Raw genomic sequence first — 288,078 nt, 5'->3', positions numbered from 1 at the left:
CTGAAGCCCAAAAAATATCATTAAAATTGCCAATCTCCCTCTTCACTTCCTGACTTTCACGTGGCAGACGCTTCCAGCATAAAATACCTTCCCTGTTCCCATCTGCAAAGGTGTGCCTTGTCTGAGCATCTGAGAACAGCTTTTCTGTCCTTCTAGCCCTTTTTGCCCACAGCCCCAGGCCCTGAATGCACATTGAGGAGGTTTTGTGAGATGACTCAGGCTCCCACCTCAAGGGTACCATGACAATACAGACACCTCTGCAGAAACAGCTAATATGAATGGCACCATGCAGCCTTTGGTGTCTGATAACTTAAAAAAAATTCTCTTCCTGATGTCTGTGGTTGAGAATGTTTGTGCCAAATGCCATTCATCTGGTAGTTATAGCTACATATACATATTGATGTTTGACTTTCACTTAATACCACATGAACTGGTGAGAGTAAGAAGACATTGATCTCCACAGCTTTGCTTCACGACCAAGGTTGCAATGACACAAGACCACAGCACATTCATGGATTGCAGTCTGGGCAGAAACAGTTTGTAAACATCAGAGGAAACAGCAAAAAAAAACATTTGTGTTGTGAAACAGCAATGGGTGCCACCAAGAGACAGTTTACTTTTCAGACATGTACAGTGCTCCATATTGTTCCCATGCTTTTCAAAGGAAATTATTATTAGTGTTATTAGCACAGCAGTCCTCCTTTACAAAAGCAACTCTAGCCACAGTTAATGTTTAAGAAGGAATTAAACATTAACTCAAAGGAAAGCACAGAAGTCATGGTTTCAGCCTGTACATCAGACACACAAAGAAATATTGCTGTGAAAGCAGGGGGCAATTAAAAAAGAAAAACTAAAAAATCAACAAAACACCCCAGGTTTAGTTCTCAAAGCTAAAAACAAATTTAAAATAAAATCAGAGTTCTCCTGCTTCATCACCTTCAGGTTCCCCAAGACTAAAGGACAGCATTGCTTTTCTGCTTTTCACCCCAGGACAGGTAATTTTCCTCCTGCATTTGGTTTAGCAATGACTCTTTAACAATAGAAGGTGGATCACAGTGACTTAACCTGCTGAGGAGGGCTGCAATTTGATTCTCAGCCTGAGATTTGCAGGTAAGATAAAGTGCAAAGGTGACTAAACATCACAACAAGCAAGGTCTAGCCCTGTGGCTTTGCCTGGAAGGGAAAACGGAGTATTATTATTATTATAGCAGCAAACCTACCAAGATCTGTTCCTTTTCTCCTCTTCCAGCTCCAGTACATGAAAATCCTTGCAGCTGTCTGAAGATGGTTTTATAGTGGCAAAATTACTTGTTAAATGAGTTCATAACATGCATTCTGCTGTGTTCTACAATAATCCCTTATTCTCTTTCCCATCTTTGCATTCATTGCATATCTATGAGCTGAAAAATACCCCATGAATATTAACTGCACCACTATAAATGCACTTTTTAAATATTGCATACTATGCTGAACTTCCAGAACAATATTCTCATTAATAATTGTGTTTGATCCTAGACTAAACCTAAAGCATACTTTTCATCTTCAAACTTAAAAAAATTAAAGATATATTAACTAATTAATCTGCTCAAACCCTTATGGGGGAAGCAAACCATCACCATCATGTTGCTGTTAAGTTTTTAGAGGGAAGTGTCAGGGAAGCAAAAAAAGGGAAAAAGATTAAAGAAGGTTAAAAAAAAAAAAAAAAAAAAAAAAACCAGAACAGGAAAGAAAAGGCCAAAACAGTTTCATAAGAAAAGTGAAGGGACAAATCAGGGACCAACTCAACCTCATGGGCTGCCTATTTCAGCCTGGAAAGACACTGGCAAGGACTGGCCATTACCTGAGTAGTATGTGCTCTTTAGTAAGTAAGTGGATAAAAACTCCCCTTACCTAAGGGAGCAAAGCAGTACAAAATGAAATCTCAACCCAGAGGATTTGTTCATAGGAATAGCTGAATTTGTGGGCTGTCTGAACTCAGAAGGGCTACTAACATGCATAAACAGAAATACTAGATATTCCAGTTTAAACCATGGAGGAAAAAACTTCCATGATGTTTGATTGCCCACTAAATGCATATCTCTGTGAGGCCCAGAACTCTTGGAATTCTGTTCTGAGAGGCCTGTTCCTCTTTCAGCAGTGTATCCACATCATGTTTGTCAAGTTTCTTTTATCACTTGTTTTGTAGGCAAAATTAGCAAAACTGCAGTTTCTCCCTACAGTTCACCCTCTGCAAACCAGTACATGCTGCATCTTGAGGCATGAAAAACTTGATTGGTCCTTAAAAGCTAATCTTTCAGGAGTCAAAGGCTAAACAAATAATTATTTTCACAGGGAAACACCCATACACAACCTAGTAATGTTTGTCTAAATGGACTCTACGTAGCACTAAGACACAATTATTTCTCAGACACAAGCACCAAAGTCCAAGCACAGCTTGACATCTATTTTTGCAGCAGGATCCTCTTCTATTTTCTCAAAATGCTTTCTTTGGGCAAGAAAAGCCTTCCATCTATTTTCTTCCCTTGCTGCAGTTTTGTCTGGGAGAACCTTAGCAGCCTAGAAATACAGGTTTAGTCCCACCACTTGAATGGTTATAGAATGACAATAACGTGCTATGACCAACTTTTCTTTGCCAAGCAAATTGCTGAAACTCAACACCAGCACAGTGGAGTCCACCAATGGAAAATCAAAGTCTGGAACATCCCATTACCTGAAAGCATCATTGATCAACAAGGTAAAGCTGAGTGAATTGAGTTTGTTTAGCCTGGAAAAGAGATAGGGTGACCTAATTGGTGTGGACCTAATTGTAGCCTTCCAGTACCCAAAGGGAGCCTACAAGAAAAACAGAGAGGAACGTTTTACAAGAGCATGTATTGACAGGACAAGGAGGAGTGAACACAAGCTGAAAGAGAGTAGGTTTAGATTAGATATTATGAAAAAATTCTCTGCTGTGAGTGTGGTGAGCCACTGGCACAAGTTGCCCAGAGAAGCTGCAGATGCCTCATCCCTGGAGATGTTCAAGGCCAGGTTGGATGGAGCCCTGAGAAACCTGGTCTAGTGAAAAGTGTCCCTACCCATGGCAGGAAAGGGGTGTGACTGTGTGGGAGTGTGTGTGAAATGACATGATCTTTAAGGTCTCTTTCAACTCAAGCCATTCTATGATTTTATGATCCACTACAGACACAATAACAACATCGAACAATTCAATGGATTTCTCAAAATCCAAACAGTAATTTACAACAATGAAGCAATTCACATGGCTTCAGGTGAAAAGGTCTCCAAGGCCTTTCAGAAACTCTGTGTACTTCCTTATCTTTTTTCCCTTGGCTTCATTGCATCATGCTTTACAACTGCTCATCAGGTATTGGCTAACTGTGGTTATTATGACAAGAATATGACATCGCCAGCATTTTAATACATTGCTTCACTGTATCTTTCTTAGATATTTTCTGCTCTCAACAGACTGATCCAGCTGCTTTCAGATGATATTATCTTGGACTTTTTGTTCATTGTGATAACTTTGGGAGACATGCTCAACTCCTCCCCTTCATCCATCCCCTTCTCACACGCCTGTCTGCACTGAGTGGCTTGTTCCATGATTCTTCCCAGTCACTGCCCACACACTGGCCCATATCTGGCTTGGCTTACACTCTATCAGGCCAGAGATCTCACAATCTCAGTTGCACAATTTCTTGCTACAAGCTCTTTTTACACCAGGTTGTTACTCATATACTCATCAGGCTCTTTTATAGTACTCCACATTTTGTTTGGGACACTGTTCTTCCCAAAAGACTTGTGGGAGCTTTAGTGACCTGTTTTCTTGTGGCTGATGGTCATTTTTTGCTCAAATGGCTTCACTCTTACTGGAGCTGGGCAGATGAGCAGATGTGCAGCTGGACTCAGCAGGGTAGGAGCCTGCAGCTCTTGGAGCAGCTCTGACAGTGGCAGCTGCCAGACCACACTGACCTCTGCAAAGGAGGCAGGAGATGGGCACACGGGGCTGCTTCTCAAGCATGTTCCCATCCACAGCACCAGTGCCAGGCTAAGGCAGGAGACAGGCACTTCCCAATGAAGACTTTTTCTAAGGCACTTTATAGAAAGCACAGAGTTGACCAGTTCAGAGACTTTTCCAGCATTAAAACTCACAGGGTCTAATGTCAAAGTTTCCTCATGTACTTACATTTCCTGTCATCATTATGTTTATATTACAACAGACTGCCTTCCTATCGATGAATGTAGCATTATGAAGGGCACAGACAGCTGTCAAAACAGAAACACGTGAAGGTTTAAAAACCACAGGATGCAAGTGGTTCAACATTCCTGTACCCAAAATGCCCTCCCAATTTACTACCAAAACTCCTTTTTAACATGCTTGATTCTTAGCTCTGGTAATCAGAATAGTGGGACAAGAGCAACTAACTAATTTTTTTAAAGAACATCTCAAGAAGAATCTCACTGGCACCATGTTTAGTATAATTTCCAGAGGAAATAGCAGGGTCACCAGCACATTTATATAAGTGATGGTCATGCCACTGTCTGTGGGTAATTGTATCCTAAACAGATTACTGCAGACAGCCATGGTTTTGTCTTACTTCCATTCTGACATGGAGTTTCCAACATGAGCTTGAGGTTTTGATGTGACACTCCTCAAGAACCAGTTCCTGTATCATTCTACACAAGTATCATTGGTAACAGATCTGGTATGCTAAAATACATTATTGGCAGTCCTCATAACCTTCATTTTACCTTTGCTCTGAAATGCCATCCTCAATCACCTCCATTTACTTGTCAGTGCCCAAAATGTGGTCAGGTCAGTGTTTTCAGCACCCACTTGCCAGCCCCCTCAACACTCAGTGTCACAGATGGCTGCTTTTCATTTCTGCCATTGGTTCCCAGTCACACACAATCTCTAGTGAGCTCCAAAGTGCTCAGCTTCTCAAAATTGCAACTCAGCTGTCTTCCCATGATGATCATATGTTGATTGCCTGTGCAGACTTTACAACTGGAAATGTTACCTTCCCTCCTCCCCACAATTTCTCTATATCTCACAGTTTTTCCTTCTCATACAGCAATTACTCTGTGGGGCAAGCGTTATAGTTGCTTAATTCTTTAATCTTTTTCCAGATGCAGAGTGCCTGGAAGAAAACTCAGACTTTCAAAAACATTTTGATAATCTTTCTGAAGTTTTTCTATAGGGATATATGTCTGCTCAGACTAGATTCTTAGAGATCTTTGTGTCTCTATTATATGAATTGTCTGTCCCACACTGCATGTCACTAGTGTTATGAATTTATTATGGATGTAGATTAGTAGTACCACCAGTACTATCTGCACATCCCCTTGGTGTCTGCCCAGAGTTTTTCATTGGCAACTGCTGACTAATATTTGCAGTGCTTGCTTATATTTTCACATTCTTCCCTTTGACAGTTCAATGATTTTACTGATAATGTCCCAGCACACAACAGTTTCCTGTCTGCATGCAGCTGCCCTGTGCTGCTCTTACATTCAGGTTTACAGCCATTCCACACTGTTATTGTAGAGCTGGAGCACTACCTTGTACAGACTTTTTTTGTGTCTATACATGCTTACAAAACTTTTCACTAGTGATAGCATCTGCTACAAACCATGCAGGTGGCACTGTACTTGGAGCCTTTTTCACTGCAGCAGAATTTCTTCTCCTCAGAACTTCCTTTTCATTTGTTTATCTTTTCCAGCTTTCTTCTATGTGTTAGTTCCTGCAAAAAACTTAGCTTATATTTATTCTTTTTCTCTCTCTGTTTACACTGTGTTTGATGTGAGCTACCTCACTGTCATGTTTGTCAGGTTTATTCATAGCTTTCTGCACAGTCCTGTTCACAATTACCTCATTTCTGTCCTCATAACTGTTTGACTTTTGAGATTTGATGTTCACGCAGATCATCTGGTTTGCACCAATTATATTAATGAAGCACTTCCCAGCAATGGCTGATGAAAGCCTTCAGCATGTGACACTTTCTGAATTTCCTTACTCTGAAGATGTTTCTGGAGTGCACCTGGAGTTTTACAAGGGCTCCTTCAAGCTTCCACTCCCTGGTCTTTCTGGAATCTATAACAGGTATTGTGCAACAATGGTTCTTCCTTTTTCCAGTGTACTTAGAGGAACATCACAGCCTTCTTGGCTTGGATTGTTGGCATTTGGGTTTGTGTTTGTGGGTATTATAAAGATCCCTAAGCTTCTGATTTCATGTAGTCCACTTATTTCTGACACCAAGTCTGACACTTCAGCATGAAGAGATGGGCCAGGGCCTCCAGCATTTATTACTTCCTGTGCAAGAACTGCCTATAATCACAACCTTTTCCTGAAAGCAATGTTCTCTGTTTCTGGACATTGCCCTACATGCAGTGGACCAAGCTACCCTAGCAATTCTCCAAACACCAAAGTACCTACGTTTGCACACTTCAGAGTGGTCTGTTAGAGAAATCACTTCAGTGCTGTGACTGAGAAATACTAATGTCAAATTCAAAACTTCTGCTTTGATAAGTCTCATAGTGCAGTCTCTTACCTAACAACACATATGGGAGTACCAAAGATGGCAGAGTGCAAAAGATATAACCCACAGCAGACAAATTTTAAATAGGTCCTTTTGTAGTAATACAGGATGTGTCTACTCTGCCTTGGGTAACCTGACAGCTTTATGTGTGAAGTCATGCTGTGAAATGCTGGTTTGTTTCCTGCTTGCATGGAGCTGGACCATGTGTGAGGGGCTGTGCATGTGTATCCTGAACTTGCTCTGGAAAGACCAAAAGCATCATCAAGGAGCTTTCCTCACAACCACAGCATGTATTCCTATATTCCTGCTTCAATTAACCTAATGGCACATCCTGTTCATCTGCCTTGAGCAGATAAAGTAAAAGCATTTCAGTAAAAAATGGCCATAAACCACAAGAGAATATGTTGCAAGACTTATTGATAGCACCCCCAAAATTTCTAGAGCGTATTGCAAGAGTTGCCAACATACCAGGTCACACATCAGCTCAATGTTACTTCTACCTGTGTTAGCAGAAGTAACAGACAAAAAGGAAGAGACATGCAAATTTCAAAGTCTTTGCTATCTGATAAGGCCTGTCAGAACGAAAACCAGGAGGTACTGCCAGAATTAAATTATTTCCTCAGGACAAATCCTGCATTTGGAATCAAGCAACACGGGCTGAACAGATAAAGCCCATTTGTATAACATAATAATGGACAGGCATATATTTCACCAAAATAGTAAATACATACACTCTCTACAAACACAGGGCAAAACCACAGACATGGCAGACAACACTACATCCTTTCTGCTGAGACTTGAACAGCAAGGCACAAAGGAAAAGCTGAAAAGCAACTGACTGATAGATATGCATAAACTTTCTGAAAACCCCATGCCTCTGAAAAAAAATTCAAAAAACAGTCAAAGCTGTCTCCCCTCTCGCAAAAAGGGATTACACTTGCCTCAACATGAAATTACCTTCAAAGACTACTCAAGAATTTCTAAAATACCAAGGCATGAAGTTAAAAAGAAAACAAAAAACAGAAGCAAGATCCAAATTATAAAAACTATTTTTTTTTCAGGTAAATGAGGGCTAGTCAAAACAAACAATTCAAGCATAGTGTGTCACATATGTGATGAGACAAATTTTAAGGGACAACCATAGGTAATCTGTAAACAGCCTTCACTAATTACATGGAATTTTCCTATCTTGATGGAGACAAAAGAGCTGCTGCAATAGACATCTCTACAGGAGGGCTTTATGAACAAATAGGGCTGCATGTAGGAACTTGGAGTGCTCCCATTTCAGCAAATGCCCGATAAGGATGGAGCTTTCCCAGGTGAACTGTCTCCATTCAGGAGGGTGGGGCAGTAACCAGTCCCCAGGGCCCCACCAAAGGCTCTCCCAGGCCATCTCCATCCCTAAACAAACCAGCTGGGAGGCCTTGCTGCCAACCAGCTCTCTGCTTTGGGACAATCACATGTGCTGCAAATTCCACTCCTGCTTTGCCAGTACAGAGAGGTCTTCCTTGGGGTAAGCAATGATGTGAAACAGGCAGGATTCACCCTGATATTTACCCTTCATCTCTCCAGAAGCTCAACACCTCAGAGTTCCCCTTGCTCTGCAGGGAAAGTTTAAAGAATATACCTTTTTCAGCTCATTAAAATATATCCTTCCCTGTGATAGGTGATGAAGATCTCATTTTTAAAAACTTAGAGGTGTTGCTTTTCCAGCTACATGTATCTTAAATGAAACAGTACAGCTTCATATTACGAATATTTATTCCAGAAACCCATATAAATTTGCAGTGTTCAAGGTTTCTTTTCATAAGCTTATTGCAAACATTCATAACAATTTAGTTCCATCTTCCAGAAGGTTCACAAACATGGATAACACTGAGGTTCTTGTGCAAACACATATCCATTCATGAAGATATGCTAAAAAATTGGCATAACAATTTGCATTGAAAGCATTTAGAGAGCTAATGTAAAAGTTTCTTGTGGCTTGGGAATTCCCAAGGCAAGTATCAAAAAATGAAGAGAAAAAAAAAGTAGTAAAAAAATTACAGCTCAGTGCAAGCAACCAACAGAGGTAGAACAAATAACAAATATTCAAATCACGTACAAGCACTCTCCAGACTCAGCTATGCCCCCTCTAACCATTCACTGAGCAAGATGAAAAGCTGGTTAAAATTTAAAAAAAAGTTTGCATAATACTGGTAAACAGAAAGGATATATCTGCCAAATACATGTTTGCTGCAGTTAGTTCATCTTTCTTGGCCAGATTCTTCATTGTTCTGCCTACAAGAATTTCTGCTTATTCTTTGATGCTCAGCCCCTTATTGGACTCAGTTTTGTTCCAGGTAAATAAAGACAAGAGTGGACTAACAGGGTGAGATCAGCCAGTATAGAATGGCAGCATCATCCAGCCTCCAGCCCTTCACCCCTGTTTCTGTGTATTCTGTTTTTGACTCTTCAGAAAATGTCACCATAACACTATGCTTTCAACAGCAAAAGGACAGCCAGGAGAGATCCTTGCTGCCTCCCCAGACCTTGGCAGATCAGGTACCTTTCTCCTCTGTGCCGGGGAGAAGGGGTACAGGCCATAGGGAGAGCAGCTGGCTTTGCAAACCATCACAGCCCTGCAGTGGTGGGCCAGTTCCCTTTCTGCTTTGCAGGTCCTCTCCTCCTCCTGCTCCTCCCACAGACCTGGGGGCTGGGCACGAGTTAATTCAGGTGTCTCTGAGCAGGTCATTCTGCACAGCACCAGCACAGGCTGCTGGCTGGCACAGACAAGGGAGAGCAAAGCCTGATGTGAGAGAGGGAGGAGGAGAGGAGGGCTGGGAAATGTCTTCACCCAGCTCTACCACACTGTACCTCATCCTGCACGGCTGCAGCAGCTCAAGGATCCTGAAGAAATCATCCTTTGTTGCCAAGACATGCTTCTTTCTAGTAGGGACATAGAATTTCTATTTTCTTGGGAACAAGGGAAACACACTAAAACCTGTTGCTTGTGTATGACTTGCTGTCCATTGTAGCTTCTCCAAGAAAAGCACCCACTTCTATCAACCATTCAAAACTCAGGGCCTGAAACATTTATAGTTTAACTTGAAATCAGGGATATTTTTCTTTAAAACATATCAAAAAGCCAACTAATAGCTCTGTGTTTCTCTTTACCTTTAGATTAAACCAGAAGCCAGCCACATCTGTTTAACCTCAGGCTTTGGTGGATGGACGTGCCTGAACAGACCTTAACACTGCCAGGGCTGCACATGCTGAGGTAACAGAAGAGCAGAAAGCTGTAGCCTGTTCCTACCATCAGGCAGCTTCCAAGCCCTAACCATGACCACAACAGACATCCCATTTAAAGTAGGAGCACAAGTGAAGGAGAGAACAGCTGAATTTATGGTGGATTCTTCACCAGCACTCCTAAGAGCAAGGAGGAAAAGGAAGGTGGGGAAAGGATGAAGGCAATGGGGTCACAGGGAAAATTCTGGAGAAATTTGATTTTGTGCTTTAGCTGGCAAAAACCTACAATATATACATCTACAATGACTTATGCTGTTAATTGCACATTCAAATAATATAGTTTACAAATGCTAAGAATCTAAAATGACCGTGCACAAAAACAATTTGCTCATAATCCTTACAGACAATTAACATCCTCTTCCTTAAGAATCTAATAGCAATAAAAACATGGGATTGGGGTGGAGTTGTGTGTTGCAGGAGTGGAAGCAGGACATGTATACAGAGGAAAACATCTGGTTTTCAAAACTTCTGGTTTCTGCCTAGACAGGCACCAGAGTCAGTCCAAAGGCAGACAAAACTGATAGCAAAATTAAAGACAGAGTTGTGTTGAAACAGCACTAAGAGGAACGATTTTAGCAGAAAATATAGGTGGGAGGGGCAAGGGGTTCAGTTGAAGGAGCCCCTTGCCCCATAGAATTGAAGAAACACCATTTGTGTTTGGGTCAACTGAAATCAAATATTCTCCTCCTACTCAACTAAAACTATGTAAATATTTAAGCCAGATGGGACATCATTTCTCTTTCTTCTTTTTTTTTAACTCTACAGCCAGCCAGCCCTGCAGCCATATGCATGCATGCAACCCTCCATCCTGTGTTACCAGTTATCCTGTGCAAGACTCTCCTAGATTCCTGCAAAAATAAAAACTGGTGCTGTTTGCCTCAGCTTGGCATTTCTCAGAGCTGAACAGATAACCAGCTTACCAGCTTTGCTTCTTCCCTTCATCTTTTAACTGTACTTAATTTCAGCAAGCATAAAAATATTTATACTTAGAGGGGGAGGACAAAAAACAAAGCTCATCAGACAAACTGAAGCAGCGGCCATCTGCTGCCTGTCCGGTTGGAAAGAGTAGGGAAATGAGGGAACCCGGGTGATGTGGAATGGCTCCGTGTAGGTTGTACCTGCATGTGCAGGTTGCACACAAGCTGTGAGCACCTCCAGGATGCCGGGTCCCCAGGGTCACAGCAGCTGTGGCCACAGCAGTCAGCACAGCATCCCTGGCACAGCATCCTCAGCACAGCATCCCATCCCCGGGCACCGAATCCCCGGCGCTCCCCACGCTCCACAGGCATCGACAGCACCCCTGGGTGCGTGCTGAGGATGATTCACCGCCGAAGCCAAAAGCATCGCACGGTTAAACAAGCAAGCTCGTTTAGCTCGTCATTAAAATGCGTGTTTGTGAAAGAGGCTGCGGCAGGAGGAGGCTGACCGAGCGCTCAGCCAGCGCTGCTGCCCTGGGTCCTGCTCCAGCCACCTTCTAGGCTCGCCTCTGGCTCTCGGGAAGGTGCCCGTGCTGCACCTCAAACTGGGTTATCAGCAACCTCACTGCACCCAGCACTAAACAAACCGGCTCTGGAAAGGGTTAAAGAGGCAGCTGAAGTCATCTATCTCTATCGAAATACCAAAAATCTCTGTGCAGCTTCAGGCCACAGCTACAGTGGGAACATGATTTTTACTAGCCTGCACTTTGTGAGAGGCAAAATTTTGCATATGTATTATACCTTTTATCAGAAGGGACTAATTGTATTCAGTAAGTTTTCAAAAATGCATCTGTGTACTCTCATTGTTTTAGACAGAATGGACATTTTTGACCAGCCTTAACTAAACATGCCAACTGACATATTTTAAAAATTATGTTTACATGGTCTAAACATGACCTGCAGGAGAACATGTTTTAATATGGTTTGTGATGATGCTTAAGCCCTGGCTGAGGTCAAATCTACAAAAGATTTTTCCAGGGGCTCAGGGAATATCTGTTCACCCACCTTGAACCCTTTTGTTACTGCAGAGGAGATTGGTCACTGCACTTGGGTTTTGCCTCTCCCTTGTAACAATGCTGTTGTTACAAAGGTGGCTCAGCAGGTTCTTCTAATATCATAACTCATTCCTACTACCTACTCAATTTTCAGCAAGCTTTTCATATGCTAAGTGACAGCAAACCAGATATAATCATCCTACTAGTGTATCCCCTCATCTTCCTATACAAGACGCATCATCATAGAACATTGTCCTTGTGAAGAGCAGGAATGCTGGGCTCAGCAGACTGTGCTATCAGATCTTCTTGCCTGCTTTTCTTTCTAAAAGGCATGTTTTGTTTCCCTCCAGGAGCGCTCGGGAACATGGGTCTCTGTGCATTTTTTCATCCTTATTTCTAAGGGTACTTGGAGGCCAGATCAGCAGCCCTGCTGGCACGTGGGTTGTGCCCACAGAGTCTCCACGCTGCTTCCCACTGCAGCAGCAAAGGGATGTGTTTGTCTCCAGGCTGCTGAACCCGTGTCTCTTAGCGAGCACTGAGTCATGCAGGCAAAGGCCTTACCCTGCAACTTCTGCAGTAGTTCCCCAGGTTTCCCTCCCACACTTACACCAGAGATTTTCACCCTGCCTGCCAGGACAGCTCTGCTGCTCCTGAAATAACAGCTGATCTGCCATAGCTCACAGCCCAAAACACGACAGCAAACCATTGCTGGCAAAGGTGCAGCGTCACAGTGCTCACCACAAGCTAAGCTGTCCCCGTTTCTCCATCTAACCCCTCCATGATGTACTGCTTCTTCCAGGGGAGTGGTTAGAGGGTTACTATGGCTAAAACCTCCTTCCTGACTTAGAAGATACAAATCACAGCTGCAAAACATTGTACCTGTGCTCTTTTAACTAAGGAGCTAAGATACAAATCTCTCTTGAGTCATGTCACCTAGAGCTCTCTTATGTGCCATGTAAGTAACACAGCATCATCTGAATTCTCAGTCTTTGCTAATCCCAGGCAGCTAGCCAAAATTGTTTCCATTAAGTGGGAAAATTTATGGCAGAGTCTGTTCTCTCACTGATGCAATAATGTCTCTGTAAAATAATAATTTCAAAGTCTTTCTGGTTTTGAACAAAGACTTGGGAGATAGTTACTTTGCCAAGCTTCAAGCCTCAAAGTGAGTATTTAGCACACAAACCTTTTTCTGTTTTTTATTTCCTTTAGCACCATTTAAACAGACTTCAACAGTTACGTCTACATGGCAATTATTGTTTCTCTCTGGTTCAGTCTCCCCAGGCAAAATCTCACAGAGTTTTAAGCTCTGCCACCCACTGAGGTGGTCCTTAGTTGCTCAGACCTAAGTAGGTATCTGAGATACTGCTCAGTATCTTAAAGGATAAGTGGCTGGTTTTCACCACAGTAGAAGCCAGCCTACAAAAACATGCTGCTTTTCATCCTGCTCCCCTACTCTGGCCTTCAAGACCAACTTTGTCCTAGCAGTAAAGAAGCACAGGGGTTTCTAGCAGAACTCCAGCATGGTCATCCCTGCATGGTCAGAAATAACAGGGTGAGCCCCACAGGACCACAAATTTACAATATAATGAATGCCAGCAACACAGACAGGTGGGCTCTGATAGCTTCTTTCAAACTTTGAAGAGTCCAGACACTAAGCAAGGAAGTGAGTTTGCCAATTCTACACCATGGAAAGGTGCTGTGGCAACTTGGGATCCTCCTCCACACCCTTGGCTTTCAAATGGCAAGCTGAGGTTCTTCCTGCTGAAACCCCGTGGCAGATTTTACTGGCCACCACACAGGATTGAGGTCTCACCAAAACACCTCTCTCCAGCCTGTTTATGGACATCCAGTGCTGTACATGACAGAGATCCTGCCACCCAAACCCCTGGTTCAGCATCAGGCACTGCTGGAGGTTCCACTGCACAAGACTTTCTCTACTCTCTTTCTAGACTTTTCCCTTCATCAACCACCCTCTCCTTATAACTGACTTGAAAAACCTATTTTCTTTTCTTTGTGGGAGAAAACAGCATTTCTATTAAAAAAAAAAAAAAAAGGAAAGGAGTCAAACACCGCTAATTAACAAATCCATTATTTAAAAGAGCAAAAGTGAAACAGAAATTGAAATTCCCAGCTAATCAAAATTTCAAAACAGCCTGAATAATATCAAAGACGAAATTGCAGCAATTTCAAACCTTCAAAGGTAGACCATAATGTTATGGAAGTGGTTTTCAATCGCTCCTTCTAAATAAGGTTTATTTGAAATTAACACCTTTCGCAAAGGACTGGATGAATCAGCATTTTCCATTGGAAAAAACCTTCCACCCAAAGATTTTCAGCTCGTTCTACAGCTTTCACTGAACTTGACTTTCCTGCCTTTCCTGCACCATGTTTATTTTAGTATTATTACATCATATTTTGTCTCATTCTTAAAGTTCTCTTTTCTGTTTCTTCCCAGCTTGACAGGGTCAATATTTAAATAAGGTTTAGCAAATATAACAGTGAAGGGCTACTAGAAGTAGCAGACAGCAAGGCACAGGGCTCAACACATTCCCCAGTTACATGGGTGTAAATCCCATAAGAAGAGAGGAATGACTACAACTGTCCTACTTAAATCATTCACCTTCTGCTGCTAACCAACACACAGTTTGGTTACTTTTCTTAAAACTCCTCCCTCTGAATTAATTTTATATATGGGTCACAGATATTCACTAGTTCTCTATATTACAATGAGCACCAGATGGAATTTCATTTGATATCATATAGCTGTTGAACAAATTTAAACATAAGCACTGTGTTATGCTAGAGGAAGGAGAAGAGAAAAGCAAAGCAGTAAGGGATAAAAGAGAAGTGATGGCAATCTAAAAAAAGAAGCAGGTCTTGTGTATGACAGGCCAGTACTTTCTTCACATAATTATGGATGTTCTTATTCATCTGCTCACATACAAATGAGCTTCTCTTTCTTTACAGTATCCTGTTAAAGCCTTGAGGTTTGTTGATTCCTTGTGGCAATAAGATCCCCAGCTTAGTTACATGTCATAACTTGGAATCAACTCTAGCCAGCTCTGCCAAGTTCTATTCAGCCAGAAATATCAGGCAAAGGGAATTTGTAGGGGAGAATGATGATCCTAGAGAAGCATTGTCTTCATACTCTGGCAGAAAAGGGAATTTCTATGGAAGACAGAATATAGGTTTTGCCCCATAATAATGACACTGCAGGATTTTGGACAAAATATGTAAAATATGCAAGAGGCAATGTGAATTCTGTCTTACAGAAGGCCATGATTTCACTCTGCCTACAGAGTCCCACTAAAACCAGCAGTTCCTCATAACCCACTGAAGGCTCACACCAGGCAGTGCAGTGCAGTGGCCTTCAGCCACAAAGGATTCTCCTGGTGAAATCCTGCAGCTGGCCACATTGTGGTTAACACACTCCAACACATATTAATGATCCAAAGAAATAAATATGTATAAAAAAATTGCAGGTAACACTAGAAAGTGACAAAACATGTTCAGCAGTAACAAAGACTGCTCAATCTAGGGTCTATAGGGTAAGTCCTATGAGGAGCAGCTGAGGGAGCTGAGGATGTTTAGCCTGGAGAAGAAGAGGCTCAGGAAAGACCTTATTGCCTTTTATAAGTGCCTGAATGCACTTTGTGGGGTTCAGCCTCTTCTCCCAGGCAACCAGCATAGGAAGAGAGGACAGTCTCAAGCGGCACCAGAGAAGGTTCAGGTTGGAAATCAGGAGGCATGGAGTTCTTACAGGTAGATCTGTAATAGGGAAAAAACAACAGTGTCTGGAAGCTGAAACAAAAATAATGTTGAGATCAAAAAGGGACAAGAAGCTTTGGACTGGGAAAAAGTATCAGTAGAACAGCTGCAATAGCACTCCACCACCTGAGCTCCCTTACCAATATCTTTATAACATTGAAGAGATAATTATTCTCTTACAGAAACAGCCAATTCCCTTTGACCTGCATAATACAGCAATTCATAGCAGGATGTGCTTGCAGCACATGATGTCCTCATTAATAATACTAGTGCTAGAAGTTCCAGGCAGGAATTAAACACGGGATCAGGACAAGCACCCCTAGTGGCATCCTACTACTACTGCTATATTTGATATTTCAGTCAAAAAGAAACCCAAAATCAAACAAGGGGGGAAAAAAACTAAACCAACAAACAAACAAAAAAAAAAACCCCAAACCCTGTGACCAGCATTTTCCAAAAGCACAAAAGGAAAAGAAACCCAGTAGATGAGTAATAGAACATAGTCAGAATAGCTTTCCAAAAGCCTGATTTGATAAAACCACAAATTCTTGTTAAAATTCAGCTAATGGTAGGGAAAGCCTCATTGGAATAGGTATGTAAAATTTAATTGAGGAAACTTGAGAATTGTCATTTAAAATCCCGCTGTATGACCTTTCTTCTTTCTTGTTCCTATATTATAACCTACAATATGAGCACAGAATACCTGAATTAGTTCATGCCTGTGTGTGTGTGTGGTAGGAGTCCTACCATGACTCCAGTTCATCTATTGATTGAAATACTATTCCTGTTCTAAGTCAGAATATGACATGTTTGACACTGAAACACCTTGACACTGTCTCAAACATAGAAAACAACTTGGAATGTAAAACCGAGGGAAAATGATGGCAAGGGAGCATCTCAAAAATGTTTCAACTGCAGAGCAGGAATCAATTTCAAAGTGTCATGATTCTTCACAAAACTGATAGGGCTGAGTGGCTCTACAGGACAGATTTGGTTGGTGTTTGGCGAGGGGGGCAGCGCTGGATGAGTTTTTTTGTGTATTTCGTTTGTTTGGGTTTTTGGTTTTTTAGGGAAAGCCACCCATTGCAGAGAAAAATAACATCACTGCCTACTTGATTGAGCTTGAGAAATATTTGATCCAGTAATGGCTAGTTTATCCCCACTTAGAAAGATAATTCAGATTCTTCCTCCCACAGAAAAGTCATCTGTGCCCATCCTTTTAGGTTCCCTATCTATGAATCAACAAGAGAAACAGTGCCTGGTCAAAGGAGTCCTTTCTTATCTTGCATTTTGTGACCTAATCAAAGACCTTTTGTTAAAATGATGTTGAGTGAACTGGCAGCCTCAGAAAATTCAGACACATATCTTGTGTATGCCCAGGAATGCGAAGCTGGTTACTGTCCGACCATAACCACAACCACATAAACACAACTTTCCATTTGAGGGTGTGCATGTGCTCAGCTCTCCCTGCTACCTCACTGTGCATGCTGGAGAGATTTCACTGCAGATAAAAGCACCAGTCTCACTATTACAAAGGGCCTTGCTGCAATGGAATATCACTGATTTCATGGAGGCAGGAACTGAGGGAAAACTATGCCTTGGAGGAGAGACAAAAAATCCAGATATGCATGAGCAAGGAAGGAATAAAGAGAGAAGTGGGTCATACTCAAAAGCATTAATTTCCATGGTGTACACCCCAGACTTACTGAAGAACATGAAATAAGTACATGTTGTTTCATCTATACTATCCCAGAAAATGGCCCTTGCAGTACATGGATTGCTACAGAGGGGGCAAGAACCTGAGACCTCTCTGCTACACACATGTCTAATTACACACTGAAATGGAGTGGGTGACAGCAAACACAGCTTCTTTTGAAACCTCCTAGAATATCAAAACATAGATATTTTGTTATTTATGGCTATGTAAGGGGACTTTTTCTCTGTATGTCTGCATGCACGCCTTCCCTTAAATCTCTTACAGACATGTTTATAGAAGGAAGGATAAATATTTTTCCATAGCTTCATGGAAAATTACTATGAGAAACCTTGGAGTAACACAGCTGTGGGGTCCCTCATTACCTCAGCACTAGCAGAGCCTTCTACACACTGAAATTTCATTGTGCTTTGCTGGGCATGGGCCTGCAGTTGTATGTCCAGCCTTTCCAAAACACCTCATCAAAAGGATCAATAATTTTCAGTCTCGTTAGTATTTTAGAGGGAACCACCAAGGGACAACATTGCTTTCTGACCCAGACTGCATACTGTTTCCCAAACCTACATCTGAATTTATAACTAGGAAAAAGGGATCAGGGAGATGCCATCTCTCAGGTAACACTCAGAGACTTTGTACACACTCTCTATTTTCAGAAACTTCACATGCTGGAAATTCACCTCCCAGTGCTCCATGCTCTGAGTTCAGGCAGATATTTTTGTCTTACACTTTGTCCCAGGCTGTAAAAATAACACCTTCTTCCTCAGAGGTGGCTGCATTTTTGCAACACATTAAAAACTTGTTTGGTGCTTCTGAGTAAATCCACTAAAAGTGTCAGATATTCTGTGCAAAGAAGGGCTCTTTATAGAAATAAATTTTTTAATCCTATAAACAAAGCCATGCAGTAGAAAAAAATCCACACAGAAACTGGACAGTTTTCACTGTCTCCTATCCCTCAGATGAGGCTGACCAAGGCTGGCATGAAGCTGATGGGCAAGCTGTAAAATAAGGAAATGAGAAAAAAATAAAACAAATTTGGATTAAAAAAATATTTATTATTAAGGGTTTGCTGCCTACTGAACAGTTCCTAACACAGATAAAAACACCCTTCACACTAAAACACACTTGAGCCACTGTTCCTTCATACTGTCCCTGTCAGTACACACATCCAAACAGCTGACTGAATAACTAGGAGGATACTGAGGTTTATATACTAAAATTTTTATAGTGTGAATATTTTCATTCTGTATAAATATTGGTTTAAACGGAAAACCGGAAGCTTGAATATACAAGACAGGCTAGTGATTTGAGGAGTGAATGAGACCTTGATATGTACCTGTAGCCTTCTTTAACATCTTTGTATGTGCTCACTGACACATCAGCCTCACTCCCTGAAGCACTGCAACTCTGACTGCAGGAACCCTCCAGTTCTGAGCTGCCCTATGGACAGTGACCTGCTGAATTGGGGATGGATGATAAAAAAAACTGAAAACATTTTTGCCCCACAGATTTCAAATTAATTGGAGATTTGAACAAACCAAACTCCCTTGCATGCTGTCAGCATTCCTGAGGGATGGGATGTCATCCAGAGGGACAAGAACAAGCCATGGAAATGTCATTGGGTTTAACGAGGCCAAGAGCAAGGTGCAGCTGCACCTTGATTGGGGAAACCCCCCTGTATGAATCCATGGGAATGAACTGGCTGAGAGCAGCCCGGGGGAGAAGGACTTGGGGGTGCTGGTGGATAAGAGGCTGGACATGAGCTGGAAATGTGCACTCCCAGCCCAGAGAGCCAAATGTGTCCTGGGCTGCATCCAGAGCAGTGTGGGCAGCAGGGCAGGGAGGGGATTCTGCCCCTCTGCTCTGCCTGGTGAGACCCACCTGGAACCCTGCACCCAGCTCTGGGGGCCCAGCACAGCAGGGACATGGACCTGTTAGAGACAGTCCAGGGAAGGACCACAGAGATGATCAGAGGGCTGGAGCACCTCTCCTATGAAGACAGAGAGAGTTGGGGTTGATCAGCATGGAGAAGAGAGGGCTCTGGGGTGTCCTTATTGCAGCCTTCCAGTACATAAAGGTGGCTAACAAAAATGATAGGAGCATTTTAGCAGCCTGTTGCAACAGAGCACAGGTTAATGTTCTTAAACTACAAATGGGTAGACTCAGACTAGAATTCTTTTACAGTGAGGGTTGTAAAATTGTGAAACAGGTTGCCCAGAGAGATGGCAGATGCCCCATTCCTGGAAACATTCACAATCAGGCCAGACAGGGCTTTGAGCAACCCAATCTAATTGAGGTCTCTGTTCACTTCAGGGAGGTTGGACTAGGTGACCTTTCCAATCCAAGCCATTCTATGATTTTTCCTCCTCCTGCATGACTACCTAGAATTCCCATGAATTCTGCTTAAGTCAGAGAGGAGAAGTTGGTGACATTATATAAACTGATGGTTTTTCTCCTTTGAGACTTTCAAGACATTCAATTTTAAAAACCTCTTACTGAAAAAAAAGTTTGTAATTGCTTCTTTTATTCCTTCCCTTTTGGCTTTTTAAGAGGGAGACAGGACAAAATAATAAAATAGAAATATAAACAAAAAAAATATCTGTTTTTTTCATTCAATGATCAAAAATTTTCTAAAAAAGTAATCATACTTTTGCAAAAACATGCATTCTGGTTTTTTAAAAAAGATAATTTCTAAAAAGAACTATTTTTTTACTGACCAAAATTAATTGCAAGGAAAGGATGCTGAACTGGCCACCTGCCCACCACCCAAATTGTAAAATATTTGTGAAAAAAAATATCCTGGCCCTAAATGCCATAATCCATTAAGTAAACATGGTTCTTCTGACTTTACTGGAGCTTGGACTAGCTCCTACATGAGAAAAGGAAACTAATTAAGCACACAGATGGTCAGACATATCTCTCCAAGCTCAGCCAAGAGGTGCAGCAGACAGGGCTGGAGTGAGAGCACCAGACCTGATCACTGAGTGCACACACTGACAGTCACCAGCCAAGGAGCCCTTGGCTGCAGCCATGAGCTACTGCTTCCTCTGCCTCCTCCTCCTCCTCCTGGCCTGCAGCTCTGGACCTGCTGCTGAGTTTCCTCACCTTTTGTTGCTCTAAGCCTGGGCCATAATGCTTCATGCTGTCATTATCTCTTTTCCCTTCCTTCATGCATAAATAGCAGGCAGCATTAAAATGATAAGGTTGTCAGAGAAAAAAAAAAGAAATAAAGAAAAAATGTTTCCCCTAGAGCCTCCCATTTCAGGCCTGTAATTGAGAAAAGCAAATACATATTATGTTACTTTGATTGCTATTGAGTGAAACAAGCTCTCATCTTCTCTTTCATCTAAGTCTTTTCATGGAAGACTGAAGATAAGCTGTTCTCTGCCTGCAGAATAGGTTGAGGCAGGTTTTCCTATATGCAACTACTCAGTACACACCTCAAGAGAAGGTCAAATAATACAGAAAAAAAAGAGTGAATAAAAGAAAGCAAAAATGCTGTCACTACTTATCTCAGCAGCAGAGCTGTGCTGAGTGTTGCTGAGTCCTTTTACTGACACTCCTGTAAGGCCAGGAGATGGAACTCCTTGCCCTTCCCCTGGCAGAGGCTGGGTTAGGGACACTCTCTTGTCACAGGCATTGGGTTGCCTCGAGCACTTTGATGATCTGGAGCTATAGCTACGGTAACCAAGCCAGTGTTTAAAGCCTGCACTCTGCTAACAAGCTCATTGCTGTAATTTATTACCAGCACAGTCCTATTATAGGCATCAATGGCAGAAGCTGTTGCTTGTTTGAGGCCCTGGTGCTCTCTGTGAAGTGACAGCATTGCAGAAAGGAAAAAAAAGAAACAAAAAAAGAAACAAACCAATTCCCTTTTCTGTGTGTGCTGATACACATTCACATACCAAACACCCATCAGCCAACGTTTGAAATGCTACCCATTTTCTGGTCCCCTTCCTTCCCCCTCTCAGCAGCTCTGGAAAAGCAAGTTTGCATTAGTGCCTGCCTTGCTTCCAAGTCTGGCAGCACAGCTCAAACCCATCTCCTCCAGACGTAGGAGGCCAGCTATGCAAACTGAGCACTAAACTTTGATATGTTTATGGGGACCTCTCTGACCACTTGGCTGCTGGTTTTATTGCCCTTTGCGTATGCAAAGGCGAGTCCAGCCCCCTCATGTCCTTCAGGGAAACCACCAGGAACGTCTGAGCAGATCCCCTAATTCTCATTGTAGGGCAAAAGGAATTATTTACACAAACAGCTGGAAATTCAAGGAATGGTTTTCCATTTTTCTGACCGGCAGGAACTGAAGTGGCTTCACATTACTGATGTGGGTTTATTTACTGGCAAAAATAGCCATCTGAACTCACAATCTTCACCAGCTCTTCTAATATGTGAAAGTCTTGTTTTACTAACCAGACAAAAATACTATATTAATTTAGTTGCATTAGTCAAAAAGCATAACATTTTTGCTTGACAGGGTATTTTTTCTCTTCCGCTCTGTGGCAACAAAAATATGGGGAAAAAGGAAAAATATACAGCAAAGAAATTATAAAAGGTGTTACATAAAAATAAGAGATAATTAGAAGGTTTTCATCTGTGCACAGAGGTAGATTTCTTCCTGGCATTGCAAATGTGCTGCTCAGTCTAAGCTCTGTGGTATTCAGAGAAGGGGAAAATGCTGAGCATGTCACAGCCCTTGCTGTTTAATTAGGCTGTGGTTGCCACCGCAGCTGAGCTTGGTCTAACAGCCACTGTTGACTAAAGGGACAGCCCTTCCTCCTCACCAATCCCACCACCTCTGCACAGGCTGCCCAGCTTGTCAGCCCCCAGAGCCAGCCCAGCTCACTAAACCTGGAGTGGGGGGAACACCAAAAAAACAAACAAACAAACAGAAACCCTACCAAAACACAAACAAACCCAACTGTGTAACTCAGCTGCCTAAAAACTAATATTATTTTTTTTGCTCATCGTGTTAACCTAACAGGTGCTAATCCCACTGCAAGGAGGAAAGACCACAACTGCAGGGTGGGAGGGAAGAGGAGGGACATCCCTTTCAGTGGTGAAAAGCCACTGGACTGACACAGCTGTGTCACCACTGAGGAACCCTCTGGCATAATCCCCTGACAAAATCTGCCTGAGCCACAATAGCTCACCCAAGCACTTGAGATGTATGCACTCATCTCATCCCATCTCCACCTTTACCAGGCTGAAATCTTCAGTGGAAAAGCAGCAAGAGGCAGCTGAGACAGCAACTTCTACCACTCCCCATGACCTTTCTTAATGTCCTCTTTTCCTCAAGCACACCAAGGGACCTGTGCCAGGCTTGCTAAATCCATCCCCTCAGAGGCATTCTAGACTGCAGACATACACTGTGGTGTACCATTTCTGTGCAACTTACAGGTATTTAAAGAAAGTCTTCAGAAGAAAGAGGGAAAAAATAAACCACAGTTGGCCCTTGCAATATTTTTACCACTGTTTGCCAGAGGAAGAGGTTATGGTTGTGTGGTGTACCCGTTGCACGGGGCCAAGCAGCAGCACAGGAACAGCAAGTGACATTCACAACTCAAGGCAGGCTTGCCAAGAGCAGCCCTGACATGGGAGATCCAGGGCAATCATTGGCAAGAAGCCCTGAATCTGAAAACACCTCCACCAGCACCTTCTTGAGGCAGAGAGTTTCTCTTGCTTTCCATGGGGTAAAACATCAGCTGCAGACTTGGGTGAAATTAAAAAGCTGCCATCAATTCACCCATCAGTGAGGAAAAAGGATGATTGATTTTTTTTTGTTTATATTAAAAAACTGGGTTTTGGTGTCAAAGTGAACTGTCAAGCCCTGTGCCCCTGGGACCATTGAACAAATGGCATCTGACACCCCAGTTTGTAGCTGCCACATGCCAGCAGCTCTGGCTGATGCTGGCACACCCCTTAACAAGCAAGGGCAGAGGGCAGGTGGGGATTTTCCATGTGCCATTGGACTTGGTGTCAATAAACCACACCCTGAAGGTACCAAACTACATCTTTTGCTCAAAAAAATCTTTTGCCCTGGACTTCATCTTTCCTGCTAATGCAGAGCCATCTATAGTTTCTGTGATAGATAACATAAAGAAGTGGTTGAAGACCACATAGAAACAGGAAATGCAAGGTCAGAGACTTCAGTCCTCTGTCTTCTACCCTGTGTGCCCAGCCTGGAGCCTGTTTGAAAGGAGAGAAGAGATTTATATGTCTTTCCTTCCAAATTAAACCATAGTGCCTTGCATAAGACAACATTCACTAGGCCAGGGAAAGAGCAGGCTGAGACACCCTGTCAGCCCCCATGGCTAAGGTATGCAGGGGAAGGGTTCCTGTCCCCTTCCCAAGCAATCCTGCAGCAGGATCCTTCCTGGATCAGAAGTGACACCCAGTATCTTTCCCCCTGAAATCAGATTAGATGAGAAATGGGGACAAATGCTGTAGGCACTGAGTGTTCTCCTAAAGGGGACATTGCCCCTCTCCCTCCATCATGTTCCAAAAGCAGCAGCAGCAGCCACCAAAGCACTGCACACATTGCAGGCAGGGCACCCACCACAGGGCCAGGGCAGCACACATGTGCCAAGCACCCAGCTGCCACACTGAGACCAAGGAACATCTGGGCAGACACATGTGAACAACAGAGCTCCACCTGCCTGGGGATCCCAAGAGCTTAGGCATCAGGCAAGCAGAAGTTTCCATAATTACAACTTTATCTCCCATCCAGAGTTTTTTCTGGCTTTGACTCAGTCTCCCTAGAGCTTTCTCACCAGTGATTTTTCCTCAGGTATTTTTTTGCAAATTCAGGAAAGAGATTGTGCTATCTCTCAACAAAACAGAACATATTCTAATATCCTAGCAGCTGGCCCTGGGACATAATCTATGGGACTCTGGTTGCTTATGGCCCAGTTTACAGTCAGCTTCCCAGAAACATTTGCATGGTTGGGTAGAGCTGAATACAGCAATTAATCTTCAGTTCCAAGTAATCAGAAACATTTAGTCAGAGGCAAACTTATTGAAAGACAAAAGAGGCTCCAGGACTGTCAGCAAAAGAGGATAAATTTCTGAAATATCATGTATTTAATATTCTCCATCATGATTTAATTAAATATGTAAAACAAGAAAAAGCATATTCATTATCAGGGAAAAAACCTTGTTTAATTGAGCTAAATGCTCCAGCACACAGGACTTTCTTGACTGTTGTTATCTAGTTAGAAAATATTTTCCCAGCTATAGCTTATTTCCCATTTCACTGCAGGTCTTTGCATTCTAAATAACATTTCTGGATTTCAGATGGGAAAATGAGGGATAACTGACCAAGATTAAAGATCTGAATCAATTAACATTTGCCTCTCAGTTTCCCAGGACTAAGTGAATTCAGAATTAAATTTACAAAGACTGGTCCTTTCTGACAGCTAAAAGCAGCAGTTTTCCAGGCTGTCTTTGGAACATCAGCAACACTACCACAATCAAACATCTGGGGAGGAAAATGGCTCTTCTGTAAAGGGTTTGGCCAGGACACAGCTCTCAGCTTTCCAAACAGCCACTCTCCTTTCTGTGATAGCAGCAAGGTGTAAAATAGAAACTAAGGAGCTCCCAGCTCCTCCAAGTGTGATGGTTTTAAAACCTCCCAGTGCTGATGCTAACACTAAATGCATCTATTACCAGATTTTCAACTGTGCAGTACTAACACAGAAGTCACAAGAGTGAGACACAGGGGAAACATCACATTTTCCAAAGCTGTTTGGGCAGCAAGCCCTGTCATGCTGTACACACCAAACTGAATAACTTCACCACAGCATGGTGAGAACTGCATTCTCTGGTGCAGCATAGAAGTCAAATGTCTCCTATCAGAGTAGCAATTAGGAATTTTTATACTGGTTTAAGGGTAGTATTAAGCCTGCTGCTTACACAATATAGAAAACATGACTTTTTGAATTACAGTTGTTGGAATTTTCCCCCAAAAGACAAAAAACTACAGATTTTTACCTGCCACTAAGTGTGTAGCTCCTACACAAAGCTACACCAATTTATACGAAACAACAATATATCCCAGTGTCTCAAAATCTGTTCAGATTAGCAAAGGTATACCACTTTTCAAAATCAATTAAATGACATTACCATAAAGTGAGAGAATTCTCTCACAGTACAACCAACAACTTTCCTAAAAGTTATAATATTGCATTCCTTCCCCTTTCTTTGCAAACTAAAAATATCACTTGACATTTTTGCTGTGACAAACATCTTCAGATGTTTTTTACTGAACTTCCATTCTGTCTCTTTACTGCCTTTTTCTTTGAAAGGATAATCTTTGTGCTTAGACAAGCCCATGGATAGATTGCCATTAACTGCAGTGGAATTTAGGCCAGCCTAGATAATCCACTAGCCTCTTGGCAGTCCTCAGACCTTGTGAGGACTTGTACCAAAGCCCCATAAATTGGAGGAGGCTGTAGATGTCTGAGGTAAGCATGAGGGTAGGTTACATGGACACTGTCTATACCCATGTGCAAATTTAAGCAGTGGTGATACTCAAGTCTAAAAAGCTGCATAAAAGCTTTAAAACAAGACTACAACCATGTCAGCTAATATCCTACACTCCATGGGTTATATTCCTTAATTTCACCACAGTCTGGCCTTGTCATTCTGCTGGACTCCCCTGAAGCCCCTCTGATGAGGTGGTCACTGGCAATGCTGTTAATCTGATGGGTGCAACAACCTTCTCCTGTTCAGGGGCAGTGTAAAAACAGCATTGAAACTACTTTATGAGACAGATAATCTAAACTAGAGCAGTCACCACCCAAAGCAGAGGCCATGTGCAGGGCTGGAATAGGAGCAGAGCTGTGCTGAGTGTCTCAGGGTGTTTCTGGGGGGTTTGAGAGCTATTGCTTGGAGCTGCATGTGTGTAAGAGATAAGCAGCAAAAAAATACCACAAGAGCAGAGAAAGAAGGCAGCAAGGACACATCAGATACAGCTGGAGAGGCACATGACTGGGAATACCAAGATGGGACTGATGTTTCCACCAAAAGGTGGGCAGGAACTACAAGAAAAGTCACTTTCCCTGAACACAGTGGAATTCATACAGCAGAAGAAAAAAAATAAATTAGGTAATGCCTCACAAAAATAATCAGGCCTAAAGATACTTCACTAAGTTATCAACAAACACAACCCAGAAAAAGCCCAAATACAAGTTTAAACAAAAAGTGTGACAACTTTTTTTACCATCTCTCCCTTCCACCACCACTGTAAATCAGCTTTGTTACTCCAGTAATCATGAGCCTTGTTTGATAAAGAGTGGAGTCCAAGCTGGCAAGCACAGTTGGGTTAGATTTTGGTTGGCAGCTTCACAGCTATCTTTATTCTCCAGATTCCTGAATAGCACATCCAAAAGTATGTGGTTACATTTGTCCATCACCACAGACCAGCCAGGCACTTACAGGTCTGGGTACCACTGTATAATTCCACTGCAGACCAAGCCAGAAGAAACCTTCCTCATGGAAAGATACTTTTAATGAGATTCCTTCCTGTAAGCCAGTGCCTGCAAAGAAACAGGAGCCAAGGCACCAGAAATAGAACCATCCTCCATTCCACTCACTCCCAGTCTGTGTGCAGGCACTGGGGTAATGATGACAGCCCAGAGAGAGTTGCCAGAATCAGGGCAAAGCAGCTCCTGCCAGAAACTGAGCTTCCCATGAGCAGTAGATCCTTTCAGCAGCACCCAGCACAACAACGTGCAAATTCAGGACTGCTCCATCCTCAGGAGGAGCCAGAGGCAGCGAGCAGCCACAGGCAGGATCAGGCTCACCCAGAGCTGTGTCCTTTGCCTGCCTGCACCCATGTGAGCTGCCTTAACTCCTTTCCCTTCTCCTCTCATCCTGTTGCTTCAGCTCCCATTTTATAAAATTAAAAGCTTAACTTTACAATTTGGGTCCTTCACCACAAGCATCATCTGTCTTCCTTCCAAGGTACATTCTCCCCTTTTCTGCCAAGGGGGACACCACCTGAAGCAGCAAGACAAGTTACTCCTGAGAAGGAAAAACAATTGTCCTACTGGACTGCAATACCAATAATGAACTTCAGTAACTCTGGGGTTAAAGTTGGTAGGAAAGCAAAGCTTAGGTCAGCAGACTCTTAAACATATTTATTAAGCATGTGTTTAAGCAATCAGCTGAAACAGGGACAGAGGTGCCATATTATCATCTAAGGAAGTTTCTGTTTTTCTCTCATTCTGGCCTTTGGAAAAAGCATAGTCATAGCCAGATCTCATATGTTGCACAATAATTGAAATTTTCATAGAGAATTCCAGAGTAAATTGGTAAATTGTTAGCAGACTTTACTGCCACAAGCTTGTCAGCATTTCTATTTTCTTTTTTTTTTTTTTTAATTTGGTTTAAATTTGTGTTCCATCATCATTTTGTTTCGTAATTTGTGTGTCATCAGCTCTGGTCATCTTGTGACCCCCTGATTAGAGCAAAGCATAAAAAGAAACTATTTCTAAAGCAAACAGGATTTTCCTCCTTCACTATTCCAGGAAACAAATTCTTCCCAAAAGCCATCATTAAGGAAAAGTCAGAAAGAGTTCAGATTTTTATGAGTGAAGCAAATAAGCTGCTACAGTATTAAACCAATCTGGAATTTAACTTATGAAGTTCTAGATCCTTTGGTAGAAAAGAAACCACTGGTTGATGGTGTCTCCTTCTTAGGAAAATTAATTGTGACCAAAGCATTTCAAACAGCTTTTGAGTAGATTTTCCATTAAAGTTATGAAAGTCTGTAGTGCTTGACTTTGCTCCTCCACTTGCCATCTGCAATCATCTTACCCTAAAGTAGATGTCTCTTTCTTGACAATTTTGGTCCCTTTCTATTCAAAGTGACAAGAGTCTTCACCCCTTGGGCTGTTCTGACTCTTCACACGAGCAAACAAGACATGGTGATTTTGCTCTCTGTGGATCAATGGCCAAGTGAGGTCTCCTAAGGAAAATTTGGAGGCGGAATGAGATCCAGCAGAGGGAGTATCATAATAGCTCCCCTGTGGGAACATTTCTTGCAGAAGAATCCAGAGACTTCATTTGGTCTCAGGACCCTATTGTGTTAAGAAATATACATGCCTACAAGTAAGCACGCTTACATTGTTTAACTGCATTTTCCATGCAGGCAAGGGATTTTTTGCAAAGGTCATTGGGTCCAAGCCAGTCACCACTGGGAATATAAATTGTGTGTTCTTCACATTGAATCATAGAGAGAGGATGGGTGGGAGGAGTGAGAGACAGATTTGTAGCTTTTTTCTTTTTCTTTTTAAAATTAATATGGCTATTTCTCTTCATAACACCAATATTCCTGGTTCTTCTACAATGCTTGACATCCAGTAGTCTCAAAATATATCAAAAAGAAAGTACTACTGTTCTAGAAAAAAATCTAAGCCCAGAAAAGCAATTTGACGTTTGTGCACCCCAGCTTATCAAATATGTACCAGGAGGAAGAAAAACTATTTCAAGAACAAACAGTTGATATGCCCTCAAACATCCGAGAGCAGCTTCTGCCCTCCAGTAAAACTAAGGATGCCCACAGGGTGAAATCCAGACCTTCATCAGTGGGAATCTGAGTTCAGTAGAGTGGCCATGTCATAATGGAGGGAGCTACAGTTTATGCTCAGCTGCCACCTCAGTAATAGCCTTTTTTTAAAGTGGGTCCATCTGTTTTTTGAGTTTCATCTGCCCTCAGAAGTTTACAGGCACTAACACCCATTTTATTTCCCTTCCATTGAAGAGGTTAATGGCTTCAACTCTGATACCACGTTTGTAACTGGGAGGAACTTGTCCCTGGGACGTGCTGCCATGAAGGAGCCTGGCTGGCAATGCAATGCAGAATGGCAATTCCACTGCCCATTCAACAAGCTGAAAGCCCAGCTCTTATACATCCATCAAAGTCCATTTTAATTGGGAGCCTAAAGCTATTTTACTCATCAGTAATAAAGGAGCAATTAAGTTCACAGCCAAAAATGAATTAATGAGATACTGCAAACAAGTTAATTAACTCCTTCATGGGTATTCAGATAGAAACCACACAAAAAAAAACCCACAGGGTGTGCTAATTACTTCAGGGGTCTGACTAAAATGAAACAAAAAAATAGATAACCACAACATTTGGAGCAAAGGCTACAAGTCTGTCATTAAGCCATCTCTCATATACAGTAAGCTGTGTATGACACAGCACACATGGAAATGCCCACATCCCTATGTACAACTCATCAAGAACAGCCTCAAATTCAGTAACACTAAAACTGAACCTATTTGCTCCATTTACCTTGGCAAATGTTCTGGGGGGCACTCTCCTTACCCTGAGGAGAAGAGTTTGGCAAGAGAGTTGGTCTGTTTAAATACCCTTTAAGGGAAAGTAGAGGTTTAGCAAGGATGCCCTGGAAAAGACAGCATATGATGTTGTGCAGTGCCTGGCTGAGGCTGAGTTACATGGCACAGCTTGAGGAAGAACAAGAGGGTCTCTGTGTATATGTTTAGGAGGTTAAACTGTCATCCTTGACAATTTGCATTAACTGTACAATATTGCAGTGCCACAAGCTCAGGAATCCATAAAACCTTTGGGCCAAATTTGCTCATCCCTGTGTTTTGGTCATTTATGGCCACACAAAGGACAGATAAAATTCTACCAGTACAGGCAGAGTTGTACTGAGGCTTTTGTGCCCTGGTCCAAAGACTATACTTGAAATTTAAAGCAGAAAAACAAGCCCTTTCCACTTGGTGGCAAAATACAGCTGCTTTTAAAATCTCAAAACTTGAACTATTTTTAAGGAAAAGGCTGAAGGTTCCCAGGGCTCACAGAGGAGTGTTAGCCTGCAGAATTCAATAACCAATCCAGGAAACCTATTTTGACATCTAGTTTCAAAGAGGGTATTGTAAACAAAGAGCAAGCCCACAGAACAATATCATTCTTGATCCCCATTTAAGTAGCAGGAACACAGAAAAGCCTCAGAAGTGGAGACATCTGTATTTATGTAGAGTGCTTTCCCTGTCTCTTTGTACTCCATTAAATTGCAAATGGCAAAATGGAATTTCTTTTCTGAGTAGATTAGCCCTTGCATCTTAAACCACCCCAAATACAACAATGCCACTAAAATATGAGAAGGACACTTTCTGAAATCTGCAGAAGCATTACAATGTTTGTTTACAGTTAATATCATGGTGTTTCTGCCTAGCCTCAGAGCAGCTTGCAGCAGCCACTATTGGCTTTATTGGAGTTTGTTTTAAGTTAAAGAGGAATGAGACCAGAATCAGACCATGAGGACAGCATTTATAGATGACAGCTTGTCCAAACCTCACCTCAAAAGTATTTTTCTTTATTTGGATTCAGTCTGCAGCAAGACTTCTCATCCATACACATGCACACAAACTTTTTATTTTTTCCTGTTGAGGCAAGCTAGGGCTAGAGGCTATCACACAAAGCCAGGTATAACAAACAACAGGACAATGAGTTGTTATTGACAAGATTGGAAGGGAAAAAAAAAGGTTTTCTTTTTTCTCTCTACATGTGCTTAACTAAACAAAGACTACTAAGCCTATAAAAGAATATTTTGCAAGAAATAGAGCTTGGGATTCATCTTGTCGAAATGATGGCTAAGTCTTCTCTCTGCCTGTCAGCACAAGTATTATCCATAGATTGACAGAAAGCATTTGTTAACTAACTCAGTTTTTTTGTATAGCCTAGTATATATTAGTATGTATTTATTGCACACAACGTTCTTTTCTACAGGAAATATGTTAATGCTTATTGTGGTCACTAAACCAATCTGCCCAACATTAAGTAGGCTTAGGGACAAAGACATGGTTTTTAATGCTGTAAATCACATTCATTCCCAGATCAAAATTATTCTGCTTGCATGCATTTATTTTCCTTTCTAGTGTATTTTGGCTGATTTCAAAGAGAGGTTCATGAAGTCCCCAGCACACCCAAAGCTTGTGTGTGTTTTGTGTGACCCCACTGTTGGCATGTGTGCATTACTGCTATAACTTTGCACTGTCTCAGTGAGTAGTTTGCTGCAGTTTGCGCTGGGGAAGATAAGCCAGAGCATAATCTATGCACTCTGTAAGTCTTGAGGCTGTTGAAATGCATGTTCTATCTCTTAGGGAACCAAAAAAAAACACCCCAAAAACACAGAGCTCCAAACTGATCTTCGGCTGTATCAAAACAAAGAAACAGAGGCAAAATAACAATCGACTCCTGCTTTCACTATTCTCAACATTTCTCATTCAGTATTACAAGAGAAAAAAGTGAGTTTTCTGGCCCATAAAAAGGATATGTGACTAATTTTTATTTATTTATAAAGTTGCAAGCCCAATTTATGGTAGCAGGACCTTTCTTCTTGGAATCAGGACAGAGGAGTAGGAATCTTCCCTCTGCTGAAATAGTCACATGGCTTCCATGTCTGCCTCTTGAGGAGGTGCAGTTATAAAAAAAATAACATCACAGCCACGCTAAATAAATACAGCTTAATGGAAAACCTAGTGGAAGTAGTAGATTCAGGAGCACCTGGACTTTACTCCAGTTTGGTTATTGACTTCAGCAGGATGAAGTGATTGCCTCTTCATCTGCTCCCCTTCCCCACCCTCTAGTAAATAAATTGCAGTCATAACTTTTTATAAACAGCATTTACACTGCAGAAATATTACACTGACCTGCAAGCCTGCTGTCAGGTCTGACTAACATTTGAAGCACACACTGAGCAGGGCAAAGTAGTGCTGCTAACAGTCATAAACTGCTGGGGTTTGAGCTGTACTGATAGGGCAGTGCTTTGGTCTCAGTTTCATGTTTTACAGGCACACTCTTCTGCTCTTATCAAAATGTGGTATATAACTGCCAAGCCTGAGGAGTTCCTGTGCACAAGCTCATGCCAAATTCCCCACACAGCATCACCTCCCGAGCTCCTGCCCTGCACGTAGTGGATGCTGTTGACTCTGACAAAGAAAGTACTAAGGATTATTTTAAAAGGCTGCAAAAACACTTGCTTTCCTGGCATTTCCTTTGGGCTGAACAGTACAACTTCTACTCCCTGAAAGCAGCAAAGATATCTTTTTGAAATTAGTTCCTCCTACTTCTCTGACTAATAAATGTACTTATTTTCACACAAATAGATGTGAAAATTCACAAAATTTCACATAAATATACTATAACTCTGGTTTTCTTATGGAAGACTCTAAAACCTACATGGGAAATATAAAGTGTGCTTACCAGTGGTCAGGGAAAACAGGTCTGCTCTTCTCTTGAAGGTGTAGTATTTAATATTAACACAACATAGACATCCAAAAAGATCTAATCTTAGTCTATTCCCTATAGCATAGCAGACTTTCCCACCATATGGGCAAAAAATAAAAAACAAACAAAAAACAAAGATGAATTTTAAAAATTAATAACAGATTAAAGCCCAAGTAGACTAGCTCTTTTTTTTTCTTTTCCAAACAAAGCTTTCTTTATTTTTCTTTTCCTCTCCAGACCACACAATTCTAGATTTTTCCCTGCCGTGGAAAAATAAAAAGAAAAAATTAAAAAAAAAATAAAATTAAACAAAGCAAGTGTTCCAATGGTTTAGCATTAAACATCATCTTAGTTTGCATTGCTGTTCATGTTGATCTTAAACCATAAGATTAAGGACCTGTACCTAGTATTTCAGTTCTTTCTAGGGACAAGCTTTTGGAGAGAGAGGAAAAAAAAAAAAAACATTGGCACCACAGTTACGTCAAAACTTTGCTAACCTGGCTTATTCAGCATTTTCTTTTCCTGCCTTGACTCACTCTATCTGCTGTCAAAACCAGCACATTTCAGCACCATCCAAGAGAGATCTGTTCCTTCTCACAGCACAGGACCTTTGGTTCTGACATCTCCTCGGAGCATTTTTCACGTTGCAGCAGAGACCTGTGAATCAGCGCTGCCTCTCTGCATTCCCTCAGCTGTCTCTTGCTCACAGCAGCTTAAGCAAGATGAATCTCTCCCTGCCTCCCCTGCAGTAATGGTTTATTTACCCTGCCTGTCTGACACAATTTAGACCAGATTAAACTGCTGTGCAGCCACATCTCAAATTGGCTTACACCCCTGTGGTGCTCCTGCTCCCTGGAAGGCACAAAGCTGTGCCAAGCACCCCTGCTATCAGAAAATTAATTAACAAAATTTGAAAAAAGTAAAAAAAGAGATAATTTTTTTAAAAAAAAGCAGTTGGCTTTCTGCTACATCAGCTCCACGCATGGTCCTGGGGCAAGGTGGGAAGGAGTGACTGGGGAACAGCCACACCAGCCCCCAGTTAGACCAGCTCCAACAGAGATGGCTCCCTGTCCTCAGGTCATTTTGAAAATGGGACTGTGGCTTTAAGTGCCATTGTCAGGAGTGGCCAGGGGCACAGACACAAACCAGGTGCTTCTAGCTTAATGAATTACAGGCCAGATCATCCATTCAGGCAGAGTCTGCCTGTGCTCTTTGCCCACAAGCAAGTACAAGGCAACTTGAGCTATCCTCACCTTCAGGGCTCAGGCTTAACCTTGACACCAGAATGGCACAAGTTTAACCCTTCAGCTCCTCCAGCTCAACTGAAAGCACCTCCCACTTGCTAAGGGAGAGCAGCTGAGCTGGTGTCCTGTCCACAAGTGCATAATAAACCTCAGAAATCCTATTTAGGGAGGAGCATTTATCCAGTGCTCTCAGAGGGGACTGGCACCCATTCCTTGGAGCCTCCTGAGCAGGGCTGGAGAGCAGAGATGCTGCACTGGTACAGCAGTAGCAGGTCTGCAAGTGAGGCATGTACCCACACAAAAATCATTTCTCAAAGATGAATTCAGCATTAAATTTACTTATTCTCTTACACTCACACACACCCAACTTTTGAGCCCCTCCAAGAGATTCTCTGTGAAAATTTATATAAGCACAATCTACGTATTTGTAAACAGACCAGGGATTGAACTAATTTAACCATCGAAAGCAGCAGAGGAATAACAGGTTTCACTTGTCATTCTAGAATAAGTCTCTCTGCAGTTTATTAAACTGAAATACCTGGTTTTTCCAAAGCTATTTTGTGATCTTACTGAAGAAACAGACAGTTGCAGTTCAGCATGCCAGTAGAAAATAAAAAAAGATATTTCTCACATACCCTATCAGATTATCACAATTAATTCACTTCTAGAGAAAAAAAGAGAAAAAAGTCTTTACATTATAGAAGTTGGTACAGTGCACCACCCTGTAATTTTAAAGACTTTAAAGCAATCCATCTGTACTTGAGCTCAAGGTGTCAGAGCTGCTTTCTTCAACAGTTCCCTCACTGTGGTTTGCAGCAAGAAAAAAAAATTAATCTTAAACAAAACAAAAATAACCTGTATAGCAGGCAGCAGATGGAGAAAAGAGAAAGAATGGGAGCAACATGGAAAGAAAAAAAAAAACAAACCATAACCCAGAGACCATTACATCAGTTCTCCTCCCCGTTTTATTTAAAACACACGTGCCATCACCCACAGCTCTGTGGTTACTGGAAAATATGACTGTAACTTCCATGGTGTGGGTGTGTGGGTTGTATTGAAAAAAAATTTTAAAAAAGGACCTTTCTTTGGCACAGCTGACTTTGGCTACTGATGGAAGGAAAAAAAAGGTGGCATATTTTTACAAACCCCTTGTGTTTTGGCAGGGAGGACAGTCCTTCATGAGGCACCTAGCTATGTTTTGTCCTTTAGCAGAAGCATACACACCATTTCACTGCAGCACAGAGAATACCACACAAAGACCACAGCACCAAGCACAACAGAGAATGTTTCCACCCCTATGCAAACAATAATTCTATTAGATTATCAGTGAAAAAAGCCTTTATGAAATTAATTATTTAGGCCAACATTTGTTTCAGCTTTGACTGCTTGTGGAGCAAGGATAGGCAGGGTAAAACATTCATCCTAAAACCAAAGTACCATTCAAGTTTGTGCTCTAAAGATGAGTCAGCAAACACCCTCACACTGCCACAGTACAGCCAAGTTGTACAAAATAAGAGCCAAAAAGTAATGAAGAACTTAAAGATCCAGCAAAGCCCAGGTGGTGCCCCTCTACATGAAGGACTTGATTTTGTGTGTGCACATACAAGAGGAGACAAGACACAGGATTAAAGACATCTGGATGATTTTCAGTGCTTATCAATAGCTCGTGGTGAAACTAATCACCATGTCAGTTGAAGTCTGACTTCAGAGACAAGTACTTTCAGAAGGGCTCAGCCTGACCATTCAGTCATCAGCCAGCTATTTTGAGAAAGGCTCCAAAACACTCTTGAGACTTAAGAAAACCCCCAAGAATAAAACAAAAAAAAAAAAAAACAAAAAAAAAACCTATTATTTTCTCCTGCTTGTCTTCCAGAGGTTTAGGGCTTACATTTTCAACTTCTCCAAGGTCAGTGTTTTTAATCACAAGGTGAATTTTTTCAGTCTTCCATCATTAGAAAAGCAGCAGAAAAGGCAGTAAACCAGGTATCTCTGGGACTCCCCTGACTCCAGCTGCAAGTACAGCACAAACTATCACTGCTCTTGAAGGTTCCCAGGGGCTTTCTGTGTCAGGAGTTCAAGCCCAGTTCTGACACACAGATGAAGTCATAGCCACTAGCAGCAGCATTTCTGGCCTCCACTTGCCACAGGCTGAGTCACAGTGGTCCATGGAGCATTCCACACTTGCATTTCCAACACCAAGACTGCACTACACACAGGAAGCAGCTGGCTGCTGCAGAGGGGTACTAGGGTCAGCATTTCCCAGGGGATGCTCTCCTGGGGAACCACATTGACCCTGCTGAGCTGTCTACATGCATCACTAGGGAGGATAGGGGACCAGGTCTTACCTGGCCTTCCTCCAGGAGTGGCCCTCCATCCCTGCACCTGTGTCTTGTTGGGTTGGTTTTTTTTTTCAGGCCACAAATTAGGTGATGTAAACACACAGCAAGAGCTGTGGCCTATGATTATCATTTTTCCTCAGTGAATGTGTAGCAATGATTTTTAATTAAAGGAACAGCTATGAGGAGCAAGTCACCCCGCAGCCTCCAAGCTTATTAATGCTTTGCACTCTCAAAAATTAATGGAGAATTCCCACTAAAGTGACCTTGGCAAAAGGTGCCTCAAGACAAGTCAGCATTTGTGATGGTGAAAGCTAGGTGCAGGTACTGTCTTCAGCTACAGCTGCTTGCAAACTGCCAAAAACATAGAAGTACATTAGAAAAAAGGCAGTAAAAACATTTAACTATGTTAGAAAAGTGGCAGTAAAAATATTTAATTATGTTAGAACCACGAGTGAAGTTGTCCTGGTGACAAATTTCATATCTGAAAAAATGGTGGTGCAGGAAAGTCTCATGTGGTTTTAATTTTGTATAGATCTAGGATGCCAATCTCATGCACATAACTCTACTGCTGCTTCTTTCATTATTATCCAAGGGCATCAGACAAAAAACAGACAAGAGACCTATGCATAGGGTTTTTTTAAAAAATGGTTGCAACAACCCCCCAAAACTTACTGAAAGCATAACACATGCAATGCCAGATCACACACAGCTCTTTAACTATGTATTTTCTGAAATGTGATCATATTTACAGATACAAGGCAAGAAGGCCCGTTAATTACAACTGAACAAAGTCTCAGTGGGTTTTAAAACAAATAATGAAAGATAAAATTCCAAGGCACAAGGAGGTTTTTCTATTTGTTTCTTTTTTTTTTAAGACTTGCCAAAAAAAAAAAAAAAAAAAAAAAGGCTCGTTCACTTGAGGCGTTCACCACTGGACACTAAACTATTGATGAGCGTCAAGAGGGCAATTATCTCTAAAATAAAGACTTTTGTATATCACGGGTCCCACATTCTAAATTCAGCCTGAGAAGCAGGAGGGAAAAACGATTCAGACGTCAAGAGTGAATTGGCCAAAGGTCCCAGCGTTACAGATATGCCACTGTTGCATTTTGCACGGCATTAGGAAGCGTGGCAGTCATTTGACCCACCAAACAGCCAGCACTTTTGATGCAAAGCCTAATTGTCACTTATGCTTTGTCACGCCATTTAGCTTCAATGATTTGCTGAACTCTTCAAGGAACTATGCTAATGCTCCAGTTTTACTTTTGTCAGTATCAATGAGATCCTCATTAAATCCAAACTCCCGAAATTGTTTTGATGCCACTTTCCTTGACAACATCTGCTCAGTTTCCCCTGTTGTTTCCTTGACTGTGGGAAATAAGAGGGAAAAAAAATCCTTGACAAAAATGCCATGACTATATTTCAACTGCAAGAGACATTAAGCAGTGGTGGGAATTGAGCTTTGGAGTGCTTTCTTCAAGAGCACAAGTCTTAAATGAGGATTAATAAAATGGTATTCCACAGAGTCCTACTCTCAACTAGATTTCCTCCATGCTGATTGCAAGAAAGGGTAACAGTTTACAAATCATGCCCTTATTCACTCTGTTTAAGGGACCCTGAATATTTTACTTTCAATTCTGTTCCCCATTTCCCCTAAGCAGATTTAGGAAATGGAAGACTGACCTCGTGAACTGCTGCCAAAAGGCAGTGGAGGTTAAGGTGCAGGGTATGAACTGTGGAGGCTGGGGGCACATCCCATCAGGCACTGTAGCACAACACCACAGCCTCAGGAACAGACACACAGCCCATTGGGATGGCAAACAGCTTGGGCATTTCCAGCTAAATCCACTAGCAAACACACATCGAGCTTCTAAGAAAGGCTGACTGGAAATAAGGCTTGAGGTACAGTTTGCTTTTCCTGTAATGATATTCACCACCATTCATAGGCTTCTACAATCTCTTAACACTGCCACAAGCTGTGTAAATTTAAGAATGGAACTTATTTTCTCTACACCTCCTAAGAGAAACCAAAATTTATTATTTTTACAATACCTGATTAATATAACTAAAAATAAGGTCTCTTCAACAGGAAGGCTTTCACAGAATCACTGCAAGTTTTCCTGATTGTAACACCTATGAACTCCAGCTTGAAGATGGAGAGAGTAAGAAATTTCACTTATTAGGTGTTCAGTCTCTGGTTTGTGTCTTATGTGACAGAGATGGAAGTCTTGACTAAATTAAAAAAGACGAGCTAAAAAATAGCCCAAAAAACCCACACAATTTTAAGCACAGTTCAGTCACTCATGGTTTCAATTTGAAGTCACTTTGCCTAAATGTGAAAAAATACCAGCTTTGAAGCAACACCTTATTCTTCATTTGACAGATGTTAAATATGCAACAAAAGGGAGTCTAAACAGTAGTGTTTAATAATTTCAGCAGAAAGTTTGGCTTAAATATTTAAATTACCTAAAAATAATTTTCTAGTCAGTAAATAAACTTTCATTTTCAAAGGACATTAATCCCAAATGCCTTTTGTTAAAATCTGCATGTGTAAGGGTTACCTGGCAAATGTTCTGGTTGTCAGTGGCCTTCTCCAAAGCACTATCCAGCCTGATATATCAGCCAACCTTTTTTTAAAAAGGGCCTAAAGCTGAAGGTAGGTCTCTATTCAAGTCCCAGCTTCTGCATTTTTGGTAATGCTATCAGTCTTCATTTAAAATGTAGGCAACATTAATATACTAATCTATTTAAGATTTCCAGATAAATCCCAGATAATTCCAAAGTTGCAAACAGGCCAATGACACCTTCATGTCAAACTACCAAGCTTTTTAACACAGCTTCATGATTTCCAAACGGAGGAAATTAGCAGTCCCAGTATGCTGTTCTGGTGGAATGTGGATTACACCAGAGGAAGGGTCCCTCCTACTCAATGTGAACAAACTATAAATGTTGTTAAAACATCAGCATTTTGTACATTACCTATGTGGAGTCCCAGCTGAAATCATTCTGGCCCCAGCTGGCCTTAGGGAAACCATTTTGGAAGAACAGACTGGTATTAAAATACAAAGGAAGGTGAATAAAAAGGGAATGAAGGGATCCTGCATGTCACCCAGTCACACACACAGTTCACACACTTTACAGACAGCATGGCCTATAATTAAGGTCATTCAAGGCTTGGCATCATAAAATTCCAGCAATTAACAACTCTGCTAAATTCTTATTGTTTAGGCAGAAGTGCTCCATACCAGGCATCTGCCTTTGGTTGATATTTCTGTTTTCAAGAGAAAACTTGAACCCTGACAGCTTAATGCTGAAAATGTGATTAAAAAAAATAAGAGTGTCTTACTCTATAGCCTTTTTCTTCAAGTAGTACTAAATATCTACTAATTCTGAAATCAAGGGAATAAACCTGCTTTTGACTCTTCTCCAGTAGTTCAACCAACTAAAGAAAACAGAACACACTAATTTCCCAGAAACCAAAATGAACCATCCTGCACAGTCATTAAAAGCATATCCTGGGCAAATAATTTGACATTACAATGCACTTAGCAAAACTCTCCCAGTAGCAGCTGACGTCTAGGTGAGGGGCTTTGACCATATCCTAGGCTTACTAAACACTGACACAGCAATGCAGTCCATTGGATCTGCTCAACTAACACAATCCATGTTTCTCTTGGCTTTCCTCTCATTAGTGTCTTTCCCAAGCAGGCCATCGTGGCCCCTTGTCACAGCCACATCTAACCATGGCAGGCACAAGGCTGAGATGCACAACAGCCTTACTGAGGTAGAGTTCTGTCCACCTATGCATTGGCATGGCCAGTTCTAGCAAATAGGTAGCACAGATGTAAAACAGCAAAAGCACTGCTGCAGGGCTTCTCTCAGGAGAGAGGAACAGGCAGGTCAGTCACTCAATTCAGAGGCAGAGAACACCCATCTACAGATTAGCATCTTTATTCCAGCTGCTGGGAGCAGCTAAAATTTGGCCCTGTGCCACCTTTGTGACACCTCTCCTAGAGGGCAGCAAGCCAAGGCAGAGGAGCAGCTCAGACTGCCAGCAGCAGCACTGCTGGTGCCCTTTCCAGCAATCCCTACCTGCCTGGGGCAGTGGAAAAACCTTGCTCTGGGCCTGCAGACATGCATTTTAACAAGGTGATATACCACAGTGGTGGCATGAATTATTTTAGCTGCTCTGAGCAAAAGCATAAACTTCTACTATGGTCTCTAGTGACAAGGGGATTATTTTGCTATGAAACCAATGGCAGCCAGAAGCAACTACTAAACGTGGCCATCCTACTCCCTAAGAAAGGAAATGTGCACTACATGTGCATATATATTCCATATATAGAAAGGTTATAGACACAGCCCCTTAGTATAGCTCCCTGGCATTTTTTAATTCTTTCTTCTCAGCACCATCACGCTGATTAGATAATATGTATCATAGGAAAATAAAGAACAGAAATAAGCCCTTTGAAAATGCTCTCAGGATTAATTTCTCTATTTTTTTTTTTTAATGCATAAACTGCAATTTTGCCTAATTTGGAAACATGTCAAGTAGAGGCCAGGCATTAAGTCAGCACTTGCTCCCTGTGCAATGCCTGGGCTGAGCCCAAAACTCACCTTTGGTACTAGGACTGCACACCAGAGAGGTGGTGGGCAAAACAAGGTAGGGAAGCTGAAGGTTCTAAGTTTCTAGCAGAGTTCCTGGAAAGTCAGGAAACCTCATTCATTTTGAGTTATCCACCTCTAGGAGCAGGGTAGGGTGAGGTTTTAAATCAAATTATATTTTGATATTATATATATATATGATCATATACCGTATATATATCATATATACATATATATATATATATGATATGACTAAGATAAATTTTATTTAAATTGCAGCGAGTAAGTTTTACATTATTAGCCTAAGATGCAGTTTCTTCTCTTTGGGGATCCTAGAAGTAAAAATATTTTACTTTTATTAAACCCACCTTCCCCCCAAAGCACTGTGGACACTGGCCAGGAGCTGGAACCTCTCCAGCCAACACATACCTAAAAAGTATTTGTATCTACTCCTTTACACCTGATGTAAAGTTATTATTAACTTTGCACAAACAGTCTGACATAAAGGGCAGTGAAGGTGCATATTTTAGACTCTGGAGATACCTCCGTCCCCCTTGCAATGCTGCCTGCAAAATCTCATTCTGCTAAAACATCATCTCCTCCAATCTTACTCAATTGCCTCTACTAAGAGCCATAGATTTTTGCTCCAGTACAAAGCTCCACCCTCCAACTTAATTAATATACAAAATAGGGGAGTACTAACCCTAACTCGCAGCACTTCTTGAGACACTGCCACACTCCCCCATCCCACTCTCCATGTTTGGTTTACTTTGACCATTTCTGACTCACAGAAGTAAACAACTCCTAAATCTATCCAGCAATACATTTATCACCAATTCCATATACACACATCATCCTTTCATCAAGCTTCCAAAATCCTCTTCCTTGACAGAAACCAGTAACCATTCCCAGACAGCACTACTCTACTCATCCATCAGCCAATAGTGTGAGTGTGGCATCCACCAGGAATGGATGAATATTCAGGGATAAATGTAGCAGGAACATGGCCCAGAGCATCTGTCTTCAGGCCACACTTAGGGCAGGACTTCCTAAATGCTGATGAACTTACAGATTTTAAACACTTAAATTTGCCACAGTTAATTCACAAACCTTATAGAATCATGTCCTTGAGTGGATATGTATTGGTACAGAGATAAATGCAACTTATGAAAACTGCTGCTGTACACTGGAGGGGAAAAACAAAGGAAGAAACCAAGGCCAGCCCCCTTGTTGAAGGTGGTGCTCCCACAGGAAGGAAAGCACCTTCTGCAGGGAGGGCTATGCACTTGTATGAGCAGCATCATTCCCAGCCAAGACAGGCATGGGGGCTGGTAATCCCCTGCCACCTGAATACTGCTACCCACAGCACTGCTGCAGACTGGCACAGCTGAAGTGCAAATGCACTGTTACGTACACAGTCCATGCCAAAACATCAAGGCTCAAGTAAGCTTTAAAAACACCCCCACTTCATTATTTGTCTGAAAACAGCAGCCTGAGCATGGAAAGGAAGCAGGCAAGGTCATATGCTCAGAGAATTCCATCACATCACACACATGGGAGCACCCCAGGATGGGAACATGAAAGCAGGATTTGGCACCACCAGCACCCCTCAATGTGCACCCCAGCAGGCAGCCCTGCAGCAGGGAGCTGGGGCAAGGGGAAGCTGCAGCATGCAGCTGGGTACAGACACATACTCAGAATATGTGGGGCAGAAACATTGTACAAATGTGGGTTTGCTTTGCAGCTTCCACTGGTGGTGAGACACTTGGGATAGGAAGGATGTACAAGATTCCCTTATAGCCTTCAGGAGGAAACAAAGAAATCCTTGGGGAAAAATGTAAAAAATAATCAGTACCCAGATAAAAATCTATTCTAACAACACATTCAAAGCCTTTAATACAAATTGCTTTCCAATTGATGAGACACATAGATAAGGAAACAAAGGAAGAAGTTTTAAGTACATAAATTGCAAATGTCTTGTCTATGAAATAGGCATAGGAAGCTCTATCTTCCACTTTTCTGCAAATTTTGGGACTTACAGTGGGGAATGTATAAATGTACTCTTTTGCATGCTTTGGCTGATTTAGTTACAATCTTACTACTACAAGTGAACAAACCACATTTGATTTTCAGGGAACTTAGAGCTTCCTACTGGTTCAATTTTCAGAGCCTTTCTTGTTGCTAAAGTTGAGTTGGAAAAGACCTCAGCAAGGTTCCTCATGCCCGGGGGAGCTGTTCCACACAGCCCTTGGCAGTGTCCTGCACCCCTTCCCTGCATCCCTCTGTGCCAGCCACCACATCAATCTCTGATCTTGGAAACTCCACACGGGCACTGGCCCCAGCACTGGTGACAGAGGTGACATGGGGACAGGGCCCTTCCTAGCCAGGAGTCAGCCTTCCCCAGCAGTACCTGCATCCAGAGATGCCAGAATACCTAAAGCAGAGCTGGGCATTGCAAGACCAAAGGGGAAAAGCAGCAGCCCAGCCCCACTCAGTCCCTGCCCCGTCCCCACCGGCACTGCAGTCTTAATGAGAACTCAGTACCAAAAGCTTACTCTGCTCCAAAACTGAGTCACCTGTTGGTGACATGGTGCTGCCACCTGCACTCTGACCCACTCCCCCTAGAGCAGAGGGCAGGGGCTTGCAATGAACAGCTCTGTGCTGCTCCACCAGCAAAGGGAACACACTGCTTCCAGTAGGGACAAGAGCCACCTGTCCCTAGACAGGCTGCTGCAAGGACAGCCAATCCCAAGTGGCTTTTTGACACTTTTCTGGGCTGTTTTGTGATCCTGGATACATCTCAGGTAGTGCTGTAGCCAACAGTCTTCCCAGTCCAAGGTTAAGTCTTCCCTTCCCCTCCAGTCCTGCACTGTGTCATGGGAGACCTGCTCCCACTATGATCTATTCCCAACATGACTACTGCCATTCCAAAACACTATTTTCCATTTCCAGAAAGCTTCAGGGTGACCAAGACCTCACTTAACCAAAGCCTGTCAGAGTGCTTTTTCCCCCTTTGTACAATGCCTCTTGGAGCACTGGCCCAGAATGGAAGTGCCAGCATCCCACAGGAAGGCAAGCAAACACCTGGGACTGAACAAGGAAAAGTCTATCAGACACAGACCCTTCCAGCAACCAGGCAGGAAGGCAGAAGGAAAGGGAGAAGGGAGAAATGCTCATCACCTGGCTGTGCCAAGCTCAATAAAAAACAATAAGAGGGAAAAAAAAAAAAAAAAAAAAAAAAAAGAAGTTTTAATTGCCCTGGGACTTAGTAAACAAGCAGTTGAGTCTGGGAGTTAATGCCAACACAACAGCTGGCCTTCAGAAGGCATTTACTAATATAGCAACTTGTAATTAACACAAGGTCATCTCTAAAAATTACTAGGCCAATTTGCTGTTAAATAGCTTCCTCCAGGGGACACGTCCCTGTTGGAGTACGAGCTGCTGCATTGTGTCTGTGAGGGCAGACACCTTGGACAAGAGCTGTGTTTCCCTGGGGACACAGATGGGGCTCTGTGTGCTCCCCACATCAATCCATGCCCAGACCCCCTCTCCCCTCACTGCCCCACAGATCAAAGCAGCCTTCTGCTCCCTTGCACACCCATGTGCTACAGCACCCAAGCCCACCAGAGCTCTCTGACAAGGTTTACAGCAATGAGCCAACACTTGTAGAACAAAATTGTGCAACAGCCTTTGGGCTGGTTCCACCTGCAGTCACTTGCTCAGGCATCCCAGCCATATAGAGAATCATGGAATCACAGAATTGTTTAGGTTGGAAAAGACCTTGAGGATCACAGAGTCCAACAGTTAATTCAGCACTGCCAAGTCCACCACTGAACCATATCCCTAAGCACCACATCCAAACATACTTTAAATGCCTCCAGGGATGGTGACTCAACCACTTCCCTGGGCAGCCTGCTTCAGTGTTCCACAACCTGAAGAATTTTTCCAGAATGTCACATCTAAACCTTTGCTGGTTCAACCTGAGGTCATTTCCTCTCATCCTATCACTAGTTACTTGGGAGAAGAGACCAACTCCCACCTCACCACACCCTCCTTTCAGGTAGCTGTAGAGTGATAAGGTCTCCCCTGAACCTCCTTATCTCCAGACTAAACAACCCCAGCTCCCTCAGCAGCTGTGCTTTAGACCCTGTGTGTCCCTGTGGCCATTAGCAGGATGTCACCACAGGCCATCAGGTATTCCTCAACAGCTCCTTCTGCAAGGTTCCCACTGTGGATCAAGGTCTTCCCAAACAGTTTCATCTATGAGTCACGCTGCTCTTCCTTTGCTCAGCAGAAAGTCTCATCTTCCCATCCTGGCTGTTTGCCCAAACCTTTGCAACCTCAACCCTGGGTTCAATATGCAGACTAGAACATTCAATTTGTCATTTCTTTTCCAGAATTCCAGAAGAGCCCCCTTGTGAAGTTAGGCAGCAAAACCAGTCATTTTTCTACCCCAAGGAGAGAGGCAGCTTGTGCTGCTAAGTGCCTTTTGCCTTCTACTATCCTTCCACAATTGCTTGAAGCAATGCCCAGCATTCACTGCCTTTAAGAGAAAGCAATTACAAAAGCCACTGCTAGTACCAGGAGGTGGATTGATGCTGGGCTCCTTGATTGCCATTCCCCATGCCTCATGGGGGCAGGATAAAAGTTTCCACAGTGATTTCTAGCTGATTTCTGTTCCGGCTGGAAGACATGGCAGGATCAGTGCCTGCTGCTCAAACTGGCCTGACAGCAGGATGGCAAAAGAGAGAAGGCAGGAGGAGAGACAGGGCACCTGGGGAGGTTCATCCCACCATTTGGGGGTAACTCCAACCTCCATACTCCTACCAGGACTTTTGCAATAGAAGGGAGCACACTAAAACAGCTATAAAGCAAAGCCAAGACTGGAAATATCAGAGGAGAGGAAATCCAGAGTCCATCCCTTAGTGCCATATGCCAGCAGTAATTGGCCTAGTAATCTTCTCAGCCTCATCATCTACCAGTAAACCACATATCAAGGTACAGCTTCATTACCTCTGTACACCCTTATGCACAGGAGAACAAATAACAGATGATTTCATAGCATTGAACACCAGCTTTAGTCTTACTGGATTCCTTCCCCCATGCTTCACTTGGAAACATTCAAAAAAAGAAACAGGATTAGTAGCTCAAAAGATGAAATTTTCAAAAGTCTTTTATGATAAAATAATTACCATATAAATCAGGGTAGGAATGAGGAACCAGACTACTCAAGACCAAAACCTGCCTTGTACCTTTTCTCAAGTAAATCAGCAGATTTGCAAAGTCCTTTGACTCCAGGGCAGCAGAGTTAAGTATTTTCCAGTTTTGCAACATACTGCACTTTAGGGGTAAATAAGCTCCTTTCCAGTTGTCAATTCAACATGTAAAACACCTCACAGAGATTCTGCTAAGCAGCTCTTTATAGGGCAAGAAAATAAATGATTCTTTTTATCCTGTCTGAAAACTTCATATTCTTGAAACTCTTACAAGTCTGGGAAGGTGGAACTCATTGGTAAATAAAGTCCTGGGAAACACACATGGCCACAGCTTGGCAAGACCCCAGCCCTGAATGAGGCCTTTCATTTCCAGCATGTTTGGCAGCTTGGGTTAAAGAGCAAATGGTGGGTTTCATAGATATTTCAAACATAGAGCAACTAGAGTGATACAGTCACCTTCACCTAAAAAAATAAAATTTAAAAAAAATCATACCATAATAAATAATAACTGATTTTTCAAGGCATTCCTCACCATATCCTCCTAAAGTAAGCAGAGGTGCTACAAAAACACTAGCAGCAGTAATATCATTTAGTTGGGCCAAGTGCAAGGTTGAAAACAAGTGCAGAAAAAAGAAGGAGCTTTGCAGCTCCTTTTAAGCACATTAAGCAGAACAGAATTCACACAAAGCTGCAAGTGGAAAGGTTTATTCATTTGCTGATTTCTCTCTGTAAATTAGCTTTTATCATTGCTCCTAAGACAAAATACACCTACTCATGAGCTGCACAAAACCACACAGGTTTGTAGATTTATAACCTTTATCATGAATCCGCCTGTACATTTAGAGATAAATCAGGCTAGTCCTGGATGCTTGGCTAGAAGAATTCAGCTATAGCATTGTTGTCTGTATTTGGAAAAAAATATAAGAAATAGAGAAGGTAATAAAATACTCCAGGCTGCAAATAAAGCTGCCTGATCTCATGTTGTAAATGTGCTGGTGATAAATCCACAGAAGGAACTGCCAGGTCCTGGAGGGTTTGGGATGTAACACACAGCAAAAACCACTCAAAACCACCCCAAGAGCCAAATGCCCAATAAAACATTTGCAGATGGGAACTGTGGTGATTCCATCCCTCATGCTCTATCTTGGAGCATCATTTGAAGTTCAGAATCTCACTAATTCAATTGTAGTTCAAAATGAAAATCTGAATTTGAAGAATCTGGAAGTGAAGCTCACACACACACTAAGAGCTGCAAATCAAGTGACCTGCCCTGCAACCTGTACAGAAAGAAATAATTCCTGAAAATTATATGCACAAGCTGCAGCATGAAGTTGATAAAAAAAATTTCAGCATCAAGTTAATGGATGGTCTGGAGATTCTGTTCTTCAGAGGATTATGTTATATGCTCCTCTTTAAAGGATATTTTTATCCTAGCTTCAACTGTATTTACATTATTTTAAAAAAAATATTATTATTTAAATGTATATCCCAGGTCAGCTGTTTGAACTGCCATATATCTAACTAAAGCCTAAACAGGAAATAAAGGGGAAAAAATTAACTTTTTCTGGCTAACTTCAAATTATCTCAGGTAATTTTTCCCAGAATGTCAAAGCTAGAGAAGACTATTAATAAATTTAGCACCAATATCCTGTCACAACTGTTTATTCTGGCCAGATAAAACCACATTTAGTGGAAAAAACATTGATTTTCTTTCAGCATCATAGCCTGGAACAGCAAAAGCTTTGTTTATAAAAGCCCAAATAGCTTTTTCTCTGCAACCTGCCCAGTTGGCTTTCATATAACAACTCTTGCTGTAGGGGACAGAATGACCATTTACAGTCTGAACTGCAGACCATCCAATTTCTGCAACTGAATTACACCCAAAAATGCTTGACATATACTGGATAAAGATTATCAAGGCTTCAGCATCCTTCCCCTTTCTCACATGAACTCACTAGATTACTGACTTTAAAAAATAATAATTCGTGTGTTTATGGGGAGATGCTTTCACGAGATACCTCAGATAAACATTTTGTTGTTGTTCAAAAGGCAATCTACATACAAGAGAGCCACTGGAGCTGGGGCAAGACCAGCTGCCAGGCATCTGGCAGGTTTGTCAGCATTGGCACACACGCTGGATATCTGGCAGTTAGCTTCTGCATCTGTTGGTTTCAGCCACAGCCATAGCTACATCAAAAGCCACAAAGGCATGTCCTGGTTATTTTTCATGGTGTCTGCATTGATCTAACACATTCTAGGTTCACTGCCCAGGTTTTTTGTTGTTGTTGCTGTCTTTTGGGTTTGGCTTCCTCCTGCCAAAAAATAAAGTGTGAAAGAAGAGGGGCAAGTGCTGGGTGATAACTGGAAGCAATCCACTGTTAGTATACCAGGGCTGTGCACATAGGTGCATGTGCATAAATATATATGTTTGTCAAGGTCTCCTAGGCAGTGGAACGACTCTCTCAGAGGCAGTGCTCCACACCACAGTGCCCACCAAAAATAAATGACCCACATTAAAAAAAGGAACAATTTATTCTAATATAATTCCACGTGGTTTGGCTTGTAACATTTTAATTGATTTTGGGCAACGTTACCCTCTATTGGTGTTTAATTAATCTGTAGGCTTAATGCTGTGATGAACACTGCTGGCTAGCCTAGGGCCACTAGTGCTGTTCCCTGAATACCAAAAAGGCAAACAGTTCACTAAAAACCAGGAAGCCCCATTTTAGCAAATCCAAAGTGGGGTTTCAGGAGTATCTGGAGGGCAGTGTAAGGCCATTCTGATCCTGAAGGCACAGCCTGACCTGTCCACCTGCTCACCCCACAATGGGACCAGCACAAACAGCCAGGAGGCCACACAGCAGGCCAGAACTGGGAACTAATCTCAGCAAAAGCAAAGTGTTTGTGTTGTATTTGCTAAGCTGGTTTAACCTGGAGCAGTTTCCCAAGCTGCCTTCCAGGTGTGTCAGTGCCAGGTGTCTGTGGATGTGTTTGGGGTGGGGGCTGCAGCTCCAGTGCAGAACAGGAGCACTGAGGTGGGGAGGGGCACAGTGAGCCCTGCAGGGCTGCAGAGGGGCTGGGGACCCTGGCCCTGCCAGCACCTCCCCAGCAGGGCCTCCTGAGAGCTCTGAACAATGCAGTGCCCCACTTGTGTCTCAGCCCAACAGGAGGGCAGTGCCAGGACCCAAAGCACGCCAGCTGCAGCCCCAGCAGCTGATGGCTGGGTGCTCTCACCAGTGCAAGCCCCAGGTTCTGCCCTTGGCTGGTGTCTGTGCCTGGGCACACTCAGACCAAATAGTCCCCACACTGCAAATGGGGCCAGTGTGAGCAGACCAGCCAAGGCAGGTAGGTGGTGAATTAGCTGAGGCCAAATTCACCTTTGTGCCAAGGCAATGTTTTGCACTTCTTGTCTCTCACACAGCTCCTGCCCACAGAAGAGAACATCAAGATATCTGGAGAGAAGTTACCTATATCAGGTGTTAAAATATATGCAATTTTTTACCTTTCTAGTTAAAGGCTGCTTTCAGAAATACAGATCTTGCTAAGGATACTGCCTCAGCACGTACCAATGAGTTCTGGGGATTTTGTTATCTCTACCAATATATCCTTGCCACTCATTAATTCTGCAATGCCCTACATTTCCCAGAGACAGTTACCTACAGTGGCTAAGGTGCTTTGATTACCATGATACTGCATTGCTTGTCATCACTACTGCAAATCTATATCTATGTACAGTCAAATCTAAGCAGAGAGAACTGAAGTTGATTTTCTTTGCTGTTAGATCAATAGGGAACTCATCAGAATTAATACTTGCAAAGAACTTGGAAAGCATATTGAAGAGAAAGACAAAAGTATACTAAGCCTGGTAATGTTACAGGATGAATATAGGTAGGAGAAAACAACATTTATGCAAGTTTTTGGGAGTGCTTTCTGTTTGGTTTTATTTTTTTATTTGTACTGCAAAGGCAAGAGATCCAGAAGTAGAGCAGATACTCTATACATTTCTCACCTGCCCCATCTTTTTTTAGCACACTTCATGCAGCTCCCTAGCCAGTGATCTCTGAGCCACTTCACTCCTGGCAGCCTTGGCAAGACATGAAAGAAACTATTTTTCTACCTTCACTCTTGGCAATCTGAGGCTCTTCAGCCTATGGATATCTCACCTATTTCTCCCTCTTTACAAGCACCTTCCCAAGAGTTTAGATAATGGTGATGTTCCCTCCAACAGCCTCAACCCACTAACATGCCTGAGCACAGAGGAATGGGGTTTGCCTCATCCTGGTGGTTCTGCCACGTACCTTGACAGTCCTCTGTAAGCCTGGGAATGGGGGGAAAAACCCTCAGGCCTTAAGTTATACAACAGATAGCATTCAGGGATAGCTGTTTATACTAGCTAGAGCTCTAGAGCTGCAGGGGAATGAGTCTCAGGCAAGAAAAACAAGGCTTTTAACACTAAGCCACAGTAAGATCACATTCAACAGCTCAGGTTTCAAAACCTGCTCCAGCAAAATTGTGTGCACAGGCACTCACTGCAGGTGTCCCAGCATTTAACACTTCAAGTGGTGCCACTGGTATCACCTCAAAAACAACAACCACATTCATCCTGTGCTGAGGCCTGTGGGGGATTTCTCAAGACACATCTCCAAAATCTTGGGCATGCCCTCAGAGTCCACTGAGGGAAGCTCACACACCACCAATTTTCAAGAGACTGAGCTTTCAGCCTCACAGGCAAGCATACACAAGCAATGGCAAACAATGAAGGTAGCTGGGACAAAGTTAATTTACATTTTGCCACTTTTCATCTGTCTCTTCAGTGGCCTATAGTTAATCAAACTAACACCCCTTCTCTCTGTGTCACAGGCACAAGAAAGAAGTAGGCACTGTACATCCTTCCTGCTATTCTCTTGCAAATGGAGCCACAGCAGAATTCAAAAGTAGTGCACAGAGGCCAAGTGAATTATGCATTTGGCTCCTCTCAAAAGCCAAGGAAAACTCAAATGCCAGATTTTCTTAAAAGCAAAGCATCCCGTCAGCAAAATGACACTGACTGTCTGTATCAGGGGCAGTGGGCTTTTTCTTTTCAGAAATAGCATCCATTCATCTGTTGTTGTTTTGTTGTGTTGTTGTTTTTTTTTTTTAATTAGAAAAACTGATAAATACAAAACCAATGGGGGAAAACAAATACAAAAATAACAAAGACACATTTATCTGCTAAAGGGAAGTGGCAAAGAGCAGCTGTCCTTTAATGATCACCAGGCACGTGAAATTAATCCACATCTTTATTACAAATTTAAACCAACAAAATAAATTAGAACTCAAATCAGAGCAGGAACCCAGGTGGGGAAGGAATAAGCAAAGCTCAGTTTACTCCCAGCCTGGCCAGTCATCTCTGCAAAAATAAGTACCTTTGTCTGCTGCCACCACAATTATTCTCTCATCACCCTGGCTGAAGATGAGATAGGAAAGCCACGGCCCCGTTGGAACAACGGCTGCTTTACGCCAGCCCAGGAGATGAATAGCTCCAATTATTCACAGGAGCTACGGATACATGTGGCCTAGAAGTTGAATTTTCAAATTTCCATGAAATGCATGCTTTTAAATATAGCATAAGGAACAATAGTGCATTGATCTAGTCTTTCCCCCAAGTCAGTCTTTTCCATTAGCGGGATCCAATCTGGCACTTGCGAAGTTCCCATTGAGTCCAGGGAGATTTGCATGAGGGAATATGGCATTGTTCAGCTACTCATCCCCCTCTGCTAGATCCTGCATGTTGAGGAGGCACCAAACAAGGTCCAGAGCAAAGGAGTGGCTGCTGGGATGAAGGGAAGGAAGAGAACAGTCTCCTTGCTCCCAGTAGCCCCATCCTGCAGACAGAGATCCCTTCCAAAATGCTTCAGGGAGCACGGGGTGCTCGAGGGCAAGAGCTGCTTCCACATCTCATCCTCTGCACCTGCAGTCCTTCCTGCAAGCACTCATCCATCCAGATCAGTGCCTTTTTTCCCTAGTGATTGGTGACACATTGAATTCACACTTAGCAAAAGTATATGGCATTTTGAACACCATCCTGCTGAGGCTACAGCATGATTTTACTATTTATGAGTGTCTTAGTTCCTAAACACTGGAAAAAGCAGCTTACCAAAGACTTTTTATATATATATATACAGAATCCACTTGTGCCTACAAGACAGCAGAACATTTAAAAGTATACTATATACATCTCAATTCAGAATCAGCTGTGGTGGGGAAACAAACAGGATTAGCTTTATTTTGTGAAAAAATTCCAATGGATTCACTCAAATAGATGTTTTTGGTCTTTGCCAAAAAAAAAATAATAAAGTCATTTGTTTTTACAAAAAGGCCTTTAGAATATACCAGACAAAAGTGTCAGTTTTATAAATCAGTGATTTTAATACACTTTAAAAAACCCAAACAAGAACAACCCAAAACAACCAAACAGTAGATAACTCCTAAAAGCTTTATTTTTCTTTTTTAATTCTCCTAGAGCTTTAGAATCAAGCTCAGAAATCTGTATTTCACTACAAAAGCCTTGACTTTTATTTATTATATTTGCAAATGGCAGTTGTAGCTTCCTTCTCATCTTTTTTTTTTGCATAAGGACACTTCAAGGCAGCAGGACATATTTGCAGATGTAGAGTGAATGAAGAAATGAGAGGTTGCATTTAGCATCACGGGGATCATAAACATTCTGATTATCTCATAATTTTCCTTGAGATGAAAATGGTCACTGCCCCAATAACACACTTTTTGTGAAGCAGTACCCCCAGCTCCTAACCTGAATCAGAATCTCATGCTCAGCACAGTAGAAGCACAAAAGAATAGAAAACAACAATTAGAAGCTAATCCATAGTGGTTCTGGAGGGGCTGCAATCTAAATCTAGTTAGAAGATAACACCATTACTCCATTTTACAAAAGTGGGGCTGAAAAACAGAGAGATTAAGGGTTTTTATACACTAAGGCATTTCAGAGTTTTGCTTTCTTCCCTGCTTTGTGTACCCCTGTTTATTTAGATTTCAGCTCATCAAAACAGGATTATCTCTCATTTGTGCTTCTACCCTGTCTAACCCAAAGCAGCCATTAATAACTGCTCAAGAATTGCTTTTCAGGCAGCAACAGCTACAGGTGATTAATAACGATGCGACTCCGGGCATGTCTCTGGCAATACCGTGTTTTCTTTTCTGGGTTACTGAGATTAGCACTTCGAGTCATGATCCACTGATACTTGTGTAAACAACCTGCACAGAGAGGGGAGGGAAAGGCCACAGCCCTGCTCCTGGAGCTGGGAGGGCTCACAACCTGGCAGGAGAGAAAATAAAGGAATGGCTCAGAGGAAGTCTCTTTCCAGGAGAAGAATGTGCACACCAGTCCTTGCTTCTAGACTGATTCATCAGGGATATTAGAAAAGGAAAGACAGGAAGGGCAGGAGGGAAGCTAATACACAGTTAATAACTGCAAATTAGCAAAGAAACAGAGGAGACTGCTGATACCCCATTTTTTTTTCACAGCACATACTTATATTGTCATCATCAGGGGCTTTTAGCTTCTGTCTTTTACCAGGCTGTTACACTTATTAACACATTACCTACACAAAACACCAAAATGTATGCATTTAGTGTCATTTGACCTGCCCTGGTGTGTTTGGGGACATTTGCACAGGGTTGACAGATAAGCCCTGAGAGCTGCAGCAGACCCAGCCTTTCTGGGGCAGCAGCTGTAAACCAGCTCTTCCAGGTCTGACTGTCCTTACTGCACAGCAGAAAGGTGACATTAAATGTCTGCACTCAGCTGCATCACATCCCCACAGTGTCTGGGGTTGGGCAGTGCAGCACATGCCAAGGTCTCAGGCAGTGAGCTCACAGAAAATAAAAAGCCACCTGTCAGGATGGTCCATCCAGCCTTGACCCTGCCACCCTGTAGGGTCCAAGGAGCCTGCAGCACATTAGGGAAACCCTTGTGCCAGCCTGGACCCTGCTCACACCACAGCCTCCACTGGCAGCCCTGCAACAACTCAAAAGCCTTTGCTTCACTCAAAGTGCACAAAAAGGACTCTCAGAATGAGGGGAATTCTTTCTGCAATGTTCTTGGGGTGCAAAGAAAGCTGTACAAAACAGATATTTTCAATCAGATTTAAATGAGTAACTATTTGGGGCACAGAAACATGTATTACACTCCCTTAAATATATGGATTGAAAACACTGTAGCACCATCCCTGCTCAAATTTCTAGTCTTTCTACATGGAAAGCTTCAAAAGGAGTAAGATCTCTCTCTCTCTCTCTCTATATATATATATATATGTAAGTATTGAAAATATAGACAAAAGGAATATATTAAAGAATGCCATTTCTTATTTACAACCCAGAGTTCATTTACTTTGAAATCAGGACTTGGGGCAGATACTTCAGCATGAGCACAGCCCTGAGGAATGCTGAGATCAGCCATCAATAACTCTTTTCACAAGACAAGCCTCCCGAGGGCACAGGGATAATACCAAGCTGGGTGGTAGTTTTTAAGCAGCTGGACACAAATTGGGACTTGTCAGTTGTTGTTCCCAGGCACTGCATGTCAAATTGGAATAACCTGTTGTGCTCTTGCTAATTTTTTTCCATGACTGCAGAATGCAGAAGAGGCACCTGTTGACTCCTGAGTAAGTTTCCGTGATGAACAGTTCTTATCAATCATCACTCGACAAGATATTTCAAAATAATAGTTTTTTCTCTTCTTCCCCACAGTGAGAGACATTCAGTGCACACAGCAACCAAGCTGAAAGCTGCTTTTCTGACATCTGAGCTCTGCTGAGAAAGCTGCTTCATTGACTGGTTTTGGGTTCTTGTTGCCATTGCAGGAACCAAGCTCAGGAATCTGCCTAGAAGCAGCACAGGAGCCACACTGCACAGGCACTGACAGTGGAAACACCCTTGGCACATCTCAGCTCCCAGCAGCACTGGGCCAGAGTGGGGGCCAGTATTTGAGCCAGGTCTATGGCAGCTCATGACCTGCAGCACAGGGAACAAGGATGGAATGGCAGTGGGAAGTCACAGGGCCCCAAAGCAGTCCATGGGGAATGCTGTGCTCCATGGACTGTGTGACTGGGCACTGTAGCCAGCAGCTCAACTCATCTCCCCTGACCCAGATATGCCTTTCACTTAAACCTTTCTGCAGCTCAAGGCTCCCAAGGACTCATGGGGACAAGAAGACATCTCAAGCTCCAACACTGCCAACATGCACCAGCCTCAAGCCACCCAGCACACTCAGCAGCATTCTCATTTTCAGTTACCTTTGCATTCACCAATAATGATACACTAAAATATAGTGGAAACCAAGCCCAGCACCTTCCCCAGTTCAGTTCTTGAGAGTCTTTTATCAAGCAGCCAAGAATGGGATTTTCCTTCCCTCTTTGCCACCAAGATCTGATTCCAACTTGTTCCCTCTTGCTCAGCATCTCCAAGCTCCTTCACTGGATATAGGTTCAATATCATCTGCTGAAATCTCCCAGCTTGCTCTGAGGAGACTCAAGATGGCTCAATAGGCAGCTACTAAACTGATTTTCCCATTTCCACTGTCAGCAGCTCCTCACTGGTGTGCCAGATATTTGGCATAAACACCTAAACAAATCCTACAGAATAAGAATTTCCACAATAACTTGTGAAAGCTGCTTTTAACAATTGTCTTTACAACAGACAGGGTTGTTGCAGCAGAAAACCCTTTCCAGGCCTTGAGCCCCAAGTAAATTGAGGATGCTTTGTCAGTGCAATTTGCTCCCTTGAGTGGTGGGTTCCCACTCCAGGCTTGGCTTGGTCCAGCTGCTATTTCCCTGCCTACTGCACCTCAGCTCTACTTCCAGGAGATGCAGGCACAGCAACCTACGCCAGTATTTAAAACTGAATTTACACTCCTTTGAAACCATAGCTGGAGACACTCTTGGAAAACTCAAAGGAAGAGTTTTGCTGCAGAAACAGCCCACAGATGGAAACTGCCCAGCAAGACAGAGAACGTGGACAGGCAGACACTGATGGCTATATGCTGGTCAATCTCTTAGCATGAGCAAATACTTCTATTATTTGTGTAGGTGCAATCTATGCCCCCTTGACCCTCTAAGTAAGCTCTGTCAGACAAACACCAAGCTGAAATGAGATTAGGCTGAACAGCCCCTTAAGGTTTAGCAAATAGGAGGAGAACAGCCACTCCCTTTCTTAATCCACCAAAACCCCCCATAAAAAATATAAGCTCCAATTAACAAAAAGTCAAGGAAGACAAAATATTATTTGAAAGTTTAAAAAGGCCAAATCACTGAATGCAGCTCACAGTTTGAATACAATTGTTCTGGGTGGTCTGCAGAGCACTGAGCTGGCTGTGTAGAAAAGAGTATTTTAAGAACAAACCAGTGGGGAACCAGAATGTAGAAAAGATGAATTCATGTTAGAAAAACACTTTGTGAAGTCATACACAGAATGCAAATGTTGAAAAAATAAATAATAGCTTCCCTTACCTATTTATTTTCATTTCTTATGCCAAGGTCATAATTCCTCTTTATGTATTTTGAGGATAAATATTAAGATTAATAGATCATCAACATTATGAAGGCTTAGTCTCTGGGACACAAGGTCATTGGGAAGCCGAGATCCACAGTCACTGAACACAGTGGTAATAAAAGCAGAGAACTCAGCAACTCACTTCCATTTCAGACACAAACAAAATGGTTTTGCATCCCAAATGCACAAAACAGCTTGATCCCCTGCCCCAGAGACCCCAGAAGTTTTAAAGACTTTAGCCAAGGCTTTGTAGACTGGGCTTGCTTTCTGCATTAGTGAATGCATATTTAGACCGAGTTCATAATGCCAAGTGAAAAACAACCAAAGAAAAAAAACCTGCCTGGAGGGATTTTTTCTACATCCTTGTCGTTGGAGCACAATAATCACTGCTCTAGACAAAGCTTTTTTCCCCAAAAACTACCCTACATGCCTTCTCCTCTCTCTTCAGAGCTCAGGCACAGTCCCCAGCAGCAGCAGTGGCTACTCCAGTGTGGAGATGCAGCTCACAATGTTCACATGGGGGCACACATTTAAGGGCTGTGCAAGTGGATATACAGAATACAGAAGGGTGATTTGCCATGGCAGAGATGCTCCTTTGGTCTGTAGCTTTCACAATGCTCTGCAAAGCAGGTATGCATTGGGCCACCTATACTGAGGGGAAATAAACACAAGGAAGGACAAGTCTGTGCAAAGTGACCAAAAAAAAAAAAAAAAAAAAAAAAAATTAGGAGCCTAGAGTCAGAGTATATGGTATTAAATATCACAATGCTCTTCAGCAGACACAGAGTATAAATTCTAAGAAAGTACAGATTTTTACCAGAACTGGCACTAGAAATACTGAGGCAGTAAATGAAAACATGAGCTATTGTTTATCCACTCTCACATCAAGCCACATCCACTGCTTTTTAACACGATGCCCACTTCCAACAGAACCAGCAGCAGCAGCTCAGGAAATGTCCCTCATGGCTACAGAGCAAAGGAAACTCCTGGGGCAATTCTCTCTCCTGAGAGATGCACCTTCTATGCCAAACTCCAATTTACATCTACAAGACTCCAAGCTCTAAATATGCCAATTGTCCCTGGAAGCTGTAAGTTTCACAGAAAGGTAAGGCTGGAAGGGAGTGCTGGAAGTCCTCAAGCCCCTTCCCAAGCAGGTCCTAAGAAAAAAAAGAAGATTTTTTCCAACAGGTCAGCAGAACAAAGCCCTGTACATGCCACAAGTCATCCAATTCAAAATGAGACACTGGCACAGAGGTTCCAGATGTGATGGAGTCAGAAAATTGGGCTCCCTCCGGAGCAGCAAGCTCCCAAGAGCTGCAAGGAAGAGGCAGGGGTGATGGTCTCCAGTTAGTTTCTGACATCTAAATATCCTAATTAAGGGCTACTTTCCCAAAACATATGCCAGCTGAAAAACCTCTTATTAGAACTGGCATCAATAATAACATCGCCAAGTCTCTCCATAACCAAGTAAATAATCATTGACAAACCACTCAGCAATTACAACCACCAAGTGTTATGTATACAGGAGACACTAAGGACTCAGGAGCCAGGGATGAGTCAATTGGGGTGGATGGAAGGGGAGGGAAAGAGACAAAACAGTGCAATATCTTCTTGAATTACCCTTGTTTTCAGTGCAGCACTTCTGACCAGTAGGTGAATATTTTAACATCACATCCATCTAGAAACTGCCACACAAGAGGCACTACAATGTCACCTCATCTCGATAATGACAAAGGGGTGATTGAATATTAACCATGCCAACCACCACAGCTTCTCCAAACACAAACACACCTAAATCTAAGCCTACAGCCAGTCACGCAGTTTCTTTCAATGGAGGTCAGTGAAAAGATAGGGATACAGTCTACCTGGTGTCTAACAGGAAAACAAACAAACATTCAAATCCTGCCGCTAAAACTCTGTCCCAAGATAAAGTGATACATGAAGCAGCCTTCTTCTCAAAAAGTATTTTAAAGTACAGAGTAGATTTCTGCTTCCCACACTGATGGAAGAAAGAAAAAAGTCAGGACTGAACCATTCGGACTGTGCCAACCTGAGTCAGAACAGCAAAACAGAAAATTGATTCCTCAAGGGCTGCATAATGCAGCACCCAGCTCCCCAGGTTAAGTAATTAGTAGATCAGGAAATTCATCATTTTGGGGCACAGCATACATAAATTGAACTAGACTAGAAATAAATTACTTCAAGAATGGCAAAGCTGCCACTCTAAACAACATTTGGATAAATGGATATAATGCTACAGAGCAGAGTCAGGTGCCTGGTGATTTCCAAATGATTAATATGCCTTCTCTTCTGTATGAAAACACAGGATATACAAGGCAAGTACACTCAGTTATGGAAAGTTTATTTTGGAACTACAGAACCTCTTTCCTATTTCTTCACAGATGATACAAGTTCATCTTCAGCAGTACCTCAGCATCTGCTGGAATTTCTGCCAGCAGAATAGTGACAAGTGTCCAGCACTTGTTTTTATCTCGATGGTGACTCTGAGGAGGGCACAGTCACAACTGTCACATCATAAACCTGTCATGCATCGTGCATACGACTCATCAGCCATGCACACAGGGTGATAAGAGTTCATCAGGCAGCAAAAGTAAAATACTCCATGAAAAAAACAAAAAAACCCATGACTTTACATCAAACTTTTCAAGAAGCAGAGCTGATGTCCCAGGTCACAAAACAGCCACAATTAACTGATTGGTGTGAGTACTATCAAACAGCAAAGAAGCAGTCAGGAGTTCCATCCTCACACAAGAAAATCTACCTCTAAGAGTATCTTGCACATCATGACCAGCCAAGGTGTTTGCCTATATTGAAGCCAAAAGGATAGCAGGATTCTCATGCTGATATTATTAAAGTATATACATTATTAATACTCACTAAATAACTATGCAGCTGTATTTAAATATAGAAACTATAAATAAATAAGACACATATGCACATGTCAATCTATACAGCCCCACAAGCCACACACCAGCCCAGCTAACACACAAGCACCTCTTTCATTTCTACAATCACAAGATCAATAAACAGCTTTGCACAGCTTGGTACAGGGTTCAGCTCATCCACCACCAAAATCTGCTGTCCCTGCACCTAACACCAGGCTGCATGTTTTCCACAAGGGAATGTGGAAAAAGACAAAAAGTAAGGGTAATGCTAAGAAGAACATGCTGAGGAAGCTGATAAGTTTTAAATGGGAGGCCAGACCAATAACCCCATGGACTGTAGCAACTGAACTCAGTTTTTTAGTAACCAGATCTAAGTCTGGCCTGGGAAAGTTCAGTTAGCACATGCAAAGACAGACAGCAAATAAGTGTCACTGCACTTATGCATATCTGTGGTCCAATAAAGTGGGGGGAAAAACCTTCTGCCTTGGTCCTTCAGACATCAGAAGATAATTTTTAACTGAAGCAGAACATACACAGAGATACAAGACATCCAACCACATGGCTGTCCTGTGGCAATAAGCCATGTAGAAATTGTTAAGGCAATTTTGCTGGATAGCAGAGGGATTTACAACACTCTTTGGAGACCACTTTTTTGGAAATATGAAGGTCACAGTTTGGTGTATTCAATGACATGAGATTGGAAGCAGCCAGTGAAGTTGCTGAACATCCAGTTGAAGACACAATTAAACTATTCCCATAGCTTGGTCCAGATCAGGTTGGCAAGACATCAATAATAGACATGAAGAGAGCACATGGGTACATGGGAATGAAGGAAACCAGATAGGAAACAGGACACCTTTAGGGTGTGGGGTTTTCCTCTGACTGAAGGACAACCATGCTGGACTGGCAGCAAGCCATGAACAGCAGCCAGAGGCTGTGGTACCTATTGCAGGATGCAGTGCAGATGAGAGAGGGGGTGATGCACACCTCTCCACATTGCTTTGGTGCCACCAGCTTGACCCAAGCCCTGCAGAATGGGGTAATTCTACCCAAGCCCACCAGAAGGAGTTACAGCCTCCTGAGTGGCCACCAGCACAGCCAGAAATGGGACAACAGCTGTGTGGGGCTGGTGCTTTCCCACAGCTGGCAATCTCTAAACACAGGCAGTGTCACTGGAATGCTGCTAAAAGCTGGGTGGGCAAGGAAGATAAATTCAGCAAAAGAGTTTGCCCACTCAAGGGAATTTATTACTTTCAATTAGGCATTACCCTTTTCCTCCACATCTTACTCAGAAAGGGGGATTCTCCAAACAGCCCAGTGACACTAGAGAGAAACAGGGGCTCTACCAACAGAGCAGGATCTCGTGTGACCCATCCCATACAGACAGCATGTGCATGCACCCAGCCAGGATGGACAGCACAGGCTGCAGTCACAGCCACAGGCACAGAGCTGAGTCACACAGGACCTTTGCCTTGGAAGTTTTCACTTGACTCAGCTTTTCCTATTTGTTTCAATTTCATTAAACAACAAAACAAACAAACAAGCCCACAACAAAACAAACAACACGACAAAACTCACAAGGATCAAATTATTCCAGGATTTCCAGAATCTTCCAGATCCCAAACCACCACAGCTCATTTAGGCCACATCCATCCAGGTACCTGACACACTAGAAATTAAATTTATTTAAAAGTCAACAAGTTTTGGGGAAAGGTGTGTGTGTGTTTGAAGACAACAGAGTCACCAAAGGCTAAACTTGAAAGGTTTGGGCTCTCTCAGGGCAGGGTCTGAATTCCCTGCTCCCAGGGAAGTGCCAGCAGGGAATTTCAACACAACTCCAAGCTCACCCTTGAAAAAAGCTCACTCTTTCAAAGCAGGTTTACTCTCATTTCACTGAAGCAATTATGTTTATCAGGTATCATGATATTTACCACCTAAATTAGGATTTCTGTTACTTTTCTTGGCCCTCTCCAAATACCAGCTGCATACCTCTCATCCCAAGTGAATGCAGAGTCCTTTACAAGAGAGCTTCAGGCTGAAGGGGAAAACTTTCTTGTAAACTCAAATCCACCACTACAGCACAGCTCTGGTCACTGTGAATTCTTCCACACCAGAATTCAAATACAAATTCAAGAAGCCAGATATACAGCTGACGTTACAAAACACTGATGGTGGGAAAAGAGAGCTCCATCAACAAGGGCACCAGCATTCTCCTAAATTGCCCTGCTCATCCCAATTAGTACAAATTCTTCAGAAAATCAAGACTTGCATTCCTCAAAATTCACAAATTCCTTTGAAAATAATTTCTAAATCACATACCTTATTGAGTCATAGCACAGCAGCTCCTGCAGCTCACAGACACAATTACACAACAGGTTTCAGAACAACCTGACCTTCCTCTCACCCAAACCTCCCCAGGACAGCTGAATCTCTGTAAGTCATTTTGAAGCACAAGTATTTCCACCTGGCCTTATTCAGGCTCATTAAGAGAACTGTGAACAAATTAATTCAATGAGATTGGGTTCTGTTGGAACATCTTAGTCCCTGAGAATTGTCCATTTCATAAAATGATGGACCATTTGCATAATAAAAGCTAACTATAGTAAGAAGTTGTGGGATGTTGAATGTTAAATTATTTTTATGTTGGCTGCAGTATGAGAGGAAGGGGAAGTTGCATACAACACTATTTACAATTTTTTTTACTTTTCTCCTTGCAGCCAAGGCAGTTTCTAACTCACAAGATGCTGTTCTTTGCTTCCCTATTGCTGGCACAATTATAACATATTTTCCTATGTTACAGTAATCCAAACCAGCTGATTTTCCCCCTCCCTCTTTTTCCTTTTCTACGACTAGTTCTGGAGTTACAGAAAGTGCATTTCCTGTAATTTCAAAAAAACTTTTCCAAAGCAGTTAGCATTTGCTTTTCCATCTGGATAGCACTATCTGCTTGATCTCCTTGAGTTCCACACAGCTTTAACAAATGCCCTTTCCAGTGAGCTTTCAGAGCTGAAAGGTGACAGCATTCCATGTTACAAAGTGCTTTTGGAAGTGTTCCAGGCCAGGTGGGATGGGGCTCTGAGCAACCTGGTCTTGTGGAAGGTGTCCCTGCTCCTGGCATGTAGCTAGAACTACATGATCTTTAATGACCCTTTCAAGTCAAACTTTTCTGTGACTCCACAATTCCTTGAAATGTTTCTGTGTTCTGAAAGGTTTTGGTAACATGCATTTTACGAAAGAAATCTAAACTGTCCATCTCTACAGCTATTAATAGTGAAACAATTTCTTAATTATCACATTTTATTAGTTCCTACCAACATAACAGCATCTATTCATTATTAAAGTATAAGGGACTGCTCTCCAGATCAGAACTTTAGTATCCCCTAATAAACCTATATACCACTGTACATTCATTATATATACACCACTACCTATGGTACTCCAGTTGACTCTTTGAGAGCTGGTATTTACCAGTGGTTTGAAAGAACTCCTTGCCAAATCTCTTGCCATTATTCTTGCAACAACAGGTTGTGCTCAGCAGTCAGGGTGCATTTCTGTAATTGCTTTAATGATAAGGATTTCTTCCTTAGTCCTACTAACTCCCCAGGTGCTGAACTTTTGAGACATACTTCTTTCAGTCATAAGAACCCAATTCACAGTTGTCCTTGACTGTGTCCTCATATCTACTGTGGGATGGGAAATCAGAGAGAAACTTTTTAATGAACTGCTGTCACTTTCTGTAGAGCTGAAGATTTCAGGTGAATCGTCCTTTTCACTTTTTGTGATTGTTCATTTATGAAAGTCAAAGAGTTGCATTATTGGAGATATTCACTGTGGTTTGTTCAGTCATCATAAAATATCTACTGCAAATGAGACAACCCTTGAATGACAGCCCAACATTTTGGCTTGCCTCCTATTGGCAGATGGAGACAGACCCCATAAAAAGAGATGTTTATAATTTGCTTTGCAATGCTCCTGGAGTGAACAGTTTACTCACAACTTTTGTGCTACGAATTCTAAATTCCATCTTGAATTTAATTTTAAGATGCAGGTTACCATAAGAAATATTTTGAGTAAACAGGAGCAGTCATGACTTGGTGTTTATGTTGACCAAAGCTGGGTACCATTTCCCAAGGAGTCAGCTTTTCCAAGCTTCTGGGCTTCTCATTCCTCAGCATTATTTCCCCAGTTCTCCCTATCCACACATGCTCAAATGCAGAACAGCAAAATTGAAATAAAATGTTGAGGTTCAACTCTAGAAAGCTCAACAGAGCTCGAGGCTCTGCCTCCCGCTGTGCTGTGGATATCATTTGATAAATCCTGGGATTTCAAGTGCATGTGAAGAAACAGCCCCACAGAACATAACTGAGGCTGTGGTTTCACAGGCATTTCAATATAAAGTTGCCCTGATGGGGAAAGCAGAGTTCCAAGCCTCACATAACTCACACACTCCTGCCCTCGATCCTGCTTTTGTTCCACAGCCATAAGGTGATGGGATGAGTCCAGATCAGAGCACTAATCTAGCAGAAAACATTTAGAGTTCATGCTCATTTGGACTGGCAAATCACTGCATTCCTCCTCTAATCTGACCTTTAGAAAAAGTATTTGTTAACTCTGAATTCATCTCCTAAGATTTATATTGTGCTGTTCAGCCCTCTTAACACAGCAGCAGAACCTGCACTCTGGCTGGAGCCCTCCCTGTCTCTGCTGCTGTGCCACTTCTGCAACAGAGCCAAGTGGCATCCAGCACAAGGAACGATTTGCCCTCAGCCAGGTACAAGCACAGGGCAGGCACATGCTGACCCAAGAAGGCTCTGCTGCCCAAGAAGGAGATATCTGGGCATTCCCTTTGGCAATGCCCACCCTTCCCACCGCACTGCTGGGCAGCAGCAAGGCATCAGCCCAGCTCTGAGACCACTGCAGGGGCCAGAGCCACCTGCCATCCACACCAGCAAAGCCAGAATTTTAAAGCATTTTAAAGAATTTTTAAATGAAAAATGAAGGTGAAAGATGTTCATCCACAGAAGACTCATAAGATTCACACATATATGTGAACACAAGAAAACCTTAATAATGGCAAAAGCCAGTTTGTGCTCCTCTGCAATGAGGCAATGATTTCCACAATGCTATTCAGCTCCCTCTGCCTACAGTACAGGGAATCCTTTCCCAACATTTAGGTGCAGTTGAAGGCTAATCAAGATCTCATAAGTTACCAGGCCTCTTACTGTTATTGAATTTCCTTCCATTTCTTATCTTGAGTAGCTATTACGATTCCAGGTATTCAAGTGAACGTCATTCAGAAAAGATAAGGTAATAATCCATTGATATAGGACCCTTGTATTTAGATTTCAGCATATCCAGCTCCCTGTTTATGTTATTAACCATGGTAGAAAAAAGGGGGTTTGAATTACCCTGTATTTCCTTCTCAGATGGTGTACAGAATAGAAATTACTCAGCAGATGTCATCTATCCCTCTTCAGCAACAGAGAGGAGGTTTGTCAGGGTAATTTCCCTGGTTTCCTCAGGAATGCAAATTTTGCAGGGTTCACCCCAAAATGCCTCCATTAACACATCCATTATAGCACTTTGAAAGCAGAGATGAAACAACTCATATCTGTTTGACTAAGCTTTGAAACAAAAAATACCTCTTTGGAGAAAAGGCCCTCTAGACCTTAAGGGAGGAATCTCATGCCTCTACCTTCCTCTCCAATATTAAATTAATTTAATAAAGGAATTAGACCTATAAACCAATGTTCTTTAGTACATATGCTGCAAAACTTACACAATCTGCTAAACCTATGCCAGCTGATAACAAGTGTTTCCTTTAATATTGAGAACTTCTCAGAAGATGCTGTGCTTTGCCTTACAGCCATTACTTGATTTCCAGTAAACCAAACTATTCAGGGATACAGTCACATTAATTAAACTGTGTTGAAATGTGCCTTCCCTTAAATGTTGGTGTGTTCAAATGGCACAAGAAGTACTCAAGGTTCATGTGAGTGATTTACAATCACCAATATAAAAAATAGTAAGAAGTTCTAACATGGCCACACCAATAATTTCCCAAAGAACTGTGAGGAAACAATGTTTTCTTCAAACAAGACAAATCTACACAGGAGGAATAAGCCAACCTGGAAGCTTGGTGGGGAGACACCTTGTCCTCCATCCCATCACTCCTGCCTCTCTCCAGGATGTGGGGCTCTTCTTCTTCCTCCTCCTCCCTTGCAGCAGCTCTGAAAATCATCAGACTCCTGACTGACCCACTTCAACTCTTCTCCAGGATGTAACACCATTTTTTTCCCTGCCTGTTTAATAAAATGCATCAACACCAGGTACGCACCAGAGCTGCCTGGGGCGAGGGGACCTTTTGGTGGCAGTGGGCAGAGCACCCACCCTGATCCATGAGGTGTGAGCAGGGTGGCAGGATGCTCTCCCAGAGCTGCTTCAGGGAATGGTCAGAAAGGGCCAGGGAGAAAGAGGGGAGAAACTGCTACATCACCTTGAGTAAGCAACTTTCACCCCAACCCCTCACTTACTTCTTCAGCAGATGAGCACTCAGGTCATCCAGGATATTCCTGCCCCTCTCTGGACTGCCACTAACACAGCTGGCAAAAGGGAAGAGGTAGCTGTATTTCAAATGCAATAAAGCAAGAAGCCCAGTATCTTCACCTTAAAACTGAGGATCTGGGTTTAAGCTGAAGGGTCAGAAAATAAAGTTTCAGTTTCCAGAGTGGTCTGTAGGTTCAGCATGCAAAACCTGAAAAATCCTATCTTATTAATGACAGAGAACTACTGCCTGAAGCTCCTTCAAATAATATTCACACTCAAGGTCAGCAAGAAGGGACAGACCACACAATTAAAAATATATAGTGGAAGCCCTTTAATGCTATAGTAGCAAAAGGGAAAAAATAAAGCACTTTTTGGTCATAAACATAACAAAACTCTCAGGCTTTCTTTGAAAACGAGGTTATCAAATGCATCCTTTCTTTGAAAAAATCAAAGCTGCACACCTAACGATGGGATGGGTGGGGGCAGTAAATGGAAGGAGGGCAATAACTTCTTTTTCAAAGTAATGTAGAGTTGCACTGGGCATTTCAATGATGCTCTGGAAAAAGGTTCTCCCCTCCTGTGTATTTACCCCCTGGTTTGCTGTGTTCTGCATTCAGCAGTGCAGCAAAGAGGAGCCAGCAGCATATCTGCTCCACCTGTGGCCACCACTCCTCCCGTGGCCACCTGCCCTTGCCCAGGAGTGACACAGACCAGGCTGCAGCTGCAGGCCCCACACCTGAAATGAAGACAACCCACTGCACACAGTGGAATCAGCTCATGCTTCAACCAGGATGCAGGTGGTGAGGAGCAGCATCCCTCTGCTCCATGGCACTCTGCTGGGAGTGCATTTGGTGGTGTGCAATCCCTGCACTGAACAGGAGCCACAGCACACCACTATACCTGACACAGGCCAAACAAATAAAAAGGCCCCGAGGAGCTGAGAGGACTAGGGAGTAAAAATCAAAACTACCAATTCAATAAATTTGAAAATCCCCTAATGATTATACCAAACCATTTAAAATCAATCCCTATATCAAGATCTATATCATTACATCAATTTCTACCAGTTTAACACTTTGACACAATTTCTTTCAGACTATAAACTAAAACAAGCATACAAGCCAATCCTAACCAATTAGTAAAGTCCCCATTTTCTGGATCTTTAAAGTAATTTTAAGTGCTGTAGGTATTAAGAGATATATCACAACTCTGATGGGCAATAGCAGAAACCTTAGAGTTCCTTCTTAACACCAAGCTCTTGAAAAAAAGAACAGTTTATTTTTTACACAGTATTTATCGATTTATTGCAATGTATCAGAAAGTTCTGAATGGCCTGACCAGCTTTACACGCTTTGCTGAATTTTGAAATGAAAGCAAGAGAACATTTGCTTAAGTCAACAACATAAGTCACCAGTTTAAAGGTTAACACTTGATTGTGCAGCAAAGAAACAGACACTTTATCTTCCCAGTTCAAGGACTCCTGGATTTCTGAACAGCAGAACATTAACACTGCAGCGGGCCAGGCTGCAGCACACTGTGGAGATACAGGCAGAGCAGGGTGCAGCACAGGGGCCTCAGAGTGTCACTTGGGAAGAGAGCAGCTCAGGCCCAGCTGTCCCCACACGCTGGCATGCCAGCAGCCAGCTGGGAGACACCGCTGGGCCATCACCCATCCTGTCCTGGCAGCCACTTTTCAGCACACAGAACACTGGCATTGACACCAGCACGGCTGTGATTCATGTGGGGCAGCTGCTGTAAAGCTTCCAGAGCTCCTCTTCCAGCCAGGAGACACCAAAGCCAAGCCCTCACCCTCACCAAGATCCCACTCAATCAACAGAAAACCACAGGGAAGATGGAAGTACTGCAGTGATGCGAGTACAGCTGTCCCAGATAAGGGAAATGTAGAAATAAATAAGGTCCTTATCTACTGCAGCAAGAAAAAGGCAGGCTCAGGGTAATGGGTGAGTGAGAGAAGCAAAAACTGTACCTAGAGAAGAAAGAAAATCTGAAATTAAATGAGGCATGCACTCCTAATTAATGCAGTTTTAGTGTGAAAATTAATCTCAAAATCCCAGAAGTGAGTTAAGACATCAGCTTAGGCACTGGTCAAACCAACAGCCACTCTCTGTTCCTCCAAAACACTGGCAAGGGCCTGCCCCTTGCAGCCAAAGCATCTGTACCAGGGCTGCCTGGGGAAGGACCCATCAGAGCTCAGCGCCACTGTGCAGACAGTGACAAAAAGAAGTTTCATCAGAAATTAGTCTGGGAATCAGAGGGAGCAGTTCTGAGCCAAAATGTCAGACTGGATCCATTAAAAAAAAGGTGATTGCTGTAGCTGGGCTGTGTTGTCATACATTGCTTACGTTTGTTTTAATTTTAAACTAAGTGTCAGTCCAAGGTTTGTTACACAAACATATGGCACTGGTATTACATTCTATCTTGTATTTATAGAAAGTGCTGTGGCAGCCCAGGCAGTGCAGAAATGCCATAATGTTAACAACATTTATTATTAGTATGACAAAAGAACAAAAATAAGCCGGTAGAAATCGTGACTTGAAAATTTAAGGGACTGATTGAGATAGGGTGCCAAACTGTGGAGATATTAGCTAAAATTCTTCCAGTATTAGTACTCACACAGTCCCAGGCTGCCAAGTATTTAGTTATATAAATACAGCCTCGAAAAGGTAATTTGTTTAAAACCCAAGCCCTGAAAACTGATTAGCACATTTAATGCTAGCCCGATTAACAGATATGCCCTCAGCTGGGTGATGGGAGCATTGAGGCAGAAGTCCGCATTCCTGTGAGTGAAGAGGAACAAAGCTTTTGGGACAAAGGGTAAACCTTAATTATGCCTTTTTATTACCCAAACTGCCATTTCCTCCTCACCCCAAACAAGGCAGGAAGGCTAATGGCACATTCACATAGCCCCATAAGCGATGTGATTGATAAATGCCACTATACTAGATTTTTCCACTCCAGCTGTTACACTAGAAGCAGCAAGAGGCTTGATTCTCCATCCTCTTAAAAAGTTAAAAAAAAAAAAAATTAAAAAAAAAAAAGCAAAAAGCAAAGCAGGATACAGTACACTGCTGACATTCCCGAATCTTCTGGAAGCGTTTATTAACTTTGGCCAGCGACCAGCCAGGGCTGCAGGAGCGGCCTGGAGTGGCAGTGCAAACTGGTTAATCTGTAGCTAGACATATCTGTGATTGGGGGTGGTGGTGTTCAGCATGAAATACTCCTGCTGGGCAGCCAGGGCTTCAGCACTTGGAAGGGTTACTGGGGTTCTTGTATTGTTTTGTTTTTTCCAAAAAAATTTTATTGGGAGAACTACAAAACATTTACAGTACAAAGTTTACAGTCTCACATAATCTGTAGTGAACTGACTCCCGAAAAATATATTACAACTCAAGTTGACTTATCCTTTAGTTACATTCAAAACATACTTCTGTTAAAGTAGTCCAAAAGAGTACATAGTGCTCAATCTGTACCTATGTACAAACAAAACTAAGCTACTGCTCATTCATCCACCGTCCAGGAAACTTTTGGAAAACTCCCAACTTTCTACATAAGGAAAAAAAAAATTTACAGGTTTTGGAATTCAATAAACAAGATATGTTCCTGTATTATAGAAAGTTTCAGATCCAAAAATGGCCTCTGTTCTTAATAAAATAGAGTGGCGAAATTTTGCTGTACTTAAAACCCATCCCTACATTCAAATTACCTCAAGCATTAGGAAAAATACTTATTTGGTTGAGAGATATTTAAGGCAAGCATGGACCCTCAAGAAGGCACTGTGAGACATAATACTGGGACCCCCAATTATTGCTACATACTTTGAGACTATATCACAGTGTGATTCGTGGAGTTAGGCAACAAAAATACTTTTTGGTTATTTTTAACAAGTCTGAATTAGATTTGCCACTTTGAAGTCTGATTGTTAAGTCAGTCTTTTTCTTTTTTTTTTTTTTTCTCTCATTTTTCAGCTCGGACGGGCTACAACCATTTACATTCTAAAAAAAAAAAACCCATAGAAATTCCGCAAACTACTTCCACAGCATCGAGACCGATTTCTATAAAGAAACCATGCAATCTTTCAGATTTACGTAAACAAAGGAAGAAATTAATGAAATAAATATTACATACCATCTCTTAAATTAAGAATTTTACTCATTTACAATAAAATAACCAAGTGAAGTTACAAAAAGGCATATATTACTGTGAAAAGAACACACTCCACATTTTGCCGATTAATAATGAAAATCATAATTTAAACATAATAAAAGAATATATATCTATTGCTTTTCATCATACCCGATAAATACAGTATGAACAAATTACCAATGTATACTTTTCACAAGATAATAAATAAGTTAAATAGTTTCATATTGAGTTGTGTGCAGTGACTCATACATGCAATCAACTCAAACAGCTAAAAAAAAAATTTTAAAAAATCAGCAGTTATTCTCCAACAATTACAAACTAAACTCAGTTGAGTGCTTCCAAATAAAGCAACAACAAAAAATTGTTCTAAAAGCCAAACATCCACTAAGTGGTGGCAATGGAACCAATATTAAACTTTGGAATGAAGATTTTAGCATTTGTTATAATAATAATATATAGATATATATAAAAAAGAAGGTTGTTATCAAGGCATATTCTTGGCAGGATGTTGGATTTTTCTTTTTTTTTTTTTTCCTAAAAAAAAAAGCTTATAGGTTTAGTATGTTCTGTGTTTTTATTTGAACTGGATTGAAAGACAAACTAGTTTGTAACTTTTTTTTCTGTGTATCTGCAGGATTGGAGGAGCTGGGCTGGCGAACCGGCGCTCCCCGGATTGTTTGTTGCTTTCTGGTGCTGTCTTTTCTAATGCTGTTTATTTTTTTTTTTTTTTCGAACACAGATGGAATGGCTGCTGCTGGTGCGTATCATAACTTGTCTCCAAAAAAACGACAACAACAAAAAAACCCCGAAACAAAAATCCCCTTCTTCCAAGGTCTCTCTATAAAAATAGGTTTGTTCAGTTCGTGTCATTTGCCCTTTTGCAAAATGCTTTTGATTCTCGTTTTGTTCAGCTCTCGGTGGATAGACAGATAGATACATATATAAAAAAATACCCAACCAAAAATAGAGAGGAAGGAGAGGTTTCGTTTTCTTCGCTCGGTAACTTACTTGCGGGGCCGCCCGGCCGCTGCCCCGCGCTGCCTCAGTCGTCGGAGATGGAGAGGCGGCTGAAGATGGGCAGGCGGCGGCCCGAGTCCAGGCTGGGCGACTCGGAGCCGCTGAGGGAGCCGGAGCTCAGCGAGCCGCTCAGGTAACTCTCCCGGTCGGAGAGCGAGTCCGGCGGGCTGGGCGGCGCGTCGAAGACGGGCGACTCGGAGAGGCGGCGGAGGGGCTGGAAGCTGAAGGGCGGCGAGGCGGGGGGCGGCGGGCAGGCCCCGCCGGGCGGCGGCGGCTGCTGCTGGCAGCGGTAATAGGCGGCGGCGGCCGCGGCCGCGGCGGCGGCGGCGGCGAAGTTCTGGGTGTGCAGGGCGAGGGGCGCGATGAGGCTGCCCAGCTCCTGGCCCGAGAAGGCGAACGCGTTGTTGGCGCAGGGCGGCGAGAGCAGCTCCTCGCAGTAGGCGGAGGCGGGCGGCGGCGGCGTGCGCGACCCGCCGGGGCTCTCCAGCAGGGCGGCGTCCAGGCGGCCACCGGGCGGCGGCGGCGGCGGGGCGGTGCCGTGCGGGTGCGGGGGGTGATGGTGGTGGTGGTGGGCGGAGAAGCCGGAGAAGCTCAGGCTGTGGTGCAGCTTGGGCCGCTCGCCGCCGCCGCCGCGCGGGTGCCCGAAGCCGCCGCCGCCCAGCGGGTGCTCGCGGGGGGCGAAGGCGCGCAGGTCGCCGGTGCTGCCGGCGGGGTGCGGCGCCGCGTGGTGCGGGTGGTGGTGCGGCCCGGCCGCGGCGGCGGGCGGGGGGGCGGCCGTGCCCCCGCCGGGCGCCGGGCGGCGCTCGTCGGCGTTGTGGATGAAGTGGCAGCGCGGGCCGTAGGGGCAGAAGCCGATGGTGTGGAAGGTGCGGCAGAGCTCGGTCTTGTACTTGGGGTGGCGGGTGAGGCTGCGCAGCTCGTGGAAGCCGTGGGCGAACTGGCACTTCTCGCCGTACTTGCAGGCGCCGCTCTCCTCGAAGGGGCGGCACAGCTCCGTCTTGTAGCGCGTCGAATTGATGGGGGCCCCGCCGCCGCCGCCGGAGCCGCTCCCCTTGCCGGCCGCCTGCTGCTGCTGCTGAAGCTGCTGCATGAGGTGCTGGCTGCGCTCGCCGTTCTCGCTGAAGGAGCGGTCCCGGAACTTGTTCTCCTTGTTGAGCAGGGCCGTGGGGCTGCTGCTACCGCCGCCTCCGCCGGAGCCCGTCTCCTTTAGGTTGCCGAACGAGGAGGAGGAGGACGACGACGACGAGGAGGAGGATGTGGAAGAAGAGCTGGAACCGGTGGGGCTGGGGAACTTGGAGCCGCCGGCCAGCGCCGTCAGGTTGCTGGTCGAGTGCCGCCGCAGGAAGCCTGGCGCGAAGCTGGAGCTGGGAGGGGTCACCGGGGTCCCCACGGCTTTCTTGTCCAGCATGCTGCTGAGGTTGGTCAGGGACTTCTCCGTCTGCCGGGGCGGGGAGAGGGGAGGGGGTGGGGGAGACAGCGGGAGAGAGAGAGGGTGTTGCGGGTGACCGCCAGCCCACGACCGCGGCTCCCCACGCAGCACCGCCGCGGGAGGCGAGGCGGGGGTCGCGCCACCCGATCGCCCCGCGAAGCGGGTCTGCCGGCAGCGCCGGCGGGGCGGGACAGCGCCGGGGAGAAGCCCCCGCGCCAGCTCTGCTGCATTTGCAACTTTTCCCAAAAGTTCCTCCTGGCAGAGCAACACGCGGCAGGGGCTGCAGAGCGGCCCGGCTCCCCCACGGCTGCAGGAGCAGTCCGCCCCGAACGCGGCCGCCGGGACAGCACGGGGCGGCATTCCGGGGCTCGCAGCCTTGCGTCAGCCGCCGTCTCCGGGCGGCTGTCAGACCGTGACCCGCCCGCAGAGCCCGGCCCGGCACGGGCCTCCCGCCCCGCCGCGCTGCCCCGGGAGCCCCGAGCGCCGCACATGGCGGCAGCGGCGGACCGCGTCCCGCCCGGTCAAACGCGCTCTTCCCTACCTTGCACAGGAAGTCAATGTCGTAGAAGGCAGATAAAAGTGTCGTCGACATTTCTAGATCCTGTAATGGTCGGATATACAGGAAGGACCGAAAGATCCCGCTCTCCTCGGAGGGTTTGGAAAAGCCACGACTAGATAGGAGAGGGCCGTCTGCTTGAGATCCGAAACGGTCCCGACTCCTTCCCGGCGGGACGGCGGGTGCCGGGCCGAGGCGGCGACGGCGGCTGCACAGCAGCGGGCGAACTGCGGGAACTCGGCGGCGCCCAGCGCCGCTCCACATATAAACGCGGCCGCCTCGGGTCCGGGGGCGGTGCCCCGCTCCGCCCGCCCCGCGCCGCCCGCCGGGCCCGCCCCGCTCTAGCCCGCCGGCCTGGCCGTGCTGGCTCTCACAGAGGGCGCTGGCAGCGGCGGTGGGGGCAGGTTCCTGTGCAGCGCTGTGGTGCAGCGAGTCCCTGGTTCCCCCGGGCGGGGTGCGCCCGCAGCGCGGGCGGGACGAGGCGGGAAGCGGCCGAGGCAGCGCTCGCGGCGCCCTGCGGAGCGCCTCTCCTCGCAGCAGAGATCCGCCGCCCCCGCGCTGCCGCCGAGCGGAGGATGCGCGGGAGAGGCGCGGGGACACTTCATCCCCCCCGCCCCGCCGAAAATAAACTTATGCCACGTAATTGCTTGAAACAAAGGTCGGGACCGCGCTGCCGGTGCGGCCGGCGGAACGGGGCCGGGCAGGGGTTGCGCTCACCGCCTCTTTTTCCCTGTTTTCGGGGACCTCGGGTTTGGCGCTTACTTTCTGAAGTTTGGGAGAGGCTGGCGGCCAGGCGCGGAGATGAGGTGGCATTATCCTCTAAGCGGCCTGGCTGATAAATGACCCCCGCCTAACCCCGTCTGCATCTCCGTCCCGCGCACCGCACCCCTCCCACGTCTCTGCCACGCTGGGCCCCTTCCCTCCTCATCCCGCCAAGGTCCTGTGACCCACCGAGTGCCCCGGCCGCCGCCCCAGGTGGCCCCAGAGGCCGGTCCGTGCGGCGGGGCTCCCTCCCAAGGCGGGCCGGGAGCCGCCGTGCCAAACACCCCCGCCCCCCGCGCCGATAAGGCCGCGCAAACACCGTGTGAGAACGGCGGCTCCTCTGCACCCCCGTCCCCTCCCGCCTTTGCTCGGCCCCGGGACAAATGGGAAGGAGAACAGAGACGGACGGACGTGTAAAGTTTTATGGCAGCAGAGGCGTTTGATCCTCTTTAGCTTCCGAGGCGGGATGGCAGTCCCGCGCACTCCGAGGGCGCAAACCCGACCACGTCAGCAGGAGCGCGGCGCTGTGCAAACACATTTGCCACGCACAGAAAGCTCGGGCTGGGGGCGGGGGTGTCACCAGAGCCCCTCTGCTTCCTCCCCTCGTCCTCCACATCCCAGCCGCTGCGGGAGGGAGGCTGCAGGCGGGACCGTGCCCGGACCCAGCCACCGCCCGGGAGCCATCACCCACGGCCGGCCGAGCCCGGGATAGAGACAGAAATCTCCCGGGAAAGACGAGGAGCTGGGCGGCGGCAAGCCCAAAGCTCGCTCCCTCCCGTGAGCCGGCAGTCCCCTGGGGCCCGTGCCCCGCTCGGCGAGCGCGGCTGGACTCGGCCGGGCCGGCTCCTGGCCCCGCTCCCGGCCCCTCCCGCTGCCCGCGGCTGGCGGGGCCGTGCCGCCCCCCAGCGGCCGCCGGGCCCGCCGTGCCGGGACTCATCCATCCCACGCTCCTGCTCCTTCCCCTCCTCCCGCCGCGCACACCGGGAGCCGCCGCAGCGCGGGGCTGCAGCCGCAACGCGCATCGCTTCCCATAACCTTCTCCGGGGCCGGTCGGAGTCGCCTCCGCACTGACCCGAGTTCAGACTCTTCCTCTTCCCACATAACTCTGCGATGGAAAGAAAAATCACCTCGGAGTTGATCCTACCCGCCAGCCAACCGAGGGAACAGTTTACTGTGACAATCATATACGGATCAATGTGTCAACGCCATTGGGAGGAATACTTTGATAAGCTGACTTTGATCAAACACACGGCCGATAAGTGCTCTGGCATCAGGTTTTGCTAGCTCTCTCCTGCAATCGCTGCTCAGGGTCTAAAGGTTCTTCATGGTGTAGTTACACAGTAACCCATCATCAGCACCGTGTGGTGAAATGTATGTGCACTGATATAATTCTTATTTGCTCTCTCATAAACTCAGGCGGGATGACAGAGGTTCCAGTTCCATCTTAAAAACACAATAAGGAAGACTGAGTTTTCAAGCTGTTTGGTAACTGATTAACCAAGTCCTCAAGGCTTCACCAAGTTTTACGGTCACCGTGGGTCTACTGTGGGTTACTGTGCTGTCTGCATTTATCGATTTGCCAGTATCAAATATATATGCATAGGCGTTTTAAATTCTACCCAATTAAAAAAGAAATCAATGTTACTAGATAGTCTTATGCTACCCACTGATATGAACAAAGTCTCGAACTTTACAGTGATTTTGATACATACAAAGTTTTTTTGCCTCCTACTACAGAAAGGTTTTGCCACACTAGTTCAGAAATGATAGAAATATGTGGCAAAATCAGCAGCTGTTAATTAATTGTACAGGTCTTGAGTATTTTTAAAGGGTAGCTTCCAGACACAGTCTGGACTATTCTATCCCCAGGAGCTCAAACCAGATGATACAAATTAATTTTTAGCCTAACTCACAGCATGGCTCGTTAAGTTGGAGAGCGGGCATTCTGTGAAACATCATTTCAGATTCCAACATTTCTCTTTTGCCTACTGAAGCCTCAAGTTTCACTATAAATTACTTCTTACACAAGTAACCCCTGAATCCTGGAAACTTAGAGCAAATACTAAACTTTTATTCCTAAGTTCTGCTTGTTTGGGGTTTTTAAAGTGGTGCCTTTGTGCAGTGTTGAGATGTCCACTGGACCCAACTCGGCAGCTGAGCTCTATTTAGAGCAGAGTCTATTTAAACTCGAGAGAGCCGACCGCCATCGGCTATGGGGCACCGCAGCACCCAGCCCTGCGAGCAGCGCCGCCCAAGCCTTGCCCAGCCCCGGCTGAGCCCGATGGCGGCACTCCGGGCGCGGGATCCCGGTCCCGGTCCCATCCCGTCCCGGCGGGATCCCGGTCCCATCCCGTCCCGGCGGGAGCGCGGTCCCGGCCCGTGCGCGGCGGGCGGTGCTGTGGCGCCACCTGGCGGCCGCGCGGCGCAGCTGCGGTGGCGGCCGGGCCGCGGGCCGAGCGCCGGGCGTTACCGGGGCTCACCGAGATTTGGGGCTAACCTGCGCTCGGACACCAGCAGCTGCAGAGGCTGAAAGCAACCAGGCGTGCACCGGACGTGTTCTTCTTCCAAGGACACCGAAACCACGGCGTACAGGGCCGCGCATCCGTGTCTCAGCCCTTGGCTATGGGACCGTAACACAAACTTTGCACATCAGCGTTTATTTTTGATGTCTCATTTTCATATCGAAACCCAATTCCAATTCGCAGAAAATAAACAACATTCAGTGAGCAACAAGCTTTCTTGTGTTTTAGACACGGCAAGACCCCGGAGCACTCAGGAGAGTCCCTGCAGCTGCCCCACCTGGGGAGAGCATCTCCCAAAGGCGAGGGCTGCAGCACAGGGAAACAAAAACACAGGAGCTCCTCACACTCCTCGGCAGGACCTCATTTCCAGCAAGGTGTTTGAAGTAAAGATGAAACTGTTTCGTTTGCAATGGAGCAGCTGCTTTGTTTTGAACACAGCAAGTCTGCATTTTAGAGCCATTTTATGAAAGTAGTTATTTGATTTGAAAAAGAGTGATGCACAAATCTTAACTAATCTTTGTCTTCCTCCAGAGGAAAACGCAGTAAAATTTACAATGTACTCTAAAAATTGCCATAAACAAAGAAGTCACAGTTTGTTTTTCTATTATAAATGCTTAAATATTTTTTTAAAAGAGCATATTAATTTAATAATTAACATGCTATATCTTGAAAGGAGACAAAAAACCCCAACTTTTTCTTGGCATTAAGATATAGGAGGTAAAAATGTGGGACAAAACATAACAGAACTACAGGTGGCCTGCACCTGGATGAATGGAAAATACTAGGTTTAGCTGCTTTACTTCCTACAGTAGCTGTAATAAACAATGCTCAGCTGAATGAAATTAGCAAATGCATTTAAAAGGAAAAGTCTCCCACTGCACATCTCATAAAAAAAAAAATCAATGGACAATTAATCAATACAAAAATTGTAGTTCTAGCCTGAATACTGAAAGCAGTGCAGGTTTCCTGAAGTCACCACAGCAATCCCAGATTCCTTGAACACTGATGGAATTCAGTCTCCCTGCCCATCCAGTAATGTGTGCAGCTCCCTGAGGATGAAGTTTTAGTAATTTACAGATTTTCCACATTTTCATTTTTGCAAGTGTCATCAGGCTTCAGCAGATTTAATATTTTAAGACAGACTGATATTCTCTCCTTTTGAATAGTCAATCTTGTGAATTCTGGAGTTCTGGAGAACTCTGGAACCAGAGGTAGAGTTCCAAGAAGGTGTTCAGTGCACTGGGCTTGGTCCAGTGCTATTCTTGACAGACGATTAAGTTCCCCATGGTCTGGTAAGGTGAGATGAGTCACTGATATAAGATGTAAAAGGTGCTTACTAAGTTGTCTCACATGAGTCAGCGTCTCTGCCCAAAAATTCACTTCCCCTTTATCAAACAGGGAATCATCTTCTTCCTTAACAAAAAAAAAAACCAACAGTGATTAGAAAATGACTTGTGGTTTGATAACAACAATAATGAAAGATAATAAAAGATATGAAAAAGGATATACATAGAAATGATGGCAACAGAGGCTGTCATACAACAGTTTTTTATATAAAAAAAAAAAAAAAACCAAGGTAAACACTCATATGCCTTTTTTAAAGGTTTAGGAAGACAGAGTAAAAAGGTTCCTACTTTGCCAAAGAAATTTTATCTTCAAAAATCAGGTAGTTATGGCACAAGTCTTGGGAAATACTGGAAGTAAATAGAAGCCCTAATCCTTAACATGTGCTTGCCTTCCCCTATGAAACAGTATTATATTTCACAAAGACCTCTGTAAGCAGTGTGGTGATTTGCTATATCATGGAGCTTTTTGACTGCATTAAATGAAAACTGTATCAGTCAGTGACACATCAGAAATGCACACCTAAACTACAGACTTAAGAGTCATGATATATTTCATGGTCATATTGACTGCCAACAAAAGATGTAGCTGCTCCTGCTCCTTCCAGTTTACCTTCCAGCATTATTTTGACTTTTGCTGTCTTTTCAAGACAAAAAGAACATGGTGTATTATACAGTAATAGCTTTTACATAACCAGTGTGGCAAAGCTTATCTTTGCAGAGACAATCCTGAAGTCAATGACTGGTGTAAGCAAGGCTGTTTCATGTGCTCTGCAGAACCAGGCACATGGATGACAGCATAAAGTCATCTCTGGGAAAGCCAGCATTGGCAGAACACTGGTCTTCAATGCCCAGATGGGCCTGGCACCCCCAACAGCAGTTTAAATTCAAGGGAAGCCATCATCTGCAATAATACTGAATGTAATTACATTACAGCCTCAAAATGTTTCAGTCGACAGTGCCGTGTGAAACAACTCTTGGTTTATTTCAATGTTTGCTTATTGATCTCTTGGATTTTATGCTGGTACTACCAGGAAACAGACATAAAACTCCTTTAATTTTAAATAATATCCATGTGAATTTCTTAGAAGACTGTACATCAGTTAGTACTGCAGTAGCATTTATCAGGTTTCATGAGATGAGACATTTCATCCTATTTCTACCACAAGGCTGCAGAACTGTAGTGCTTCTAACATGCAATAGCAACTGCTTGTTAAAATTACCAGGGCAGAAGTCTCCCCATCTCTTTGCAGGTCGCTGTCTCCCAAAAGCCACTCCAGCAGGATTGGGACACCAGCATGGATCTCCCCCCATTGCTGGAGCAGCTCACACACTATGCCAAAGGCTAAATCCAAGGCCATTGGAGCATTCACTACCCTAAGTGCAAACTCTGTTGAGAGAAAATAAGTGTAAGAATACAGAGCAAGACCGCAAACATTTTCAAATAAAATCACCACAAAAATGATTTCTTGAAAACAGATGCCCAACTTGCACAAACACATGCAGAATGATAAATTATACTGCAAATAAATTAGATGGATGTTTACTTCTGTGCCACTTGGGGCCTTCTCTCAATTCCAGAATAACACATGAAGCAACTGAAAATGCTGAGGCTTATTTTTTTTTTTATCCTGCCCATGTAGGGACATTTATTAATCTGAGTTTAAATATATGGATATGTCTGTTAGAAACATCTCCAGACAGTCCTGTCACTATTACATGGAGACTATTTTTTCTAAACAACAGCTATGCCTTAGATCTCATGTAACATTTTTCACTGGAAATCAAAACCTACAACACATGATACATTTTTAAAGGCTGGGATATAAAACGAGTAATTATTTGGTGTGTAGCCTCTTTATATATAAGATACACATACACACACATGTAAGAGAGATCAGGCATGAAGACAGGCTTAGAAAAGATGTTTGAGAAGGGAAAGGCAGACACTGTTTATGACCCCATCACAGAACTATATTTATACAGGTTTTGGCATCATGCCAGAGCCATACACAAAGCTATCATCCACACTGTATTTCTTCCCTGAACTTCCTCACTGCTCTCATTTGGGGAGATGCTGATTTAACTCACTGGGTCCTAGGCCTGCCTTTGAGAACAGAATATATAAAAATGCTACAAGTCCCTTGTGTCCACACGTAGGAGTTTCTCCACTTGTAACTTTAACACAATTAAAAAAACAAAAAAAATTTAAAAGGGGTGCAGGAAGAGGACCAGAAGAGCAGAGCTAGTGGATCTTTAAAATCCCTATTACTGTAAAAAGGATTTTGATACAAGTAATTAATGTCCATAGTCACCAGCAAACTGAAAAATGTTCACTGAATGGTCTAAGTAGTGGTACATAAGAACATGCCATTCTTGAAGGCTGTAATATGGGAGCAGACAACACAGCAGAGTCAGAATTACTTGGTAAGAATCCATTGAGATATGGAAGGCACACCTTACGTTTTGTGTGTGACTGTATTTAAGAATTTCTCCTGGAAGTGAAATATATTGGCAAATACACATGCCAAGGAATAAGGGAATATCTAAGGGCATAAGAGACCGACGGAAAGATGAGTACATGCACTTGACAGAGCAGGCAATGTACTCAGGATATGGGGGAGAATGAATTAGTATTTGAGATGATGAGGACAAAGGACCATAACAGGGAAGGGAGTGAAGGAGAAAGAACAGATGGTCCCTTCTTTATCTTGGAGTTAGATGAGGGTAAATGGAAATCTCCTTGAACAAGCAACAGGAAGGCAGGCAGTCAATCTCTTCATGACACTAATAATGTTACACACACAGTTTGTCTCTGCTAGACAGTAAAATCAAATGATCAAATCTGTTTTCTTCATGTCAGGAATTATCACAATATCAGGACACCTGTGAGCTTTTGCCGTGAGGGAGTGCTTGACAAGTGGTGTAGTGCAGCATTTCCATCCCATTTATTTGAAGTATTGGGGTTTTTAGGTATTCTTTTTGCTGACTTTCATTTCCAAAAATTTGATGGGGTTTTGTATTTGTTTTTTTTCTGCTGTGGGATGTGTGTTTTTTTGCTTGGTTTTTTTTTTTTTTTTTTTGAACCCTTGCTTTCCCTGTTGCTGTGCCCTATTTGGTACCAGTCTCATACTCTAAATAATGGACACAATGGTTGTCTATTTTGTTTTGCTTAGGCAGGAAACAGGTTCTTTCAAGTGCCATAGGGACCTCAGAAATACTGGCAATCTTCAGAGCTGAAAGAACAGAAATTAAAATGGAGTGTGACGTTCTGAGCCTGAAACAAACATCCTGGTTATGAATGCTTACAAAATGCAGGATTTTAAACTCTTTTGAGTTCTGATGATATTTTTGAGTTTTATGATGATTCCTACATGAATGCCTACAATTATAAGTATTTATATAAGGCCACCTCCTTACATCATTTTATTTGTATTTGAATATTTAGCAAATTAGGTGATGCTGGGAGTGAAAAACCAAACATGGTACTTCCCATTGCTAAGTTAGCTGTTGCTTTGGAGGACCAATTATAGATAGCACTGCCAGTTCTGAGGCTTTTTAAACATTTAGTCTCCTTAAGTATAAATACATACAGTGATGCTCTGTTTGTGAATGAGAACACTGAACTGCTAAGAAATGTATCAAGAAATAGATCAGGGCCTCTAACTGTGGTATTAGGTGACCATGCTGAAAACTACAAGGAGGTAACAAAACAATTAATGCTGAGGTTCTGCTTAGACTAAACTTGCTTGCTAGCAGTTTTTCAACAGCATGACACATAAGAAAAGGCAGTTTTGTGGTCAGAGTACAGCAGTCTTGTAGAGTATCCTACAAGTTGCAACAAAGGAAATGGCAAGTCTTTTTTTGCTGCTGTGGTGGTTTTTTTTCCTCAAACTAAAAAAGAGAAGAAAATACAGGGAAAACATGCAAAGGATGTGTAGCACCCAGGAAAAAACATGAAGATCCTGAAAACACTGACCACTTTTTTGTGAACTGCAAATGCAGTTCACAACAAAACTTGTGTCAGTTCTGGTGTTGAGACCAGACAAAAACAAGTCACATCACTTTGATAACACTAAAACTTTGGGTTTCAAAGTCTGGGTAAGAGCCTGCCTACCTTGGTTTGTGTTAGAGAAGCTAGCATAGCAGCATCTTGGTACTTTAGGTGTTCACAGAGACTCAACAACATACCAATGTCTGGCAGATGAAGAATTTTCACTTCCACATGCTCATTCCATCCCACTCCTGCAGAGTATCAGGAATGGCTCCATGATTTCTGAAATGCTCCCTCAGCTTCTCTTACTTACAGAACACCTTGATATTAACTGATACCAGTTTACACAAATTTGATGCTAGAATAGTTCAGGATCGGATTTGTGGACTATCAATGCCACAAGGATAATGAAGAGAGATAACATATATCCAAAAAAGGTAGATTAACTCTCCTAAGCTTGGAGTGCTGAAGTAATGCCAGTAGGTAACAGCAAGAAAAGTTACATAGGTACCCATGATTTAATAGGTAAAAAACACTTTCACAGGGGAAAATGTTCTATTGCTTTGATAAGCCCCCCCAGGTCTAAAAGTAACTGCCAGGGATACTGTAAGGATGCACAGAATCTTTGAAGAGGCCCACAGAAGATGTGTGTCTTCTCAAAAGAAATGTACAGTCCTCACTGTTGACAAGAAGCGCTCCTCACATCATCATCTGCCTGCTAAAGCAGGGCTGATTTTCCAGAAGCCACGTATTACATATGATGCTGTGTTTGCTCTGAGCAAGATACAAGTTCACCAGGGGCAAAGAGGGTGTGGCTCCCCTTTGACCACAGCCCTGCAGGCCCTGCTGCTTACCTGGGAGCCAGCTCGGGTGCTGTGCTGATCACCTGGTAAATTAAGGCTCAGAACAGCACAATAGGCGTTTGGCACACAGCTCTTCTGCTTGGCTGGCAAGCCGAGCTGGTTACCCTGCAGTCAGAATTGGTGTAGCTGGGGGCTGGGGAAGGGAAGATCACAGGACAGCAGGAGGAAGGAAAGAAGCCAAAGGGAGAGCGAGACCTCCCCGTTCAGCAAGCTGTTAGCCCAGGTCAGCTATGATCCCAAACATCCCCATCACAGCCTAGCAAACAAAATGCTGAGATCATTTAAATGACTGAGTGCTAATAGCCTTTCGTCATGTAACTATTTAAAGTAACTGAATTAAAAAAAATTCAAATAGCCAGGGCCCACAGCTGATTACTGCCAGAGGAACTAAACCTGCAAAAACCAAACCTGAAGATGTGGCTAGTGCTATAAACTGAAAATACAGCAGAACTCCTTCCATAGCAGCTCTACAGACTATCAAAACTGTGTTAAAAATACGAGTTTTTAAAATTTGAAAATGTACGTATGTTCCAACTTGCAAAAACACCATGAACAAGATAAGCATCTTACTAAATAAACCACTACAGGGGTTGAAATATTAAAAAAATTCTCTATGACTTAAAACAAGTAGTTACAAGCAGAATACTTAATACTACTCATCGAAATGAAAAATAAAGATAAGAATCAGGTACTACATACTTTTTTCATTTTGAGGAATTGAATTTTCATAAAGGGAAAGGGGTTAAGTACTGCAGTGTTTTGGTCTTTGTGAATCCACCCACAAAAAAATTAGACCTCCCACATACACATTCATATAGTCCAAAAGCTTTGATCATGCCAGATGTAAATATTTCTTCTAGTAGCCTATTACGTGTCCTGCAACTATACAGTTGCTCTCTGTTAAAGCCTTGGTGATATTATGGGGAACTGAAAGGATGCATTAAGAGCATATACACAGATTTTAAGGACAACCATGATAAAATATAGGAAAGGAGAAAAGCAGAACATATTCCTTGCCAAAAAAAGCATTTTGTAATTTTTGTACTACAGATTGTTAACTGAAGTTCATTCTAGATCAAAGAGCAATGCAATTTTTGTAAAGACAAACTGTGTTCAGGACAAACAGAAAGAGAAGTGAACCTGCAAGGAAGCTTCATGTAACAGCTCAGAGAGAAAATCTCACAAGGAACCAACAGTAATGATGTTTTCAAGGAAAATAAACAGGGTAAGTTCTCCAACTAAAATTACAGAAAGTATTTTAGATAGACCACTACCATCGGAACTGGTAAAATATTTTTTACTTTCTTGCATAAAGTGCTGCCCATCAAGTTATAAATATTAATATATCACTATCAATATTGTACCTTGTGACACCCTGGTAAAATGAGGTAGTATTCTTACTTCAGAGGCAAAGCATGGACATCTAAAGCAACAAAGATCACTGAATGATTGCTTGGCAAAACTGGGGATTTATCTCATGTTTTCTGATTCATCACTGTCAAAGATGATGAACATCAAGCTACATATCAGGTTCTCATCCAAATGATGGCAGATTCAGCATCACAGTCACTAATACCTGTAATATTAGATTTACAAGTGGAAAATTTCACCCAATCACTAATCACTTCTTTGTTGTATAAAGACTGTCTACCTTTTGGTGTTCAGTAATAATCAAGTTTGTTCTATTTTCAGCATATGAAATCTAAGAGCTGAGTGAGGCAGTGCTGCAGATAAATTTTTTACTTAAAATGCTGTGTTTATGTATGCCTAGACTTTATAAAGTTTAAAAAGCCTTCAAATTTAAAAAAGAAAAAAATCTCATTGGCCCAACCCAAGAGTTAAAAGAGCTGGTAAATAAAGTGAGGTGAGAAAATGCATTTCCTATGTTGAAATAGGTTCTGCTTTGAGGTAGGCAGGAATTGTGCAACTGCACAGCAAGACAATGCATAGGTGTCCTGCCACAGGAAAAACAGAAGGGCAGAATCAAAGTATGGTGTGGGTACGGTGTTCATACCCACCCAGTCTCCACAATAATGTTAGAGTGTCATCACTATTCTGGGCACTAGGATTAAAATAAGACAACTGAGAAGAAAAAAAAAATATACAAAAAACAAACCAACAGAGGAAAAAAAAAAAAAAAAAGGAAAAAAAAGCATAAATGGTAACTGTTGCATCTGGATGGTTGGCAGATGGCTCTTGCAATTGCACAGTGTCAATTTAAGTTACAAACATCAAACTTTCCACTTTTTAAAATGACCATTTATGTAAAATCTAATATATAAGCAGATTCCTTTTCATAGTATTTCATAAAATCAAAGGCAATTAGATCATTTCTATCCTCTCGAGAAATACCATTCCCTAGATGACGTACAACTGCTTCATGTGTTTTCCATTTCCCTGCCTGAGTCTGTTTTACAGCCTTGCTTTTTCAGGATGGCTTTAAAAAGAGGCCCTTCCTGACATCACGCAACACGATGTCAAAACACAACACCATTACAAAACAAACTAATCAAAACTAATTTCTTAATAGCTGCAGTCTCTGAGCAGAGCAGCGGTGATGCTGCTCTCAGCTTTGACTTTGATTATAAACAGATCTAAGTTAATAACATGTCAGATTAGCATGGAAACTTACAGCTCAGGACTGAGCACAAAATTAAAGTCCCTTCTTGAGCAAAAGAGCACATGCATATTCATCATCTTTTCAAGCCCTTTTTTGGAATGTGAAGTGAACAGTATTTTTCAACTCAGTAACTACGTTATTTTTCCTTTTTAAATATATATGTATGTATGTATATGTAAGATTTTCCCATGTGAGCCATGCTCCTTTACACGAAGGGTTTTATTACAAAACAACCACAGCTCACAGATCTGCCAGAGGAAATGAGCATTTGGACTTTACCTCTTACATTACCACTTCTGCAGAGCCTCCCCCCTCCAAGCTGTGTTCTAATTTAAACAGCAAAAAGACAGTATCCTCTGCCTAAACCCACAGAACACAGAGATTTTCTTTTTTATTAGGCAAAAATATTCTTCAGCTAAATTTTAAAACACTGCCAATGAGAACATATGGGGTTTTTAAACTCAAATTATGTATTTATTGGGAAAAAATGAAAGTAAATACCGTTTCAAAACTAATATCAATGACTAGATTTAAATGTATAACTGAAGACTTGTTACTGGCATGTACCAACTATACAGAAGTTTTTGCTTAGCACTGATAAAGGTTACTGAATGTGAATGAGCTGTGTGTTACAGCTCTGCTGTAGGAACACAGGAGACACATTTACTTCTGCATCATAGATGGAATTTTAGAGTGACATCTGGGGAATAATGGTAAGAGGCTCATTATTTAAAGGATAAAGGAATAAGGAAAAAATGGGTAACGAGTACAAAAAACTACAAAAAAATTATTTTCCCTGAAATACCTGTAAACCCATATAATTCAGACAGAATGATAGAAAGAAAAAGAACAACAAACAAATAAATGAACAAGCAAACAGAAAAAGCTATTTTAAAAACAGTAATAGAAAGGCAAACTTTCCTTTATTGCTATGGAGCCACAGCCATGACCATCACAGCCTGCATGAGGAGCCTATCAAGATCTGTAAGCTGCTGTCCTGTTTACTCACTCACAATTAAAACGCTGATAAGAGAAAACACATTTAATAGATTTTTCACATGAACACTCTGTTTAACATTTACCAATTCCAGACTCCAGCACTGAGTGCATAAAATAATTTTTCATGTATTCTTTCTTAATTTTTCAAGCATGACCTTTACATAACAGTGCCACTGAGTAATTAATAGAGCTAAATGAAGCACTGTCAGTAAATAATCAGTAGCCAGTCTCTGATGGATGAGCTGATTCTAATTCAGTCCATTCACTTTCAACTTTAATTAGTGGCATTGTATTCTAGAAAGCAAACAGTTCCTTCATCCATGTGATGACCTAATGATGTATATGTGGGCTGGCAACAACTTGTAAGGTGTTGACATAAATTTAGGAATACAAAGTAAAAAATCACAATGCTTACAAATTTTCTATATAGTCTAATTCTTCAAAAAGAAGTAATACAAAGTTCCCCCTGCAAAAGCCTCTGATTTTAATGAGTTCCAGACACACCAGTAAATCTTGCTAAGACAATTACAAGTCTCAATGCAAAAGTTCTTTCTCCTTCTTCTTTAATTAAGCCAATTCATATGAATTATTAAGTGTGTCTTGGTGAATTTTTTGCAAGACACAAAAACAAGCATAAAAATGCTATTTATTTATATATGAGTATTGATACAACATTAAACTTTTTTGGTGCTATAACCATCGTTCTAGATGCAGCTGATGACAACTTTTAAGGAAACTGCACTTTTGTATTACTGGAATTTAAGAGTAATTTTACATCACTGAAAAATGTTCTGATTTTCAAGACCTCTTAGGTTACAATATGTTTTGATCTTGTTCTACACTTTCTCCTAAATATTAGTTTACATTGGTATTTCTCATCCTTCTTCCAGCAGTTCTCTCTGAAGAGTAGAACAAGGCAGATTCCTGCTGCAAACTGTGGCTCTGAGAGAGAAGACACTTGCAGACTTACTACATACAACACATCTGATTCAAGTGTATGTGTGACTTCTTGAAGAAAGGTATTTTTGGACAGAATAGCAAAAAAAAACCAACTTGGAAAACTCCGAAACTCAGTCTTTGCATCACTTCTGATACCTTGTATAACATGCTATGGGAGGGACACTGTTTTTTGGATGGTTTATATTTAATCTTTGTTTCATATCACTTGTTACTAGAGGGTGACATTCAAAAAGAAGTGGCCATAAAATTGCTTTTACAGAAAGTGCCATAAATCTTTTGTATAATAATTTATGGAAAATATGTCCATAATACAGTCTCAGCTTCTTTACTGGCCAATTTTCTAAACCCATTTCCTCACCATGTAAGAGAATACACTCAAAGAGCAAAACCCCATTCACTATATGAATGCCTGATGAAAAAAGCCCAGCCACCCTTACATGAAAAGCTTCCAATATAGTCCAGATTGTTTGTTCTTATTCAGATGTCATCTAAGGGATGAAATGTGTGTTAAGAACAGCTCACATTATTTTTATCTTTTTCCTGATATATGGACACAGATATACAATGCTATGAAAATACAACTAAATTTGCAAACGGTCTGTAATGTGAGAAGCTACCAGGACCACAAAACATTCACACTGCAGGTGCTAAGTACAAACAACCAAGAGAATTTTCTTGCTTTTTTTCTGTCAAGATCAAAACACCTTCCAAAGCCTACTTGCAAATTGCTTTCAATGCAGTATAGTGGGATCCGTTGTAAGTTTTCTGACATTCCAACAAAAAAAGTCAGCCAGACTATTGAGCTGCAGTCATACAGACAGGCAGGTGCTGTTTATCCTATTCAACAACTCAGTGATTACAGGTCACTTAGGGGCAGTGATCTAAGGAGAACTTCCCCTGCAGGTGTGTAACAGGTAAACAGCCCCAAGACTCAATCCTGAGTGGAAAATATCTATCTCCAAAGATTTTTTTCAAGAGCATTTTCACTCTATGACAGAGCCACTGGCTCATTTCAATGGGAAAATGATGCACCAGTAATTTCACTTGAGAGCATATTGGGTTTTGCCCTTTCTTTCAGAAATACTCTGAAATGAGATTACACACACATGTTCCTCATACTACTGCCACAAGCTTTGATTCACAATAAAGACATGCTGATCCTAACCACCCTATTGTGGCTGAGGCACTTCTAGAATTGGGACTTTGTTTCTTCCCAGCATGATGTTCACATTAAAGAAATCCTAAGGAGTGTTTCACACCCTTTTTCCTTCACACAATTCTTGCCACCTAGGTGACTTCCACTTCAGTAACCCAGGACACTTCTATTAACATGGGCAGGTGTACACCTCTCTGGAAGTCGCATGACTTACTTGTATCTCTCTGACTGAAATACCTCAGGCTCTGGCATTTCCATACAGCTGTACTGTAAATGTGTTAACAGCTGGCTCAAGATTTGCTAGGAAACTTCTAGCTGTCATCAGGGCATCCTCTAGCAAGTTCCAAGGGATTTGGATAGTACATCTCCATCTCAGATATCAGTGGGGTGGCTCCCTGCAACTTCATCTGCATCTTCAGCAGACATGGCATTCCAGGGGCCTTGGCATGCTCAGGTGGATCAGGAAATTGTAACATGGTTTATGTGAATTACTTGAAGGACTTTGTCCAAGTAAATTTACGTAAGGAGCGGGAACTGCTTGGTTTTGCATAAAGTGTAAATATATACACAAACTCTGACTGATAAATAGTATTCAGTCAGTAACCAGAGTTCTTTGATAGAAAATCCAGCATAGATGCCAATATATTTGTCTAATACAGATTTTACATTTGTCTTTTCCATTTCCTTCAAAGTTCTTTGAGGAATTGGTTTGTGCCTCTTCAACTGAGAGGGAACTAAGTGTTGAGTGCTCACCCCAGTGTGCTGAATGGAAGTGCTTCCTGCACATGACAAACATTTAAAACATTTGTGTTTCACATAGTAATGCAGACATGAACTATGCAACACTAGGGACTTCCCCATCACAGGGAAGAAATCTCTCTTTCTATTCTCTACACATTTAGTACATGGCTTTGAACCTTTCTTATTCAAAATATTCCAAAATATTATAAATAGGCATGGAAGACAGAATGGCTAAGTAACCTGGGGCTCTCAGTCATTTATCGTGATATGGAGTGCTTCATAAATCACTTATGATGATTTGCACAGAAAGAAGGAATGGCACTATCTATTCAGACAGTCATGCAGATTAAAAAATCTTAACTGGTGTTAGATGTCTGATATGAGACATTATGACGTGTTTCACTGAGGAGTCAGCACCCCAGTGCTTTAATGTTCAAAAGGCACTCCCCTCTGGCTTCAGCTGTGTGTACTCTGAACTCCTGCAAATCATGCCTGCAAGATATCCAGCTAAGCATTCAGCATGGTGACCTCCTTTCTAAACTCTGCTTGGTATGACTTGCTTACCTGCACCAAATAGCTCTCTGGGAGAAGCAGTGACAGAATGCAAAATCACAAGGGCAAAACTAAATGACTTTGGCATGTCCCTTCTTGTGATCCTGGTCTTACTCTCTATCACATCCAACTTGCAGCTAAAGCAGTAGTGCTGTTTGAGATGACAGTTTCCTACACTGTATGTTCCTGATTTACCATCAGAGTAAACCTGCACTGTCTACTGAACTATAAAAGAACTTCTATTAAAAAACCCAGTCGGTGAAGTGATAGTGTAACTTAACCTTGCTTCTTCATACATGCAGCATTACAAGGCTGAATTAAAGTTGAATTTCCTAACATTTGTATACCTGACCTTGCAATCTTCCAAATACTCTTGGTGTGGGGGAAGGCTGAAGAAGGAAGATGGCAACCTATATGTATAATTTGCCAAGGCCCAAAAAGAAAAGGAAATCTATACTTTCATAATTTCAAGTATGTAAACAGTCTGGACCAGAGCTACCTACAGCCATGGCTGCAGAATCCTGGGGCAGTGTTCCAGGCACAGAACATCCTCAGTAGCCCTGCTTGGAATGCAGGTAAGTATTTCAGGAGCAGAGAATTTAAGCTGCTTTGTGAATACAAAAAATCTTCACAGGTTTTAGCTTTTAGGCTCCTTTCAATTTCTATTGAGTGTGTATATATATATATATATATATATATATATATATAAATATGATTTTATATTTATATTTCTCAGTCAAATTTTTACATATTTTACCATAAATATCCTGCATATCCAAAGCATATATGTGTAACAGCATTCTAAGAAAAGGCCTTCAATCTTTTTCACAGCCTGCATAAATATAATATTTCCTCCTAATTTCATGTGTAGAATCTTGTCTACAGTAACAAAACCCAAATAATAAAAGTTTACAAAAAATGCAGTATAGAAAAATCTCAGTACCAACTAGTAAAGATTAACATGAGTAGTTGAAACACCAGGAGTGTTAGGCAACTCTCAACCCATCAACCCTCCTTATAAAGATATTCAGTTCACACAATTAAATTTACAAAGCAAATTACAAAGAGACAAATGAAACAGAAAAGCAGAAGGCTGGAAGTTTACACAGATCAATTCAAGATCTGTTGAAAAGGTGAAAGAACCATGGAGGATGAAATGAGAGGCAGGCAGAGAGGAAAGGAGCACTCAGTTCACAGGAAAGAATAACAGCTCTAGCATATTTTATTCAATCAGACTGGTAATCTGAAAGAATAAACAACATCAAAGGGACTTTCCCCCCTTTTTTAAAGAAAATAAGGATATTGGGAGGCATACTTCTGTTTATGTGCTTCCCGCCACAACTTGTGAGCCAGTTTCAATCCAGTTTGACAAAAAAGGACATGGGAATCTGAAACTGAAATTAAGTCTTGTTTCTATGAAATAGCCAGCTGGGTAAAGAAAAGAGACCCTGCTGCTGTCATGCCTATTGAAAGGATGAAACTTGAGTCATCAGACATGAGAAAATCCACCTACCTGCAAAACAAATCCATGAAAAAAACCACCAAACTAAGCTTCCTTCACTTCACAGCTCAAAGGACCTTTTTACCTTTTTTACTTAGTAATGCCATTTTAAGTTATAGTCCACACTGTGACTGTAGCATGTGTCTTTAACATAAAGACTCCTTCTGTCTTTAACATCTTATTTTTCCATGTGTATATTTCAAATGAGTTTCCTTCAGGAAACACAAAATTCCACTTCACCTTGTCATGGATGACACTAGGTAAGCCTTAACCACAAATTGTGAGAATTAAGTAAAACCCCTAATTTGGAGAATTTGCCTCTATCCTGTGACAACCTTTCACAGTGGCACACAGATGACCACACTAAAAACAAACCAACCAACCAACCAAACAAACAAACAAATAAAAACAACCCCACAAAACAAAAACAAACAAATAAACAGCCCCAAACAAACAAAAAAACAACAACCAAAAACCCCACTAAAACCTCATTACAAAAAAAGAGGCAGCTAACAAGCAAAGGCTGCCTGTATTGCCTCTACTCCTGTGAATTTGAAATGGATCCACTGCTGAGTTCTACCGACCAGCCTAGAAAATAATTCAATTTGTGTATATGCAAGAACTACTTCACCTGGAGATAATTTTATCCCTAGACTCTCCCTATACTCACTGTATTTGAATTCCAAGGTCTGCCTGACCTTGCTTTAGGGGAGCATGAGGTCACTGACTCCAAAGTACCAAATAATCTGTATTTTGATATATAACCTTAAATACAATTGCCCACCTGAGTATGATCTTGCCTAATTAAACTGATCTATCCAACACATATTGCTTTCACAGAATCCTCATGGAAGAGACCTCTGGAGATCATCTAGTCCAACTTCCAAGGAGTTTATTTTAGGGGATGAAAACTAGTATTGTGAATATCTTTTCTAAAAGGCCCTTCATTAACACAGCTTCTGTGATCCTATTGTTATTAAGCTTCAGAGAACATGGTACATGCCTTTTTTCCTGATGTTTCTCAGAGGTGGTGGTGATGGAATATGGTATGTTAGTATTCTCTATTGCAAAATGGCAATTGACCAGAATATTTACATTTGGGGAATTTTAATTAAAGAAGAAAGATATTCTGGAAATTCAGTTTTTAGTTGTGCTACTTAATGCATGCACATAAAGACAGCAAGCTTTAAGTTAAATATGAGAAAATACAAAAAATTTAAAAGATCTTTCTTCAGCTGTTTACAGTAAAGATAAGTTAAACAGATCACCTAAGTATAACAATCTATAGTCTTGAAGGTCTACTACTACTATTATGGATTCTGGAATTAGGGAAGGTTAGTTTTGTTTGGGTAGGAACTTGTAAGTAGAGCAAGGAAAAGTCTAAAAGTGTAACTATAGTCTTCAACACAAACAAGAAATCAGCCTCTGTGTGTCTGCCCATGAGGGAAAGTAAAAGGGTAATTAACACAGTACATGAAAAAATGAATGGATTTTATTAGTTCTGGTAACAAGATATTGTAAGTCTAAGCTTCACTGTGATCAAGCCAAGTGTGTAAGTTAATCAAGACCTTCACTGAAGTATTTCTGTTAACACTTTCATCTTACCAGTGGGAATTATTTATAAAACTGTTTTCCACTGGCAGCATGACAAGGTGATCATTAACACAGCACAGACCATGTGAAGGAACAAAATTAAAAACATGCGAAAGTGGCATTACACTGGTACTGTAAGCAGCTGCCATAAATAATTCTGCTCCTCAAGGTGATTTCAACAGTCTTGCTCTAAATCTAATAAATCAAAAGCCCTTTATAAAAAGTCTAGTTCTCAAAATTTAAATTTCTAGGCTTCCCAAGGATGTTTAACTTTACTTTCTCAAGCATGAGAAATCAATTTGTTCAACCAAGCTAGTTCCGAGTTGTCCCTGTAAGCACTCATTTGGAACTGATTATAGAAAAAAAAAAGACATTGAGTTTTACACATCTCAGGTTTTGAAGTAAGAGCCCATTGTGTCCCACAACTGCTTCCCCCACCTCCCCTCCACCAACACACCAGGAATTAAAGTAACCAAATCAGTGGGAAGGCTGTGGCACAGGAAATCAGTAATATAATAAAACCAACTTCCATTCTAAGGTGCCGCTTTGACTCGGTCACAGGTAGGAATTATCTTGGTCATTAAAAATTTTGTGTGCTGACTTATGTGAAAATAAGGTGGTGGTTTAGGTTAGTTTGTAAATGTTATTTATGTCCTCTACCTCATTCCCTCCAACACCCAAATGAAATTCTGTGTGCAAAAATCTACTTGCAGGAATGGATCATCTCCTCATTCTTGGTGAAATACCTCTGGGATCTGACAGGCATTCCAGCTCAGCCTTTTTAAAGAACTCCATGTGTGTATGGGTTTGCTTGCCCAGGGCTCTCCCAAGTCCTTCCCTTCTAGCATGCAGTCCTCAACTGCACTGTGTGGGAATATCCTACTATGTAGGATACAAGAAATATCAGAGATGCTGGTCTATATCCACTTGGACTCCTGCATATTAAGCAATCTGAGGAGGAGTGGGATGGTCACAGCTATGGACAACCAAAGCCTTTTTGTGCACAGTCTCAGTTAGAACAGCACCCTATTTGTTCCAGCTTTCACTTGTGCCAGGTAAAAAAGGATCAAAAAGCAACCATCAGCTTCCATATCCCAGTTTCTAACTGTGTCTAACCCCTAGCTGGATATTCTGAGAAAGTGAGCTCCATTTAAAATGGAATTATTTTCTTTTAATTTTTATGCAACTCGCCTTAATTCCTCCAGTATTCTCCTTTCCCTTTTTCTCTTTTCTCAATTCCTAAACAATGAACAATTCTTCTTGAAGTAACAAGATTTCTTTTCTATTGTTGCTTTGCTACATTTCAATATAACCTAGCTTTAAAAATTACTCCCCTATATCAATTCACTCAAATAGCCATGGTTTTTACAAAAAGAAACTGCCTGGGACATCTTTACCCTTTCATAGTATCAGTGAAACAGAAGAAGCAGTATTAATACAAGAACTTCAGTAACTGGTGAGCCAAATAACACAATTTGTGCCCAGACTTCATTTTTACATAATAAAAAAAATACATAATAATAAAACATAATAATAAAAACAAAACATAATAATAAAAGACAAGCTACAACCCTGTAAGTGCAAGTTTCATTTCAGTATTTTTAGCTAATAAAATTGGAGTCAATTTATTCAAGCAAAACATTTGAACCTTGGTGTAACAAGAGCTGAATACAGTATCAAAATGCCATAGAGACTACAGGCCAGCCATTGCAAACTTCATGTATCACAGAACTACAATTACATCTCTAAATAAATCTGTTAAAATAATACTTCACTAGTCTAGATATGATTTAACAGCTTAACATTTTTCTTGATTATTAGCATACCCACAATTAGCAATGTAGAATGCCAGCTACAAAAAGCAAACAAGAAACCAAAACAGCCAACTCCCACAACTCTTCCTGGCCTAGCTGTAAAAACTAGCCAATGTAGGGTGAATAGTACAATTTCTTCTCCCCTGGCCTTCCCTGACAATCTGTCATGCTCTTGTGGAGCTGGGTACATTTACTCCAAAGCACTGAGTCTTCTGCACTTCCAGCTTGTTTAGAGAAAGCACAAAATAGCTCTATTCAGAAGAATATGATCAGTCCTTCTGTTTTTGTTTCCTTCTGCAGAGGTTGATTTCACACAGTTTACTGGCCTAGTTTGCAAAATTACTTTTTCAATGAAGATAATTAAGACTGCTGCTTACTTCTTCTATAATTAATCAGGGGTAAAAAGCAAAGCAATTTAAAAAAAAATGAAAATACCATAGACCTCTCTTAGAAAAAAAGGGAAATGCTTTCAAAGCAGAAGATGGTAGTTGACTATGCTATTTTGCTTATATCAAAAGGGCACACACTTGCTAAGCTAGCAGGAACAATACATATACTTTTATCAGAAAAGCTGGCTTCATAAGCTTAGGAAGTTTAAAAAGAACGGCAGGAGCATGTGTATTCACTTTGGCTTCAAGTCAATGCTTCTTCATTACTATTTTACTCACACACAAAGACTCCTAAGTTTAGGAGGTAAGCTGTGGGTAACAAACAGCTTTACTCTATACTGGCATCAGAAAGGGAGGAAAAAAAAGGCAGTCAGCAAATTCAGTGATGGGTCCCTGAGCAGAAAAGTAATCACCAAAGAATTTTCTGAACAAAAATATTTAAACCTTTTTTTCAGCCCACTCTTCCTCTGTATCTAAGGAACATAGTTAACCATTATTCAAGAGTCACCATTAAACAAGGAAACAATCTTACTACAAATGGACTTCTAAGACCTAATTGCTTTCCAATCAGACCTTCCAAAAGTTTTCATAACAACAGGAGATATTTTAAGGATTCAAAAGTAGAATGTCACACAACTAGAAATACTATACTACATAGAAATAATATTACAAAGATACAAAACATACGTATTAGCATAAAATATGCTGTAACCAGGCTACAGATCCAATCTGCTCCTGAAACAGCCCTGAATTTATTCTAGCACAAAGACCAGATGAATGCGTTTACACTCCTAGACCTCAATTCTTTCATCCTTGCAACTGACCTGTAATTGTTACCTTCTCAGAATTACTACAGAAGATGCAAAAAAAACCCGAAATTACAGCTTCTAGCCACAGTAAGTATTTCATAATCTCTACCACGTGTCATTTTGCTCTTTGGAAGAAACTTTTTAAATGTGAGGTCACCATAGTCATCAGGTAGTCACCAAATAGCAGGGGTATTTGACACTTATTTCATCTGCCAAGATTTAAATGGTCACCGTTACATATTTGTCTCTCCACATAAATCCTTCTCCATGCAGGTGCATGAGAAGTATTGACCATTAAAAGCTTGGAAAGCATAAAATGATGCAGCCAGAGCCAGCATCCCTTAAGCAGAAGGGAGAGCAACACTGAACATGTTAAGGAGATTTTTTTTTTGGTCTGAACCCTGTCTACTTATGATCTTACAGTTACAGACAGCTTAGGGGTGTCTATCAGTGATGTTCCCTTCCATGATTTACACTACTCTTCAGTAACATGTGGTGCACTTCACCCTGCAGTGTTCTGCCTCCTTTGCCAGGGCCCACGTCAGAGCATTCCCAGAATACACACACAGCTGTGTGACCTTCCCCCTGTCCTCAACAGGCCTTATCTAATGGAGCTGAAGAGATGTCATCACTTTACAGTGTCTCAATACAAAGTCCTACGCCGTGCTTGCATAGGACACTGCAAACTGCTGCCACTGCTTTACACCTCTCCAATGAGGCCTCAAGACATGCTGCTTGTAACAGGGTTATCACACAGATTCCATACAGAGTCTTTTGAAAAGAAACTTAAAATTGTAGAAAATCATTCTGCAACAGGAGCAGCTCTGCTTTGCTGCGATTTTTTTCTGCTTTTGACTGCATTGCATCTTTCTCATATTCTCTTCTGCCTGGATGAGCCTCGTCTATGTCTATTCTGCTTTCTACTGCTTAGAGGCCATTTGGATAAATGCCTCCCATTTAAACCCAAACATTCAGCTCAAAAGGCTCCTCTTTCATAGCAGGCTTAGAAATTCTGTTTAGTGAGCTGCACATCTAGTTACCAGAAAGCAGTTTTTAAGAATACACACAAAGCGGAAGAAATCCTTGAGCTGATTCCAGAAAAAAATTTCACTAACCTTCTTTCCAATTGTCCCCAGTACAGGGAACATAAACATATTTTGGCTAATATGATTAGCAGTTTTCCATTAGTAACCCAGACAACACTGTGAGAAGTTCTGGATTGTGCCCAAGCACCCGTGGCAAATCACAAGATCTGTCTGGGAAATTTTTCTGACCAATAGATTCCAAAATTATAAGCAATTCTCAAGGCAGCCTGAAAATCATGGAAGGCAGTAAGTGCATTTTAATTGGTCTTTCTAAACCACTGTTTTTACCTACCCATGGCATTAACAAGGCCATGAAATTCACCCATTTGAGGGAAGCTGTTAACTTTCCACACCATAGCAGCTGTATCACAGCAAGTCACGTGTCTAGAATGAAAGTGTTCAGCCTTCTGTATGCAGCTGTAGCCACCCACCCACACCAGCAACCACTGAAAGAGCTCCAGGCAGCAGTGTCAGCAAGCTCTTGCTACAGCCAGGTTCTGACTTTTTGTAACCCCTCCATCAAACCTCTAAACAGAGGAAAATCAAATGTCAGAATAGAGAAGAAAATGCACTTAAATCAAGCAAAGGAAATCTTATCACCTATGATCTTGCCAGTTAATGCATCCTTAAACCAGTTTGCATGCATACAATTCCCTAGTTTATGTTTGGGCAATTACCACTTATTCCTCAAAGCCAGGCAGCTGCCAGAACTGGTTTTAAGAGCCACAACTAAAGGAGCTGTCTGGGGCCTCAGAGGCCCATTAGCCTAACCTGAACATCAGGGCAAGGCACCTAGTGCATGAGAGAAGTAGAACCCTACACACTTTGTAATCTTTGTCCAGGATCAGAGTAACCTGAAATTTGTTTTATTCACCACAGTCCTCCCACTTGCCTCACTGGAAGGCTACTCCAGCAAGGAAGTAGAGCAAAAGGTGGTTAATCTATCCCCTAGTTTGGCAAGAGGATGAACACATCAATCAGATGAAAAGGAGAGTTCTGAACAGTCTGCTGGCATCTCTTCTTTATATTTCGTTGAGAGAGACACAGCAACTTAAAACATGACCATTGCACACAGCAGTGGGGCACAGGTTCTAACTCCCAGTTATTTTCCCATCTCCAATCCCACAGCACAGACTTAGCACTTGGCAAGTAAAGAGGTCTAGGGAGAGGGGTTCACTTGACATGCTCATGAACTAAAGCTTTAAGAAATCTATTTAATGCATTTACCCAATGATAAACTGAGGAAGAAAAGCTCCTTTTGTTCTGGATAAAGTTGGCACTTACTTTAATGAAGAGTCTGAAAACAGTTTCAAATGCCAACAAGCAAATGAGGCAATGAATAAAATAAAGTATCTTTCTTTACTATTTCCCATGTAATAGGTGGGATGCTTTTATCGTGCAGCTGAACACCACCAATGCCAATGGCATTTTTAGCATTTAAATACTACAAAGGTCCATTTAGCATTTTACTAGCAACTGGAGTAGATGAAATCTGAGCCACTTGTCCTGAAATGCTTCATGGACTAGTTGTAAAGGACATTTGGGGTACAAGTTTTGGGATCCTGCCAGTCACCCATGATTTGCTGATATCACCTATGGTGTTGATGATGACTGCCAGACCATTGTGCTGTATTAACATCACACAGACTGTGCTATCTCTTATCTCTTACCCAAGTGATTTACTAGATCTTCTTAGGGCACATATGTATGAAACCTTTTGCACAGCTTTAGTTTCACCAAGGAAGATTCTTACAGGACAGGAAAAAGAAACAAATCTGAGCAGGAATTTTTCTCCACTTGTTTCTTTCAAATGTTAACATAATAAGTGTGATTGTCCCCTAACTTCTACCTCTGCTAAGGCTTCTGTCACTGTGCCAGAAAAAACCCCACACATAAACCTTCTTCCATGCACAATCATGACAGCCACACCTACTCTAGGTTCATGAAGAAGTTTGGTTTGAATTTGCCTTGACTTTTACACTAATGATGTGTGAAAAAGTAAACTGAGATGCAAGCAACAAGCATCTTTGCTCTTCTCCATGCCAAGATGACAGCATGGTTCAACAAGAAAGGTTCTACCCAGTCAGATGGTTAGGTCTCAAGTCTTTTTAAGTCTAGAAGAGAATTCAGAAACACTGAAAATGCTTTAGTGCTTCAAACTAATTAAATGGTATTTTCCCTTCCTCCACCACCACCCCAAGCAGCACATTTTAACTTCTCCCTTTACACACATTTATACTCGCTGGCCAATAAACAAGATAAAAGTTGCTGAAATGCTCCTACATGCCTGAGACAGCAAGATAAACTTGAAATAGTGTGGGCCACTAAAACAGTCAACACTCAGCAGTGAAGACTTCCACAAGATTCTTAACTCAATCTGCTCTGTAGTGCCATCCCTTTCCTAATAGGATGGTGGAAAGTCAGTTCAGAAGGTGAAGTCAGCTGCTTTAAACCAGCCAGCTCATAAATTCTTTTTTTCCTTGCTGGTGAATAAAAAAACCCAAAAAACAGGGCACTTGTCATTTTCACTGATTATTTTCCCCGAAGACAAAAAGTATAATCTATCAAGAAGGGAGCAACCATCAAGAGAAGAAAACTTTGCATTGCCTTTTGCTCAGAAACTCCTGGCACAGGAGCATCAGCTATTGCTTATTTCTTAAGCATGTGAAATGGAACGAAAGGAACAGAGTTGATATATCTGAAATTTTAGTCAGTGGATTAAAACTGACTACATCATACTCAGAACTACTTAAAAACATAGGGATGTAACAACAACAACATGAGACTGATTTTCAAAGATGCTCCCACTGCAGCCAGTGATGGTGGGCCATTCACCTGCCCTGGGCTGCACAAGCTCTGCTGCAGCCACACAGCTGAGCCCAGGAGCTAACTTGTACAAAACTGCTATTTCACAACAAAAGTAGCAGAAAGATCCTGAAGTCCTCAATTATATTCCAGAAGAGTGTTTAGGCTTCTAAATCATTCAGGCACTTTCAAAAGATTTCCTCAAGTTTGCAAATCTAATTGCTCATCTAAGCTTAATTCAGCTCAATTTTAAAAATCAGCTAAATTGGTCCTAATGCTGATGACACTAAAAAATGCTCTTAAGCTCATTTAAGGTTAATTTGGTAATTTACCAATGTAAAGGTTAAGCTGACTAAAGGTGTTTTTTTCATATAGAATTTTACAGAATTTTATTGCCTTGGCTATAATGGTAGAAAAATAGTTTACTCAAACTTCTCTAATACTGACAAGCTCATAACCTTACTTCATGTAATTATTCTCTAGATTAAAAAAAAGACATAGAGGAAAATGACACAAAAAAATACAGTTTTTGTTCCAGCACAGTCACTTGAATTTTTCAGGATATTTAGCAAAGCGATCACCAGCAGGGAAAAAGCACTCTTGATTCCCCAACTTAAATCATCCTTCTTGTAAGGAGTAGCCCTCTTGTATAAAAAATGCTGCTGTGAATAGGTCTAGACTTTACACAGCCATGGGTCACTAATTTAATTAGATTTCAAAGCAACTATTCTACCTTTACACTGAATGCAATACTTCCTGTACCCTCCCTCATACTAAAAGGAATAAAACAATCTCCCAGAGGTTTACACCTCAATGCATGAGGAAACAACAACAAAGTGCACACACAATACCTTGAGTTACAGATGGGGGTTTATATTGTTCCAATTATTAGGAAAACCCTAACTACCTGCTAAGTTGGTATTTTTAGCAAGGAAACAGAAGTTTTTCTCCCTTCTGTTGAGACAGGATTCTGTTGGACCTTCTCTGCTCAGAAAATGACTGCCACCATCCCAACCTCAGTAACTTCCCCTACTAAATATGAGCGTTTGCACACACTAAAAACATAAAACAAGCTTCTCTGTATGAATAAAATAAATTTTAAAAGTGAACTTTACTGGTAACAGTAGAAGTCTTTGCCTTCTATAAGAAAACAGTAGGGCTTGTAGGGTTTTGTCTGGGGGTAAATAGTAGGGTAGAGTGAGGATAGGAGCCCTGCAGTGTATCAGCGTTTGGTCTTTCGAGTTTTTCTCCCTCCAAACGAAAATGTGGGCTGCAATTTCCACAGGGTTTTGTATCACATGTGTTACCACACATTTCTGACTCCACAAGCTTACTGCTTTTGTAATTTGAGTGATTAGCATGGATTAGTTACCTGAGGAGACTGGGGGTTTTGCCCTCACCAAAAGCCACGAGGGAACAATAAGAAACCAAGTTCATATTCTCCTCTAGGAACTCATGTAGTATTTCAAAGAATTATACAAGATAGGAGCTGTTACTGGAAGTGAAAGCACACTATAATAGACAGGATCATTTGCCTCCAGTTTCACCACCTATAAATGACATGAAAATACCTATTATTTGACACTATGATACTGCTACTCATTTGTGCTGTTTTCAGCAACATGTATGTAAAGGAAAACCAGCTACAACAACTCTATGAACAGTCTGTGCAAATAACTTTGTTACTGTTAACAGTCCAACTTCACCTTACTCTGCTGAACAGGATGCTAATTCAGCCTTGGCTTAACTGTAACACACAAGTACATAACTTTTCCTCCTCTACTCTTCCACATGAAAACAAGATGCCAGCTTGTATCACACAGGAAGGGCAGGGCAGTTGCCAGGCTATAATCACAGATTCTTCTGGATCTCAATAAAAATGAAGCACTTATGGCATTGATTCCCACAGCTGACAATAAACGCAATTATTCTGCAGGCAGCTATAGGCTACTCCTCCCTTACATGCTGTGTACACAGTGAGAAAAGAGGACTTTGTGAGGAGTGGATATGAAGATGGTAGCACCAAAATTTCTGGCAAGTCCAGTGCTTGTATTTTGTGAACAGCATTCTTGCTCTCTGTATGACAAATGAACAGCAGTAAAAGGTGAAACACACCATAACCTATTCCTACAGTGCAGTATTTCTGCAAATATAATGGTTACTAGGACACAGCACTTTTGATGCACAAATGAAGCTGTAATTATAATTGTGTCATTGCTCTCTTGTGTTAGCTAGAGGTAATGGTAATGATATGAAAGTGAAACAATTACAGATTGTATGGAAACAGGTTTCTAAACATCCATTCCTCTTTCTGAAGTCATCTTTCTGATCTCATGACTCAATTACTGGGCCACAATACTAATTTATCATCATATAATGGAAATGAAAAGTCAGTTAATTTACAATATCCAGTAATTTGTTATAAAGTAAAAATTCTAAAGAGAGCTGTTTCACAGCTTCTGTGAATTTCAGTCTATGGGTTCAGTTATTTTAAAGTCAGTGCTGTGATGAAAAATCAGACTTTCATAGTATGAAAACTTGGAAAAAAAGAAAAAGCAGATATTTGAATGCAATTTAAAAATTCCCACGACAGAGACGTCTGGTGATCCATGAAATGTCTAAACCACAGACCCAAACATATTGCATACTCTCACATGCACATGAAAAGAAAGGAGGAAAATGAAAGTAAACAAACAATGTACAAAGGTAAGCTTATTTTAATCTGGTCATAAATAAAAACCACAAGGGCAAAATTGCTCCCCCAAAAGCTAGAAAGCAAATCACAAAAAGTGAAAAGAGTTTAGTGGGAAAAAAAGATCACAGGAAGGAACAACAATGATAAAAATGGACATGAAAGGAAATTGACTTATCTCTTTTCAAATGCAGCACTCTTTTCTAGTCACAGAAGACAGACACTCATTTCATTGCAAGAAGTTTAAATGAAAAAACAGGAAAGCACAGCTAAGTGTAACTAAGGGGTTAACAGAAGTTTGGGGAGTGAGGTCCCTATTCTAATTAGGAACATAGCAAATAAAAACCAATTATTATGTTATCTTCTCAATATGGTCACTTCAGCTTTACAAAGTGGTAAACTCTAAGAGCAGGCGCCGAGGTGACCTTATTATTAATTAGGAGACAGAGGACAGAGCTCTCATCCAGTTACAGGAAAATATCCCTTGGCACCAGGACACAACAGGGAAGAAGGGAGAAGATACAATGAGTCAGAAACACAATCCAGCACTGTCCAAAGACATTATTCCCAAAGACAGTGCCATCTTGAGACACTTGAGGATGCCCCCAAAGGCCAGCACGGGGGACCTCAGGCACACACATGCAGAGCCCCTTGATACTCAAGAGAGCTGTAGCTGGGATTAGAGAAACTGTTAGAGCTGTGATGCCAGTGCTGGAATCAGAGCTGTGGGATTTCACAGGAAGATGAAAGCTGTCCACGCCATATCCCTCCTTTTACCTTCTTCTACCCCATAGCTCTGTGCTTGAACAGCACCAGCTCAAAACCACACTTGCCACATGAGCAGATTCCTGGCTACTTCTATCTACAATAGTGGCAAACATAATTTTACTGCCTTTTCTGATTTCTTTTTTTTAAACCAAAGAGCTGCTTTATCTCCAGCCTAGCAGAAGTTCACATGGAGAGGACTGACTAATTTGAACTGACTGCAGACAAGCTGGTATGGGCATTACTGAGCAGCATAGACCAGGGACCACCAGAGAGAGATGAGCTTGGTAGTAAATTCTAATTTATTCACAACACATAGAAGAATGTGTCAGCAAAGACTCTCAAAGTGAAGCACATTAATTAGTTAAGCCTACTCAAGTTTTGTGGCTATTTTAAAATTAACAGGGTTGAGTAAACTAGGGCAAGCAGACAAAAAGGCCCACATCCTCAAAAGCACATTGTGGGTATGCTGTATATTGTCTTTGTTGATCTGGATCTAAATGGATTTCAAGGTTAATAATGAATCAATGAGTTGAATACTGTTTCCTAGATTCCTATCTCTCTGTGATTAGGCTCTTATAACAACGTGGGATTCAAGGAGTGTCTTGCACTGCATTATATTAGAGCTGGTAATAAAAAACTTTCAAACTGAAATTATGTGAGTGTTGACTCATCACAGCATGAACCATAAAGCTGAGTCCTGCTGTTGGTTTTTTTTACATCTTCATGTAGCCATATGCAAATTAAACCACGAACAGTAAAAGCAAAATAATAAAGCATGGTGGGCGTCAAATTTGCTGTTATCTTTTATGGTATATATTTATAGGAGATGGATGAAGCACTTTACAGTTAGCAACAAATCTGTGATGAGAAGAGAAATACTTTTGCCTCCCAAACATTCAACAACATTTAAAACTAATGTTAACATACCTGTTCTTTCACTGCCCTTTTTTTCCGACTGTGCCACTTGTATCACTTCAGCAGCAGCATTCCTTACTACCAAGTCTTCATTCTGCAGCAGTAGAATCACACACTTCCATAGACCAAGGGTATCAGACAATCCTATATTTATTTGTGAAGAAAAATTAGAGTTCTATTTCTTATATGCATTCAAAGAAGTTAGAGAGCTCTGTTTCCAACACATGAAAAGCACTGGCAAATCACTGGGAAAAAGACTGGCAATACAAACAGAGCATTTTCAGCATGTGTGAACCTTATCTAGGTGGCAGACTCAGCTTGGTTTAAACAGTGGGCAACAGATAAGAGAATGGGCCTCTCTATCTGGGTTCAGCTTTAGTCATGAGTGCTCCCAATTTTCTAAAATTTCTAGGAGTGTAGAATTCCTGTTTGGCAACTTCAAAAATTCTGCAGCTGGAGATCGATCACTGACCAACACACTGATCATGGATTTGCTGTTGCAATCATCTGGAGCAGAGGCTGCCAAACCAAGCTTTCTTCAGCTACTGCTGGACACAATTCCCTATTCCTGGTGGAAATTCCTGCTATTCCCTGCTGGAAACAGCAACTGACCCCAGCTTTCACCTCCTTCTCCCACATCCACCTGTCCCCACCACTCACCAGCAGGCCCTGCCAGCCTTACACCCACTCTCAGCTGGAAACAAGTTTAATCCATGAGGTGATTACATTACACAGCTAAGACTAACACCAGAGAGAAGTGCCCAGATAGAGGTGCTCATCTGGTAATGCCCAAGGGAGGCAGACAGCACCACCCCAGTGGAAATCCACACCTCCCAAGCCATACTTCCCTTCCAAACCCTCGTGCCATTTTCTGCTGCCACACCATGCATGACTAACTCAAGTCACTCATCTGTATTCCTAAGTTTGCTGGGGTATTTTTCAGCTGACTTTTCAGGCATTGTTGAACATCCTGATTAAAGGAATCCAGTGGAAGGTCACTATTAGGTGCAACCAGCTGTTAGATTATTACTTTCTAGTAACCACAGACAACAGTAGTTGCATTTAATTTTCTTCTACCACGTTTTTAGCAGGTTTATCAGAGATTTATATCACAAGGCTAGCCAGGCAACTGTATTCACTGCTTGGCCAAAGTAAATTGTTCTAGGCTTTACTACACAGGCAGAAGAAGCATTCCTGTATTACCTGTAACTTCCCTATGTGGCAATGGCAGGAGGTATAATTATTTCAGAAAGAAGTTGCTTTGTTTCCTAGCATGACACACTCAATATATATCAGTACAGCTAGGACAAAATAATTATTCCCTTATAGATTCAATTGCCAGATTTCCCACCTAAACATGTTTCTACTGTATCTCCAGAAGCAGTAGAACTCTACAAAGGGAACTTGCATAAAGACTTTTTTTGAACCCTCAAGCAGCTTGATGTAGAAATGATGGGGTCACCCAGAACAAACAGACATTCACCTTCTTTCTCTCAGGAACAGTAATGGAAGCTCTTGGAAATGACTACAGCTTCATTTCATACAACCACAGTTTCCTTTAACTTCTACTTTTTACTACATGTGGTCAACCAAGCTGATGCAGAAGGCAGCATAGAAGTCAAGTTTACATGCACACAACTCTTTTAAGGGAATTATTCTGGGTTTATATCACTACAGCTAATCACCAGCCCATGCCCTTGATTTTCCAAACTCCTCACTGCAGTACTGACAGTTTCACAGTTGTGAAGATGCCTGGATTGACAATTCTAGGTACTATGAAGGGTCAGCTCTGCATCATTCTTCCCCTGGATCAATTTGCAGAGCAAAGAGCTAATTCAGATGGTTTGCTCACCAAGGCCTTGGGGCTCTATTCTCTGGGCTATTTGGAGAGCACTTATTTTTGTTTACTTGTCTATTTTCATTTGTTTTGTTAGGATTTTACACAGGATATAAACTGCTGCTATTTTTTATTTCAGACCTTCACATCTGCTTGACTGGAAAGCATGGAAATCAGCAGCTGTTTCGACAAGAGGAAACTGCTGTCCATCATTTATGGACCACATCCATAAATAACAACAGATGAGAAGCACAGGATTTGGGAGGTTTTCACTCCAATACTTCCACTGTCTTCATTTCACATAAAATGGTAATAATGTCTGTCCTATGAAGAGTTTTATCTAGATGATGAAGGTCAAGATTTTCAGAGCTGATACTATGAACAATGCAATGTCTACCTCATATAACAGATTTAGCTCTGGTATTTGTTACCAATTTCTCTTAAAAGGCACATCTCAAAATAATAGTTAATTTTTCACAAAATCACTATCTACAGATTAAGAAATATATTGTTCTTTTTGTATAAGAGATATATGTATCCAGTACACATGGATGGATTTAAGCTACTTAAACTAAAAACATATAACTGCACTGGAATGAAGTATCATGGAGTTAAAAATATCTAAAGCTGTCTGATCTGTTCAGGATGCAAGATAATTTCTTTATCATCTATTACCACCTATTCTTGAATATCTCCTGGCCCTTTAGTCACAAAATCCCCTATTCTCTATGCACAGAAGGCAGAGGTGGGGGGGGAAAAAAAGCTAAAAGAAAAACCCTTGTACTCTCCAGAACAAACCAGAGTTTCACTTAGCTTTGCCTCCCAGTCACTAATGTGCTGTTGAATAAGGCAGTGTAGGTTTTGTTTGCCCTCCTTCTTTCTTTGTTTTCTAAACAGTCTAATGTTAACTTAAGACAAAAATCCTTATACCTGGGAGATAATCCAATAATAGGGTCCAATCATTCTTTTAATAGAATATGTCTCTCATTTCTACACTGAAGCCCTTCATTTCAATATCCAGTCAGCACAGCTTTGTTATACTCCCAGTGTTAAACTAAACTATGTCCACCTCATCAAGAGAGTACTACAGAAAGATTAATGTCACAGACCAATTGCACAATTCTGTACAGCAGTGTAGAGTATAAAAATCTGTTTGATATAATTATGTTTTATGTATTATTGTGCATACACAAACAATACATTTAAAATCATGTATTAATGGATTTCATAAAAAAACATCCAGAAAATTACTTTCAAGCTACTTACCAAGAACGAGTTTCTCACTGATCAGAAGGAATGATGTTACACTTTTAAGAACTTCAGCAGCTGCTAACAGCATCTCTGTCTCTTGCTCATCTCCACAAAAATACACTATCAACTGAACCCATTTTTTCAAGACTTCTTCTGAAATCTGAAGGCACAGAACATGTGAGGAGTATACTGCACAAGCTGGTGTTACCTCTTACCACCACACTGAACTATGGCCTAAGGGATACTGCTCATTGGTAAATGCCTGCTTTTTCCTAAGTGGTGAATTCCACATGAACATGTAAAAGTCGGGAAATTTTATTTCAGTTAGAGCAGTATTCACAGGCAAGTGTCTCACTCTGTACCTTCACAGCAGACTCACCAATGACCATACAAGTCAAAGCATATTTTTGTGTCCTCAGTCCTTCAACACATGCAAGCCAAATATGCTGGTCCTTTGCTGAATTCCAGAGATCTCCTCGTGCCCATCTCTCCAGCCTGTCCTTCTGAAGGGCTGCACAGCCCTCTGGGGCATCATCCACCCCTCCCAGCTTTGTGTTGTCAGTGAACTTGCTGAGGAAGCACCTCCCCTTCATCCAAGTCATTGATGAAGAAGTTAAACAATACTGGGCCCAGCATTAACCCTTGGGGACACCACTAGGGACAGACCAACCAGACCCTGTGACACTGCTCATGACCCTCTGGAATGAGCCATTTAGCCAGTTCTCAACCACCTCATTAACTGAGGAATAAATGAAACCTCAGTTATACTCTGCCTCATTCTGTCTGCTACAGGGCCATGCACCTGCACTGCACTGCACAGAGGGACACTGCCAGAGCATGTCCTACACATTCTGTAACAGGTGAAAACAAAACATAAAAACCTCCCAAGATATTACAATGACTGAAATTTCAAGCAGACACATGGACGGACTATCTAGAAAGACAGAACTTAACTTTCATCTTATGGAAGAGAAAATCCCTTCCACAGATGTAAATGCTGAATGCAAGCCCAAAGAAAGAGTTCAGATTGAAAACTGATGTACCTGATATCTCCCAAAGCCAAAAGCTCTCTCTGTAGGTATATCTTAGATTTCCATGATTTATATGCTTAATAGAGAAAGCATTTCTAGTTAAGATTTTTACAGCATTTCTCATTAATTCCTCTTCGTTAACTTTAAGTACTCACACTATGTCTTTCCTTTAACAAAAAAGATTTAACATCATAATTCATGTTCCTCAATTCTTGCATGCAAATCTGATTTTATATTTTTTATAATGAGACATCTTTATTAGCATATAATACAAATCCATTCTGCTGCTCAAAAATAATAGCTTTGGAAGGAAAGCAATCTTCTTTTTAAACAGATCATGAGAGTTTTGTTTTAAAATATCCACTAAGTGGGTTTTGTGTCTTTGAAAGTATTTTTTAAAATGTCTAGCACTAAAGCTGCTTTTGCACTGATTTTCACATACATATGTGACATCACAGACTGACAATTTAAAATCAAAAGACATCTTAGCTGGCTGAGAACTTCACCCAACCAGTGCTTCAGCTTTGTGCCTTCCCACCTGATGTGCTCTCCTGTGGGCACTCCAAAAATCAAGAAACCACAACAAAGCTGCACTCCAGTAAATGGGCTGGACTCAGAATAAGCATTAAACACCACAGGCATTTCCCTTTCCACATTATAGTGACCATTTTGGATGAGCTCAGAAGCTGAAATTACTCCATCAGAAATATTTACATATGTATTTAACTTGAAATTACTTTGAGAGGGATGTACTGGGATGATATTCATGGCTCTGTCATTTCAGAACATGGCAGTGTATTAGGAGAGGAAGATATATTAAAAATTATGAATGAACACAAGAAAACATAAGCTTGGGGCTTGGATCTAAAAGAAGCCAAATTACTGCAATCACTGAAAACTCCAGGATTACAAAACTGTTAACCAGCTCCATTTCCCTTACCTGCTGATGGTTCTGCAAATGGTGGATAATCAATTTGGAGGCAAATTTGAGAGCTATGGTTTGACCTTCAGGGCTGAGAAAACAAGGCAAAGGACATATCAAAAAAACAGCTATTTCTGTCATCATTTCATCTCTAGAAGAAAACCAGACAGCTCTTAATTATTTCTAATTATCTCCAATGGGTATTTTTCAAGCTGAGCACTTGGAGCTTTTGCATTAGAGATCAGATGTTAGCTAAATTCTCAGCTGACATGCAAATGAAGCATGCCCTTACTTTCACTTCTCTCATGTTTGTTTTCTATTTACATACTTCTCATAGAAGTACACATTTGAAAATGGAATCTGAGTCAAATAAAGCAGACATTATTTTACATTGTGAACAAATGCATCTCTTGAATCTGGTGATTAGCTGCAGGAATATCTCTTCTATAGGTGCTAGAAATGCTCCTAGTGCAGAATATGCCAACTGCCAGCCTCCAAGGCTCCCTGCTGCCTAGCAGGATCTAAGGACATGGCTGTTGGCACCATGGCTTCTGAAGCCTATTCCCACCATGGGGAATGGCAACACCTGAGCAGCAAGGCCTGCTACTTCAGCCATTTCCCTCTAACAGCACCAGTCAGTGTTATTTTATCACCAGAATCTTACTTCTTCCCAGAAATTACCACTCCCCATCATCATCATTTGAACCTGAACAATTTAGTGCAAATCAGCAGCAAATATGCACAGCTCTAAAATGCTGTTCTAGACTCCATAGTCTCTATATTCAGTGTTTGTAACACTGGACTGCAATGCTTACTTGGCTTAAACAACTATCACAAACAGGATGCCATACTCTTAGAGCCTGGACACTGTAAGCTTGTTTGCCCATTCCACTATGAATGGATGGACACAGCTTCTAATACAGTAGGAACTACAAACTGGCTCCACATTTTTCAGTGCTTTCTGCTGATTTTACAGATAAGGACTGTATAAGGAGTGCCAACCCTAAGGATTCAGATTAACCATTTCTGCCAATCCAACAAGTTCAATGAGATCTGCCATTCTTTCCACAAACTATCTGCACACAAACCAGGATAGGAGGAATGGCAGATTCACAGCAAATGAGTGTATAGTTGGATCATTTATTGTTAATTCTACAGTAAAGTGTGTGTTTCCCAATTACCATTCAGGAAGAACGATGCTCACTGGCTATCACAGGGAAGCCAGAGTAACTTCTTGTTTAAGGAACTGGACATTTACAGGATGCTAGTATGACTTGTGGGCCTTTTTAATAACTCAGATAAAGGTCTTACTTCTCTGAAAAATTCTCAAGAACCCACTTTATTCAAATAAGCCACAGTCTCTTTTCTGAAACACAGATTTTTAACCAACATACTACTGTTCAACATTGGAAGTTTTTAAAATGTAAGTATTTCAACATGCATGACAGACCATACCTGCTGGAGATATCTGCAAGGTTTAAACTCCATGTTAAGAGCTCATTTGGATTCATTTTTATAGAACTTTCAGTCTTTGGAAGCACATTTCTGAGATCCATATTATAAAGGATTTCCAGCACCTGCAGACACAATTCACCAACAAAGAATTTACAGACATTCTCAACAGGAATGTGCACATTTGAGATCAATAAAACACTGACTTAAGCTCCACTCCAAGAACACAAATAGTCTCTCTGGACAGTTCTAAGAAAGGAAAGAGGAAGTTCTTGCTTTTTTACACAAGAACATCTGTTACAAAATTATTGCACAGCTCCTGTGCAGTGGAAAAAAAAAAAACACAACTATTCACCTGCTATTTAAAAAGCATAATGCATGTTTGAAATATATTTTTGAAACATACAAATATGACACAGACATTAAAAACTTATAATTTACTGAAAACATATGAAACGTCAATAAAAAATCACTCTCTTACATTGCAAAAACATTGGGGATTTGTTTCCTTTAGAGCCATTGTGAGAAGAGTGTCTTCCAAATCAGTGAGTAAAGATAATACACTTCCTCTTCCTTCTGCAATCTGCTTGGAATGTCTTTGTTTCAGCCACTGCAGTATTGCTTCCAGTGCCAGCAGACGCACTTCATGGAACTCACAGTGCAGCAGATGAGCTACTGACAGTGAGGGCTTGGCCATTCCCTTTGCAGCAGCTGAAGCACAGCTCTGGATGTCAGCACCTGCAGTCACTGACAGCACTGATAGTACAAGTTTGGTGATGCTCTGGAGATACTGTATCAGTCCTGGTACTGCAGATGAGTAGGGAATACCAGTCACCAATTCAGAATCTGAAATGACTCTTTTCATCTCTTCCCAAAAGTCAGGCCACTGCATCCCTGGAATGAGAGTAACACTTAGTGAAGTGAACAAATAGATGATGTTACCATCTGCTACAGACTATGAAGTTGATAAATATCAGGCATGCAAAAGGTATCGTAAGGTAAATTCAGGCATGAATGAAAATCAGAGTTCTCCTTCATTTTAACCTGATTCCAAATTATAAAAAATATTTGCTAGATATGACATGCATTCATATTTAAATCAAAAGAAGCAAGGGCACAAAGTTTCCTGAGAACTATGATTGTTCAACACATGAGCTGAAAGTTTCAAACAAACTCAAAAATGCTACAATACCTTGCAGATTGCCTGCAATCTTCACCAATTACATCTGTTTGGTAAGTATTTCTTTAAATCAAGCTAGCAATACAATATTGCAAATTGTACAAGCTTACCATATCTATCATTGCACAAAGTAACACAAACTATTAAACATATGTGGGGAAAATGCAGATAGTTAGCTCTAAAATCAGAGACCAGACTGAACCAAGTGCTGTTTGTCAGACTATTCAGCTGCAACTGAAATCAGGAGAAATGATGACAGGGGCCATTCTGATAATATTGAAAATCTCATGCCTTCATAGTTTTAGTCAGAAAAAACTGCTATTAAGATGCTCCTTTGAGGTAAGTAGTCCTGTCCTTCACCTGTCCTGTGTATCAATCTAAAGAATTTACTTATTTAAAAACCCAGGACACTTTTCCTATTCTTAATTCAATCTCAACAGTTAACATAGCTAAGAAAACAATGGAGCTGTACTGTAACCAATCTTATGTACAGCAAAATAACTGTGATATTTCAGCTATTTACATTGGTACAACCTTGTCCACATGGCCCAACACAGCCTAAGAACCTTCTTTAGTGCTTGGCCACCTCCTGGAGTGAGCAAAGAGGCCACTGCCATCTGTGACACCAGAGGGTTTCAGGATTTAGCAGAGCTGGCAGTGTAGACACAAAATGAAAGGAAAAAAGTCATCAATGGTGCTATCTCACACCCACAGAGACTGAAATACTTGTGCCTTGAGCTCAACCTTTTTCTCCATCATCAGCAGGAATGGACCACTTTATAATACTGAAGCCATTTTGCCCAGTTCAGAGTCTATATAGTATGTACTGCAAGTAAATGAACATGCTATACCCCACAAAATTCAAATGCAAGTAGGGGAAAATCACAAAAGAACAGAGAACAGTGTCACTAGTGCTAGGGGACGTTGGAAGTTTAGGTTTTTTAAATGCAAAAATTCACTAAAGGTAAATACAAAGATTGAACTAGCTTACATTTCTTCAGTATCTGCAAGAAGACAACTCATTGCCATGTATCTTTGCTATTTATAATTAAACACTGCTAAAAGCCTGTCCAAATAGTCGTACTAAATTCCTGAATTTGACACGAAGCCACAGCACAAATATAGATTCATTTTGTTGTTCATGAAGACATTTCCCTAAGCCTTCTATTTACAGTTAAATATCCTGCCCTTTCATATTCAGATTCTTCCAAAGCCATCTTAATTTGTTTGACATTTACACAGAAAGTTGACATGGAGTACACTGTCTACCACATAACATAGAACCATTTCTGAGTATTTCTGGACACGCTTCAAAAAGATCTAGTATTTGTAAAAACATTTCAGACATATTGCCCAGCCATTAGCTCTGTCATTCATATTTTTGCTACAGTTTCTTTTCTGAAGGGACTTGATGCGGTCAAAGGAGCTCCCGTATCAGTGCAAAGCTGTCTCACAGCATTATCCTCTAGGTGACACAGTCTCATAGCAATGCAAACTTGTATATTTTATTTGCTACATTTCTAAACCCCCTCCAAGCACACCGCTTTTACACAGTGGCATCATAGCACAAACTAGCATTAATGCCTGTGTCACACGACATGTATACACTGCCAGAATTCCTGAATTTCGGAACTGTCTGGTTGCCTTGGAGAGGGATTAGCCTTCGCCTCAGTTATTACACAGCCCGACTCCACAGACAGCAGTTTAACAACAGCAATAATCCCAGGCAGCCGAAAGAAAAAGGTTCAAGGTCAAACGGCTCAGTCCAAGAAGAGAAACAGCTCCAGTTTCGGAGCACTGCGCCTTTCCAGGCTCCTACCTGCTCCTGTCCACCCTGCCTTACACTGAGCTACAGGCAAGCAGGAATGGGAAATCAGACATCATGGGAGGGTCAAAGCCCCAGGGCAGGGACAGTAGAATTAGGTGCACACAGAGAGAGATAGAGAGTGAGCAAGAGAGGAAAAAAAAAAAATAGGGGAAGGGAGGAGGGTGTGTTCCATTTTGTTGGTGTCAATGCTCCCAACGTTGCCAGAGCCTGCAACCCAGGGTCAGAGAGAGTGGTGACTCCAGGAGCAGACCGTGCACTGACCTTCCAACTCAGCAAACTTTCATTTGTATCTTGCAAGGCCAGCACAACTTCTCTTTATGTCTTCATCTTTGAAGGGGAAACTACTTTAATATAAAAAACAAAGCAGAACTACTCACTCCCAGAACTACTGAATTGCAGAGTCTGCGATACAAGAGCCTTCGGCAACAGATTCTCTTTTTCTGTACATATCACATACTTTTGCTTGGAAGCCTTCTGGATGACTTCTTTTTTTTTCCCATGCAATTGTGAAAGACTGAACACTGTGGCTCATCTATTTTACAGAAAGTCTCTTTAAAACTGGATGTCTCAATGGCAAGGCTGTCAACAAAATAAGATTGTCTGCATATTTGCTTAGCCTCAGCAGTCCAGAAAGCAAATCCTTCTGCATTTATCTTGTGCTCCACATGCTCTCCAACACTCTTTTTTCACACAAATATGTACAAAAGGAAAGAATGCCCTGTCTTGTTACAATGCAGTGGAAATATTCCTGCTTTCAACTTCATCACTAAGAAATCTTTCCAGGCTTTCATGTAAATGTTTTCTCGTCTGCTTAGCTTAAAGTAAACTCTTTCCTTTGGCTTACATCAAAATCTCCAACTAAACCAGAAAACCACACTGCTTCCCAAAGTAAATGTCAGCCTCTGTTGTTAAGATACAGTAATGACATACTTTTATTTACAAACAAACATCACTGTACAGTTACAATGACCAAATGCTGTGAGAAGGAAGAACAAATTTTGGCTGACCAAAGAAGGGTCCTGGCAAACAGCAGGATGCTAACAGATGCAAAAGAATTAAGTGGATTTAATTTTATTTTTTCCCCCTTAAGGATTGCTTCATTTGTGGGACAGGAAGAATTTCAGCCTGCTTCTAGTACAGGAGATATCTTACACAACCACTTGGTCCTCTTCAACATCCAACACAAACATCCTCAACCCCTTTGTGTCCCCCACACTGATATATGCACACATCATCTATGTCATGGCATCTAGGTTTGAGGGGCTGTTTTCTTTAATCCTATTTGTGATCAAATGATGTTCTCTCATTTATATGAAGTAAAATGGCCTTTCACCATCTGCAAATAGAGAGGAAGGGAAGAGAAGCACAATGAAGTTAGGAGACTGGATGAACCTCCAGTTATAAACCTCCTCAAAATGTAGCAGCTCCCAAGCCTGCAGCCTGCCTGTCTCTCTGCTGTTCCCTGCAGTGGCAGGCTGGACCTATTCAGTCTGTTCCCACAGTACACAGTTACATACAGACAAGGACACAAAAATGTCCCTGCTCAGGGAGTAACAAACCATCAGCTGATGGATAGCTCAGATGATATTTCATCTCAGAGGCACTATAGTCTGTTCAAAAGTGAGAGAAGTAATCTGAATTCCTCCCATATTTAAAACTAAACTCACTTCACCTCCTTGCAGGGTTGATACATTTCTGTAGGATTTGGTAATTTCACAGTGATTATTTAGCTCCTGCCAAGTGGACAACTCTTCTGACCATCAGCTGTACTGTGTGAGGGGCTTCCTTTCTGTACATGTGATTAGTATAGCTCTAAGTATTTGCACACTTCTAGATAAATACTGAGATTAAATCCTGTATGCAGGCCCTCAAGTAACCAAACCATCTTCCATGTTCCTACCACAGGCTCCAGGAAAAAGGAACAAAGCAAGGGAAAAGAGGGGAGTTACTACCAGCATCAGAAACCTTACTGATACTCTGCAAGGGCAGACAAAAATGGCAATAAAATGCTGCTATGCCTGCAGTATACTGCTATGGGAATGGGCTCTGAGTATCAAAAATCTGGATATTCATCATTATTCAACAAGACCTGCAAGAAAGAGCAATTGTTTATGAACTGAGGTTAAAATCCACTCTCAAACTACCATCCATGGACATCTGAACAGATCATATGAATAGGGAGTAGGCTGAGAGGTAATCAGTGCCAAGAGATTTTCCTAGACAAATACTAAGAAGTATTTTCCTTCATATTTTTCCTTTTTATTAAAAGTGGATTAGGCAAAGTCACGGCTAAATGGAAATAACACCACAAAGAGAACAGAAAAGTCTGTTTCATTGCACAGCCATACTAAGGTAACTGCTGATGATCATAAAAAGGGCATATTTTAAGCAGGATGTTTTCTTTTAAAGACATCTGCAACTTCTTCAACATCAGAGACTAGGCATCAGAACTCACTATAGGATTCAAAACTACAAACATGACTGATTACCAGAATCCACAGATAATTTATTGTCGAGGACACAAGCCTCCCACTGCATTTTGTACAGCATAAGGGAAAATTTCCAAAGGAAAAAAGAAGGGGGGAAACCCCAACATTATATCTGGACACTGAAACAGCTGTTTTTTCTTACAGCTTCTCTCTGGCCCAGCACTGAGTTCTCCACTATTTTGCATTCATGTAAAACTCATAAAACCCTATAGAGACAGTGCAAGTCAATCAGTGGTACATGTCGGAATCTAAAGAGAACCTGATTTTGAAAGGACAAGCAGTCTCTGTCTTCACAGCTTTACTGCTAACATTAATAAACATGACCAATTCCACTTTCTCCTAGTGTCATTTATTTCATGGAACACTTTTCCCTATTCCCCACCCAACACAGCATTCCAGCAGTATCATGCCTACCCTCCACAACCCTCCACCGATCACTGTCTCTGCCATCATTCTAAAAACACTTTTACTTTCCTCCTCCTCCACCTGTGACACAAGTTCTGCCTCCAATGCTTCATTAACAGCTGTTGGTGTTACACATATCCATCTCCTTTCTCCAAAAATTTATTCTTCTCAGCCTTGGCCTTGTTATATTCTGTCTCACATTAATTTTTGGTCAGTCTTTGGACCACTTCAGCACCCCTCACTTGTTCTGCTTCTGGCATTTTACTGTCCAGGCAACTCCCAGTCACTCCCTGTGTCTTGGGACTTCCAACAATGCCACCCTCAACTTCTTCATTCTCCTGTTTGCATTGAATTAGAACACTGAGTACCTAAAAAAATTCCCTTTTGACTTGTCCAATTTAATGTTAGTAGGCACAGAGCATTTAGATGATCCTGTAAATATGTTTTAAATCTTTACCATCCTAAGTAAAAATAAAAATATTTACCCAGTGCCACAGTCAATACACCAGCAAACTTGCAATTTATGACAACATACACAAAAAATGTCTTCAATTTATTTAAGTTTAAGCTACTTAGACCAAATAACCCAAGCATGCATTAACAAGCTGCCAGTGTTTTTATTCAAATAGTTCTTTGACCACACTTCTTAAGGATCTAAGTAAAGAAAGTTCAAGTGTGGCTAAAATAATCAACCTAGTTATCCCTGTCAAATTTCTACCATTCAAGAATACAATTTTTTAAGTTAGCCTACAGGAAAAACTAGGCTACCATTTACCTTCTTTCCAACATAAGAAAAGATTAGAAGTATGATAGAGAAAAAAGTGGCCACAGCCTTCAAAGGCTATTTAAGAGTACTATAAATCTCTTAATTTGGGCAGACATTGAAGAGATTCCTATGTAAAGACCAGTTTGCCCTTTCCTTGCAAAGCATCCAGAAGTTTGATAATCCATATTATTTCTATCAATGTATTTTATAACTTCTTATTAAAAAGGACATACATAACCAAGAGAATGGTATTTGCAGTGTGTGTTATCTAAAACAGCATTTGGTATTTGACAAACCTGCAAACAGTTGAAATAACAGTCCATGTTTCTGATCACATACACCCACACATGTGCAGTGCACAGTATTTTTTGCAATCATTTCTTTAGATTGTGAGCAGCATTTAGAAATCTTAACCAAACTACATCTACAGAAGGTTTAGATATTTGGAAGACAGCAGGAAAATGGGAGTATATTTTTGCAAAAGTCAAGGAAAGAAAATAAGTAAGAGTAGAATACTAGCTGTTGCATTTTTGTATCAAAACAATCTCTTTATTAACAGGATTAATCGTGTAAATACCGAGTAACTGTTCCCATGTTTGACAACAAAACTGGAGTTTGGTTAATTTCTACCTCAAATGTAGAAAGAAAAAATGCTTGGTTAGACTACAAGTGGCATCTTTTCCTAAATCACAGATTCATCCTATTTGACATTCCTTTTAAATGTTTTCTTTTTCCCATCAAACTTGAATTTTGAAGACACTATACTTGACAACAGGCCAAACCAACCAGCAGATTGACAGCATACATACAGGATAAAGTAACAAGTTGGCAGGATTATCTTTAGCAGAATTTTGTTTCATCTTTTCCTTCTTCTGTTCTACATCCTACTTCACTTATGCTGAGAGGGCTCTAACAAGTGCCATTTTTTGGAACACAATCCTGCCCAAAATGCACTTCTATTAGCCAGCTATATTATAGAGAGTTGCATCCATTTCCCTTCATGAAGTGACAAAATACTACAAGAAAACTTTTTCAAGATGTGAGCAAGAAGGAAAATGTGACCACTCTGTCTTGTGGCATTCTTCATGTGTTACAGAGAGACAGAGCACCCCAGATCTGAATCACTGCAATTCAACACTCTGGCTCCTGTGTTACCAGCACTGCACATTACAGGAAAACTCTCTTCTTGTTGTTTTGCTTTAAACACCAATTTCCAGAAGATCTGAAAGCAGGAATATCTACCACAAATCCTCTCAGAAGAGAGGAATCTTATCTAGTGAAACAGTGTATCACACTTGTCCTGTGTCCCATCTCTCACAAAATCCACCTCTGAGTACACAGGAAAGCATGTACACATGCACACATGGATCTGAAGCTCTACAGACCTGTGCTTTTAACTCCTCCTCATCAAAACTTGTGAATTTGCAAATAATTACATACAAAGCTAAGGCTGAACATGTTCTCACCTGGATTCAGGGTCCTTTTTCCCACCCCAATATGCCTACAAATGTTACTTCATTCCTCTGCAATATTTGAAGCAGGCTAGAAGTGCCAGAATATCTTCTGCAAGAGGAATGCATTGTTCTTCCATAAGAATGAAAAAGATGAAAAAGCCCTAGACATCTGTGATTTCTGATCTGTAATAACAATTAATGTGGAGAAAATACATCAAAGAGGTCTGCAAGAACAAATTCCTTGGATGCTATTAATAATTACTAATAATGACAATAGACATTAGCTCATCAAATAATCTTGTACCTGGTAAGAACTTTCTTTACTCTCAATAAAGGTAAAAACTATCCCATATTTTTAAAAATATCCCATATTCCATATTTTTACTTTTTTCCTTTTTTTTAAGGCTTGCTTCTAATCACAATTGATAACAGAATAAAAATATTTTAAAGTTTATATAGCCTTGGCATTATGTATTGTCTCAGCATATCTGAAAGCCCTCAGGCACATCAAGTGCTGAGAAAAAAGTTCTAGATTTTGCCTATCACCTCAAGGAAAGAAAACTGTATTTTCTCAGTGACATGAATCAGGCAACACTTCCATTCAATCCAGCAAATAGGAGGTTTGGGTTGTTTTGTTTAGTTTAAGATAAATAATCATCATTTAACTAGCAGTAAATTTTGAGCTGGACAAGATGCTTTTGGTATCCATTACTCCCTGCCTTCCTCAGCTGACATTTTAAAGCTGATGTTTTTTGAATTTGTGAAGTAAATTCCCTAAGGGCTATCCTGCACTTAAGAGACAGATTTTATTAATTGAAAACAACAAATCACTTACAGAAAATAATCATAATGTAGGAAAGTCCTAGGCAGAGCTGTACTCTGAAAACTTCTTTGTAATTGTAGCCTCTTTAGACAGGCATAATCAATTAGAAGTGGTCTGATTTTAACCAGTTGCAGGCTCATTACATTGCATTCCCATTTCTGTTGATGAAAATCAGTTTCAGCCTGTGGCCTGGAACTCATATACAGCACTTCCTGGGGCCTCTTAGATAAACACATCAAGAAACAGTTTTATTTGGATTTGTCCCTCACCCTTTATTCATTGAAACAACTTTACAAATCAAGATTAGAACAGAGAAAAATTGGCTCATAACCAGAGATATGCATATATGAGTAAGATATTTAATCTCAGAAAAGTGTAATGCTTCAATTAATAATCATATCTTTAAAACATTTAAATATTAAACATTTAGTTTAAATATTAAATTTAGTTTAAATATTAAACATTTAGTTTTAACTGGTGAGTTTAGTCTTTCTCTTAGTGTGTCATGGGACACTCAGTTTCTATTTAAGACAAACACAATACTCCTTTCTTTCAGAAAGGCTTCTTGCCTGTGATACATAAAATTGTCCCCAATGTATCTTCAAGTTCTCAAAACAGTACTTCCAGCCTAAGTTTTTACTCTCTGTAGACACTGCCTGAAATATGTAATTTTAAACCTATGTAGGAATGAAACCTTTAAGCAAAACAATACCAATGAACTATACCCGAGCAGAGAAAATCTGCAAAAATAGTTGCTCTCCTTCTGCAGAAATTGTACCTTGCAGCACCCAGGTTTGGTACAGTCCAAAGAGCTTTGAAAAATAAATTAATTCACTACAGTCAGTAATCCAGCCACAGCATGGTGCAGTCCCTCAGGCTCAAAGGGCTATTCACAAGTCAGGGGTATTTAAAAAAAGGAAGGGAGTTTCCTGGTGTGGAGAGGTCCATAAAAGCCTTTGCAAATGTGCAGCAATTGTTTAAAAACCAGAACAGACAAAAAAAACCCCAAGGATAACTGAAATAGGAAAGAGACTGATAAAGGAAATGCAATGCCCACTAAGTAAGCAAAACAGGAGCCCTCCCCTGGAGTACTGGCTGTTCCTTCCTAGAAGAAAATACAAAAACAGAGCTGAAGGGTGACTGACACGAGTAATCAGAAGAAAAAAACTTCACATGAATAGAATTCATAAAACCCAGGGTGATTCATACCACAAAGGAGCTGAACATTGGTGGAGGATCATGATTTAAAAAGTATAAAAAATAATACTGCCAAAAGGATCTCTCTTTTAAAAAGTAATATTCAAAATAAAAGGGTAATGAGCCCAAATATAGCTGAAAGAGGCTTTGGGGGTTGTTTTTGCTTATTTTGTAGTAGTGATACACAGCTAGACCGTTTGAAGTATGGCAAAGGATTATCACTAAAGCAAATGGCATACGAGGATTTAAAGAGTTTTATTCTATTATGTAGCAATAACAAAAGAATGAAAAAATATTTTTCAATAGAAGAGTTATTGATGGTAGATATAGCTTAGCCCCAGAAAAACCAGTAAGGAACCAATAAAAAAATTATCCCTAGAGACATGTTATACTGAAAATGCTTCAGATAAGGTGGTGCATTCCACCCCATAAAGCATGTGGCCCTTGCCTAGTCACTCTGTATGTCTGTCCTTCTGTTGTAAGGGCTAGTTCTGCAGCAACCTGTCTGAAGAAGTTCATTTCAGACACATTCATCACCAATGTGCTTTCCTAACAACTATCACTATTTGAACTGTACATTCACAAGAAATCACACCAAGAGTGATTTTAGAATTAGAATTGAACTACATCAGCTAAAGGCCTAGGCAAAAAAAGGCAAAAGGAATTGGTTTTTAAATTAACAGTGCCCACAACATGACTATCTGAAATAAAGAACAGTTCCAATGACTTAAATGCAGTGTTAAGAATTTTAATTAAATGACAGAACTATTCATTAATTGCATCCCTGGACTGACAAGGTAATTTATTATTCACTTGCTCATAAGAAATGAACAAAACAGGCCCACAAGGAAGCTACTTACAGCTGACTGAAAGCTGCCTACAAACTGGCACATGTGAAAGGGTGCCCCTTCTCCATACCTTTGTTCTTCTTATTGTTCACAGCTTGCTTTGTACTGTTGCTAACTATAATCTACAACATTAAAAACACTGACAATTCTCCCTGGTTCTTCAAAAAATTCCCACTTGATAAAGAATCAAAATGAAAAAAGAAAGAAGCTCTCAGAGCTGTTTTTTATAAACTTCTAAACATCAGAAAACACTTTCCCTGAAACTATTTCAGGTGTCTCACAAAGGAGAATTTCTGTGGCTTTCTGAAAAGGTTAAAGTAGCAATAGTCCAGGATTTGGATTTTGGATTAAAAAAACATTTTGGAACATGGAGAGGATCTTTTTCATTGCTATCCATTCTAGGACTAGGAATATTGCAAGATTATCACTTCAAGCCTTGACATGAAGCCATACCTCAGTTTTCTCCCCAAGAAAACCTAGGATTAGCTCTTGAGAAGGCAGAACAAAGAGCCTTCTATGAAGCAGCTGAAGGATTCCAGAAGTCAGTAAATACCTTGAGGACAAGTAATACAATAGATACAGATATTAAATCCAATGTACAAAACAGTACATTTGACTTACCTTGCTTTTGAAACTTCTCCAGGTGAGTACTCAACATCACAAGGATATCAAGATAGGCAGCTCTGGTCACCAAACAAGGATTTAGCCTAAAAAAAAAATAAAGTTTTTAAAGTTTAAATCCTTATAACCTTATGCTCAGAAACAGCAATAAAACAAACTAGTTTGGCATGTCTATTTTTATAATGAAGATAAACTATTGGTCAAATTAGTCTCCATATATAAAATACTTAGGCCACATTACCCAAGCTTCACTTACTGGTCCATCCTGAGTCAGTGTCTCCCTTGCAGAATGGCAACACCTTCCTCCTCCAGCTAATTCCAATGAATGGGAGTTGACACATTTCATTATTACTGGATGAACCAGCCCATTGTAGCACCTACCACATCTTTGTTTTGTTTATAGATAATGTGTTTAACTAAATGTATCAACAAAAAGAAGCCCTCAGTTCTCACTGTTACTGCTCTTAAGAGAAACTTCCCTTGCACAGTACCTGCTATACCTCTTTAATGGCCATAGCTCTCTCACTGTTCTGATGAAGACCAATTTTTAAAATTAGGTATTTCTTCTTCCAAACAAGAATATTTAGGATTTTTTGTATATAATGGAAATTGGCAATAAGCTTTTTGTTCTACCTTTTCAATTTGCAAGTAAGAAACATCTATTTTCTCTCCAATTAAAAAACAAAATTAGATTAATAACTTCATTTTTCTTTGTATTACTATCACTAAAACATATTTAGCTATGAAAACTTTTTAAAAACATAACTTTAAATGTGAACAAACAGGAAATCTAGTTCAAAACACAGAAATTATTCTGAAGAGCCCAATGGGACTTGTACTAAAACAAAAAACTTTGAGAATCAAGCAGCACAAGCTTGAAGTATGACTAACTCTGTTCAGTATTTCATTTTTATTTTATCTGGCACTTTCTTTGTATGCTTATCTTGAAGTTTGAAACTCTTTCAAAAATTGTTAATTAAAAATGTTCCAACAAACATTCTGAACTCTAACATCTTGAAAATTCAAGAAAAAAAACTTTTTCAAGTAAGATATGTGATCATGACATAAAAATGAAAGGTTCTTACATAGTTTGGCCACTCTATTTGCCTATGGAGAGTTAGCTTATGAACCTATTAAAAAAGAAATTTAACCAGAAACATTGCTCTTACCTGCAAGAAGCCTAAAATTCTTATGCTTTCTTTTATGGCCTACAATATTAGGAATCCACATAACACAGAGCAGAATATGTGCTACCAGGATCTCTCTTTTAAATAGTTTTTTACTAGTGAAGTAGTCTAGATTTATATCTCCTCAAACTTCTTCATGCTTGCCTCCTATTACTTGCCTTAAAGCACAAGAGCTAAAAGCTGCCTGCTGAGAAGGAGCACATTAACAAGAATCAAAGCAATTTTAATATGGACTATTTTTGAAGGGTCGTGTTATGCACACTTTATTTCCATCCACCCTGGTTAAGCAAAGATCTTTCCTGTGTCTTGGGCATCCAGTTTCTGCCTAAGTTGTTCTTCACAAATGTGTGTGGAAACACCACCAAGGAATGCTCACAGAATTGGGAGCTCAACCCATGAGAAAACAGAGGAACTGATCAGTCAAAGCTCAGAAGAAAAACAAACCACAAGAGGTCTCTCACAAATGGATGAAAGCAGCCACAACAGTTTACAGCCAATATGAGGAGCCTAATGCATCTACTGCACTTCAGCTCCCTCAAAAAAAATGGAAGACTCACTTATCATTCCATGTTTTCAGTGGAAAGACAATCTCCAATGTACAAACTGTGCCCTGGGCAAAACATGGCAGATGTAACTTTTAGTGAAGAAGAGGAAACAGCCTCACTGGCATGTTTTTTATTCTGGTCCAGCTTTTAACCACTTACCACTTCATTTTAAGCATGTGCATATGCATGTTTTGATTTTGAAATGAGACTTTTCCAGCACAAAACACGCCAAACATTTGTCCTTGGCTGGTTCTGTTGCTCTAGTGATGCTGGTGAATTCTCATCCCTATGTGCCAGACGGACACAACAGGAAATTCAGCTTTCCAAAACCAAGAAACTCCAGAGTTGTTCAGACTGTAGCAGAAAGCTCAATCTTGAGGACAATCAAACTTTGATTTATGTAACAGATCTGACAGCCAAAAATCACAATGCTGAACATTTCAAATGATGCACTGCACAGTATTTAACATGACCTGTTCGTGCAGAACTTCAGCAACATTAGTGGGAATAGTACAGCATGTTTCCTTTTTAATACCAATACCAATGAAGTGGTGTTCTCACAAACGAGATTTCAGGAAATCTGTCTCCAAACAAGAAAGTCACAGCAGCAGCAAAAGGTGAGAGCTCCACACTTCTGGAACAGCATTCCTTTTTTCTGTCCAAAACCCAAAAATTATTTCATTTCCCTTCCAACCTGGTTATTAATGGAAACAAATACAACACACACTCACTCCAGACGATAAACTGTCTATGACTCTGAACAGGGTAGAGCTAGAGATGGTTAGGACTCATATCTAAGGGTATATGCACCCAGAAATATAAAATAGCTATCAAAACAATACTTATACTATTACACACCTATATTACTAGCAGGGTAGTGATGCCAGGGCTCATACCTGATTAAACCAATGTTTTGTCTATGCTAGCCAGTAGTTTAGTGTAACAATAGTACATCTGGAGGTCGAAGAGCTGGCACCAAAGACCCAATGGCCACCTGACACACTGCACCCAGATGCCTAAACCATAATTGTCAGAAGTTCAATTTATTGCTTTGTGTTTGGATATAGAGGTTATAGCCAGCCTGCTCCTGGCATCTTACTGCACTGAGGAGCTTTCCCCACACTTCCTAGTACTCCTTCACAATGCTCTCACTTGAAGCTTAACTGCCCAGGTGGAAATAAAAATCAGGTCACAGGCAACTGCTGCATTAAATTTCCCTAACAGGTAATACTGGAGAATGTTTCAACACAGCTAGCCAAAGAGAGGTCAAAGTCTGTCTGCCCTGAGTAAGATGTGGAAGTCAAGCACTGTCACAGACTGGACCTGCTAGGCAGGGAGAAGGAAGATTCCTGCAACAGGCAGAAACAGAAAGGATTACTACTTTGGATTACTACTTAGCAAGAACAAGATGCAGAAAAAAACATATTTCTAATTTAATCAAGGAGAACAAAACCATGATGAAAGGAGCTGCTGTCCCTACCAGCTCATCCTATGAGGAAAGGCTAAGAGAACTGGGGTTGTTCAGCCTCAAAAAGATTGCAGCCTTCCAGTGCCTGAAGGCAGCCTGCAAGAGGGACTTTACAAAAGCCTGTAGTGACAGGACAAGGGGAATTGATTCAAGATGAATGAGAGCAGACTTACATTATATATTTAAGGAAGAATGCTCTGCTGTGAGGGTGATGAGGCACTGGAATAGATTGCCCAAAGCAGGTATGTATGCCTCATCCCTGGAGCATGGTTGAATGGGACTCTGAAGAACCTGTTCCAGTTGAAGGTGTCCCAAGCTCACAGCAGAAGAATTGGAACTAGGTGATCCTTAAGGACCCTTTCAACCCAATTGATTGTATGGTTCTAGAACTCCATAAAATATACAAGGTCATTGTAAGAACACAAGTAAAAAAAGTTAAAGGGACTAAAGATTTTAAAGGGTTTATACTTTGTTTTGTTGGTTTTTGCGTTTTTTTTTTTTTAATTGACCAAAGCTCTAACAGTATCTTCAGTATGATAGAAATAAGTGGGGTTTTTTTCTTAATATTTTAGGTAGGCCTGGCTGAACAACAGAAAATCTGAAAGCACAGGTGACACTTTGCATACTACGGACACTTCATAGCAGATTTCTGGATTAGATCCTGAAAATAAGAGTCTTCCAAACCTACTCAGCCTCTTGTCATTAATGCTGAACAAGTAATTTGGGATAGAACAGACAGACTTCTTTGCAATTGCATTTTCAATTCTGGCATGTGAAAATAAAATTTAAAAACAGTTCGAGGTACTCGCAGGAGGAAACCTTTTGGTAGGCATTAAGAATCCAGGGATTTTTTTTCAAAGAGAAAGGTTAATGGAGCTGAAGAGTCCATTAAAATTCCCAGGCTCCCGTTCACAGGCCTTTGAAGAGGCCTAGGTTAAGCACTTATAGAATATTATATGACCAGAGTAACAAAGAGCTATTTGTTTTCAACAAGGAACTGCCTGGTAGGTGAATGAGGAAGCACACCCCCCTTGAGGAGATGTAAATCAGACTGGGCAGGTTCAGAAGCTCCATGTGCAACACTGGGGTTTGCTCCAGCTGGCTTTGGCTACCCACAGTAGCAGTGGGGCTGCTTTGATTTCTGCTCTGCCTTTACCTCCACTAAGTACCACTGATTGCAGCTTAGGTCTGTGCAACTGAAATCAATCCTAGACTCTCACAGCTTGGAGCTCTACAAATATTATCTTTAAAATGTTTGATTCACCTTTTAATACTTAAGTCATGCTGAATTTGAGATAGTCATTGGTTTGCTTATTTTGGATGGCAGATCTAATGCAAACCAAACTGGCATTTATTGAAGAAATCAGCAATAATGTGGTCACAGACCTCCTGTGTACTTGGCTCCCACAACTTCATTGCTTCAACTCTATCAGGAACACATGGCTTAACTTTTAAAATTAAGTTTCTCCTGTATTACTGTTTAATTTAAACAAGATCAACATTAATGAATTACTGAGCAAATTACCTTCTTTTCCAAGAGAAACAATAAAGAGCAAAGAACAGGGAAAGCTCACACATTTGGCCTCAATTCTGTCAGAACACTGGGAAAAAGACAATCTCTTGCTTCTATAACCAATAAGGTTTGCAGAGCTCCTTAAACAGTATTTCCCCTTATTAAAGGGCACCATTTATAACCACCCAGATTTCTCTATCAAAGTCAGGACGCCAACACCCCTTTATAGCAAGTACCAAAGAATTTTGATGCACAACTTCTGCAGATTCTCATCATCTTCCCAGAGCCCCAGTTTTCAATGACAGTCAGATGATTTAAGAAGTTGACAGCTATTTTATCCTGCTTCATTCCTCTTTTTCCACCTCACTTCAAGATGAGCAACAACAACTGTAACATTAATTTACTGGATTTGTTACATAAATAAGACAGATACAAGCTAGTGATTATGAAATCAAAGCAGTTCGTGTTAATGTTTATTACATTAGCTTTTGGTTATTCTAGAAATTCAATGTTTTTCAAAGAGGTAGTTTATTTTGCTCATATTTTTCCTCACTAGGAAACAGATGTTGGAAAACTCATAGCAGAACAAGCACTATTTAATATACAACAACTTCCAACATTTACTAAAAATTTAGCAACATAAAAATCAAAGCATATTTCCTCAAACTCTCAACAAGCACTAAAAATTTCAAATGCAACCTGACAATTAATGTCTCTTAAATAAAAATCCATAATATCTTTCTTGTGGATGAACTTAAATACAGGTATCTTAGTGTAGTTAGCTTTCTTAGGGATTTCTAAAATCTTTTGTAAGAGGTCTCAGAAAAGCTCTGCATTTTGCACTCTTTAAGCTTTTAGAAAAGTCTGAAAGACTGCAAAATTTTCACGCAGTGCTGCTTTATCAATCTTTTTAAACTCTTAATCTTATTTCTGAAATGGGAATACACATTTATTAAATAAGTAACAAAATAGAATTTCCTCCTAATAATGTAACAGGTCTGGTCATAGTAAAACAGCAAATAATTAACAGTATCATACAACATTTTTTTAAATACAGTGTTTTAGTGACTCTTAGCAACTCAGATTGGTTAATCTCAGCTCCAAATTTTAAAAAACTAATGACAAGATTTGGATAATGAATCAAAATGATGTAGAACTTTAGTCAAAATCACACAACTTACAAAGTCACCTACAAATCTTTGTATTTTGTCCAAAAATGTCACAACACACAATTAAGCATCAGGGTCAAGATACCAGAGCTGGCAAGATTACAGGGGGCAATCCCTTCAAAGGTCAATTCACAGTTACCTTGTGAAGAAGAAAAGATTCATCTTAATGACTTGCATGACTGTTTTAATTTCAATTTTCAAAGTGATCAATTAAATGAACAGCCTACTGCCTCTCTGGTCTTCAATGAAAACGTCACTGTTACTGTAATGCTGAAATGCTTCTGGAGCCTTTGGAAAGGCTGAAATGGACTAAAGTTCCTGAAAGGAAGACCTGTTCTTATGATTAAACTTATCAATATCATTTTAGGAAAGTCCCATATTAAAAGAAACACTGTAATTACTAAACTCTGCCCTATTCTTCTAAATAACATGTCATTGTCAAAGAAATTTGTATTTTAGCCAGCAGAAAATAGATCAGTTTGTTGGTGATGAATTTAAACCCCAAATTCTACTTTCTAGCCAGTAGTATTACATCCAGTTTTTGATTCCAGCAGATCAATAAAATTTGTTTTCCTGAACATCATATTCAAGTTAATTCAAAGGATGCAATTGCACAAATTCTTGTATTTCTGACCTTCATAAACATTTCTGATAAGTCAAAACTTTAAGAACATTTGAGGCTGGAATTTCATCTTTAGCTCTACATAAACACAGGAATGAATTTTGATTAAGTCAAAAATGTCATAGCTGGTACTTGGGGGTGGTATCTGTGCAACTCCCTGTTATGAGTTTCCCACTGTGCCTTTCTCTTCCATAATCTCACCTTTTGTGGCCTGCACACTGGCAATTAAATTTTGGATTGATCTTTCCCTCTGTCAGCTCCCAGTGTACTCCTTGCTGAAGAATGGCAAATCTCCACAAGTATTCCTACTTCTGGTGGCCAGATTCTTCTGATACTTGACTGCTACGGTGCCAGATAAAAAAAACTTCTGAACACAACAAAAAGTGTATCATCTGTGATGTCTTGAGTATTGGTACAGTCAACTCTACATAATCCCTGAGGGCTGTCCATGGGGAGCTCTGTCCTTGGAGGGCTGCTGATGAACCAGGCCAAGCTGGTTTTGTACTGACCACATTTTACCTGTGGTGTGATCTGGTAAAGGATCAGCTGTCGTTTATGGAAATCACTCCTACACATACAGCAGGGGGATGATTAAAAGATTAAATCTTCTGTTGTTTTGGTTATTAGCTTTCAAATTCTGCAGTATTCCAAAGACTGAGGTTTTTTGGGGGTTATTTGTTTAGAGGGAAGCATTCATATTTAAATCTATTTTCTCTCAGACCCCACATCTGTAGCACTGAATCAACATGCATGGCCTTCCTCTTGTCTTCTTAAGGAGACATTAATAATGGATTTAATTATTAAACTTTGTCCATAGCATTTTTAACCATGTAATACGAGACCAGCACATCAATGAACATCACGGCCAACAGACCTACATTTAATGGAAAGCATTTTAAAAAGTAATAATGAAGCCTGCACTACCAAGTAAACCTTGCTGAGTTCCTGGAAGCACAAGAACACCCGCACAGAAATAGAAATACAAACATTAGTAACAGTGCATCTGCTTGCCTACTTGGTGCTGTTGAGATTTTCTCCAAGTAATTACCATGTGCAGTCCCCTCACTTGCCCATTCTAGAGGGACAGCTCATCCAGCATTAGAGCAAGCATTATCTCCAGAGGTAGTTGCTAGTCTGGTAATTTAAGTTTTTCTACCACTCTCAAAGCCAGACTATTATGTTGCTATTAGTTTTCCTGGTAAACATAGAGAATTTATTGCTTAAAAAAAGAGGCTACACAAATTACTTTTTCATAGTGACACCACCATGAACATCCTCAGTTTCATCCATTAAGAAAAATTAATTTGTGCTCCAGCTGTCCCTGGTGAATGATACTGAAGGGCTGTGTTTTGTTGGTGTTGTTTTTAGCATACCTGATTGATAAAATAATCCTGGCTGTTCTCTTTTTTGTTCTCTTAATGAGAACCTCATGTGATTCCTGGGCAACATCCTAAAAAACTTAAGAGGTCAAACTAATCCCATGTGCAAATTTAATGAATTTTACACAATTAACATCAGGAGCTTTTAATTTAGGAAGAAAAGCTATGAAAATTCTTATGTTTTTGAAAAGCATTTTCAGGTATAAGTGAGGATTTATGTCCAAAATCTGTAATTGTACGTGATTTCTGCCTACTCCAAAAGTTACACTAGTGGAGGGAACACCTTTTAACAACTACAAACAATCTTATCCAAAACTTAATATTCCTGGAATGTTCCTATTTAAGTTGGGAATATACCTATGAACCAGAGTCAAACACTATTTTATCTTACACAAAGTACATCTTAAACTTCAGCCTGAAGTTCAAACATCTCTACTGATATCCAAAGTGGGTGATCCAAAACAAGCAATCACCAACTGCCTAAATAAACAGCTTGTAGCTGTGTTAAGGATACTGTTATCAAAACTGCTGAAAGAGTGGACTTGGAGCAGCACAGAAACGTAAATTAGCCTGCTAAAAGCACATAAGATTTAACAGAATGCCTCTAGGAATACACTTACGAACAATGACATGCTATGAGTGTTTTCAAAAACAAAGGAGGCAAAAACAAGGACCGTGGGTTAGAATGGGTAGATTAACAAATTACTGGTGAGCCAGCACCAAGCCTGACAGAGTTAATAGGTGTTTGGACAATGCTCTCTGGTACATGGTGTGACTCCTGGGGATGGCCTGTGCAGGACAGGAGTTGAACTCGATGATCCTTGCAGGTCCCTTCCAACCCAGCTTATTCTATAAGCTGTTCATACTGGTACACTCCATTTTCAGCAAGAATGGACAGCAAAACTTTCCCTTCACATTTTGTGTGTAAACACATGAATTATTGCTCTAGCTGACAGAAAGTTAAGTTTTCAGTTTGAAACCTGGTAAATAAACCAATGCATACAAACCACTAACGAACAAAGGTAATTAACTGCTCTTCTCAATGTATAGGTTTTATAGACAGAAATTAAAAATAGGAGAAGTTAGAAAGCAGGAAGATGGCAAAGTGCAGACATGGCCTTGGAAGGACAAGGAGGTTCATCTTGATGTGGTGGAAGAAGAGGCAGGAGTAATAAAAGCATTCTCTCTGCCCAGGTGGATAACCTTATGTTCTCCCCACTTTTTGTTTATTTGAAAGTACAAAAAAACCACTTCCAACTCCCAAATAAGAACCACTTCAAAAATCACACAGAGGCTGTTTGCAAAGCAAACACGTTGCGCCTCTGTCCAGGTAAGCCTGCACATGCTCCTGTTTTGTCTATTACAGTCTGTTTCACTAGAAGTTCCCACTGTTTCTCCTAAGAGGCAATGAGAAGAAAGGCATATTTAGGTTACAGTCTGAGCCATGAAGTCCTGAAACCCCAAAGAGCCACATTCTTGCTTTCTACACAGATGGTCTAAATGCATGCCACGTGAAGTTCCTCCTAGAAAGCACCTAAGACTGCTCATCTGCCTATTGTCACTCACACAGCACTGCCAAAAGTGGAGTGGGAAAAGGGATACAACAGGCTTGATGGAGTGCATGGCCATCAAAACTTGGCAAGTTACCACACTCTGTAGGGCTATAAAATACTGATGAGATTTTCCTCATTCAAAGCAGTCATAGCTGGATCATTGGAGAGTCAGCCGGGGGAAACCCAAGCAGCACATATATATCAGTGAACAGTGAACATTGTTTTGAGCCCATGCCTAAAATAACTTCGGCATGTATCTGTGTGAGCCTGAATCTTGTGCAGGACCCACTCGTATTTTGAACAGTGCCAACCAGAAAGCAGAGAGCTGTAAGCAGCAGCACTGCAGAGCACGGGTTATTTGGGTTATAAAAACACCACAGGTGGCCCATTCCAGACGAACCAGCGACTCCTTGCAAACCCAAAGCCAAGTGGTTTTATACAAGGTTGTTCCACACAAGCTAGTTTCAAGAAAGCCACCTTCTTAGAAGTAAACTCTCCCAGTGCAGACAAGCTCTCAGCTAAGAAATGGCACATGGCTAGAGGTTAGCAGAGTATGTTATTTGGTTGCTGGCAGGACCTCAAAGTCTGTTCCCCCTCCTGTGGTCTCCAGTAAGTAGGAAGGCGGAAAAAAAAAAATCCAACTCAAAGTGCTGAAAAGCAACATCCTACAGCAAAGCCATGTGATGACATGATTTCTCAAATTTTCCAATACCAATACTTTGTCATGCCAAAGGCTACAAATCAAACGAGAGTTATTTTTGGGACTTCTGTACAACACATCACCAAATCCAAAGGCTGCATTTCTAGCATTCTGTATTTATGAAGCAGAAGGCATCAAGAGTTAGTCTTGTAACTCCCCGGTATGCAGTTGAGCTAAAAAATACCTTTTAAAAAAATTATTCATATGACAGAGCTTTGAACTCTTTCAAAGATTTAACTTGATAAACTGATCATATTTTAAAGCTTTCATCAAACTAATTCACATCACATTGTTCCACCACCTAAGTTCTCCAACAAAGCAGATTTTATACCTTTTTTTAAATTTGTGTTCTTCTCAAACACCCTGCATCTCCCACATTTGCAAAAAATGCAGTAAACTAACACTGGTGTGAAAGTGAAGAAAAGCAGTAAAATTACTAAGCCACTTTAGACTAACAAATAGGTATATTCCAAAACAAAATAAATAACATCAAGCAAAGTATAAACATACAACTAAAGTGAAAAGACTCAAATGTCACCTTGAAAAGTGGATGGAAGGCAGGTCTCATTCAAAACATCAAAAATGAAAATACTGGTTCTGAATACACAAAAAAAAGTTAATGTTTTGAAGATATTAAAAAAGCCACAGAGAAAAAGCAACCATGCCCCACCAGTAGGAGAAGTCTGCCTTCACAACAGATAGAAAATACCAGTTGAAAAAGTGAATACTTTATGAAATTTGATTTGGGGAATGTGACCCATTATTTTATTCTCTAAAGGAAAATCAGGTCATAGCATGGAGAAGAAAAAAGAGATTAGTATACTACATGGAATGTGCAACAGAATCTTGAGCTATTCTACATCAATAAATTCTGATGAAAGGAAATTACATTCTGGCCCTGAAAAGCAAAGAAAACCCTAAAACCAAAACCCAAACACAAAAAAAAAAACCCACCCAGCTCAGGAAACCACTGAAGAATGATAATCTTTCCTCCAAATACACACACATGACAACTGAGCTTCATTTTTAAGAACTACATATGCAATCCAAAGTTTTGTAATTCAAGATTCTCAGAGAAGTTTGTTCCATAGTACAAAGGAAGAACATAGTTGAAAGCACACCAGCAAGAACTTTACAGAACTAGCACAGAAATGTGACTGAAAATTGATATTTGGAAATAATTCCCCAGATTCACAAACCACTTTCCTGTTATTTTAACTTTTTAAAACCCATTTAAGATTAATAGTGAGTGCCTTTCATACCCTCTTTGCAAACAGTCTCTGCACTGCAGTATCGATGACATGGTAAATTATCTCCCTATGAAAAAGGCAGAAAAACCAGATGGGGATCCATTAACTTCTCTCTGTGGTGCTCATTCTCTGTGCCTGAACAGAAATAAGGTAAGAATGTCTGCAATGACTGAGGGTCCAGCCAGCCATCACCCTCCCTGACAGCAGCAGATGCATACCAATATGTCTTACAATATAGCAAGAATAAAGTGCTGGTTTACTAAGGGGATCTCCCAACATTCAGAAACCCACACAGACACTAAGTTTCTCAACTCAGTTGCCAAGCTCATTTAAAATCAGAAAAGAGAAAAGCAAACACAAGACCCTCACACTCCAGAGTTGATCACAGAGCAGTTGCTCACCTTTACCCAGTCAACTAGCAAAAGTAAAGCTGCACACTGAATGTGAGACAATAAAACCACCAGAATATAGCTTTGTTTGCCTGGGTTGCTTCTTGGAGGTTTTTTCCTTTGATTTTTTTTTTTTTTTTTTTTTTTTTAATGACACCACACTGAATATATTTATCTCAAGCAAAAGTTAACGGAGTTACAGAGAGCAGGATGGATGCAAGGAAGGCAGGCAGACATTTCTTGAAGTGTGCAAAACTATAAAGTGCATTAGAAACTTGGTTTCCATCAAACCAAAATGGTTTCCATCAGTTAAAATCCTCATGCTCTGTGTTGCAACGCTTCATTGCTCATAATACAAAATTTTATTATCTGGGTAGAAAGACAGTCTAAAACCCTTTATGTATAGCACTAACTGCATTGTGGAGAACTATGACAAGGAGGCTACAACAAACTGACAAAATTAAAATGTGCTGCTGATAGGGAGTTAATTTTAGCATATACAGCTGTGACTTTTTACTGGTGTGTGAAAGAGAAAAGACATCTCTTCAGGAAAGCACCTTTATTGTGCATAAGAATTTCTTAGAGAGGGCCCGAAAAGTTTAGGTTTCCAGAAATGATAATAAAGTAATATAAAAAAACTAAAAACCCAACCAGTCATCAATCAGTGATTTTTGTATTAAGTTGTGAAAAAATATTTTGGAAATAGAATGTATTGAAAATCTGTAATGAACATAGCCCAGCCTTTATGCATTTGCTGCAAGAGAAAGAGGTTTGAATTACTTAGCATGAGTGTCTTTCTACTGAACCTGGTCTCTACTGTTTGGGTTTTTATTCTTTATAACACTATCAGTAAATTAAATTTAGCTATACAAATTAACATTCTCATTTAAACATTTAAAATGCATATGTTGATTCAAGTGACCAAATCCACCAAAATCCACCACTGATATCTCCAGTTGGGGCAGACAGCAGATGCACAGGAAATGGAAGCATAACTAATAGTGACACTTGCCAAAACCTCAAGGTTATCACTTGTCTCAACCCTCAAGGTTGCTGAAGAATTTCTTGAGCCAATTGTGATGTCTACATAACCAGTAACCTCACTGGACCTTCTTTCCATGACTCCATTAAATGGTTGTTTAAAAATTCAGACAGGTTTAAAACCAAGACTATCTTATATCACGGAGTTCCACAGCCAAATTAAAATTACATTAAAAACTTCATCAGTTGGTTTCTTTTACATCTGTCACCTTGGACAGAATGCTAATTTCCTGTCCCTTTCTATGTTACTCATATTTCACATCCCTCAGCTGTCCTTTTTCCGTGATAAGAAAAAAAATCTCAGCCTGTTTAATCAAGTAGAAACTATTCTACACTTGTCAGTCTTTATATTGCTTCTGATTCCTACTGTATCTTCTTTGGGATATATACAATATTTAAATAAACAACACAGATTAATACACAAACAGAGATGGGTTTTCTGTGGTTTTCTTCAGTCTTTTTACGGTATTTACCCCCTCCCATATTGGGCATTACCAAGGACAAGAGTAACTTTTTTCAAACAAAAAATCTGCTCAGTCAACCACTTCTTCTCCAGGTAAAGTCCAAACTTTGTTTCATGAGCACCATTTTCCAATTATTTGCACCAAGTTTTATCTATCATATCATCAGTCTCGCTCTTTGAGGAGACACTTCTGTGATTCCCAAAGATCAATTTTGTCTTTATTACCCCAACTCAGTTAACACTGATAGATTTCCCCCACTAGACGTCCCTCTAAGGATTTTGGTTTTGATGACCAAAAAAATGACTCAGGTTTTATCAGAGATCTACCCTAGCTGCATTGGTGGCCTCATGCCGCAGTGCAAAATGTGGGATATTCCCACTTATCCATCTATGCAAGGACCTGTGCCCTTGTTCACAGTTGATTCCTTTAGAGTTTTGGGTAGGAATTTTAATGTGTAGAAATTTTCAAAAGTAATTGCTGAGAGAAAGTAGAGAAGGAAAGAGGGAAAGAAGAAGAGAGAGAGAAAAAAGAGGGAGAGAGGGGGGAAGGGAAGGGGAAGGATTAGATGTAGGTCGCCTTATGATAAACTTACAGAAAGTGTTTCCAAATCTATCTTGGATTGTTTGTAGGCAGCTAAACACTTTCAGTTTAAACAATTGCTGTGACATTTTCCTACTAATTTTCTGTAAAGGTCAAAGTCAGAAAAATAGTAACATAAAAACCTCACATATGTGGTATATTTTTCTTAGCCAAGAAGCAATAGTTATCCTCAGAATGTCTATTTCTGTAGGAATGTTCATTCACAGTTATTTTTTTTCTTTAATGACTGGACTACGTTTTTCCATCCTTGCTTTTGGAAAAAAAAAAAATCACCTTGATTAAAAATCAGCAAGCCAATAAGGAATCGAACTTTTATATATTTCTAGACAAATAAATCTGTCCACCTTGTTAAAATAACTTTAAAAAACCAACCAAGTCTTCCATGCATTAGCAAACTGTGTTTATAAATGAGGTATTTTGTGTTTTATCTTACCTTTTAGCCAGCCACAGTTTGGTTCCCACACAGGTAATGATGTCTTCCAGTCCTTGCTGGAAGTCCAAACTAACAAACTGGTTTGATTCTAGGTATGACTGCAGCAAGTGAAAAACCTAAATAAAATAGAAAAAAATAAACTTAATCAGAGTTTATAGCCACTGCTTTTCCTCCAAGTAACTGAAAGATGAAACAGTTGCCTGCAAAATGAACAACCATTACTCAAGGAAAAACATATATTCACTTGACTTCGCAGCAGAGAGAATCCTTAAATCCTTAAGTTGTCTGGTCTTTCAAACTCATTTTTTACACAAAACAGAAAGTGCTGGAAGATGTTAACCTCCATGAAGTGAACAGAAGGCAGCTGGATGAACACCACTTCTCTGGCCTTTTCCAACTTAAGCATTCCCCAACTTTCAACTTTCTTGCTGTGCCATTTGCTCCCCAGGGCCAGCACAGCTGCCTGGGAAGCAGACTGGCAGCTTGGCACACTGGATGCAGCAGGGCTGCTTGCACTGTACAAGTACAACCAAGGAGACAGGGGAGAGAATTACCATCTATAACCACGCTGAAGTGCTGACAGAAAAACATCTTTATTCCTGCTCCTGAGAATCTGCATTCTGGGCCCCAAATGCTGTGGCCAGATGGGTTTCACAGAGCAGAGAGATGCTCACACTGTCCAAGCACTGAGCTCCTGCACTGGGGCTCTGCACCTTCTCCTCCTGAGTTTCACATAAAAGCCTAACAGACATGTTCCAGCTTTGATGAAGAATTCATGGTACCAGAATAAAAGCAAGACCCACAGCTTTCTGGTCAGACAGTTAAAACAAAAAAAAAATTTACATTCTCAGAGATCTTCCTTGCTATTTAAAAACAGATCTTTCCAAGTAGCAGTGAATATATAGTAAAGTGTTTTTTAAAAAAGCATAGTGATCTAAGCATGAAATGAAAATATTGGGTAGTACAAGAAAGCTGATACCCACTGCACAAAAGGGCTCTTCAAGCCCATCCTGTATGTGGCAGAGGGTGCATGACACACATTTGACATCGGTGACACCACCCGTATCATCCTACTTGGTTTTAACTTTTCCCATAAACACACAGGTGAACAGGAAACACCTGGGTAAGGTGATTTCTAAATGGAAACACATGGAAATGTGTGCTGCCGTAGTGAAGCCTAATGGAAAAGATGTTACTCAGCGTAAAGAATTTTGCTTTACAGACTCAAAATTGGAAATTCTCTTCACTTACACAGCTAAGTTACATTTACAGAAAGGGTTTCTATGCAGACTGAAAAAGTACATCCCCCATTATTTACTGAAACTGACCATGTGCAGAATTTAGGAAGCTTAAGTGGTATTATCAGACAATTTCTGAAAATACATACTGTGAGCATTTGATATGGAAACACTCTTGACATGTGAGAGTATTAGCACTTCATACTCGCAAAGTGACAATTTAATGACTAATAGATCAAGCTGGGGCCTTCACTTTGCTTTGGGAAAAGAAAAACCTTTGTATCCAGATTTTTAGATCTCCAATCTTGATTTTCCACATTCCAGCTGTCACTTGCTCCAGGGGCTATTATTTTTTGTTTGTTTGCTTGTTTTGGAAACACAAGCACTGCCACATAGCATTAACTTGACAGAATTTCATCTGGGTTATTTTTTGTGAAATCATTCAAGTGAAAAAACAGCTGCAGTCGTTTCAAATAAGCACAGAAACAGAAGAGATGTCAAGAGACTATCTAATCCATACAAACACTGAAGCAGGGTCTAAACATTCTTTGATGAAATAAATGCCTGACTGTCCTAATCCTGAAAGCAGCCAAGAGAGCAGATTCTGGAACACTCGTATGCAACTCCTGCTCTTTCACCCTCAAAATCCAAGCTCTTGAGGTAAGGTGGTCCTGTCTGCTCCCACTCCTGCCCTCATGGCAAACAACTGTTCTCTGGACACTATTCAGTCAGTCCAGATTTTTTCCTAGTGAGGCACTTATTAAACACAGAGATCCCACTGGGGCCCTTTGACAGGAACAATGAAATAAACTCCTGTCTCCCTTTGTTAGCAGGTGTACTGTAGGCAAGACACATCCTGGAGAATAGCTTGTCTTTTGTTTTTTCAAAATCTTATGAAGCCCTCTGAAGTGACCATCATTTTGTTGACAGCATCTTTCTAAGATGGCCTTTCTGAGATCTTTTTTGAATCTCTATCTTTGTCTACAAAACACTTTGCAGAACTGCAAGCTTGACAACATTTCAAAGTGTCACCAGAGGTGGCCACCTTGAATCCTCTCCTTTAGTCTATTTTTGACAGTACAAGTGTTTGCTCATTAAAATGGTTTACATAAGTACCTACTCAAACTAACCTTCTTCATGAAAACTACTGCACTAAGCTGCCACTACTAATAGTTTCTCTGTATTTTTGGTGGCTTGCCCTTAATTCCTCTTAAGTCATAGACATGACAGAAGAAGAAGAATGAAAATGGAAAATAATATTTATGCAGAAGCTCTTATTGCTTTTTATATCCTCTGCTAATTGAAAACCATTTGGTGTCTTAACCTTTCTAATTTTATTCCTCTGTATTGTGTTCATTTCCAGGAACGACAATGGATTTGCCTCTAAGCAATAACATAAAATCGTTCACTATTATGAAGGGGCTATCATATTTTTTTTCCTAGAAGCTTAAATTAATTTCATCTCTTCTGTTCTGAAAACAACTCTCAAAGTGCCTTCCATGTAGAGGCAGAGGAAACCTAAGTAGCTTGATGATTCATGCTAAAGGTCTTGAAAGAGAGAGAACTGTGTATACTAAGGAGGTGAAATCGGTGGATTTAAGTTTGCCCAGGTCGGAAATTTGGTTGTGTGAAAACACAACCAAAACTCCTCTGGAGTCAATTCTTTGTATTCTTTCAATACTATTCAGATGGTAAAAATTACAGGACAAATCCCTATTTAAACAGTACAATTGGTAGGTGCAATTCACGTGAGAGTTTGACAGACTCTTGAAAAGTGCTTGCATCCATCAAAGAAAATGTATAATAAGAAATAATAAGAAAACTATAATTTAACCTGTTCTGACCTTTTTGACATACACAAAATCCTGATTTTCTTGTTATTTCACTGCAAGCCCTCTATCTTTTCTTCAGGCACCCTTACCAAACCTCACATTTAGAAAGCTTTCCCCACGAAGAAATTCTTTTCTCAGCATGACATTTTAGAAAGTCTAAGCTAAAGTGGAAATTGTAATTAACATCAGCATGTTTTATGTAAAGCCTTGCTTTATGTAAGCTAAAACCAGAGGCAACCAAAGAAGCAATGTGTAACAGTTAACCTCAGTAGTTCTTCACTTCCATCACATGTGACGTGTCATTCTTTGGCTTCCATGACCTAAGACTACAAGGCTGGCAATGTTTGCATGAGGAGGTAGCAAGTTTTATGAGACTGTTTTATAGAGATAATAAAATAGACAGGTTTTCCAGAACATGGCTCTTTTCAAGTCCAAAATACTACACGATTTAAAATCCTCTGCTGAATTCCTCACACATAAATGCAGTGAGGTCATGGTGTTCCTTGTGTATGTGGCATTGTTTTTTTATTACACTAAGGTAATATATTAAGGATTTTTTTTTAAAGGTAGTTTTACCAAATATTTGCACTGTCTGTGGAGGAAGGTTCATGAAGACTTACTGGCTGACACTGGTTCTTTTTAACAGATACAACATTTCACTGAGACAAGGTATTGTCTGTAGTTCTGTAGAATCCTGTATTTAAGATGACGAGTTCATGGATGCCCAGAAACATTTTCCTCCTCCATTCAGGCTGTTCAGGAGCCAGAATAATACACCTGAGACTGCCCACCAACCTGGACAAGAGTTCTTAAAACAGTGAAAGCCATGGGAAGTCCAGATACTTGGATACATGATGACAACATGTCCAGTGATTGCTTATTCTGAGACCACTCAGTTCATGAGGTTCTAACTCTTAGTCAGCATGTCCTATGCTGCTGCAGGCAAAACCACCTGCGTGGGAGAACTACTTAGTGCAAAATAACACAGAAAAAACCCAAACAAACTCCACCAGGCCAGCAAGGACTCGTCATTCAAGTGAAGCCATGTTCTGCTCTCCAGCCATTTCCAACTTCCAGTACCTTCCCTGGAGCTGTCAATATTTCATCCTGTTTTTTCATCTGTAGAAGCCTCAAGAAAAGGGGGAAAAGCAGAGGAGGGTGGGGGAAGGAGGAGAAAAGAAGGAGCAGCCAGCTTGGCTCCCTGCTGGTCAGTCAGCACACATGTCCTGCCCTCTCAGCGCGCTTTCAGCAACACTATCACCCTGTCACATGGGAAAGATGAGTGTTTGCTCTGTACCCAAGGAGGCCTTAAGACATAACATCTGCTATTTCCTAAGTTCATTTTGGATGATTAAGTGAAAAAAAATGCACACTGCTTAAAAAAAAAAAAAACAAATACTCAAATGGTTAGACATCAGCTAAGTGAAAAATGTAAATCATGGGAAGCAGGAAGAGACTTTTTTCCCCCACACTAACTTTGATATGATATGCAGCAGATCATTATCTTCAGCAGCTTTCATATCAGCTTGAATTGCAGGGAAATACACAAAATAATGAAGCAATGTAGTGATGGAGGAAAACGTATATTAAACAGAAAAGTTACCTAGTGCAAATTTATTTTGGTGCCAAGAGTTCTCCTGCATACACACAGAGACACTGCTAACACCGCACAACCATTCAATAGCCACAAAGTCAATCTAGATGACACACCTTCTAACAAATTAGAATTAACATTTCATAGCACCAGCATTAATTTTATAGGAGGAACTAAGGTTTCTGAAATTCATCATGAACTTTTAATTTCTGACATAAAACAATGATGAGTGGATACCTGGTGTACATGAGCACATGTTTGCATTTGAAAGAAAGCACAGCCTTCAAGTGCCTTTTTCAAACAATGAGATTTTCCAAAAACAGGAGGTTATCCAGTAGCACACTTCTCAGTGAAGTAGCAACATTGAGCTTTCCTCCCCACTTAAGATGACCCAAAGCAATAAAAACTTTTTCATGCATGCTCTCAGCTATGTTTGGATGAAATTAAGTATACAGTACAAATATTCACATTCCTAAGTGCAAAACTGAAACAATGCTCAAAGTGTTCATTGCAGTGCCTACTGGGGGGGAAAAAATACAAACAAAAAAACCAAACTGACATCACCCGAAACTTTACATTCTCAATGTATATCCTTTAAATCCCTAAAAAAATACAAAGAATACAGATGTTTCAGCAGCTGAAAGAAAACACTGTGTAAATACTGAGCTTTCAAAAATATGCCACTCACCAAGCTATGAAGTTTGAAATAACATGGGAAGGCAAGGAAAAAAAAGGAATTTGTAAAATGGGAGCAAGTATGAAGATTTACTAAGCTAAATGTGTGTTTTAGAACAGTCCCATCAAAAGCTTTTGCTTGAGTACTAACATGCTAGTAAAAAGCCCTCAAACATAATTTTTCTTTTCTTCTCTCATTTAAAGGCAGATAAAACTTTATTCTTCTTCTATGATAAATACAACTGCCAAGTTATCTCTGTATTCTGAAACTTAGGTCCAATTTTTTTTTTTTACTACAACCATGTAGATAAAAGCTGGCAAGCTGCTGTGACAGGTGAAGGCATTTTTATAAGTATGATAAAAAGTTCAAAGTTACAATGATTAGCTCTAGGGAAAAACAAGTCTTAAAAATCCCCTTTTTTTTCTTAAAGATGAAAAGTGCCAGTGTGGTAATTACAATGGGACTAAAAACCTCATCTACCACCCCCAGCTTTCCAGTAAGATATCCATACAAAAATGACGGGAGAGTTTATAACTACCTGCATACCACCCTGCTGTGTTAAAAATTGGTATTTGTGGAAAAGCAATACAATGTTTTATCACCAGAGGGTATGGAATGAACAGGTGCCTGCAGTGCATGCTGATCTCCCACCAAAAGCAGCCATGCACATTGCAGGGTTTAAAAGGAGTCCAGAAGCACAGGGCACAAAGGGGCTGCACCAGGCACTGCTGGTGGCACCCTGGGCTCTGTGTCCTCATCACCCACACTCTGTCACAGTGAGGTTTAGAACTCTGTGGATAGATCAACTCTATTACAGCTATTAAGGATTTTCTTCACCTGAGCTATTTAATTATGAGAGAAGTTCTTATCTGATGCTTGTGGCGGAGTAAATATTCTGAATTTATTTCCCCATTTAAATAGCAATATACTAAAGAGGAATTTCCAACGTTTATCAATTCTCTTGTCACCCACAAACAAATGTGTTAGAAAAATCATAATTTTCACAGTTCTAGATAATTTAGATAAAGCAAATTATTACAGGCATCACTCCCTTTGTTCCTACCATTTCCTTTCTTAGAAGTCTTTCATTACATAATAGTGGTTTCACAACTAACAGATCAGATTATAATTTCTGCCAGAGATACATTATATGATTGCATATGAATAATGCTTCCTTAAATTTGTTTTTGTGTAGCCTAAAAACTCAATGTGAGGTTCAATTGTTTCCTTCTGCAAATAATCTTATGAAAACTGTATAAAATATTTTTCTTTCTTTAAAGCAACAGCTTGCTCACAATTCAATTTTTCCAGAATTTTAGCTTTGATTTGTCAGCACATTTCATTACTTAATTACCCAGTTTTGCTTTATTATTCATAAGAAATTATGGGACTTGAATCTTTCTTCCAAATATATCTATCAAAATTCATGAAGCTGGGTTTATACCTTAATTAAAAGTTGTTTTGATTAAAATGAAGGCAAGCATGTTTTGATTGAATCAAGAAGCAAAAAAATGAATAAAAATACAATACCAGTTAACTCTGTGCAACTCAGCAAGAATAACACAGCTATTTAATCATCTGAAAATTATGAATGTGCCATTACTCACTTTATCATTATTAGGACTCTTTTACCATAAGGATTTAAGATACTTTTTAAGCTGACACTCACCTGAAGGTACATGTGCTGGGCACAGAAACCCAGCCAGAAGGACTGGCTGAAGAGCCAAGTGAAAACCCCAATAACAGACAGGGCTAAGAAAAGGCAAATCTGAGTGGGTCTAACACACATCCTCCTCACCAGCCAGCCTGACCAGAAATGGAAGAGGCTACTGTGGAGCTGGCAGCATTTCCACTCTCTGCAAACATCCCTACTATCTTCCCACAGCACGCAACCAAAACCTGTAAGTCTAGAAAAATGAACAAACCAGACTGCTGGGAGCAGTTGAGAATTGTCCTCAGCCTGTATTTCTGATCAGAACAAGCAGCAGGAAGGACAAAATGAAGTCTCTTCTGCCAAATCTATACTCTGCAATCATAAAAATTCACCCATCATTGTCTTAATCCAGCTACCTCAAAGAATATAAAGCTACACACATACACACCTCAGCTTTCTTTTCCCTCTTTTTTTATTTTTTTTGGAGGGTGGCAGTAAAACAATTTGAAATTAATTTTCCCCAGGCTATGTCTCTTAACAGGTCTCCTGCACATGCCCACATGAAGGAAACAAATGGAAATAAATACCAATGCCCACATTCCTGTTTACTCAGGGATATTTACAACTAGGAGGAATATTGTCAGCTACCCCACTGACACAAAGAAGCTGACATGGTAAGAGACACAGTATGAACATGTTTATCAAGAGTGCTCAGAAGTACACTGCCACTTGACCCCACAGCCCTGCCTGGTTTCAGCAGAGGTGATCTTCTGCCTCAGGAATGTCTGTATTAACACACAAGCTGAGAAAATAATTAGAAGTAAGTTAAATCAATTTGATACTTTTAGTTCCCAAATTCACATTATAAAATAAAGTGTAGTAAAGCTTGCAGCTACAGAAAACGTTTTACTTCTCTCAACTAATGATTTCAAACTTATAGAGGAGAAAATATATATACAGGTCTCACTCCAAAAAACAAAAAAAAAATCAGTATTTTTAAAGTCTGAGGAATAATTTGACACATGAAAAATCCCAGTGCAACTAGCTATAACCATGGTAATAATAAATAAAAGGTGATGTCTTTCAAGGTTATATTACAACTTCTGAAGGCTTTCCTCCATTCATACATTGTCAGTCATAACCTGTGACTGTACATGTCTTTGTGCATGAGGATCAACTTCCATTGCTGCTTCTTCACTAGAATTTTGTGACCATTAATGGATCCATTTGCATCTGAGGAACTCAATATTACAAACTGCACTCTTTTGTTTGAGCTCTAAGCCAACACTTCAAAGCCTGCTAAACCTAGGTAAGATTCATTGCTCTCTCACAGCAGGGCTTGCTGCACCTGAGTGCAAACAATAGGCAAATGTCCCTCCCTAAAGAAAATTCTCACACAGCTAGATGCAGGTAGCAAGGGGAACATTGGGGGCTACAGCTATGCAGATCCACCAAACACCATCCATGCTGGTGCCCAGACCCCCAGCTCAAATGCCAACTCCTCTGACTCACAGCAACACAGCTGAATGCAAGCAGAACTCACAAGAATTTTCCTCTGTCAAAATTATCCCTATAAAAGGGAACATACAACTGAAACATGCAATAAAAGCAACTTTATGTCTAGACAGAATAGCTGATGGGTGGGCTTAACTTGCAGATAAATCCAATTCCAAGTGCAACCATTTATAACAAGCTCAGCTTTACAAGGGCAGTACATAAGGCAACTGGAAAAAGGAAGGTGCATTTAATGCAAACTCCTTTTCTTTTTTCTTCTTTTATTACAGTAACACCTTGAAATCAATTTGTGTGACAGGATCCCACTTTGTCTGTTTTCTCACATGTTACAGCTATCTTCAACCCAAGAACCCTCCTGTATTTTCAGCCTCCCTGGACAGCATGGCAGCACTGTTCAGCCCAGGTGTATGTGGATACAGCCACTTTCCAACAAGGAAGATAATCTGAGAGGAAAGAGGACTGGCTCCTCGAAATGCACAACATCTCTTTACTTACTTTCTGTGCATGATGTAGAAATAAAGCTTTTACTTATGTAATCACATATTGTTTCTCAATATGATCCCCCCCCCTCCCATTTTATAAAACATTACAGAATAAAGTCTTGCAGGCAAGGAAACAGAGATTAAGTGATTTATTCAAAATATACAGAGGATTCATCTCTGAGACAGAGACAGACAATTCAGATCCTACAAGTTCCAGTTCACAGATAGTAGGCATGTGCATGAGAATCTATGGGAGGAGAAAAAAATGCCAAAATTATGCTTTAGGTATATTTTTGGAAGCATTTGGCTCTTCAGAAAATACAGAGGGAAGAATACCGATGTGTCAGTACGATATAGATCGTACAACCAAAACTGCATGAAAAATACCAACAGTATTTCCTTAAAGTTCTGTCAGTTTTGGATAACTGATCTTCCTGAAGTTTTTAAAACCATGAAGTTCATAGAAACATAGAAAACTCAGTGAAGTTTAAACTACAGCAAATACATGAATCATGCTACTGCTGAAGATCAGCAGATTTTTGCCTTACACATATGGACAAGCTATTTATAAATTTTCACTTCCCATCAGGCTCAGCATGATGTCAGCTTACAATAACAAGTTAATGTTAATGTTTTCCAGTAATTTCCACAGTGCCATTTAACTGCAAGTGCCCTAGCCAAGGTAAACTTAAGGGCAAGGAAAGGGCTAACTGCATAATCAGAGAGCGATGTTAATGAAATTTTCATCTCTGCTTTGAACATTTGGAATTCTACCTGCAATGTATTTGCCTTTTGTTCCCAAAGTTTAATCTCACTAGTCAGCTGATTACATCTCCCCCAAACAGCTCAAGTATTCTTTCTGATTTTAATTAGTGACAATGCTTCATCGCCTTGTGGATTTTTCCCCCAGACAAACAAGCAACCTACGCTGCCACAGCAAGTGCCAAACTCAAAGCTATCAAACATTTTCCAAGCTCTAGTAAGATCATGTACTTTGCCTTACAATCAGCAGCACCACACCACTGTTTTTGTGAATTCACCAGTAACAGACAATATCCAGAACAAAATGTTGAAATTTCCTGGGGCTCTTCTCTTCAGAGGAATTAGAAGCTGGTCAAAAAGACCTATTCTTTATTGTTATTTTTCACCCTTGTCTCTTCCACTTGCATGCAATTGATGTGTTTTTGACATAAGGGAATGTCAACAGCAACAGTTTTTATGCCAGAAAATATTTTTTTTTTTTTATAAAACAAGTTCTTCCAACACTTTCCCTTACTCAAGGCCACCTTCTCCAACATTTGCACATGCTTGCCCTTGGTTTTATTATCCCAGAGGAGTACAGCTGTCTCATAGTCTCTAAGAACAGCTTTTTAAAGCCACTTAACCCTCTACCCAGCTTTGGTTATTGAACTGCACAGAGGTTGTTGCCTTCTGAACACACTGATGCCCGTGGTAAATGTTACCATGTCAACCACTTTTTCAACACCAAATCCTGCTGCAGTGGGACAATTTGAGTATTACAATTGGAGTATTTAAATTCAGTTAAACAACATCCATATATTTAAACCTTGTTTTTGCTGAAATGGCTCACCTGGCTGAAATTGCAACACCTGGCAGCCAGAGGACTAGTGGTGATCAGCTGCATGAGGATTGCTGTGCACGAGCTGGCTGCAGAGCATGAGCCCACATGTCTGCACAAATCCTTTGGCATTAAGGCCTCAACACTGGCAATGAGAACAACTAGGCACCCATTCCACTAAATGCCAGATTGGCTCAAGGCAGCTGAAAAGCACTCTGCATCAGTGATGGAAGGGACTATTAGGATACTTCATACCCTTTTTCATCCAAATAAACACCAAACACAAGTGGTAAGAGTATCTCAATGGGTTCTTCACTGTTATCCCTTTGCAATCAGTACCAATCTGGTCCTGTTTGTGTTCACCTTCACCCACCACTCCACAGGCCACGTCCTGTCACTTCTGTATTTTACCAGTGGCTGCAATTGCAAAACCACCCACTAAAATCAACAGTTTCTTTAGTTAACAGATTAAACACTTCATTTTACTACCTTTAGATAAACTAAACCAGAATCCAGGGAGAGCCTGTGGTTTCAAGTCACTTCAGTCTGAACCTGGCAGAACTGAAGCGAATGGAAGGCACTGCTACCCTCATTCATGTTCCCAGGATTTTGTTCATAATCTCTGACACAAAGCAGCTAAGAGGTGCCACACATTGAATGGCTCCTCATCACACACATCTTGTGTGCATCTCCCTTATCACCATTTTTATAGAGGTGTCTGTTCCATACCCTGTCCTCAATCCTGATCACAAAGCATCCACTGGTTATCAAGAGATTATGCTAGGAATTGATGGTTTATGTTGAAGAATCATCCCATAAAGCTGCATACTTTTTGGTTTTTAAGTAGTAAAACTTACTACAGAGCTCAAATTACAATCAAGCACATATAACAGTACAAAGTATGACTGCATCAAATAAACTCACATATTTTAATTTGGCAAAAAAATGAACTATCAAGAACATGTCAGATGTTAGGGAATTCACAGAGGTAGTTAAAGAGTCTACTAAAATTCCCCAAACTTCCATAGTTTAACTGCACTTGAAAAAACAAAGTAACTTTATTTGAAACCAAGTTTCCTCTTCCCCTCTCCAAACACCATTATGCATTTTCTGTGCACTTGGTAAGTCTTATTGGCTTTACAATACATTAAAAATTATCAACCAGCTGCAAAAGGGGAGCCCACCTATTTATAAATTTTACTTGATGTTAAGAAGGATGAGTTCTCTTCTAGTTACAGCTAACAGAGTAAAAGCTCTTTGTTAAACAAGTTAAAAGATAAAAATAAATTGCATATTGGTGACATTACAGTTTTCACTATATAAACCTGTAAGAAATTCCCTACAGACAACATTGTTTACAATACAGTAGCAATACTGAGTATGACTGTTTTGTTTTATAAACCATGAAAGAAATGAAAAAAATCCTCAAATTTATCACCTTTATTTTAGTTACTGTACAAACTGTGAAAACTTCATATTTGTCACCCAAAATAACCTATTTTGTTCACATGAAACCAGGCTAATTAAAGAAAAAGACCCAAATCAAGTTTGTCTAACTCACCTCCCTGTGTGCTCACAGCACCACAATTGAATAGCATCATTCAGGGACACCTCCAAAGTGCTTTATGCTTCTAAAATTGAAGCACTGCAACTGTTTTGAGGATTTTTGTGCACAATCATGGTGTTGCAATTCTATTCAACAAAGCTGTGTAAAACCCCTGGATTTTTTTATGTAGATAACCCCATTATAAGCCTTGTTCATGACTGAATGCAGAAATATACGACTGACTCCCAACATCTAAGCCTTTCTTCCTGCTGTCCTATCCAATCTTTTAAGTATCACTGATATAAAACCAAATTAAAAGATAACACTCGGATGGAACATAAACTCCTCTGAAAGGAAAAGGCTGATGGAAAAACATTAGCAAGACTCAAGTAGTCAAAGAGCTGATGGAAAAGGTGTTAAAGGCTGTGGCAATTACAAATATCTCCCTTTCAGAGGAAATTTAATAGCTTAGGGCACTCTGAGAGTAAAAAAACCCCAAGTAGTTACTGCTGTAACTGCTGAGAGCTAGACATGATAGATTTAGGAACATTTGTAACTTGATTTAGGAAATTTTTAGGATGAGATCATTTATTTGGACCATGTGATCACAGAACTTCAAAAATTCAACTTTACAGGAAATTAACTTCTACTACAACTGTTCATGAAGTACCACATTATACAAGACTGAAAACAGCTTTAAATGTCATTAGAACTATTAAATTCTTGTATCAAGTTGGTTTAAATGACAGTGCTATATATTCAATGTATTTGTCTCAAAGACTAACTTAAACAATTTCTTTTTCTTCTCTATAAGCACAATAGGGCTTTTCAGAAAAATGAAAAGTTATGAAAATGAAATAACTCTTAAGAGCTACATGACTTTGTAGTTGTGTCTCCTTATTTAGTACTGTGTCTCTACTACTTTTAACAACACTTCCAATTTTTCAGAGAAATCAATATTCTCCTTTTATTGCTAAAAGCACTGTGATGTCTCAAAGATAGCAGCTTTTTCCTCACCAGTGACCAGTGAATACTATATTGTGTATATTTCAAAACTAAGTAAACATAAAAAGCTCATTTTGGCTTTCATGAACTTCTTTCACTTGCAACAACTGAAGCTGCTTGATGCTGCAATATAATTTTTAAATGTTTCTAATTACAGTACAATATCCAAGAGAAATAACTCACTCAAAACCACTTTCCTTCCTCAGTTCCTAATATCTACAAACTTATTTTATTTTGATTAATTTTAAAATAATAGCTTAAAATATGATAGTTAAGAAATAGAAATTATTTTCTCAAACCAGCAAATTAAAAAAGGTGCTTCTATTGCTGGAAGCCCTTGATGCATTTCATTCTATTGATGGCCACTTTTAATATTAGTACCATCATGAAGGTTTGAAATCCTATGAGTTCAGCAAGGCTCCCATAAGAAAGTGGTACCCCAAGGTGATTACACAAAGTCCCTTCCTGTTAAATGCTTCAGGATTTTTTATGGGCTGCAGTTTTATGTTGAGACAGGATATACACACAGAGCATGTGTTTTTTATTAGATGGTACATCAGGAAATAACAAAGTCTAACAATAATCTGGCAACGGGGTGCATATGTGAAGTTTTTTAGAGTCACTATGCCCATCTCACATCTTCCTGAGGCTTTTTTTGGAAGTAGGTAGCATTTACTAGATGGGAAAACAGGAGAATCACCAGAGTACACACATTTTCATGCTGATATTACTTACTTTTCTCTTGACACAATAACATAAAAAGTATTAAGTATGTTGCATGTTCCACATAGCATACTGACAATGTGATTTAATCTTTCTGCTTTGTCTTGAGTTGGTGTTGGTTCAGAAGTGGCTTTATTCCACAGAGCAAAGGCTCTACCTGTTTATTTCTTATGGCACAAAATTCAATAGGTACAAAAATCCAGCATGCACTCAAGCATAGCTCCACCCATACTTCCTGTGGAATAAAAATAAGTGAACATTGTGCTCTTTACATTTCCTGTTCTATTTGCCAGCAGTGTCTGCTTCACCAATGAAACAAGATGGACAGAAACTTGCAAGAATAAATGAAAGATTGTCTGCACTATACAAACATGAGATGAGCACATAACGGGTGTTTTGTTTGCTACAGAAGTGTTTTGTGGGGATGGAGAGAAGTAGGCCTTTGCTACCTTAATTTTTTTCTCTTTTAGGACTATAAATTTAATATTATAAAGCTAAACAAATGTATGCATTTGGACGGGTGAAAGGAAGAAAAGGTGCTGAGAGAATTCAACCATATTCAAATAAAACTTCGTATGAACTACAAAAGGTCAATATCTTCCATTTATATCAGATGCTTCAGTGTTGAATGCAACACATTAAACTTTCCTTTCCACTTTGAGAAATCACTACAATATGCAGGGGTTACTTGCCAAACAGAGATTGAGACATTCATTGCAGATGTGAAGATGTACTGAATCTAAAGTTTACACTTTGGAGTAAAATCAATCTACAGATACATTTGACCTGCATTTCTGACAGCATGGTAATTACTACAGTGCAATAAGCAACAAAATACCATGACAGCAGCTATTCTGTAACAGAGGATGAGGTCCAAAACAGAGATAAAAAGGAGCAAACATCTGAAACAAGAGCTGGTGGGAGGCAGTTGATAGTGAGGGTGCCAGAGGAAGCAGGGTAGAGATAACACAGGCACAAGCTTGAGAAGGAACTAGGGAGGGCAGAATAGAAGCACCTGCTGCTTATCATTCCTTCAGAAGTCTTATTAATTCTTTGGTTGCTTAAGGCCGTGAGGGAGGTTTCCACACTCCCAAACATCAAGGAGACTCTGATGATCCAAAGACAACTGGCACTTTTTATGAAGTAGAGAAAAGGAGGGATCTTGGCAGGTGATAAATTTAAAAGCATCCCTCACCCTCTCAGCATCTCCCTTGCTGTCTTCTGCAGTTAGAGCACACCTAGACTGTTGCCAGCACCTAAGGAAGGGTATTACAAGCCCAAGAGCTGCCTGTAACTCCACTGGATGCCACATTTTTCATCACCCAGCTTAGAATCCACACTATTATCACTTCTGGCCTTGCCCAGGACCATCCCCAAGAGTCACACCGTGTGGTTGAGAGCACTGTCCAAGTGCTTCCTGAACTGTCAGGCTGTTGCTGGGACCGTTCTCTGAAGAGAACTTCTCCCAACTCAGCTCCATGCTATTTCCTTGATTCCTGGTTACAGGAGTAAATAGGCCAATACCTGTTCTTCCTCTTCCCCTCCCAAACAAGTTGCACACTGGTTGCACACTGCACTGAGGTCACCCCTCAGTCTCCTCTTCCTCAGGCTGAACAGAACAAGTGACTTCAGCCACTCTACTACAGCTTCCCCTCCAGGCCCCTCATCAACCCCATGGACATCCCTAATAGTTTCATATCTTTCCTGTACTGTGGCACCCAGAACTGCAAACAATATTCAAGGTGAGGCTTCCCCAGTGCAGAGGGGAGCAGAGCAGGACAATCCCCCCCTTTACCCAGTGATGCTGTGCCTGATGCTCCCAGGACAGGGCTGTCCCTCCTGGATGCCAGGGCACTGCTGACTTATGCACAATTTGTCATCAACTAGGACCCAAAGTTCCTTTCCATGGAGCTGTCATTCAACTTCCCGTTTCCCAGTCTATGCACACAACACTGCCTTGTTCCAAGTGCAGAATTGGGCACTTGTCTTTGTTAAACTTCATAGAGTAGGTGGTTGCCCATCTCTCTAATTTGTTCAGATCTCTCTGCAGGGCCTCTCAGCCCTCAAGGGAGTTGACAGCTCCTCCCAGTTCAGCATCACTGACTTTTAGTTGAGGGTTTTAGCAGAAATGCTCCAGAACTGGAAGCATGTCATACTAGACAGTGGAAAACAAACTGTGCTTCAGAAGAGCTTTGCTCCCCACATTGCCCTGACCTAAAAGCAAAACCTGCAGACATCCTTACAGCAAGGCACCACTCCTGCTCCTCCAAGTAAACTCTCCACCACTAGGTACAACCATAACACAGCTTCTCTTTGTTAACCATACACTCACATAAACTTTCTGTCCCATGTACTTTCTGTCTGTCAAATTTCTGTACAACCTCTCCTTGCCCTGGATATCCATTTACCATTCTTTTCTGGCCTCTGCATAAACAGCACTGAAGGAACAAAACCAAAGGAACACATTTACAGAGTATGTTCAAGTTGAAGATTCAGTCATTTAGAGCTTTAGTAAAAAAAACCCCACACTTTAGGTCAAACAGCTATGTGAAAAAAAAAAATCCTAGAAAATTTTAGCACAGCAATAACTTCTTCAAAAATGATGGTATTTAAAAATACTTACATATATAAAGAAGAAACACCACTGCAAGAAATGCCTGTGACCTACAAATATTTAAAAAAACCAAAGCAATTAACATGCATTAAATTGGTTAAGACAGAGAAAGCACACTAAGTGATTTGATGCACTGGTCCTCTTGATATCTATTTTCACATATCAGAAAAGTGTCTTTTTTGTGTTTTGGTTTATTTTGTCTCACTTCTTTAGATTTCCAGGTTTTCCCTCCTTTCCTCCTTTCAATTTTTTTTTTTTGCCAGTATTCAAGATTCTTGCATCCTGTCTTCAACATTTGTAAGTCCTTACTGAGTAGTTACCCACTTACAAGCACTCATCCCTCTTCATTTGGTTCTCCTGAATTTTGCACTTTTTTGAAAGCACATCTTCCCAGCTTCCTTTTCCTTTCATGGAGGAGATTCTTCTCTTTTGTAAACAGGCTGAGAGAGCTTCCAAAAACCACAGAAGGCACCTCCCCCTATTCCTCACTATAGCCTTAACTTCTAAAAACACAGAAAATAGGAAAAAGGTTTCACTGTATATAAGTATTTTTCATATATCCTCAAGCAGTCAGAACTTATCATGGATAGGTATTTTTAAGAGTATACCCACAAAGTGTATTCAGGATTATCTTTCTTTTGGCTCTTGAAAGTTTTAAAGACATGGTTCCTAGATCAAAAGGAAGGAAAAAAAATCCCATGTGGGTTGGATGGAAAACACGTTTTTGGAGATGAAAAATGAACTACATGTAATACTAAATTAATCCACTGCACTACCTAGGAGAATATTATATCTTCTGTAAGCTTTACAAGTTTTAACTTTTCCCTTCCCAACTGTAAAAACATCCTCTGCCAATGACAGAGTGATAGGATTGCTTTCCTAACTAATCATGAGGGATACTCATAGATTCATAATACAAAACAGGTGCAAGAAATATGCACAGAATGGAACGCTTAAAAATTCAGACTTCACAACAGTTCAATTGTTGTTCTGGGAGGTCTAAATCAAATTACTCAGCCAGTGCCTAGAATAGTTCAACTCTCTTCAGGAAGACTTCAGTAATGAAAAGCAAAACACTGTGCTGAAAGTTATTTGTTTCTCACATGTCTATCATTTAAAGACAAAATAATGTATCCAGTGTGAAAACCTTATCTATAGAGAGTATTTCTCTTTGTTAACACCTAACCAAGGTTGTTTTATATAACCACATTCATAGATAGTGTTTTCAGTCACTGCACAATTATCCACAAACACAACTAGAGATGCCAGTTGTATGGACGTGTGGATGGCTGTAACTGAACACCAGGCAGGGTACCTCAAATGTACACACACAAACACAAGTACCCAAAACCTCTGCTAGCAGGCTTGCAGGAGCTTTTATTCATAAAGGAGTGGAACTAGGTGTACTAGAATAGGAAGGCCAAAATGTTTGCAAAGCAATTGCTTACCATAACCAGAGTAATAAGTGTCAAAATCTAGGGTATGGGAGAGAGGGAAGCAGTACATCCATCAAGGCATCCCTCTCCCTGTACAGAGGGGGTAGCTGGCAAACTCTCCCTGCCACAACCCGGAGTAATCATTATTACATTTACCTCTCAAATAAAACAGCAGTTGTTTCCACTGACTGATGGATTTTGCTCATTCTGTACTAAACCATGGGCTTTTTTTTCCTTTTTTTTTTTTACTAGAAAGATGGGAACCACAAGGGTTACAACAACAGCCTCTTTGCATATCCTTAGCTGCTGTAGGAAGACACACAATAAAAGACTCAATAAACTCAGCTGAAAAGATCTAATAGAGTTCTAAGAGATATGTACATCTATGTCCTTTTGAAAAGTGATGAAATGTCTTAGGAAGTCAGAGACAATATTTGGGAGCATTACTAATTACAGTTAAAGCAACTTCAAAGCAATGTACAACTAGCAGGGCTGTCCAGTCTATCAGTCGGATTACGTGTCTTTTCCATGGTTTGTTTTATTTAATTAAAAAAAAAAACAGCTGAAGGAAAACCTCTGGCAAAATTTCATCAATGACTCTCAGAGACTGCCTCCTCCCATTCCTGGAACTCAGCTGCATTTCTGTTGCATTCACAGATACAAATCTCATTCTCAAATGCTTACTGCCTCCTTATATCAGTGTACCCTTTTGTAACAGTCAATATGAATTTACAACATAGAGAAATGAGACAACTGTTCTGTTATTGCCAGCTCCATATAAGTGAATGTTTCCAACTTGACATCAGTATTTCTTTTCTGTTTGAACTAATCTTAAAAGTAAGGCTTATCTTGAACACTAAAAACTTAAGTTAGAAAAGAAACAGCTGAAAGGAAGTTTCACTGGAAAACATTTAATTTTAGCAGGTTTATTTCTTTGATCAGTAGATAATGTAAGGTTTGTTTACTATATTGAGTTTTTATAAGCCAACACTGAACTGCTACACTTCAAACTTTACTGCCAAGACAAATAAAATGTAATTCACCATAGACAATGTTTCTAGGCTACTGAATAAAGCCAAGTAAACAACACACTACTTCTGCATTCATTCTCTCAGAATCTGCAGATCTTCTGTCTTCAAATCAAAACAAGAAAAAAATATGGCCACTGCTGCTAATTCACATTAAGGAATTTTAGGTGAAATTAATAAATAGTACACCTCTCTCTTTCACCCAGCAACAAGGACCAGCATCCATAATGACCTTCAAAATGTATTTGACTTGTCTCCTCATATTCTCACACCCTAGTCACTGGTGTCTGTGGGGTTTTATTACCTATTCAGTCCAATAAAAGGAAGGTCCGGTGACTGCATGGGAGTTCTCCTTCATGCATCATTCTTTCCTGCTTTATTTTCAAATTATTTAAGCTACATTTAGTCCTCTGAGTAAGTATTCAAGTATTAAACTCATAAAACACAAGAGTGATCACAATCTGAAATACCTAAAGCTTGACCTTCCTTTGGAGCCATTTCAGCTAAAATCCTCCCTTTCTCAAAGGAAGGAAAGAGGAATCCACATTCATTAGGCACTCTACTTTCATTACTTTCATCAACAACAACCTGTCTTAACAATTCTGCCAGATAATTAAACTACCTAACATACTCATGTTTTCATCCTGAAATGCTGCTTTTCATTAGTACCATAATGTACTAAACTTTTACCTTCCAAAAAGTCGCATCCATACATCTCTGGCTCAAAAGTGCTGGAAGTTAAGACAGCACATGCAGATGTTTGTCCAGCTGCTTCATCTGCCTTACTCTTTTTCCTAGGCTTGTGCTATCAGTCCTTGCTGGAGGGAGCACCCTGACTCAGACAACTCTTTACATGACCCAGTACAGCTGTTAGAAGGTTGTGTTCCTGTCCTGCTCTAATGAAGGCTCCAACCATCCTTTAAATCAATTATTTCATCTTTAAATAATTTCTTCCAGCTCTCCATTAAGATTTAAAGAATCAGTGTATCCAAAGAATTGATACAGATAATTTGAAGTTCTACCATTGCACAAACCTTGAAGTATTCAATAAACTCTAAAAAAAAAAAAAAGAAAAAAAAAAGAAATCATATATGACTTTCATAGTATTCAAGGGCAGGCCAGATGGGTCTCTAGTGTAGGAGAAACCCGGGGGCAGGGGGTTGGAACCTAATCTTTAAGATCTCTTCCAACCCAAACAATTCCATGATTCTATGACAAAAGTCCTCTACAGAAAAACCTACCATGCAACCATGCAAGTGTTTTAATCATATTATTGTCTTTTAACACAAAGGTGCTAGATTCTTTCACTTTAAAGAGTTTTCAGAGAGGTGGGACTAGTTCTATAAGATGCTGCTATTCCCTGAAAAGTAACTGCCAGCTTCTTGACCCAATGAAGTCTGTAAGAAGCCTGATTATTAAAATGAATGTTAAGTAATGTAAAGAGTTATGAAGCCCAGTATCTCCTATAAGTCTAATTTCTGTCACATGCAACTGAGTCAATGTGACTCATTCTGTTCTTTAGACTTGAGCAAGTATTGCTTGTTTCAAAAACTAAACAAAAAGGTTCAAAATATCAAAACAGCATTCCTTGCACAAAACTTAAGCATTCATATGCTTAACAGAACTGTTTGAATTAGTGATCACAAAAAACAAACAAACAAGGAAAAATCAACCTTACACACACAAACACACCCTTCTTTGAACCAGCTGGCTGCTCTAGCACCATAGAACTTTGTGGATAAAAATTAAGTTTGGAGAAAGTTTGAATATTAAGCATAACAATTTGTGAAGAGCAAATGACTGCTGATTGCTGACACTCAAAACAACATTAAGTAAGTGAATTTCCATTTTTATCTTCATGAAGTTTTAACCTTGCACCAAAGCCTAACAAATTCTCTGTTTCATCTGCCAGTTATATTTTGCATGTCTTTAAGAACAGATCCCCAGAGAGAAGGAATACAGTTTTTCTCTTGCAATGCAAAACATTGGCATATGTTCAGGGAACAAATCTCAGGATAAATCAGTAGGAGTGACAAAGTAACAGGAATAAGTGGGAAGATGAGATTGAGAAGAAGAGTAGCTACCAGCCAAGCCCCAGATGAGAAGATGGGGGATAGAGATGCTCCTAGGGACCACAGCAGAGCCAGCAGAATTTCTGCGACATTTGAGTTATAGCAAGTGACCAAAACCAGTCATAACAGGAAGGATCCATCTGCAAGAATATGACACACCAGCAGAGGATTTTAAAAAAAATATATATTCTATGCAGTTGTTTGATTGCTTGTACAAAGTACCACCAAAAATGAAAAGACTTATCATGACCAAAGCAGATTCCAGACAGCAATTTTCTTTAATGACATGTGCAGCCAGGAACTGCTATCAAAAGCTTTATCTTGGACTGTGCAGTCCATCTCCTGGTGAAGGCAGCAAATGGAGGCACACAGACCAAGTCATGTGGTTCCCTCCATATAAAAGTAGCAAGGGATGAGGGAAAAGTCACTGAATCCTCCTTCTTCCTAATCCATGCTCAAAAAATACTGAAGAGAAGCAAGCAAAAAGCTCTTCAAATAGAACGGCCAAATAAGAGAAGCAAACCTTTTTGTACAGGTTTGTATCTCAATCTTAAGCTAGACACTGTCAACATGTAGAAAGTAAAGCAGGTACCTTCAACATTTCAGAACAAGGCACAGACAAGTTAATGAAAACAATGTATCTTTTAATAACTTTCATTGACCTTATCCCCTGTGTTCTGAAAATATGTAACTGTAGGCTTGCCAAAGTGTATGTGAAGATCAAACTGATAAAACACAAGATAATGAGTCAATTGATGTGCAGATTCATTCATTTGAAAAGCAAATAAACCTTAACAGTAATTACATCTGCTCATGATTAATGGCAGCTGCCCAGTGGATTCTTCTTGATCTGAACTGCATGTAAGGGTATACACACTCTCATTGGAGTACAGATTTTTCCAGCACACAAATGTGAAAAAGATTTCTGGAAACTAATAAGCACAGAACCGTGACTGAAAGCTCCAGTCATACTATTGCTATTCCACTGTACTTAAAAACAACTGGATTCTCCAACTATGCACATCACACAGGCTTAAAAATCCAGCATCAATCAAGTTAACTGATTCTCTCGAGATAAAAACAAAAAGCTGAAGTCTAACATCTGCTTTCCTTGGCAAACCGATCTGCAAGTTTATGCATTTGGGAGGGTGTTTTAATCATCATAAATAACTCACAACCAGATGAAATAAAGGTGTTGCCTTGTTTTCTGGAAAAATCTTTATAGGGTCCCTGTAACTCTTCCTCACTTCGAAGCACCCAAAGGAAGGGTTTAAAGAATTAGAGGAATTAAAAGGTCTGTATGCAGCTGCAGTCTGTGGTCTTGCTGGGATCATGGAGACAAGATAGAATAGCTGACATGTTTGGGGTAATGCAATGGAGGGATGCACATTCTTTAGAAGAACAGGAAGGGAAGATGGGAAGAGTGGGGTTGAGCCCTGTGGCAGAACAACTGGAATGCACAGAGCTTTGCCTGGGGATGGATGACGAGCCAGCTGGGAGCTTACAGCTAAGGACTGAAGTGTGGGTGACACTGCAGGGAGTGTCTGCTACAAGCTGCCAAACCAGGCAGAACAAGTGGACAAGGGGCTCTACAGACAGCTGGAAACAGCCTTGTGCCACCAGGCCCTGCTCCTCTAGGGGGGCTTCAAGCACCTGGCAGCTGGGGGTGACCGAGACAGCACCGTGCAAGCAACCCAGAGACCCCTGAGAGAGTGCTGGTGACAACTCCCAGATAAAAGCAGCACAGGAAACAAGGAGAGGAGCTCTGCTGGAACTCAATCCAAGGAATGACTGATTGGGGATGTGAAGGTAAAAGGCAGCCTTGCCTAATTCACTCTGAATTTCTCAATTTTTCTGGAAAGATGGAATATATACTGCAGAAATTCCAATCCCAAAGACGCAGAAGGTCAAAAGAACATTTGATCCTCTGATAAGGAAACCTCACTAACTTCACAAATATTTGTAAGTTCCTTGGCAACTGCCAAAAGTCAAAAAGAATCACAAACAAAGATTTCCCTAGTCAAATTTTGATACTCTTCCAGAAGTCCCTACACAAAGCTCTGGATGAGCTCTTCCTCTCAGCTGATCAGCTATAAAGCCTAGGTCTTAAGCCAGAAATGTTTCATTAGCCAAAAAAGCTAGTACAAAATTTCTGCATTTTCTTGTGAATTAGAAAATTTATTTACTTCCAGCAACCCAGACCGATGTGGATTATGGAGTAAAAAATTGTACACATAAAGGAAACATTAAGCATAGAAAAGATTTTTTTCAGTCAGTGCATTTGTTTACATTTGATGCAGAACTACCTCTTGAAAATACCATCAGATGCCCAAGTGTTAGAGTGCAGCAGCATCCCTCAAGTAATTCTTGAAAAATAGATGTTGTATAAAATCTGTAAAGCATAGTGTTATTTTATCCTCATGTGCATTCATATTCCTAGGCAAATTGAGCCACAGTTAAAACACCATGGAGAAAAAGATGTTTTCACATAATGCAGAGGTCTGAAGTTAACACATCTACATCCACTGTCAAAAAAAAACACTTACTGGCAATCAAAGTATTTTGAAAACCAAGCTATGTCTGGACAAGCACTACATGCTGAACTGTTTTTGAATTATCTTTCTATAAATTAACATTTGGCTTGCAACAGATCTGAAGTGATTACATAACTTTGAAACATGACTGAAATATACCTTCACGATTTACTACATCTGGCACTGCCACCTAATTCTGAGTAATTCCAGCCTTCCTTTTCAGAACTTGACAGTATATGAACACTGAAATAAAAAACTTGAGCAATGAACTTAGTAGCTTCTCATGTAACCGAACAAATGAAATTACTGAATTCCATTTTCAAAAGATATTGGCCTTGCATTGCTGGAAAAATGTATATTTTATTGAGTTTTGTACAGACTTTCTCTTTTTAGTAGAGATTTTTGTTTTGGCTTTATATCAAGGAGGATGATAAATCCTCCACTGTGTCATGGAAAAGCAGTGCAAACAGTTTTCAACACTGCCAGATCACCATCTCTTCAAGTAAGCCTTCTGGGAAACAGTGCTTTAACCAATAGTCCCCAGAAAAATTTTCTACATTTCAATATACCTTACCAGCAGCTTTGCAAGTCCCAATTAACACTGATAAAAAGAAAATTGAAACCAGGCATCCAGTAACCTCTAAAAATACTTTCCTCATTGTACTGCTTAATGAAGGTGCAAGCTAACTACAGGTTGAACTACCTGCCATTGGTAATTTGGAGCTACAACAAAAATCACTGCCTTACCTCCATTTTCTGCACATCTTTACCACCCTACAGCATTTCTTCTAAATGTTTTCTTATCTTAAGCTAGCAACACATAGTTGCCATACATGTCAGCCATACACTAAATTAAATTAAGCATTAAATAAAGATTTTGAGCACCCTTGGTTCATAAGCAATAACAGCAAAGCCCAAGACAAATGTGAGAAACCAAACCACTGAACTGTTATGGTGCAACTGACATTTTTTGGAAGAATATCATTCTCTGACAGCACTGTTCTCTCCTTGGGCAGTACAAATTGAAGCAGCAGCTCCTAGTAGCTGCTCAAACTGATGAAAAATCAGGTTAAAGCTCTGAGAATATCTCTCACCTCACAGGTGTGGAAAGCTCCCTACACCTATGTGTAAGATCATTTTAGCAATACTGAATTAAAAACTAGATCATCCTTTTCTGTTTCATATCCACCCTCCATAATGATTATTTTTTTTCCAGGTAGCTGAAAAGAAGGCAATTAACTCTATACACTACTGCCAGTCCACACCCTCATGAGTAGTGTTATCATTTTGGATTGTGAAAGCATTTCATTCTCACTGTTGGAACAACCCTCTCTTCCTAACACTTCAGGAGATGTGACAGAGCAGGGCTGCACAGCTAATTTGAGGATGGCAATCCCCCCTTCCCACACAGACACAGCAGCTCACAGGTCCAATCACTTGCATGTATCAGGTGCTTTTCAGAGCAGGAGTCCATCCCACATCCTGCAAAACCCTTCACTGTGACCAACCATCATCTAAATCCAGATTGAACTGCATGAAACCCTTTAAAGGTAAAACTGACATTAACAGCCCTAGAGCGACTTCACTCATTTCCTGGATTTCCTTAAAGTCTTGATTTTTAAAGAAAATAATGTGTTGGAAGAAATACAATTAAAAACCAAATCAAAACAACCATATAAATGCCAGCACACAGCTTACAGTGGGAATGTGTACCTGGAAAGCTTGCCAACTAAGACAGACCAACAGAGCTGATCATATACAATATGGCTTTGTTGGAGGATTGCTTGTGAAAAACAGGCAATAAGAATCAGTAACTTATTACCATGATAGCTTAAAAATGGAACACAGTGAGCTGACTCCCATAAACCATGGGAATGATATATGGAGAATGAAGAAATTTCTGATAAGTGGGCAGTAGTCCAGAATGTTTCCAGAAGACAACAGTATAAAGCTTACCACAACTTGTAGAGCACACTGACAGGAAGCTGTTGTAGCAGGAAAGCAAATGAAGTAATGAATAATTATGTGGATAAGTAGCAAGTCTGAATACATATACAATGCTATTGGTGCATGGAGTCCAGCTTTGCCTTGGATTTGCTCAGTCGTTTTGGGCAAGTAACACAGATCTCTCTGTAAATACGTTCAGATAGGGATATTTGCTCTTAAAGCACTTCAATCTCAGGAGATGAAACATTATATGAAATGTAAATGTTATTACTTACAGCTTACTACCTTGAAATGACAGCTGAAATGTGCATTCTACATTTATCATTGACAGAATGAACTCAAAAGCAGTCATCACGTATGTTTTGACAACGTGTGAATGTTAAGCACAACTCATGGTAAAAAGAAACCCCTAGAGTAAAAACCAAACGAACCCCAAATCCCTCCCAAAGGAAGGCCAATGAGTGTCAGCGGAGCGGGCAGCTTACCTGCAGCAGGGTGCCGTGGAGGGCGTTGTGTCGCAGGCGGCGGGCGGCGGGGGCCGGCAGCCCGCGCAGCAGCGCCAGCAGCGTGCGCGCCGCCTCGCCGGCCATGACCAAAGGCACCAGCGCCCGGCCGGCCATCGCCCGGCAGCGGAACACGGGGGACTGCCCGCACCTGGAAAACAGAGACACCTCCATTGGAGCCAGCCACCACCGGCTGCTGCAACGCAGCCAGGGGTAATGGAACTGAAACAGCTCTCACAAACCCAGCGTTCAGCCTCAGCCGGGAAACAAGTCACACTAGAGCTGTGCCAGTGGACCTGTTTTCATTCACAAGTTCTGGTGCTTACATAAAGCAAAAAATAAAAAGGAAATAATGCAATTATGCCATTAAACAGGTAAGAATATAGTCCTGTAGCATCTTTCAGGATGTTTATGTTACTTACCAATCACATTCAAATGTATTATGGGTTTGACTTAAACTGTTAGCTCCATGTTGTTAATCAGACGTTTCTACGAGAACACAACACGGCGTCTACTAAACTGTGGGGCAAACATTCCAGTGGTTTTTAGAACACATTCAATAGCAGGAAATAAAAGACACATTGTAAAATAATTTTCCCTTATTTCCAATTAGTACCTAAAAGAAAACTACTTTTTACTTAAAATTAACTGCCAAGATGCAAGATCCCATATAAATCAAATGTCAAAAATAATATTTTATCTTTTAGTGCTATTAAGGTTTTGATGACAGGCTGAAGATTTATGAAAGTACATACAGAATGAACTAACAATAACACATTAACCAGTCATATGCTACTTCAGTAGCATGTATACTAAACTGACATGAGTAAAAGTCCTGAAGCAGGTTAGGCTAAGTCTTTCGAAGCCAGCAATTCTTCCATTTGTCAGTTTTGGTAATGCAGGTACAATTCAGCCACCCAGAAAACTGAAAAAACTACTAGAGGGTTGAGACATAAAAGGCCAAATGTCTTAGGTGATGGAAAATGCAGTGCAGCTGAAGTTATGCTCTGATACATCCTAGATGATTGTGATGATTCGAGAGACGGCCTATCCCTACTCTAATACTCTCATCCCTTTCCTGAATTGCTTCCTATGTATTTTCAGCTTACACAACCCCAAGTAGATGAGATTATTCCCTGCCAAAATGATTCTGACCTCTGCTGAAAAAAACCCCAAAAAACTCTGCAGAGTCATGCCTACATACTTTAAAAATTTAAAAGAAATTCAAAGGTATTCTAAATTCCCAACTATCTGTAGCAAATTTAAATCAGTACTCAAAGCAGTAGTCTACTTTAGTTCACATGGAAGACATACAGAGAACGTGTTCCATCTTGAACCATCAACCAAATTAATAGGGTTTTGAACACTAAGAAACTGAAGAGTCTTAACTGAAATAGATATATTATGGCATGGCATGCCTGAAAGAGACAGATCTCCTTCAGAGGAACTAGAGAGAGGAACTATCCTCTGAACAACAGGTTTTTGAAGCAATTTGCACCCTTGCAAATAAGGCTGTATGTTCTATTGTGATTTTTACAAAGACCATCTTTACATTTCCTTTTCAAAGGCTGGCCATCCTTCACAACAGGCTGCTAAAGCAGAACAGTCCCAATCAGAAGTTCTGCCACAGGGAAAAGCTTCAATCCTGTATTGACAGGATGCAAGAAGAAATTCAGTTTGGCTATTCCTAAAAGAACTTCCTTTTTTTTTTTTTTAAACAAAAACATTTTAATTCTACTTCACAGTAAACTGCAACCTAAAAAGTGATTGTCTGCAACCATTCTTTCAGCTCTGCTGAACCACATTTTCTTGATTTTGTTTATGACCTTTTACAGATACCAAGGAATCTGACATGTTTTCACAGGAGGAATTTAAAATGGGTAGAATTCCAGGGTTTCCTCTAATTTGTGCAAGGTACTTTCCTCAAGCTCAGTACAATGAATTATTACATATTTTTACATAACCTGTTTTTAACTTCTTTGTCTTGTTAAAAATTCAAAGACTTTTAACACATGTACCTAAATATGTGGAGATACAGTATTTTACATGCTAAATTTAGTTCCATTCTATTATTTTATCAAATTTATTATGAAAATAGAAGTGACTGCTCTATATTTTGAAAGAAGAAAGCAGTTTCATGTTACAGGCAAAATTTTCTCATCTGCCTAAATTCCTCCTGCAGAGCAAACACACAGGTGTCCAGTCATGGAGAACTCCTCCAGGATGCTGTGGACCTGGCTCTGCAACATTCTGTGCCTGAGGGAAATGCAATCCCACAGCTCTTACCTGCTCAAAGGGCAACCCAGCCACCAGCCTGCCACTGTCCTACACACCTGCTCTGCATTCATGCACAATTTCTGACACTCCAGGGTGCAGTCACACCTTGAGAACAGCAGGCCAATGAAGTCTGTACTAAGGAACAAAAGCATCACAAAAGCATAGGAGCAATTATGTGCTTTATAGGAACATGCATGGGAACACATGGAAGGTATTTCACATCAACAAACAGCTTCCCAAATCTGAGATGGATTAAGACTTCTACTGTTTCTTCTCATTTATTTAAAATATTTATTTTTAAATCTAACACTCAAAGAAAATGAATTGTTTCCAATCCCCACTCCCCAGCAAGAAACAGCACTGATAATATTTAAAAAATACTCCTCCTTTCAAGGCATATGCCAGATGTCATGCCAAGTCACCACTAGTGACCTATGCCTGAACTTCTGCATACCCTGAAGGCACTTAGGTGTATATCTCTCATGTTTTGAAGGTACTTGGCTTCATTCCTGAATCATGCAAGAAGTTTGCCAGGAGAATGTCAAAAAATATACCAGTTTTTCTATCCTCTAGCAGCACCTTAGAACAGAGTTTTGATTTTTACTGGATCCCACTTACATTTAACCTCTTACCTGTAAATAAAACTAAACAGGACCAAAAAAAGATAGAAAGACTGAATGCAAATAAAACAACTGAGCAACAGAAAAATAATATTCTAACCAGATACAGCAACTTGTTGCCCATTGTTATACCAAGCTCCAAACCATACATTTTAACACTGAGTCACTACCTGTGTTGTTAAAATTTTTATCTTGAATTTAGCAACCATTATGGCAAGTAATCTCAAAAGCTACATCAAGAAATATTATTGCACAATTTTGGCAATCACAGTAACTTAGTTTGTATCTGTAGCAAAACCCAGCAGCTTAAGGAAGAAGAATTTTAAGGCTCTGAAACTACTCAGGTTACTTCTCCTACAGCAGTTTAGCATGCTGCCATCCCTGAGATGAGTTTCATTTATGTGACAGCAGTTGCCTTGTCAGGACATTGGCAGAAAAGGACCTCCAAACCTTGCACTTCACCATCCAGACTCTGAGATTCACCTGGCAACAACACAAGGCAAATCTGCTCCAGGCTCATCCTCTGTGCAGGAAATATGAGCAATGGAGTCTTGCATCCATTTGGATAGTATGGATGTGTGTGCAAAGCCATATTTAAAACTGTCCCATCTTCTATGATTTGAAAGGTGCTTGGGAGTGATGGGGGGAAAGTGTTTCAAGTATGTGACACTACCTTTATGTGCAGGTCTGACATAAGCAGACTTTAAAATCTAGGAATGATCTAAAATGTTGTTATATGTAAAAACAAAAATTATGGCAACCTAATTTTATTATACTTCAAGGCAGCAACAAGAACAAAACTTGCAAAATTCTCATGTGATGTACTTCTATTCAATCCTGAGGGCTATTAACAACTGTAGTATTTCACCTTGAACTCAGTACTGTTTATCTAGGTGCATGAGGAATTGGATGTAAACATGTTTACTTGAAACAGTCCATGATCAAGAACAAAAAGTCAATAAATCTGAGAAGGTTTCGCTCCGTGTAACTGTAGATTCAATTCAATGCATTTCCACTGCTCCGTTCCAGCTCCAGCCTCAGATCCTGAACCACCTCCCAACTGATGTGATTTATGGCCAACTCTCATAAGGCACAAAGATTCCATACTCCTCTGCACATCAAAGTATCTAATTTATTACTCTGGCTACAAACAACAGAACACTAGCTGCAAATAATATCTTAAGCTTCCTTTGTGAAAAAAAAAAAAAAAAGAAAAAACAAACCTGCAGGTGTTTCCTATGTGTTTATTTTCCACCCTTTCTTATTTCTCTACTTCAACAGACTTCATATTACCCAAATTAATAACACAAATAAGGATTACCTTTTAGATAAAGGTCACAGAAATAAATGAGTAGAATTAATTTGAAAAATTACACCTGTTGCTGAAAATATGTTCCCTATATTAAATAATTCCTACAGTTGTTAGAAAGACTAACAAGGAGAAGAATGTCTATTTCCATGTTTTACTTGCTGTTGTCACATGATCTGTGCATTAATAACAATGTCATGACTTATTCATAAAACAGTGAATGTTCTGCAGAAGGGGCCTCTGAGCTTCTAAGCCAAACCAAGTATTCTACCACCATCACAAAGAGTTTGGGAGAAGATAGCAGCATGAGGCAGGAAAGACCTTGCAATTCACACCAACCACCTCTGCCTGCAGGTAAAAGCATTTTAACAGCCACCAGAGCTTTTAAAAGATAAAAGTGATTGAAAAATATAAATAAATAAGTCACATAGATAGTACTCTTTAAATCCTCAAGCTAGTTGTGCCACAAAGTCCTAACAAAAGCACTCTAAGAAAAAAATTGTGTTCTGTCTGATTCTGTATAGACACAGTAGATGGTATGAGAAGGAGATTTTGTTTTTCCTCCATGATACAACTCTACAACCCAAGCTTTGTCATCAATTCCTAAACAGGAATTAAAACTAAGAAATTAGAGCAGGGAAAAACATGGATGGTGGTCAAAGATCACAGAGAAAAGCATTTAGCATCAGATTCAGCTCCTGTTATGAGTTTGGTTATTAAGATTCAAGAGCACTGTATGCATTCCTCAGGATTATATACTAGTTCATTTTTTCCCTTTCAAATTATTTTCTAAGGGAATACCTTTAGCAACTTCAAACGCAGTGTGGCAGGTTTTCAAGCTAAGTGAAGTCCAAAAATAGAATTCAAAATAACACTCATGCTTCCACACAATTAAGTAACTTGGACTTCTATACTGTAGATGAAGCAGCAGGACAGTACCTATTTGTTAGTTGGAGAGTAAGGTTTCCTGCAGTATCAATGATAATTGGCTACACATGCATCTACAGCTCCCTTTGTTCATTTATTGAATCCCTTGGTTTGTGTTCTTTTATTTAAGGAAACAACCGTTTTCTTTTTCTTTTTTTTTTTAATGTTTCTTAGCAATTAAAGTATCCAAAGCATTTAATTTTAAAAACTTATTTCTCTGTGAAAACCTGTATTTGACCAGAAGATATTTTTTTGTTCTTTCATCTAAGATTAAAAACCCAGAAAAACCTGAGACTTGATATAGCTTCTCAATATTTACCTTGAAGAGTAGGAAAATATTACAGAACTAGCAACAGTTTGCTGGAGGTTTTAGATCTATAATCAACCCATAAATGTAGCTCAGAAAATGTTTGAACAAAACCATGGACAGAAACAAGCCAAATTTAATTTCACATTATATATGCAGTACTAAATCTCTAAATTCTTATCTATTTCCTTTAAAGTGAAGTTAATGGTTGCCCAAACTTCTAGTCTCTTTATACACTGTGTTAAGTATTTTATTCTTCCAACTTGGGCAATTAAGATAAAACTCTGTTTTTGTAAGGGCAGTATTTTCCACACAAGCACTTAATGAAGCAGAATAGCCATAAATATTGCAGAAAGTATGTAGGCAAAGTACACAGGCTTTTATTTGTGAAAGCTGTCCACAAGCTCTGCCAGGAGCTGTTTCTCCATATGTTTCCAAGGGCTTTCTAAGGAAAAATTACAGACATTTCTCTCTTCTTGTCACCAAGGTCCAGGTTAATGTAAACAAGTGGCCAACTGATACCAAGCTGAATCAACATCAGAAACTTGAATTGTTGTGGTTTAGCAAGCCAAAACACCCAGGATCTTTAACATCTGAGTCTATGAAAACTATTACTAATACTGGGTATAAACTTCAGAGAAACAGAAATATGTCCTTGTCAAATGCAGATTTCCTATGAAATATGCTGACACAATTTAAATGGCATCTGTTCTTGAATTCCCCTTAAGAAATCTCAAAGAGTTTCTCTAGGTAGGAAGCCTCTAGGTTTATTTAACTATCATTGAAGCCACATGAGGGTAGAACCTCCATTTTGGTTCACAGCACTCTAGAGAAAAAAACAACTCCTCATAACTCAAGATCATGTAAAATTCAATTTCATTCACAACCATATTTCTACTTTGTTGATTTGTAAATGGTCACCATGATGTTCCACAACTGCAGAATAACAGAAACACACCACTTACTATCCAAACAGGAAAAAAGCAAAACAAAGACTACTTTCTGTCTTAGCAACTCTATCATTATTTTGAATTCCATGAAAGGGAAGTTGAATGGAAAATTCAAGTCTCAGCACCTTGTGATGATTTTCACAGCTTCAGATGATTGCAAGCAAAACTGCAATATGAGTAATTAAAAAAACATATCATCAGACCCATGAAAGCATCCAAAGGATCTGGGTTCTCAAAGACACTTCCCTTTCAGCCATCTCACCACAAGTATCCAGCCCAATGCTAAAAAGCCTTCCCAATAGTGATTCTTCTCAAACTCAGACTCCTCCTTTTAAAGAATACCAGCTTTTTAAAATATCATTATACTTGTTTTCCTTATCATCCTCTGGATAGTTAATGCATTATTTCTCTCCATGTTCCTTCCTGCAAATACTTTTCCAGAATAAGGTAAATGTTATTTTTTGGATACTTATCGTGCCCAGCAGAGCATTTACTGGTTAATTTTAAGTACATAAATGAATAATAAAATTCACTAATCATATGCTGACAGTTCAGCACCCCATCACATTTTCACTGCATCATGTTTCAAGTAAGTATATATCAAATACAACATACATCAAATTTTAACCCAGGATCTCAGGCACTGGTCCTCTACAGGAGTCAGCAACACTGGAAAAAGAGAGCTACACTCAGTGCTTATGATGAATACCTCTCTGCTAGATGTCACCCTCTATTTCCCATGAATCTGACAGCTCCCTGCAGCTTGTGCATATTTCCTAAACTGCTGCAGACAATAATCTGCCAATGACTGATGAACACAGTGAAAACTGGAATAAAATTAATAACAAATACCTAAGGATTGTGTTATTTCCCATCAGCACCACTTGGATATGACACACCTGTCTACAGCTTCAGAGGAAAGAAAAGACAGAAATACAGTAAAGAATGTAGAAGATGAATAAATAGTTTCAGTAGATCAGAGGGTTTTGAGCAGCCTACTGCCAATCAAGTCCTTTGCCTTTCTCTCTACACTACATTTTGAACTTAATCAAATTGGAAAAAATTACAGCCTGTTTATAACTGTTATTTAAAATTGCTAAAAGGAAGAAAAATATCAAAACCCTTATTATTAAAAAATATTTACAGTGACCCATAAATATTTTTACAGATCAGTATTAATCACTATGCAATCAGGATTGCACAGAGAACAGAATAAGTAGAAATGGGAGACTTCCAAGACCAAGTCCCAAATCATTAGTGATAAGCTCAGTGGAGAAATGGATTCCTGTCCTTCCCTCCTCCTCCCCTCCTAGCTATGCAAAATTTCCACTTTAGATGTCAGGCAAGAGATTTAATAACAAAAACCTAATAAACAATGTATGCTTTAGGGGTGCACATTGCTGATTTTTTTCCAAGTGTCTAGGCCAGCCCATGTTTTGGGAACTTTGCCCACAATAAAAAGGATATCTGTCTTCATCTAGCAATGACTGGTCATCCCCATGAGCTTCCTCAAGAAGGACAGGGCATTCCAGTGAGTCAGAGCCTGCTCCCACTCTCACAGGGATTTCAAATAATGCAGTATTTGCAGACAGTTATAATGCTGAGCAGTCATACTAAACAAACATTAGGAGCTAAAAAAACACCCAAAATAAATTTAAAAAACAGAGACCAAAGACTGAGACGATGTGCAATTGATATGGGAACCCAGGGGGATGTTTTCATAAACAACTGTAATCAAAAGCAGCTATTTTAATACAAGGCTGCAACAAACACATGTAGCTCTTTTAATCTAATACAAAAAGACATTCCCACAGAACTTTTCCTTATCAGACCCCTGGTAAGATTCCCAGTCTTACAGAAATGACAGCTGAAACCAGGGAAGCTTTAGTATTAATTCTAGTGCTGCCATGCCACACTAAAATACAGGGAAAAGAGGAGAAAGAGAAAGCACACTTAGCAGAGTAAGCTACCTTATTTGGCCAATTACCAACATGTACTAGTGCTCAGCCTCCAGAAAATCAGATGGTTGCTTTCAAGTCAACTAAAGGATGGTGTACTAAACCCACACATACTAGTGTATGTGTGTGAAACAAAACAAACGCCAGCAAACCTGCATTTAAACTTATACAAACAGCAATTACAACTTATAAAATATATAGTCATGAATTATTTCCACTTAGCTCTTCTCAAACAACTTGAAGAGATCTTTCTGCTACAGCTTCAACAATTGTCTGGTTTTTGTGCTGTTTATTATATCTAAAATTTAGGATTTGTTGCTAAGTCTCACAAAAACTTTTGACTTTACTTTTGAATTTTGTTTCTTTATTATACCATCTCACCCTAGACCCATTCCTGTGAAGCTCATACAGACCTTGTCATAACACAATATAGAGCAATCAAACTTATAGGCACAAGTCAACAAAGAATAACTTTCTCAAATGAGCAACCTACACCCAAGTAACATTACTGATTGGTGAAAATTTAAATTTACACTACCTTCTGCAATATTAATACTACTACATCTGAGTCCTTTTCCTTAAGAAGTGAGCTCTCTCACATTCATGAAATAGGAAGACAACTGACACAGAAAGCTTCAGATTTCATGGTCATCTGCTCTGTTTACTAGGAAACTAAAATAAACCCATATCAATCTATTTCCAAAACTCAAAGACGGTAAGAATATTTTCTGTCCTTCCCTAAGCACTGCGCTAGGAACGGCTACAGGCTTTTAAAGCTTTTTTTAATCAAAAAATGACAATGTTTCATCCTACATAAAACTTTTCCTCACCACACACTGTTTTGTTTTCCTAGTGTCCATCATTAACACTCACAGTGATTATCCTTGTACATCAACAAGCTCTCAAATGCAAAACCAAAACCCTGTCAGTCCAGAGTGGTGGATAGAGAAGGGCAGAAGAGAAAAATAGTTGTAAAGTCCTTCCCACTGCCACCCACCCTGGTCCCTGACTGGAAACAGCATCAGGGCACTTAGGAATTTAGTTCCTCCATCTTGCACAAAGATACATTACAGATTACAAAACTCTGTCCAAGAAAATAGTGTCTATTTCATAACTCCATAATTTCATAGAAAGACATTCATATTTCTTGCAACATAATACACCTAGAAGTAGCACTGCTTTGACATCTGTATATTGGCTGAAGTTTTAAAGAAGAAATTTCCTGAAAAATTAAGTTTTGTCAAGGGAAGCCAAGACACATATACCCAACAAGGTTTTAAAACCTTATATTGTTTGGCATTTTAAAGTTAATTTAAAAAAAAAAAGACTTTCTAAAAGATTAAGAAGTCAGACTCTTAAATAGAGCTAGACTTCAATTTGTGAAAAAGTATTCGAGTTAATACAGCAATACCCATTTTATTCCTTCAGAGCATTCAGCCCAGAACATCTAACACTAAACAAACACACTGTCAATGCCATGGTAGGAGAGGACACAAGGTAACTCAATTCTAGATCATTCTGAAGAGATTACAGGTCTTTGAAAAGGGGAGAGGGAGGCAAAAGGGAGGTTATGTTTTTGTTTCATACTTAAAACATTACCTCCCGATTACCTCCCTTGTTAATCAAAAACATGCTGTACATTCTTTCATCTTAGAAAGTAACCATTAAAACAGACCTATCTAGCTCTTAAAAAAAAGTGAGGTAATAAGTTGTGAATCAAAGTGTTCCCTTCCAAATAAAACATCTGCAGGGGGAAAATAGCTTAATAGAACTGCAGATAGGTAATCAAATGTCCTAGCTCAACAGGGAGTAACAACTGTATGCACTGAGATTGAGATTTGTCCTTGCAGCATTTAATCCTGCTCATATTGTGCAATTCATCTCGGCACGGTCAGAGCAACCACAGCTCTACTCCCACTAGATGGAAAATTCCACTCGAGCTTAAGCGAAACTCTTCAAAAGCCCAACTTGAATTTTTTCTGCTCAGCCCAGTTTTGTTCACAGAACTGCTCACCCGCTTGCAAACAATCTTCTGTTCATCTTCTCAGTGCAGCAAGTGAATGTCACTTCACTGCAGGCTCAGCCCTGGAAGGGGTATTAGGACCAGCTATGGGTCATATTCACCTTTCCTCTCTCTGTGCCACATCTATCCTTCCTGACACGGGTACAGCATCCTAAACAAAAATATCATGCTAAGGCATGGCAATTACATGTTACAATTGCATTGGACTGCCATGTAATTATGTCTATATGCAGATGCTATAGAACACAACACTGCACTGAGCAATTCAAAGAAACAGTTTACACGCAGAATTTAATGACTTAGTACACAGCGCACCAGACCTCCTCTTTGATCCTCTCTAATTGGTTACTTCACAACCAAATGAATAGGAAACAATTTTATTTTTGTTCATTTGCTATTGCATAATGAAAAGTAGAAAGGGAAAGAGAAGGGTAAATAGCAATGTATGTGTTTTACCAAGATAAATAATCCCTGTGTATTCCAATAAATGCAGTCAGAATGAACAGAAAACAGTCCCAGCATTCAAAGAACAAAGGTGTAAGAACTGTAGACAGAAATACACCAGTAACAACACACTGAGCTATATCATAAATACATTTACCTCTGCAGAATCCTTGGTATTGTCCCCTGGCAACCATAAAAGTTTCAATACTTTGCTAAGTAACGAGACAGAAAATGCATGTGTCTGTACACCCACCAACAATTTTTTGTCACAAATATGTAGTTATTTTATGCTAGTTTTATACCCACATCCATAGCATTTATACGAAAATCAATGGAAAGAAAACATCATCTTTATCTGCTGCATCATTCCTTTCTAAGAATACATTTAAAGGAAAGTATGTCCAGCAGTATAGGTCTCTTAACTATTCCAGGTTCTTAGCTTAAAGCTTTTATTGGGGTTCTCTCCCACATCTTCAGATTGAATTTAAATATCCTCAAGATAATGAGCTAGCTAAGTGTGAAAAGTTATTTTGCTGGTGTATGTACCTTGCAAAAAGTAGTGGTCGTAACAGAAGTAAAGACTAAAAAACTAAAAAGCTATAACCAAAAGCTTATCAAAAGAATCTATTAGCAATAACCAAAATGATGCTGAAATAATACATTAAACCAAAAACCAAAAAACAAAACCAAAAACAAACATTCTCCAGTGCATTAATAAAGGCATCAAAACAGAGCCAAGTATTGATGCAACAAATAGTTTAAAACATTTACCCAAAAAGCATTTAAGATTCAGATATGGCAGAAAGCCAAACATATTTAATTATTAAATACAGTGCATTTAAAAAACTCCTAATACAGGTTTTTCCTTTCAGGAAAAAATAATAATTAGTAGTTATTCTTGAAAATTCATAGAGTATAATAAAAGGCAAGAGACACATCACATCCACTGTGAAAAAGAAGCAGATAGAGATGCTATTTTCTAAGATACACAGTAGTTTAAAAAAATTAAAATATCTTAGGACAACAACTTAGTCTTGTTTCACTACTAGACGAGCAAGATGAAGCACACAAGTCTCTCACCCTACAGAACTCAAGCTTTCACACAGACAGCAAGACTTCCTCTCAAATACTGGTGATGCTCATTTCTCTCTGCCCCCCACATCCCTAGCTCCTTTATGAGGCTCCTAATCCCAAACAGGAGGCATACAGAGTAGCAAAATATCTGCTGAATATCTTCTTGTAACCACCACATAAATGAAAGTTACACTGTATAAATATTTGAAAAGTCATCTTATAAACAGGCTGGAAAAAGGACAGATCCGTATCTTTATCTAGCTATGTATATTTGTGGACGGATATGGAAAGAGATACATACACACATATACAAATCTATATATTAGACATTACACTTACATGTTGCAAACAATCATTCTGCAGGACTGAAAAGAAGCTTGCAGAGCAAATCTTGCTAAAATCTGTCAAACTCATCAGTTTTTATCTACTCTCTCAGTGGCAGCCAGTGATGCAGTACAGTATTTGCAGATGAAGATTTACAAACAAGTCATGCAATGATTTGCATAAGTCAATAATCCCTTCTAGTTCTCTAAAACAAGTATTAATAATACAGCAAAGTCCAACCAATGATTACCAATTTTTCCTTTAAGGATTAAAACTGAAGAGAGGCATTTTATTTAAAAACAAAAAAACAAAAAAAACCCGTGAAGATTCAAGAAAGAACTCCCGTCACATAAGAAACCTTATCTTACACAAGATCATCTTACCTTATAATAAAGGGAACAAATGCTGCTGTGCTGAGGGCTGAGTGAGAGCCATCCATTGGAGATGGATACAGTCTTCCCAAGATTAAAAGCAAAAGAAACAGGCTTGGGTGGATTTTCAACTCTTCAGCCTCACTAAATAAAAAGATGTAAGAAGCAGTTGGTGAAAAAAAGCATCCTCATTCATGCTAATCTTGAACCTCTTCCCCACAAAATAGCCTTCTGCATCTCTGGTTCAAGAAGTTATCCTAGGCTGATTGTTACAAGGGAGGGCAAACCCTGCTGGGATGAAATATGGCATTCAGTTCTTCTCCACGGAACCCCTCTAATGAAGACACTCATGGCTGTATTGCTTCACTTACCCACATTATTCCAAGCCTCCTTTATTCCCAAATGTGGTGAGCTGCCTTCATTTACAAATAGTATTAAAAATATGCACAGATAATGTTTCTCTATGAACCAGGAAACTGAAGAGAGCTGACTTATAAAAAGATGATTTAAAGAAAGTATTTCCATCAGTTTGAAAGGAAATGTGTGTTTTGTAAATAACATGTTTTTTAAAGAATAGTTCTTGTCATTGGCACCAAGGGTCTACTATTCATACAGTAAAAACAATCAGAAAACCAAGTTAAAAATCAATACTTTTTGATTTAACATCTGATAAGATACAAGTCTTAACCCACAATGAAAAAGCACTCAAGACCAACATTTCAGACAGCCGTTTTCAATCTTTTTCAACAGAAAAACTTCCCAAAAATTGCCAGTGACGACACTGTCACCTTTTATAACGTCAGGTAGAGTGGACTGCTGTGCAGAATATACACAACCTCTTTTCTTAGAGCAGAGACTGCAAAACATGGACTGACGGGTGAAACTTCAGCTTCCAAGTGTCCACCTTACGCCCATTAAAGTCAGCGGAACCTCACCCATAAATCAGCTGCTCAACTTCCACAGTTTATATCATAGCATTTTAAGAAAAAACAAAGCCAGCACTGGTTTACTTTAAAAGTTCATGAACCTGGAGGTAACAGCGTCATCCCAAATGGTATCATCTGCATTGATCAAATTGTAGCTCTCAGCCACCATTTGTGGAGTCTTTAAAACAAGATCAAGGACCTTCCCCAGAGTGAGTGTGCCACAGGCTGGGAAGTGTTCATGTGGTGTTACTGGGGGCCTATGACCCCGTATCACTTAAACATGCTGGGAAGCCTCATTGTTAAATGTGAGGCACTCAAACACCCGGGTTCTGTTTCCCTGAAAAATGTAAGTTCCTTAACATCTGATCCTAAGAACACAGCAACTCTTAATTAGTCACTAGTAGTTCAATCTTCAGAGACTTAATGCAATGTGCTGAAGTTAAAAGAAAAAAGCTCTAGTGAAAACATTAGAACTGTATCATTTCAAGAAGCATTGATGTATACAATGGCACTAGGGTGTGTATGTGACAACTCAGTTTAACCTTTTCACTTCACTTTGTATTTCAAAGTTTTCTTAGACATCATCTTACCTGTTCAAAGTGTTGGTTACAACCTCTAACTGCTTGAGAAGGAAAGGATAAAGGCTGGGAAATCGAGAGAAAAACTCCCTTCCTGTCATTCTGCAGAAACAAATGAAGAAGAGCCATAATTAGCATTCTGCAATAATGAGTTACACTCAAAATATCAGTTTATTTGTTGCACTTCTGATGCTACAGTGAAGCTGGAGAGACAGAGGAACCATGCATGCACAATGAACTCTGAAGGCACAATGTTTTCGTGAAAAATGGTGGTAGAGTGTAGTTCACACAAATTAAGTAACTGTATCTGTGTGTGCTCACTAACAGTTTGTCATTAGGCCTTTCTGGGAAAAATGGATCTTAGCCCCTAATCACACAAAAAAGATACAACAGTTTAAATTCTGACATTATTTTAACAATACTCACAAGACTACACTTTCTTAGGCATGGCTCATGTCCTAAATAGAATATACCTAATAGACATGTACTAACAGATACTCATAGCTTGCTGATACTAAAAAGCATCTCAGAATAATAATTCACAGATTTGTGAAATGCATGGCAGAGGAGTCTGAGCTTCCATTAGCCCTCCTTCCACAGTGCTGTTTCCAGCACATGGCAGCAGGGACACTACAGGACACATTTCTGCTTCTGTAGATGGAGCAACCATGTTCAAAACAGAGCAACATACAAACATCTCATGAACTCATCCCTAGCCAGAACCAGTAAGGTGGCACAGTTAAAGCTGCAACAGCAAATCAATCCAAGCTAAAAAGACATAAGTAGAATTTTTTCTGTATTTGTTTTACAATCATTTGATCAGATAAAGGATGGCTTTATGGTTTATATGAAACTACTCAGCATCACCAAAGTAAGAACCACTTGAATGTTACCATGGGGAAGCTCCAATTAGACATGCAGATAGAAAAAGACTTTCTTTAAAAACAAATAAACAAAAGGGCATCATTTAGAAAAACAAAGCCAACTGCAGAGTTTGCTTGCCACAAGATCAACCAAGATAAATGTTCCACGTTAGCATGACTCCAATGCAAAGCTTCCAATAAGCAGACAGATCCAGGTTTGGAAAAATAACACGATGAGAAGGCAAGATTGAATGCATATAAAAATAAGCAGACAAAAAAAATCACGCACGAGTAAACGAGCACATGGCAAACATCAGCACAGCTCCTTCCAGCACTCAGCTAACATAACATGCCTTAGCCACAGGCCACAGAATAAACACAGCAAAACCAGACTGTTAGGTGGAAACAAATGTTCAAAGAGGGACAGGAAACTTTCCCAAGGCACATAAGAAAAATTCTGTGAATATGTATACAATATAGTGAACTGCTAGAACTAAAAGCAAGGAATCTGCAGTAGCTGTTATAGCTACAAAAAAGATTTCAGATTTAAAAATTACATGGAAGCATTACAAGTGTGAATTAATATAAATTGAAGCACTAATGAGAACAGTTTAAAGGCATCAATATTGATAATAACTGGTTATTCAAGCAGAAGACTCCCATGCAATTTCTTGTAATAGCGTCCTCAAAACTTCTTCAGTTTTTTGCACATACAGTATGTAACAAACTGAAGATGCAAAGCCAAAGACAGCACAAAACTTAAGATCTATCAGGTCAAACAGCCCATCCTAGTGAATTTTCCTATGTGACACATTAAGAACTCAGTATTTAAGAAGAAAACGTTTTATCAAAAAATGCTGTGACATCTCCATCTCTTGTGCTATAGAGTGTAACAAGCAAAAGCAGAACTGGTCAAGTTTCCTATGGAATGGATGGTCACTGCCTAGAGATTTAAGAAAGGACTACATACAGCCACATTTGAATCAATATTAAATAATGGAACTCAATAACCTTACAAAGTTTCAAAATTCTTTGCAATTAGCATGATTTCATAAATCTTTCTGACAGGAAAAGAAAATTTTAACTACTGAAGTGGGTGAATTATATAACCTACGTAACCTCCTACTTGCTTTACTGCTCCAGAGCTTACTGATGGGTGAAGGCAGCCTAATCAAAACCACTGACAGGCAGTATCTGCAGAGAAGATGTCCACAGGCATTTTCAGCAAAAAGGAGGCACAACTGTCTGAGCACACTGTTAAAGGGCCTCCAGTTCAGAGGGGAAACAAGAAATACTACATATTATCAGAAGTGCTGCAAATTAAAAAGTGTGCTCAAAATAGAGAGCATTAATTTAAGTGTGAATTCACTACTTGGGGATGTCAAGCCAAGGAGATGCACAACTGGGAAGAAGCAGGAAGCAAAACAGCTAGGCAGTATGGAAGAGAGGAATTTAGATGCTTCATTTTTTTAATACTAAGCATGCTTTTTGATCCTGGAAACATGTACACACAACTATTTCTGTAATTGCAAATGGAACGACAAAAAAGTGTAATGGTTTTGCTCTTCAAAATTGACACTAAGCCACATTTTATATTAATTTTATCAAAAACCATACTCCTTTGAAAAACAAATACCAGCACTTTGAGATATGCTTCATGCATGCTATGATAAGAATAGATTATGCACACAAATGCAAGTTAGGCTCCACAAGTAATAGGCTATCCACATCTTTAAAAGAAGACAAATCCCTGACATATCTATAAAGGAACATATCAAGTAAATGTGGACTAAAACAACCCAAAAGCCACTGCCAACAGTCTTCATGAAAAAAACTTTTTCTTCCTGTTCTATGACAGATCTGACAGGGAACAATAGGTTTTAATTAAAAATACAGATAACTACCTTCCCATTAGTCACTGACAAGGTTCAAACACAGATTTTTGGCAACAGAGCTACCATAATTAAATTCTTAAACCAAACATTCTTCAGATCACAAGATTTCACATCTACTCCCCCAAAAATGTCTTTTATAAGAGAAGTAACTGAGAAGAGCCTTAAGATACTACTATTTTATCCCATGTCCAGCTGAAACTATTTTTATATTGCTTCAGAGATCTTTAACAGTATGTTCAACCACAGACTCTGTAATAGTATTTTCTTTTTTCCTGTTAGTAACTCAAAGAAGCAGAGTTTCACAATCCAGGATTTCAAACAGGATTACTGAGACCCAAACAATGAATTGGTGGAAGGTTATTTACTGAGAGAAGAAGTAGAGTAATGAAACAAAAGTTATCAATGAGTTGATGATGTTTACAATAAAAATCCCTCTTCCCAATGCAAAATGTCATTCACATATTGAATTAAAATGATGCTTGATGTAGAAAGGCTGAGAGAATCTAATGGAAGCACTCATATCCTCTAAATTCACTTGCAAAAATAAGTAAAAGTGTACACATGCAGAATACTGCAGTACTTAAGAAGATGCAATATTTACATCTCAGAGAATTTCCAGATTAACAATGCTGATGTCTTTTCATGCAAGCAATTCTGCACAAAAGTCAAATGACAGGCACATTACAAAAGGTCTCATTCTGATGGCTAGACACAGATGTCCTGGTTTAGCACTCAGCAGAAAAACTGATAAAGAATGTTTATGTAGAGAGAGATACATGGGCTTCCTAGTCATTTCCATTTCAGTTCTCCCCACCTGAAAAGATGTTCCATTAATAAGGAACAGTAATACAGAGGCATCTTCTGTACCATGTCATACAGAACCAAGTGACACCCACCACTCCTAACTAGTCTCCGTGTGCCTTTGAGTCAAACTCTTCCTGTTCAATAGATTCTGGAGCAGGCAAAAGGGGGGCAAGAAAATATCTTTCACAGAATATAGAAGTCACATCAACTGGCAAGAAGTTACTTCGAAGGCATGTGATGATAGGAAGGATAGGATTTAATAGTTAGCAATAAGCACTTGGAAAACAACTGAATCACAGCTATGCTACAAAATACCAGCTAGTGACAGAGATAAAAATAAAAACAAAAATTAAAAAAATAAAATAAAATAAACTCAAAGCAGACTGTAACTTCAAGGGAAAGTCTGGTTTAAGCATGAAACACAGTTTAGAGTATTGATAATGCTTCTTCAGAAAAGATGCAAAAATCAGTTTTACTTTTTTCTGAAATAATCTAACCCAGAAGTCTTTACTATACTCTTGAGTGTCTGCAGTTCTTCCATTCACTTAGCACCAGTTCTTTGGCTGTATCACTTTCCAGAGCAGAACCTGGAGTGGCTTAAATTAAGGCAAGAATCGTGTGCTTTCAAGTTTTCATCTGCTTTGCTTGTGGAGATATCAGTAACATCAAACTTCTAGAATCAATTCATAAATGCTGCTGAAAACTGTGACATCTCCAGTGATTATACATCATGTTTGTCTCAGTAGCAACTTGGTGCTGCACAACTCAAGGGTTAACATCTACATTTTTTAACTGTCTTTCTTACAAAATATTCCACCTTTATACGTAACAAGTGGATGGATTATTTAAATGCATTTTAAAAAGACATTTAAGAATAAAACCATGGATATTGCAGTGTTCTTTTTAAAATTCTGTTGTATACCTTAAGAGAACACTCCAGGAGATTAAAATTCTGCTGTGACATTGGGGCATACATATTATTTTACTGTGACATGTGTCAGAGATTACCTGCTTCTGTTCTTTCATTTATTTTTCAGAAGAACAAAGCTTTATAACCTTGTAGGCTGTTTTTAGCAACTGACATGTAAAAGAACATTGGCAGCAAATGTTTGCATTTGAGTATAGTATAGGTGAGATTTAGAGACAATCTTCTGAGGGCAGCAAGGGTTTCTGGTGTTCTTCTTAAAACACAAATACTGCTAACATCTCATGTCAGCTGGTGAATGCATGGCCAAATATTTGACAGGGAAAAATAGCACTACATTTAAAAACAAAAATTAGAACTGGAATGTGAAAAAGTATAGACAAGACACACTTAGGCCACGACCAAGAAAACAGTCTTAATGAAATTACAGAAATATTTTTAATTGCCTCCTGTAAAATCTACTTGTGTCATACCAATCCTTACACTGAAATCATTAACCAAATGCCAGATGATCCTTTATGTTAAAGGGCAGTAATGCAGAAACAGAAACCAACTTCCTTCTGGCATTGCAAGGACAACTGCTGCTGAAAGCACTTGAAAACCAGAACAGACTTCAGCAAAACTGTCCTTCAAAATGACAGATTTATATATACAATATACATTTTACATATTTGCTGCTTCTGACATCACTGAATTATGAAAAAATCCCACAATGCAACTTTACTAGGCTAACCTGACTAGACTAGGTTTAGTTGCCCATTTTAACATTTGTGTTCTTTCCGTGACCCTTATCATTTATTAAGCAGTTAAATGCTGTCTCAAAATATAGGAAGCATATTTCCCTGCAAACAAAGTGAAATTTCAGAAGCATAAACTCCAAATAAACAGGAATTTTTTTTTTTTTCAACTCCCCAAAAAACACCAAGAAAAAATGTATGGCAGATTGATTTACGCTGAGGTTATGGTAAAGACCAAAGCTAATTTCAGACATGTTTTAAGAATTACATTAATTTTTTGCTCCTTTAGTAGGACTAAATTATATGACAATCATCTACATGCCATGACAGAATGAATAACAGCAGTAAAGGTAAAGAAAACAGAAAGGTTCTAACTATAGGGGTAGCAAAACTCAAAGAACTTACTATATTTGAGTCCAAGGGCAATTTTATCTTGTATTTTAGAACACAGCAAAACAGCACAATATTATACAACTACAAAGGCAAATATAAAACATTTCAAATTATTCAAATGTGGTAGTAAGGAGAACAATTCATAAAATTACAGATTGTGCACCTGGGATGAATAATCCAGAGCATCAGCAGAGATTGAAAACCAACTGGCTCAGAAACCAACAGCCCCAAGGGAAAAAATGCATGAGTCACACTGGATGCCAAATGTAGGTTACAGTATAAGCCAAGGGCACATCCTCACTGCTCACAGGGCAAACCACACCTGGGACTGTGTTCATTGGAACAAAAGCAGCAGCAGATCAGTGAGGCTGCACATGGAATCCTCCATCACATTCTGGGTTGCCTAGTCCAGAAGAGATTAGAATACACAAGAGAGTCCAGCAAACAGCTGCTCAGATGGGCATGGCCTACAGCACATCCTCTGTACGAAGAAGCTGAAGGAGCCAGGTTTGTTCTATTTGAAAAAGAGGAGGCCCAAAGGAAATCTAACAGTAGCCTATAACCACTTAAAGGAATTAGAGACTAGAGAGCTAGTAATCTTCTTGCAGCAGCTGCATAGTACAGAAAGGACCAACTGTCACAAATCATAGTTGAGAAGTTTTAAACTGGGCAAGGGGAATGAAGCACTGTTACCCAGAATAGTTATGAAATGTCCTTAAAATACTGGAGGTTTGAACTCATCTAAAGACACCACTGACCTATGTAGTGCTGCTAGTAGTCATACTCCCAATGGGAATCAAGGAAACAGGACAAAGAGATCCCTTTACAGTTTGTATGGTTCCACTTAGCTACTTCCCACTCTGCCACCACAGTTTTAACATTGCCTTCTTAAAAGATCAATGCTTTTCTTGTCTTCCTGCATTTGCTGGCCATCACAAGCCACTGCAAGTACACTGAACAACAGATCCTGCTCAGCACAAAATTCTTGAGACTTAACATTTTTTTATCAAGTTAGTAACTTAGTCTTTAATTCAGCACAAGCTATTCTTTTTGCCACACTGTACAGTAGTATTTAAAATACTAGCTTGATGTGAAAATAAGAATAATCACTTAATTTAATTTCAGAAGTAGTATATATTTTTGAAAGCTGTGATTATCAGTCCCTCTGGATGACCACCAGAGAACCATCACTATTCTTACTAAGAGACAGAGACAACAGTAGCAGGCAAGTTCCTTTAGAAACAGAGATTATATACAATTTTTCATTTGCCTCAGATGATTTTGTTTTAAAGAATATACCTAAGAGTTAAATTCCTGCAATCACATACTGCCTCAGGACCCATGACAAACTGCTTTCAATAAAACATTTCACATGCAAAAAAAGAATTTTAGTGCTGCCATAGAAGGCAAAATGGCCATGTAATTTTGTGGGAGGCCACAATGAATCCTGGAACAAACAACTGTAAAAAAAAAACCCTGCTGTAGTGTATTGGCTAATAAGCCTAAAAGCAAGGATACAGAATATTATTGCATACTTGTTTTTCTAGACCTAACATGATACAGGAAAACTCTTCCGTGACAAAGAGGCACAACTTTCCTGTAACGTCATCAAATCAGTTACAAAAAACAATTCAGATTTCATTTTTACCCCATATGAAATGTAAACACTATGAAGGAGAAAGAAGCATCATCACAAAGATGTGGGGTTTGGACCTTTAATAAAGATATGGTGACTGTGTACCTTCAATAAATCTAGCATTGGTTTTGTTAGTAATTAGAAAACACTTAAATCCCAGAACAGTAAGCAAAATAGTTTTAAGTTCACTGATTGGAAAAAACATTCTTTTATGCTACACAGACCTAAAATAAATACTTAGAAGGAACTAAGAATATGCCACTATATCTTGGTTTTCATTTTCCTTCAGATAGAAGTGCTAGAATAAACATTTGTACTAGTTTACATTGCTGTGTTTTTATGAGGTTAATAACTGAACTGCCAATCAAAACCTGTATAAATACAGTAATTAAATACCTTCTGCTTTAGAGGCACTTTTATTTACAAGAGAGCTAGCCAAGATTTCCAAAGGACTGCATGGTCTGGCTTGCTTTGATCTCATAGACACAAGTTTCTTTATACCTCTTGTTTTGCTATTTATTACACTCCTTGTGTGATCAGGTATGGAAAGAACACCTGCATAGAACAAATACATCAGGAAAAGTGTGACTTAAGAGGAATAATTATGCAACACACATTTCAATAAAGTAACTTGTGAAGAGCACTTCTGCAAGAGCACTTTGGCTGCAATGCTAGATGGAGAAGTATGCATACAATGGGCTCAGAATAAAAAGAGGGGACCAGCACTTAAACCCAACATCAGAGATACAATCTGGCATCTACATCAACACATTAATCACCATTCAACTTTGATACACAAAGACAAATATATATATATGCATGTATACAAAATTATATCTAAAACTGAGTTTGAAATAATTATTTTACATATAATTACTTTTAACAAACTTTTTTTAGGACACTGAACTGTGTATTTGTGTACAAATGTATGTACACAAGCAAATATAACTAAAATTAACAGACAGGCATATATATATGTGTGTGTGTATATATATATATATAATCTAAAAAATCTACAAGAATTCTATTCAGTGCCTATAACACTATTATCTTTAATCTCTTACCACAAATTAAGCAATGTAAATTCCAGCTCCAATAATGCACACTTTCCCTCTGGGAGTATTCCATGAGGAGTAGCTGCTTTTCACTTAGCATAGTGAAGTTAATGAATAAGGGATATGTATAATATGCACAGATCAAAATAGAATAATTACCTCTATTCATACTAATGAAAACTTTTATCACTGCATCAGAAACTAAATTACCTACTTGTGCAGCTAGTTTACATTAATTTTTGTTTCAGTGAATGCATTTTATTCACTTGGTAGAAATAAACCTTAACATTATTCCTCTAATTTATTTAAAACAAATGAATGAACTAGAGCTACCATGGGCCAGCATACATATTTTTAGGATGTTACACTTTGGGTGAACTTTCATTCAGCTCATTTTACCACGTTCATCTTTCTATTTTCTGGTGCTGACTTAAGACAGGATGTTATGAAGATACACATTTGCACAACAATGATTTAAGTGTGTTTTAGGCCCCAGAAATGTGACTGGGATTTATGTGGGTTTTTGCTTTTCTGACTCTGTATAGACAAGATACGATTTTGAAGTAAAAATGGTTCTGTAGATACTAGGTATTTTATCAAAAAGAAGACAGACACACACTGTGCCTAAAACCAGCAGAAATCATACAGACAGAGAACATCCTCTGGCTCGAGAAGCAAAGTCCCTATTTTCTGCTACAGGGGATTTTAGAGTTTCAGTTTAGACCTGCAAAACAGAGTAATTAAAGCAATAACAGAGGGAAATAGATTTGTTTAGGAGCTTGTTTTCAAGTTGTTTCTGTACAAAACTTTCATAAATTTTACCTTCACCTTACAAGTTAATAACACCTTATCATCATTATTCTTGTTATAAAGGCACTTAGGGAGCCTGTTCAAAATAAAGTTTAAACAAGCATATTGTTATTGAACTATTAATCAGCAAAAGCCGTAACGGTTATCTGAGTCAGCCTGAACTTTTGCATGTTTTCTTGAGACAGTTCTATGATTAAGTCTTCTAAATCTGTCAAAGTCAATAAAAAAAAAGAGAGCCAGAGTATTAAAAACAAAAAGTTGAACAAAATAAATGTGGCCTATTTTCAGCACAGAGAAGGGCAAGGGATATTTTTTTTTCCTAACAAAACAACCCCTTCACAAGGCAATGTACTGCAACAAATCCTTAGTAACTACTTTGAAAGCATTCACCAGAACGACTGAGGTGGCATGGAGGGAACAGGCTGCAAAAGTGACACAGAAGGAGCCAGAGGAAAAGCACCAGAGACATTCAAATGCCTCAGTCACCTCATGGGATCTCACTGCCACTGACACAGTATTTTAACAGGCCAAGCTGCCAGAGAAAACCCGCTAGGGACTGGCTAACAGATCCAAGATGAAGCAATCCCAAGCCCTGCACAGCGTGCAGTGCCAGAGGCCGGTTTCATGAATCCAGCTGTAGGAACGAATCCCTGCTGGAGCTGGCACGGGAGGCTCAGCGCTCCTGGAGCCATGGCCATGGTCACCATCTCCTCACACACAGCTGGCACACAGGAATTCTGCCACTGCTGCATCTCCATGTCAGCACTGGGCATTTAAGGGCAGGAGTCACCGTGAGCATCCCTCCAGGCAGCTCACCTAAAAGTTTTACCACACTGATGTGCCACTACAGCCTGACCATGCTGGTACCACGGATGTTTATTTTGGCTTACCCCAAAACAGGAATGGCCACTCCTCTGTGGGCAGCCCTGATCCATCCCAGAAGTCCTACATTGCCTACCATGATCCACTGAAAATGTCCAATAAGCTTTCTCTTAAGACTGACAAAACATCAGACTCAGGAGTGGAATATACAACAGGAATCATGTGCCTATAATGTAGCAAATGTATTTGAAGCTACAACTCAAAAGCAGCTTAAATAAAAGGAAGATAATATCAGATTACATTAATTTAGGGATAATGTTATAAAAAAAGAGGTTTGCATGAGAACATCAGCTTTCTAGTGTTTTCTTCTAACTTTTCACAGCATTAAATGTAATTCCTTATGGTTCTTAAAAAACCTTAATGTTAAAGAAAACACATGTAACTTAAAAGAAAAAAATAGGCCAACTTAAGTGTTTTTAGAAGGTAATTTGATTTTACTCGGTGACCTTCAAGTGTACAAGCAACCACTTACTGAGAAGTGCTGAACACTGAACTTGCAATAAAAACAAGGAAAGCAGAGGGCAGTCATGAATGTCGACTGCCTCACAGCCAGCAGGGCATCTTCATAACCTGTTAACCTATCTACATAGTTTTCAACTTATTGTCATTAAAAAGATAAGTTTCCCCTTTCTAGAGGTTGAAGTTATTAATAACTATTGACAGCTATAAATGAAAATAAAGACAAGGTATTATGCAGAAGGCAAGAAAAGTTTTTTTTCTTTTCAAATAGGTCTAAACCAAAACTGAAAACATGGCAGCATTCATACTCAAATCCCAGGTGGGATGAGTACTAACTCCACAGAAAATCTCTGTTGACAACTAAGTATTTTCCTGCATATGCATTACCCCTTCACTGCACTATAAATACACAGGAGTTACCCTCCTCCCAAAATGCAAATATATACATATATACACCAATTCTGAAACATAAAAATACCAGGAATTTGAAAAGAGGAGTCTCATCAAATGATAAGGGTCTTGTTCACTGATGACAAGTGTCTTGTTCACTAACAAGCAATAACAGCTTTAATGAACATTCTACTACACACCAAAAAGGTACCTGACATATACATATATATATGAAAGTACCACTATTATTACTTTAACTCCTTTGGACAGAGGCAATTCTTCTACGATGAGAAATTTAATTACATTTCAAAATTAATTTGAGTTTACTGTACATGCAAGTTACCCCGATTTTCACTTTGATTTTCAGGTCTGTATTAACTACCATAATATATATAAGTAGCTTCATATCAAGACATCCTAATTTTTTATGTGACACTGGAACCTACAATCAGCTACAGCAAAAATCTACCTTAGATGATTTGCAATCTGTAGCGACACTAAGAGGAAAAAGAAAAGACCATGAAAGAAACAGAACTATGAAGCACACACTACCTTCCAGCTTCTTTTAAAAGTGCATGGAATGAACAAATCTGCATTGCAAATTGACTACACAAGAAAAAAAGAAGTGGCTATTTAATCAAAAAACAATCATTGGCCTACAAAACTCATTGCTGTCCAAAGTCCTATTCAATCAATTCACATTAAACCAAGCACAGTATTCGGGTCTTCAGTTGCCCCTCAGGGTGCTGCCTCCAAGAGAGCTGCAGCAGAACTTTTATAAGGGTGTGTAGGGACAGGACAAGAGAGAATGGCTTCAAACTGATAGAGGGCCCAGAGCATTTATGGATGCCCTGTCCCTCAAAGTGCTCAAGGCCAGACTGGATAGGGCTTTAAACAATCTGGTCCAGTGGAAAGTGTCCATTTCCATGGCAGGGTTGTTGGAACAAGCTGTTCTTTCAATTCTCTTTCAACTGACGTCATTCCACCATGCCAGAGCAGCCAGAGGGAGGATGTGCCTGGAAGCTGGGACCCTCTCCTGAGTCTCTGCCTGGGTGGAGGGCATATCCCAGGGCACAGATCAAGTCAGAGCAGCAGTGAGGCTGAGGAACAGCTGATCCCACCTTAGCCAGGCAAGCAAGGATGCAGACACAGCAAGCATGAAGTGACTGACTGCACCAACATAAACACCTGTGCTGTGAAGGGCTCAGAGGGGGTATTTTCTCTCAAGCACACCATGATGTATCTGTGCAGAACACACTTTCTGTAACCAAATAGCCAGGGGCACAGTGCCAAGACCTCCTTCCACCTTCTTCAGTACTTTGAATTTATGTGGCTAGAATTTAATTCAAAGTCTTGTAGATTTTAAATTATCATAGCATTTAAGAAAATTGTATTGCCAAATCAAGTATATAAAATCTAAACTAAACCCTCTACAAGTAAGGGCTAACTGTAAGCAGTACACATACACCCATATACAGACATTGTCACACACACTTGCAGCAGCATTAGCAGTTTCAATACAGTCTTTCTCAGAAAGAGAAAAGCCAGAGAAGAGTTCTAACTTTATTTTCACTAGAAGAGAAAGCTCAACATGTATAGCTGCATAGGCCACTGTAAACAGCCATCACACAACTCCTCTCTCTTCTACTTGCAAGACTGCACACAGATGCTATTTTTCACATACTAATTTTCCAACTCTTCTTTTTCATCCATGCTAAAATTAAAAAGATGCATCAGTACCTCATGTGCCAGCAAAGCTTTCTTCTGCAAGTCTACACAAACCACCCCAATTCTATCAGTCTCACAGGAACTCCTCTTGAGAAACCAGTCAGAAAAACAATCCCTTTTTTAAAGAGATACCCAGAATACTCCAGTAATAACCTAACTCCCTGCTGACACAAAATGAACAGATATAACCTCCTAATCTTAAATCAGGTAAACTGGAAAGCTAGGCAGGGTCCTAATGGGAGAGCTGGTCTCTGGACAGACTGTCCCCTAAAGTAAACAGAACATCATCAAGGCAACAGGATAAGCAGTTTACTGGCTTTACTGGCTTACTTTCACAAAAGCTCCTATAGATCCAAGCTGCTAAAATGCCAGTGCTTTGGAAGTGAGGAAAACATTACTTGGTTTTAATATATAAATTCTGTTCCAACAAAACATTCCTTGCGTTTAAAGTTCCCAAAGAGAAGTGCCCAACTGCAGCTGCACCCAGGGATGAGGCTGCAGGGAGCTGTGCAGCAATGGTGACACCTCGTGGTGCCAAGCCACAGAAGCACAGACCTCTCTCTTCCCAAACACAACCCACCTTACACCCACCTGTGGGGCTCTCCTGCAGAGGCAGAGACAGGAGCTACAAATCAAATCTCTGCCTCTTTTCACACCTCCTGTATCACACTCACCTGTCTTAAGAAGTGTCTTCCTAATCCCTGTGTCACAATTTTGACAAGCACACATGGAAAACAGAACAAGTGATTATATTCAATGTTCAATGCACAACTGCTAAATGAGCAGATGAAGAAAAGAAAGCCAGCCCAGTTTAACATCTTTTGGTTGAAATTACTATAGAGAAATGACTGTAAACAAATGTTGCAGAGAAGCAAGTCAACGGGGCCAGTTACATTAAAATTATCATTGTCATTAATAAATTCAATTCAGCTACATTAAAGATTCCTTTCCTTCCTTTTGCCATCTCCCATCCCCAACAGACACTCAAATGCATTAATTTCTGCAGCTTCACAAACAGAAATCTCAGATTCCACACATCACACTGCATGTATTTGAAGTCAGTTTGCCTCCCCACTGCAGAAGTCAGTGCCAAGTTTTTCCAAAAGATACAAGTTTCAGAAAGCAGGGTGTCTATGTCTTTCAGTAAGTGCTCAATGTAAAAGCTACAGAAAAAAACCCAAACTTTAAATGCTGTTATAAAACCAAAGTAGGAAGGCAAGAAATGAAAAAGCACTTTTTTTATTGGTCTGCTCGGGCTTCAGGAGGGTTACAGGAGTGACTTTAGAAGTGACTTGGGTATGTGACAAAAAAATAATAATTTCATGCAGCAGAGCAGCCAAAATTTCAAATTCTTTTTTGGGGAAAGAGTTATTTTCTAAGGGAAATCTCTCTCCAGTTTCCCACCTGTATTTTTCCTCATGTTCATATTTGCACAGTAAGTTTTTCAAGTGACACCTGAAATCAATAATTATTTCACACAGCTAAAATGGTATCTATGTAGTATCTAAAAAATAACAGACCAGTATCATCCCAAGACATTTAGTTTTTCAAAATATGCATGAAAATTTTATTAGTTACATGGATCAATGGCAAGGAACTACTATAAAAAGGGTGGAATTTCTGAAGGTAAATTCTAACAATTGCCTTCTCTCAGAAACTGCATGCCTTGCCTGAGATGGGAAAATCCATTAGGAATTTCTGAAATGGTTACTAAAATATCCATACCGTGACCACTCTATGGCCCCACGGGCTTACCCAGGAATATTTTTTAATGAGTTTATTCTACATCCAGGGTTATTTTCACATCCCTCCTAGAGCAGAAACCTCAGTCACAGAGCACAGGCCATGGATACGTTTCGTTTGCTGAAGCAGCTAAAGGAAGAGGCCAAAGAAAACATGGGGGTCCTTGTGCAGTAAATGGAGGGTGCAAAGAAACCGGAATGCTCAGGACTGGGGAGTTTTAAGAGTCAGAGGAGAACTGGTTTTACATGAAGTGAAACAGTAAGGGATTTGAAGCAAGACTACAGAAACCAAGGGCATGATCTCTTGGAAGACTGCAATAACCAATTTTTAGAGCTTGGATGAAAAGATCTGACAGTGTTCTAGAGCAGAAAGAATAAAGAGGAAAATCTCAAATTAGTAGGGGTGAAATTAACTCCAGACCTAGAAGGAAGGGAATACATCTGTTCTTCTCTTTTACTCCCTTTCTCTTTGCTCTCAAGAGCAATAGGTCTATTTTGTGACCATGAGAGCCCCTGGCTTTCAGAAGAGCCACTGGTAGCAAGACCTCTCAGCAACACTCCACTCCTGTGAAATTGCACATGAGTACAAATTAACACTGTGTTTAACAGCAGATATTTTTGGCCCTACCACTTACCTCTTGGCAGCACAGTTTAAGCACAGCTAGACATTCTTGTAACATCATGATTCAAATATATCCATAAAGCAAGCCAATTACAATTGGCTAAGGTCATGTTTCACAAACTTCTAACTGATAAGAAGTGAAGCTTACCTATTTTTTTTGGAATTTTCATCTTTCCCTCTTTTAACTCCAAAAATTCTCGTAATCAGAGCACTAAAAAGAAGCGTAGATGAATTTCGTACCTAAAGCAAAAAAAATAAGAACTATGCTTTAAAAATCTCTTTCAAATGTACTATTTTTTGAAATACAGCCATTAACGTGCAGTCAAAAAGAAAAACAGCTGAGTGAAAAGCATGCTACAGGTGAGCACATGGAAACTATTAATTCAGACCATTCTTCCAATGCAAATAGTACTACTGGAAAGTTATAGTCCTGTGGAGATGTCTATTATAAGGAATACACCCAGATTTTTAGTAGCTCAAAGCATTCACCCTTATGCAGAGCACATCATGAAGGGCTCTACCTGAATATGCCATATGGGATCCTTAATTCAAAAGCAAAGTAACAGTCAGAATGAATGTAAAAGCATTTTTACTAGCTAAGTGCACTGATTCAAAATTTAACAGCCAGAGAGACTTTAACCTATAAGGAACCTTTGTCCCTACTTTTTGTGGATATCAGTACTTCACATTAAGAAAAATTAAACAAAACCAAGAAAAATACCAAAATTATTACTTTTTCCACAGGTCTACATTATTTTTTACTGTTTCTTAAGATATTACTTTCCAGAAGCCTTAGCACTACCATTTATAGACATGACCAAAGCTTCACTGAACAGTACCACCCTATATCCTCTTAAACTAGAGGAGAAGAACTAAGAATTAACTTACTGCCCAGACAGGTGACATAAATCCTAGTATTGATGCTTTTATTCCATCTTCAACATAAGGCATGATGTTTTCACCTAAACGTGTGTCCCTGTACAGCGCCCGGAGGATATTTAAAGCATGAACCTGTGGTGGGAGAAGAAATAAATGAAAAATATAAATTCATCAGTAGATATCTTAAATTTAGTTTGTGTTTTACAACAGTGAACATGCAAAGCAAAAACAATCTATATATACATTTACAGCACTTTATTAACATATTAAATACAAGAAACACTGCTGCTTAAAAATGAATTAAAATAGTGCTGCAGTAAACAATGCTAATAAGTTACAGTTTAAAAATATATTCCTCTAACAACTATAGTCCAGGCATTGCAAGTGAAGGCCAACATTCTTTTATCCTTAGCTTATCATGGCTGTAAAAATAACTTTTGAAGTTCAGAATCATCTTTTCCAAGATTCTTGACACGCTGTAGATACTGTGAGAAAAAATAAACTACAACTCACAGGAGGGCAATATTAAGCTAAAACTGACAGCCAGACTCACTTTACCATGTGGAGCATTTCTGATATTTCTCTACTCTCTGTAAGGGAAGGTGGTAATACATAGTTTAATGGATTTTGACAAGGCTACATAAATTTATACCAGTAGAAAATCTGGCAGAGTCATTAGGACATCCTTCTGTATATTGTGAACAAATTACGGTTTGCACTCAGAAACAGAAAGTAAATGATAATATTTTGAAGATAAAGGTCTTGCCTTTAAAGTAAGTTATTTTAGTATTCCAAATGCATGTACTTAAGTTTTAGGAGTTACTAAAATCAGTTTTCATGTACTGTTTTACTATGATTCATGCATAAATAACTCATTTGTTTACTTTAAATGTAAGCAAAGATTGCTTGTTCATTTGCAAACTTGTAAAAAGGAAATTACTTATCTATCTGTTTAGAAATATACTCTAGGCACTAAATTGCTCATATATGACTTCATTTGCTGTACTAGAAAAAAAAATATGGAATTATGCCCAATCCATTTTTTAATATGTTTCACAGTAACTTCATAACCTCTGCACATGCAAACACATTTTAAAATTTAGCTATAGATAGTAAGAACAGAATATCCTCATGAAAAACACATGCTTTCCTTAACTGTTTGAAATAGTGCAAACACACTTTCGACATTTTCCTTTTGATGAGAGGCTGAATTTTACCTGTGGAATTACACTTGAAGATTCATTCAAAGGTGCAGCTAGAGATATCAACTCTTTCATTGTCATTTTCAGTAAATCTGTTTTGCTCTTCTTTGGTTCTGATGCCAACAAAGCCTATGGAAAAGAGGAAAAAAAAAAAAACAGAAAAATCAGGTGTTTCTAGCCATTTTTCTGTACTACCAGTTCTGCTCTTGTTCCTGTATTTACATACCACAGCCTAGCTTCTGACCATACTGATAGACTAAGAAAAAGTTGCAAAAAAAAGAAGTTTCAGTTTCAACTCAACGTTTTTTAAAGCTGCTCAGTATAAAAATCATAACATTTTGGACAGGTAAAGTATCTGCTGTACTATATATACTTACACTTCCTAATTAATATACATTTTTTTTAAGATAGTATCACCTATTTGAGATGACAAGGGCTGGCCAAAGAATAAATTCTGGTTTGCAACACAGGATAAAACAAGTAGTGCATTTTTGAAAAAAGGGAAGAGATGCATCCATCTCCAAACAGTATTTCAGGGGATAGGACATTCAGCTGAGATGAAAATACTCTAAATCAGTTCTCTAAAATTCAGGTCTGAATTTAGAACAGTCTTTCTCTCTTTATCTCATAGCTTTTTCTTTTTTAATTTTTTCCAAGTTAGTACAAATGGAAAATCATAAATCATTTATTACCAGTAAAATATGATTATCCATTTGTGTTTTGGGGCCTAGAGTCTGCTCTGTATCAGTAAGAACCAAATTAATTACAAAGTTTAGGCAGAAATGCAGGAGTCATTTCTGACAGTTTATTAGTATGTTTAATGATAGGAGAAACAGAGATGGTAGGTGGGAAATAAAAAGGTGTTTATGAAATATAAAAGAGAGGAGAATGACCTGAAGACTAGAATTTCATAATGTTAAAGCTGAAAACCCCACCCACAAACTGGAACTGCACCTTTGCACTACTCAGTAATAACACTCCTATTTTAAAGAGTTCATGGAATGGTTATAACCTTAAAAATTACATATTGTTATTAAAATAGATATGCTTTAGGTTAACAAGAGCACATCACAGGATGCAAATAGCAAAGAGACTACACTGCATTAATAGAACAACCTTTTCTTACTACTGCTAGGATACACATTACAGCTTGTATTCTTATTATCTAAATGCCACATGGCATTGAAGTTTCAATTCATTTTACTAAGTCTATAGGCACATTCAAAACTACTGCCAAAGAACACCACCACTTCTCTTTACAGTAAAATTGCAATTTGAAAGTACTTTATTTCAGACTAATCCCAAGGTTAATTTCAAACTCACCTGTTAAGTGACTAGACTTTGTACTCTTCCAGAGCTGTCTATCCACAAAGCTGAGGCACAGTGCAAGCTTTGCTCTATGGAGTCAGTAGGCCAGCTGCAGACTACATGTTATCTGCAGTGGGGTATCACTGGGTCCATCTACTCCTTACAGTAACCTGATTTTTACATAAAAAACTGACTCCAGCATGCTTTTTTTCCCCCACATTATCAAGATGAAAACTAGATAAATGTCCGTCAGACTCAAACTGCGTGGTGTGGATGGGGAAACTAGAAAACATGAAATCACCAAATTCCTTTTGCAGACACTCTTAGAATTGAGAAAGATATTTAACTGCTGAAACTGAGCAGGAAAAATGGCTCTAAAACCAGTGCCCTACTTCTGATCTCTGCTGCCTTGCACACACATCTAGCAAAGCCAGCAGAATTCTGTGAGTGACAGAAGAGGTCAGACAGAAGCCGGCTGCCTCAACTTTCTCAGGGCAAACTTGGAGTGGAAAACAAGCAAGATGAATTATTCTGGCAGGGAGAGCTTGCTCCCAGCAGTCCCTCAGATCCTTGGAACGTGCTTGAGACTGTACTTCAGAGAGTGGAGAAAGTTACAAATCATATAGCTATCTCTTGGACTTAGAAAACTGGTTGAAAATCAAGATCATGAAGGTTAATTTAGGGGAAAGCAAATATGGCTGCTTTAAGGAACAAAGGAATGAAAATAAGTGAAGTGCAATCTGCAAAACCAACTCTGAAGTGACTGACCCCACATGTGGATGAGCTGCTGCATACTAATGCTGGGCACTCAGCAAGAGGTGACACTTCCAGCAGAGACAAAACACTGCCATCCCACCATCAGTTCTGAACTTGGCAGAAGCCAGAGAGGCTGGGATTAATGGAGCTGAAGGTTGCACAGGGAGTGGGAAGAATGTGAGAGCATGGCCCCACGTTCACAGATAGAAGCCTTCAGTAATCTACTCCTCCATTGTACTTGAGACTGACAGTCAACACCAGTTAGTGTGACACTATTACTTGTGCTTTACTACTGTTGAGTGGCCTTCCCAAGCACTTTGAAGTATTCAATAAGCCAGCATTTTACAATTCTGTAATGGTCTGCTCATATTTTACCACTTTCCTGCTTTGCACTGAAGTACAAGGTTAACAAAGCCTTACTTGAATTTGCCAGAATTATTACATTTGTAAACACAAAGTCTAAACACAGTCTTTAGAAATGCCATTGAAATTTACCACAAGCCAAAAATCTCAAGTGTGAATATAACTGAAGTGCCAAACATACAAACAATTTCTTGGTTGCATAAAGGCAATCAAAGTCTGTATAAAAAGAAGCCAAACAACTGTTTGATCAAAAGTGGTTGAAGTGGGAAAACTAAATATGCTATTTCCTTTTTTTATGCCCCTTCTGGACAACACATTTAAATCTGAGTCAGTGATACTAGTTGGTACCTGTATGTAGAATGGAATTCCTGCACTCCGTCTGGTTGCACACAGTGTGGAAGAAGGATCACAAGATTTGAGTTCTTCTAACACACAGCTTAGCCAGTGCTCTGGCATCTTGTGCAGACTCTCACTGTTACATCTACATCAAACAGATACATCAGAAACATGAAACAAGTGAATAAAACAGGGACAAAGGCAAAGAAAGTACTAAGCAACCTTACAATTTATTTCTTACTATATGTTAATATCTCCACACACATTCACAGTTTTTTATTATTAAATAAGATTAACTTTAAGCAAAACTACATTTTTTTCAGTGTCAGTACCAATTATATTTGTAAGTGCCACTAGCAAAACATATTTAACTGAACAGAAAACAAGATTCTGTGCTTTGCTGTAACAATTCTCTTCTGCTAAAAAATTATTACCATGTTCTGGAGGAAAAAAAAAAAAGACAGACACACATCAACCACTGTGTAGGAAGTGACACTTCACAAATTCCAATCTTTGTTGCCACATGACAGTTGATGTGTGCCCCTTACGCTAATATTCATGTTTATAACCATAAAAACTGAAACTGAAGCCCCACAAAATAAGTAACATTATGTAAATAATCCTGCAAACCATACAGCTATGGAAGGAATGAAAAACAAGATATACCGCTCTTTTTGATACTAAGTCAGCCAAACTTTTCATAAAGCACTTAAATTGCTCTCCTATCATCAAATACTTCTCCTCTGCAGTTGTAAAACCCAGCACTGCCTGAAAGCAAAGGACTTCCAAGGACAAGGAAAAACTTAAGTCTACTTCAATTATTGGTGCTGCTCAGTTCAATGAAATGTATCACATTCAGTGTGCAGCACCAGCCCATTAATCTTATGTCAATGTTCCAAAAGAAACATTCATTGGTAAAAAAATTTCTATTAACAGGACATTGTTATTAAAACTTGTCACACTGGTTTGACACGTGATTCGGAGCAGAAGCAATAATTCATCACTGTGGACAATACAATTGCAATTATCTCAACCATGCAGGACTTGCCTTACCTAAAAATATAAACTATAATTAAATTTGTGATTAAGTAGCGAGACTTTACAGTAAGACTACAATCAAGTTTTCTACCTGTGTGACTGAAATGAAGACTTTAAAAGAAAGGGTAAAAGGCAGCAGGTAGTAATGAAAAACCAAAATCTAATGGAAGGCCTGTATCTGTTCTCTTCTTCATCCTCCTCTTATTAAAGCAAGAATTTACATAGGCTACAAACCTGATCGTGGACAATAAATGGGGCTTTAATCTGTAGTGAAGCCCCACCCTTCCTTCTTTTACAAAATAAACAGAAAATTAGTAATGCAGAAACCTGAGGTCGCAAGAAGTGCCAGACAGGTCAGCAGAAGACACTTCTTACTCTTTAGTAATTCCGGCAGGATTTCCAGCACATCTCCCACATTGCTACCAGGCATTCTCCCCATTTTATTAAGGGCAGCACCTCTTCCAAAGGGCAGTCAGAATGTAAACCACCAGTCCAGAGCTCTCAAGGAACCAGACTGCACAAGCCATACGTCACCTCGTACCATGGCACAGAAGAAAGGTTCCTGCCCCAAGCCTATGACAGAAGCTATCAGATTAACTTGGAAACTAACAGTGAGCCCTCTTTTTTTTAACTACTCTCTTTCTTTTGCTGATGAGTGGCTTGCCTTTTCTTACTTTCAGGATGCATTCCTTTGCTCACTTTTGGTATGCAGTGAGGATACAATTCTAGGATGGAGATCACAAAAAACTTCTTATGGATCTCACCCATAAGCCTCAGCATTTAAGACACTGCTTTGTAGTTCTCTTCATCCACATCAACAAATTCTACAAAATCTGCTGCTTCTGGTCATGGAGGGACCTGGTCTTACCTCCCCAGCTAAGGAGAATTTAAATGTCTCCATTCAGTCATGCAGAGAACAGTGCTCATCTCTCTGCAGTATGTTATCTTAATATTAACATGAACACCCCATGAGAAATATCTACATCTGCTGGGGTGCAGAGGAGCACAAAGTAAAGCATTAAGGAAATATTTAGAAGTTGCTATGTAACACACTGAATACTTTATTCTTAAGTAAACTGAAGGATTTTTTTCCTCTCAGTATTAGTAGAAAGAGGAGAAGCACACTGAAGTCAAATAAACCGCAGACTCCCTTAAAGCCATATTGCTTTGATCTTGCCACAAGTAATTCTACCTTGTTCAGTCACCCACCACTGCACTTTTATTTATGAGAAGGTGAAAGAGTTACTGCTGTAGAGTTAGAAACATTAGAGACTATTGACTTTGCAATGGAGATGACTACTCCCTTCCATTTGGCAGCTCTGTCTCCTTGTGGTCTGGCAAGAAGAATATTGTCATAAGAAGCAGGTGGCCCTAAATTTTAAGAATAATGAAGCTTTACAATAAAAAAATTAAAGCCTCAAGATCAAATGTCATTTTCCAGAATGAAACAGTAATGATTTCTATCAAAAAAATACTGTTGATAATGACAATATGACACAGTGAGCTGATACACAAATTACTTAAAATGCAGTACATTAAGTGTAATCCAGAAATTTGTGTCTGTTCATCTGTCAGTTAAAACAATTTCATATATACTCTTTCTGTAGTCAGTATCAATGAATATGAAAGCCTGGCAATCCTAAGTTAAAGCTAAACTCTTCTCCCTAAGTCATATATCTGGATTTTCTCCTATCTGAAATAAATGGTGTGTTAACAATGCATCAATCTTGAATTTTGCCTATCTGGATGCAAGTGCCTTGTGGCATAAACATTACATGACCAGAAGCATTCTTCTATATGTGTATATCCAGAATTCAGTGTTTCCAACCACTGTAAGCAGTTCTTATTTAGGGAAAAAGTGGATTTCTTTCATCTTTTTTTTTTCTTTCAACACACTTGCAGTATTATTCTTTTCCACATAAGTAACGTGATTCCCATTTTTTATAGACACAATACTGCCCCTGGTACTTCTCACACCAAAATCTAACCTCAAAAACACATTATTATTCAAGCTATAATTCTGCTTTTATGAACAACTCCTCTGAAACCACAAAGTCCTTCCACTTGCTTCTTCCTTCTCATAGCATCTGCTCTATATGAAACAAAACTTCACAATTATATAAGTACATTGAGAATGGTTTGAGGTTTCTCTATCAGTAAAGCAGAGCAGAGAGTACCTTGGGTGGCTTCAAAATTTCAGAATGACAGTATCATTGCCCCATCTCTCTCTCACCAAGCAGGAAGAGGAATGAGAGGGAAAATGTGAACAATGTCAAAAATTAACACATCATCAACATGAGCAGTGCCTTAATATTGTATCTAATACTTCCTTATGTCATGCATTTCCTAACATACAAGCATCTCAATATATAAGAATAGTTTTTAATCCCACTTTCTTTCTTTTCTTTTAACACTCTTTTCTTCACATCTGTGATTACACTTGTGCTGAAAAGTTATTTATGATTTTGGTAAGTTTCACTAGAAAGTCCATTAAGTGATATTTCCATTTTACAAATCTTCCTGGCAGATAACAGCAGGCTGGGAAAGCAAAAAGTTACAGTCACTTCAGCGCAAAAAAATTACATAGAAACAGAGTTTACTGCAAAGGTTAAGTGGGGGTCTATTCCCAGTTCCCTGAAAGAAATATTACAAAAGATCACTGACTAGGTACAGATAATTAATTTTCTCTGATACTGACAGATTAAACATTTTTTAAAATCATGACTTTTATCTTCATATTTTAGAAAATTACAGTTTTAATGTAATTTAAATTTACTGCATCCTCTCAATAGTGCCCACCATGTTTAAGTTCCAATCAAACATTTTAAAGTATTCAAGATAAATTATTACTAAGTAAACACATTGCACTGCATATTACTCATCCCAAAACTTATCCTTGCATTCTGAAACTTTAGCGAAGCAAAGCACTACCCCATAGCTATGCAATATCATTTCAGATTTCCAGAAATCTACCTGATCTCTCAACAGAGAGATCACTGAATAAAATAAATGTAAAGCAGGCAAAATGACATTTGGGACCATGAAATTGCTTGAGTAATAATGATTACAGGAGATTCAAGTTTTCAGGTTTAAAACAGATTTCTGACTTTCCTGAACCACCATGTTATCAGATCAAATGAGCATTTTTTAATTTCTCCAGGCCTTTGACAGGAAATAGTCTTTTTAAAAACACATTGCTTACTTCATTGATATGAATGTTGCTTGTTATGTAACTGTATGGTTTTCTGAAGGTGCAGCTGCAGGCAACATTTAACAGGCATGACAAAGGGAGCACTACACTCCCAGAAGGAATATCAACAGGGAAACAGAAGAATGGTAACTAGCATGTTAGAGCAGACTCAGCAATTTACCTCCACATTTCAAGACAGATCAATTTCATCAGGTTTGTAAGCAATCTCTGCAGAGGAAATATTTTTGTTTCACCACTAAACAAACAGGTCTGAATACAATCCTTCTGTCTAGAAAAAAGTCTGCTCTTGGTTCTTATAAAGACTAGTGTTTAAGGGTTGTACAGCTACAAGCAAGCTCAGATAAAAGACACTGCAGCATAAAATTTTGAAAAAGTGCTTGGCTATAAATATATGAAGGACTATGTTCAACTGGAGTAATTCAGAAATGCCTGAGAAAAGGATCTGACACAGTCCTAGTGACAGATGTTTTACTGTGTTTTACAAAAAGAACAAATTCAAGTGTCAGGGATGCTTCTGCACATCTTGAGTTCAATCCAGTTCAGCATGGTATTGAGCTGTCCCAGACAAAAGCTTTCTCCTCTGGCATTTGTGGACACAGCAGTAAATTAACAGAGATTCTAACACACATGCTTCAAGACTGTCCATGAGCTATGGAGGGAAGCAGGCCAGTTGAGATTCACTTGCAGAATGGAGGCCCCAGCTGCAGCAGGGGACATGGAAAGACTCCATGACAATCAACAGACCTGCAAGGCAGCTGCATTAATGAGACTTAATTCACCCCTTCTGGAGGAGAGTCTCAAAATACTCCTCATGTCCCAGGAGTACCAAATCAAAGAGTCATTTCCTGTTCTGGTATCAGTCTCCTTTCTCCTTTGTTTTAAATACAAATATAAGCCTTGAGACCTGTAGTTCCTGGAAAATATTGTCTTTTGTTGAAACAAATGTACTTCCACAGAGCTGCTCTCCAGTTCTTATAAATCCTTTTTTCCCAAAGGAATACTTGCTCTACTTGAAATAACTTTAATATGTTAGGCAGTATGGAAAACTAAAAAAAATTGTAATGGACAACTGCTAATTCAGAAGAAGAAACATCCTTAATTTTGGAGGGCTTTTATTTTGGATGATACATACATATCACTTAATGTTTGAATAATTTACAGGCAAGCAGAGCTCTCTTGGGTTTGACTCTTCATTTTCCAATCTAACATAAGGCTGCTGTTAAGTGGATTGCACTCAAATATAATGGCAGAAAGAAAGAGAGGCAACAAACAGTTACTTTTCCAAAGTCTTGGTAGATTTGCTGTACTCTATTTGCCTCAGCTTTTAAAAGAAATTTAAAAACTGAAAATCAAAGAAAAACAGCGAGTCTCCTATAAACTGACTGCAAGGTTTATCTGTTTTCCATTATGTCCTGCTTTTTACTTTGCCTTTGCTACAAGACAGCCCTGCATATTCACTGAGATCAGATCAGTGGGGCTATACCTGTCTGGATTACCTCCTGTTTCCCCTCACATAGACTCTTGGTAGTAAAAGGTCTGTTTGCTGCTTGTTTTTTTGGTGTTTTTTTTTTTCTTTTTAATTGTATTCCTTTGATGGTGAGACTCCCTCTTCACCTTGATGGGAGAAAACTTACATGACCTTAGAACTTCCTGAACCAAGTTTTCATGGTATAGAAGAACACCCCAATATCTAAACAGGCGTATATAAAACATATGGACAGGCAAAAAGATAAGCAGTAAGTTTCTTTTCTTTCTTTTTGATTAAACTAAGTGTAAAGCAAGGTTGTGTGAGTGTTCAACAAACTCCTGAGGCCAATTTGAAATTCCTCAGATTGCTATCATCTGCAAGAAAATAATGCACCTTGGAGAGAGGAGATCACTAAGAGAATCATGGCATGCAGTTTAACATGCCACTGGCACACAGAATGAACACCACCACATGTCAAACACCATTGCACAGCAGTGTTGGTACACAGATGCAACAGCCTTGCCCAGCATCCTGTAGCAGAGACCAAGCCTCAGCTCTGTTGGGGAAATTTTCAGAGGGGATACACAGTTAACCTGAACACGATGAGCCAGCCAAGTCTGTACTAAAAGCACCAAAACTGCTTCCAATATGAAATAAAGAAGAAACAAATCTGCACCTTAAAATGGTTTACGTGGGGCAAAAGTGGAAGATGGATTACTTAACCTGGCATTGGTGTGAAAATACAGGTACTTCACATGGAAAATCTGACTGGTCTTTCATACTAAAAAACCCTAACAATAAAAAAACCACACCAAACTCTACCTAGTCAGTAGAAATTTTAATTTGTCTTATTTAAACATGGGAGGGATATAAACCCTGTACACCAAAAAGAAACATAACCAGCACCTGAAATCAGTAGCTAAGCATGTAATGGAAATTTCAATGATCTTGCCCAGACCTCAGGACGATTCTGTTCATTTAGTTCTTCTAGGAAACTATAAAGTTACAAGGGGAAAGAATAAAAGCCAGAGTGCATATCACATCCTGTGATGCACTGTCAGGTAGTCTTCCAAATGTCACAATAACCAATTCACTGACAGGTAACAGAAGTTTCCAAGAAAATGTCCTGGATAAAGCAAAAAGTCTGGCATACATTTTCATAAAGGACTCGAAATGGGGAGTGAGATGGAAGAATTCTATACACCTACTTTTCCCAAGAGTTTTTAAGAGCTGTTTAGGAAACTAACATGCCAGAAATGAAGAAAAATGCAACAAGGATTATACGTCTGTATCATTTTTCAATGCCTAAGCACCATCTCTAACCATAAGTATTGTAGCTCAAGTCACAGCCATCATGATCGTGTCATAATCGTGCCCACAGCAAACTTAAATAAAATCCACATGAAAGCAAGGATCTGCCTGCACAGCCAGTTTCAGGATCAATGCCAAAATTTGACAAAACTTAATATTAAAAACACAGTAACTTGCCCATCTACTACCTGGAAAGCATTTCTGTAAGTTGCACGAAGCCAGCATATGCCAATTCAAATGCACCCCTGTGCCTTGATTGCAGCAGATGATGTTTAAAGTAATCACCAATATTTTTAATCTAAAAAAGAAAGAAAAAGTTACTAAGCCATTTGAAATTACATATCCATAATTTATTTATATATGCAAAATATTTTGCAGTTCAAAGCAGTAATACTCCCCTGGTTGGAAAGATCCCTGGTACAAGCAAAAAGCAATTAGAAGTCCTATCATAAACAATCACTTAGTTTAATTACAACAAGTATTATACTCATTTTTTTAGGTTAACAGGATAGTTCTATTTCTTTTTTAGAAGTCCAAAAACATAAAGGACATGAAATTGGCCATTTGTCTATGATGGACATAAAAGAGAAGGGACAACTCTGATTTTCAGGAGAAATAAATGCAGAATCCTTCCTGTTTGCCTATACTCTTGCCTAAAACCCCAAAGAAAATGCCAACTAAAGTACAACAGGAGAAAAAAAAATCTAAAAGGTGTTTAAAATACAAAATTCAAACTCCAAAAATTGTACCAAAGGGAAACAAATCTACATTAGATTAGGTAATATATAGATAAATACAAATTTCTAACGTTCCAGAATTCTGCATAATTGCTGCTGGCCATTAGAAACAATTTTAAAATGAAGATGCTATTGTAGTAATGTGAGCAATTTTTAAAAGCATTTAAATTGGAAATGTGATAACTAAACTTTCACTTAGTTATTTTCTAGAGCTCTATTAAAATAGAAATCTTATAAATATGTCTGGAAGTTTACAGATCCACACAATTTCATTCCACAAAGCATAGGCTATCTTGCTTGCTGGGCTTTCTTTCTTTTAATTCTCATCAACTTTTTAAGGTCCAAATCAAACTCCCCATTTATTTTGTTTAAAATGCATGTATCACATACTTAACCTTATGCAGAACTTACTTCAGGAGCCTTTCCTAAAAATTCTCCAGTAAAAGTTTCTTTAAACCTTTTATATAAAAAGATGCATAAAATCACACCAAGTTATGTATAAAATTCTGCTTATTCTAATACTTATACAATTACTCTAACACTTTAATAATCTGACAAGTAATTCAGTTACCAGGGAAGTTAATGTCATATCTACCATTATGGTTTTTCAACCTCCTTAAGTAATTTGTATCACCCATTCAATGAAACTGCAATAATTTAAAAAAATCTGAGCCAGTCTACATATTATTTCTTGCAGCTAAAACTCATCTAATGTGAAACACACAATAACTGGAGATATTCGAGCTAAAAAAGTTATTTCTGAGTGGATTTTAAGGTAGTTTATGTAAGCACAGGGTTTCATTTCAGCTTCCAGTCCAAAAAGAAGTAAGTGCCCTTTATTCACAAGGAACTGACCCATGGACAGGGCATTCTCCAGGTGTGTAAATAAAATCAAATCAAGAAATCCATAAATATGCAAAATCAATTTACCAGCCTGTCCCAGCACCACACTTACCCTTTTAGAACTCCTACAATTTATTTTTTTTTTTGGTCAGGTAACTTACAACTTTACTATTTATACTTCTGAGCTACCTCCAACAGTCATGCTGACTAAAAGCTTGCATCAAACTGAACTCAGAGACTAGAAGCAGCACTACCATAACTCAGTTCTTGGTCAGAAGCTTAGAATACAACAGGTGAATCTTACTAATTCAACAATCAACAATGTACAGGGCCACACTTGCTGCTGAGGGCAAAAATCTTAGTATTCAAGATTTAAATTCTCTCCAAGATTTTCCAAAAGATTAATACAGACCATGGGACAACTAAGTCTTTACTTCTGCTGCCTGTTTCTTTTCTTTCTCAGGTCTGGCAAGCTTATCTCCCAAAATTGTCTTAAAACTTTCCAGGTGAGATTAACATGAGTTTGAGGAAGAGCTAAATGTTCCTCCACACTTGGAACGCTCATGATTTGCATGTCATATGACAAAACAACACAGAATCTTTATTAGATGTCATTCTATTACTTGGAGGTTACGTTCTACTATTTATATTGATTTTCTTAACAAGCAGAGCTCTGATCCTGCTATCTCTGGACTTTCAGGATCAGATAGAAAAAGAAAAGTAGAATATGCAGTTGAATGGAGAGATTCCTCCAGCTATACTCTGCACTCCCTATGTCAATTTCTAAAGGCAAAGCCACCACGTAAAATAGCTGATGTTTTGACAACTGCCACGTAATCCAAATCTCCTACTCAAAAGACAAGGAGAGTGCAAGTCTGATATAGTCCCAACTTCCTATAAACAACAATAAAGTATCATGCAGGAGCTGCCTCCCTGCCAACCTCTCCCCCACAGGTACAGGGCACAACAGGCAGCATTGCTGCTGCAAAGAGCAGCCTCCCAGCACTACACTGCCTGCCAGGAAGCAGTTCTGTTGTGCCATTTCCTCCTGAACATCAGCACTGTAAGACACTGTCTTTGCATTTGCATGCTCCAGTAAAAAAGGAGGTACAATCTATCAGAAGACTGAGCAAATTCAACACTCATTGTGATCTTTTGGGTAAGTTATGACAGCACTGATCCCCCAAAGCACAATTCAACACAGTTACTGACCTAAATGTAGAGCACAGTACAGCAGGAGGAAGGTTATCAACAGGAAGAGACACACTGGCCAAGAGGTGCTACCAGATTTTTCTCAACAATTACTTAGCCCTGGCTTAAGGCAAGCTGACCAAGGTTTCTCTTAAAGTTTTCCCTCTCTCTATTATTAAGTTACTTGAATCTCTTCCAATAGTTACAAAACAAAGAAAAAGAATGGGCAACTTGAAAGAAAAGTTCTACATGCGTAAGATAACAAAATCCAATTTGCTTATAAACACTTTCCAGTGTTGATAAATAAGTCTGAAGCCTCAGCAGTTATGGCACTCACCTTTTTTGTCATTTCTGATGAAACCCCCCTTTTTGTTGTACAAAACATGGCAATGACCTAAAGTTACAAAAAGTACAGAGAAAATGCCTGTATTCTTTTTGGTGTATTTCCTTGCAAGCCTGATGAAAATAAGAATTTCAAATCGATTTCTCATCCACTAGAATTCTTCAAATGAGAATGCAGGCCTTCTGTTTTACAGGAAGACATCTGAAGCATAAACAAGCTGAAGAGGTATCTATAGCAAAAGAATGTATCTTTACAGAATCACAGAAAATCCTGAGCTGGAAGAGACCCACAAGGACCATGGAAGTCTAACCTTCCTTAACAATCTATTATTTCTGAAAGAGCACCTATCAATGTCTGCTTTCCAAAAACAGAGATCAGTTAGAATTGACTCATTAGAGTTAGACTCATTCTAAAACACCAATTCTTCTTTGACTTGGAGTGATTAAGGAACATAATTGTGGAAATGCATATCTGTTCTCTCATCTGCCCTCCAGACCCCTGCAACAATACAAGCACAGCTGTTCACCAGATGAAAACATGAGGACTGGAGACCATGCAAGAACAAAGACACCAACACCATTTCCATGGTACCACAACTTTAGAGAAGAAATAAAATCTGGAGTACATAGTACTATTTTTTTATTTCAAAATGTAAAGTTCTAACACCTAAAAAAACTAAGTAGAGTGGTTTTAGCTGGAAAGAAAAAGAGGTTAAAAAGTAGTTGGTCTTTTACATTTCAGTCTTCTGTGCAAACTGGTTTTGTTAAAGCATATGGAAATGAAAAGATCATCAATTAAAACAGAAATTTAATAAACAAAATATTTCCCAAATAAATGCCTGTGGTAATCTAATTTCTTGCAAACACTGAACTCAACATTCTGCAAGAGACCCAGATGGCATGTTAACATTTCTCATCTCTCATATCAAAAATTCAGAGGAAAAATATACAGTCAGATTACATACAAATTATAACAATGGATAGGAGGAAAACAAGACTAAGAGTAGCCAGCATGTTTGACTTTCAGAACTCTTGACTGAGAGCTAATTAAGGAAGAGTTTTAAACAGAATCCCTTAAACAGAATGCCAATATGTAGAGATCAAAATGACACAAGAAAGACTTTGAATATCAAGTCAGTTTAGAAGATTTTTTAGCAAATCAATTAGTGACTTCTATATCCTGAGAGAGACACAACAGGGAGGGTGGCAGGCAGGCACTGGTATCCCTAAACACAGCACACATTTCATAAATAACCCAATACCATTAGAATGAATGAGTTTGTTAGTTATGTATAATAACTTCTTCACTTATCTGTTTCTACTGTAGTTATGCTTTCTGAATACCACTGGATCAAAACAGGACTGATAATCAAGGATAACAAAGAAAACCCTTAGACCATGGCAATTAAAAAGGATTTTAAACCCACAACTTCACCCAAATAGAACACAGATTTAAGAAAAAAAAAAGTCAAACTGCTTTGCCTTACCACCACCAAAGAAATAGAAGGGTTTATAATAAAACTTATTTCCCTACCTGTTCTACAGTTATCAACCCATCTGAAGATTCAGGTGCAGTCTGTGAAGGCAAAAGTTTACACAGTGTCCCTAAGAGCAGAGATACTTCCTTCATGCTTCTCCAGCAACACACAAGAACCATTTGAGCTGTGACGTCACATGCTTGTTTGTCTTTGCCTTAAAAACAAGAAAACAACAAATGCAATAGTGTAACTCAAGGTTCTCAAATGCAGGTGTGTAATTTAAACTTCATTTACACTGTGTTACAAAACACAGTTAAATATGAAAAAATGTCTCAACTTGCCTGCCCAAAAGATAATTCAATCATGTTGACCCTGCTTTCCCTGCTCAACAGTTGCTTTACTTTCTTGCACTTGGACAAGGCAGCAGTATTATCATTTCACCAGGGAACTGCTGTTTTAAAGAGCAGACGTCTTTCGTTCACAACTGCTATTTACCAGCACACCGAGCTACAGAAACACGTTCAGAAAACGTATTCCCGCATCCCTGGCTCCCTGCAGACTCTCCAGGCGCTCCCAGAAGGAAGCGTCGTTGGTGACGCACCGCCGCCACCTGGTGGCCACTGCGGCAATGGCACATGTTTACCCCTTCTACTCGTGAAGGAAAATACACCAAACCAGGTCAAACATAAGAAAAAGCAACCGGGGAAAGGAAGTTCAAAAGCTTGCACAAACTATTGCATTTTAAAATATAAGGATATTCTATCAATTTATTGGCCTCCAATAAAAATGCCAAAGTTTACAATTTCTTTATCGTTTTAAGGGTCAGTTTCATAGCTGCTATTCATTGAAACAGACAAACACTACCTAACATTTTACCAATGCAATCTTTCAAACTGAAGTTTCCATTCGTGTAATTTCATGCAACAAGTTGTATTGCATGAAGATAGTCTCTAGTACACTGGAGAGGAAAATCACAGGAACACTTCTCAACAAGAATTACATTAGCAGCTTGACAGAAAAGGTGTTCAAGATTACCTGGCCAGTGCAGTAAAGGCAACAGTCTAGGTCAATACAAAATGAATTATCACTTAAAGAGATTAACCACAATCTTCCTGAAGCACAATGAATTACTCTTTAAAACCATGTCCATGGAGAACTAGCTTCTGACACGTAAGAACTGAAACATTACACAAGCAAGCAATTTCTAACTGATCATCCACATAAAATGCATCCACTATAAAAAATCCCTTGATTTAATTACTAATATAGTGTTGGATTTACCTCCCATATCCACAGAAATATTTTTTGTTGGCCTCTGGTCAGCCAGCTTTTCAGATTCTTCTTTGCAGTGTTCTTTCAGAATTTTTGCTTGCAGAAAATAATCATTTGTGTCCTGTGGTTGTATCTCATGCAGAATCATCTGCAGGCGACCTGCACTTTCTGCACATTAAACAAGAGGAATATTTAAGGTAGCTTTGTCTTCTACTTCCAGTTCTTTATATTGATGTAATTAATTTTGGGTGTATAAGTACAAAAAGATATCAGTAAAAAAAAAAAAAAATTCGACAAGATTCTATCATGATTAGAACAATCAAGGAAAGAAACCTGAATTTACAGTCCCCTGTTTTGAAAGGGATGCAACGACACAGGGATGCAAATGCTCATAGGTTTTTTAGTGAAGAAGTCAAGAAAACTTTATCAGAAATTAAGAGTGACCTAAAATTATGACACAAAATGAGAAGCTGAAAGGCAGGGGTGCACAGTCTAGTTCTGAATGACTGCAAGACAGAGACACCTTCAGGAGCACCAGATTTGAAAAAAAAAACCACTCTTTTGTGATTGCATTTGGTTCTTTACCTGGATCATTGTCCATTGGAATAAGACCCTCTGGTGAAGAGCTCTGTACTACTGGTGATACTACAGCAGAGAGGCTGTAGGACATCAGAATGAGCCTGGTCACTATCTCCTTCCATTCAGACACCAGTGTCAAGTCACTTAAGGAAAAAAAAGTCAAAATCACAATCAAAACACAACATGGATGAAAAATAATTTTATATTTAAAGGAACTAAAGTTACAAACACTTCTGCAACAATATTTATGAAAACTATAAATAGGGTAGAGATTGAAAAGTCTTTAGGCTGAGTTTAACATATACAAAGGAAGTATCAAACACTGCAGCAGCCAGCAGGAGTTCTAAAATCCACAGGTATTGGATTTCCTTATAAATAATACTGCATGAATTTCTGTTCTCCTCAACAGTTCTTCCACTGCACTTAAACATGGAGTTACAACTTCCCATTTAGTAAGTTTTGCATAAAATATGGAGTTACAACTTATTTAGTATGTTTTACTTACTTGAAGGGTAATTGCTGCAAAGCCCCAGTTATACAGTGCACTCTCCCATACATAGGGAATGATGCTGCTGCTTGGAGCAGAGACTTCTTGGCTTGGAATATTTCTTCTTCAACAGTCACCAACAAAAGCTTGATAACTAAAATATTTTAAAGACAGATGTGCATTGAACATCCATATACTGTATTTTCTAAGAAACAAGTCTGCTTTAAGAAACAGGAATAAAACCCTTGTACACAATTCAGTGGAATATGCACATTAATTTCTTTTATTATACTTTTCCTTCTTTTGTCATTGAAATATATGTTACCATTGATTTTCAGTTACTTAAACTCCAGCAATATTTGTTGGAGTCAATTTAATCTGTCTCTCTAAATCAAATGGCAGCTGTGAAAAGCACAACCCACCTCCTATGCTCAGAGACAATCCCACAGCTCATGATGCATTCACCTACCTCATACTGCAAGTCAGACTTCACCCTTACAGCCACATTAATACAATGGTGAGAACAGCAGAATATTAAAGATTCAAAGTTCACTTTTACACATTTGAACCTTATATTTTCCACTAAACAACCTGACCAATTTTCAAGGATACATGTCCCTATTTTAATTATATTTATAGCTAGTGACACATCAGGGCCAGAATCAGAACAAATTACAGATCCCAACAAGAAACCATGGATCACCACCAGCAGCTGATACCCCAGAGCAATAAGACATTAGGTTACCCACACATTTCCTTCACTTATGGCAACCACAACCATGTCTCAAAATTGTTATTTCACTGCATATGAAGAAAGTATTAACAGGCATCTGTAGAGAAGCCAAGAATGTCACAAAAAATTACACAAGCGAGTTTACTGCAAATCATATAAAATATCTTATTACAAATAATGAACTAAGTATTTTAGCTTCACTAAAGATTATTTAGGGTAGAAAAAGCTTGATTAACAAATGTGCCAAACCTGCCGGATCTAGAGACCTGTCGACTTTCATCCAGGGGCACTAAACCAAACAAAAATATTCCATATGTGAACAAAGCCTCATTTCTGTGGATGTGCATTCACAAGACTGCAAATCACACAGAGAAGTGGGTCCAAGTGAACAGAGCTCTAAGGGGCAGCTTTGCAAATATTGAGTATTGACACAAACACAGACCAACTGCAGCTGCCTTCCCTCTGGGTAAGCGAGCTCTTAGGGGAAGCAGAGGGTCCTTTCTGCACTCCATGAACTCAGCTTCACCAGGCTCACTGCTTGGGCCTCCATAGCACTTTCAAATGTCACTGGTAAAAATAATAACAAAAGCCACCTTATAGAATATTCAGCAGCCTCAACACAAACAGGACTAGATTTAGATCTTATGAAAGAACTTGGCTTCTTAATAGCAGAACACAATATACTTAAAATCCTGTTAAAATAAGCATCTCTTACTAAGCTTCCTGCCAAAAGCCTTATGGAAAAGCAGAAAACTTTTAATAAATATAAAAAAATTTTTCCCCAAAAATCTTACCTGCCAAAGTGTTTCTCTCCACTGTACTCACTGATGTGTTTTCATCCGTGTGGGGGCTATGCTCAAGCCATTTTCCTAAACAAATATGTTGCAGTCCTTTGTGATAGACTAAAAAGTTCAACAAATATGAAGCAGTGACACAGTCATATGGCTTGGTGCTTGTGCTAAGATCAATTGCTGCTTGGAATAAAAGATCCAGATTTTCAGAATCCTGAAAAAAAAACAAAGAAGTAATAGTGCTCATTTAATTGAGCTTCCAGATTGATTTAATTAAGCTTCTTACCACCCTGGAATCTGAGAACCTGCTTTTCATTAAGTTTACTGGTACATATTTCTTAAGAAACACTTATTTTGTGCACTGATCACCTTACACTCAAAACATGCATGTGCACATATTAAGCAAGGATACAATCATATAGATATTGAGGATGGGGACAGCCATTTATAAAGCAGTATTCAATCACACTGCACCTCACAGGAATTTTTTTTTTTTTTTAATTACAGTGTTTTATCTGCTGATGGGCATTAAAGAGAACCTTCATTTACTTGGTAGCACTATTTGTTCATCTGTACTAATGAATTTAAAAATAACTTTTAATGAAGTTATTACAGACAATCAGTATCAATTCAAAGGACAATATTTGTGAGAAATAAAAAAAAAAAAAAATCAAAAAAACTCTTCAAGTTCATACCTGTAAATTCAGTGCAACATCACGTAGTTTCATCAAAAGTCTGAATGCCAGAATTTTTACTTCCTCAAAAGTACTGGCAAAACACTGGATCAAAGTTTGGACACGAGCAGAATCAACCTCCTGATCCAACTGAAAAACTTGTGCCTGGCCTGTTCAAAGAAATTAATGCATTAGATGATTGTGCTGTAACTCTTTCCAGAATAAGCATTGTCTTCACATTCTGTTTTGCTATACTAAAAGAAACATTAAAATTTTAGCTAAATTATTATTTTAATATTACTTCTCTTAATAGGTCTTAAAATACCATATTTACCATTGTTAGGAACAAAAATGTTTAGTTTATTTTAAAAATTACTCTTAGTAATACAGAAAATAACTTATTGGCAAAAACAGAATCCCCTTTACTCACTTTAAATTCAACATCAAAAATAATATTTTGGTTTCACTTAAGAACTCTTTTCCTGCAAGTATGCAATGTTAGAAAATAATTCCTTTCAAAAAAGAAATTGAAAGCTTCAGTGTGTTTTGGCACTTGGTGTTTTGAGTTTTGTTATAGGAATAATCCCTTAAAATGTGTGTAAGCCATTATAATTTCTTTTGGTTTTAATTTAGATGTAAATGAGTTGTGAATTCTGGTGACTTAATGCTGTGAAGAAGGCAGAAAGTTTAGGATGTCAACAACTGCACCATAATACAGCACAGAACACAACAGCTCAATCACCTTTATTGAAGTAAATGTCCAAATTATAAAATCCTCAGCTGCTATTATAAACAACTGAGAATAACTTCCTATTTTTAAAAAAAGCCATAACAATTCATAAACACTCCTATACATATTTATAATAATTATATTAATCATAAAGGCATTGTAAGAATTTATTTAGCAAGATGGCATTTTTCATTCCCTCTCAAAATCAATTTATCTTAGACAACTCATTTCTTCAAAGGAAAGTGTTACAATTTAGGACAAACATTTTTATGTTTGTCATATGATCAAGAGACAAGATTTAGTAAGAATATTAATACTCCAAGGCTCTAACAAATATTTCTTGAATTAAGATTGTCATAAAATCATGAAGAAAATTTAAATTAACACCAGCACATCATCATTAACTAGATAATAAAACTGGTTTTTATTTAGCATAAAATCATGAGGATATGCAATATTTTTCAATCAAGAGGTTTTTCTGAATTCAGCATTTCAAGCTATCAAGATCTATATGCATGAAAAAGGAGTGAAGTTATCAAATACACTGAAACTTGTCCAGGAGTTTTCCTCATAATAATTAAAAAAAAAAAACTTCCTAAAAAACAGGCTATGGAAGAAAATCCAAATTTATAGAAGATATGCCACAGGCATTAATTATCTGCATTTACTTCAATATTCCTTTTTCCAATAAAACTTACTATCTTCCCTTGAAGTAAAAAAAAAAAAATAAAAACCAGGAAATGCCACAGAAATTAAGGACTAAGAATACCTTTTTACTTTGACAGAAAACTGACTAGCTGCCACAAAAGAAACTTCTTTAATATCTCCCATTCCTACATTATTTCTTACATCTCAAAGTCTGTAAATTAGACTTCTTACCTTTTGGAGCAGAAAATATTTCTGCTATTGATTCCAAAATACTTAGTGCAGAAAACCTGGTTGGGTGTGATGAACCAGGAAACAATAACTCAAAAAGTCTGGCACATACAGATGACATGAAATCCTGGGGGAAAAAGAAAAAAATACTTTTTTACTTACTGCCCTACAAACAAAAGGTTAAGTGACTGAATTCAGGACATTCTGCCTTACCCTCAAAAATTATGATCTTACAGTTAATTTGGAAAAGCAGATGGCATTCACAGTACAGTTTCTAGTTTCTCAGAGTACAGTGAAGGCTGGACAATCATTTGGGTTTTTAAATACAACAGTTCTCCTTCCCCAACCCCACAAAAAGACAGCCATTGTATCAAATTTCAAAAAATTAGATGACTGAGAAAAGCAGAACTCAAGGAACAGATTGACATAAAGATACTGATGATGTGAGCCTTTAAATAGGATAAAAAGGACCAATACAAGAAAAGTCTTCATGCTTAAGCTCTTGTCATTCATTCTTTCACTCACTGATTATTCTGGAGACCAAGAAAAAGCCTGAAGCTCCACAGATCTCTATTTTAAGTCCCAGTAACACACACCATTTAAAGCTCACTACTTTATAGCCAACAGATGACAAGACATTTACCCTTTTTTTTTTCTTGGATTGAGGGTACATCTCCAGCCATTCCTCATTTAACTGCTGTTTCAATGCACATGAAAGAGCAATCCCTTATAAAATACCTTTATTGGTTTCAAAAATTTACCTTAAGGATACTCTCCAAATACCAATGGGCATTCAGTTCATCAACAACAGTATATTTAGTCAAAATAAACTTGCACAAGTGCATCACAGTGGACAAGCTCCTCAGCACTGTTTGGCTTTACAGGCTTTTTCCTTCTGCACTGCACTATTGCCTAACACACACACACACAGAGCCTAACTCACCCAGTGGTGTTGAGGAACAATGAACTCTCAGAAATGCTATCCCATCTCTATTACCTGCATCTCTAGCAGTCTACTTACTTTATATTGCTGCAAAATCCTCAAAGGAGGCACTCTAGTTGAATTTTCAACTAACTCTTGTTTGCCTTTATTTTGCTCCAATTTATAAAGCACTTGAGAACTTTCTTGTATCCTGCAAAATAACTTTTAAAACAAAAGAAAACATAGGTGAGACAAGAATCATTGACAGAGAAATACAGGAAAGGCAGATTTTCAGCTTGTTTTCCAAATCACATTGCTTGTAATTTTTGGGAATTTTGCATACAGCATAACACAGAACAGATCCTTCTCTCCCCACTCCATACCGAAAGTTTTCTATCCCATCTCTCTTGTGACCAATTTTTTCTCTTCTCTACACCTCCAACACCTTCTTCCATCTCCCTCCTTAAATTCATGCCAAGCCTTCTCCACCTACCTCATTTTCTGTGGAACTGTGTTCATCTATAAAAAAACTCAACACGGATAATTTCTACAGCCTCAATGTATCTTAGAGTTTGGTTCACTTTAAAAGTTCTTCCTCCACCTCTTTTACTACCCATAAGTATTTCCTTTCTTATCACACTCCCATCTAGCACAACTTTTCCATCTCATGCTCCTCAGTCTGCACCAGGTAAGAAAGGAAAGAGATGGGATTCTCTTATCGTTTTTGCCAAACTGTCTCACCCTTCTCAAATTAATTGTTTTCTCCTACCACACTTCCTTCTTTTGCCATGAACAAAACACTTGTTCTTTATACATATGTGGTTCCTCATTTCATCCCCATCCCTCTGCCATGGAGCTACATGCCACCTTGGCAACTTCCACCAGACAGAGACTCATTCCTTGCAAACTGTAATGGTACAGCCACATCATGCTGAATATTCCTCTACTTTGGTTTTGCAGGTCAGATTTCTGAGGGCGATGGAGTGAATTTGCTCGAAGCATGACAATTCCATGTAAGCACAGCCTTAGGCCCCAACAAAGGCCAACACAAGGTTCACTGCTGACTCCAGGGCACACTGCTTTGCTATCAGCAAAGTGTGCAGGAGCTGGCAGGTCAAGCAACACCCACCACCATCCACCATGCCTCTACCGCTTAATATTTTGTTTAAGCCATCCTTGCCTGTCATGACTTAACACCATTCATTTGAGTAATACATAAAGTATAGTTCTGCTCTTAGAGCTTCTACTTTTTCCAAATAGCAACTTCATAACATACTCATTATTTCTTTTTAAATGGTGCTGTAACTAAAGTAAGAGGTACACTGGACATCACTTATAGTTTGAAATTACCTTTCTCAGCAGAGAAACAATCTGCTGTCTTACGGAAGGAGACTGGCTGTTCAAGTTGTACATCATAAAAAACTGAATTAGTTGCATTTCTTCCAGAGACACAATTTCTGTAGTACGATGGGTTTCACAAAGTAAACCTAAAGCATCAATGCAAACCTGAAAGATATTTAAAAGTTCACACAAAAGACTTACTGACACTTATAATGACACCTTTGTTTTAATACAACACCAATGATCAAAGCAATTATTCTAATTTAAAGGACACATAAATGGCTGTCCCTTACCTGGCTGTGCTGATGAACTAGACCCTGTTTTATATACTCAGTGGATACAAGTCCACTGCTCATGATGTTTGAAAGTTCCAGGTGTCCATGAGCCCTGGCTGCTCTCAAGCATGCCATTAATGCTCCAAGAGCTCCTCTAGTACTGCAAGAGCCTAAAGAAAATTAAAACCATTAATAATTAATTTGATTAACACCAGCAATGTACTATTCGTAGTGCTTGTCAGAAACTCCCAATACTTTCAACACATGACCCACCCTTTTATTTCTACTCCATAAATCCCAAAAGACAGTGCTACTATAAATTAAACTGGTTCTAAATCACCTGGCCCCCAAAAGGCTTCCTCTCAAATATGTCATAAGAAAAAAAGACCTTGTGAGGTCTCACAAGCCATTATTTTAGAGTCACACTAAATTACTTCAAAACAAGAGAATCGTAAATCTTGTACCCACATGTTTACAAGAAAAAACAAATCTGTTACTGGACACACCTGTGTAAGAATCAAAAAAAAAAAAAAAACTAGTAGAAGAAAATACAGGAATTTAACAAACCTGGGTAAAGAGAACCATAAGGCACCCACAGAAGGATTTTACTCACGGCACAAAGAGACACGATTATCATGACTTTCACCTTGGAATACTAACAGCAATAATCACCATCTGGAATTTTTCTCCCAAATTAATTCAAATAATAGTAATAAACCAGAAATAACACTAAGATTTTTTTAAATAAAATCATAATTACAAATACAAAGTTTATTTTCTTACCCAGATTAGCATCTGCAGAGGCCTGAAGAATTCTTATCATGTAGCTCAGACTGTCAGGATTACATTTGAGCAATTTTGGTAAATAGTAATCTATTATGTAAGTAGTTTGGTCATGGTTGCCTTCACACAGTATTAACAGAAGAGGAGAAACCCAGATGTTGTGCCACTGGTCAATCCAGGTGCCTTCCTGAAAAGTCAAAGTAAAATGGGCCTTGTGATTTGTAAACATGGTTTCCAGGAGATCACTAGCATAAGGTGCAAGAGACTGATCACTCATCACATCCAGGATTTGCACTGGAATTGTTCTGTCCAACTGCAGGATACTTTCAGTGCCCACACACTCCACCAGACATCCAAGAGAAGCATATTTCCCTTTTACATGCCAATCCAAGCTCAGTAAATGCTTTATCAGCCTTGCAAAGAATGGGTCTGGTTTTCCATTGGATCCAGCAATGGTGGTTTGGTGTATCTGAAGAAGATTCTTGAAAATCAATCTGGTTTGGTGTCTGATGGCATCCAGAGGGTGGTCCCAGTGTGTATAAATGTATTCCAGCAGCTTTCCAATTATATCAGAGTTCCCATTAAGTTTGATTTTTAGATCTGGAGAGCCTGAAACAAGGGCAGCCAGTGCTGAATTAGTCCAAATAGCAAGGATTCTAGACAAAGATGTTGCCACACTGGATTCTTTTAACCTTTTAAAAAGAACAAACACCAAAAAAAAAAAGAGTTCATTATCTTCATTTATCAGTATTTTAAACAAATAAATTTTGTATTTAAGAATAACTATTCATCGCATTCATTTACCTTACATGAAAACAAGTTAGGAAACACAAGCCATTCGTGGAGGAAAAGGAATGAACACAGAAGTGATCAGCTGGATGTTGCCAAATACATGCTTAGTTACCTTATGTGCTATTAAGTGATTGCAGCTAAACTCCCTAACAATGGGGAAAAGAAACCATATGAGCCCACAACAATAAAACAAAAAAGTAAATATTTCTATGCACCTGCTAACATTTCAGCAGCATTATGCTGTTGCATACTTCTTGAAAATGTAAGGAAAACTTATCATTACCACATAAAACCTTCAAAACTGAGTGTCCTATGTACAAAAGAAAATCATGCAACTGTTCCAAAGGTTGAACTGAATACATGTTTTAATCTCCAATCCAATAGTGCTGGTGGGCCCTTAAATGAAAGCAGTCAATGCTTGCAGACAGGAAAAAAACAACAAAAACTCATCTTACTTCAAGTATTCCCCTCACTGGCACACTGTGCTTTCCTCTGAACTTTCAGAAGGAGAGGATGTGATATCTTGAAACTGAAGTTTATCTACTGATACATCTTACCATAAAGGAATTAATACATTTATCCCATTCATGTTAGAAAACAAAATTTTAGCATGAAAGAAAAAACTGAAACCCAGAACTACATATGCAACATCATCATATTTTTCAAATTTACAGAGTTTTTCATTATATTTTTCAAATTTACAGAGTTTTTATAAACATATTAAAAAGCTTGCATAATCTGTAGCAAAACCTAGTACCATTACACCTAAAACATCAGAGATATTCCACCAGGACCACAGGGGTAATTCAAAAATAGAATTTAAAAGATAAACCTCTCCTCCCAAACGTGAAATAAACACAGATCAGAACACAAACTTACTGTGAACTCAAAGACAACAAGACTGATGCAATATCTAGTAAGAGTTTCTCTCCATTTTCACCCATGCTGCCATTTTTCCAATCCAGCATAGCCAGTGCTCCATGGCAAAGGAAGAGCAGCACCGAGTCCGGGAGCTCTGCCGTGCACAAAACCCCGCAGCTGCTCACAAACCACGCTGGCACACACGAGTGTTCCACTGTCCCAAGGAGCAACTCACTGATCTGGAATGCCAAAAGCACACCCATTATAGCACCTCAGCACAGCTGTTCTGTGCATGACTTAGAAGATCTGAAGAGATTTCTTGTTCTCAAATGGCGTTTGTCAAATTCAAAACCCAAGTCTTATTACTTCATATAGCAAGGAAAAAAGAAAGCATTATACTCCAGCTAAGGGCTGATAGAGAGGCTGGCAAGCCCTGGTATCTGCACCAGCAAAGCCTCTCAACAACACTGATAGCATAGGGTAACAACACCATCATATTGCAGTCTTCAGCCAAGAAATACACTTACCAATGAAGGTAATTCCTCAACTGGTTCGTACATGGCTCTGGTAAAGAGAATAACAGCCAGTCCTGAGGTAGTCTGAACAGTCTGCAGGAGCGTTGCTATACAGCACAGATATTTTACATTAGAATGCAGCAAACACTGTGTGCTAGAACTATGTAACAAAATTATAAAAGATGGTATTGAATTTTGCTAGGCTACTTGTAGTTATATCATCATTAAATCTGTAGTGTCCACCTGGATAGCAAATATTAATTACTTAATCCTCCAGCGTAATAAGGAGCTGCTATTATCTGTAACAGAAGAAAACACAGGACTGCCCACTAAGGTAAGGAGGGTTGAGGTAGAGAATACTGGCATATGTTAAATTCTACTATATAAAAAGTCTGTATGAGAAGAAACTATTTATGGTGTGCCCCTAAATAGCTCTGACAGAATATTTCATAGAGGTGTAGATATTTCTGGTAGGCACAGACATTTAGTGACTCTCAAAAGCATTTCTGTTAGTTTTTTAATTATTAATAGCAGCACTAATCTTGGTTTTTGTAGTGGGACAAGCTACAATTACACTGTATACTCTAAAACTGCAATCTACAAATCACAGCCCACCAAAAAAACATCTACTGCTCCCACTCCCATTAACCTCAGTAGTTCAATTTCCATACAAGCTAAATTAAGTTTTTATACATACAGGTTGTTTACTACCAAGACAAGAAGTTAATAAAAATAGTAAGGTTTGAATGTTACTAAACTTACCATCCATTAGGAAATTTGTGGAACTTTTCAGTAAGCTACACATACTTTGCCAAACAAAAGATTCACTGTGTTTCCAAAGACTTCCTTGAATATTTTCTTGCAATTTTTGTACAAGCATCATTGAAACTTTAATGGCTATCAGTAAATCATGCATCAGCTGAGTCTGAACAATACGATTTCCATTACTCTTTCTGTGGGGGGGGGAAAAAATAAAAAAATTAAAAAGAGAAGCAAGCACACAAAAAGCAAATTAAAACCATTCTTCATCATCTCCAAATAACCATATTCTGCCAACTTTAGATAGAATTAATGGTAAAAACTAATTTATTGCTTGAGTTGATTGTATATTTAACTGCAGAAAAACAAGGAGCAGACTGAAGGCTCATTTGTTAAAATGAAGTTAACAAAACAAAAATGACAAATTCTCCTACATTTTCCGTAGGTTCCTATGACAAACTTTCATTCATGTGATTCTGCCTGAGCAGAGCTGAACTTTTCCAGAAACTTTCCAAGAAGGCCAACAAAATGCAGTGCTGCCCTTTTCTAATTTTTCAAGTAATTCATCCATGTACAAAGGATATTTCTATTATTTGACTTTCTTCTAACACGAAGACAGAAAATATCTAAATTTTCAGTCCACAAATCACTTCATTAATTATCCTTCTCCTCTCAGTACAGAATGAGAGGCCACAGTGAAGAAGCCTCAGTTTAGGAAATACTGGAAAATGTCAAGTGTATCACTTGACATACTAAACACTCATGGAACATGAAAGACTTATAATCTACCTGAATTTTACATCTATTAATTACACTGTTAAGTCACAATTCAGATAGCAGAACCTCAACTCAAAGACCTTCCTTAGTAGTAGCTCTTACAGTATCAGTGCCTTACCTCTTATATTATCACATTGCCACAAAAGAAACAAAACGAATCAGTTTTTATTTAAAATCACTGTAAAATGATCTTCCCATCTTTCATCATTGTATAGCTACCAAAGTGGCATTTCAAACCAAACCAAATTATCTTGCAAGAATCAAATAAAACCAGATAAAATAGAGCTTCTGTTGAATTCACTTGCCTGTTTTCTTCCTGTATGTCAAGCAGCACCTTCTGCAGAAACTGAAGAACTAGTGAAAACAAGTAGGGTATAAATTTACTTTCAAGAGAAACAGAATAGAAAATTTCCAGCAAAGCAATCACATGTACATCTCAATACATCACACATACCCAGCTACAGTGATTCTTCTGTTCCACCAACAAATTAAACTGGTTGTGGTAAATAATCTCAGTTGAGAAATGTTAGGAGTTGTTAGAAGAGTTAAAGGGATTATTTTCACTTGTTGTTACCTTATTGTTTTATCCACTTGTTGGTTCGCTAGTTCTCTGGTCAGGTTGCTGTGTTGTCTTCCCCAGTTGAATGTACAGTCCCTATGTACTTCAAATCCCAGTTTATTGTATTCCCCTATCCCAGTTCTCCATTTCCGCCCTTCCACTTCCCATTTCCGCCCTCTCCACTTCCCACTTCCGCCCTTTCCCCTTACCATTTCCGCCCTTTCCCTTACCTCATTTCCGGCCTGCTGCTGCCTGCCTATCAAGGTAGCAACACCCTATATGTAAATCCCCAGAAGTTTCCCAGTACCACCATTACCGGAAGTTGTTGCAAAAGAAAAGACTCACAAAAGTAGTCAACCAACACTGAATCCAAGTACACGGATCACCTCAACTAGTGAGCTGAGTCGTCTGCAATGTACCCTTTGTAACTATTTAATTACCGCAATCTAAAGAGCAGTTGAGGAGATTGACACCCCCAGACCAACGAGCCACAAGCGAGTTCTGGACGTGCCTGTGAGGTTGGAACTCCCATTCCTGCCCTTGGACAGGACTGCGTGGGATCCTCCTTTCCACGTTGAACAAGCAGCAGCAGCAGCAGGCGTTGAGCCTCCCTACGACCCCCATTAATAAAAAGAGCTGCTATTTAATAAAGGCTTCGGCCCGCGCTTATTTATTTCACTGGTATTCCAGTACAGACTAACAGAAGCAATGCTAAAACAAAATCTCAACAACCTGGTACGAAACAAGTTTCCAACTCGCTTGGCCCAATCCTGTGAGATATTGACTCTCCCTACCAGAATTGCTCACTGGTGCTCAGATTTGTATCAGGGTTGCCCAGTAAAACAAAACTGACCTCTGGAAATTAAAGGTATAAATCAAAGTCTTGTATTTCACAAAAAAGTACCAGGTCAGGATACTAGTTTATTGAAAATTAACTAGGAGGAAATCAGATCTGATAGATCCTCATACCTACTTTATGTCACTTCCCCATACACACCCCTCCCTCAACAACCCACAGAGAAGCATATTTTGCTATAAATGTGACTTTACCTTCTTCAAAAAGGTTCTTAATACAGGCTCTACCTAGAGGAAAAGAAAACACATTTTAAGTACAGAGTACTAGCCAGCACCATCTCTTTTACATAACTGCAAACATTACTATCAGGTGTGGCACCAGTGCTGAGCAAGTTTACCCAGAAGACATTCAAAGTCACTGTACCTAAGCTGAAATCCTCCATACAGGAAGCAAGGTTGTCCAGTACCTTCCTGTACAAATACACATCTGTGGTTTTCAGATCTTCCTGAAGGCAGCACACAAAGCTTTGCACAGCTGATGTCATCAAATGTCCAGGAAGACCATTCAGTGAACTGCAACATGAAGAAACAGCACATTCAGTTTGGTTTTCCTGAGGTGTTGTAACATCCACTGCACCAAAATCCATGTCAGCTAAAACTTCAGTACGCAGGCAGATGTTTCTTCCTGCATGAAAACATCATCTGTTTTCAAATTAACATGCAGATTCTCACTTTGCAGCTAGAAAACCTGACAGAGGGGTGCACAGCTTTGGGGTGGATGCAACCAAATCCAGGATGGATGCCATGCATCTCAGCAGGAAAGTGAATGTTTTCATGGAAAGGAAGGCAGCTCAGCACCAGTTCCTAAAAAATGCTAATGCTATAATAAACTCAGTAAAAAATACATCAATAATTGTGCAATTAAAAAAAAAAATGCAATCACAGGCACAAGAAACCACAATTTAGTTAGGATTCCTCTGAACCATCTTCTCTTGTTGAAGCTGAGATTTTGTTTTAAATTTCTATTCTAACATTGGATTTTAAAGTTCAAACTGCTAATTAACACCATGTTGTCTTTACAATTATGAAATAGGCCAAAACAATGTTTCACTTTGAAGTTATTTATCCAATGAGACATTACTTATAATTAAGATTTTTGACTTGGAAAGAAAAACAATACACATGCACTATTAAGTACTGCAAATTTTCTGTAATTAAATTACAGCAATTTATAGTGAATGACAAATTATTGACTGTAAGTCAAGGAAAGCATTTTTAAAGGCTAATACTCAATCTTTTACCTTGCTAATACTTTCTTCAAAGGATTCTTTGCAGCTAGTGAAAAATACATCTTTCCCAAAACATCCAAACAGGCTTTAACCATGGGATCACCTGCAGAGTTCTGATCCATCTGCTTCATCAATGGCATAATCTGTAATCAAAAGAACACATGAGGAACAAAAAACTCTGAATATATAATTTTTAACAGTGGCAGACTTCCCTCTCATCCAAGCATACAGTGCAAAACTGTCCCCTCTTTACCCTTGAGTTTGAAGTACAAATAATATTCCAAGAACACCTCTAAAAACAAACAAATACATACAAAACAGGAAACTTGGTGTCACTTTCCTTCCAACATTTTCAGTACCTTTGGCCTTGCTAATTACATACCAGAACTACACTTCTACATGATGTGTGTGTAACTGCTTTTTCTGTGCTTCCAGAAATGTACAGAACATTAGAAGTTTATTTTAAAAGCTGTATTTGCCATTTACAGTGCATAGGACACACTCTTAGCTACCAAAAGCCACACCAACAACAGTGAAACCATACCTGTTTAATACACTGGATCTGCTGGATGCCATTTCTCAGCTCTGCACCGCGCAGAAGCAGAGAAGCCAGATTTTGCTCTCCAGCCTTTGAAAACCCTACATTTGGAAGAAAAGGACCTTTTTATAAAGTAATTACAATAAGCAGTACAAATAACACATAATTCAGAAGAAGAAAAAATGACTGCTTGATTCTTAGGTTTTTTTCCAGTTCCAGTAAACCCATTAGTGCCACAAACCCTTAGCTCACCTAACAATACCTTAACACTTCTTTTTCTTTCTAACAAATGTAAAAAAAATCAGTTTCACTAGAACACAATAATAAGGGACCTCTGGGGGTCATCTGGTCCAACCTCACGGCTCAAATAGGGTTACCTGGAACTGCCTTCCATGGCTGGAGATTCCCCAACTGCCCTACTGAAGTTGTGCCAGCCCACAGTCACCCTCACATTAAAAAAGTGTTACCCCTCACATTCAAAAAGATGTTTAGAGGGAATCTTTAGTTTTTCAGTTTGTGCCTGTGCCTTCCTCTCCTATCACCATTCAGTACAGAAAAAAACACTGGCTCTGCCTCACTTATGTCCTCCCTTCAGGTATTTTTTTACACATTGCTAAGATCCCTTCTGAGCCTTCTCTTCATCAGGCCAAAGAATCCCAGCTCTCCCAGCAGGGATGCTCCAAGCCCTTCATCATCTTAGCCCTTAGCTGGAGTGCCTCCAACATGTCCATATTACTCCTGTACTAGGGAGCCAAGAACTGGATGCAGCAATCCAGGTGGGACTTCACCCGTGCTCCCTCATAGTAACTTTAGTATACAAACCTTACTGGATTTTACTTCATGTCATGTTTTTTACAGTAAATAACACTGGAAGTTTCTCTCAAACCAACAAACAAAAATCCCCACAAAGGAAAACACCATTTGAACAGAAGCTTTAAAACAAATTAACTATAGAAAAGACTGGGAAATCAGAGAACCCTTCCAACCTCAATCATCCTGTGACTCTTGGAAATTCAGTGCCATCCGACATATTGAGCCTAACACATCAGATATCACTGAATTAGAGGCCTGCAAGTAGGATTACAAGTAGGAGCTTCTACTACCTTCACATCACAGATAAAACAAAGAAAACAAAAAAAAAAACAAAGCAACAATATTCTAAAGGATTTTTTTCATTCTGCCAGGGTAAGAAGTCACCGTCATTACAAAATAAAAACAAACCACAGCAGAGCAAACACACCTTAAAATCACAAAGCAAAACCAGTAGAAATAAAACATAACAAGCAGAAAAAAGGATCAATTTCTTGCAACCTAAGACACAGTAACTAGTCCAAGTCAAAAGAAATCTCACATTAGTTCAAAAAAAAAAACCACCTTACTTACTCTGAAGTTTTTCAAGCTGATCATGATCAAGAACAAATGCATCCACCTGAATTTCCTTCTTCTTCTTTAATACCATTTTAGCTGATTAAGAAATGCCTACTTAAAAACAAAACAAACAACAAAACAAAAAATCAAAACATGGTCATGTGGTTTTAAAAACATAAATACAAGCATTTCCTACAATAACAGTCTTTTCACTGTCCTACTCTCTTGAAATAATGTTTGGTGCATTATCTGTGCAATTTTTCTGAAGGAAGTAACTTTCTCTTTGATTTTAACAACATGAACTATTTCCAGCATTTCATCCAAAATCCACCCAAATTTCATGATGCAAAATGGAAGTAAGCAGAAAAGGGGAAAAGGGAAATTGCTTTATGCATCACCTATGGTCTCACTGGAAATTTCACGACACTTGTTACAGAGTTTGTTGGCATGACTGTGGATTGGAAACATTTGGAAACAACATACAGAAGTATAGAATTAATGCCACAAAACTTCCCGTGCTCAGTTTTAGTGTTTAAAACTCATTCAACTCGTGTTAATGTCAAGCAAGAACTGTGCAGCAAACCGAATGGCTCTGCTATTATGGATGTTAAAAATAGTAAATAAGTACTCTTTCTAATGGCAATGGTGATTTATCATGTACTGCAGTTTCACTGACTTGTACGCACTTTATTATGGAATATGGAGGTAAGAAGGGGCCTTTGGTGCTGAACCAACCTCCTGCTACAGCTGGGCTACCTGCAGCCAGCTACCCAGGCCCATGCCCAGGTATCTTTTGAATGTTTCCAAGGATGGAGACGCCACAGCCTCTCAGGACCACCTGTGCTCGGCCACCTTCACTGCATGCCTAGCGCTTCTGACGGCCCGAGCATCAGCCTGTACCCACGGCCCCCTGCTCTCCTCCGGACACCACGGAATACAGCCCGGCCACTTCTCGTCTGCGTCTCCTTTCCGCATGCTCCTACACTCCGGCAAGCTCTCCAGCTCCCTTGTCCTGTCCCAGCTGTGGCACCCACCGCGGCCGCCCGCAGCAGAGCAGAGCAGACCGGAGCGGAGCAGAGCGAAGCGGAGCAGGCCCGCGCTCCCGAGCCGGGCCCCGCTGCCCGCGGGTGCTCCGCGCCCCCCCTGCCCCAACAACCCCCCGCCTGCGGCCGCACCGAGCGTTCGGACAGATCCCGGGCCAGGCTGGGCCAGGCCGGCCACGCCGCCGCCGCCGCCTCAGGCACCCGCCCGCAGCCTCCCTAGCCACGGCGGCGCCCGCCCGGGGAAGCAAACAGAGCCATAGCAGCAGCCAAAGGAAGCACCGAGGTAACACCGCCCGTCCCTTACCCGAGTGGACCCACACCCGCGGTGCCGCGTCCCTTCCCGGTGCCCGCAGCCCGCCCCACCACGTGCCGGCCGCCGCCAACCGCGGCGCTCCCCGCCCCCGGCCCGGCCCGGCCCCGCCTCACGCCGGCACTGCGGAGCCGCTGCTCCCGCTGCTGCTGCGCCGCGGGGCCGCGTTTCCTCGGCATATTCTCATCCTAGGTGAACCAACGTGAGCTACCGAATCACAGAATTGATAAGGTTGGAAAACCTCTCTGAGATCATCGCGTCCAACCCGTGACCGATCACCACCGTGTAACCAGACCGTGGCACCGAGTGCCACATGCAGTGTTTCCTTAAACACCTCCAGGGATGGCGACTCCACCACCTTCCAGAGCAGCCCATCCCAATGTCTAATCACCCTTTCTGTGAAGAAATTTCTCCTTATGTCCCACCTGAGCCTGCCCGGTACAGCTTAAGGCGATGTCCCCTTGTCCTCTAGCTTTAGTTGTCTGGGAGAAGGGCCCGACCCCCACCTGGCTGCAGCCTCCTTGAGGCACTTGCAGAGACTGAAGATGCCGCCCCTGAGTCTGCCTTTCCCCCTGGGTAAACAACCTCGCCTCCCTCAGTGACTCGCATGATGTGTGCTCCAGACCCTTCACCAGCTCCATTGCCCTTCTCTGGACTCACTCCAGAATCACAGGTCTTTGTAAGACACAACTATCTTTCCTATTTTAAATGTACTCTCAACTCTGGAAAAAATTGGTGATAACTTTGATGTATGCCATGATGGCTCAGCTTGTGTTTCTCTCCGAGCGGCCACTCTCCCTCCTCAGTTCCTGAATGTCCTCAGCAGTGTCTTTTGGAGCCTAATCCATCAGATACCCTGGTCTGCCTCCCTCAGAGCTAACATTTCACAACCACAGGAAGCAAATGCTATTTTGAATCCAACACAAATAAAGCTGCTCTAGTCACAAACCCTTTTTTTTTTAAGGAGCAAAAAGAGCTTGACTACACGTTTCACAAAAATCCAATAAACTTAATTTAAAAAGTGTGCTCCACTTGTTTCATCATAACCATATCTCTTGATCCTTTCCAGCAATCCGTAACTTGCCACCACTTCCACATTTTCTAAAATTATAAAATTATGAACCAAACACAGGGGTTTTTTTTTTAAACAGAAGCATTTATACATTAGTAAATTTCAAGTGTCAGAAGGGAGCCTACAATAAAGATGGAGATGGACTATTTACAAGAGCATGTACAGACAGGACAAGGGGAAATGGATTCAAACTAAAGAGAATAGGTTTAGATTAGATGTTAGGAAGAAATTCTTCCCTGTGAAAGTGGAAAGGCACAGGTTGCCCAGAGAAGCTGTGGATGCCTCATCCCTGGAAGTGTTCAAGGAGAGGTTGAATGGGGCTCTGAGCAATCTGGTCTAGTGGAAGGTGTCCCTGCCCATGGCAGTAGGGGGTGGAACAAGATCATCTTTAAAGTCTCTTCCTACCCAAACCATTCTATAATTCTATGGTTTTTAGCCAGAGAAGATGGTTTTTTTAAAGTTTTAAACATTTATGTTCTGTGCCTTTCACAATCCTCCCAGGTCCCATGTGAATATAATGTATGTAACCAGTACATAATTTGCAAGTGGTAGATCATCAAATGGCCTGTTCGAGTCTGTGAGTTGTATCCAGCAAAGATACAACCTTTGCACTCAATGTGAAAATGGTTATTGCAAAAGTGACTATTGTAAAAGGATAGCTCAACACAGCAGTCATGCTTCCATAAAGATTTAATGTTTAGGTAAGGAAAAAGTGGAAAATATAGCAAAACTCATTCCTTGCCCATTGACTTTCACCCAATAGTGATTTTCTTACCAATCTAAAGCAGCCAGAGGCCATTAGGATTTGCTCAGGACTTTGAAGGATCCCTCTTTAGCACCGAAGGTTCACAGTGCCTTCTGACTTCTGACATGGTAATGGCCAGAGGAATTGATACAAGGTTTAACCACATACAAAGAGATAAAGAAATTAATATGAGTTATTTGCTGTTGGCCCATTGAATTTTCCCTGATTTGCAGTCAGCCATTTCTAGGAAACTGACACAGTTACTTGGCATTACCTGTCCGTGTGACCTACTCTAAATGCTGGATTATCTTCAGCTCAAAGAGAGACTGAATGCTCTTAACTGATTTAACCTTACAGACAAATCAGACAATTATTCTCATCCTCACTTAGTGCAAGCAAAGTCTCCAGCTCCTTCAGCCCAGTTCAATACCTACATATTTTACATTCACTGTGATCCTCTTTCTACAGACTGGACAGTTTCAGGAAACATTTCCAAAGTTCCAGTTCTATGTATTCCAGCTTGTTTTCTGTAACACTATTTCCAGTAACTTCCTCCTTTCCAAAAGAGCTTAACTCTCCTAAGTTTTTCCAGTTAGGGGAAACATAAGTGCCAAGGAGCTGTCAGGCAACACCTGAAGAATCCACATTTCCCAGTGCAATGAAAGCAAAGAGGCATCTAGAGAAATAAAATGATAACATGCAACACCCACACACGTCAATTACTCTGTTCTCTAAGAGCACCAAGTTTCCAGTACTAAAAACACCTTACTCAGAACTAGCTCACACACCACTGCTCACCAGGCAGGGGTTACGAGGCTTAACTACCTTAAAAAGGTAAGTCACACTGTTTTCATAATATCTGATGTGCTGGTAAGGAGCAACAGACCTTTGAATTACTGATGCTGTGGCTGTACTGTGCTCTGCTGTGTGCCACAAATCTTGCCAGAAACCAAAAAAGCCTCATAGCATTAGAAATTGCTAGGGAGAGAATAAAAATCAAGCAAGAAAGCATCACTATGTCATTGTATAAATACACCTACACCTTAAACACTGTGTGCAGAATGTGGTAGGACTGCCACAGGTGTGAGGTAGGGTACGAAGGATGACCAAAGACAGTGAGGGGCATCTCTCTGTGGAACCATTAAAGTGAATTCAAAACTTCACTCTGAAAGAGAAAATGAATATAACAGAAATTTCTAAGAACATTTTTCAGTGTCGCTGCAAAAATTTAGAGGCATCAAGTGAAACAAACTGGTGACACATCCAAAACCAAATGAATTATTAAAACCACAGAGATCATAATTTTATAACATTTTGCACCTTGAAAATTATGCTTGCTCAAAAGCAACTGGACTGAATCATGAGAGGAAAAAAAAAAAAAAAAAAAAAAAAAAAAAAACCAATAAAATTTTCAAAACTTCTGGCTTACAAAGTCCCTGAACCTCTAGTGACTGGGACAGTATTCTGGGGTAATGGCACTTCCCTGGGCACTGTCGGAGGACAATGAACTGAGTGGGTCCTGGACTGGCTGACCAGGTACAGCCATTTTCACTGGGATGTCTCAATATATATCTGAAATTCATCAGAAGGGTTTTTTTTTTAAGCTTTATGCTCACAAACTTTACAGTTTCCACCAGTGAAAATTTTCCTTAAAAGAAATAATCTAACTCACACTCAGAAACTTTAATGTTTAAGCTGTACATTCTAGCCTTGTGCTATGCCTGTGCCAGTAAGTAGAATATTTTACATTTTATGTTTCTTTCAGATGATTATATCATCATTTGAAAACTCTCAGAAATTACTTAGAGCAATATAGAATTTTACCACTCTGTGGCGCCAGATAATTAAAAAGAGGTTGAGCTTTTAAAGGGAAGCCATGGACCTTCTCATAAACTCTTAAGTTTTTTAAGTAAAAAAAGCCTTTATTAGTAACTGAAGTAACTCCAGATTCTTCCATCCAAAGATATCAAATCACAAATACTAGAGGTTATTTAGATAAAAGGCCTCTTTTCTGTAACTGAAAGACAAGTCAGCCTTGTACAGCAACACTTCAGGTCATAATAATAATTGGACAGGAATGATCTTTCCCCTTCCCCTCCTCCATTTAAATGATACTTTAAAAGTTTTCTGTCAAGAAAGATCAAGATACTTTTAAATTAACTTGATCATTACCTGACAATGATAAACTTATTTATATCACAGTTTTGTAATTGCAACTAGTGTAAAAAATGGGAACCTTTTTCTCTATTGCAAGTCTCAAATATATGTCACCCTTTCAAAGAATCCACACAAAAACCAACTTACAGAAGACACTGTGTGATCTAAGATTTTAGAATCACAAGATGTTTCCTGGCATATATCTCCAACTGTAGACACACATACCAATCTGTAATACCTAAACTTAAATGGTTGCAATATTTATCTATGTAAGAAAAAACTCCTTTTGTCATAAAGGGGTAAGGTCCTGATCCACTATGCCAGAATGATGTTCTACATACGCAGAAAAGTCTCATAAACCCAAAATTTTACATTCTAGTTGCAGATTTGATGACAACTTGATCATCTCTGGAATGAAGCTGGTGGTATTTTTTGGATTAGCTTTCACACACCAGAGTAGATGTTTTGCAATACAATGTTCACAGTACTTTTTAACAAATGAGGTTATTGTTTAACAAGACAAGTAGGAATTTAGAACTTACTTTCTTGCATTAAGTCAATTACAGACAGCAAAAAATCCGCAACATCTTCAGCCCATGTGGAGGCTAATATTTAAAATTCACATTACAGTGAGAAATACTTCATAATGTTCTGACTTTGGTTCACTTCTGTGGGGAGCCAGCTAACAAATGATCACTTAAAAGTGCAAATACCTGGTCTTGCAGTTTGTTTCTACAATGTACTGTGTATCTTTTTTTGCATTTTCTGCACGTATTTTCAGGAATGTGTGCAGATGTATTGCTGCTTGCATGTACCTTCCATCAGCAACAACTGTAATGAGGAAGAACTCTCTTCCTGAATCTCTACTTACATGTACAATAGTTTTTTCTGTCTTTGCCTGCAAGATTTATGGCTTTCCCCCTTGCTTTCTATGTACAAAATTAAGTTTAATATTGCATTTTTTATATTTTGTTCTATACATCCCAGTTGTTCTATTTGTAATTTTATTTCAGTAGTGGAACACAGATTCTAGCCATCTATACTTCACAGCTAGGGGCAGTTAAGAGAAAATCCGGAATATCCCTATTCCTTCTTCCATCATATTTTTTCAAGCCTCTTTCTGTATCAGTATGGAGAGCTCCGTGACTGTAGAGCATTTTTATTACTTTGAGGGCAGTGAAAATGTCAATCCACCATAGGAACCGCAAGAAACCCTCATGGAGCGAGCGGGCTTTGCTCTCCCTCTTGCGGTCCAAGCGCGTCATTCCCGCAGCCTCCTCCAGCTCTGCCACTGAATTCAAAGGCGCTGCGCACGCTTGGGAGTATCTGCGCTATTCAAGGAAACGACACGGACAAAGTTTTCATTGAACCCTAATGCTAAATCATGTGGTATAGCTCTTGTTAGCAACCAATGATGATTTTGATTCTTTTGGCTAAATCTTGTAATCCAAAGGAAGGCTTTTTCAATTTACATGTTTTCACCTTGAACCTTGTACCTTGAACTCTCTAGATAGGAGGTATTGGGTGGAACACAACGCACTCCTTGCTATAGCACCAAGCGTGTTTCTGACACTCTTTTCAGCTACCTGTGTTTAAAAAATACATGAAGCACTTAGGAAAGTACCAGCAAATGAAGCAGTTTCAGTGAAGTTGTTTGGATACTCTAAGGTCACTGCAAGTGGGTGGAAAATTGGAGCCTGTACTGAACTGAATAGGAAAAAATGAAATTGTGTGTATAACCAGATGGGGAATATTTGAGTTTCTAAGACCTGGGTTGGTTTGTTTTTTTCAAAAGAAAAAATGCACTTTAAATGACTCACAGATGAATGTGAAAAAGCAGTTTATGCCGCACACCTACATTATAAATAACCCCCAGAGGAATGGCGCAGTGTGGTTTGTTTATGCACCAGAAGAGTCTGTGAAACATTTTGCCTCCATAAATCATAATCCAAACAAAATAGAATCCCTAAATCTGAGTTCGAATGAGCATGTGTATGAGGAAGATTCCTCTATGTGCCCGGCAACACACTAATGACTTATTCCAAATACTTTGTGATACTTCAGTCAGTCTTCTAGAAGAGACAGAGACGGCTGAGATGTACTCTCAGCTCTTTTCAGCCGGAGGGAACCGAGAGCCTGCTGCCAGCACGACTCAGCAGCACATGCACCTGCTGCTTTATCCCGGCTGGAACTCAGTACCAAACGTGTTATCGGATGGGGCAGCTCAACGAGACCCATTTAGCCCACAATATCCCCAGCACTGCCCCGGGGACCGCACGGTTCCAGCCCTCCGATTTGTAATCGACAAATGACCTTATACAAGAGTAAATTACACAAAGAGTGTAATTTAGACTAGTAAGCTCCAATGCTGGAGCCGAGGAACTGCATAGCAAGCGGATACCTTTTCCTAACATCGTCTCCGAAACTAAGAGGGAAAGGAACTTCAAAAATCTGCGATGGATAAGGGGTATGGGCAGGCAGTCTCTTCCCGCGACCCCTCGGCCAGGCTTGCCCTCGAAGCCCTCCCGCCTCCAGCCGAGTCCCATCGCCTCCGTGCGGGCGCCCCCTCCCCGGGACGCCGTCGGGGCCGGAGCAGGCGGGGCAGGCGGCCCCGGGAGCGCATCCCGCCGGCAGGGCCGGCCCGGGAAGGGCCAGCCCGGGACGGGCCCCCGGCTCCGGGCCGCTCCTCCCGCCGGCTGCCGGGGCCGCAGGGCCGCGCAAGCCCCGCCCGGGCGCCCCGCGGGGGCGGCCCCGCTGCTCAGTGGCCGCCTCGGCCGTCGCTCAGGCGGCCGCGCCGCTCGCCGCGGGGATGGTGGGGCGGGCGCCGAGGGGCGCGGGCAGCAGCAGCCCGGACGGCGCCCGGCGCGGCGAGCCACGGCCGGCCAGGTCTGACCTCGCTTTCCCTGCCCCCTTCCCTCCCTTCGCGAGCGCGGCCCCGGCCCTTCCCTTCCCGGCGGGGGTCGCTGTCGGCGGGGGCGCGGCGGGATGGGACGGGCGGCGCGGTGCCCCCCGGGTGACACCGGCGGGCGGCGGGGGGCGGAGGGCGGTGCTGGGTCACATCTCCGCGGGGTGGCGGGTCACGGTGTCCCCGCCGCTGGGGACTGGCGTTCCGCAGGTCCCGGGAGGTCCCGCGAGGTCCCGTAAGGTCCTGGCTCCTCTCGTCCCGTTGGCAGTGCTGCGCCGCATCTCTGCCATCCTCCCAAATATAAAAGAGCGAGAAGAACACAACTCCCAAACAAACGCTCAAAATTACGATACTTTTGAAATACCTACACGGCTAGCTTTCAGAATTTCGAGAAATTAAACTGGTACCTAGTGTGATGTCACACTGCCACTTAAAAATTGCTGTCACCGGGAGAAGGACATAAAATGATCTTGCAGGCTTTAATCTTGTTTGCTACACGCGTTTGACACTGGGAAGCCGAGCAGGCAGCAGTGAGCTGGGAGGGGGCAGCCTGGCCCCTGAAATCGGGGGTTGTGGGGCTCTGTGCCCGGGGCTGGAGTGGGCAAGCACTGACTGACTGTGTCACTTCACGGCAACAACCTCATCAATACCTAGGAAGCAGCAGAAAAAGCATTCGTAAATCGGATTTTAAAGGAAGTTTTAAATAGCGCAGGCAACAGTTCGTTTGAGCATAGATTTATGCTAAATGAGTCAAATGGAAAATAAAGTTACCAGTGTTTGGAGGTGAGTAAGGGCTTTGGCCAGCAACAACCTTGAGAATGACTTCCTTGATTCCTACACAGGTCCACTTTGTGTCTCATCATTTCCCTTCTCCAGTCCAATCTTTGTGGCACCAAAAATATTTATAAGTGCTGAGTTTGGGTGAAAAGATGGAAGAAAGGGACATGAAATTCAAGTGGTATGGTCCAAATGCATTTAGGCCAGTAAACATTTTAGGATGATGAAGGGATTCCACTATATACTGCACTAACCCATGCCTGTTGAAATAGAAGAACTTTCCAAACTTTCTCCAGCAGAGAAAGGACATCCAGAACATACAGACAGAATACGAAGCATTTAATTAAACACTGCATTTTGTTAAAAACAGAGGAAAACACTGACAGTGTGATAAGGAATATGTAAATTTTTTTAACACTCTTCAAAAAGGTAGAACATTGTTCCCTCCCCCCTGAAATGTATTTTGATAATTTCCAAGCAGACGGCAAAGAAAAGGAAATTATATCAATCCCTTTGGGGAGAATGTGACATTCTGACTTCTTGAAGCCTAGAAAGAGGTTTATACACCTAAAAAAATGAAAAAGACAAATTTAATCTTTCCAGACTTGTCAAACTTGTCTCAATTAATTTTTGATGACATAATTAGACCTTAAGGTTTTAATGTGTGCTTTTTTGGTTTACTTTTGCAAAGATTTAACTTTTTAAGACTCGGGGGAAACGGAGGGCTTTGCGGTGGGAACTGGAGCAGGAAGAAGGGGCGGACTCTGTGTAGGTTTGAGTGCTGATTCAGAGTACTCTATTAAGCCAAGAGAAGATGAACTCATTTTTCTCCTCCCTTGGGGAATCAGACAAGAAACAGGAAGTCATTGATTCTAAGTAAGATCATTCACTCTGCAATTGTAAACAGTGTCTTACGTGCCGGTAAATATTTCCAGAACCCAATGGCTTGTTGGAAAATACGAAGTAAATTATAACAATCTCTAGCAAAAAACCCACAGTAAAAAGTGTTATTTTCAATCCTTTTATCCATAATGTTTATGCAGTGGAATATTAATGAGTTTGGACATTGAGAAACTACTTGGCTGGACACAGTGTTCACTGCCAGAAATCCATCTACTCAAATGTTTTGTCTGTTGAAAGACAAACATTTTTAACTCCACCCTGTAATATTGTGCCCTACCAAAAAGCAAAAATTCTTTCATTTCTTGACCCGTTTGTGTTTTCACTGCCACAAACACTGAAATATCCTGCTGTTAACCAGATGTTGGCCTCATCCCTTTCTGTTTTATGTAGCTGCAATTAGATAAAAAGGAAAAACCTAAAATATCCTAAACAGTCTAATAATAGGTTGCTACTCCTCATTATTTAGGAGAGCAGAATCCAGATGAATCTGCAGCTGAAGCTGCTTCTTCCCTACAAAATAGGAGAAGCCACTGCTTGGCAATGCCACCTTCCCCCCACTGGACAGGGGGATTCTGGACAAGCAGAGGTGAGCATGGATTAGGGACAGGACAACAGTGAGCAGCTTGCTTCCCTGACAGTCGAGGGAATTTTCTGCAAAGCTTAAAAGGAGAATGGCAAAAGACACCAGAGGTGTCTTGGTCACCTAGAAGGACTGCAGTTGAAATGCTTGTGTTAAGAATGTGGGTGTTGTAGGATCAACTTAGGAAACTATTTCAATAATGTACTTAAATCCTAGTGATTCCATGGGGATTCCTGAGTGGGAGATTCCTGAAAAAGGATAGTTGTAATCTCTGGTTTAGCAGCTTGAATCCCAGCCTGCAGGAGCAAAGGAAGAAACAGCAAGAAATGAAGCATTTCCATTTTTTGGAATGGTTTTCCTTTCCTTTCTTGGTTTTCCTTCTAAGTTTAAGCATGGAACAAAAGAAATAAAGAATTTAGGGTATGAGAAAGGAAAGAAGGTTTTGAGCCAGAGTTAAGTTAACCTGTTAAGTTAAAGTGAACTTGAGAGTCACATGAGACATGGAAATTTAGAAAAGAAAAAGAAAATATTACTGTAGCAAAGAAAAGTGAAGGACTTCTTGGGATCTGGCTCATGGCTTAGATCTGTCTTGTGGTGCATTTCCTTTTTCCTCCTGTTGTCAAAAACAATGGAGAAGATAAATTCACAGGTCTTTTTGTCTCCAGCTGAGGGGTTTCAAGTGGGACTGCCTCTTCCAATGCAGGGAGGAAGGGAAGTGCTTGAAGCTGGGCTTCTGGAGGCCTGGGATAGTCATAGGAGGGGGCCTCTCAGTGGTGTCACTTATTCATCCATGCTAACTGTGTCAGGACTTGCAGTGTGGATGTCTGTATTAGCCACAATCTTTCTGTATCAGCCTCCTTCATCATGCTGAAAACAGTGGCTACTTGCCTTTCATCGTCAGTGTCTCACTGTTCAGGTGACAAACATCCAATATAAACTTATGACTTGTTTTTTCTTTGTTGTGATCTTCCAGCAGCCTTCCACTGAATGGTGTTTTTTACATGTTTATTATTTTTGAGATAAATTGGATACTTAGGAGCTTTCAGGCTTTGTTTTCAAAGGCAAACCTAAGTGTCCAGAGCCCTGCAAAGGCCAGGCCTTTACTTAGCAAGGGAACTTGGACTGAATGGTTACATTCAGCCATCCACTTACTCTATGAAATTGCCTACAAATACTTGGGGTATAACAGAGCCCAGTCCTTCTGCTTACACACAGATGATTTTCTTGGCTTTTCAGACTCCAACCATGATGAGCCAACTCTCATCCTGAGTAATTTTTCCAGAAATGCTTGTCCACAAGGGCACTGAGGCTAATTTCCAGAAGGCGTGGGCAGTTAAATGTGGATAGAAGTACAGATTTGAGACTGAAACATGCCTGAACCAGGATGTCCTGAGATCTGCAACAGCTAATGCCAAAAGATTGTTTTCCATGTGGGGGGTCCATTAGAGACCATTTTCTCAACCACCTTTACATTTGGAGTCAGAAACTCCCCCTTCCATCACGTTAAGGATATTGAATTTTAAAGGCAACTTGATTAAGCAGAATTTTAAAAGACTTTTAAAAAAGTGGTCTGCCAAACATTAAACTTGCACAAAACCAAATGTGCTACTAACTCACAGGCAATTACACCTATGTAAGGCATTTGCTAAGCAAAAGCTCAGTTCTCTCCTGAGTAAGAAAGGATATATGCAGTAACTGAAGATTAAAATGTGAGATGTGTCTCTGCTTATCAAGGAAAAATAACTGCAGCCACAGAATAATCGAAGAAATTAAAATACAATAAACCTAAATATTATCAGTGCAGATTTCAGAATTTGATAGGTATGATAAGGACTTCAGAAAACTAATATACTTTTACCATGTTTTATGAAACTGTACTTATATACAATTAGGAGGCATTCCTGAGATTTATATAAAATAGGTTAGTATGCATATTAAAATAAAGTCAGACATTAAATACAGACTGAATTTGACATGAGGATTTTTTCCCTTTCTTTTTCCAGCATAAATATGGCTGAACTTTCAGAGCCAGAAGGTACTGTAAACTGGAAGGAAAGATGTTTAACTTTGGAGTCACAGTTAATGAAATTTCGTCTCCAGGCAAGCAAGATCAGAGAACTCTTAGCAGAAAAGGTAGGTCTCATGGGATGAATTTTAATGATGTATAAATTATTTTATTTTATTATGGGGGTCAGTCACAAGTCATGGTTTGAGATTACAAGTACTGAAATTTTTTCAGAAAGAGAAAAATAGCCTTTTGCAACAAAATATATGGAAACTGTGTATGTTTTAATGCTGTGAAAGAATTTTACACATTGGAATTGCCAGCAAGAAATGTTCAGTTTCAAGTAAGAGCACACTGGCAGCTGTCCTGCAGAAAAAAATATGTATCCAGTAATCACTTTTACATCACTGAAATTAATATTTAACACATTTATTAAGTACTTTAAATGTGATTTAAGACACTGAAATCATCACGGAGAAAGTGATGTATTTTTTTAATTGTATTATTTTCCCCAGTATTTTGTAATGAATCATATAATCTACCAGACTTCATTTTCTTATAGGAAGACATCTCCAACTATGGCTCATCATCTGAGTCTCTGGATCCAGAAAGTTGAAGAGTATTGTATCATTTAATTTGAAAAATATTGTTTAAATATTTACTTTATTTTTCAATAGAGAAACATTTCTCTTGGCATATTCAAATACGTGTATCCCAACAGTCAGCTGTAATTGAGCCCATATCTGAAATATAAAACCTCCACCATTTTATTTACCTGGTAATATTTTGATAGAACAAGACAATTAAAAGAGTACAAGAGACAAAAATCTTAGATATTTTTTTTAACTATATCATCATAAAGATCTACTTCAGTGAATTTCTAATTAAAATGTTATATTTTAGTGACTTTTCTATGAGCTATATTTTCCATCAATTGCTCCCCCTAAAGAAAAACAAAATTCAGGTAACCTGATAGTATGTAAGCAAAAATACTATTATTTTTTACATGTAAGTTAATGGTTCTCTTTTGTGGATTTATCCATTCTCCCTTTGAAGCCATAAATACATTTGATCTCCATACTTAGTCCTCTATGAATCATTCCAACTTTACTATGTTTTGGTGGGGGCAAGAGCTAAATAGTATTAGAGGAGGAAGAAAGAGATTTTTTTGTATTTACAAAGAACTCTGGATGATGTACAAAGTCCCAGATGTGTTCCAGTCCTTTCCTAATAATGCTTACCATTGTTTTCTTTGACAGCTAAATTAAAATTAACAATTATGTTTCCATGGGCATACCTATCTTAATTCCAGGATCTTACTCAAAGTCCTTTAGATCCCTATGTTATGTGTCATCTATTATTTTATTGACTGTCCACTAAATCTTGTAAGGACTTGCATGTAAATCATGCTTGTCAGAAAGCTTCCCTTATTCTGAATAACAAAATATGCCTAAAAACTTTGTCACTTCACTGCTCAGTGTCCATTACCAAATGTCTCCCTTGAACAGAAATGAGGGCTCAGGAGATCTCTGCAGATCTCCCCTGATAGCTGCTGTTCACTGTAGGAAGTAACCAATCATGTATATTTTTATTGAGCCCCTTCTGTAACTCATGGAGGGACATTCCCTCTTGCCCCATGGCTTTTTATTTCCTTGAAACACTTTGCAAAATTCAAATAATTATAGCAACCAGACCTTCCCTATCTTCAGCCTTGTGATCCCTTCAAAACTTCATTTGCTTTGTAAGCAGACACCTCTCTTTTTAAGGGCCACTTTAACTCTTTCTTTACCCATAATACTTACCCACATGCACCCTAATTTTGCTGTTACATTTTCTAGTAATTTTCTTACTACAGCCATCAGACTTACAGATCAAGAGTTGGTTCAACTATGTCATCCAGTTCTTGACTGAATAAAATTTGGCAATTTATTACTATTCATTTTATGTATTCATGGCCTTATTTGTTCTATGGATGCACTCAACTTCAATTTGAGATTGAAAATAAAATAGAATAAAGGAATTTAGTATTAGATTTTTCATTAAGTAGGCATGAAAATTTACAGCAGTATTAAACAACTTCTAATACAAAACATTTTTCATAGTACCAAATTCCACTGAAATTGTAGTCTTGTAGTAGTACTCCAAGTAGTTCTGCTTTGATATAGCTAAAATATTGCTATTAGAAAGCAGTGTAGTTGAAAACTCTTCATTTTTTCCTAATCCTGCATTTTTTCTGTATGGCACACTCTTACTGAAGGGTTATTACATAATATTAGGTTTGGGAAGAATAACAAACTGTGCAAAATACATCCTTTGAAATTTCATTTAAAAATAAAAAAAAAAGAAAGAAATTGAAAAAGGAGAACTGACTGTGCCTGTCATTGTAATTAGCAAGGCTCAAAGATGAGCAAGTTATGATCACCAGTCTTGGTGGAGAATATCCAAGAGTACAATCCTGGCTGCTGAAACACTCAGCAGATCATTGGATGCTTACACATCAGAGCTGTTAGATCAGAGATAGCTGTTTTATCTCTTTACCCCATCTGGATCACTACATTTTGGGATGGAAAGTGGCTAAACACTGGACATGACTTTGCTGGCAATTTTCTAGCAGCCATTACTAACAAGTTTTAGGAGGTTGCTGCTGATTGTAGTTTTGGCAGCTAAAAAAATTAAGATTCATGAACAGCACTTCACAAAGAAGTAAAAGTTTTTAGAAAGATTTTAGAAATTTGAATGCTTGCTATTTGGCATTTCACTTTGTTCATTTACAGTTTGCATTTACAGGCTCCTAACTGTAATACTCCCTTAAATTAATAGCAATGTATGTATAATCATATAATTTCAAATATCAACATAAAAAACCCCAAGCAAACAGGATTAGATGGATAAAAACACAGGTCTTCAGCACTGTTCTCAATATAAAGTATTCAAAGAAAAATTACACTCTAATCTGTGAGAAATATGACTCTGAATAGATAAAAAAACTTCAGAACTTCTTATGTAACTGCCCTCTTGTTTTTGTTTTTGTTTCTCAGAAATTTTAGAAAAAGCAAAGTGATTACAGGAGTTACATGGGAGAAACATTTTCTGTTGAAGACCACAGGTCCAACAAGTATTCAGTTGGGATAATTCAGCATAATACTCTCCAGAGCAGAGCATTAGCCAACTTCATGAAAAAATGATCCTTCTCCTTACTCTGCCACTTTGACTTTTTAATACGAATCTTTCACTCATAAACTGGAATTCAGTTGGGACGTGCACCAAAGTCTGGTCAAAGCTTAATAAAATTTGATTATACTCATCTGCAAATTTAGCAATTGGGCACAATTCAAAAGCAACCATTTTCAAAATGGGCAAAAAAGTATTTGCATTTATTTCTGAGTTGATTTCATTTGCCAATAACCCAGTAGTTATTTTTTCACATTTTAATTTTTGAAAGTATTCAGACAGTTCTCAGTATTGGTTAAAGGAATACACTAGTTTGAAATTGAATTGCATGGAATTGTTATTCAAAAATATATTTGAGAAATAGTGAAGTGAGTAATGAAGACCCAGTTGGCCAGCAGTTGATGGTCATCCTGATACTAATGACAAAAGAATAATGAATCTTATATCAGACTTCATAGGTATTTTCTGGATTTGTTACTTGTTATAGACTGAAATACATTTGCCAAGCTCAGCAGTATTCTCATTCTTACTCTGATTAGCACAGACCTTTATTTGCGGTTTTGTTTACAATCATCTCCACACTATGCAACGTGTACTGAAACATTGAACAATAGCAGCAGTGTTCCACTTCAAAGCAGGAACAAAATCACTGCACTGTGGTGTGACAGATGTAAAACCCCTTGGGTATTATAGTATGTAACTGTAGAAAACAGAGTAAGAATGATACTGTGGCAAAAACGGGGAGTCTGTACAGGAAGATAAGAGCAATAGATTGGTGGCAATTCTCCAGCCTTCCTCCTCTGCCTATGTTTGAGAGGCGTGACTTCAAGATGCATCAAGGAAAGGGGTTTACATCCTACTACCCCTATGTATGACTTGCCAGAAACTGCCATTGGGCTCTTCCCCTTACACTTGTTGTATAACTTAGTCTAGAATCAGATTTAAATAAGGGATGTCTTGAATCTAGTAATTTCCAGTATTTGTTCTGATCCATGTGAGCCCGTAAATGTATTCAGGCTGGATTAATTGAAGTGCTTTGCTTATGCACTAGAAATCAAATACCTTCGCAAAGTTATTTTATTTAAAGTGCCCCTGCAAATAAATGAAGAATTAACATGAGAAGTCTTCAGTATATTATTCTAACAGATGTGTTGTGATTCAGAAAAACAAACTATTTACTATTTCTGTAAGTTTAGGAAGTGGTCATTTTTGAAACTCTGTTGAGGTGTTTGAGTACTTTGCATTTTAAATGTGTTGCAGCAGTACAGCTACCAGAGCTTAAATTTTTAACTGAACTTGAAGAGAGAGAAGCAAGGGAATATTCAATGTTTTAGAAAACTTAATCCATTCCCTGTTGTTTATTTGTTTTTAATATTCTTTCATTTTTGCCAAGTAAAGAGTCTATATTTATAAATCTAACTTGCAAAGAAAGAGACCTTGTTGGAGTTTAAAGCAGAAGCTGCTGCTGTAAGTGGGAGAGGTCTTTACAAGAATTTAAGGAATGATGTTAGAAAGTATCCTAGTACGCCAAATTTAGGATGGCTGTGAAACTGAGCTTTAAAGAGAAGCCTGTATTTTAATGCAGCTTGAGTCTTACGTATGTGAAGATTTACAAAAAAAACCTTTGTGGAGTAAAAGATTACATGTTTCTACTGCAAGTTTAGCTTCCAGCTGGCATTTCAAGTCACAGGAAAAGTTGGTGACCTTCATTCTTTGTTGACAGTAAGTGCATTTTTCACCTAGAATACCCATGCAACATAAGGTATCAAGTTGATGTTCTTCCTACAACCAAACAATCATTTCAGTAGGAGAACTACAGAGCTGTGTAAATTCCCACTTGGGCAGCCTCCACTGAATTTCATCAGACCCCATAAGTACTGAATTGGCACAAACCCAAATGCTGCTTTATGGGCTGTCCAGTAGTACTCAGCCATCCTATGAATGTCTCCAAGCTTGCTTCCTGCAGTGTTGAGGGTCATTATGTTATGCTTTAAGTGCTCTTCAACAAATACAAATTATTATGAGTGAGAATTCTTTTCATATGTATGTTGTTTTAACCTTCCCACATAGATATTCTCTGTATACTTGCTCATCTGGCAACGAGTGTGTACATCACAAATGTAATATTTATATTTTCTGAGCAGATGATGAAAATTGAATAATAATCAATTTTTTGGCTAAATACTATTTTCGGTATATTCCAAAGCATAACACTTTTTGGACTTTGTCTTACAAGCCAACAGCTAAATCCATGTTCCACTGTATTTTTATTTCTTTCACAGTCCTATTTATGGTATGTCATTTGACATTTGAAAATGAAGCAGATGCAGTCTGTTTTGTTATCTCTGGCATGGCAATTTCATGTTTAATGTTTTTGGAGGAAAAGTCAGTAACACATTGGACTTATGCAGTGATTGCCAATATAAAAATTGTAAAAAACATGAGTATTTCCATTTGCAATCAAAGGATTATGAAGGGTAAACAAGAGCAGAATACAACTGAACAAAAATTATTCAGATAAAGGTATTTTAAGTATTTAGTTGTCCTTAAAAATCTTATCATTTTGGGGAATAATTCAGTTGCAATTAGGAAGGTACAAATTGGAGAAAACAAGGAAAGTTAAGGACCATAGAGTAGTAGGTTTGTTTACACCTTTTTAATACTACACATATTTCTAATAGTTTCATTTTTATCCCTTGTCTATTACTAAGCTTATGCTATTCCTTTTTAAAATGGTGGAGATTATTTTGTTTAGTTGTTTTTAGTCTTCTTAAAACTACATTCTTTCTAAGGAGATTGAAAATAGAAAAAAAAAAAAAAGAGAACTCAGGAAGCAATAAATTAGTTGTTCTTGTAGAGGCGTGGCTGGGTAATGGCATGAAGAGCACAGCCTTTGCTGTGAGGCCAGAGAAGTAATATCTCCTCTCTGGTGGTATTCATTTCTGTTCCAGCCCTCCTGAGATGGGGAAGTTGATGGAAGTTGTGGAAATTGTTAGTGGGTCCTTAGCCAATCTTTTACCTTTTTAGCATCTCACTTATAGGAGCTAAAAATTTTTTTTTTCTCCTTTTTGATGGTGAGCTCATTTAATTTCCATTCCCTGGGAGCGTACTTTCCTGCTTTAATTGCCTGTTGTCTTTAAAGTGCAACATGCTGCCTTATATTTCTGGAATCTCTTGCTCCTTTACCATGGGTTTCCAAAATGTCCTCTACACTTCAATGTCATGAATAAATACAATTTCAGTCAAGTTTTCTTTTTTTAAAATGTTGGCCATGAGTGACATCTTTGTTTCTCAAGTTATCACCTCTCAGGCAGTGGCATGTCCTGTTTCAGGTGGGCACTGGTGTTGTGGCTCTAATCAGAAGCCACAATTAAGAGAGATACAGATAGCAGAATTTCCACAATTGCAGTACAGTGATCAGTACAAAACAGCCAATTCTTGATATATGTTTGTCTTTTTCATGTAAAGTACTGTATGAGATTTCTTTTTCCTTGCCTGCCAAAGTGCTTTGGTGCCTTCTCTCTTACTGAACAGTATCTTCAATCCTTTCCCGATTTTGAACACTATGATAATGTCTGTGATAAGAATGGCCATCTGCCTAATTTGTGTTTGATTGTGTCTCTGCAATTTAACTAAACTGAGTTGGGAAAGATGACTGCCAGAAAGAGGGAATTTCCTAGTGTTTTACCAGGCTCAGGATAGTTCTGTGACTGGCATTGGGAAAAGCTCAGTTACTGAGCCAGCATTACATGCTCAATTGTCCTTCACTACACTGCCTCCTCAAATCCCACTGCTGAATTTAACATTTTAAAATCTGTATGTTTGCTGGCAGCTGTCCTAGACTACCAGTTCTGGAAGAGTTACCTCTCTGGGCTTTTCTGTTTTATATTTTTAAGTTACATTGTTTCCCAAAGAAATCATTAATTTTACTACAATGAATGCAACTGAGATGTGATTGTTTTTTCATATGTACTTTTCACTCATTTAATGACCACTAGAAAACCCTTTGAGCTTAAAATCATGTTTAAGTATTGAAAAGAACTTGAAAGAAGTAAAATAACTCAGTAGTAAAACTCATCAGAGAGAGCAATAGAAATTTTGAGCTTTTCTTAACTTTGGAAACTGAGCAAATAGAGACAGATAATTTTTGGAGGTTTCACTTTGTTCTAAGGAAAGGCTTTTGTGCTAAGCACAGTTCATAGGAATGAGTTGAATTGCTAAAAAGGAGAAGTAAGAAAGATTTGCAGTTAAGTAATTTTGCCTACCTAGGAGAGCAGTGCCAGAAGTCTCTGTAGTTAGAAATGAACAGGATTGTAGTTCTGCACATGGAGCTTGTAGAACTGCAGGTCATCTGCAGAAGTGGGTATGTGTCTGTTTGTGGTGTGTGCACACATAGATGTAACTTTGACATCAAAGAAGCAAATTGTTACTACACTTCCTACACTTGTGTGACAAAATAAAAAGGAATTAGTTAGATGGCAAATTTTTTTTTTTTTTTTTTTTTTTTTTTTTTTTTTTTTTTTTTTTTTTCATGTAGGAATTAGTAACAAACTATTGAATTTATATACAATACATGCTTGGTCTGTAAGTAGCCCAAGGAACATTTGAGCCCCATGAGACTTTTCCTTTAGCATTAGCACTTTTGGGGAGATTTGTGACAAAAAAGATTAGGTTCACAAAGCAACTCTTCATTTTGAGGACTAAAAAACTGTGTAATACTTTTACAGATTTTGAATTATTCTAGAGAAAAGCTATTATGCCAAAATATATTTTTTTTTAATGAAGACATATTTAATTTTACAAATGCAGGTGGTCTGAAGTATCACTTCATTCAATAAAATGGATTTCTACGAGTAAGTTAAATGCAAAGCTGTTCAATTAAAGATAAGTCTCACTAATTATTGTATTTCCTTTGGGATAAAAAAATGAGTCAATAAAGAACAAAGCATTTCTTCCCCAAGGCATGTGCTCATTCCTTCTTTAAAAATATTCTTTTCAATATTCTTGTTTATTTTTCCTATGAAATGTTACAATATTTATTTTTCATCTTTTTTCTATAGGTGTTTTGTCTATATGGCTTAATTAGTCAGGTCATATTTTAAAGTCTGTTGTAGCTTATAAGGATCTACCACTGGCCTCATAAAGAATACATAATACATAGAAAAGAAATGTCAAGGCAGAAGGAATAATGTTAGAAAATATGGATGGAACATACCTAGTCAGCTTTTTAACAAATGAGTTACAGAACTAGGAGGAATTTTACTGTATTTTCCTAACTAAACCACTAGAAGAGAGAGCTTTTTGTGAACAGAGTAAGTCATGCTTCTAGAACAGTTTTTACCATTGCTTTTAACTAAAAAATATGTGCAAGGTTTTATATGATTGGGCACAGCATATTGTACAACATGAAAACTGATTGTCATCAAAGCCACTGAGAAGCAGATTACTTTCTTTTGAGAATTACTAACTTTTCTTCTAGAAATGCAGAGATTCGTTGAAATATTTGGATCTAAACATAGGAATATAGAATCTAAAGGGGAAATCTTGGTAGACAGATGTAGAGCTGTGGAATAGCTGGCAGGCATATTCTTCAAACCATTTATAAATTACCCAGTATCACACACACCAAAAACCCCCAGATCTTTTGTCTTTGTAGCTTCTATGAGAAGGCAGTTCTTAAATCTTTTTTACTCAGTGTGAAAAATAAGTGTCTTCTAGTTGCCAGCCTGTGTGTATTCATCACCTGTTTGTATCTACTGGCACCTTTGAAAGACAGTTGTAGGTGTGTTTATCCCTCAGCTGCTTCTCCTATTTATTTATAGAAGCAACCATATACCCATGTGTCTGGTTCTGGGAAGTGCTATGTGGTGTGAGAACTGGTAGTTCACTGTATCTAAAAATGGACAGATTTACTGCTTTATTTTTTGCCTTTTTTTTTTTTTTTTAATATTGGGGAATATTATTTTTCAGCCACAGATGGTTTGAGGTTTGTTATTTTTTTTTCTGATGATGAAGATTTGAAAAATTGAAGTGCAAGGAAAACAACAGACTCTAAACATACCATTCTGAAATTACTGGAAGTTCTGCATTTCATCAACAGACAAACTGTTCAGAAACATTAGGTTTTAACTCATTATTCTTTTCTAAAAACTTTGACCTATTATCAACATGTTTTGAAAGGCATAACAGAGAAGTGATGCTTTTCTTTTTGTTCATAATTGGTTATATTTTTTCCAAAAAGATGTATTTCAAAAAGATTTCCAAAAAGTCCATGTGATACAGCTGTGTTGTTTATAATATTAAAAACTAGGAGACATTGTATTATGCACTGATTATAATGTAAATTTAAAACATGAATGGGATAAATTATGTTGAATATTGACTTGGATAAAAAATAGAGGTTTGTTCATATACATGAAAAACATTTTTCAGATTTCAAAAAGAAACTAATTACAACAATTTTAATTTTTAAAATAAAATTTTCTCTTTAAAACTATTAAATAGCTATTTCAAGTAACAGGAAAGTTGCCATGCTAATGCTGTAATTTCTCTCTAATAGACACTACAGGAATAATGGTGTCTATATATATGTATAGAAATGGAAGTTATAGATACACATCTATGCATACAAAAGGCATATTTTTGAAATTTGTGAATGATGACTTTTGAGTTTATACTCTTTGCTGATTTTATGTCATATGTGCTTTACTCAAATGACAATTTCTTTACTTGCACAAAAATATATATGTTCAACATTTCTGAATATAGCCAAGAAACTTCCAGGTGACCCTTGAAAAGGAATCACTTTATGATTTGCCCGTGTATTGTACAAAACTCCCAGTGACTGTGTGTTGTATTTCAATGTCCAGACCTCCAAGGCAGTACACCTCTGTTTTTATTGCTGCCATGTTTCTTCAAAGCATTCACTATTTATTCACATGTGGCATTTCTCTGTTGTTTGAACAAAAATAGCTCAATTTGATGAGTGTCAGATGTAGAGTAGTTATTTCCTTACAAAGTTTAAAACCAAATCTGTTTCTAACAATAGAAGCTGTTTTCTATAATTCAGTAATTGATGCAGCATGCACTAATCTGTTTTCTGGAAATTGTAAGAGGATTTTTCACTTAAAGGCAGAAGGAGAAAGTGCAGGTTAAAGTAGCATCTGTTCTGTACCTGTGTTCTTTAGTCAATATGCATCTATTTTTTGTATATTGAAGACTGTAAAATAAAAACCAGTTTAGATTATGACATGACATCTCTGAATTCTTACTGAATTTACACTAGTCAATGCAGGTGACAAGAACCATTCCTTAAAGAGATCTGTTGAACTGGGGCATTATTTCAAGTTACTTTGTTTAGGACATGACAGAAAATTAAGCTTAAATATATTTTTAATATAATATATAAATATTATCTTTTGAATTTATTCAAATGCTATCAATAACATGATGGCCCTCCATGTTTCTCCTGGGCAGACAACTTCATGTCAATTGATCCTTCAGAGACTAAAGACTAGCTAATTTGACCAATGTCTCACCTACCAGCTGATACAAAACATTTTGATCCAGTGATGCTGGCAATTTGCTGGGGGTGTACAGAAAGAAGTTATTGGAACAGAGGTCTGGTTCAACAGAACTTTGTTTTTTTCAAATTATGTCCTTTAAAGTCAGAGTTGATGGTCAGTATTCAGATGCTGCCACAGGTGAGAGTTCTGCATCTGACATTTGCCTCTAAGCAGGGATATGGCAGTCATTGCCTGCCACATCCATCCTCAGGTTAAGGATTTTTTATTATTATTTTATTTTTTTATTTGAGGATCTTAAGCTGTCAATGCATGGTCTGGAATAGCCTTGATAGTCTTTGGGTAAAGAGGATTTAGCACTGCATTTTTTTCTTGATGAGTTCAAAGCATGACTTGATTTAAACCATTAGCTATTAGACCAGTCTCATATTTCCACCTTCTCTCAGTAATGCTGTGATTAGAAACTTGTCACTCACTTAAGAAGGTTTAAGGTTGTGAAGAAAAAGTTCTTACCTTAGAAATAGTTTAAATCTTTTGTCCAACAAGTTTGATACCCTTCAGAGTATTCTAAGGTAGTAATTTCTTCTGCTTAACTTAACAGGTTTATAAATAAGCAAAGCAGTCAGAATATAGAGGTAAATCTAATTTTTCAGGCAAAACCATTTGGTGGTTATTTATGCAAATGGAAAAAACATATCTTTTAAGTTTCATTATTGTTGCATTAGACCATGCAAAACAAACCTATATAAAATCTAAATAATGGGTAAATCAGAACTCACTTAGTAATTATTACGTAACTCCATAATTATTGAAATGCTGGCAAATTTTTTTTAACAAAATTGCTCATGTTTGGTAACCATGATATTTGATAGTTGCTGAATAATATAGATTGTTGTTTTTTTTTAACAGGAGTCTCCTAAAATAAACTGAAGACCCTTTAGAAATTTTGCAAATAAAATCTCACATTTAGTTGTTGCCAGGAAGCTGATTGACTTATCCATATTGTGCAAGCACACCTTCTTGAAGTATTTAACTATTGAAGAGGCAAAAATAAACTTGGTTCTTCCCTTTATAATCTCTGAATGATCTTCTGCTTGGTAGTATTCTCTCAGCTTCTTTGGCTCCTGGCTTTATGTTCATCTTAGCAACAGCTTTATTCAAATCATATTCTTTGTTTGAGTAGTCTGCATGAATGTTTTATTCTGTTCCTGGTCCTGTGCACTGTGTATATTCCTAGCAAGAGGTGCAGTGGGCAGTGAGAGTGCACAGCTGTGGGAGGAACTCAAATGGCTGTGTACACTCAGGACATGCTGCTGGAGAGATCCAGCTGTTTTCAGGTTTAAGCTAAGCTGGAGCTGGATACATTGCAGTGGCAGCTGAGTGAATCTGGCAAGGAACATTTTCAGGTTTCAATTCCATTTACTAAATCTGTCACATTTCTGATACTGCCTTATAGATTAAATGACCTTAATTTGTGGGACGTTAATAAATTGCCAGTTGCTGCCATGCATTTACAAACTGCCTGTGAAAGTTGATGAATAAGTTGCTACTCACCAGTGAATTTCACAATATAATATCTGAAGTTTTCTCTCATATTATGGATAGTTTTCTGTCATTAATAGAGTCAGAACATTATAGAGTTTATATTCATTATTAGTACCTGCACTTCCACCGTGTTTAGCACGGTGCCTTTACTACAGTGGAATGTTAGCTGACCATATCTTCAGAAATAAACTCAATTTCTGAAGCCCAACTCACTAAAAAACAAATGTCTGGAAAATGATATTAAAGTGAGTCTTGCAAACCAAACTTCTGTTTGAATGTAAAACCAAAAAGCCAGATGGAAAGTAACCTTAAAGAGTCAAAATTCTAAAAATGAAACTCAAAGTTAAAATCTTAACATGAGGTCATTTAAATATGAAATTAAACTCATGTGACCAGTGTGGAACAAAGAAGGCTTATCTCCCTGTCCATCTGGCACATGAATGACTGGGGAGATCCTCAGACGTGTTCTCACAAAACAGCTCACTGGGGACCTGACCATAACCATGTGGATTGTGAAATGCTTGTTACTCTTGTATCAGTGGTGTGTTGTGGTATTATTATGATGTGTGCTTTTGGGTTTTGTATTGTATGAGAAAGTACTGGAAGGTGAGTCACAGCTTTTTTTTTTCTGTTAGTGAAAACTCATTTTCTCCTTTTTTAGTAACTGATTGATATAAAATTATGACTCTGTCCTTGTATGGATATGGTGCTAAATGTTTCATGTGATTAGCAGCATAATTGGGAAGAGAAAAAAAGAGATGGAGAGTGAAAAAGAAACTGAAAGATGCCAGAAATTAAGTACAAACAGGACAGGATGAAACTGATTATTCTAAAATCCTGCAGTAAACTGAAGAAGGAATAAATGGGTTTCATTTGCATTACTTGCATCATATGCTTTTCTTAGAACAATTTTCAAGCTGAATACCGAGTATGGCAATATTAATTATTTGATGTTTCATTCTCTTCAGATGAACTGAGGTCTTATCTCGATATTTCCTGAGAACCACTAAGTCCTTAAGTCATGGAATATCTTATGAACTTTAAAGTGTTACTTCAAACCAGGGCTTACTTTATATAAAAGGTCAGCAAAACCAGACTAGAGGGTTCTTTACAAAATGTAAACAAAGTATATCTTTCTGGCCTCTTCTGTACTGTATTGTTAGGAAAGCTTCAAAATAAATCCTGTAAAATGCAGGGTTTTTCCAAGGCCTTGGGCAAAGATTGAGCCTGTAATTCATTAGGCACCACTATAAAGTAAGAGATCAACATCTCCTCCTCTCAGAGGTGCCCATGGAAACTGGTCTCTGTCTTCATCCACTGCTGCTGTGGAGCACCTGAGGCCACCGTGTCCCTTCTGCCACATCCTGCCTTCTTTCGTGCAACAGTGGAGAAGTCTGGGACAGTCCTTGTAGCATATTTGTCCAAAACACTGAATTTGTCAACATCACAAGGATTAGCGGCCAAGTTCCCGCTACTCTTGCCTCTTTTGGAATGACATGAGGAAAGTTTCAGGAATATTGTCAAAGGAATTTCCACTCTTGGTAGCAGGGGAGAAACACCAGTGTGTCATGTGGCAGCAGAGAATTAATTATGAAGTAAAGGTGTATATAATTTTTTCTGTTGAAGAGTATCTATAGTGTTTTAATACAGTCATGATGGTGATTTCTTTTTCCAGTCTGATAAACAGTTTCTCCTTTTATTTTTATGCTCCTGCCCACCACGTGTCCTTTCCTTTTTCAAAACAGACCATGAAAATATATTTTTCTGATGAGAGGCAGAAGGCATGGCCATTTAACTGTATGTTTTTATACATCTACAGATGCAGCAGCTTGAGAAGCAAGTTATAGATGCTGATCATCAAGCAGAGAGAGCATTTCAGCAGGTATAAATGGAATAAATATCTCCATTAGCTGTGTACATGTGGTACTTTAATGCAGTGACATTTTGCTTTATTTTTAAGTATTTCTAAAATGGAGAAGAAGGCAGTTTCTTTTAAAGTCTATTGACTATTAATGGAGAGTTCTAACACCTTTTTTTGCTCACTATTCAGTTCAGTTCAATAAAGTCAAAGCCAACATCACAAATCAAAAATAGATACATGGAATGAGCTTTTTCATTGGTGCCTCATAAGTGTTTAATATATGATGCATGTGAGAACAGAGGAACAGAGGAACCTGTTTTAGAAGATCTGTAAGAAAATAAAGGAGACTACCCAATACAGCCTCAAAATACCACTGTTCTGTGTTGTTTGTTCCTCTTGTAGAAGTTACATCATTTACAGAAAGAGATCATGGCTAAATATTTAACCAAAGTTGCCTTTTGGCTCCAAATGGCAGATTTAGCTACTGTATACATTTTTGAGCATACCTCTGGTATCCCTGAAACATTCCTTGTATCTTACTGTAAGACAGATAGAAACTGAAAATTATGAGAGTAAAAATGTTCATGTACTAATTTGGAGTTAGAAAAAATTCCTGACTACAAGCCAAGTATTTTTAAGCAATATTTTAGAATGCTACTGATAATTTGCTGGGGTTTTTTACAGTGTGCAATTGTTTATTTATTAAAACATTGTTTACAGCTCCCTGTAGATAAATTGCATTCTTCCCATAGTGGTGTTACTAAAAGCTTGTGTGTTACAAAACTAGAAGAATCTCATGGATACTAACAAAATCTGTGTAAGATCTTTCAGTGTTTTGCCAGTTCTGTTGGTATTAAATGCATAGGCAGACATGATGAACTGTGGGGCTTCTTCTCAAATAGGCTTCAAAACTTTGCAGGGTTGTCGTGAATCTTAAGTGTGGAGGCAGTTTTCAGTTAATTTTGTGATTAAATTACTACCTTTGACTTGGAGCATTATGTTCCTTAAACTTTTATGTTTGACTTTCCAAATAGGTGCAGATCATGGAAGAGAAATTAAAAGCAGCAAATGTTCAAACGAGTGAATCAGAAACCAGGTTGTATAAGAGATGTCAAGATCTGGAGATCCTGATACAAGATAAAAATGATACAATACAAAAACTGGAGCAACAACTTGAAGAACAGGTTAGGAATAATGATGTTAGAAAAGAGAAACATCAATTCCCTTTTTAATTATCCAAAAGTAAAATAAACATTTAGATCAATAGAGGACAGAACAGTTTAGCATTATTTCTGTTGTTTGATTAAAGAAGTTCCCATTGGAAATATATCATTTGAATAATGTGTATTCCTTTTCAAATTACACTCTGGCTTCCATTGAAAGAACATGTGACTTTTAAGAGGGGAAAGATGATATTCCTCTTCACTGTCCCCCCTGAAGAGCTTTCATTTTTACTAGAGCAAAAGAGGAATAGCAGGCTCTGTGAAGACCCTATTCCTAATTTTTTAAAAATTACCTTGCATTGCTCAGGAGCCTGAATTACTTCAAGCAATCTTAAGATTTGTGTCTGAAGATACTACTGAGGCAGATTATATTACTCAGTGAAAAATATGCTTATGTCAATTTTTTCCAGAAGCAAGTAAGACTGCAAGAAGCAAAAATCATAGAAGAAAAAGCAGCTAAAATAAAAGAATGGGTGACAGTCAAGCTTCATGAGGTATAAGTCTTGCTACAATACTTACACAGAAAATATAATGGTGTGACTGGATATCCCTTAGATGTTTGGCTGTTAAAGGCCTGTGTGCCATAGTAAAAAAAAACAAAACACTTCCCAGTTTCATGGATTTTATAGATATTTGCTGGAAAGAGGAGAATTGAAAACAATGGCACAGAGAGCAGAGTGTCCATGTCACCTAAATTCTGATGTCTGATTTGGTCAGCCAGTATGATCTGGGTCCTCTTTCTGGAGGAGGGACCCAGGGCTGCTGTCTGGAAGGTCAACTTCTCCACTAGTTGAGAGAGCTTAGCTGGCAAACTGAGCTTATTCAAGCAGATGCCTAAAGTGTGAATAATCCCCAGAAAGCCGACAAAGCCTGCTGGGGCCTGGCAGAAAAAAGTCCTTGATCATTTTTTATTTCACAATGCCCACACTACTCTTAGTCATGAATAGTTTCAGGGACACCAGCTCTAGTTTCAAGAGACCAGTTGCCTCCCTTTTTTCTCTGCTGTGGTAAGATAACCATGTCTTTGCCCTGCCTAAGGCTGCCAGTTTTGGGGTGCAGCTGTGCTTTCTCCTCCCTGGGTGTAGAATGTAAAGTTGCCTGAACAAAGTTTAAATCTTACTCTCTTTTAGTTAACTGGAAGTTATACTCAAGTTGAAAAACAATAAAGTTACTGTTTTTGAAGTAAGAAACTAGAAGGTTCTTACATAAAATATTTATTTTTCTTCTGTGAGGGCTAAAGTAAATTATTTTAAAATAATTTAATAAAAATGCCATTAAATTTAGCTAAAATTACCATGAAAAAGTTTGGACAAAATCAAGTATGACTCAAAGTATTTACTTACCCTTAATGGAAAATCTCAAGCTAGTTTCACAGATGTGACTAAGTATCACTCAGTGGGAAGTGGAATTGCTGGCTCCCTTCTGTGTGACAAGGGATACTCAGATTCAAATATGTTTGCCTAATCTGGAGCAGAAGTTTGAACCAGCATCTTTTACCTCCCAGTGGTGGGCTACAGCAATGGGTTATTGCATTTTTATTTCCTGTAGAAAGATTATTGCTTCGTATAAAGTTTGTTGGCACCTATTTAAAAAAAAAAAATTTGCTGTGGGAGGATAAGGAGGCATTAGGACCATCATTTCCTCTGATTCCTCTGCTCCCTCTTGGTTTTGCAAAGTGGCACAGGAGTTTGTAATTCTAGCCTTCTGCTTTTATTAACAATGCCAATGCAGTTTTCTTTTTCTCTTTTTTATTAAGAATTTTTAAAGCAGTTGTGGGTTTGCTTGGTTGAGGGAATGATTTTGGCAGAACCGAGCAAATAATTATTGCAGGGAATTTAGTTGTTTAGAATAAAGAGATGCCTAGACTGGTATTTAGAGAAGTAGCAGAGAGGAGATGATTATTTGAAGTAGCTCCATCCTTAGATAAGCAGAAATTCAGAGAAAATGTAAATGATGTAATGACTTTAAGATTTGTTTCACCAGTGAATGAGATTACATTTATGTGCTTTTAGTTAGAGGTGGAAAATCAGAACCTTCGCTTGATCAACCAAAAGCAAACTAAAGAGATGAAAACTGTACAATCTAAGCTGCAAGGTAAATGTACAAATCTTGTGCAAACTTCTCTCCCTATAGCATATTTCTTTCTATTCCCTATTAATGTGTCCATCTAAATGACTGAAAATATTCTGTGAAATCACAAAGATTTCAGGGAGTATGAACTGACATCAGAATGACTGTGAATGAAGATGTTAGGAAGAATTAATTTGATTTTATGCTGAAAAGACACACTGACAAGGCAAAACTGTTTTTTTGGGGGTCAACAGGTACTGCTGTTACTTAAGAGATTTTGCAAGTAATAAGATTTTACTGGATTTAGGACAGGTCTTTCCTTACACTTCTTTATAGCATAGGTGGTCATAAAACTATTAAAGAATACATAAATGTCAGTCTGCATTTGCTTTTTCTAGCAAGTGGTCAGCTGGGAATCAGAACTCCAATCAGATATTTTCAGTTACTACCTTTGACTACAGTGACATAAAATCTTAATTCAGACCCAGTATCACCAGATTCCTCTCCAAATGGGTATAATAAATTTAAAATCATAAAGTGTAAATAGAAAAAGGAATATCCTCTCCAAGGAGCATTATTTCACTTTGATCAAAGTTGAATTTTTTTTACCACCATGTTGCCTGTTCACCAACTTTCTTAAGTGTGTCTGAAGGCTCCCATTGTCCTCTCCATACTTGGTTGATCTGACAATTTACTATCATATGAAAATTTTGTTAATTTGCTACCTAGCCCTCATCTCTTGATAGCATCTTACATATACATGTAAATACACAGATATTTAGAAATCTCTGTAGAGAAGTGTGTATGTAAAGACATAATATGCATAATATATAAAAATACAAATATAAAGTTTTTTAACTAAGATGCACTTTTTTGTTAATGAAAAAACTGGCTTCTTTGGTACCTTTGATAAGTAGAAATTCCATTCACTTCTAGTCATTCTCTTCTGAGCTATCTATTTAAATGCTTTTTTTAGACCCTATAGTTTCCACCACATAGTTACTGTTATGCCCAAAAATTTTAAGAAATATATTACTATTTGCAGTGTCAATGCTGGTAACAGGCTAAAAATTCTGAACACTTAGTACTCTTTTAAGCAGTTTTACAGGTAGGGTAAGGGCCTTTTGTTCCTGCATCCGCCACAGAGATTTTTATGAACAGGGATGGACAGATTTCATGTTTGAGGCAGTTCATCAATTTCTCCTTTCACTTTCGCTTGAAGTCCTTCTCCATATAGACCTTCTAAACCTGGTAACTTATTCTTCTATATTTCCTGTGAAATTCTTAAAAGATTTATTCTTTTTGTTGTTGTATCAGTTTTTAACAACTAGAAACATTGCTATTGGTTTCTCCTGATATGGAGAGATGTCAAGTAGGTTTTGTTTTCCTATAATACATGTTTTATTATATTTTTCCCCCTAAATTTTAATTACATTAAAAAAAAAACTTTGCACTGCAGAGTAAAGAGAAGAGTTGCATAGCTTGTCGTATCCCACTAACACAAGATTTTGAATTACTGTTCTTCAGAAGCTACTGGCAAGAAATCTGTTACTTCAACACAAAAACCTGGAGAGTGTCAGCGACTAAGCAGTTTGACTTTCGGATGCTTCTCAAATAGAGCCAGAAGCCCTCAACCGTCTCCTAAGCTTGAAGAAATAAGCAAGGCTTCATCTAAAGAATCAGACTGCCCTGAAGGCAAAAACATGCCAGGTACCTTGTCACTAACATTGCCATTTTATTCTGACACAAGTGGGAAACTAAAATCAGTGATTCTGTCAGTGCATCCAAACCAGCTGTTCTCAAAGTACATAGCAGTACCATCTCCCTCCTCACTGCTACTCTTCTGTTACTAGGAAGAAATCATCCCGTTGAGCACTGCAGTGTCTGTAATACCACTGATACATTATTTGGCAGGATGCAGAAGCTCCTGGGTGCTTTGGCTGTGAAGTAAAGATGTGGTTGTGACCTTTGTTGTTGCTCTGGTCCTTTGCTCAAATCCTTTGTACTGTTTATGACCATTTTTTTCTCCATAGTTAATCATGGTATCCAAAATGGCAAGCTGAGGTCTTTTGAAGATCAGAAATTGAAAGAGGTCCTATGGATATTTTGTGTATTTATTTCATTATGAATGTGGCTGTGTATTATTACTTCTATTTTTACAGAGAAGGAAATTGAAGTAAGGGTGATTTTTTAAAAAAAAGGATGAGACATAGAACCTTAGGCCTGCCTAGATGGAAACATAATTTTGGGGACTTCTGACTTTAATGTGGGTGAAATTAAAATCCTTGTTGTACTCAGTCCATTTTCACGTCACACAGGTATTTAACATAGACTTTTCCAAGTCTGTGTAGAAAAACCCTAGTTCTTGCATCTGATTTAATTTGGGAACATGCAGGCCTCACTAACATGTTGCAAGCTATAACTTTGTCTTGCAAAACCAGGTAAAAGTGAAGAGCAGAAACAAAGCTATTTTTAACACAGCGTCTTTCCTGTAGTACTTTCCATAAGACTCTCTTGGATATCTTAAGCACTCACCACTGGGAATATAATAATAGCTTCCAGAATAAATTTCTGTGTATAAACACTGTAGAAATGCTCAGAAAACTTCATTTGTTAATGAAAATCCTTTCTGATAAGCTTCTATTAAACTTTAATTTTCCTTAGATTTGATAAAGTATCTAAATTTGCATGCCCTTTTAAGTATTTGGCTTTTTGTTAGTTTTATTTGTTTCACACAATGTGTTTTCACACATTTATAACTTACTTTAAAATATGGCTGCTTATCTTGGTATTTATTGCCATTTTTAGTTCAGCTTGAACTTTGAGTAACATTTATTACTGTTTTTTAGCAAACATCATTTGTATTCAGTCACATTAAAAACATCTATAATCTCTTTCTTAATGTTTATTATTTGCAATGTTAAAAACATAAATGTTCTCACACATTTGAAATTATTACCTACTTACTACTTGCAGGCATGATGACAAAAACATTTATCAGTCAAGTTTGCTAAAGTAATTTTCTCATGGTCATTATATTTCTCCCCTAGAGAAGGATATCCTGGAAACTACTTTTGCTGGTCCTGTACACGAGACAAATAAAGGTCAGAAGTCATTGCAACAAAGTTCCTCTGGTTCAGAGCAGAACAAAAATGTGAGAACAAGCTGCTCATCCAAAGAGATAGACAGTGACATGTCAAAGAACTCATGCACTACTGGGAGTGACTGGAGCTCAGATGAGGATGGAGGAGACAATAAAGGACTGAAATCCAGGTGTGCATCAACACTTTCAAGCCACACATCTGAAGAGAATGCAAGATACAGTAGAGTGGGAAGTGAAATGTATTTGACAGCATCTGATGACAGTAGTTCTCTCTTTGAAGAAGAGAGTTTTGATGTTAAGAGGACTCAGCAAAAGAAGCTATACTCGTGGCAGCACGGGTCCCAAAGAAAAGGCCTGAACAATCCAGGTGCAAAGTGCAACTCTGACTTCACAAGGAAAAAGAAAGACCAAGATAGTTCCTCGGATGAACTGAATAAGAAATTTCAATCACATAGACTTGATTATTCATCCTCATCAAGTGAGGCAAATACCCCAAGTCCAATTTTAACCCCTGCTCTGATACCCAAACACCCAATTCTATCATCTTCTGCAGGTTCTCAGTGCCCAACTCCATCAGACTTTTCCTCAAATTTGCCAAATCCAAAGTTACGGACTCCTAATGTCCTTAGTCTAAATTCAGTGTTAGCTAAGAAACACCTAAGCCAGCCCCAGCTGAGTTCTGACAGAATGTTTGGTAGAAACAGAAATGCCATAAGCATGATCCGTCCCTGGAGACCTCAGGAAACTGACATAGATCTAGTGGATGGCGAAGATACTGATATTTTAGAGAAAATGGAGATTGGCTGTGATGAAGGATTGTTTACCTATGACTGCACTGAAGCACAAAATGCTGAAGTCCAGGAAATTTGTGATACAACAAAAAAGGGTGCTAGCAACAAACCTCCAACGCCTCCATTACATCGATTTCCTTCTTGGGTAAGTGTGCTTACAGATTTTTTTCCTACTGGCAAAACTAACTTACTGTCATGACTCTCTTCTATGATTTTTGTTGCCTCTATTTTAATTACAAGACAGGGCATTACCTTAATCATAACTACAAACTCAGAACCTAGTTTTATTTTCAGCACAGTATTCCTGCCATTGAAAAACATGGTCTGTATTTTACAGATGAACCCAGGTTTTTTTCATGTCACATCTAAGTTACGTATGTCTTTTTGAGTGTATCCAAGGATGTAATGCTTGTGACTGAATTTATTTATTTATCTGAACACTAACACAGCCCAAGAATGCTGGTGTCAAAGCCCTTGGTGTAACCACTGTACCACTCACAACCTAGACAATTTAGTTGACAGCAGACGACTACAAATTGTAGAGGTAATTGATCGCATTTCCAAGTAAAATTTTAAAGCCATCAGTCAGGATATTAAAATAGATATCAATATGTCTTACACAAAATCCAAAATTGAGTGTGTCAAGACTCACTGATTCTATGGTTTCAGTGTCAGACATTTAGTAACTAAAAATTTATTAAATATATTTATTTATTAATTATTATTCAGAGAAGAATAATACCTTTTGTAAAAACTTCCCTCTATATATATATTAGTCAACTTTTTGCATTATACATTTTCTTACAGTAGCCTTGTAACAAAAAATGGTTGAAAAGTTTTCTTCTCATGGTATTTCTCTACTCATAACACACAATCTTCCATTAAAAAAACATTCTTGCTATAGCTTCTTTGGCACCTGATAATAGTATTTTTGAGAATAAGTTACTTACATTGTATGCAAAATGTCAAAAAATGCTATGGCTATGATGTGTACAGCACAGAAAAGAAGGATGCATTTTTCAGCTGCTATTGACAATGTTATTTTATTAACTATTTTATCACATAATTGTACTAACACAAAGACTAGAAAGAGAACAAAACTAATTTTTGTTTCTTAATTATCTACTATTTAATCCATTCTACTTGTATAGGAAAGTAGAATTTATGCTGTAGCCAAATCTGGTTTAAGGATGTCTGAAGCTTTCACCATGGAATCTCTTAATAAAAGTAAGTGGTTCTCTTCTTATGGTGATTTGTGAGCAAGAATCTTTAAAATATTTTAAGGCAGATTTAGTTATCAGCTATTTAAAACCCAGAAGATCATTGGTTATCTTTCTATTGTCTTCTGGCATCTTACATCTTGACTTTGCTCTGAATTTGTAATTTGTTCTCTCCACTTTACTTTTCATTTCACTATTTTGAAGATTCTATACCAGGTACCAATTTAAAAAGGGCTAGTATTCATGACTGCAATTTTATTTATGTTTTAAAGGCATTGTATGTTTCAAAAAGCTATAAATCTCTTATCCAAAACAGTTCAGAAGTTAGTTAGCTTTTTATAGCAGTTATACAACACAAAATATATTAAATTTGAATTTTATTAATTGGAAGATAAATTAGGAAGGCAATTTATAAATTATGTTGCTTTTTTAGGTGCTGTTTCACTAACTTCAAGCTCCATATCTGGATTATATACTTCTCTGATATATAAGAACATGACCACTCCTGTGTACACCACTTTGAAAGGGGTAACTGTATTACTGTTTAAAGAAAATTTTAAAATACCATTAGGCTTCACATCCAGGAACTTGTTATTTCACATTTGATACTACCATGCCCCGAATATGTTGTAAGTTGATGTGTAGAGATCAAAGACCCCCAGAAGTAATAGAAATGTCAAATAGCTGGGGGAAAAAAAGTACTGCCTGTGAAATGTTAGTGGCCAAGGTCAATTCTTCTTAGGTTCCTTGCTGATTTTTTCCAAAGGCTTGTTAATTATTAAGCAGAACCACATGGTGCTCAATGTCATAATTAAAAGTGTGTATATGTGTAGAAATGGCTTTGTGTCAGTGCCAAAGCTGTTTCTAGTCACACAGCCAGCAGTCAGTAATCACAGCATTGTTTGTTTTCTGGCAGCCTTTTCTGATTTGGAAAGACCCATGCCTTAAGCTACCTCAGGTTTGTTTTAGAGTGTGGGTGTGGTTGAGTATACAGAGGGCAGAAGGAATTCAGTTTCATGTTGTTATTTGGTGCCAAAATCCTCAACCCAGGCAAGAACAGCTTTGAGTATTATGAAGCCAGCAGAGTCCTGTCACAGTATGAAGGGAATGACTGACTACCCTTTATGCAAGGTATCAAAGGATGTTGTGTTCATTTCTGCAGAAAGCAACTCAAATAAGCAACAGCCCATTTCTAGATGAGTCCTCAGGGTCTGAGGAAGAAGACAGCTCTCGGTCCAGCTCCAGGACTTCCGAGTCTGATTCTCGAAGCAGAAGTGGTCCAGGGAGTCCTCGGGCTATGAAACGAGGTAGGCAAAACTGTCTGGGAACTTTGCAAACTAGGCAGTTTACATGATTTTCTTAGGAGTTGTTTTCTTCCTTAAACAGTGTGGACATGTAAAATCTAGGCTCTCAAAGCCCAGATCTATTATTCAATCAGGAGAAAGGACTGTGAGAGATGGCTTTCTTTTTATTGCTGTTATTATAGATACCTTTTTAAGGAATTCATCTCAAAGCTGGCTGTTGTCATGGGTGAAAAGTGACTTGCACATTTAAAGCAAGAAGCATCATTATATCTATACTCTGTCATGCCAAGGACTTCCTGTGACTTTTAACTATGAGAAAATAAAATATGGCATAGAAAAGAAATCACCATCAGAAACAAAACACACATATATTCAAGTTTATAAAACAATTTCATGTGATCAGAAAGCTGGTGGGAAAGTGTCCTTGATAAATTATTTGGTTCTGCCACCTCATGCAGTACAAGTCTTATTTCATTTCTACAGTGATTGTCTTAAGGTCCTGTGGAAAGATTTAGTTAGAGCACTTGAATCTGATAATATCTTGTGTTTTGTGGAAGACAAATCTCACATTTCTAGGTGACTGTGTTTTCCATCTACAAAATGGAAATAGTATGCTTCATAATATTAAAAGATACAGTCCTTCCTCATTAGGTGACATTATCAGTGTTACATCTCTGTATTTTTGCACTGTGCAAACCAAGGGAGACCACGATCCCCATGAGGCCAAGCATTAAGATTCCTCATTATCTATTGCTTTAGAAATGCTAAATAACATTATTTTGTAGTCACAGTTATGCATGTAAAAATCCCAGTTAGCAGGAGCTCCACTCAGTGACCCTGGAGCAGGTTGACAGAGCCACTGGTCCCACTTGGCATTTTCCAGTGGCAGCCACAGTCCTGTTTCCAGTGATGTAGTTTTGCCAAATTAATGTGGAAAGGACCCATCCTGCTTCCCAGCAAACTCCATCCTGCTGAGTAAAAAACAGTACCATGGCTGCAGACAGATCTCATGTTATGTGCTTACACAACAGGAAAGCTAAATTGCATCATTTAAAAGCTGGTTTCACCTGCACTTTATATCTGTGTCTGTAAAATGGAACCATTTCTTTTGTTCGTGCTTTCTTTCTTACACTGTTTCGTGTGTGGAAACCTTTCTTAACCACAAAACACATATGTACATGTCTTTGTTGAGATCACATTCTTTAAAAATCTAGTCAGTCACACATTCATCCAAAATCTTGATTAGCTCGCTGCAGTTTATTATGGAAGATCCACCATGAGAAGAGAAGAACCCACTCTACAAGTCTTGGTGGCTTACCAAAGCAATAAATGAGAAAAGCCATTTTTAAGAATAAAATTGGCAAATGAGTTGGGAAATTATTGAAACAAAGGAAAAAAGGCCTTTTCACTTCAGTTTTGGAGAGTGCAACACTAACCCTTACAAAAAACCCCACATTTAAATGCACGAAAATAATTGTATAATGAATGAGGGAGGAGATTGAATTTTTATTACTGATTGACTAGAACTGGAAGCAGAGTGCATTTTTTTTCAGGATTAAAGCTAATAAACTCTAAACCCCCCTTAAATATGAAAATTAAACTTCTGGAAAACTTCTGTATACAAATTCATAGTGATTACAAAACACAGTCACCTACAGCTTCAACACAAAGCAGAAGTTGAGTATGAGTTCTTTGCAAGCAGTTGCCTGAGAAATCTGGATGCTAAAGTGATTTAGAGAGTGCAGGGGGAATGTTGCTTAGTTTAATTAAAGATCCTGGGTTTTTTCTAGATAATGAGTATGATTCATGGCACTAACTGCCTCCTAAAGAAGCTGTGGTAATGAAACAGAGGTGATAATATACAGAAGACATTTTTTTGTTGTTCCATTTACAAGGGACTGTTTAATTATGAATAAAATGAGAATTAGCACCATGCTAATAGTTCACGGTGCTGATATTTTAAAAAATCCTTGGGTCCTGATGGATTTATCTTGATACTTACATTTGCCTGCAGATTCTATTCAGGTGTTCTTTCTGTTCTATTTTCCCCTCAGTTGTTTTTAATGGAATAAAATTATATATAAAGAACACTATTTCTTCTTTTACCATAGGTGCATCTCTGTCTTCTGTGACCTCAGAAAGTGACTATGCTATTCCTCCAGATGCATATTCAGTAGATACAGACTATTCAGAGCCAGAGCAGAAACTTCCTAAGACCTCATCCTCATCTAGTGATAATGGAAAAAATGTGAGTACTGAAGTTCTGTGAAGATGTGCACCTGAGGTACTGTGTGGATATTTATGTTCAAAGACTGCTACCCAACCTTTTAATTCAGTCTTGCTGACTAACAGACCGCCTTATGAGTACAAACAGCAAAATATACCAATGTTAGCCAAGTAATACCAACAATGATAGCCAAGTAAGAGTGCAATTAGTGAAGGAAAGTGGAAGATAATTCTAAGCTTTCCTATATAATGAAGGAAAAAATAGGTCAACAACTCCAACAATTCAAAATACTTGAGATTTCCTTTCTTGGAACCAGGTCTGATATCAGATTGCATGTGAAATATTCAAAATGGTTTAAAATTATCATTTGAGTATTTAGGTAAATATAAGCGCATTCCAAGAAGGGGCTGAAGTTATCAGTGGAAATCTATGTGCAGTAATAAGTTTCTATCCTTCCCTCATTCAGGAAAAACATCAGAGAAATCCTAGGTAGAGTAACATGTGAACACCAAAGATACCAAACCATTATGAGGTATTGGTCAGCCTTCAGGAGCTTTTTAATGGCTTGTGTTAGTAGTTAGTGTCTTAACATACAAGTAGATTGACTACCTGCTGATGGAGAGTATTTTAAGCCTTCTTCACAGAGCAAAACTGTGACTCTATTCTGCAGATATACACACTAGAGGTTTGTCTGTGAGGAGCTTAGAATTACAATTCTTTATATCTGGTTTTCGGATTAGATCCTGGGCTTGGGAAAAAAACATTTGTCTTTTTTTCATCTTGTTCCTTGTTTAATATAAACAGCTAGAAAGTAAAATCAGAAATCATCATATTCTTCATTCTTTTATAGTTTGGGGCACTTACTTTCCTTCATGTACTATAACAGTAAGTAGGGATATTCATTAGTCATCCCATGTGCATGACATTTGTCTTAATTGATGCTTGTAAAAATATTTCCCTTGGATTAAAAGTCTCATCAAATACTGTAATTATTATTTAGCATGTTTTTATGCCATTAATATATCGCTGTGTGTGTATTTATACATATTTCAGAGGGGCAGAGGTATATATATGTATCTAATCACTTTTTATCTAACTTCTAAACAACCAGGAACCTTTGGAAAAATCTGGATATCTATTAAAAATGGGTGGTAAAGTAAAGACCTGGAAACGACGGTGGTTTGTGCTTAAAGGAGGTGAATTGCTGTATTACAAATCTCCAGTAAGTACATGTAACTTACCTGTTGTTTTGTATTAGATTGCTTACTGATAATCTAAGGCTGCTAGAAGGGAAAAAAATGCACTTCTTGTTTCTGAGCTGTTAAGAGAGTGATTCAGTACTAACTTTCTCAAGAGGTGTACAAGGTACACAATGTCTAACTAGAAAGAAGTTATCAAGATTAATGTTTAAATTAGTCCTACATTAATTTATTGCTGTTTGTTGGTAGATTTAAAATATTCTTTTTCCATTCTTTCCATACCAGAGTGATGTTATTCGAAAGCCTCAAGGTCAAATTGAGCTAAATGCATCCAGCCACATTGAAAGGGGTGATGGAAAACAAACAATTCAGGTGCCTGCTTTTCTCCTCTATTGCTGTTTCAGCATTACCTCCATCCCCAAAGCCAACTCCTTGTTCCAGTCCCTGTTGTGCTGGAAGTCCAAGTGTGGACTTGGAATTAAAGAATCAGTGCCTTTCATTTGAAACCAAAGAATTGTTTCAGTGACAGAAAATATAAGAAGGCCTACCTGGACTCTTACTTGTATTGCCACAAAGGTTAGGTTATCGCATCTGGGATAGAAATAAAGAGAGCAGTCATAGGGTCAACCATTGAAGTAGAGAGAATTCATTTGTCTGAAAGAATTGAGTTTTCTCAACTTGCCATCCTGGAACTTTCCAGATAAAGATAGTCTTTCTGCTCTGTCTGGTCATGGAATGTTTCATTATTAAAAAGTACTTCAGGGAAGATAAACTCCCTGAAGTTGTGAAGCTACATTGGGTGGTGTATGTTACAAATCTCACACTATGGGATCAAATATGTCAAGCTCTTGAAGCTAAAAACTCTTTGTTACTACACAGCTGACCACAGAGAAACGAGCATACTACCTGACTGCAGATTCCCCCAACATCTTAGAGGAATGGATCAAAGTACTGCAGAATGTTCTTAAAATACAGGCTGCCAGCCCACTCTTTGTACAGTCTGAAATCAAGCCAACCATGAAAGGATTACTTACAAAGGTAGGAAGACACTTCTTCCCCCAGTCTGCTTGATTCCAACACTGTTTAGGCCAACACTGGCCTTACTGTACTTCAGATGAGCATCTCATCTAATGCTGATTCTTATAGCGTTAAAAGAGTTACGCAGTTCTAATTTTATGTTTAATAATGTAATATGCATTCACAATATTGCCTAAGTTCAGAGATGGTGAAAATAGTCAGTATTTTCTGTCTGTGATTATTTCTAATGTTCTGTAATTACAGGTGAAACATGGATATTCCAAAAGGGTCTGGTGTACCCTAGTCGGAAAAATTCTGTATTACTTCCGTAATCAAGAAGACAAGGTAGGTCCCTTTCTTGTTTCTTCAGAGAGTGTAGACTTTAACAGTAACCTACAGCTTTATTAAGGTAGAGTTGGCCTTGGTATTATACACAGATTGTTAGCTTGAGAGATTCTATCTAATAGCCAGCAATCCAGGCCACACCCCTTGGTCTCTCTACTGGACATGATACGTATTATGATGTTATCACTTGCTGAAGGGGAACACTGGTTTGCCTGGAGTTCAGGTGTCCCTTTCTGACAGACACCAGGAAAGACCTAGCTGGCATCTGCAATTCTTATGTCTCTTGCAGTGGGCAGTGACTGCAAGTTTTAAGAATTGAAGTGTTCTTTCTGTCCCTCAGTTGACTTTCAAATCCTGTTCTTTGGTACATCGCTGTACATCCACACAGCTAGGACACTTCCTAGACATGATTTTCACCTGTTCCCTTTTGCTCTCAAGGCATTGCATTTTGTCATCAAGAAACATCTTTTTAATGGAGGCAGGTCAGAAATAGGATTTTGAACAGTCCACTGAGCTATTATAAAAAAAACAACAGAAATTCTCATATTTGTACTTCTGTTTTAAGAAGATAATCACACTGGAGCCAGTAATTCATAGCTTTTGTATAGAGTCAGTTATTGCCTTTGTCATCCTTTCCTTTTATAGCCATTTTAAACCTCCACGAAACCTCATTTCTACAACTATATGAATAAGATAGCAGTAACCATCCATCAAAACATTTTCTTTTAATTGCTCTTTAAAACAATATAAAACAGGGTGTGGGAATCAACTGGCTGGAGTATTGAGCTCATCATACAGAGACAAAATTAACTTAAAGTTTCTCCTAGGGAAAAATCTCTATGTTTAACATATCTGAATTTATACATTTTTACCACTGAAGATTTTGGCATTTTAACATGCTCTTTAGTTAAGAATTTTGCTGGAATCTTGGGAATATTTCCCTCACATCTGGAAAAAGTTTAGTTGTCCTTTTAAAGTAAAATTGAAACTTATTTGCTAACTTGGAACAGAATGAGAATTCAGCTTTTGTAAGCAGAATATGTATGAAAAGTTTTCCAAAGCTACTTTATTTCTAATGTTCAACAATATGCTAATTAAAATCATGTTTTCTGTAGCTGACTGTGTCTGTGCAGAAATAAATTACACAATCTGCAGTGGTTAATACAATAATGGAGTCCATTTAATTGACCTCCTTTCAAAATGGAATTCAAACTAAAAAGTCAGCCAATTGTGTTTTAGTTAAACTTGGTTGAATAAATCAATCTTGACTACTTATATGTGAAACAACATCTTTTGATTCTTACAATCTTATCTTATTCAAAAAGCTGAATGCTTCAGAAGCACTACAGAAAATACGAATCACATCATTTTTTAATCCATACCACTGGTGCTGTAGAAAAGGAGGGAGTTTTGTGTAGAGTAGCCAGTCAGCCTCTCTCAGTCCTATCACCCAGTTGTGAAGAGATTTCATGCTGTATTTATGTTTGTTGAGGCTTCCTGTTGATAAGGGCCTATGAAATAATTACTTCTGTGAAAATTTCTAAATTTCATCTTGAATGGCTTTTTAGATAAAATGTTTCCGATAAATAATGCTAACTAGAGAAACATCTCAATGCTGAAGTTCTGTGATCTCTCAGACTGCAGAAAGAAATCAACTAGAAGGTCTATAACACAAAAAAATTACCTTTTGAATTTACAGTATGAACAAATCAGATACATCAACAATACATTCCTGTCCTCTAAAATAACAATATCATAATTACAATTCTAGGCTTGACACAGGAAATTTTTGCTTGGAACCAGGTTTGGGAACTCTAAAGAATGACTTCTCTTACCCTAGCATACATTTATTGTGTTAGCTATATATAGAGGCAGATCTGGAAAAGAATTTCTGAAAACCTCATTTTCAGACTTTGGCACATAACATTCTCATTTTGCTCTCTGCAACATCTGGCTTATCTGACATTTCTTGGCAGGACTTAAAATGAGTAAATACAAATGGGTATGGATGGTAGTTCATGTTTTAATTTCTATTAGCACAATAAGAAAGTATTGTGTATAATAATAAATATAATAATATATAATACAAAATCAGTGTGCACTGAAACAAACATGGCCCCTCTCACCAATTTTGATATTTACTTTTAGTTTCCTCTTGGTCAAATCAAGCTTTTTGAGGCAAAGGTTGAAGAAGTTGATAGGTCCTGTGATTCTGATGAAGATTATGAAGCCAGTGGTCGCAGTTTATTATCAACCCATTACACTGTTGTTATCCACCCCAAAGATCAAGGACCCACTTATCTTCTTATAGGATCCAAACACGAAAAGGTAATGAATTGGTTTTTTTTGTTTTATTTTCAGTAGCACATCTGTGAGTATAAATATTTTTTGAGGAGGACAAGTCACCTGGCTTGTATTTTGATATAATAAGAAGGTTCTACTTTATTAACATCAATCAGAGTTTGTCTACAAATCAGTGCTAGTGTAAGTAATCCTTGTTAAAACAGACAAAATATGCAGGCTTGCCTGCGTGAGTAGATGGTGCAGAACATCTTAAATGCTGTAATGAGAATTATGTTGCTCACATACAGTAATTTGTAGACAGAGCTGTGCTGAGAGGTTGCAGGGTACTGATAACCATTTTCACTGATAAGACTAACATAGCACTAACTTGCCCTACTGCAGGAAAGGAACAATGATAGTTGGGGTTAATACCATTTTTATTATTGTTGTTTCATTGTTCTCAAGTAATCTTGTAGGACTCATTTTGCTTTCTGGCCTTATCCCCAGGTTAGCAGCATCTGGCAGTGATAAAAAATTACTTATGTAAGCTTTTGGAAGAGGAAAGGAAGAATGCTCTAATAATTAGACATGATTTCTGAGGGTAAAAACCTTTGAAGAGAGCCCTGTCCAATCTTCCTTGCTTAATATTTGTAACATAGAGACCATGAATATGTGTTTATTTCAACCAAAGGCAAACTCCTTTGGGCTTCAAAAGGAGTGCATGGTAGGGTTTCAAGTTGAGAGTACAATCCTGATGAAGCAGCTCCTTCCAGCACAGAACGAGTGAGCTGCTATGTTTTTCTGTTTTAGGACACGTGGCTTTATCATCTGACAGTTGCAGCTGGAAGTACCACTGTAAATGTTGGATCTGAGTTTGAACAACTTCTTTGCAAATTGTTAAATGTGGAAGGTGATGCCAGTAAGTTTATTTTCATTTCAACATACTGATCTTCCAATGCTAATTTAGTAAATGTACTTATGAATTGAATTAATTGCAAAATGTATGTATTTTATCTATTTAGCCTCTCAGATTTGGAGACATCCTACCCTTTGCCATAGCAAAGAAGGAATTACTTCCTCTCTTACAACATTGCCATCAGAAGCCTTGCAAACTGAAGCTATTAAATTATTTAAGGTAAAACCATAGCAGATGCCTTTTTTATTAACTATTTTAACTCTTAGCTAAAGAATGGCTGTTAATTCGCTTACTAGAAATATTCAACAGTTAAGAAAAGAGAAATTTTTTATCTTTAGTGGAGGTAACTAATAGCCAGCAGCAAAATGTGCCCATATTACCTCACCAAAGACTATAATTTCCAACATAAAGATGATCTTTCGTTGTGAGTTTAGGCTTCAGCTTTTGGTGTTCCTACTTACTTGATAAGTTATTGATAAAGTGCAAGTGACTAGAAAAATCCGTGGCCATCATGAGTGATAATAATTTACCTTGAGGTTCATAGTTCCAAAGAATCTAACAGCATGGACAGATCTCTGCATTGAGAAAACTGTATCAGAAATTTTTTTTTTCAATTAGATTCAGGAATAGAATCATAGGCAAAAGTTTTGTTGCAGATACATTTAAATCATCAGGGAGATATTTTAAAAATCAGAAGAAAAGAAAGTAAATTTTAAGTTTAGGCAAGTCATGGAATTATTTAAAACTGACATAGAAAGCAGGGATTGTACTGGTCTTTTTAATAAAAAGAAAATGCTGTTATATGAAGTAGCTATTCTTAAAGACCAATTATTTGGTAATATAAATAGAGAAAATATTCCAGAGCAAAATTATTAGAAGTATTTCACAAGTTCTTGAGTTCACTTTTAAAGAGTCTAATAGATCTTTAAAAATACACATTTTTATATGGCCCAGTGTAGTAAAAATGCCATATGATTAGGAGACACATACTAGTTCATAACCACTGAGGCACAGCTAAGTTCTTGAGAAATTTTGTCTGCCTTACAGCTTTCCCAGTCGAATGCCAGGTAGATAGTTGATGCCTAGGAGAGGGAGTATGCTGCAATGCCATTAACCTGCTTCCATGCTATAAAGTCTGTTCCAGAGACAAAGTAAAATTTTGCTGTTCCTGTATGTTGTGAAATAAATTACAAATTGGAAGGCATGGAGGTTGGATAAATGAACTTTCTCCACAAAACTTGCACAAATCTAAAGAAGTATCAGCTACCTGTAGAATTTTGATGTTATGGTTCAGATCTAGAGATTTCAAGACAAGCCCTGTATGTTTAGTCATGACCACTTCTAGGCAAACTTTCCTGCTTGTTTCTCTGGATGTTTGAAAGACTCCAAAGAAGTAAATCCATCTTATTTTCTGCAGTCCTGCAGCATGAAAATTTATATGGAAACGTACTTCTTTGAAAAAAACAAATTGGAAATCACTTTTCAGACCTAATTCAAATCAGACACTTGCCTAAAGTAAATAAATAAGAGATTACTTGTATGATCTTTATTGAAACCTTATATAAATCAGCTTAGAAGTCAGGTAGGGAATTTATTTAGAAGCAGATGAATTCATGTTTCAGTTACCCAATTTGTGATAAAAATAGGCTAGAAAAAGACTGCACTTCCATCCAGTTCTTGTATTTTGCTTATATCCCTTAAAAATTCAAGTATTGTATACTGTAAATGCAATGAGTGATACATGTGCTTTCTTCTAACACAGCACAACAAATGCTTAACATCCGCCTTTCCTGAGACAGCACTGGGTATAGGAAAGGTCATATTAACCTACAGTAAAAACACCATGGAAAGCCAAGATATAAATCAATGGCTCTGAGTTATGGTTTTTTTTTATCTGTGTATATGCTGCCATGTTGTGCTCACTACTTAGAGAAGTATTTTGCTTGCCTACCACCACAATTGTTCCAACTCCTGTTGCAGTTCACTCCATTAGATGCAGAGTGAAAAGCAAGGGTTGTAGGAAGTATTTTATCTCAAGTCTCTCCGTATAGATTTTAATCCTTTCTGGCCCTCGTTACCCCATTTTGCAGAACTAGCAGGGTTTTCTAAACCTACTGGTAAACTTACTAATTGTGATTTCAGTTAAAGTACACTTTTGATATACAGACCGTCTTAAAGATTTGTTGAAGCTCCCTTGTATGTAAACTCACTTGCTTATTATTTTACATCTAGACCTGCCAGTTGTTTATAAATGCTGCAGTTGACTCTCCTGCCATTGATTACCATGTATCTTTGGCCCAAAGTGCTTTGCAGATCTGCCTCACGCATCCTGAACTTCAAAATGAGATCTGTTGCCAACTTATTAAACAGACCAGACGTCGACATCCACAAAACCAGGCAGGACCAATACAGGTAACCCAGTATTTATTTTAATGGTATTAATTTCGGCAGCAATGAAGGAACTACACCGAGTGTTGAGGATGGTAAATAGGCTCTGCTCTTCTGCAGAATCTGCTGAGTTAAGATCCAATTCACTGCTGCTCTGTTTTCCTGAAACAAAGCTATCCTCCAACGACGTATGTGTATCTGATGATAGAGTATATCTCTGCCCATGCTGTTTGTAAAGGGTGTACATAAAATGGGCTGCCATCAAGTCAAGCGTTAAGTAAGAATGTTTGAAACCTAATTGTTTTTTACTACTTCTTTCCTAAGAGAGATGCTGCCTCAGGAAGCTTGGTGGGCTAAACCACATAGCAAATGACTAAATAGCTTGAGTGTGAAGTAAAGCTGTGGTGGAATCTCAGATAAGGCTCAGGGCTTCTGTGAGATGTCCCCTCTTGTGTGCCATGCTGTTCTGCATTCACCCTGAGGCTACATTTTTAATACATACTTGAAATTCTTCCCTTTGTCCACTGCCAGCTATTCACTGCTATCTAGATACAGAATGAACTGGACTTGAAAGGAAAGCCAATACCTGGAGCTTGCATAGAATTAAGAGAACTGGAACATTATGCTTACGATGGAGCAATGCCTACAGAACTAGGAGATGGATCAGAAAATGGAGAGGAAGTTACCATCAAGGCTTCTGTTATAGATACATTTTTGTCTGGCCACAGAAAGTAGAACATGGCCAGCAGCCATACCCATTACCTAGAAACAATCTGTATCTGGGAGATGGCTGGTGTGTGGAGAGGCACTGGAGCAGGTTGCACAGAGAAGCCATGGGTGCTTCCTCCCTGGAAGTTTTCAAGGACAGGTTGAATTGAGCTTGGTGCAACCGGGTCTAGTGTAAGGGGTCCCTGCCCATGCAGGGCTCGGAACAAGATGATCTTTAAGGTTCCTTCCATTCTATGATTCAATGTGTGCATTGCTAAAACATTCACAAAGCTTTTGTAACAGACATGGTACATTTATGTCAGTTACCACACACTGAAGCAACGTATGGCTGATGGAACTTACTTACTTTTAACCTTTCTTTGGTACTCTCTTTACCATTGGCAAGACCTTTCCTCTGATGCAGATAAATAATGTGTTATTATGCTACACCCTTAGAAAATTTTTTGAGTTAATACATGCAGTAAAATGTTTTCAGCCTTACACTAAGTTTTTTAAGTCCTAAATTCCTGCTGTAGTCTCCTACCCTTGCTTCTACTGCAGTGTATACCTTCAACAGAGCCAATGCTATCTTTCATCAACGTACAGATATTTGATGAAAGGGAATATCTGTGCCAGTGCTGTCAAAATTCTATTCAATACCAGGCAAGTCAGATAAATTAAGATAGAGAAACACCATTTTTTAAAATCTCAGTGTGAAGCATTGATATATTGATTGTGACAAAAGTAGTTGCAATGTTATTAAGTGTATATCAGGGTAAATAAGAGGACTCTGTATTAAGTGAAACCAATGGATACATACCGAGCAGCAACAATATACCAAAATATTGAATAATTGGTTTTTTCAATAGTTACTGACAATTCAGTAGGAGAAAAAAAGTCTTATGTGTTGCTTCATAATATGCGTAACAGGAGACCTGAATTAAAATTGCACAGGCTTCTCCTCATTTCATACTGCTTGGCCTTGCAGCCTTAGTATTTATTTTCCTTTGTATTAACTGCTTTTTGTACAAACTCAGTTGCTTTCCCATTTCCAGCCTCAAAAGAAACTTGGTGTACACATGTAAATAGACAGAGAGTATTGGGCCTTTCAATGAGGTGATATGCTTATTTACTCAGCTTTTTCTCTGTGTTCTGTTTCTTTTTTTAATTCCTGCTTCAGCAGCCTCAACTTGGCACAGTAAGCTGCACTGCTGGCCAGCAGAGAAAGCAGGAAGTTTTATGTTGTAGGATGTTTAAAACAGTGAATGTATTCCTTTTGTTCAGGGCTTGCAGCTCTTGGCCCTCTGCGTTGGACTCTTTCTGCCCCAGCACCCATTCCTTTGGCTTCTTAAACTTCACTTAAAGAAGAATGCAGATTCCAGGTGTGCCTGAGTATTATTACCCAGCTAGTCAACTGGTCTTTCTGAAGTACCTTGTTTTCAGTCTTTCCTGTAATATATCAGATCTTTTGACATCTATTTTAAGATGAATTTGAGTAGAATTGCTACTAAAATATAGTACATGTGCATCACTTGGGAGAGTTATGTTTTTTAAAAAATAATATTTTGGAGTGCATACTCTAACTGTATGTTGCAAAACCATGAAAACCAAAATATGGCAGTTACACAACACATCCTGAGCCATGTTCATCTTTGGCACAATTCTGCTGCTCTCAGTAGACTAATTCTCTTTCTAATTCCACATGCAAAAAAATGTGTTGTAAATCTCAGAGAGTGAAATCTGAGTGCTCCTCTCATCTGGCCTCTCCAGAAATATTCACTCACAATTTACTATCCTTTCAGCCAGTCCCCAGGAATTGCCTTACTCCTCTTTGTTGCCACAGGACTGAATTTGGGAAATACGCAATATATTGCCAGCGCTGTGTGGAACGTACCCAGCAGAATGGAGACCGAGAAGCCAGACCTTCCAGAATGGAAATCCTTTCCACTCTCCTGAGAAATCCCTACCACCACTCCCTGCCCTTCAGTATTCCAGTTCATTTCATGAATGGCATATATCAGGTAATGTCATGCAGGCCATGAAATCTGATCTCTCCCAACCCCCTGCTGTCAGCATATACACGAAGCAGTACATGAAAAAGAGAACTGTAAGGCAAACATGGCTCAAGTTTCGTCCTGTGCCAGCACCAGCAATGGCAGGCACAAGGTACTTTTGATCTGATCAACTAAGAGTAAATGTTTGGGGGACAATCTTGAAGAGAAAGAAAAAAGTAAAACCTTGTAAGAGTGAGAACTGCCAAAACTCTCTTTCTTATTTAACCTGACCACCAGATGAATTAATAAGACTGAAGGAAAAGGAAAGGCATTAAATTCCACTTCCTTTCATCAGACATCTTGGAAGTTAAATATCTCAGTGAAGGCTTGGAAGCACAGCTGTAACTCCCATTATCAGTCCTGAAGGATAACCATATTTGTTACAGAACAAACATGGCTCCAGTCTTAACTCTTTGGGGATGTCATTAGTCAAAGCCTGTAGGAAACCAAACTCCATGGGCTTCCGAGCATGCTGCTTCACATCCTGGTTTGTGTTTCCAGCTGTGAGAGATGGCTGAGAAGAGTTTTAACAATTCATAGTATTACTAGATAGAAAGTAACTTTTTATATCAAAATCAAAGCTATATCAAACAATTTTTTCATTTCAGGTCACAGAAGAACTCTGCATTTTTTCACCTCTAAGTTTCTTAATTGCTTACTGCTTGCCCAGTAAAACAGGAAAAAATCAACACCCTTTAAATCATCCTAAAGGGTTTCAAAATTGAAATTTGGAGAAGAAAAGGAGTAACTGCTCCTTCATTATTTACTGCCCAAAACTGTATAGTTCCAAGGGCTAAGGAAATTGTAATTAAATACATAAATTACTTCAGTGGGATCAGCACATAACAATTACAGTGGTATTAAAAACTCTTGTATTAATCTCTGAAGATTCGTCAGATTTTATTTTAATGTCAGCCACTGAGAAGTTCAAACAAAAGTTCATGATTCATTTTCAAGACTTTTTTTACCAAAACATTTTTAACATGTCAAGTACAGGGAAATACCCTCAAATACAGATTTAAGTGAACATCAGCCACTGATATCTGTAAAGAAGCCATTTGCCATCTCTTGCTAAAATGCTTCAGTACCAGTCACAGCAGACAGAAGTTCATATTTGGGGAAGTAAAATTTTGAAGGTTCTGTATATTAATGACCTATGTAATAGTGACAAAGCAACATTTATGAACTATTTTGGATCTGCCAATATAGATCTGCCACCTGATATCCCTCTAAAGTTGCACATGATGGAAAATGATTAACTGATCTCATTTGCTCCTCCACTACATTGGGAGGTGCAGGAAATTATAATCTTTATTTTTCAATTGGTATTTGTCATAGAAAGCTCAGATACAAGACTGTCATATAAATTCTATAATAGAATTCTAAGTGTAGCAAGTGCAAGGAAACAAATTCCACTAAACTGACTTCCCATGTGGAAATCTTTTCCAGACCCTTTATGGCAAATTTTAATTTCCAATGACAGTAATGGATGGAATGGGTCTTATAGTCCCACCGTTATTCTAGAGATAATATATTTCAAAATCTTAGATTCAAGGGGGAAACGGGTATGAGTTTGATAGCAAAATACATTCTGGCTGCTTTTTTAGGTTGTTGGGTTTGATGCCTCTACCACAGTAGAGGAATTTCTGAACACTCTGAACCAAGATACAGGGATGAGGAAACCAGCTCAGTCAGGATTTGCACTGTTTTCTGATGATCCCTCTGGCAAGGATATAGAGCACTGTCTTCAAGGAAACATCAAGGTAAACAAAAGCCTTTAATGGGTTGTTCATATGAAAAAACCAAAGTACATTAATTTGACAGAGCTCTCTTCAGACAATGTAAAGGAAAATATTTTTCTGGCTGAAAATTGTCTTTGTTTCTTAATGTGAGAGGAATTTTTTTTTAATTTAAAGATCACTTTTTCAGTTTCTGAAATTATTGCAATAAACTATAGTTACAAGCTTTCTCCAAGAGACACATATTATTCAGAGAAGCGATAGCTGTGTTAAAAATCAAAATGTAAGCTGTTACAGTTCTTTAAAGAGCAATTAGAGTCAAACATGGATTTAGAGATTTCAGTCAACCTTTCTGATCTAGCTCCAGAAGATGACCATGTGAGGTCCAAGAAATCATTGATGGAGATCCTGGGAAATTAAAAAAAGAAATTGTTCCTTCTCTAATACAGAGTAGTTTCAGGGCTCAGTTTAAGAAATCTCCAATTTTTGGCTTGCCATTGTACTAAATTCTAAATTTTAGCTCCCTCTATTGCTAGAATTAAATTTTTAGCAGTAAAGAGTGACAAGACTCAGGATAATCTGGCTTTAGTAAAATATTAGATACTTTCCAAGTCTTTTAACAACTAATGAATCTTTTTTTTTTTTTTTTTTTTTTTTTTACTTCTGCCAAGTAACTTTTTGCACCCTTTGGCCAATGTTCTGAGCTGCTCTTTTGAGTTAAAAAGTGTGGTACAATCTTGCCTTAGTGGTAAACAAGTGGTATAACCATGATCAGAAAAATTACCATATGGAAAGCAAAATTTATAATATATGTACTTATTTACTAGGTAATTGTAACTTTCAAAACTACTCATATTACTGCTTCCAGGTAGGCTCTTTTATGAAGGAGGGGTGACATTGAGCCCAGCTGGGCTCCTAGGATCTCTGTTCCACCTCCTCCCCATCTGCCCACCTACCCACCTACACAGCTTGTTGTGAACCACTTTTGGTGCATTTTATAACAAACTTCATGTCAGCTTTATAGCACATACTAGAAAGGACCTGAAAAATTTGAGCATGCAGCAGAAGGAGAATGCAGAGACCAAAGGCATTTGATTAATTATATAACAACTCACCCTGTATTATTACACATTCATTGGCAGCTGCTAAATCAAATACCTGGCCTTTCCATGTTATGGCTTGCTTCCAAAGGCAGTGCATGTGTTTCAGGATAAACAAAAATGTTAATTACTAAACACTTTAAGAAATGCAAGTAAAGTTGTACTTCAGTGAGTTTAAAAATTCTAGCTGTGTACATTTCTAATAGCTGATAGGTAGAGGACGTTAAAATAAATTGCTGTTCAGAGGTGTTTTCAAATAGGACATGCCAAATCAGTTTTGTACTGCTTTCCTTCTAGATCTGTGACATTATTTCAAAATGGGAGCAAGCCTCCAAAGAACAACACCCTGGGAAATGTGAAGGTACAAGGACTGTCCGCCTTACTTACAAAAACAGGTTTGTTTAGCAAGTGTAATAGCTCTGCCTTGTCCCAAGATTTGTTTTTCAGTTTCTACAGTTTATTCATCTGAGAAACACTGGCTGACTTGAAGCTTGCAACAAAAATAGTAAATGGGTGTAACTGGAGAACATTTTTTTAAATATAGTTACCTTTTTTAGTTCTTAAGAGGTGAGCAGGGCTCCAAAAACCCCAGTGAAGTCAGAAGACTGACATTAAATATTTACCCCCTGGTTCAAGCACAAGTGTTGCTTGCTAACGTGTTTGGACAATGACATAAACATGTCACATTCACAGCAGACACTGCTAATCCTCAGGGCTAATGCATTTTCCTATCTTGTTTATTTAATAACTTTCTGTCTTTTCTGTAGGCTTTATTTTTCAGTTCAAGTTCATGGGGAGACAGACAGAGAGAAGCTGCTGCTAGTGTATCAGACAAATGATCAAATAGTCAATGGACTTTTCCCTGTAAACAAAGAATTAGCAATGGAATTGACAGCCCTTTTAGCTCAGGTAATCTTTATGCATGAATAACTCACACGGCAGTTTTTCAGGAGAAAAGCTTAAACAAACCGATCCAGGATTGCTTGACACTCAATTGACCTCCACCTTTTGCATATGAGTAAATTTCAGACTGGGCTGGAATCTTTGAGTAAGGCAATTCTTCTGGACTGGAGTGGAAATGCTTTACAGCATTCACTGCTGCTGGCACCAGTGTGGCTAAAATGTGCTTTTCCCCTCTTAATACAGCAAGGCACACTGGAATTAAATATTACATAATCATGTACCATTTCTTTATTCATTATTCCTTCCATGATTTCTGCAAGTTAATTTTCCAAAGTAACAGCTCTTCAATGAAAGTCTAAGACTCCTTTACTAGACATGGTATTGATGATTTATTTTTAAAAAATTAAAAGCTCAAATGAAGGGTTTTGAGAAAGTTATTTGATGTTATTATTCAATAAATGTAAACTGATTAGTGTCAGCTAGAGATTTAGCAATCTAAGAGCAGAAGTAATATTGTCTGTAGAATTTGTGTTTGATATTTAACTTTTTTCCATGGTAGATAGAAAATAAGAAAGAGAAAATCACTAGTGTGACTTTTATATCAGTGAAAAGTATACATTATTTACAAATACGTTTTCTTTTATACTTGATAAAACTTATCAAAATGTAGTTCATAATATCCAGCTAGAAAATTACTCTGGAGTAACAGAAAACTTTCTTCATGGACTTGCCCTTAGGTAGAGATTGGAGATTTTGAACGGCCTTTCTCAACTCCAGCAGGGCAAGTCACTTCCCAGTCCAAGTCCAACCAAACACTAAAGCAAGTTTTGGAGAGATTCTACCCTAAGAGATACAAGCAAGGTTGTTCAGAGGAACAGTTAAGGTGAGATGGGTTTTTTGATTCATATTCTCTAAAGATCTAGGAGTGAAACAAAGAAGTTTTAAATTGTCATTGGGAACAATGTACTGTTGGGCTATATTTGCCAAAACCTGTGTTTGAAACTAATTTTCTCACTAATCTAAAGAACCAATTTCCTCTGCATGTTTCTAACCTAAACAAATAATACATTCCAGCAAAAGCTGTAGCAGTTACTACACAGTGTTACAAAACCCAGGGATTTTGAAATTCTCATTTTTCTTATTCAGCAAATCCAAACTAGATCTGTCTGTGCACAGACTAACGACCTAGATGAGGACAGGATCTGTTTGTTATTCTAGTGAGCAGTCTTTGGCAGCCAGTCAAATTGGCAATGTGTAACTTAGTGGACTTACTAGTAAGGTATCACTTTATTTAAAATTAATAACCTGCAAGGCATTTAAATCAACACCTACTGACATGAAAAGGACAAGAACAGTGTAATACATTATCCAAAGTCAGTGATACAGCAATTTTGAAATCCAGTAAACATCATAGAAATGCTTTCAGTACAGAAAATGTTCAGGTTGAGAAAATTTGAAGCTATTATTGTATGCACATAGTAACATTATTACATATTTAGAAACAGTGGGGCATTAGAATGCCCCAAGTTATGCAATTAACTTCAAATAACAAATTATAAAAGGTCTCCAATTAGATTAACTCAGTAAGGAAAAGTGAAACACTGGTTGAACTGTTCAAGTAGTCCTACACTACCAGTTGGCAGAGCTGGAGATCTGTGGCTTGGGAAGAATGATTGTACCTGCCCTATTGCCTGAACTTTTTTTGCTAAGGGTGCAGTTTGACTTCACAAACAGTAAGACCAAAGCTATAAGTGCTGGATCTCCCTCTACTACACATTAGCCCTCCCTTTGCTTGGGCTACATCTAATAACCTTATGGCTGCTGGGTAAGTCATCCTTGAAAGTCAGTGTCCTAGAAAGATATTCTGAGCTGGGGGTTTTTTGAAAATTAGTTTTTCCACAGTATTGAGCCAACTCGCCAAGGACCCACAAATTCACAAAAGGAGCCAGAAAAAAAGGCCCAGAGTGAACACATTGTGCATCAGGAGCAGCCTTTTGGGTAGCAGTGCCCAGACACACTAAAAGGGAGTAGTGCTAAGCCACAGGTAAAGATATGTGCTAAGCTGATGGATTTTTGGAATGACAGCTGACAGAGCTGTTGAGTACTGATAAAGGGACATTGATTCTCTGTAGAGACAGGTTAAAAGCTGCCCCAGACTTTCTGCCTTTATGCTGCGACTGCTACATCAATATTTAATCATAATGTTTCAGAAATTACAAGACACTTAATAATTTTCATATGCATTACAATATTAAATGACATTTTGTATTTATTTAATACTGTATCAGTGATAGTCCTTGTATTAACTGAAATTATCATTTAAAGAAATGGATTCTTTTGTTGCTCATTAAAGTTGCTGTGGGCAAGCATTGGAATCTCCTTCAGTAAGTAAAATCCATCCTCCATTTCCACAGACAGCTTTGCCAGCGCCTGTCGACAAGATGGATGGCTCTCCGTGGGCACAGCGCCGCAGACTGCGTGCGCATTTATCTCACCGTGGCCAGGAAATGGCCTTTCTTTGGGGCTAAACTGTTTGCAGCAAAAGTGAGACGCTTTAATGGGTTTGACTGGGGCTTAAGTAGAAATACAATTTGCAAATGGAAGTACATTTTTGTTGAAAAGAACTGTGTATACATAAGCTGATTGAATCTCCTGTCAAATTACTTTGTAAGTCATACACTCGTGAAATTTAATAGCCATAGTACTAAGTGTATCATAATAGCAGCTTTTCAATACACTTACTGCTTGTTTTACATTATTAATCTGTATTTCTATTTCCTTATATCTTAGTTTGAGATAGCCTTTTAGGTTAAGACACTTTTTACCTGGTAACTAATAGAACATTGAAAAGGTATCATTAACTGGCTGTAGAAGCTGAACCTTGCAGAAGCACTAAATGTGCTTAAGGGTATTTAGAGCACTCCCTTCTATGCTGGCCTCTCTCAATTTCTCTAAACCACAGGTACCTTAATTCCCTTGATTCAAACAACAGGTCTGTTAAACAGAATAGTCACCTCATGCCTTCATTTTTAATAGGTAACTGTGTGTGTGTGTAAATACATATATATATAGTTGTTTGTCAGCACTCTGTTCTTTGTGTATTTAGATATATGAGCTAGTAGACAAACTGTAAGACACGTATTTTATAAATGAGACTATATATTTTATTGGACTAAGCACCAGGGTATGCTTCAAGTGTATTAGTTTGAGTTCATCGTTCTGCCACTGGCCACCTACATGGCGCTGGCCAGCTATTTCAATTCTTTTACTGAAACTTGGACTGAGAGGGAACTGAAATGAGAACTGTAGATGGAGAGAGGTCTATAATAGCTCAGAATGGATAATTATTCACATATTGCCCCATTTTGAAGTAGTAACTAAAGAGCATTTCTCTTTGTAGCCTCTAGCAACAGCTTCAGTTGAGAAGTCCTTCATATGGTTTGCTGTCCATGAAGATGGCATAAGCATCCTGGATTACAGCTCCATGGTAAGTGAAATTGCTATTTTAAATTTGGTCAAGATAGATTTTAGTACTAATTATATGGTGCTTTTAGATAGCACCACCATGCTATCTAAAAGATGGCATTAGCTTTCCATGCTAAGTTATCTTGTCCTTAAAGCAAAAATTCATTCCTTTTAAAATGCTTTAATGTTATCATCATTACAGTAGCACTAATAATAGAAGTAAGTAATGAATTCTTTGCACAGAATTTATTTTTGTTTATCAGATACAGTTGTTATATCATTTAATGAAATGTCAATGTTTTAATCATTCAGATGTCAGGAAATCCATAGTTATTGTAATGTTATTACAATAACATTAATTTTCTTTTCCTGGAGACTTAATTTTCCAGTATTAATCATAATACATACACTCTACAAAGAGCAGTTACTTTAAAAGATTGTTATTTTCATTGTATTATTTTTGTTTAATAGTAGGTAATATAACCCAGTGTTATTTAATTATGTCATTTTAGGCTCAGATTTTTCTTTGATTTGCAATACAAGTTTTCACAGAAAACGACTCGTAATCAGTGTAAAAAGCAATGCCTGAGAAGATCCCTGCTTTCATTTATATCCTGCAAAGAAAAAGAATGGCAAGCTGCTATTAGCAAGTGCTAATATTGAATATCAGAAAATTAAAATCTCAGCTTTATAATTGTGCTGATATGGGCCTTTTCATTACATTTCTTTGCAGTTACAGAAATAATAAAACAAAGAGCATGAGGAGAGCAAACAGCAGCTCTCAGGGAACAAGCAAAATGTGCTTGCATCTGACTGCAGAGAGCTCTACAACACTGCTCCTGGAGCTATAGCATTTCTGTAGGGCATTGCCAAGTTAAGTACTGGCAGCCCTTACATGCAAGGAATGCTCAGCTTCCCGGGAATCTTGGGATTTTCTGTAGGAAGGATCAGGACTATAAGAAATGATGTTGCAATACTGTCTACAATAGATAACACTATTTCAAAACAGGGGCAAAAAGAGGTTTACTAAGGAAGGACACTAAGTCAGTTATTGTAAAAATGTTGTCTGACGATGAATTTTAAATGCAAACATCTGCAGCAAATTAATATGAGGTGTAACAATAAATTAAATGCTGATCTTAACTCAAAGGCCACTATTGTGGTGTTAAACACTGCACAATATGAATCAAGGGATAAAAAGCTGAGGAGCCTTGAAGAGCATTTATGTTTCTTCAGAGATGTGAAAAAAAGAGAACAGAATTTAATTAGTGTGTTTGCAAAACACATCACTGCACAAAAAGAATACCTGGAGTTAAATTCCTTCAGATGTCTCATACTCTGCCATTTAATTTATTTAGACACTGCTTCAATTTCAAATGGAATTAGTAAGATTAACTTCTCTCAAAGTCAGTCAAGATTTGGGTAAATGGAATTACACACTTGAGTTGAAATCTTCTTATATCTTTTATCTAATTAATTTGGAATAGAAACAGAGGTCAAACTTAGAAGAGTTATCATCTACAATGAAAATTCCTCATCATGAAGGTCTAAATGAACCTATCCCAAAATTCACAGTTAATTTCAAGATTCACAAGAAGCTACCTCCATTGAAAAATAAATGTGTAATTGTGTTTTTAAAATAAGAATTTGTTATAAACTGTTTTTCCTGCATTGTCCTGTCTAACAGTTCTGTGTTTTGTTCTGGGGGTTTCCTTTTTTCAGCAATTGACAGTCACATACACATATAAGAGCCTGATGACTTTCGGAGGCTATCAAGATGATTTTATGCTGGTTGTTAACAACGCTCAGACAAAGGACAAATCAACTGAAAAACACCTTTTTGCCATGACAAAACCAAAGGTTGGTATTTTACCTGAAACAGTTTCCCACCATCTGCTTTTTGTGCTCTCTCTAGTGGGTAATCCCTAACAGATGTGAAGGATAAAACACCTTTTATAATCTCAGCCTGTTCAAATTACTGACTTTTACCAGATGATTTTAGAGAGCAAATAATCAGTAATGTTAAGGCTAACTGTGAACTGATGTGTTGCTGTTCTTTTCATGTCCATGTCTGTACCATTCCAAATTTTTCATAGAAGGACAAAGGCTGATAAGGACAGAAATTACATGCAGTACCTAAAACCTAGTCTGCTTGCCTAATCAGCACCAGAGATAATTCTTTAAAAAGTACATTTGGGATCTGCACTGAAATTGTAGAACACAACATCTGAAAGATCAACCACTTCTTAAAAATCCTAAGATAATTTTCCTTTCAGTAAAAAAAAAAAAAAAACAACAACTAACCAAACAAAAAGAAAACAACAAGCAACCAACCAAAAGTTTTACTGTTCGTTTGAACAAATTTATGAAATAATACAGAATTCTACATATAAATTGGGTTCAAAACGTGATTTGTTATACAAGCATAGTAAAATACACATAGAAGCATAGTAAAATGCATATGTTGAAATTTCCCTCAGATCGTGCCCTTACAGAATCACAGAATGGTTTTGGTTGGAAAAGACCTTAAAATCACCTAGCTCTGACCCCCCTGCCCTGGGCATACACACCTTCTACTAGTCCAGGTTCCTCAGAACCCTGTCCAAGCTGACCTTGAACACTTCTAGGGATGGGGCATGCACAGCTTCTCTGGGCAAGCTGTCCAGTGTTTCAGCAAGGTTCATGGGATCACAAAGAGAAAATATAGTAAAAACCACTGTGAAGTCTTTATTCCCTTCATCTGCCCTGCATCTTGGCCAAATTTCTCAGAGCATTGTCTTTTGGACTTTCTTATCTCTCTCAAAATTAAAGTAATCTCTGAATCATTTAAGATTGTGGAAGACAAAGTATCTTTGATACGTCCTGATGGGAATAACATTACATTAATTGCAAGGAGCAGTAAAAAAAGCTTTATTAGTTATCTCCTCTCCCCCCATCATTAATTTGTTAAAGTACAAGTACTTATCCAGTTGATGGTGATTGTCACTCGCTAAAAAGTTAGCTATTTTTTCAGCAGTCAAAACACATCACTGTATTTTTCAAAGAGTTTTGTATGTTCCTGTTATAGATTCTTGAGATCACTCTACTGATTGCCAGCTACATTAACAACTTCCATCAGCTGAAAGGAGCTGCTCATCACCTCTCTGCTCCAGCATTACTGGCTCCTCAGAGTGGACAGAAACTCAAGGAAATGGGGAGCCAGCCACTTCTTGCAATCAACAGACCAACTAAATGTCCCACTTTGTTATGAAAGGATTATGTATCATGGTAATGCATCCTTGTTAGAGGGTTTCTGCGTGGACTGAAAACCTTCTGATGTACAAGATGCATAAGCAGCTCCATAAACAAAAGGAAGGTGGACAGGTTTACATTAATTCAGTTGCATGTAACAGAAGTAGCTCTTTAATTAAAGCTCTGGCCCAGATTGGAAAGATGATGAGTCAGTTTAAGGGTTATGATATACCAGGGGTGCTTGTGCCTACAGCTCAGAAAAAAATACATCTGTTTATAATGATGGAGAAAGGTGTCATTGGAAACAACTGTATAGATTTTATAGTTTTACAGACATATACTCAGGGACCAAACTGTCTTCAACTCTTCATCTCTATTTTTCAAAATTAGACCAGTTGTATAACTTTCATTTTGAAAAGAAATTTTTGTTTAGAAAGGCAGTCAAATACAAAATACTTTCCACTTCCAGCACCATCCCTGTTTGCAATACAAGTATCATGGGAATAAAAGGAACAAATTGTGTATAATTGTTTCTCCTTAGGAAAAACCCAAACACATAAGCACATCATGTAACTGTTACAAATTTAAAGAGCTTCTCATGATACACTCTAGCCTTTGTTATACAGCTGTTTTACTTGGCAAATCTTCATCCTTGGTCTGGTAAATTTCTAAACAAACTTCCTCTGCTCCAGCCTTTTGAAAAAAATCTAAACTGGATAGGTACTGTATTTAGTACAGTTTTGTTAAACAAGACCCTGTACCTAACTTCTCTTTTAATCCAGAATAAGAATATAATACAGAGGGCAAAAATGACTCACAATTCAGAACACAAGAGCAACACAGAAAACAATTTACTGATTTGCTGTGAGTAAATTTGGAGACCATGTACAATGTGTATAATGTATACAAATTGACTCAGAATAATATTCTTGTTTTTAATTTGTATCTATATATTTCTTATTATAATACTAATATAATGTTCTTGCACACTGAAGACATGCTGCATCTGCATTACTGGACCTAGGAGCACTTTCCAGTTGCCTTTTTCAGGTGCAAGCCTCAGTGCTACATAGGTCAAATGTATAGAAATTACATCCATTGTTTTTTTTCCAGTCCTGTCTTTTTTGTTCCAGTGCAAATAAATAACTTCTGCAGGCTCTGAAATGGATCAGCACCTTACTCTTAATAAATAATTCAGGTACAACCATGAAGAAGGTACTCAAATAAATTACTGATTCATGGACATTTTACAATTTCCACTTCAGCTCATGTTAATGATCATGGATTATTAATCTCTTACAGCCAGTCCTCATTGGCTTTTGCTTGATTATTGCTTAAAACTGAAGCAATATTTGACATAGCAGCCCTGATCTGTACAATGGTTTATGTTCTTTAAACGTTTCAAATGCTCATATTGAGAGAAAAAGTATTTTCAGCTTTTTGCCCCCTGTTAAAAGTAGGGAGTATCCTCCTAAAGAATTAAAATAGATTGGAAAGGAGATACAGGCTGTGAAGAGAATATGGTCTCAAAAAGGAGAAAGGCAGACAGGCAAGCTGGCTTTCTTTGGAAAGCTTTCAAAGTCCTGCCATGACTACTGAAGTCCACAGGACTCTAGCACCACTTGATGAATGGTTCAGTGGGCCAACGCTTCCTCTTGAAAATTACAACCAAACAACACACATACCAAATCCAGATGCTTTCCCTTTTGCAAGGTGGAAAGAGCTTCCTGGTAACTTCCACCCTTTGGTGGTGATTGAACCCTTCTCTTTCCATGAGGCAGGGCCAGCAGCAGGAGGTTTTACCTCCTCCTAGGCAGCCAGTCCCCTGCCATCATCCAGGGAAGCATCTTGGCAGCTACAAGAGACCAATGGCATTGCTTTTTGTGTTGCACCCATTTAGGTGTTGCACTTCATTTAGGAATTAACACCCCTTTGCAATCAGCAGAATAATTAACTTTCAGATTTGAGGGGGGAAGAGTGTTTTCAAATGCAAACATGTTACAGCATCAGTTAGGTCACAGTATATAAAGCTTCTCAAATACGATTAAAACCTTCAATTTGCAAACACAGAAGTCTTGTAATCATGAAATTATGATAACCTGGAATACTCCAACTCGTAGTCTTTCCTAATTGTCCAGTTTCAAATGAATGTGGCAGATCACCTTCCACTATTAGAAGGCAAAAGAGTGGACCATTTTGCTAATGAGCTTGTTCATGTAATTTTTAAAATCTTAGTTGAATTTTGAGACAACATGATAAACAATGCAAACAGCTGATGTGCACATTTGGAGATTTCATTAACAACATTACAAGCAGTTGTTCTATAAAGCCCTGTGCAGTCTATGAAGCAGAGTATGACCTTCCTGCCCGCCTTTGGGTAGGAAACTCTAGACACTGCTTTGCTTTTTTTTGTTGAGCTCTTGCTGCTGCAGTATGTCCCTACATTACATCATTGTAATAGGAAGCAATTAATGCTTTAGTTCCCTTTTTTTTGGCATGACTTTCCAGACTTACTACTGCCCATTATAGGTCACCATTAATCCCACACAGCCACATGACCAGAAATGCTGTGTTATTTTATGAAATAAACACACTCACACTTACC

The 288,078-nt window shown here is 39.2% G+C and overlaps 3 protein-coding genes and 1 long non-coding RNA gene across 12 annotated transcripts; 2 read left to right on the top strand and 2 right to left on the bottom strand.

Annotated features, from left to right (window-relative positions):
• Positions 1–53,933: 53,933 nt before the first annotated feature.
• LOC306798808 lies at positions 53,934–56,442 on the top strand. Its single transcript, XR_013773469.1, has 2 exons — positions 53,934–54,601; positions 54,687–56,442. It is a non-coding gene; the product is annotated as an uncharacterized lncRNA (long non-coding RNA).
• A 13,447-nt stretch (positions 56,443–69,889) lies between these two features.
• Positions 69,890–73,430, bottom strand: ZFP36L2 (ZFP36 ring finger protein like 2). Its single transcript, XM_079297707.1, has 2 exons — positions 73,090–73,430; positions 69,890–72,557 (listed from the first exon to the last, which is right to left on the bottom strand). Exons 1-2 carry the CDS (start codon positions 73,366–73,368, stop codon positions 71,145–71,147), a joined length of 1,692 nt encoding a protein of 563 aa, XP_079153833.1. The 5' UTR covers positions 73,369–73,430; the 3' UTR covers positions 69,890–71,144.
• Positions 73,431–76,906: 3,476 nt separating this feature from the next.
• THADA (THADA armadillo repeat containing) lies at positions 76,907–227,022 on the bottom strand. 4 transcript variants are annotated; one of them, XM_079333023.1, is made up of 38 exons: positions 226,938–227,022; positions 225,606–225,704; positions 224,229–224,323; positions 223,697–223,827; positions 222,820–222,968; positions 222,651–222,683; positions 221,343–221,395; positions 220,268–220,454; positions 219,518–219,612; positions 219,009–219,229; positions 217,338–218,029; positions 216,573–216,724; positions 216,289–216,444; positions 215,038–215,160; positions 214,020–214,143; positions 212,432–212,580; positions 211,740–211,950; positions 210,231–210,366; positions 209,732–209,868; positions 209,156–209,314; positions 207,931–208,088; positions 203,472–203,581; positions 196,268–196,400; positions 193,508–193,621; positions 192,300–192,422; positions 191,560–191,651; positions 176,483–176,572; positions 174,979–175,110; positions 162,365–162,533; positions 136,405–136,520; positions 122,092–122,177; positions 110,962–111,374; positions 110,484–110,605; positions 109,047–109,119; positions 107,091–107,235; positions 104,000–104,131; positions 78,955–79,121; positions 76,907–77,801 (listed from the first exon to the last, which is right to left on the bottom strand). In XM_079333023.1, exons 2-38 carry the CDS (start codon positions 225,679–225,681, stop codon positions 77,460–77,462), a joined length of 5,796 nt encoding a protein of 1,931 aa, XP_079189149.1. In that variant the 5' UTR covers positions 225,682–225,704; positions 226,938–227,022; the 3' UTR covers positions 76,907–77,459. The 4 variants fall into 4 exon arrangements, with proteins under 4 accessions (XP_079189149.1, XP_079189150.1, XP_079189151.1 ...); XM_079333024.1 differs by having other exon boundaries at positions 226,954–227,001; XM_079333025.1 differs by having other exon boundaries at positions 225,606–225,701; positions 226,954–226,998.
• A 6,666-nt stretch (positions 227,023–233,688) lies between these two features.
• PLEKHH2 (pleckstrin homology, MyTH4 and FERM domain containing H2) lies at positions 233,689–286,020 on the top strand. Of its 6 annotated transcripts, none has more exons than XM_079333055.1 (30): positions 233,689–233,803; positions 238,086–238,215; positions 252,146–252,208; positions 253,222–253,371; positions 253,821–253,904; positions 255,423–255,504; positions 257,008–257,190; positions 258,531–259,519; positions 260,526–260,601; positions 261,028–261,122; positions 261,757–261,901; positions 264,010–264,146; positions 265,237–265,347; positions 265,610–265,696; positions 266,204–266,362; positions 266,606–266,686; positions 268,835–269,014; positions 269,780–269,888; positions 269,992–270,104; positions 272,118–272,297; positions 274,266–274,363; positions 274,825–275,002; positions 276,643–276,798; positions 278,172–278,269; positions 278,642–278,783; positions 279,515–279,660; positions 281,192–281,321; positions 282,178–282,264; positions 283,965–284,102; positions 285,310–286,020. In XM_079333055.1, the coding sequence occupies exons 1-30, from the start codon at positions 233,727–233,729 to the stop codon at positions 285,490–285,492; spliced, it is 4,587 nt and encodes a 1,528-aa protein (XP_079189181.1). In that variant the 5' UTR covers positions 233,689–233,726; the 3' UTR covers positions 285,493–286,020. The 6 variants fall into 6 exon arrangements, with proteins under 6 accessions (XP_079189181.1, XP_079189184.1, XP_079189185.1 ...); XM_079333056.1 differs by lacking the exon at positions 233,689–233,803 and adding an exon at positions 234,684–234,780; XM_079333057.1 differs by lacking the exon at positions 233,689–233,803 and adding an exon at positions 236,066–236,088.
• The last annotated feature ends 2,058 nt before the right edge of the window (positions 286,021–288,078 follow it).

The sequence above is a fragment of the Erithacus rubecula genome (genome assembly GCF_903797595.1).
Source record: "Erithacus rubecula genome assembly, chromosome: 2".
In the NCBI taxonomy this organism is placed as follows: Eukaryota; Metazoa; Chordata; class Aves; order Passeriformes; family Muscicapidae; genus Erithacus; species Erithacus rubecula.
The sequence above is the reverse complement of the archived record's forward strand: the minus strand, read 5'-3'. Positions and strand labels throughout refer to the sequence as shown.

Excerpts from the sequence above, each read along its gene's own strand:
- ZFP36L2 (XM_079297707.1), bottom strand. The coding sequence starts at position 73,368 with ATGTGGAGCGGCGCTGGGCGCCGCCGAGTTCCCGCAGTTCGCCCGCTG. Across the intron at positions 72,558-73,089 it reads ACATTGACTTCCTGTGCAAG|ACGGAGAAGTCCCTGACCAA; the intron begins GTAGGGAAGAGC and ends CCGCCCCGGCAG.
- THADA (XM_079333023.1), bottom strand. The coding sequence starts at position 225,681 with ATGGTATTAAAGAAGAAGAAGGAAATTCAGGTGGATGCATTTGTTCTT. Across the intron at positions 224,324-225,605 it reads TCAGCTTGAAAAACTTCAGA|GGTTTTCAAAGGCTGGAGAG; the intron begins GTAAGTAAGGTG and ends TTCCAAATGTAG. Across the intron at positions 218,030-219,008 it reads TTGTTGTCTTTGAGTTCACA|GTTAAAAGAATCCAGTGTGG; the intron begins GTAAGTTTGTGT and ends TCTTTTTAAAAG.
- PLEKHH2 (XM_079333055.1), top strand. The coding sequence starts at position 233,727 with ATGGTGGGGCGGGCGCCGAGGGGCGCGGGCAGCAGCAGCCCGGACGGC. Across the intron at positions 252,209-253,221 it reads CAGAGAGAGCATTTCAGCAG|GTGCAGATCATGGAAGAGAA; the intron begins GTATAAATGGAA and ends CTTTCCAAATAG. Across the intron at positions 265,348-265,609 it reads TGCTGTATTACAAATCTCCA|AGTGATGTTATTCGAAAGCC; the intron begins GTAAGTACATGT and ends TTTCCATACCAG.